Source organism: Carettochelys insculpta, chromosome 5, assembly GCF_033958435.1.
Source record: "Carettochelys insculpta isolate YL-2023 chromosome 5, ASM3395843v1, whole genome shotgun sequence".
Classification (NCBI taxonomy): domain Eukaryota; kingdom Metazoa; phylum Chordata; order Testudines; family Carettochelyidae; genus Carettochelys; species Carettochelys insculpta.
In genome coordinates, this window is record NC_134141.1 from 83,563,237 (window position 1) to 83,800,049 (window position 236,813).

The following is a 236,813-nucleotide window of genomic DNA, read 5'->3' on the forward strand; positions in this document are numbered from 1 at the left end:
CAAGACTGTGACTCCCATTTTCCCCTAACAGACTGGTATCTAAGTCAGTTTCTACAGAACATATAATTGAACCAATACCCCATAGCTGGGTCACAGTCCTCAGCATATGTTTATCTTTCCGATGAGCAAACAATGTACTGTCAATTTAAACTCTTTCTGCTTTTGATTAAGGAAAGCAAGACTATCACATGTCCTATGTCCAATCTATTAATTTATGGGCTTTTGCAATTGCTTTATAAAGTACTGCAGATCATCATCATGCATATGATGAAAAAAAAATTAAAGGATCATTTCCAAGCAGATGGAAAATGCTTCTAAGGCACACTAAGTGCTTAAACAACATGAAACACTGTTGTGAATTGTATTGTTATTGCCAAGTTTTTGGATGGTACTTACACTTTAAGACAATTACTTACAAAATCTAGAGATTTATGGAGAATTTAAAGACACTGTGGAAAACTTGGGCTTAATCCATTGTCATTCACTATGTAAAGGTCTTCAAGGTTCTCCTCTGAATCTTGGTATTTAAGCTTGAGCTAGTAAAGGGTCATAGCAGTGCTGAAGTCCTGCTTGCAGCTAATGCACCAAGCATGAACTTGTGTGAGCAATTTCCCATGAGATGCAGCATGGGTTGTCAAACAGACTGCTGAGAAGTATTTTGGACGTATCAGGCAGCTGAAATTCTCATGCCTGGCACACATGATGATATCAAGCATAAGCGGGTCTTTGTCCACAAAAGCTTATGCTCCAAAATATCTGTTAGTCTATAAGGTGCCACAGGACTTCTTGTTGTTCTCTATACATCTGCGTTTGTGCATATGAAGAGAAAGGGTTACCTATAGGGAAGATGAGGTGAAACACCATTAGTGGATTAGACAAGCAATTCCAAACAACTGCTATGGTTTATATTGTAACAAAGCTGTGAGGGGTCTTGGGAGAAGAGGTGCTTAGAAAAGGAAGGAAGTGCTCAGTGGCTGGGGCACTAACCTGGTTCTTAGGAAGTCCATATGTGATTCCCTGCTGTGCTTTCTATGTGATCTTGGACAGATCACTGAAGATCTGATTTTTAAAGGTATTTAAATAAAGAAAATCCTTTACACAGCACAGTCAGTCTATGGAACTCATTGCCAGGAGATGATGTGAAGGCCAAAAGTATAACTGTGTTAAAAAAAAGAATAAGTTCATGGAGGACAGGTCAATCAATCACTATTTGCAAAGATTGTCCAGGAATTCAATCTCATGCTCTGGGGACTGACAGAAGCTGGGACTGGATTGGGACCAGGGCAAGGAAAAGTGACCTTCTGCCAGGGCCCAGGTGAGAGAAAGAGCAAGTTCCTTCCACTGTTGGGGCAGGCATGACATGAGGGGGTGAAAATAAGCTTTTGTTTAGATGGAGGAAGAACAAGCTCCTCCTGGACTAGGGCAGTGGGGGAAGCAAGTTTCTCCTGGTGCCAGGTAGGGTGGGGAGCCAGGAAGTTCCATGGGGGAGTGGGGACAGCACACAATGTGCACCTCCAAAGGTGGTAAAATTTAAATTCCTGTGCATGCCCCTGATTTAAGAGAGGGGACTCTTATACCATGACTGTTTACTCTGCTTAAGAGCCAAAGTCTTTCTGAAAGTCCAAGTACATTGTATTGATTGGATCACTCTTGTCAATATATTTGACACCCTCAAAGAAGTCTATCAAACTGGTGAGACATGATTTCCCTTTACAGAAGTCATGGTGATGCTTCCCCTACAATTTGTGTTCACTTTGTGGCTGATAATTCTGTTCATTACTCTAGGTTCAATCAATTTCCTGGTATTGAAGTTCAGCTCATAATTTTGTAATTGCCAGGATTGCCTCTGGAGTCTCTTTTTAAAATGTGTGTTTTATTAGCTATCCTTTAGTCATCTGGTAGAGTGGTTGATGTAAGTGATAAGTTGCATACCATAGTTAATAGTTTCAACTTTGAGTTCCTTCACAACTACAGGGTAAATACCATCTGATCCTGGGGACTCCCCACTGTTGGTTTTTATGATTTTTTCCCAAAATTTCAATTGACATTGCAGCCTAGAGCAGTTCCCCAGATTTGTTATCTAAAAAGAATGGCTCGAGTGTGGGATTCTCTTATCCTCTGCAGTGAAAACCAATGCAAAAAAAATTCATTTAGCCTCTCCATATTGGCCTGCTCTTTCCTTAGTGTTCTTTTAGTACCATCGTCATTCAGTGATTTTACTTCATCATTCAGTGATTCCAGTGATTCCTCACTTCAAAGAAAGTAGTTTGATGTTAGTTTGTGTTTTTTGACATTACTCTTCAGATTTGTTTTTGGCCTTCTTAATTATACTTTTATACTTGACTTGTCGGATTCTATGCTTCTTTTATATTTTCCTCACTAGGATTTGACTTCCAAGGTTTAAAGGATGCTTTTTTGCCTCTTGTTGCATTTTTTTACTCTGTGTAGCCATGGTGGGATTTTTGGTGGTCATATTGTGGTTTTTGATTTGGAGCAGTGCTTTTTTTGTGCTGGTACTTGCCAGTACTGAGTGCTGGCACCTCGGCAGCCCCAGCTGAAGAATCACAAGAGGGAGGGAAGTACAAAATCCCCTTTTTGCAAAAACACTGATTTGGGGTATATATTTGAGCCTCTCTTAGGTTTTTAAAGGTTTCTGTGCAGCTTGTAGCCATTTCACTCTTGTGATTGTTGCTTTTAGTTTCTGATTATCTGGCTTCCTCATTTTTGTTATTCGCCTCTTTGAAGTTAAACACTGAGCTGGTGAGTTTCTGTGATATTTTCACCCCTACAAGGATGCTGAATTACATTATGATCACTATTATTGAGCTCTTCAGCTACGCTCACCTCTTGGACCAGATCCTATGCTCCACTTAAAACTGAATCAAAAACAGAATTTCCCCATGTGGTTTCCAGGACTAGCTGTTCCAAGAAGCAATCATTAATGCTGTCTATAAATTTAATTCCTGCATCCTGTCCTGAGATGATATGTACCCATCAATATAGGGAGAGTTGAAATCCCCCATTGTTATCAGGTTTTCTACTTTTGTAGCCTTTCTAATCTCCATGCCATTTCACAATCACCATTCTGGTCAGATGGTTGGTAGTATATTCCTTCTTATGTACTCTTATAGTACAAGTATGGAATTTCTATTCATAGAGATTCCATGCTAGCATTTGATTCATTTAAGATTGTTACTATATTTGAATCTGTGCTTTCTTTCACATATAGTACCACACTCACAGCAATCTACTCTTATTCCAGTATATTTTGTACCTGATTTTACTGTGTCCCATTGCTTATCATTGTTCCTCTAAGTTTCTGGAATGCCTAGAATATTAGTATCCTCATGAAATACTAGGCACTCAAGTTCACCCATGGATTTAATATTTAGTCATCTTGCATTTGTATACAAACACTCATAAAATTGGTCATATTTAGTTGTCTTCTCTCATATGATGTAATTGAATGGTACATTTTTGTTTGACTGTTTCCAGTTTCTGCTCATATTTTATCAACTTCTGTCCTTTAATAAATCTTCCCCGATGGATATCTCTGAACAGTGTGCTCCTGTTGGTTTTCTCTCAGCCTTTATTTTAAAAACTCCTACAACCTTTTTTAACTTTTCATGCCAGCAATCTGGTTCCACTTCAATTTAGGCAGAACCCAAGCTTCTTCGGTTGGCTTCTGTGTTCCCAAAAGGTTCCCTGGTTCCTCATACAGTAAAGCCCCAATTTAGTGGACCCCGATTCAGCAGACTTTGGGAATAATGGACATCCCCCAGCCTCATTGTTCCTGAAGTCCATTGAATCCACCAGCACCCCTCTTCCCCGCAAAGAAAATACATAAACGCTGGCAACTCACCACAGCTGCCGCTGGAGGGGCTGCCACTGCTGGAGCTGCCAGAGCTGCCGGAGCAGCTGCAGGACCCACACCATGGCTGGACTCCCCACAGCTGCAGGACCCGCACTGCGGCTGGACCTCCCCACAGCTGCGGGGCCCGCACCACAGCTGGACCCCCTGCAGCTGGAGGAGCTGCTGCATGCATATATGGCATATATGCAGGCAGAAAGGGTGGGGCATACATGCAGGCAGAAGGCACTCACATATACTCCCCACACCTGGTAGGAGGAGTGTGGGGCAGCTCTTGCGGCATCTCCAGCTGTGGTGGAGGCTCCAGCCACAGCAGCGGCTCCTGCAGCCAGGGTGGTGGCCCAGGACATGACGAGGTTCCAGCGGCAGCAGATTCGGCTTGGCAGCTTCAGCAGGTCTGGTGAGTTGCCCATTTTACAGTATGTGGAGGTGTGGGGGACCTGTGGAATCCTGGCTGGGGGAGTGGGACTATTGCAAAATACAAGTAAACCCTCGCATTTAACAGACTTTTGGCATTAATGGACACCCCTCCCCCCATTAGTATGTTAAATTGAGGGTTTACTGTAAACCCTCCTCTGAACACTGTGTTTCACCCATGCATTGAGAACCTGACATTTTCCTTATCTTTCTGGCCTACACATGGAACTGAAAGCATTTCAAAGAAAGTCACAGGCACCAGCTTACTCCAGGGCCCAACGGTGCTCAGATCCCTGCTGTTGCCCAGGCTCCACCCTGCCTGTTCCCTCCCAGTTCCTTGCCCTCTCCTAAGAGCAGCTCATCCCCATTACTCCCTAACACTCCTGCACACTATGGCTTGGTCTACACTGGACCTTACAGTCAACTGCAGATACGCAATTTTAGCTACAGCAATTATGTAGCTGGAATCAACATATTTGCAGTCAACTTAGGTCTGTCCTCACTGAGGGATGTTGATGGGACCATTTCTCCTCTCAACCTCCCTTACTCCTCACAAGACTGCTGACCCCAGAGATGTCAATTTTGTGCATCTTTACCAGACATACCCCTAGAAATGACAATTGTGGTTCTAATTGTGATGGGAGAGAGGCAGTGAGAGAGGGGGAGGAGATGAGCGGCAGTGGAAGGCACTGGGTGTGCAGAGGAGGCTGGCTGATGGCAGGTGTTAACACCCACTATTTTTTTCTGTGGGTGTGCCAGCCTCCAAAGCCTCATAACCTGTGATGTGCCAGCCAGCCCTGAGCTTCTGGCATTGCCATATGGCTGAAATTGGAACCAGAGCTGCAGGACTGAAACCCTGAGCCATGAGCCCTGGCACTTTCCAGAGGGCTAACGCCTCAAACCACAGCACCCCCCACATGTATAAAGCTGGGAGTCTGAAGCTGTGGTGGTCCTGCAGGGCTGGTGCCCCAAGCCCTGGTACCCTTATGGGTCTAAAACCCAAAGCCCCAAGCCCTGGTGCATCCATGGGGCTCCAGTCTAGAGCCCTAGTGCACCCACAGGGCTAAAGTCTGGTGCCACAGGACTGAAGCCCAGAGCTCCTAGCCTCCGACCCACGCTAGAGGGCTAAAACCCCAAGCCCTCCCTACCATCACCCCCCATTAGCCCTTGCAGTTTTTATAGTATGCTCAGAAAGAAGGTTGAGAATCCTAGGCTTACATAACTAACTGCAGGAGAGGACAAATGGCGGAAGATCCTGGTTGAAGGAAGGCACCTCTCTCTGCCTCATTGGCCAGATGGAACACTTCAAGCCACTCTTGCCAGCTCTTGCCTTGGCATTTCACTTTGGTCTAGCTTAGGTGGCTCCCTGCTTGGCTTTATGGTTCCTGGAAGTTCTCTAACTCTCCCTAGTCATTGAAGGTGGATAGCCTGGGCACCAAGCTGGAGGCTGGAAATTCCACTGGGCAGCAGACCACCTTCGGGGTAAGAGGTGCCACTCTGAGCATAAGTCTATTTGCAGATCTAGCCCTAAGTACCTTTATGGGTCTGAGCCTTAGGAATATAAAACGCACTGGCTTTCAAAGAGATTTAGGTTCCTAAGTCACCTTTGAAAACAGAACTTAGCCATCTAAACCACATAGGTATTGCAACATTGAATGGAGCAATGCCTAAAAAGACATTTAAAAATGTGGTTTCTGTGACTCAGTTTCCTGTATTCAAAAGGAGAATAAATAGTATTTCCACACCTCACAGGAGAAATGAAGTAGATGTACTAAAGATTGTGAGGTGCTTAGATATTACAGTGATTGGGACCATATATATGCTTTTCTGTCAAGATCAGTTATAAGGGTAAATGAAAAAGCTTGTATAAATAGCTATGAAAAATTGATTACAGATCAATAACAAAATACAGCTGTAGATTTAAAGGGCTGCATTTCTACAGGGTTGGTATCAGGGCCACCCTTAAGATTTTTGGTGCCCTATGCAGACCAAACATCTGTACTCTCCATCCCCTGCAGAGGGGTAGTGGGGATAGCTGGACACTGCCGGCTGGAGCTGCAAGCTGGGAGGTGGAGCAGGTGGAAGCGAAAGTGACACAGCTTGCTGCAGCGGTGAGCCAGAAAGTCATGGTGAAGGAGGGGGCAGAAGATTGGGGTGGAGATACCAGAGGCCTGGGGGATTTGGGCTTATGGGGCTAGAGGCAGAGTGGGAGGGCTGCAGGGCTGGGGCCCATGGGGTAACAAGGTGGAGCAACGGGTGAGGGGCTGGGGGACGGGGACCACTGAGGCAGGGAGGCAGAGTGGGAAGGAAGGCTGGAGGATGGGGGACAGGAGGCAGAGCAGGGGGTGGGGGACTCAGGGATTGGGGTGGCTGGAGCTGGTGAGTTATTTAATGCCAGGTAAGCATACCCTTGAATGTAAGGGCTATATTTTAAAGACATTTAGGTGCCAGAAGCTGCAGATAGGTAACAATCTGCAGACAGGCCTAAGTATTTTTGAAACTTGGACCCTAAATGAGCTAAACTGCATGTGCAAAATAATTTCAAGTGCTGTCGTATGAACCTGCAAATTGTTGTACAAAACTAGCCAACAATAGAAGACCCAGAAAGACCAAATTAAGAAAATGTATCCATGGGCTAGTTATGCCAGGGGAAAAAAAAAAGGCTGCTTCGTTTTCTTTGGCTGATTTTGAATTCATTTAGCTGTAATGCAAACCAGACTTGTCTTTCTGTGAATTATTTGGTTTCCAGTAGCTCACAACTAAAAGCCATGCCTTTCATAGTAAAGTAAAAGAGGGACACTAATGTAACCAGAAGCAAACAAGTACCTGGGGAAAAATAGTAAAAGGAAAAAAAAATGGAAGTCTACGATAGAGGAGCACTCTGTGTGTATTTCCACTTGATGCTACTATGGAGAAAGAAAATGAAAGACAACGTACATTGGCAAGTAATTTAATCCAGCTGAGAAAATTTTTAAATATGTATTTGTATGGATACAGTTTCACACAATAGTATGAATTAATCTGTTTTTATTGGCAAGAGATTGTGGGGGTGGGGAGACAGGCTACTAGACAAGGACTCAGGAGTCTTGTGTATTATTCCATGCCCTGCCATCAAATTCCTGTATGAACTTGGACAAGATCCTGTGCCAGTGTCCCCCCTTCCACTTTTTGTCTTGCATTTTGTCTTGTTTTTTATTTAGATTATAAGATCTTTGGAGCCAAGACTATCTCTCACAACCTATATGTACAACTTGTTGCACAGTAGGATTGGTTGGGACTTATAGGCACTTCTGTAATAGTAAATATAAAGATTATAATATTATTATAATCATGATTTTCGAAGTTTCCACTGTATGCTCAGCAGAGTGCACATAAAAGTCCAACTGTTTTTAAAGGATTAAATCTTATTTGTCTCTCTATGCTTTACTGACAAGCATTGTGGCAAGCCTCTGAATTTTACCTTCTCTTTGCCAAAATCTACTTTGTTGCACCCATCCAGCAATATGGGGCTGCAGAGAGGTACACAAATGGGATTTGCATGGGTGTAGATTAATGCAGAATTGAGCCAAATGACCAGACTCGTCCCCCATATAACTCCACTGATTTAATTGGAATTGCAGACAGAATTAACTTGATCAGTATCTTTTAGGGCCTCAATATAAGAACACTCTGCCTTGCTTTAAGTAGTACCTTACTCTGAGTAGCCCAACTATAATCCATGAAATTATTTATGAAGTAAGGTAATTCTGATCATGAAGAAGGGAAGCAGAACTGGGATCTTAATACTGTGTGAGGAGTAATTTACCTTTATTAAAAATACTACTAATAACCATACCAGGACACATTCTTTTTCAGGTTTCCTGGTATTCCTTCAGCTGAGGATAATGTAAACACTATATATGTATCCAAGGACAGTCTCTGGTTCAATTTTGTATTAAAATATTTATAACATGTTTTTTAACGAGCATGGCTTTTCTAAAAAGCTTTTTTGGCATCTTCTGCTGCATTTGGTGGTAATTATCAGGTCTGTTATCAAGCTGTTATCAAGGGCAAAAGGAATCAAGGTAGGCCTCGCAAGAGGTATAAAGACTGCGTGCAGGCCAACATTGCTCATGCTGGTTTAAAACCAAATTAGCTAGAGCAGCATGCAAAAGACCAAACAGGCTGGCGTGCTCTCGTACGACACACGTATGACAACTTTGAAGAGCAGCGACGCGTATGCGTTATTGATGCTCCTGAGAGGAAGAAAGCAACAGCAGCAGTTGCACCAACAGAGCCAGGACAGTTCCCTTGCCCCCACTGTGAATGCCCATGCTGTTCAAAGCTTGGACTCCTCAGCCACAGGTGAGTCCACAACCAATGAGCTTGTGCAAGCTCAAGACATCATCATTGGACACAACGGACTACCTATATATATCAAGGTCCAGAAGCTACACCTAAAGAAAGTGTAAAATATTTAACAAATACAGGAGCAAAGGAGTAACCACTGGGAGCTGGAAGAATTCACTTGACTCAGACTTTTCACTCTGGATTAATAATTAGCAATAATTGTATTATTTTAAAAAGCTCTGTGCCATTTAATAGGGTGCTCAGAGAACTAAAGAAGACAATAAAATTAAAATATGACCTCAATAAAAGTGAAACAAAACTGACTGACTGGAAAAAAAAAGAAAGTGGAAAAATTAATTCATGGAAAATTCTTGCATACTCTGTGCCAAGCAAAACCTAAACTCAGCAACAAAGTGCTTGGATCCTGGACTACTGTGGTGTGGCAGACTGGAAAGATTTATCTAAATTAGCAAACTGGGATTTTACTGAATTGAACATGTAATTGACTAAGAAGATCTGTACACTTGCCCACCTGTTATTCATGTTCATATTTCATTCAATTTGTTATATTATACATATTTTATTTTATAATAGGATAGCATGTGGGAAGGCAAATGAAGGATCAGGGCCCTTTTGTGCTGGGCATTGTATGTCTGCACTGCAATTAAGACCCAGGGCTGGCCTGTGTCAGCTGACTCAGGCTCAGGCTAAGGGGCTGTTTAATTGCTGTGTATATTTGGGCTCAGGCTGGAGCCTGAGCTCAGGTCACCTCAGAGGTGAAAGTAAGGCAGTGCACCACATTGTGTTGTTCCCACAAGAAGAAGCCTGCCTGCTGGGTCTCTTCACTGCAGGAGGAGACATAGCACACTCCCAGCCAGGCTCTCCTGAAGCCCACCACTTTAAGCAGCAAGCAGCCAGGCAGGTGAAAGGGGCTGGCTGGGAGATGAACCCCTCACCAGCCTGAGACTGTCCCAGCTCCAACGCCCTGATAGGGTACCTTTTAGGGAGGGCAGTGGGTTGAAGCTTCATGCCAGGACTCTGCTTGCTGTTCCCCTTCCCACCAGGGAGTAAGAGGAAAGCACATAGTGTGCCTGCATTCCTCTCACTCTTTGCTGGGGAAGAGAAGAAGCAGAGGAGCTGTGCGCCTTCCTCTCGCTCCCTGAGGGTGATAAAGAGGAACAGCAAGCAGTGTCCTGCTGCAAATCTCAAATCTCTGGGTGAGGGGGAAAGGAAGGCTTCCGTTCCCTTGTCCCCTCCCCGCGCTCCCCTCTGCACACATACACCCCAGCTCCCACCTGACCTCTTCCTTGCACCCCCACCCCTAACTCCTGCATCCCCCACAGCTCAGCCCCCTGCCCTTAGCCTCCCCCACACTGCAACCCTATGTCCTGAGTACCTCCACACACTCCTCAACCCTGACTCCTGCATACACCCAGCTCCCTGTACTAAGTCCCCACACCCAAGCCCCTTCCTTGATGCCTGTATCCCCATCATATCCTTACCCATTGCCCTGAGCTCCTTGCACTCTACTGTATGCTTAAATTTCTTACAGGTAATGGCCTATCACAAACACCCAACCACCCCGATGCCCTGTGCTGCCCCCGCTGACTGGGTTCAAAACAACAGTACGTATAAGAAATACAAGTTACTTTCCTCTCTGAGTTGGCAACACCACAATTAAACATCCACTTAGCCCAAATCAGTTGATGTGGGTCAGTTACAGGTGTTTAATTGCAGTGAAGACATACCCTGAATGGACACAGTGTAGAGTTCCCATGCCAGAGAGAGTGTACAGCGTCCCCACATTTGTTTCTGAAGTGGTGTAGATTTTTCTCTTGATGATGTGGTAGCCACACTGTAGAGATTGTCAGGGAGCAACCTGAAGATTTTTTAACTTGGGAAAGGTATGGTTGGGGCCTTGGGCATCTGGGCAGGCACACAAGGCAGTTTGGAACAGTGAGGCCTGGATGTTAGCTTGATGTTCATGCCAAACTGTTCTGTGGCGAAGTAGTTAACAATATAACAATTAAATTGTCATCGTAAAACCCCTGAGCTAATGGGCTAGTTCATATGTCTCAGAGATTTTGATTTAGGATGTTGGAAGAATTTTTTTTTTTGGAACCATAAAGAATAGAACCCATTTTTTAACAAATATAAGTTTCGATACAGGATCATGGAATATATGAGGAATGCAATGGTAATTCTTTGGCAACAAGAAGAGCCTTTGAAATTAAAATCTTTTGAGAGTATCATAAGTCATAATATGTAGAAGGAGATTTGGAGAGATGTCCTTTAAAAGCAGAAGTATGAACTAGTAAATCACACTGGACCTAAGCAGTTCACATTTACTATTTGTGTCTTTCCTTGTGAGAGAGGATACATCCTGTACTTCTCTGGGCAGTTGATAACATGCATCTGTGACTTTAAGAATCTCTCAATAATTCAAGTGAGTGCCTTGAAAGCTAAGAACCCTGTCAGGCTTGCTCAGAAGGGGAGGCATTCTTGCAGGATGATGTCAGTGACTATACACATTAGAGGGAGCCCATTCCTGGGTAGTGAGCGTGGGAGGGAGGAATGAAGGAATGCTAGGGAAGGTTGCTCCTCATGCAGTCTCCAAAGTGGGGCCCCCTTCATGTTAATAAAAAAGGAGGAAACTGGTCAGCTCTTTACCTCAGGACTTGGTGCACACTACATTTTTCATCTTCATAGTTATTATCCAACTGCTTTACAGACACTGCTCCTGAATGCAAAAGGTGTAAGAGAAAGATCTGCTCTGTTGTATGACCTGGTGCGATCTGTATGTGATGCAATGACTTGACAGGGTAAGTTCACTATGTCTACAATCTGATATACAGTTTCTATCAGCGAAATTTTTAGACCCACATAATCCTTTCTCCACAAAATTTGTAGCTGATACTTATCTTGCAGTAAGTACATTCTCTGACCCAGATTTACCACCGTAGGACTCAGGCTGTGGCTTCCAGTAAGAGAAAATCCGCCTGGAGGGGAGATGGACCAGTGTATAAGCTGCCTCTAAACCTTTCTGTACCAGAGAAGTGGGGCTGGAGCTGTCTGAGCAAGCCAGCATGGTGGGATTTTTACACAACTACCCGCTACTTGCAGCACCCCACAGGTATAGCAGTCACTGGTACTACAGCTTGTCATCCCACAGGATGAAGCTCTCCAGCAGTACAGTCACTCTGCCTTGCACCAAATGCCCAATATATAATCCTCTGCACTTGCTCTCGTGAATCTGGCTATTATCACAGAGCAATGATGGTATGAAACCAAGGCTACACTTTGAGCCAGAGATGTAATTACCTCTCAAGGAAACATACCTGGGCTAGCTCTGATCCAGCTAAAACTGAGGCATTAGGTACATGTTTGGGGTGGCTAGTCCTTCTTGTAGCTCATGCTGTCACATGTACAGTGTATTACCTCATACAGAGTTAGTGCAAATAGGTCTCCTTGAGCTGGAAACTTCACCCACAACTCAAAGCACAAATACCCCAAGATTCCATCCTTTATTTTACACAATTCGCTTCTAGTGGTATTAATATTAAGGCTACTTCCACTACTCTACCTGGTATTTCTTCATCCAATCATTAGAGCTGACAGCAAGCCAACTGCCTTTATGGGAGTGTTGTGGGCATTTGCAAGATATAGCATGCCAGTAGCTTCTTGGCCTTTTTACCATACTTTCCATAGTTTGCAATTTCTGTTTCTCTGATAGCCCTTGATATATCAGAATCAACTATTGAAGCAAGCTCTCTGGAAGCCATTTGTGGTACTTTATCATCTCCACTGATAATTATACTATATCAAATATCCATTATGTATCAAATATTGATTTCATGTGATTAATTTCAGTACCATATTTAGGCTAAAGTCTATCCTCACCACTAATTATTGTAATCAAATGACAACTATATAATTTCCTTTAAATTAGACAAGATTACACATTACTCTTGCACATCTGTCTTTACATGCAAAACTAAGGAAAGGTTGCACAATTGCTGCACCATTATTGGTGCAGGTCTTTCTGGACAAGTATGAGTTACCTAATGAGGCCAAGGGGACCAAGGAATGAGTTCAGCTGTACTTTTCACATCTGGCCTCACATGTAAGGGATCTGCCTCCTCCAGAGTATATGGCCTCAATATGTCCTTATGCTCCAGAATCTGGCGAAGTGCGTCTTTCCCATAAAATCTAATTACCTAATAAATAATATCGTTAGTCTTCAAGGTGCTACAGAACTGCTTTCTTCCTTTTGGTTTCTGAGTGCCAGAATGAGGTTAGTGCTGGCATTTGCAATGGAGCTGGGTACCATATATGCAAAACTTCAATCTGAGCTGATTTGGGAGGTACTGAGGCTAATAGTTTTTGGGTGAATTCAGTTTCCATACAGTATTCTTTTGAATTGGCTCATCCATGGAACTCATGCAAGTAGTTTTTGCTTCTGCTCTTTGTCCAGTGATTGGGTCAGGAGCACAGTTAAATGCATGTGATATACAGGAGCAGATGCATTTGATGCACTGATGTTGGTTTCAGAGTAAGGGAGAGCACGCTCTTGATTCTGGGCATTTCTTTGCTGTACTGGTCCCCCAAACAGTCTGATGACTGCTGTAAACTGCATCAGCTGGCAATAACTCCAACAGACTGTTACAATAGTTGGGGATTGCCAGGATACAGGGGAATCCCAGTCCTGTGTCTACACCAGCAGCTGGGATAGATTTGGGGAAGGAGCAGCTACAGTGCACAAGGCTGATATGAGAAGCCAGATCTCCCTGTTAGCAGCAAAGGCAGGTGAAGTGCGGACCAAGAGAGTGTCTTCCTTTGACCTCAGTGGTGTTACTCCTGCTTCACACTGGGGTGAGATCAGAATTAGACCCTTCATTTTTTGTTGTTGTATGTCACATATATAAAACAGTTTTTCTGCACAAATCCTGCCAAAATTATTGGAACCTACACTCTTCCTTCACATGCCTACTGGCAGGCAGGGAAATTGACTAGTGGAATTTAACCAGCAATAAATTTTGGGTCATATCACCTGTAGAATCACAGAACTGGAATGAACCTGAAGAGGTCATCAAGTTCAGTCCCTTTCATTCATGGTGGGACCACGCATTGTCTAGACCAGTGTTTCTTAAACTGTGTTCTGTGGAACACTGGTATTCCATAACCAACTCACATGATGATACCAGTGATGGACAATACAGAAACATAATTTTATTTCTACATCTTGCAAGAGCAGTAGTAGTCTGGTAACAGTGTAACCCTAGAGGCACTGAGCCTACTGACAAGGGAGAGCGAAGCCTCCTCTCTACAGCCTTAGCTGGCTTTTCACTCATGCGGTAGAGCCAGGGCTTCACCCTCTCTTGTCAGCGGTCTCAGTGCCTCTGAGGTTACAACACCAAGGTTGACTAACATTGTGCTAGCCTCCCTTCTACTCTAATATTCTTCTCCTATCTGTACAGTGGCCTAGCAGCTAGCAACAACATGCAGTGCATGTGCTGTGTCAGTGTGGCAGCTATGCTGTCAATCAGCTGCTTGAGGAAGGTCAACGCATGTGGGTAGCACATGATGATAATATTGAATTTATTATTTCCTCCAATGTGAGTAAACAGAGTGAGTTACATTTCTTTTTAAAAAGCCAGAAGTGAGTGAAAATACTACTGCTGCAGCCCCAGTACCATCAATGAGTGAAGTAAATTTTCATAGGAGTTCCTCATAAAAAATATTGTTTGGTGTTTCATGTTCTCAGAATTTAAGGAACACTGGTCTAGACCATCTCTAGGCTCACCACTGGGAGGGCAAAGGGGGCAACTGCTGCAGGGCCCAGTGATTCGCAAGAGCCCAGGGCTCCTATTGCTACTGTGGCAGCAGCAGCTGGCACCCCAACTCCTTTGAATTGCCACCAGAGCACCATGTGGCACACTCTGAACAGTTCTGAGGGCTGTCATGTGGGTGGCTGGCGTTGAACACTAGCTGTCCCACCCCCACTCCTTCTGGGATTGTGGGGTTACCCTCTCCCCACATTGTCCAGAGGCCTGACAATCCTGTCAGCACCCCACAACCATTGCTGGCAGGTGTTTATCTAACCAGCTCTTAAATCTCCAATGATGGAGATTCCATAACTTCCTTAGGCAATTTATTTCAGTGCCTAACCACTTTGTCAGTTAGGAAGTTTTTCCTAATAGCCAACTTAAACCTCCCTGACTGCAATTGAAGTTTCTTGCTTTTAGTCCTATCATCAAAGGTTTCAAAGGTTAAGGAAAATAATTTTTTCTCCCTCCGCCTTGTAAGCCTTTTTGGTACTTGAAAACTCTTGTTATATCTTCTCTCAGTCCTCTCTTCCCCAGACTAAACAAACCTAAATCGTTCAGTCTCCCCTCAGAAGTTTTCTAGGCCTTCAGTCATTTTTGTTGCATTTCTTTGCACTTTGTCCAGTTTGTCCACATCTCTCCAGAACTGGACACAGTACTCCAGCTGAGGCCAAATGAGCACAGAGAAGAAAGGAAGAATTACTTCCCATGTCTTGCTTACAGCACTCTGGCTAAAATATCCCAGAATGATGTTTACTTTTTTGCAACAGTGTCACAGTGTTGACTCATATTTAGTTTGTGGTCCCTTGTGACCTCTGTATCCCTTTCTGTAGTACTCTGTCTTAGGTTGTCAGTTCCCATTGTGTCTTCCTAAGTGAAGTACTTTGCATTTGTCCTCATTGAATTTCATCCTATTTACCTCAGATCATTTCTCCAGTTTGTCCAGATCATTTTGAATTATAATCCTGTCCTCCAAAGCACTTAAAACTAGCTTGGCACCATCTGTAAACTTTATATGCGTACGCTCTATGTACTTACCTAAATAATTAATGAAGATATTGAACAGAACCAGACCTGGAACAGATCACTGCAGAACTCCACTCATGCTTTTCCAGCATGACAGTGAGCCATTGATAAGTACTATAGGAACAGTTACCCAACCCATTATGCACCCACCTCACGGTATCTCCATCTAGGTAGTATTTTCCTTGTTTGTTAATGAAAATGTCATGCAAGACTGTATCAAAAGCCTTACTGAAGTCCAAATATACCACATCTGTCACTTCCATCCCATCCACCTTATTATCTTCTAGATATTTGCAAATGGATTCGTTAATTATTTGCTCCATTATCTTTCCTAGCACAGAAGTTAAACTGACTGTTCTGTAATTCCCTGAGTTGTTCTTATTTCCCTTTTTATAGATTGCCACTATATTTGCCCTTTTTCAATCTTCTGGAATCTTTCCAGGCTTCCATGATTTTTCAAAGATAATAGCTAATGGCTCAGATATCTCCCCAGTCAGCTCCTGGAGTATTCTTGGATGCATTTCATCAGGTGCTGGTGATTTGAAGATTTCTAACTTTTCTCTGTAATGTTTAAATTTTTCTTTTCCTATTTTACCTTCTGAACCTACCCCATTTTCACTGACGTTCACTATGTTTGGTGTCCGATCACCACCAATATTCTTGGTGAAAATTGAATCAAAGAAGTCATTAAGCACCTTTGAAATGTATGCATTTTCTGTTACTGTTTTGCCTCTTCATTGAATAATGGCCTTATCCTGTCCTGGGTCTTCCTCTTGCTTCTAATATATTGAAGAGTGTATTCTTGTTACCCTTTATGTCTCTAACCAGTTTGAACTTGTTTTGTGCCTTGGCCTTTCTAATTTTGTCCCTACATGCAAGTGTTATTTTTTTATATTCATCCTTTGTAATTTGACCTAGTCTCCAATTTTGTAGGACTCTCTTTAGATTTTTGTATCAATCAAGATATGCTGGTGAAGCCAGGGTGGTGTTTTGACGTGCTTCCTATCTTTCCTACTCAGTGGAATAGTTTGCTTTTGTGCCCTTAATAATGTCTCTTTGAAAAACTGCCGACTCTTCAATTGTTATTCCTCTTAAATTTGCTTCCTATGAGATCTTGCCTATCAACTGCCTTCTTGAAATCTGTTGTCTTTTCTGTACAATCTGATCTTCTATGATGGAAATGACTCTTCTGACCCTTGTGTGTGTTTGTGTATGTTTGCTATTGAACCATCCCACCATTCAAACAGGCTGGCTCTACACAGAGCTCTGCTCAGTGCCGCTGCCAGCAGAGCTATGCAAAGTGCCCTTCTCAGTATTGCAAATGGCTGCTTATTTGCATACTCCCAAAGCTTATTACCATAGCCATGCAAGAGTTTGGTGCCAGCAGAAGGGGGTGCCGGCACTGCAGAGTCCATGTGGACATACCTCTTCTGGCTAAACACCACTCTTTCACCAGTCCCTTATGCGGTAATGAGCTTTGGGAGTATGCAAATAAGCAGCCATTTGCAATCCCGAGAAGCTCACTTTGCATAGCTCTGCCGGCAGCGGTTCTGGGCAGAACGCCATGTAGGCACAGCCATAGAGACATGGTTTGAATTTTTCAGGTGTACTGAGATTTTTAACTTAATTCTAACTTTCTGTAAGGTTCTCTGCAGCTCTGCCTCAGATCTCGTTTTTGGTAACACTCTCCACATGCCCTTTACTCTGCCAAAGATTGCCACCCCCATTTATTTTCTTCTCCCATCCCTGTTTCTGTGTATCCTCCATGCTGTACATATGCCTGAACCACCCTTTTTATCTCTTGCCCTCTTCCCATTCAATGCCCTTCCAAAGATGTGCTTAATCTGTGAGGCTCACAGTGTTGTGTTACTAAAATTTATTCACTGAATATTTTAGGAGATGATGATGGGAAGAAATTTTAAAAAAAGAATATCATCATTTGGTAGCTTCGGGGTATCCTCTGTGTGTACCACAAAATGTGCTTTCAGTTCTTAGCAAATAATGTGTTGTTAGTACTTATGCGCTTTGGTAGGTCAAAAATGTGCCAGCTACTGTATACACATCTGTTCTATAGAAAAGCATCAGGAAAGAAACTTCTGCCCCAAGGAGCCTGCAGCCTGAAATTATGTTAAGGTTTTCTTTAAATTGGTATTTACATATATTTACAAATGTAACACTACCTTGACCAAGCCACGGTGTGGGGGAGGGAGTAATATGAATGAGCTGGCAAGACAGGTGGGAATTTCTCATCCAAGTCATCTGAGAGGTGAAGACCTCCTAACGTATGTCTGTAAAGCTACATATCACAGCAACTCTCCCTTCAGTGGAGTAGGGCATAATTTGACTCCCAACAGAGTTCATCACTTCCCATTCCTTGAGACCACCCAGAAATTACTACTAGAGAGTTACACAAGAGCTCGTACTGAATGCACATCTGTGTGATAGTCACTTCTCTTTATTATGAGCATCACTGTTGCCAGAGAGTGGCATGTTGCAGCTTCCAACCCCCTATTTACATCCCTCTCTCTCTGACACCACAAGGGGATTTCTGCTATAGAGGGGAGAACCAGGCCAAAGTAGGCTCTGTGTTTAACTCTCTAAAAACACAAACTTGAGAATATTGAAGCTTATTAAAAGGTGTTTTTAATTCTGAAAAAAAAAAGTTCTATTCCGGGAGACAGCTATTCCCACAAGTGTTCCTGTTTGTCTAATGTGCTTGCTGAAAGATGACGGGATATTATCTGCCTACACAGAAAATGCTTTAACAGTGTTGTTTCTCTAATTTGCATTATTCATCCAGCACAAGAAAGCTGTTGCTTGTCAAGAGGAAGCTCATTGGGCTGGCTTCCTCGGCCTGTTATTCATAAATAACACTTCAAACATCTAAGCATAGAACTTGGGGGGGGGTGATTATTTATACTTTGCTGATTGGCTGTTTGCTATAACCCTTTCCCCCTCAGTTTCATCTTCTATACTTCACTCCACGCTGCCTGTCTCACCCCCTTCTCCTCTGCCCTGTTCCGCACTCATTCCCCTTCCTTTAGCTTAAATCAAACACAAAAAATTAAACAAATATATAACATTTTGTGCCATTGCATTGTTCCTTGCTTGTGTTATACAAGCACTCTGTGTCTGTCTTGTCTGTTTCAATCAGGAGTCAACAATCTTTCCAAGGCAGAGTGCTAAAATTTGACCTTTTGACCTCTATGTACAGCCCCAGTGCTGGTGATCCTTTTTAAAATCACTAATAGTCCTTCTCATAACAGCTTCATTAATAAAGAAATTAAGATGCAGAGTTTTACTGTTTAGGTAGTGGTTGGTAGCATTAGCTGGTCTTTTTTTAATCACCAGGTAGCATGGCTTTGAGCAAGCTTCTAGCTGCATGGGGGAGCAGAAGCAGGGCATTCAAGGCTGGAGCTCAGCCCTGTTTCTCCTCCCCCATGCCAGCGTTACTAGGACTTGAGACAAGACAGGGAATGCGGAGTCAGATTTCACTACATAAATCATTGAAATAGCAGCAGCATGTTTTCCCCTATGTAAACTCTGATGGGAATACTAGTTTTAATTTACTGTACAAACCAGTTCATCTTATGCAGCCATGGACTCTGTTTTCTCCCACTACACAGATAAGACTTTAAGTTGCGAAGGATTGGTCTAGTGGTTAGAGCACAGGACTGGCAATATGGAGATCTTGGTTTTATTTAGGACCTGCCGCCAACTTGGTATTTGACTGCAGGTGGGTCATTTATTCTTTGAGTGCTCATTCTCCATTTGTAAAATGGCAGTAATAATAGCTAATCACCTTATGTAAAGTGTTTTGTTATTTATTGACAAAACATAAGTATACAAAAGCAAAGTATCATTTTTATTTGATGCTTAGACATTAAAGCTCAGGACAAATTGCTGGCCAAGAACCTTGCCCTTAGCATGTGTATTATGTATTTTCTACAATTTTATGCATATGTGATTATTCAGCTGTCATCATAATGATGTATTCTTATGACATAATGCCTGTTAACAAGTTTCTTTTGACACGCATGTCAAACAATGTTTAGTGCAGACAAGCAGCCTTCATAAGTCTGCATGTACCATCTTGCCTGTGGGAAGTCCCTTCTGTTAATGCCATTTTGTTCTACCATGCCTTCAGCTATGGCTATGAATAAGCATATGCCAATAGATATTTGTGCTATAGAAGTTATGAAGCTTATGGATTATCAGTAGCCAGGTTTCATTCAGCAAGTATCTGGAAAACCTATTAAGAAAATATAAAGTGGAAAAATATGCAATGTATTTACTCTGTACAGAGCTGAGATCAGTGGCTATAAAAACGTAAACACACCAGATATGCTCTCATCCAAGGACATAGTGAGAACTGAAAATAGTATCTGTCAAGACGTCATTTGACATTTTAATAAATGTTTACAGGAGGATAAAAATTAGATTTAAGTATGTTATTCCCACAGCAGATACTTTTTCTATGTCTTGTGAGAAAATGTATCTCCTTCAGTCTAGACTTAAGAAGACACTGAATCAAAGTATAGCATCAAAATATAATGCATGATGACCTAGAACATGATAGAAGCTGTTAACAGCACTGACAGTTCTGCCTTAGAGGCCCTGGGTCACTGCCTCATTCAGAAACAATTATGAAAATACATTTAAAATAAAATAGATGCAGAATGCATTTGACACATTTTCCTTTTTTACTCAGGGAACAAATTTATTTAAATATTCCTGGACAGGGTCTCTCTTTTATGCCCAGAATCCATGATAGTTATTTTATGGCAAAAGTGTAATGGATTATAGGAAACTGTGTGTGTGCTGAATAATATTTTTCCTTTTCCTTTCCCATCCACATCACAGTTCCTCTCTATGCTGCGTCTATCCTTTCCTATATACTGTCTCCCTTAACTAACTCTTCTGTCACGCTTGGCCAAGGCCCACTACCACATAAGCACAGAACAAAAACAATCTCATCCAACTTGTGTCTCTCTTTGCACGTTACTTTTTATTCTCCTGAGAAACAGAAATTGAGAGCCTAGAACTTTCAAGAAGCAAGAACTAGTAGTTAAAGCCTGTTAGATACAATTTGGTAATAAGGATGGGGGAAGAATCTCAAATTCAAAGTTTCCCGTTTTCCATTCATCCTGTGATGCAAGGTCTTTCTCTGAGTAGAAAGAACATTCACACTCTAGTACATGGATCTTATTTTTAAGATAAAAAAATATTTTTTTCTGACAGCTACAGAGGAAAAATTGCTTAGCCTTCATATGCTTGAGTGCCAGTGATGAAGTAGAAGCATTTTTATCTGTTATTCTGGTAATCATAAACGAGCTGATTTCGTTGTCAGTGATTTGCAGCCCAAAAGCACCTACACCCGGGCTTCTTCTTTTCTCCCAGCAGTTGGCTCCTCTGCAGATCTGTGGCATCCTTGCTGGAGTATATTGTGTTACCTTTGGAAAGGAAACTAAAGCCTTGAGAACCATTAAGGTAGGAAGTTGCTGAGCGTTTTTACCCACAACATGGTAACCCAGAGCACAATCCATGAAGGTTCCAAAGGCAGCTGAATATATGGGTACATGTGGCTGGGGTGGGGGACAAATGAGTTAAAGAGTGGTTTGCTAAAGAGGAAAAACTGCAGTAGTAAGGCAATTAGCTATATATTAGCCAATCTCTGATAGTTCTTTCTCTGGAAATGCTATAAGTTATATTATGGTCCATTAAACCTCTGTAATTATGCAACCTTACAACATTAAATTCTCTTATTCTATCTCATTTACTTCCAATCCTCCCTTTTCAGTGTGGCTTTCCAGAGATGAATGGCTTATACTTTCCAAATTTTAACTCAGTTTTCTGTGTCTTCTCTGATTTTCTTTTCTTGTTCATTGGCCTCATTCCATCTCCAGTGGTTCTAATCAAAGCTTTTTACATGTGAAATTAAAGCAGCAAATTAAAATAATTTGTTTAAAACAGCTCTTGCATGTTCCTGATCAAGAGTAACTTTCACAGATGATCCAAAGTCTTCCTTGTAACAAGTAGCTGATCTTTCCAGAAAATAAACTTGCTCTGGTTGCATCAGTCATACGAATGATGAGAACACTGTCATAAACTGGAAAAACTATGCTACCATCAGTTGCTAGAATTCTATTGCTAGAGTTGGGTGCCATGGAATTTACAGAATCTTGCCATTCTATTATTCATGACAGGGAAATATATTTCCAAACATAGCCAGAAATCTCAATCAAAAAGTGATAGTTATTTTTAATTGCAAAAAAGTTGCTGAAATTCCTATCCAAGAAACAAATTAAACCACAGCAAAAATCGGTAATATTAACTGGTCACACTATAGTTATGGAAGTTAATGGCAAAATTCAAACTACTAAAAACAATAATTTCCTGTATTTTTCTTACCTTTATTTTAAAAAGAAAAATAATTCATGTATTGAGACTAACAAAACCTGACTTTTGTCCTCATTTTAATGTGCTGTTCACTTTTGTATTTCTAAACACTTGTGTTTTAAACAATGAATCACTCTTATGTGTGCTATTATGTAACATTTTTAGAAGATGGCATATATCCAGGTAATTAGGCCATCTATGCTGCATGTGTCTGGTCTGAAAAGGGGGAAAAGGGACTAAATTTAAACAATGAGACACTTCTCCCAACTGGGCCAATTATTATTTTAATCCACCCTAAAATCTATATATCACCAACTAGAAAATATAAATTATAACATAACCTATGACTTTCCTCAGCCAATGAAATGTGGTAGAGGGCCTTTTGTTGGAAATGCAAAAATATTAGCATACTTCTAACTCTGTATTTGATTATTTACCTGATTAAATCAGTATAAACCTACTTCAACAACATAAGAAACATATGCTCCTGTCTTTATTCACTGCAGAGTTTGTTTTTCCAAGCACATCATTAAAAACAATTTCCTGAGCAGACAGAAGCACTGCGTGTAAGGCAGGGCAGTGTAGGTTAAGGGCCATCAACAGATCAGCTGTAGATTATCTGGATTATATGATTACTGCTGTGAAATGTAGGTGTGTTACAAGTTAAAAATTAATCAGACCTTACAAAATCTATTATTAAATCAAGATAACTGTTGTCCTACTTTTTTAAAGTTGGGAAGCATTTTAGTGATAATTCTATAGTTAATAATATGAAGCATGAAAAGACTAATAACACATGCTTGGGTTTCTTTAAAAAACTCTTGCACTGAGTGCACTAAATACTGTTTGAGAATCTTTGTTGTTGTTGCTCGATTCTTCTTCAAAAGAATTTCAAATATGTCTGTGACTACTTTCCCCTCTGACATTCTACCAGTTTTGATAAAGCTGACTGTATATAGATTCGACAAGTTAGTCTCACTATTCCATGGATACACTGCAAATATAGGTCCACATGCTGCCCTCCCATATGAAGTGGAGGATAGCCGGATGCAAAATGATAGATCAAAACCATAGCAGTGGGAGAATAGTGAGGCCACAGTTTTGTCATGAGATTGCGACTTTGCTGCTTTGAAGAGGGGAAGACAGTTCCACTTCATGTCCTGCTCCCTGTAGGTATTCAAGGTTAATTATTACTTAGCACCAGCAGCAATTTCCCTGGGTTGCTGTAAAATCCATCCTCTGGGAGAGGTGTGGAAGGGATGTACACAGCTGGTGAGGAGGACAAGTGAGGGCTGTGTCCTCTGGGACCCCAACTGCATGTGTAAACCACATACCTGTTGGGTATGGTTCACCGTCCCTTGTATTGGCACCCAGACCACTTATACAGAGAAATAATGACTATTCTCTGTAGCCTGAGTTGAGCGGGTGTCTGGCTTTTAGCTCAATCTGTTGCTGATGTTAGCTCATGTGCTAAGTTCTAGAGCTCCGTGGTTCAAGTCTGCCTGAGGGTGGTGGTTACAGGTGCTTTTTGCCTTCTGCAGGCATTTCAGTCTTTGGGATTAGGACACTGAATTATCTCCCGTTTCCATAAAGTGGCCATGTCTGTGTGGGGAGGGCCTCAGATTTGTGTGGAAGAGATTGTATGTGGATTTGGAAAAGAGAATTTGCAGTTTCAGGAGAAGGGAAGAAGTGGACTCCTTGGAATATTCAGTTAATTCATGATTCAGGAGAACTTTTGGATTTCCTATATATATTTAAAACTAATTCAAGCTCTGAACCATTTGAAGTTTGCCCACTGCTGATCTGAGGCAGATGCCTGTGGCGGTTCTCAACTCTGATATTTTGGTGCTCATCTCACTACAATGTATGGAACTTCCAGCCTGAAATCTGCATACCACTATTCCCAGTGCATACATCCTGCATGTATTACAGTATCACTGCTGGTATCATCATGTCCTGAAAAGAGATAGGAAATGTGCAGAAAAAATGCCTTGGGTGTGGAAGTGGTTGTGTTGATCTGTCCCTGTCATGGAGCCATTGTCCATTAATAATGACTGAGTACATATATTGGCTTAGAAATTATAAATGAAAAATCAAACCTTGCTCATGTAAACTCACATGAGACACAGTGAAGTTGAAGAAACCAATCAAAATAAAAAATAACAAAAGGAGAGTTTGGGTCCAAATAACATATTGTAAAGCATATTTGAAAATGAGGCCTTCAGTTTCTTAACTGTTAACTGCTTTTGAGTTAAAGGTTTTGTGTTTCTTCTGCTAGAGATAATGGTGTACAGCTACTTTTACACTACAAAGTAAAGGCAAATTTACTAAAGTTGACTTTTTAACACTGGATTTTATAAAGTCAAAGTTGTGTCTGCACTTACCCACAAAGCCGACTTAGTGTGTCCCCACTAAATTGCCAAAATTCTACCATTGGAGCAGTGCATTGTGTAAACCTGTCCCACAGTTCCTCAGCCCTGTGGCAATCTGTTTCTTTTGCTGGTACATTATGGGGAAAAACTGCCCTGCAAGTTGCTTTGGGTATGTGTTGTCATCTTCCCAGACTGTATTGCCTTCATTCCTCTTCCATTGAGAGAAATTGTTTGTCATTTACATTATGGACCTTGTTACCAAATGTGTTCTGAGAGCACCCAGCTGACTGAACCATTTCAACAGGCTGTTCAACTAGTTTTCTGCGCTTCACATTTGTAAGGGGCAGCCTCCCACCCCAAGCTGCCATGCAGCAGTTACATTTCTAAGCTATCAATGCTGGGACTATGCATCATTTCTTCCTCTTTTAAAGAACAGTGACTTTAAAAAATAACCCTACCAAATGTATCCTGAGAGCACCCTGCTGACTGTGCCATGTCAACAGGTTGCTCAACTTGTTTTCTCCTGCTGAAAAAACACCAAACAGGTGATACCCAAGTGGAACAAACTGGCACAGTGACTTTAAAATATAAACTTAACAAATGTGTTCTGGGAGCACCCAGCTGACTGAACCATATCAAGCAGCCAGCTGACTGTACCATGTCAACAGGTTGCTTAACGACTTTTCCCCTGGTGAAAAAACACCAAACAGGTGGGCTTCAGATGCTGAAACCATGATAACAAGTGGAATAATCTGGCTCCATTCAACTATGGAAAGACTTCATATTATTCTCAAGGAAAGGAGATACAAAGCAAAAGTTGTAGTGTATGGGTAGTGTAAATGGCTGAAGGAGCCAGGTTTGAAGTTGAGAGAGAGAGAGAGAAATCTGTGAGTCCTCACCCCATAGAAATGAAGAACGCTTCAGGGAGGCCATTGCACTGACTTCTCCAACATGAGGCGAGGGGACCATTAGAAGTATTTGCTCCAGACTTATTATGAATCTCCAAGACTAAACACAAGAGACAGAAAGAATCCCAGAGGATGTTGGTGTCTAGTGTCTGCTGGAAGGACCCATTACCCCATCAGAAGTAGTAGTGGCTCACAAAGGCTGTGTCTACACTACAAAATAACTTCAGAGTTGCTTACTTCGAAGTGCAACTTTGAAGTAGAGCATCTACACACTCTCCTTCAAAGTAGGGTACTGCTGCATTCCTGGGAATGGAATAAGCACTTCAAAGTTGGGCTCCACGCAACCCTCGCATACCTTGAATTTCATGTAAGTTGGGGAGGGCTTGGGGGATGGGTTGGGGCCCTGGGAGTGGGGCAGGGCGTGCCCACAGCTGCCGCTTCCCCAGGGCTCAGGTGGGGAGCACCCACTGCTGCCGTTTCCCCAGAGCTCTGGGCGGGAGGATGGAGGTTTTAGCCTGTCTGGTTGCCTACAGGAGCAGGCAGCTAGGGGAGCTAAAAGCCTTCCCAGAGCAGTGCCTAGCATGGGGAAAGGGCCCTTAGCCTGCCTGGCTGCCCACAGCTGTGGGAAGCTAGGCAGGCTGACAGCCCAGCAGCTTCACATTGTGCAAAACTCGTGCTAATGCGAGTTTCGCGTACAGTGAAGCTGTGTAAAGTGAGGATTTACTGTACTGCTGTGAGGACAGGGGACTGGACTCGATGACCTCTCAACACTAGTTCTAGTTCTAGTTCTAGTTCTAGTCCTAGTTCTAGTGTTCTATGATTCTATAATGTTGTGTTACTGACAGTGACAAAGATGATTCAAGCACCGACAATAATCTCTGCAAGTAGCAGTAGACATGGATGATGATGGCATTAGTGCAGATTATTCACTTTACCTTTCCAATCTGAGGAAAGAACCTTAATTTATTATCTCATATAAGAGCCTAATATTGCAAAGTGTTGACAATCCTCAACTCTAGTCAGCTCAATGCCTTGCAACATAGGCTGCAACTTTTCATTTATTAAGCATACAAAATGCCCACTGATTTAAATGGTCATTATTGAGACTATGCCTGCAACATGATGGCTTGTTTTGAGAGATACTAGGTACTTACCCTCAACTCCCATTTACTTCAGTAGTTACATTTACACTAGAGATTTTTGTCAACAAAACTCTGAGCGTCCACACTAAAAATGCATTCTGTCGACAGTAAATCGCCAGAACGTGGACCTTTTGTCGACAGACTTCTGCCTCTCCCCCACAAGGCAGAACGCCTTTTTTCAACAGAATCTTCGACAAAAAAGATATGTGAATACTTCAGGGGCCCTCTGTCAGCAGACAGGGTTTCCGGGTCACTAGGCAGCCCTGTCTGCTGTGCTTCTGGTTGGCTGTTCTGCCGAGAGAGCTCTCATGTCTGGCTGCAGTCTGTTGACAGAAGTTTTGTTGGCAGAAATCCAACAGTAACGTCTCTCAACAGATTGCTGTGCTGCAAACATAGTCAGTGAAAGTTGTGCGTTGGTGAAAGTCAGCACGTTGGTTTTCTCCCAGTATAAAATGAAACACACAATGACCAATAGGCTAATTCAAGACAAACACTGTAATCTTTATTACATGAAAGGTTCAGCCTCTTGCAATCATTCTTTTACCTACATTAAATACTAATTACTGGAAGTGAATGTCCAGGTTGTAGATTTAGAAGTGAATTTTACAGTTAGCTGACTTGTTTGCCACTTTGCTCAGTTTAAACTGAAACCAGAAAATATAACTGTAAACCTCACTGATTTCCGAAGTCATCCTTTAGTTGTAATTGTGTACAGCAGTACTGGTATGTCATGGCACCAGCATATATGTCACTAGGATTTATTATTAGGCTCATGTCTTCTCTTTTGTGGATTTCATCCAAGAGATGCTTCAACACAGAGCTCTTGGAATGTCTCCATGGTGGGAGTTCAGATGCAGTGAGCTGCATCAGCAAATAGCTCTGACACTCAGCAAAGCAGCAACTGTTACATTTCAGCATAGTTTGATTTAGTGCAGAATTTTATATGTGTATTCTGCAGTAACCCTTGTATTCGTATTGTACTACCTGATTCAAATCTAAAAATCAGTTCTGCAGAGGATTAGAGATTGCAGTAATCCCCTGGAATTTTATATTTCAAATATGACATATCTCACTGGGATATAATCCCTTTTGTATAGAGAATAACGATTAGGAGCTCCATTAAAAAGTTTACTGTTTTCCTGTAACGTTTTAAGCATGAAACATGAGTTTGATTTGATTTATAGAAAGGGCATCCTGTGGGTTTGTCCTCTCACATTTACCCATATAATTATCATAGTTATAGTGATAAAAACATGCAGATTGGTTACTTGTGCATTCAAATAGCTAGCTAGGCACCTAACCCTTTACTTCCACAAAGAAAAGTAATTGTGTGTGACAATGCAACTGTGCAACTGTGCAAAACATCATTAAATAAAAGTGTGGCCCAAAGCCCTTGTTTTTGACATATCGATAGAAATAGGTAAAAATCAGGTGTGGAGTTTGAGTATGAGTATGCTGTGAGTTCACTAATCAGATTTATACCTTTAACCAAACACAACTGCTGAATTTCATTAAAGGGGTCTTCATTTGGTGATGGGGTGGAAAAATGTATCAACTGCCTTAACAGGAGGACAAAGGTAGTACTGTATAGACATTACTGGTGTTAATACCTTCAGTGCTGAAAAGGAATAATTAATATACAGAAATTATTTCAAATGAAAAAAGAAATAATAGTTGTGGCCGGGTTTTCTTTCCACTCAACTGATTGACAATAGTGTTGAAGTGGAACAAGATAAACAAGCTAAGTACATTTGTTATATTTAAGAAGGATTCTGAATCTTGTGGTTAAGCACATGTGGGAGACAAAAGATGAGAGTGCTGTTCCTGGCTCAGTCGCTGAGTTCCTGTGTGACCTTAGACAACTTATTTAGGGTGGGCTCTCTAAGAGGACGTAAGTGCTCCAGTGTGCCTAACTTAGATGCCAAGAAAGTCACAGGAACAATGCTGTGAGCAACAAAGCTGAGTAAAGCGCCTAGGTTCCCTATACAATGTGTAGGGGGAGAGAGGAATTTGAGGTCATGTCTACACTTGTCAATAGATCAGCACTGCTGTTATTGATACAGTGAGTGTTGCAGGTCTGGTGATGACAATCTAAATCAATGGGAGAGCACTCTTTGCCTCCCTAAGAATGTAAGGGAAGTCAATGTCCAGGCCGAGCAGATAGTATGCTAAGCCCTCATTCACCCCTTTTAAATTGAACCACTGTGATTTTTATTAAATATTTTACCTCAGCATTGACTGATTGGGAAGTCCCAGTGGCAACAATAAGTATTCCATTCTTCAGATCTTTTGTGTAAAAGGGCTTTCCTGACAAACATATCTTGTTTTCCATTGGACTAGATGTGGGAAAGCAAATGCTTGGGATGAAATCTTCTCCCATATAAGTCAATGGGAGTTTTGTCATTGGCTTCAGGATTTCACCTTTAAAGTTTAGTAATAACTACATTATAATTTAATATTACATGAGATTAAATTTAGATTTAGTTGAGGTTGGTCCTTATGATTGATAAACTGCTGAGGTCTCTTCCATACCTAATATGCAATGATTCTGTGACTAACCGTATGTCTTCTATAGTGATGACTTTATATATTGTAAATTGTCATGATTTATTATAAATTATCATTGTATATTTTGTACCTTTTACTTTACACTTGTACAGAAAAATCTTTTATCTGTAACACTGATGTATTTTGTATTGCCGTTTTAATACTTTGCACAGTCTACTTTTCTTGTGCCGTTTTTTGGTTTGTAGTATTAAGAAATTATCAAATATGACTCCTTGAAAAACAAGGAATCAATTTATCTGCTTTTGTATGGCAATGACTACGCACTTTGGGACTTTGCCTTACTGAATCAGTAATCCTGTTTTTCCTCATATGCACAGTCTGAGCAGTCACACTCAAATCCAAGCCTGATCAAAAATTACAAATCAAACTGAGCTGATTATAAATTGAAAGAGGTTTGGGCTGAGGCAGGGATAACCCATTGGGGGTGGCAGGTACATGCAGGGTCATATGCATCCTCTCCCAGAATCTACTCCTTGACTTTCACTCACTCTCAGTGACACACCACTTCTGGTGAGTGCAGGGGCAGTCCTGTCATTCCCCTGGAGAAAGAGGTAGGTGGGGGAGGAGCAGGGACAGAACAAAGGTGAGGAGGAGCAGGGCATGGGGCTGATGTGCACGTGTCTGGTGCCCCCCTCACCAGTTGCCACTGTCCTGAGGTGAAGAATGTTTTATATGTATCTGACGTGAGAAATAAAATTGGGTGAATATGTAGGTGTAGTAGTTTTTTATTAGTGTAGCCCCTTCTTGGGGCACTCCTGATCATCAAGCATGTTGGAGGCCCTTACTCTTGCCTTTTCAAGGGCTTGGTGACCCTTATTAGGACAAATGGAGTTTGGGTTCTTTATGAGCAGTGCTTCCATTTACTGGCTGGGTACTTAAATTAATACACTTACAGCCTCTAGGACAGTGGTTTCTAACATGTGATCTGTGGACTGCTAGGAGTCTATAGTTTAAGATTTCAAAAGTGGTTCCAACCTCCATTCAGAAGGGATTCAGTGGTCCTGACCTCCATCCACTGTAGGAGCCCACAAATTAAAGAAAATTGAAAATCACAGCTCTAGCATGTTTTTCTTTATAGAGGGAATAAAGGGCGAAACACTATGGATAAACACTCCCTTTTCAGAAAGGATGGGGTAAATTAAAAAAAGGGTGGAAAATTGGCAAAGGAGTCAATTGAATCAAATAAAATGATGGAGTAACAAATCCCATTGCTATAAACATTAAAAACCCACAAATTAAATCAATATAATGGGAGAGTCCCAGAGCCCCACCTATGAAAGGCCTGTGTGTAGAGAGTTAAAGTTTGATGTAAAGGGCTGGTATGTCTTCCTGGGAAGATGACAGTTTGCTGGACTGAGTCCCAATGGGCCTGGCTCTTGGTGCAGCAGGGATGCCTAACCATAGTTTGGTGGTGTCACTGGCTAAAAAATCCCCAAAGTAATATCTAATCTGTGCCTGAGAGCAACTCGGGAATTGTCTCCTCTCCAGGGCTGATTTTAGAGGCTGGCAAGCAGAGCAGTTGCCCAAAACCAGCATCCAGTATGCATGGGAGCACTTAGTCATTGGTTTGGGTTTTTTTTTCTCTCTTGCAGCTGCTGGAGAGCAAAATGGCTATGGCTGCTCCTGATTAGTTTCAACTGCTCAGATAAATCCCACTTCTTTGAGCTAGCTCTCCCCCCTTATCCTTGACCCGCTTACACATTGGGGTAGTGCCAGTTGTGTGCAAGCTCTTTAAGGCCTGCAGTTAGTCATTTAAGCATGCCAGTCATGGGCTGATCCCTACTCTTCCTCTTCTCCAAAGTGCACCTCACATGTCTGGGTGAGCACTTAGCTATTTTGAAGTACAGTGTCTACACACACAGTGCCTATTTCCAAATAGAGCTATTGAATATTGTGAGCGGTTCCCACCAGTGACAGGGTAGCCTAGTGGCTAGGGTCCATTGCTGGGGCCTGGGTCTTCAGCCCCACCTGACAGTTTGTCAGATAAGTTTGGGGCATGGCCCCAAGAACATAGTTTCCCCTCTGGTGGGAAAGAGGCTCCCTGAGAAGGGCTCCCCCGCCCTTTGTGCCAGGGGGAGGGTTCTGAGGGTCTGCCAACCAGGTGGTAGTTCTGGCTGTGCTGCCTCTGAACCAGCTCCTGTCCCCTTGTCTAGTCAGCCTCCAGTTAGGCTGGGGTTCCCTCCCTTTATACCCCTCCAGGCCTGACACTGGCTGCAGGTGAACTCGGGTGGGGCTGATTGGGTCAACAGGCCCTGTTTAACCCCTGCCCTGCCTGGCCTTGCTCTCACCCTCTCAGGTATACTATGGCTTATTTCAAAATAGACTCTATTTCCTGTCTTAACAGCACCTATTTAGAAATAGCTGTTTGGAAATAGGTGTCATTCCTCATGCAATGAGGTTTACCAATTTTGAAACAAGGTTGCATTGTGTAGATGCTAGGATAGACATTTCAAGATAATGGCTGTTATTTTGAAAGAACTGTGCTGTGTAGACCTACCCTTACGCACATATGGAACATGTGGTTTTATTATATCATTGTTTAATCTCTGATTGGGATGTTTATTATGTAGTATAAAATATTAATAAACATTTTAAAACATGGAATCCTGCTGGAGGGATATTTTATGTGTTTTGGAGAGAGGAGGGTGTTAGTATAACTGTGTGAAACCATGTCTTAGAACTGAGCAATGCCTGAGAAAATATGGGGGGGCTGTGATGGGACTATTGAGTAGGGGGAGAATAGGGTTATATGTGCAGTGCACAGTGACTGTGTGTGGGGGACCTGCATGAATGGGTGAGAGTCTCTTTCTCAAGAAACAGAAGCTTGTGGGTGGAGTTGTTGAAGTATTGCGATCCACATATTCAAAAATAAACTGCCTTAAAATCACAGGATTTTTGTATGCATTTTTATTTACCATATGGGTTTTAAGCCTTTAAAGTTAACTTGGCTTATGTGTTACAGGTTTTGCTCTGTAACCATGAGGGACCGAGTTACATTTTTTCAAGGGTCAGACTCTTAATGCTCACATGAAGAGGGTGTTTGGTCTTGCCTAGAGGGCAGGAGGCTGGACTTGATGACCTCCAGAGGTCCCTTCTAGCTCTATGAGATGTGTATCTCCATATACAATGTGTTATAATTGGAGATATAAATCTCCTAGAGCTGGAAGGGACCTTAGAAAGTTCTGTAGTCCAGTCCCCTGCCCCCTTGGCAGGGCCAAGCACTATTCCTGAGATCTATTTGCTCCAATCCCTAAAAATGGCCTCCTTGAGGGTTGAACTGATAACCTTAGATTTAACAGGCTCATGCTCAAGCCACTGAGCTATCCCTTCCATCAGTAGGAAGTGCTCTACTTTCAATGCCTATGAGAACCACCTGAAATCAAAGAAACATCTAGAATTTGAAAAAAAAGCTGTCCAGGCTGTTAACAAGAAGGTGGCAACCTTAAATGAGAAGAATGTGGAAAAAGGACTGGGCCAGGAGAGACTAAACAAAGATGCAATGAATACAGCTATTCAGCAAGCCATCAGGTCCCAGCCATCCTTGTCTCCAAAGAAGATGCCATTGCGCCCAACAGATGCAAGCCGCTCTCCACCATCTGCTGGAGGTCATTTGTCACAGAGCAGAAAGCGACTGGAAAAACCTCCTAGGCTACAGTGGTTTGAAGATCAGGCAAAGAAGCTGGCAAAGCAGGATGCAGGAGATGAGGATACGGAAGAAGGCTGGGAAGATGTACATTCTGATGAAGTTGGAGCCTCCGAAGATGAGCAGATGGAAGATGCAGTGAAGATGATCAACAGAAAACTGCTGCTGACACAGTACCACCCACAGACTTCTTGTTTTGTCATAACCATTCAAGCTCCCACATGAAATACTTAAGAAGCAATCCAGTGATGTGTGATCCTCTTAGAATGGTGCCTGGAAGAAAAGGAAACTCTGTAGTGGAGATCTGTTTGCATGTGGGACTCAAGGGACCTGGGTGGACTTTGTCTGGGATGGAAGGGATTTTGTGTATCCAGAATCTCAGTGAGTGGGGGATACTTAGGTGGGAGTGGGTTGTTTGTGATTGCAGAGGGGGCTGGAGTGAGGGCTATGTGCTTGTGACTGTGCAGTGGCTGGGAGCCAAGGGCGTGGGCTGTGTGCATTTGTGATTGTCACGATCTGGGAGACGGGCGTGGGTTGTGTGTTTGTGATTGTCAGGACCTGGGAGGTAGCGCTTTGTGTGCTTGTGACTGTGTAGGACCTGGGGGCCAGGGGAGTGGGCTGTGTGTTTGGATCGGGGAATGGAGTTGGGGCGTGGCAGCCATTTATTTCACTTTCTCCTCCATCGCGCACCAGGCCACATGTCCCAACGAGAGCCGCAGTTGCCAGGGTTACAGGCCTGTGGAGCTCCGCTGGCCGGCCCCGCCCCTAGTTCCGCCCCCGACCAATGGTATGGGCGGTGGCGGCGAAGCTCGATTCCCTTTGTTCGGCCATTGCGGGGGCCGAGGCGTCGCGTTTTCTCGTCGGGCGCTGAGACGCAGCGGCAGAGGACGGGCCGCTCGCCTGCCGGCGGGCTCTGGGATGGTGTGGGTAGGTGTGCGAGCGCCGCGAGGGACGGGCGGGGCAGCGGCAGCGGCAGCGCAGACACGCCCGGGATGTTGCCGCCTCAGGGGTGAGCGACATTAGCGGCTGCGCCCCAAGAAGGGGGAGGGAGCCCGGCCTGTCTAGCCCCCGGCTCTGGGCTCAGGCACAGGCAGCGATGCGGGGGCATGTCTTTGCTCTAGGAAGCCGGGGCCCTTGTGAGGCTGGGCTGTGGTGTGGAGTGCCTGCCGGCGCGGTGTTGCAGCCCGGGTGAATGCAGTGTCCAGCCTGCGAGCGTAACCCGCACATCCAAGAAGAGAAAGCTGCCTCTGTAACGACAGCGTCGTCTTCCTTTTCTTATTTGCCTTGCTCCCTTCACGGGGCTTGCCTGGCTCTCCCGCTCTCTAGATTTGGTTCTGTGGGCTTGCCCCTCTAAAGAGAAGCTGAGAGGAGCACGAAAGTCCATCACTGGTTCGGTTTATGTATTCAGCAGCCTCGGCTGATGGGACTTGTAAATACTTTGCGCCAACGGGGCAGTGAAATACAGAGGGCCGGTAGGTTTTTAACTTTGGTACTAAGTGGCTCGCCCTGTTGGTGAACTCTAGAGGTTGATGCTCCGAAGCTACCTCTCTCACGCACATTTGCTACCTTCAACTTCAGGAGCAGGGTTGCGAATTTGTAAACAAAATGCTGTACATCCGTGTAGGCACATAGACTGTGTTATCCAACCTGCAGGTGGCAGTTTGAGGAATTTTTCTCTGTACTTTCTTCCCTGTAACTGTTTAATTTTTTTATCTAGTGCTTATCTCCATAACTTTTGAGCACTAAATATATAACTTTGCCCTGAAAGACAATTGCAGCCTGTGGGGGAATTAGAATTTAACCCAGAGCGCAGTCCGGTATTTTAACCACAGTTTTTAAAGACTGGTGATATGTGTTTTGTTCATGAAAATCCTTTTTGCATGCCATATTAGAAACTTTGACAATCAGCTATTTTTGAGTTTTGCCTGGGAGAATGGAGTGGGGTGGGGTGAGTCATGTATCTACAGTGGGAGCAAACTATGCTTTTGTAATTATTTTTGTTTATAAAGTGGCTGGATAGTTGGCCATCTTTTGCCCCAGAATTAATCATTATACAAAACTCAAAAATATTTAAACACAAAATATAATTATTGGGAAAATTATGAGAATGTGAAATGGGTTAGAAAGTAATGTTTTTCATGCTTAAGTGCAGAAGTTGTAACTCGCATTAATATCATAATTTAAGAACCAAGTTCTGCCATCACATATACACAGAGTTCCAGGGTGAATATAAATTGATTTTAAAAATTTCAAAGAAGATATTTGTATTTCAATCAATTTTTTTGTTTTACGTCATCAATAAAATGCTAAATTTTCTCATTTAAAAACAAGTTAAAATTAAACTTCATCACAAACGTGATATACAGTCTTATAGAAATGCATAAATGGCTCTATCAAAACAAAAAAGCAGTCATGTAGCACTTTGAAGACTGACAAAATAATAATCTGAAGAAGTGGGTCTGTCCCACAAAAGCTCATCACCTAATAAATTATTTTGTTAGTCTTTAAAGTGCTACATGACTGCTGTTTTGTTTTGATAGAATACAGACTACCACGGCTGTCTCTCTGTCGCTATTCATAAATGGCTCTAGTTCGTCCAGTCTACTTACTAGTTCTTGCTTCTTGAAAGTTCTGGGCTTTCAGTTTCTCCTTTGCAGCAGACTAAATAGTAACATGGGCTAAGAGAGACACAAGTTGGATGAGTAACAGCGAGGAAGGGTCCTGTGGCACCCTATAGACTAACAGAAAAGTTTTGAGCATGAGCTTTCGTGAGCACAGACTCACTTCATCAGATGCTGGTCATGGAAAGCTGCAGAGTTGTTTTTGTTCTGTGCTTATTTGATAGTGGATCTTGGCCAAGCACAGCAGAGGAGTTAGTTAAGAGAGACAGTGTATAGGAAAGGGCAGAAGCAACGTAGAAAGAAACAGTGGAGAGGGTGGTAAAGAAAAAGGGAAGATGTTATTTAGCACACACATAGCTTCCGCTATTCCCCTACACTTTTGCCAGAGAAAAATTGTCATTGCTTTTGGGAGTAAGAGAGAACCTATCTAGGAATATGTTAAAACATTTTCCTTTTTTATCCATGGAACAAATTTCTTCAAGTGTAAACAATGCAAGAATAAGATGCAAGGCCCAGTTGCAAGAATGAAACCTTAAGGAAAACTATTATAGGGAGAAAACAGTTGAATATGTGGGTATGGCTGAGTTGATCAATTTAACTAATTCACTTTGCAATGCATCTTTTTTTAAGACTCTCTCTCTTTGGGCTTGTCTATGCTTGCCCCCAACTTCGAAGGGGGCATGGTAATCAGGGCGACTGGAGATTACTAATAAAGTGCTACGGTGAATATGCAGCACTTCTTTAGGCTAATTCTCCTCTGCGGCAACTTCTAAGGGTCAAACTTCAAAGTGCTGGCATGTGTGTAGCCGTGGGCACTTCAAAGTGCAAGTGCTACTTCAAAGTCTCTTTGTGTAAAGGAGTAAAGGGACTTCGAAGTAGTGCAGGCACTTCGAAGTGCCCACGGCTACATGCATGCCAGCACTTCATTAGTAATCTCCTGTCGCCCTGATTACTATGCCTGCTTCAAAGTTGGGGGCAAGTGTAGACGAGCCATTTTAGTATAAGTGTGATCTGACAAGTAAATTTCCAAGCTGTTTGCTATGTTGGATGTTGCTAGGACAAAAAAAGTTTATCTTAGGTTATCCATATGGCTTGTTTAATTAGTTAATTAGGTTTAGAATCTATTACTCAAGTATACAATACAGAAAGCTTCAGTAAAAGAAATCCAGAGTTGCCAGTTGCCACTGTGTCATTTTCTTATTTTATATTACATAATACATGTAATATATGTATTTTGGAGCATCATGACCACAGACCATAGTGGTGATATCATAAATCTATTCCCTGTCTTATTTCAGCATAACTCGGTTTTTCCAGGGGAAACCCCATACTATTCTTCATTACTAAAATACAGAAGTGACGGTTTGTTCAATGGGGCTCACTCCAATTAAGTGTGCTGTAAGTACAGTAAGCCTGAGCTTTTTTGGTAACGTGATTTAAATCAGTGAGGCTTTTTTGGTGATACAAAGTGTGATTTAAATTGCCTTGATTTAAATCAGTCCAGCCTGTGGTGAGCTCTCACTGAGTTCCCATTCCAGTCCTGAATCTGGACTGCAGCTGGATTGTACTTGGCATAGCCTGAGGGGAAGTGACTTTATGGTATTTTGGTAACTTTCAGATTCAGGAGGAAGTCTTTGTTTACATAACCACCGCAAGTCAACCTAAGGTACACAACTTCAGCTGCATGAATAATGTAGCCAGAGTTGACATACCATATGCCAGGTTACTGGGCATCTGTACCACAGGAGGTTGATGGGAGAAACTCTCCCATCAGCCTAACTTACTTTTCGTGTCAAGGTTAGAGTACAGGGGTCAACTGCAGAGCCCTTTTGGTGAATTTGGCAGGTCTTCAATAGGCCTGATTAATCAACCACCAGTGGCTTGATCTCAGAGCATGGATCCCTGCTGTCATGTAGTTGTAGCCTAAATGAAGCAACCTAGGTGACAGTGCTAATTTGTAGTCAGTTACTGTGTTTCCCTTTGGAGCTGTTCAGCAGTCCCAAGTAGTTTAAGTACTGTGCAATTTGGCCATGCTTCTGCCTATCCCATATCTCCTTTTCCCCATCATGCCCCTGGCGCACCCTAATGCCAGGACTACAAGGGGAGTTGACATAAGCCCATTATACTCGTTCTATACCAATCCCTGAATTTTTGCAGGGCTAGTGTACAGGGGCTGCAGTGGAAGCCATAATCCAGTCCTCTCTATCTGTCTGCATTGAGATTTTACATTAAAATCCCCCATGGGTGGAACTGCAATAATATAGTCCAGGTGCTGAAGATCTAGATAACAGGATGGTAAAAATGTTAGTAGCCGATACACATTAGCGTTATCAGCAGTGGAGCTTTACCTCTGATAGTGCAACAGTAGGGCTACATCTACACTTAGAGAAGACTTCGAAATGGCCATGATAATGGCCATTTCGAAGAATACTAATGAGGTGCTGAAATGCATAATCAGTGGCTCATTAGCATGCTGCTGGCTGCAGCACTTTGAAATTGCCGCTTTTTGCTCCTGTGCAGCTCGTCCACATGGGGATGCTTTTCGAAAGGACCCCGCCAACTTCAAAATCCCCTTATTCCTATCTGCTGAAGGAATATGTGATGATAGGAATAAAGGGATTTTGAAGTTAGTGGGGTCTTTTCGAAAAGGACCCCCGTCTGGATGAGCTGCGCGGAAATGAAAAGCGGCAATTTCGAAGTGCCGCAGCAGGCGGCATGCTAATGAGGTGCTGAATATGCATTTCAGCGCCTCATTAGTATTCTTTGAAATGGCCATTAACATGGCTATTTCGAAGTTTTCTCTAAGTGTAGAGATGGCCTAGGAGATTGAGACTATACGTATTTAAAGCTTGATGTAGGCAAGGTCTGATAGCCTCAACCATACATCTGAAGATTGTAACTCTGTCTTGCCATTTTTATCCCCAGCGATGGTGATTATTTGTTAAATTATTCCACTCTTGCAAGTTGTCTGTGGGGGTTAAAATTAAAATGCATCTAAAAACAGTGTAATGCTTTACCCACTGATTACTCTTCCCACTGTCTTAGAGTTAGAGCCCTGCCAGATTCTCAGCTTTGCAAAATGCATCCTGGACTGTGAAATCAATCCTGTGAAATCTGGCCTTCTGTGTTTTACACTAGCCTATAGAGATTCCATGGGAGAGATCAGTGTTTCTTAAACTGGAGGCCCTGCCTAAAAGGAAATTTCAGGGGGGAGCTCAAGGTTATTTTAGAAGGGTCACAGTATTGTCACCATTACTTCTGCACTGCCTTCCAGGATGCACAGCTGGAGAGCAGGGGTTCTAATGTTGACCATGTGCCCATCTCCGAAGGCAGCACCTTCCAGCAGCAGTGCAGAAGTAAGGGTGGGAATACTGTACCTATGTTGCCTTCAGGTCTGTATTGCTGCTTTAAGAACTGGATGGCCAGAGGTGGCAACTGCTGGCTAAGGGGCTAGCTCAGCAGGCAGCAGTGCAGAAGTAAGGGAGGCAATACCATACCGTGCCATTCTTCCTTCTGCGCAACTGCTGGCTGTAGCTCTATCTTCAAAGCTGGATTCTTGGCCTTCAGTTGTGCAAAAGTAAGGGTAGCAATACCACAACACCCATACAATAACCATGCAATCCCTACACAGCTCCTTTTTGGATCAGGACCAACTGTGCAGTTGTGTAGCTGCTCAGGAGAGAGAGATTCATGTGCTGCCCAGCTGATCAGCAGAGTGCTCACAGCCAGTTTGTTTTTTTTCTGCTGGTGGGGTACATTTACATTTGTCTCCATGTATATAAATATTTATTCTTCACATGAATGGAAAAGATTAGAGCGAACATTGATCAGGACGCCTACAATTATAAGACCATGAAACTTCAGATTTAAATGTCTGAAATTTTAAAAAATGTACCATATTTAAAATCCAAGGATGGTGAAATGGACTAAAATGGACTGTGAATTTGGTAGGGCCCTACTTACGGTAGTGGTGTGGGAAATCTTGAGTATTGTGTATAAAATATATTTGACTTATCCTCACAAACAAGTATAAAATGGCATCTTTTAATGAGGCAGAGAAGTAAATTAGTACAGCATATTTCTAGCCGTCAAAACTATTTTTCCTAAACCAAACTCAGTGTCAGTGTTGCCAGTTGATGAGTTACTGAAATAGATTTATAGTCTAGTATATATTGGATGGTTCTGAAGCTGTGAGTCTGAGTCTAGATTTTGTACTTAAAATCTGACACATGGTATATAATTTAAAACCTTTATATAAGAGTACATTTTATTCGGGTAGAATGTGGAAGCTTTCTGTTTAACTATTTCCCTGTTACACAGTCTAATTTTGTATAGCATCTTTCATACAAGCAGTTCTAAAATAACTTATAAAGTTGAAAGGTGTATAGCACTCTATGGAAAGGAAGACAAAGTGCTTGCCCTGAACATCTTCCAAACTAAATAATTTAACAAAAGTTAAATACAAAACTAGAGAGGGAGAGACTAAATAGAGACTAAAACAAAAACAAAAAAAATTTGCTCAGATTAGAAAATAGCTGAGAGGTGATGAGGGAAAGAAATGCAGAAAGACTGTTTCAATATCAGGATCTATAAATAATTCTCATCAAAGATTGTTTAGAGACAGACTTGCAGTATTGCAACCAAAGTTAAGTTTTTTAAACCAAACCAATTAGAAAAGAGGAAATTCCTGTGTAGACCTACTGAGTCCATGTCTACAGTGGCATGGCTATGGTGCTGTAACTGTATTGGCATAAAACATGTTGCATAGATGCAGCCTGCAGCTATGAAAGGAGGCTTTCTTTCACTTTAAGATGACCATCTCATCTGGTGATGAAAGCTAAGTCAACAGAAATATTCTTCAGTCTATCTAGCTTCTACACCAGCAAGTTAGGTTGGATTTTTCCACATCTGAGCACTGAAGCTTTGTTGAGCAGGCCTTATTTAGGTGCAAGAGTGACTTATATCCATTTAGCTTAAGTAAAATCCTCACATAGGCTAAATGACTATGAACTCTAAAATTGAAATGACTGTCTGTGCAGATGTTTGCCTGCACTTTGGTTAAATTATTTTTAAACCAGCACAACTTTCTGGTGTAGACAAGCTGTAAGGTACATTAGAGGAAATCAGGAGTGAGTCCAGTGAACTCCACTAGGTTACAAAATGTGAGATCAGCATAAAGGTCTGAGTGGCTGAAGGATGTCCAAAATCAGTAGTTAACAAAAAAAGGAGGTTTGAACTGTGTTTCAAAATAAATGGAGACCCAAATAGTAACGTTAGCATGAAGGTGATGTTTGTTCGTCTTTTTGTGTGTGGGTAAACTAGTTATCCTCATTATTTTGAATATATAGGTTGAACGTCTCTAATCAGGAATTGTCTCATACAGCAGCATCTGTAACTGAGCTTGATTTTAGTTAGCTGGATGACAACTTTATTGTGGGTATAGCCAAGTTTCCTGCGTTCACATAAAGCTTGTTTCTAGCCACCAGTCCTAATTTTGTGTTATGTGGAGATATTTAGCTGTAATTTACCCCAAAGTGTCTTTTAAGAGCCCAGCAATCAGTGGAAGTGTTGGTAATGCTGCTAGACAATATTGTTCTCTTGTGGTCTAGCAAATTCTCTCATTTGGCACCGGTCAGATCCTGAGGGTACTGGATTAGACAGGTTCAACCTGTGCTGAAATCTGGAAAACTGTGACTTTAGGAGGCCACAGGGATAATAATCAAACACAGGAAAGAGTTATTTCAAATGTATTTGTGATCTGTTTACCAAATTGAAATAGTAAATATAAATTAGCTACCTGTGTAGTGCGTATGGCCATACTGCATCAAACCAATGGTCCAGCTAGCCAGTGTTCTATCAGATGCTTCACCGGGAATGAACAGAATAGGGCAGTTATTGAGTGATCCATCTTACGTTGTCCACTCCCAGCATCTGGCAGTTGGAGGCTTAAGTACACCAACAGCATGGTGTTTCATCCTTGACTGTCTGAGCAGGTAGCTGTTGGTAGATCTGTCCTCCATGAATTTACCTAATTCTCTTTTGAACGCAGTTATACTTTGGCCTTTACATCTCTGGCAATGAGTTCCACAGATTTCCAGTGTATTGTGTGAAGAATTTTCTTAGGTTTGTTTTAAACCTGTGGGATGATCCATGAGTCTTGTGTTATCTGAAGGGATAAATAACTTTTGCACATTGTTCATGATTATATAGACCTCTATCATAGCCCCCTTATCTCATCTGTTTTCTAAACTGAAAGTCTGGTTATTTAAATCTCTTCATCTATGGAATATTTGCCATAGCTGTGTTGCCCTTCTCTCTGCTATGTCTACTCTAGGACACAATGTCGAAGTAGCCTAATTTGAAGTAAGAACTTCGAAATAGGCTACTTCGACGATAATCGTCTGCATGTCCTCCAGGGGTGGCAACGTCAACGTTCAACATTGAAGTAGCCCCGGAGAACATCGAAAAGAGCTGCCCCGGAAGGAAACACAGAGCGTCCACACACACAAGCCCCCTCTTTCGAAATAAGGGGCCAGGAAAGCCCCCAGACCGGGTCACAGAGCACACTAGCCCTTCCGGGGCAGCTGGGAGCTGCTCCCTTAAAGGGCCCCTCCCAGACACACTCAGCTTGCAGTGCATGAGCAGCCCTGTGTTGGTGATGCAAGCCTCGCAGACCTCGAGCCCGCAGACATGGACGTCCAGCAGCAGCTGGAAGCCCTACAAGCCGCCTCCCGCGGAGCAGCCGCCCTTCTAGATGCTGCCCGAGCAGCTGCCCAGCAGCTTCTGGAATGGGAACCCTCCCCAGGAGCACCAGGAGATGCACCCGACCATCGGGCCCTCCTCAACCTCCACCGCCGGGTGCCCCGCTGACTCTGGAGCTACCCCTCCAGCACTGAGTGGTGGGAGCACCTGGTTATGGGGGAATGGAATGATGAACAGTGGCTGTGGAACTTCCGCATGAGCTGGCAGACCTTCATGGAGCTGTGCCAGTGGCTCACCCCTGCAGTCAGGCACCACGACACCTGGATGCGGCGCGACCTCCCCGTTGAGAAGAGGGTCGCAATAGCTGTCTGGGATCTGGCCACTCCAGACAGCTACCTCTCCGTGGGACAGCAGTTTGATGTGGGAAAGGCCACAGTCAGGGCTGTCCTTATGGAGGTAAGGAGCCCTGGGGCTGAACCCCCTGCTGGGGAAGGAGGGCCTGGGTGCGGGGGGGCCGAGGAGGGGGGCCTGGGTGAGGGGGTCACACTCTGCAAACCCTCACAGGCACCTATGTTCCCTCCCCATAGGTGGTGCGTGCACTCAATGCCCTGCTGCTGAAGAGGGTCGTCTGAGTTGGGGACCTGGACGCGGCCGTCGAGGGATTCTCTGCCATGGGATTCCCCAACTGCTTTGGAACCCTTGATGGGACCCCCCAGACCACAGTGGTGGCCGCTATGTCAACAGGAGGGGTTACCACTCTGTGGTCCTGCAGGCCATGGTCGACAGCTGTGGCCGCTTCCAGGATATCTACGTGGGCTGGCCCGGCTCTACGCACAACGCCTGCATTTTCCAGAATTTGGGACTGTGCTGCTGACTGCAGGTGGGGACCCATCCCCCAGAGGGATCTCCCTCTGGGGGATACCACCACCATACCCGTCTGCCTTGTGGGGGATGCGGCATACCCCCTCCAGCCCTGGCTTATGCGGCCCTATACGGGCTACCTCTCTGATAGCCAGGAGTGCTACAACGCCCAACTCAACCATGCCCAACAAGTGGTCGAGCGAGCCTTCAGGCGCCTAAAAGGCTGCTGGCGTTGCCTCCTGGCACGCCTAGACCTGGGCCTCCCAAACATCCCCCAGGTTGTGGGGGCTGCTGCACACTCCACAACCTGGTGGAAAGCAAGGGGGAGGCCTTCGTGCAGGGCTGGGCACAGGAGGCCACAACAGCCTACCTCGAGCCAGCAGGCCCACCAGGACAGGCTCTGGGTCCAGGAGGCCCTAAGGGAGTACTTTGACCAGGGGGCCCAGTGAGCGACCCCGCCCCAGCACCCACACCTCACCCTCACCAAAAGCACATGGGACAAAGGTTTTTGGAAAAATAAAACTATCATTATTTTTACAAGAACAAAAATGTCGCCTCTTTTCAGCATATAAATAATATTAGCAAAAATAAAACAGATTCAATGAAAATAGTAACTAATATACAGTTGGGGACATCTCTAAAAACTGTTACGGGGGGGGTCAACTATAAATAACTATATACAGGGGTGGGGACAGCTATGTACAGGGGGGGAGACGTGGGCACGTTACATCGGCCCATCATTCTGGGGCGGCGGTGGAAGGGCGTGAGCCCCACCGCGTTCGGCTGGCCGGTCCCCCTGTCAGCTGGGGTCCCCGGCGAGGCCGGCTGGGGGGCGGGAGCATGGGGAGGTATGGCCGAGGCGGGTCCTCGGCCCTGGGTGGCTCTTGCTCTGAGGAGCTGGTGGGTGGGGCAGCAGGCGGGACATCGGGCGGGACATCAGGCGGGACAGCAGCAGGCAGGGTGGCGGGGAGGGCAGCACAGAAGACATGGGGGGGAGGCAGGCGGTCCACCAGCTCCTCAAATGTATTGGCCACCCTGTTGAATGTGGCCATGAATTCCTGCCAGGCCTCCTGGTGCCAGGCGGCCTCCCGCTCCTCGAATTGGAGCCTCCGCTCCATGAGGTCTGCCTGGCGCCAGAGGGCCGCAGCCACCTCCGGGTCATAGGTGGTGGTGCAGGGGTGGGCCCGTACTGGGGCAGGTGGTAACCATGGGAGGTGGTGCTCCGGTGGTCTGGGAGGGCTGTCAGGGACACGGATGGTGCGGCTACAGAAATAGGGGGAAAGGAGGAAGGGAGGCCGTGAGTACCCAGCCTTGACCCGTGGCCCACCCCGCATCCCCCCAAGGGCCTGTGTCCCCCTGCATCCATCCCCCATTGGTGCATGCACTGAGCCTGTGGGTGGCCCTCTCCAGTGGTCCGCCCCTCTCCCCTCCCACCGGGGGTGGGGCACGGCACTGTCCACGGGTGGAGGTGCTGCTGGGCACTGGTGGCTGTTGCACCGTCCCTGTGCTGTGGATTGCCCGGGCCATGTCAGGCTGGGGTGTTGTGGGGATGTGTGGAGCCCCCAGTCAAGTGGTGCCCCCGCCCCATGCTCAGGGGGTCTGTGCCCTGTGGGGTACATACCTGACGGTGCGTTGCCAGGCTCCGGAGATGCCCATGCAGCGTACACTCGGCTGGAGCTGCGGGACAGGATGTCCAGCACGAGCTCCCCCTCCTCGTTGGACCACTCAGTGGCTGGGGTGGAGGGTCCCGGCTCTAGCCGTGGTGGGGGCAGGGCTGGCCTCTGGACCTGACCCTGTCTCCGTGGCAGGCTGGGGCTCCTCGGCTGTGGCATCAAGGGTGGCTGAGGGGAGGAGGTGCCCTGGGGGCCCAGGATAGCCCTGAGCTCCCGGTAATAGGGGCAAGTGGCGGGGGCAGCACCAGACCGGCTGGCCGAGTCCCGGGCCCGGGCGTAACCCTGCTGCAACTCCTAGACTTTACTCCTGATGTGGTCAGGAGTGCGGGCAGGGTGACCCTGGGCAGCCAGGCCCTCGGCCAGCTGGGCAAACGCCTCCACATTCCGCCGCTTGCTCCCCGTGATGTGCAGCACCTCCTCCTTCCCCCAGAGCCCCAGCAGGTCTCGGAGTTCAGGGTCAGTCCAGGAGGGGCCCCGCTTTCTACTCCGCTGGCTGGAGGCCTGGGATCCCTGGGATGGCCCAGAGGGGGAGCTCTGGGGGCGCTCTGGAGGCTGGCTGGCTGGCTGCCATGATGGTGTCCGTCTGGCTGTGCAGGGACACCTTGTGGCAGGGCTGCTGTGCGCAGGCTGCCAGCTTCCTGCTTCAGGGTTTCTGGGTCCCTGCGGCTTTAAGAGCTGCTGAGTGCAGAGATCATAGAGCCCTGCGGAGGCTGGACAGAGCATCTCAACCCCTCAGCTGATTGCTGCCATGGAGGACCCCGCTATTTCGAAGTAGCAGGGCGCGGATCGTCTACACACACCTACTTCGACGTTCAATGTTGAAGTAGGGCGCTATTCCCATCTTCTGATGGGAATAGCAATTTTGACGTCTCGCCGCTTAACTTCGATTTGAACGTCGAAATAGCACACGGCGCGTGTAGACGCGACGCGTGCTATTTCGACGTTGTGCCAGCTACTTCGAAGTAGCTGGCTAGTGGAGACGTAGCCTCTGTGTTTTCCAATTCTATTGTGTATTTTTTTTTGAGACATTCACCAGAACTACGCACAGTATTCAAGGTATGGGTGTATCATGCCTTTATACTGTTTGCATTTTGCTTTGAACTTAGCTTTCTAGACTATTTTTTTATCACATGCAAATTTTACCATCTGTTTACCCTTTTTTGAGATCATTTATGAATATGTTGAGCAGCACTGACCCCAGTACAGATCTCTGAGGGATCCTGCTATTTACTTCTCTCCACAGTGAAAACTTCCTCCCTTTGTGTCCTGCCTTTTAACCAGTTACTGATCTGTAAGAGTACCTTCCTTCTTATCACATGACCATATATGTTGTGTAAGAGCCTTTTAGTGTGGGACCTGTCAAAGACTTTCTGAAGGTCCAAGTACAACATATTCACTGGATCACCCTTCTCCACATATTTGCTGAAAGCTTCAGATAATGCTAATAGATTAGTAAGTTATGATTTCCATTTACAAAAGCCCTGTTGAGTTTTCCTTAACAAATCGCGTTCTTCTTTGTGCCAGAGAATTCTGTTCTTCACCACAGTTTCAACCAATTTGCCTGGTACTGAAGGTAGGTTTACCAGACTGTAATTGCCAGAGTTGTCTCTGGAGATTTTTTTAAAAAAATTGGCTATATGGTACCTCTCTTCCAGTCATCTGGTATGAAGGCTGATTCAAGTGATAGGTTATATACCACAGTTCATGGTTCTGCAACTTTATACACTCATCCCTCACTATATCAGCACAGCTGGTTCCCAAATTTCTGCTCGTAGGCGAAAACTCATAAGAGCGGCACTAAATACCCATTAAAATACATGTAAAAGTCTCCAGTTCATTCCAAGGACTTGTAACTTGGCATAAATCAGGTGAGTTTAGGTTTACTTTTCTGATGTATTTGAATAGTTTGGCACCAGAAATAGAATGTAGTGTATGTATGTAGAGCAGGGCTTTCCAGCCTATGGGTCGGGACCCAAACATGGGTCCCATTATATTTGTTAAAGGTTGCCAGCTGGGCAGTTTCCAGCTGCATGTGGCTGTTGAAGCCATTTGCAGTTTCTTAACACTGCTGCCTCAGGCAGATATCTATCAATAGCGATAACTGCTGGAGATGGCAGCTGTCTCTATCTCTAGGGACAGCAATTACGATATGCCTAGGTGCTGAAACTTTAACACTTGAGTTAATTGCTGGGAGCAGGTGGGCTGGGGGAGCCACCCAGCCTAGCAGCCCCGTTGAAGAGGCTGTGGGAGGAGGAGGAGGAGTGTCTAAGTCTGGGGCTGTTGAGGGATGCAGGCGGGTCTAAGACTGCAGAAAGTTTGGGGCTGCAGGGAGAGTCTAATGCTGGGGGTGGTTTGGGGCTGCTGGGGGGCTCTAAGGTGGGGGGTTTGTGGCTGCTGGGGAGGGGTCTAAAGCTGGAGGAAGTTTGGGGCTGCCGGGTGGGTTTAAGTCTGGAGGCAGTTTGGGACCATGGGGGGCAGTTAAAACCTGGAAGAGGGTGAAGTCTGTGGGGCAGGTGGGAGGTCTATTACAGTAAACCCTGGAGTTACCCAGGGGTTGTTCCTGCAACCCCTGCATAATTTGAATTTTCCTGCAAGGGGAGTGGAGCCAGGAACCACCAGGGCTGGTCAGTTTCCTGGCTCCCAGAGTGGCAGGAGCTGGGAACCAGGGGCAGGCTGGTTCCAGTCTCCCCATGGTTTGGGGGTGGGGAAACTGATCAGCTCATGGCTAGTCAGTTTCATGTTCTGGCCATTGCAGGGGAGGGAACCAGGCTAAGAGCCTTCTCCCTCTCTTACCCCAGCCAAAGGGCTGTCAGACAGCTGAATGTCTGAGGGAAGGGAGAGAGAAGGCTCCAGCTGCAGGTCTCCCCACCTGCAGCCAGGGACCCCACGCCTGGAGCTGAGACAGCCACAGGGCTGCAGTTCTCCCCGCCCCCTGGCCAGGGACCCTGCTCATATAAGCGGGGGAAGTTCACTCAGATAGTGAATAAAGGTGGGTGTATATTCCTTGTTTTAGCGAGTACTCATAAGTAAAGTACTCGTTAAACAAGGGATGGGTGTTTTTGAGTTCCTTCAAAACTCTTGAGTGAATATTATCTGATCCTAATGACTTATTACTGTTAAATTTATCATTTTCTTCCATACCCTCCAATATCATATATACTATTTTTTTGTTATGTCCGTCTGTGTGTCCAGGCAAGGTTCTACCATATTCCATTCCCACCCCTCCCCTGGCTGGTGTGGGGCCCAGCCCACCAGTGGACCACCCCCCCGCTAATGCCAGCCCCAGCCCCGCCTCCAGCCAGCACAGGGCCCGGCCTAGCCCCACAATGGATCTCCCTCTCCTTCATGCCAGCCCCTGCTCCAACCAGCTTGGGGCCCAGCCCATACATTTTGGATGTATTTTACAACAGGTTTCTGTCTAGAACTTTCTTCCAGCCCAACTTCCACTTGCAAGCAGAGCTGGATCAGGGTTTCTAATAACAAGTTATGATTGCAGTGAGGACAATATGCAGTGTCTGTAACATAAGATCCTTTAACCCAGGAGTCAGCAACTTCTCTGAGGTGGAGTGCTGAAATTTGACCTTTTGACCTCTATGTACAGTCCCAAGTGTTGGTGATACTTTTTTAAAGTCACTAATAGCACTACTTACAACAGCTTCATTAATAAATAAAGATGCAGAGCTTTACTGTTTAGGTGGTTGGTAGCATTAGCTGGTCTTTTGTTAATTCACAGGTGGCATGGCTCTGAGCCAGGTCCCAGCTGCCTGGGGGAGGAGGAGCAGGGATGAACTCCCACCTTGTGTGCCAATGAAAATTGGCTCACATGCCACTCTTGGCATCCATGTTGGGGGTTGCTGACCCATGCTTTAATCTCCCGTAGCTTAAAAAAAATAAAGCATAAGCTAATGTTTGCCCACATTAGCAAGCAGGCCCTGCCGACAGCTGCCTTCTGAAAATACTGTTCTTTTCTGTAGGAGAAGTGAGGGCCTTCAGGCTCCTTTTTACTAGAGACTGTCACTTCAGATAATGTACCTTGTTTTCAGGCAGTGTGTTTACCCCAGACAATATATTATTGCTACTTTCCTCATAGGTTATCAGCATATATAGCAAACCCTTCGTTTTTATGGACCGTGGTTCAGCAGACTTCAGGAACAATGGACATCTGCCAGGCCTCCCCTCACTTCCCCATTATGCCCAAAGTCTGCTGGGGTCTGTAAAATCCTAAATCCACCCCCGCCCCCAAAAGTCTGTAAGGTTACTTACCAGAGCTGCTGCTGGAGCCTCCATGTGCTCCTCCTTCCAGAGGTGGGGCTTGTATGTGGGCAGACGACACTTGTGTACGCACCACATCTCTGGTGGGAGGAGTACTCCAGCGGCAGTGGCAGCTCCTCCAGGCTGCTTTGGTGGGGTCTCCAGTTTCAGCAGTTCTGGTGAATCACTGGTATTTTTTGGGGTGGTGGTAGTGGGGTTGAGGGGAGCCTGGCAGGGTGGGCACTTGGGCAGGTACAGAGTAAACTCGGAGTCAGTGGACTTCTGGGTTTAATGGACACCCATCCCCACATTAGTCCAGTAAATTGAGGGTTGATTGTATGTTGTACATCATGACCATATGTTGGGAAATACATTTCACACCATTGTATAAACTTTTGTGCTGCAGTAGATTGATTATAGTGGTTCCTCAACATAGTAACTAAAACACCTATTGCCCTGATAGCTAAGAAATGAACAGTGTGACTTAATTGGCAATAATTTCACAAACTCCCTTATTTGGGATGTAGCTGTTTAGATATTTCATTTTGTGCTTGACTTCCTTCCTTTTTTTACTAATTTCTGCTTTCTCCCCTCTAATTGTTCATGTGGTAGGTTGGTTCTGGAAATGTGGCATTAGTAACAGAAGGCCTCATTAAAAAGGTGAATCTCACACTTAATCAAGATTGAGGTCAACCTACATATTTTCTGTGTTCTAGAGCTGCAGTCCAGTGTACTTGGAAGACAGGGAGAAAAAAAAAATCCCCAAACCCAAAACTATATGTGGAACTATAAAAAGTTTCCTTGTTTAGGGAAAAAATTAAAAGTAGAAACAAAAATAGAGCACCAAACTGAGATTTAGGAGACCTGGCATGAGATCTTTACCACAGCCCAGGTCTGTTAAAAGAAACAGAGCAGTGTTATAGGTCTGAAAAAGCCTAATTTCTGTTTGAGGGAGGATTCCCACAATCTTGGTGGAAGACAGCAATAAGGCTGCCTTCTGAGGAACCCCGTGAAGCCCTAATGTAGGGTGAGACAGGATAGTATTGGGGGTTGGAAGGGTATGCTGGCATTTGGGGCCATACATTCAGCCTTGTTAAGATTATAATTACTACTGCAACCCATAGGGCAAAACCAAGAGGATCATTGTAACTTAATAGGCCTCCAGGGGTGTTGTAAGTTAAGTTAGCAGCCTCCCAATTTCTTGGAGCAGCCCAAGATTGAGATGGTATAAAGTTGAAAAAGCTATGTTATCACCACCTCCTCTTGTCTCCAATGAGCTATTAGTTCTTTATTGCATGTTTGAGTTGCAGCATAGAGTCTCACCCCAATCTCTACCATATTCCACCTTGGGTACTGACAATTTGCATCTCATTACCTTTGTATTTTTATCTGCAAAATGGGTGCACTGAACTCATGCTCCCTTGGAAATTTTCTGGACATCTGTGGATTAAAAAGCAATCTATAAATGCTGATTTTATTACTATTCCTCTTGTGGCACTCTCTTCTAGAAGTGGTCACCACAGTTTTATAGCGCTTTGCAATATCTACTGCCACTGTACTCTTTCTACATGTGATATAGAACTGAAACTTGAGAAGATACTCTGAATTGCAGATTTTTAAGAAATACATTTTTTGAGCTAGTGGATTTATGCTATATTAATGATACTAAAATGTGATCTACAGAACACTGGTGCTTTGCAGAGCTGCTGCTGTTACAAATTATATACACAGGCAGATTAGATACTAATGTTAATTCCTTCTCCGTGCAATATGTAGATATTTACAAGTAGTTATGTAATACATATGGTTATCAAGTTAATTTGGATTGCTATATTGTTTATGTTTTATGCTTTTTTGGGGGTGAAACCACACACAAGAGTGCATACCAAGAAAAGTAGTGGAATTGAGAAGGTGGTGGGGGTGAAGAGGATCTCTCTTTTCAGATATAGTCCACTGTGTGAAAAAGCTTGGGAATCTGTATACTAGCCTACTTAAGACAGCTGGCAGATATAACTGGGAACATCTGTAGCATTGGCTTCATCTACACTAGCCCAGATCTTCAAAATGGCCGTTCAAATGGCCATTTCAAATATTACTAATGAGGCGCTGAAATGCATATTCAGCGCCTTGTTAGCATGCCACCGGCCACTGCTTTTCAAAATTGCTGCTTTTTGCTGTCGTGTGGCTCGTCTAGACAGGGGTTCTTTTTGAAAGGACCCTCATCTGGACAAGCTGTGCAGCAGCAAAATGTGGCAGTTTTGAAGAGCTGTGGCCGGCAACGTGCTAATGAGGCGCTGAATATGCATTTCAGCGCCTCATTAGTAATCTTAGAAATGGGTATTTGCATGGCCATTTTGAAGATTTGGGCTAGGGTAGACATGGGCATTGTATCTTATTAAGTTCTGAAATACCTCTTAAAAAGTTCTGTTCTGAGAAGCTATAAGAAATGTATTATGTACAGAGGAAATATAAATCAGTGGATATTGAAACTCAGTACAATACAATTAACTTTATTCGACTGTCTGGAATACAAGATTTAATTTTAAGATTATAAAATTCATATAACTTTTGGTTGTGAAGTTGTATACATCGATGAACTGCTGTCATTTGTCTTGAGTCTGCAACTATGCAAAATGGAATAAAGACACCTGAAGGCCATGTCTACACTTTGCCAAAATTTTGAAAGGGCTGGTAGGAATAAGGGCATTTTGATGTTTGCTGGGTCCTTTTGACAAGGGCCCCACATAGCTGAGTCACACACAATCGAAATGCCGCACTTTCCAAGTGCCGTGGCTGGCAGCGTGCTAATGAGGTGCTGAATATTCATTTCAGCACCTCATTCGTATTTTCCGATTTGGCCATTAGCATGGCCCTTTTGAAATTTTGGCCAAGTGTAGACATGGCCAAAGCATCCTTTTAGTGGAGCAAAAAAATTAGCTTTTACCTCCTGTGTGGCTTGTGATCTTTAGACACTGCTATATTGGAGAAATATGGTTATACTATAGTAATCCCTAATTTGATTAAGTGTAGCATGAATGCTGCATTCAGTCTTGAGCTTGCTAGTTTGAGAAAGTGATTAAGAACTCATTTAGCGCCTATCAATATGGCATGACCAAATCCTATTTTAACTTCATTGGTAGACTAATGTTGGAGCCAGGTCCCTGAACACAGTAGTTTAGGTGTATGTTGTCAAACATTCCAGCTGTGTCATTGAAACCTAGGGATGAAGATTTAAAAAAAAAAAATTCAGTGCATGAAAGCTATGAATAAGTGAAGGAACATTAGGGATTGTCTACACTTACCAGGAGATAGACCCTGAATGGGTCTGTCTTCTGTGGTTCAGTTTTGTGCATCTCATAAAGATGTGTGAAATCGATCTCCAGGATCAGCAGTTGAAACACCTTTCCCAGCCCCCGTACTCCTCCTATATCAAGGAATAAGGGAGGTCAATGGGAGAAATGCTCCCGTGGACCTCCCTCAGTGAAGATAGACTTTACAATTGTCTGCAGATGTACAATTGATGTATCTGCAGTGGACTATAAAGCCTAATGTAGAGCAAGCCTGAGTTAGGATCAGCAAGGGTCTATGGCTGACCAGAAAATGTATACCGTATGGCACAGGAACCTTACAAACTAACACTTCAGTGCTTCTTCTAGAAGGGGTGAGTTTACTGGAGAAAAGTCAGGACCTCTGTCTCAAACATAAGACTCACTACTTTGGAACAGAATCCCTTTCTATGGGTGCATCTACGCTAGCCGGCTACTTCGAAGTAGCTGGCACAACGTCGAAATAGTACACGTCCCATCTACACGTGCCATGAGCTATTGTGATGTTGAAATCGACGTTAGGCGGCGAGACGTCGAAATTGCTATTCCTATCTGAAGATGGGAATAGTGCCCTACTTTGATGTTCAACATTGAAGTAGGGTGTGTGTAGACAATCCGCGTCCCACTACGTCAAAACAGCGGGGTCCTCCATTGTGGTCATCAGCTGAGGGGTTGAGAGATGCTCTCTCCAGCCTCTGCGGGGCTCTGTTGTCACCGCGTGCAGCATCCCTTAGCCGAGGGCTTCTGGCTGTTGCTGCTGCTGCTGCTGCAGCAGCAGCTGGGGATCCATGCTGCGTGCACGGGGTCTGCAACCGGTTGTCGGCTCTGTGGATCTTGTGCTGTGCAGGGCAAGTGTGTCTGGGATGGGCCCTTTAAGGGAGTGGCTTGGGGCTTTGCTGGCCCCTTATTTCGATGGGGAGCGCTTGTGTGTGTGGATGCTCTGCATTTTCTTTCGATGTTCTCCGTCGCTACTTTGACATTGAACGTCGACGTCATCAGCCCTGGAGGACGTGTAGATGATACACGTCGAAGTAGCCTATTTCAATGTTCTTACTTTGAAATAGGCTACTTCAATGTAGTGTGCTAGTGTAGATGTAGCCTATGAGTTTCTTTTGCCAGTGTAGCCACAAACTACACCCTCTGACACAGAAAGATCTGAAACAGCCAGAAACACTGTGCTGTCTCTACACAGGCACAAATCTTCGAAATAGCCATATTTTGAAGATTACTAATGAGGTGCTGAACTGAATATTCAGCACCTCATTAGCATTAGGACGCTTTCGGCCATGGCGCTTCGAAAGAATAAGGGGATTTTGAAAGGTGCAGGTCCTTTCGAAAGGACCCCCGTGTAGCCGCGCTGAGCCACACGCTTTCGAAAGCGGAGCTTCCGAAGCGCCGCAGCTGGAAGCGTCCTAATGCTAATGAGCCACTGAATATGCAGTTCAGCGCCTCATTAGTAATCTTTGAAATACGGCTATTTCAAAGATTTGTGCCTGTGTAGACACACCCTATTTCACTGTAAGCTAAGTTACCCTTCATTCCAGATGCTGCATTTCAATGGCGAAAAGCTACATATCAAAGACTCAAAGTTATTTGGTGGCATGTTGTCCTCTTGCAGAATACTGAGTTGAAGACAGGAAGTGCATGGCTAAGGGTGCCTAGGTTTCTAACTCTTTCCTCTTTCAATAGTGGCCCAGTACACCCCATTAACACACAGACTTTTGTTCTACCAGTTCCGCAGTTGCTGAAATGTACAAGTTCTTTACAGCCCATTAACTCTCACCTACAGGGTTCTATCTAATATTATCTGTGTCAGGGTCTCCCTGGGTCTGTCCAGGGTCCCCCACATCTCCCTTCAGCTGGAGGGGTTAGGCTACACCCAGATCTGCCAATCTGGGCCAGCAAATCAGGCTGTCCCCCTTTTTACACAGCCAGTACTTCAGGTTTACTGAAGAAGGGAACCTAAGCACTCACCTCTGCCTCCGACTGCTTTTTAAACCCTTGCAGTATGCAGTGAGACCAGCTGGGCCTATTAATTAACTGCTGCCACTCAGTATTGTCTCCACCTGGGGGCTTAACTGGGTCTTCCTCTTCTTCCCTTAGCCCAGGCTGCATTCTGAGCTGCCTTTCATCTAGGGTCTGCTGGCCTGATCCTCTTACATATCACAATACAAAAAAGGTTGGGGAATGAAAACTGTTACCTACTTCAACTTCCTTCTGCCAGGAATGTCTGAATATGTACATAGCACATCTCGTATTGGCTCTAAGATTTGGGAGGCAACATACTCTGGAATGCATTGTCGTACTTGGCCAACTGCTCGGGAAAAAATGCCAACTGTAGAATTTAAAAACCATTTTACAGTCTTTTATAGCTCCCTTACCCTGAGACTATGTCTACATTTGAGTTGGGAGGTGTGATTCCCAGCTTCTGCAGATGGACCTGCTTTAGCCTCACTTGAACTAGCATGATAAAAACAGCAACACAGGGTAGCATGGGCAGCATCTCAGGCTAGCTAGCCAAGTATACATACAAAGGATTCAGGTAGGTTTGTACCACAGCTCATGCTATCCTGGCCATGTTGCTATTTTTAGCTTGTTACATGCACTAGCTCTGCTTTTTCTATATCTACATAAGCTGTGAATCACACCTCCCATCTCGAATGTAGATGTACCATAACTCACAGAAGACCATTGCAACCTATGATTTCACCTAAGTAAAGCATTAGAATCTTCTTATATTCCTCATGTTGACAGTATCCTGTGCAATAAAAGCATGCTCTAGTACAATGCACACCGTTTTTCATAGAAATGATGTATACTTCATTCTGAAGATATACCTGAGAGGGTGTGAAACGTAGCGCCTTATACCACAATCACAGCTTTAGCTCACAACTTAAAGTAATCCACAGATCTTGGAAACACATCTCTGCTGTGCAGAGCTAACTGCTGCCTCTACCTTTCAGTACAGCCATACCTGATGCTAACAATTATTCTACCTGGAGGTCATGAGACAAGAAATGTTTACATTGCTCCAACATTTGTAATTGCAAATGGGGAAACATCATTGAACAGGTATGTTTCTAATGGGGCCCTATGGAGATCAGTTCTTGGTCCTATGCTATTTACAATTTTTATTAATACAGGAAACTCTTACATATCTGGCAGCCCCAGGACCGGGAGGTTGCTGGATATTCAAATATTCTGGACAAAAGAGAGGTATACCTGCCAGTGTGTAACACTAAAGAAAAACAAGATTCCATATTAAGAAACAAACAAAAATGTATGAAGAGTACTTTATTTACCAACAACAGGAGTATTGTACACTGTAAACTTATACTGTATTTATTTGTGTTTACTTTCATTATACTGTACTTATGGAAAACATAACTAAAATTTACTTATGGTTAAAATAGCAGTTATTTAAAAGTTCTGGATGATAAAATGCCGGATATGAAAGAGTTTACTGTACCTGGAAGAAGAAATATTTCAGCCTGCTATTGACAATATTCTTCATAATAAAATCCATGTGTCCTGTTAATTTATGTAATGTACATGATTCTGCATTGAAATAATGCGTGCTGAAGCCTGAAGGTATGCATGCTGCTCTTCCTTTGTTCACACACATTGGTGGGTGCAAAAATGGATTTCCTCATGTAAAATCACAGTTCTGTTGCATACTTCAAAGCAGAGATGACATGTGGAGTGTGGCTCATGGAGTCATGTGTCCCCACCACCAGATTTCTGCCTTTTCTTTCCACTCATACATCCACAAGCACTGAGGGGGCAGGGGATTTCCAGGTGTAGCCAGCACAGTCCAGAGGTCTCAGTGGGAGGGGCTGAGTCCAGGGGCTCTCCGTGGAGGGACCATCCTGCTTAGTGGCACACAGATGCCAGTGGTAGCAGGCAGGACAGGGCTGTTCCTGATGTCCAGCAGCAGAGAGCTGGAGTGGGAGGGACCAGCAGATCCACACCCATCTTCCTGGCATCTATGGCTTGTTCAGGGAACTACAGAGGCTCCAGTGACCCCGGAGCATGGCTGGAGATAGCTCAGTAGAGGAGGGCACCTTCTGCAAGAGGAGTAGCGCCACATGTGGCTGCTTCCTCAGGAACAAAACCTAGTGTACAGAGCAACCCCATGCTCTCTGAAGCCAACACCTGGGCCAATTAGGTGATGGAGGGGAAAAGAGGTCACTAACTCCTGCCAGGGAATTTAGCTGGGAGTCTGCAAGATCAGTGCAGGAGCAATTCGGGAATTGCTTCTCTCTCAACTCCAGTGCTTTCCTGGGGGGTGGAGAGACTTCCCAATCTGGCACTGCATGGAGCTCCAAGCGGCTTTGGCCTGTGCTGAGCTTGGCTCCTCCTGGGTAGTGCCCATTGTGGAAGTGTTTTGAGCATTCCTGGGTTGCCAGCTCAGCCAAAGGCAGTAGGGAAGGAAGGCTGCAGATGCACTGAATCCTGCTTGGGGCTGGTTCTTCACACAGTTATCCAAGCACTACCCATAATACAAGAACATTAATAACAGTATAGATGCATTGGTATAAAAAGACTTAGACCATGGTAAATTGTAACACCGATGCACCACATTTTTAAGAAAAAGCAGTCAAGTAGCACTTTAAAGACTAGCAAAATGGTTTATTAGGTGAGCTTTCATGGGACAGACCCACTTCTGCAGACCGAAAGCTCACCTAATAAATCATTTTGCTAGTCTTTAAAGTGCTACTTGACTGCTTTTTGTTTTGATAGTGTATAGAGTAGCACGGCTTCCTCTCTGTTACTATTCACATCTTTAAGAGTTTTCACTGGTAAACTTACCATTGTTGTGGTTCTTCTGATGTAAAAATAACCCCAGCATAGACAATGCCTGAGTCTCTTCAAATCCTTTTTTTATTTTTTGGCAATGCAGATTTTAACATAACAGGTTAATTTGTTGGTATTTTTAAATTATTTCCCATACATGCTTGTCTCTTACTAAATACTATATGTAAATGTATTCCACTAGAATTATCCAATGGTCTCTCGAGACAGTGACTTTCATAGAAAATTGTAATGCAGTTCTATTAACATTGGACTTTATAGCTTTGTGAGTAAGTTTGTTCCTGGATTTTGCAGCTTCTGTTGGTTGCTTTTATTGTAACAACTTGAAGAAGTTACCTAATTGAAAGAGCTAGACTTCTATCTCTGATGTTCAGATGTCACTTCTGAGTAATGATAGTGAGAGAATATCATTAAATGGGAAAAAATGTGATGAAGAATTCTTGAAATGCTTTTGGTAGAAATATGCTTAAACTTTGTTCATTTTCTATTAGATATTCAGCATGCATCTGTTAATTGAAATAATCATTATCATTGAGGGTGCGTTGTTTCTTCATTAGTCAAATTAGGCACTCGGATTTTGTGGTTCCTTTCAGCAGAGAAACTGAAAACAGGAAAAATACTTCTGTTGAATATTTAATATGTTTTAATTTCTAATGAGAAAATATTTTATTTTACACTTGTATGTATTATTCATGCTGCACTCTGCTTGGATAGCACTGTTTAATTCTGTTTTCTAAATTAATTGTGTCACATCATGTTTTACTGTTATTCAGCATCTTAAATATTGGTACACAGTGGAAGGAAACATGTTTCTTCTTTGTGTGTCATTTTGAATCCTGTTTTAGGTGTGCATCTGTCTTGTGAACACGATTGGAATCCCTTGAATAACAGTGTCACTATACTAGTACATATCCTGTGCCCTTCCCTACCCTTAATGTCATAAAGGGCAAAGTGCTGCAACTCTGTCCCTCAATTCCTTGTTGTGGTCATGGCAGCAAGATGGAACTAGCAGTGTCCACTTGCTATTCCTTAGAATTTTTTCTCCTCTAATTTAGCTATGTGGAGCTAAACGCCACCTATTGTTATTCTTGGTTTCTTGTGTTTTCCAATAAAACATTTTTCTAAAATAAACAAAAAAGCCCCCCAACTTTACTTTTACTTCGGTACTCGGTGCCTTTTCTTGATTCAGACATTAAACCCTTCCCTTCCTGTTATGGTTTAATTTATCTGATCAACAGACACAGATGCTGTTTCTTCTGTCTCAATAAGAGCTAATCCCAGATTGGTGCTCAGCATGTAGATCTTTCTCTGTCAGGACACACAGATCCAGGAACAGAAGTTCATGGAACACCTCTCTGAACCATTATCTTCTTAAACAGTCCATGTGGATGACTTCAGACACTAGAGAGGACTGTCTTCTACAGTGAATTCAATGCTAAGTTCTTTTGTGTGGGCATCTCTGCCAGCTAGTATTCAGTCTCCAAGATTGGTATTGACAAAAGATCATTAGCATCAGACAGGAATCTATCAGCAGAGTCCACCCTACCACCAGCTGCCTCAGCACAGCAGACTAATACCCCTGCATCCTCTTTTCCAAGTCAAGAGAGGCCCGCTCATAGAAACAGACATGGCTCCTTATCTGTTCTTGAGTCCCAAAAGAAAATGCTGGGACTCTCTTCTGGTACTGTAGGTTTTAGTACTATACTTTGGATACTGTCACTTATAACTGATAGGAATGCAAACTAGGGTAGCTTCTCCTGGGTGTGGGGAGCCCCACATGCCCCATCACAGCAGGTCTTTGCTCTGTCTCCCCCACCACCTCTGCTTACTGTGTACATCTTGCTACCACATGCCACGGGTTACATCATGCTCAAAGAAATCTGCAGGTTTCCTGCTGGTGTTGGCTGATCAGAAATCTTTGGCTGAGTCCCTGACACCTCTCAGTAGTAAGGAGAACACACTTCCCCTTGCGCAGGATGGTGAAAGCTATGGACGCCTCCTGACATGCTATGAAACTCAGCTCTGCTCAGTGCTTATGTGGGAAACTCTGGGTTGGGGTAGGGGAACTGGATTTGGGAGCTTTTGGGGGTGCAGTGTATCCCATAAGCCTGTGAATCCTCCTCTCATCCTGTCTCCTGGCCTTCTTGTCTTAAGTGACAGTATTGGAATAGTGTTCCAACTCCCTGAAAAAATCCCAGAGCAACATTCAAGAGCAATGTGGTACAACTCAAGCCCTGCTCCTTTCACCAGGAGGAGTCCAAACAGCCCTTCAGAAAACAAACCATTAAGCCTCCTTCTATTATGTAAGCAACTGACGTTAGCTCAATCTCCAGCTTGGCACTGAAGACAGATAACACTCATGTAATACCTGTGTCTGTAAATAACACAGCTGATTCTTTACTGCAGGAATCTCTCTCACCACTGATGGTGTTCTTTTTGTTGTGGCATTCGCAGTCGGCACTGGTGCATGCTTCTGAAATTTTGTGAACCATCTCTTGATGATGTCTACTCTTTATCACCATCGCTGGGGACACTTATTTTTCTCAGCATGAAACCATCTTCCCTCAGGTAAGGGGAGGACTAGAGGCACTTTCTTTCTCGCTCCCTTACAAAAATGTCTTTTTTTAATATACTAACTTCCACAAGATGCCATAAAAAAGCTGTAATAAAGCATTAAAGGTCAGCTATTAGCCAGAATGTTATTTATGCTCCTTTTGTGGAACCCAATCAGATATTTGTATTTAAAAAAAACACAATAAAATACTAACTTTTTAGAATTTAAGAATAAGTTTCAATTAAATTTAATCAAAACAATTCTAAACCTATACCCAGAGTCTCAAAAATGAATTAATGCCTCTCGTCTGCCCAGCTTAACTACCAGCTCTGCTTCTTGAAAGTTCTGGGCTTTCAATTTCTGTTTCTCAGGAGATTAAAATCACCTGCAAACAAAGAAACAGGGGCTATGGTTTCGAAAGAGCCCGGGCTGTGTGGACACTTTCTGTCAAAAGAGCAGATCATTCTTTCAGTCTGCTTTTTTGTGTGTGGACGTGCTCTTTCGAAAGAAGATCTTCCAAGACTAACACGGTTACCCCTCCGATACTTGACTTCCATAAGATTATCTTTCAAAAGTTTGCTGTAGTGTAGATGCAGCCACACAGTTTAAATCAGTGAGTTTTCTTGGTGATTTAAATCAATCCACTCTCAATTTAGTTGTTTATACGAACTTCACCAGCTTCAGTAGGAGAGACTGAGAAACACCCAGCCAAAAATAGTAAAGTGGTGAGGCCCCTTGCCTGAACTGGGGAAGATTTGGGTTCATGGCTGCTTCAGGGAGGAGTTTCAAATTTGATTCCAAACCTTCTGAGATAAGTGCCTGAACCTCTGGCCTGAGGGATCTAAGGTACTCTCTTCCTTCATTTTGTGAACCTAGCACTCCATTTTTTTGCTTATATTAAAATATACCTGGAATGACTTTTTGTGATTTGCAAAAAGTTCTAGTTTTGGTTTGAGCTGATGTTTTCCCTTTTATTTAGAATTGTGAGGTAAGTGAAAAAAACAAACAAAAAAAGAAAAAACAGTAATCTGTAGAGCTCTACTGGTTGCCCTTCTGAAAACCAGCACTCTCTGTTCTAGCAGAATGTTCCTGGACCAGAGAGTTGGACAGGAGGACAAGCTGCAGTTGACATCCTCCAGCACTGCCCAGCAGCCCTGTGGGGGCAGGGATGGGCATACAGAGTCTGGGCTGGTGTTCCCCGGTAGCCCTGTAGGGCCAGTGGCAGCTGCTCAGTGCTGTAACTAGCTTCTTTCAGCAGCTCCAGCATCCCTAGTAGCTGTGTGGGGTTGGGGGAGCCCTGGTGGGTCTGGGGTAGCCACACAGAGCTAGAGCCACCTCTCTGATAGCCCCGTTGGGTTGGGTCTGTGTCCCAGTCAGCCCACTGGAGCCTGAGCCTGCTTCCCTCAGCTCCCTGGCTGAGGCTTGTGCTGGCCTTGGAGGAGCCATTGGCTAGGGTTGTGGCCCTGCAGGTTGGGGACCTGTAGCATCAGCCCAGCAGGGGCTGCAGATAGGGTGGCCACTGGGGCTGGAGGTTGGGGGGCCAAGGTAGGGAACCTCCCTTTGTCCAGCAAATTCCCTCTTTTGGGATGGATTGGGTCCCAAGGGTGCTGGACAAGAGAGGTGCAACCTGTACTAAAAACAGGACTTATTGTAGGAAACAATCTCTTCTACCAAGAAGAAATCTCTCAATGAGGAGGACTTACTCCTCTAAGTTTAAGTCTATACTGTATTTTTTTTGTTGGTCAGGCATGTGAAAAATATGTGCTTGACCACCAAAAGTTTTATTGACAAAAAGTGTTAGTGTAGACCAGTGTTCTCTGTATGCTTAGCCCTTGGGTGGCCACCCAGGAGAGATTCAGGTGCTGATTAGCAGAGCGCTCAAGGGGGGCAGCATGTGTTTATACTGATGGTGTACATCCAAATATACCTTGTTGCACTTAACAAAATTTATTATGCTCTTGGGTGGAAAAAAGAGAGGGAATACTGGTCTAGACAGCACTTTGTTAGCAGGAGATGCTGTGCCCGCCAACAAAGCTACCACCACTGCTCACTGGGGAGGTGGCTTTATTTTGCTAACAGGAGAGCTGTCCCTTACTAGGAAGGAGCAGGTACGCAGGAGACATTCCAGGGGTACAGCTGTAGTGGCACAGCTGTGCTTCTGTAAGATTTGCAGTGTAGACATAGTCTGAATGGAAAGGCTTGTCAGTTTGGGTAATTCAAGACAACCTTGATCCAGTAAAAACTCCTTCATCACTGACAAGTATCAGAGGGGTAATCATATTAGTCTTTATCCACAATAACAGTCAGAAGTCCTGTGACACCTTTGTAGACTAACAGATTTACTGGAGCATAAGCATTCGTGGGCAAGGAAAGTGGGTCTTTCCCCATGAAAGCTTATGCTCCAATAAGTCTGTTAATGCTTTTCCTTCATCAATGATACCCAAATATAACCTGCACTTGAAACCTCTAGACTTTCATTCAATTCCATCAAATTCTGCCTTGCAACAATTTCTGCATGTTCAGTCATGTTCAGTTTTCTCTTGTCCCAATTTCTAAAAGGGTTAAATACATGGTTACCCACCAATCTGAGAACCCTCTCCTGCATGGGAATTTAATATTGTCCCTGCATGCCTCACAGAGCCCCACTTTTGGGCCCATTTGAATATTTTTTAAATATAAAGACTTACATTTTAGTCATCATCACATAGGCCAGGAAAATCAGCAAACTCCAGGCTCTCATGGCTGATGCTCCTTTAACAACTTATTGCAAGTGGTGTTGATACTTCAACCAAAATTTATTCCAAAGCTGGTGAATTGGTTTAAAATCTGACACAGTTTGCCTGTTTTCTTTTTAAAATTGCATTCTGCTTGGGGACAGAAGGCACTCCACATCTTGGATATTTCAAAGGCCTTATTATATTTCCTTGCCATAACAAAGCCTTTCAGCTTATTTCCTATCTGTTTGGTAGCATCTGTAGTGCTGCAAAGGCCTGAACCATTTCTTACCATATAAAAATGGATTACACCGTGCACAGACACCCATATCCAGGGAATGGGGCACAAGGGCATATGGGATGGGATGCAGGCATGGCCTCAGTAGATGCTGCTGTTCAAAATATTCTGCTCTAGTGCACAGGAGATGCATGCATGCCTGGAGCAGCATACATTCTGATATGTCAAAAAAACACAGTGACTATAAAACAAGTAAATGTTCTTACTGTTTTCATACTGAGAACAGTTCACTTAAATTAAGAAAATTATCTCAAGAGCAGAGCTTCAGCAATGTTATTCAGTGTATTTTACTAGAAAAATCTATTTTGTTACCATTTCAGATTAAATTTCAAATGATTATTTTGGTGCTTTAGAAGGTATGATTCTGAAGGATTTCAGATTGGTATATAGTCTGTTGAGGACATTTTTTCCCTTACAACTCTTCTACCATCCTACTAATGTACCGCCGTAGCATCCTTTGGGGTAATCGAAGTATGTGTCCCTATCCTAAGGGAAAACTTCTCAATTCCTTCAGTCTGTAGAGTGATTTTTTAAGTGGGTTTCTGAAAACCAGTTTCCTACATCTTATGCATTCTTTAATTTGTCCATTTGGGTGGAAAATTCAAAATGGAGAAATATTTTTCATGGGTTAAATCTGGAATTGTTTTTCAGAATTGTTTCTGCTGTTCACAACATGTAACTGCAAAAAAGCAGAGACCACAAAAGACCTGTAACTATCTCTGAAAAACTTCACTTTCAGTGACAAGTAGAAAGCTCCCTTTTCTTTTTATGCAGGATGGTCTAAGATTAAAATTTAAGAACAAAATTAAATTTATAACCTTATGATTCCCAAGATAAGTTTACAAATATGAATTGATGTAGTGTTTGTATGCTCCAGTGTCCACCTATTTTGTTGCTCATAGTTTTTCCTAGAAGAATGAAATAAACAAGGAACTGATCAGTTTCATGAGTTATTCAGAAAGCTGAAGGCAGTACTGAAACTGACAATTGTGTCTATTCTTTCATACTACTTGTGAAGGTTCTGAAGAGTTTAAAAACTAATACTCTAATCTGTGGCTAATTAGGAGCATAGTCTCTCTTCCAATACAGCACTCCAAACCAAAGTAGATAGGAATAAATCAGGGGTCGGCAACCAAAATAGCGAGAAGGGCCATTTTTTCTAATCTGGTAAAAAAACTCAGTAATTCAAGAACCGCAGTGCATGTGAGTATGAGACAGTTCTTAATAAATAATGTCAAACCGTACTTTTTGTAACTCCTATTTTAAGAACCATGAACACACAATGATTTGTAATGCAATACATGTTTACTGCAGGCTGTTCACAAACTTTTTACATATTCTATTTCCTCACATTTACATGTGTGTTTCTACCACTGTCTTCCCGACTTTCACTCCAGTACCTTCTCTATCTTCTGGAAGACACTAGGGGGAGTTATCCAACATTTCAAGATCACCTATTGTTTGCTATTTAGATATGAGTTATTCATTTTGGGGCTGTTAGACACACACTGTTTATCGAAAATAATCAGTAGGTTTTTTTTGGTTTTGTTTTAACTTTGCAGTTATAGCATCAGGAGCCACAAAGAAGTACTTAAAGAGCTGGATGCTGGTCTGGAACTGCAGGTTGCACACCCCTGGGGTAGATGATCTACCCACTTGTTAATTTTCAGCAATGTAGGTATCCACGGAGATGCCACGATTAAGCACGCAACAGCAAATAAGTGAGGTTCCTCCCATTGGCTGGAGTTGTAAAGGAATCTGAACATTTATCAAAATCCCACTGTCTTGAAGCTTATATTTTCAAGGGAATCCTAAAGCAAAGTGTAGGTATAGCATGCTGGCAGAAATCCAACCCTTATCTCTTTCCTAGCATTTACATTTCTATAGTCTGGTATCTTAAAAGGCCATTGCCCTCGATCTCATAATTTGGCAAAATGCTGTGACTTTCATATCCGTCTCTAGACAGCAGGTCGCCAGTTAATCTCTTGAGCCCTGGAGACTTTTGGAACCTGAAAGTGGCATCCTTTCACAAAATGATGAATATAAGGGTGTGGTACTATGTACACTGGTTGTAAGAACTCCAAACATGACCATTTGATTACATTCAAAACAATAATGAATTTTAATTTAAATGTAATTTTTTTCTTGCTATTACTGACATTAGCACTCTCAGATCACATGAAAAATCTCCTTTAAAAGGGGTTACAGTAAATGTTTGTTGAGCAGTATTGGAACTGGGATGTTAAACTTACTTTTCCAAAGGCTGATTTCCATTTTAATCATGGTCAGTGGTGTAAATTTAGGACCCTTGATCCTCAGCAGAACCCCCACTGATGTAACGGGGAGGTCTGCACCAAAATCAAAGGTGGGAGATTGTCTGTAAGTAACAACTAAACTTTTAGTTGCCATCAATGTTACTACTATTTAAGTCCTGTTCTGTATCACTCAATGGGAAAACAGTGTCACCTCAACAACTACTGCTATTTCCGTTCTTTGTTTCTCTTCTTCTCTTCTCTCTTCATCTGCATTTCCTCCCTTGCACCATATCCAAGTTCACATCCCCCCGTGGGTTTCAGTCTCACTACATCATGTTATACAATGATCAGCTGTGTAACAGTTAATGATAATAGGTAAAATCTCATAGTAAAGATTTAAAATTAACACTTCAGTGATGTTAAAAGAGGTTGGGTGTCATTCACATCCATTCCTTGTTTTTGAGTTAGGCTACCCATTGTCTCAAAAAGATGTCTTTGAATAAATTATATTTCTTCCTCGAGTGTCCCCGTGGGTGCTCCACAATAGGTGTCGGGCTCGCCCCGGCGCCGCAGGTCGGATCTTTTCAGCAGTTTCTGCCAGACCGCGCATGCGCCGGCGCGCGCCGCTCCCTTGCACGCTCCCGGTCGCGTGCGCGATCCAGTCCCCGCCAGTTCCTCTTTAACTGCCATCGGCTGCAGACGGAATCTGCTCAGGCTACGGCCAGAGTTAGCGTATTTAATGTTTTTAATGTAGCTAGAGCTTCTTTTTCAGTCTTTAGCTTAACTTAGCTTGTTATTGTTTTCAAAACAAAAAAAAAAAAGAAAAGAGAGTAAAAAGTAAAGTTTTACAGCCTTAGTAGCGAGCGGAGCAGCGGAGGCCCGGGGACGTAAGGCCATTAGGCCTCCTGCCGCGGCAGGCTGAGTCCGAGAGGGGAACAGGCACAGAGAAGGTGCTAAGTACCCTATTAACAACTCAAAGACTCACCACAATGTCCTCTTCAGGATTCAAAGTGTGAGTCATGCCGCAAAGCGATGCCGGCCTCCGATGGGCACAGAAATGCTCCTTCTGCACAAAGCTCACAGCCAGAGCAAGGAAGGACAGAGAGATGCGGCTGAAAATGCTGCTCTTTGACAAGGCCCTCCAGCCAGACATGCCGGAGCGGCCTCAGCAGGAGGGACCCGCAGGGGCCCATAAAAGGAGAGCTGCTTTCCTAACCCCATCAGCGCAAAAACGGAGGAAGCTTTCACCAACCCGATCCCTGCCGGCAGCCACAGCGAGCGGGACAGGTGGAGCGTATAGCTCCCAGCTGCAGTCACAGCAGAGCGGCAGCGGTGCGGAGACGCACGTGGCAGAGGCTGAGCCTCCGATAATCAAACAGCCGCCCTGCACCGGATCCAGCGGCACCGCAGCTAGCGGCACCAACCGCCGGGGAACCGGCGGTGCAGAGCTCACAGGCACGCGGCCTGCAGGCACCAGGGGAGACCACCTGCGCGGCACCGCAGCGGAGCATGCCAAGTGCGGCGCAGACAGCGGGGCCGAGATCCCCGACGTGGAAAGGGGCGGAGCCAGCCCCACAGGGGAGGGGAAAGGCAGCACAGAAAACCCGGCACCACAGCCCTTCTCCAGACAGGACTGCAGGGCTACTCGCTCTAAGCCCTCCACTTATGCTGCAGACTCCAACGAGGCGGCAAGGGTCACCTCCAGTATACCCTGAGCCCCCATCCCCGTTCCTACAGCCAGCATCACCATGGCTCGGACCACCATCGCCCTTCCTGGGCTTTGAACCCCTGGAGTACTGCCACAAATCAGTCTCTTGATTATCTCAATCACCCAGACGATCTCGCTCCCCCAGACGCAGGGGGTATGCGCCTCCAGAGTGGTCCAGGTCTCCATCTCCGGAACAGTGCCCGTGTTGCCATGGTCGCCCCTATCATGCGGGGCATAGACACCATAGGCATACTCCCAGGGACAGATGCCCCCAGATGGTTCAATATCCCCGAGGGCAATCGCGGACGGGGACAGAAACGCAGATATCACAGGGGGAGTTGATTCTGGAACCCCGAGATTTTCCCTTGCAGGTATCTAGCGAGAGGATGTATCACCATCAACAGGACCCAGAGGGTTCCAGAGAGGCTTACCCTAGCGGTTCCTCGCTATCTTCCCCTGACGAGGCCACGGCCCCAGGGGACATCCATCCTCCGGACGATGTCAAACAGTTCCAAGAGCTGTTTAAAAGGGTGGCCTTCACGCAAGGCATCCAAACAGCAGAGGTGCAGGAGAAACACCATAAGCTCCTTAAAAACCTGAGCCCTCCGGCCTCTTCCAAAATAGCTGTTCCGCTGATGAAGCAATCATGGAGTCCGCCACCACAATATGGCAGACCCCTGCGTCCACTGCGCCTATAAACAAGAGAGCGGATAAGAAGTACTTTGTCCCGACGAAGGGCGTGGAGTTCCTGTTCAGCCACCTGCAACCAAATTCTCTGGTGCTGGAGTCGTCTCAACAGAGGTCGAAAACTTCTCAGTACAAGACAGGGGGAACGGACAAGATGCCAAGAAACTAGAGTTGTTCGGCAGAAAGGTCTACTCCTGCTCTATCCTACTGTTGAGAATGGCGAATTCCGCAGCGCATCTAGCGAACCATAATTTCGACAACTCCTCCAGGCTGACTTCCCTCATGGACTTGCTTCCAGAGGACACGAAGCCGTTGCTCAAGGCCATCGTGCAGGAAGGCTACGCAGCCTCGAGGACAGGAGTTCAGATCACCCTCGTTGTAGCGGATACAGCAGCACGCTCAACAGCTACAGCAGTGGTCATGTGCAGGGAGTCCTGGCTCCAGACATCGGGTATCCCGAGGGATCTGCAGGCGAAGATCGTTGATCTCCCCTTTGACACGCAGAAGCTGTTTGCAGTATCAACCCCAGCGTCCCCAGTACCACAGGGGCTACAAGCAAGGGCGACATCAACAGCACCAACAGTACAGAACTCCCAGGTGACGTTCTCAACAGAGCCGTGCGTCCTTGGGGCAGGGCCAAAGGCCACAAGTTTGACACACAGATCGAGGGCTGCACTATCGCTACCATCGCGCAATGTCATCCGAAGCTACTGTTCCACCATCGCCTCCGACCATTCTACGACCAGTGGCAAAAGATCACCACAGACAAATGGGTACTGGAGATCATAGCCACGGGTTACGCGATTCCCTTCCAGTCGCTCCCACCGCCACAACCTCCACCCAGACCCCATCTAAAGGACACCTCCCACAAAGCGAGACTCAAGCAGGAGGTAGGCCATCTTATGCTTATAGGGGCAGTGGAAAGAGTGCCGGAGCAACTCCGCGGGAAAGGGTTCTATTCCAGATACTTCCTCACAGAGAAAAAGACAGGAGGCTGGAGGCCCAGCCTAGATCTTCGAGGCCTCAACCGGTACTTGTGCAAGCAGTGCTTTCGGATGATCACAGTCACCTCTATACTTACGGCACTGGACGATGGAGATTGGTTCGCAGCCCTCGACTTACAAGATGCGTATTCCCACATAACTATTCACCCAGCTCACAGGCGTTTTCTCCGGGTTATGGTAGGCAAAGAACATTTTCAGTACAAGGTTCTGCTGTTCGGCCTCTCCTCGGCCCCCAGAGTCTTCACCAAGACTTTGGCAGTGGTGTCAGCCTACCTGCACAGACGGGGGGTGTTTATATTCCCATATCTGGGGGAAAAAAAAAAAAAGACTGCCTACTGAAAGGGGCTTCGAAGGAGGAGGTACTTCGCAAGATACGCGTCACAGCAGACATGTTCTCTTCGCTGGGCCTCGTCATCAATTTGGCAAAATCAAAGATAGACCCCGCACAGCACATAGAGTTCATAGGGGCACGTATAAATTCCATCACAGCAAGGGTTTATCTATCAGATGCTCGCTTTCGCGCCATTGGTTCCCTCGTGCAAGTCATCACCTTCAGCCCTATGGTGCTGGTTCTGACGTGCTTACAGATGCTGGGCCACATGGCAGCAGCAACGTTTGTGGTACAGAATGCCCGATTTGCATAGGCGCAGCATGCAGCACTGGCTGGCGAGCATCTACAAACCGGCAGCACACACTGTCCACAGGGTGGTGTCGCCCATGACAAAGGTGCACAGATCCCTGCAATGGTGGGTGAACCCCAAGAACATGCTAACAGGGGTGCCCTTTCACCAACCACAAATATCTGTTTTTCTCACTACTGACACCTCCCACATAGGGTGGGGAGCACACATGGGCGAAAAGGTGACGCAAAGACTGTGGTCCTCCACGGAACAGTCACTGCACATAAATATACTGGAGCTCAGAGCAGTGTTCAACGCCTGCAAACACTTTCGAGACCATATACAAGGCAAGTAGTCGGGATCAGAACAGACAATACCTCCACCATGTTTTATATAAATCGGCAAGGAGGAGCTTGGTTCCGTGCCTTATGTGCGGAAACAGTCCGATTCTGGAACTGGTGCATCGCCAACAATATAACCTTGAAAGCCTCGTATTTACCAGGCGCTCACTATGCGAAGGCAGACCAGCTGAGCAGGCGCTTCGCACTCACACACGAGTGGCAGATCTGTTCCGATCTGCTACGACCGATTTTTCACGCATGGGGATTTCCCCAGGTAGACCTGTTTGCCACTCAACGGAACAAGAAGTGCCCACAATACTGCTCCAGGGCAGGACTGGGACGGGGGTCCCTGGGGGACGCATTCGCGATCTCGTGGAGGGGCCCCCTGCTCTACACCTTTACTCCCACAGTGCTTATCCACAAAGTCTTGCAGAAAGCCAGGAGAGAGAGAGCTCGAATGATCCTAGGAGTCCCAACGTGGGATCGACAGCAATGGTTCCCCTTACTCCTGCGCATGTCGGACCGTCCACGGATGCCCCTCCCGGTGGCGCCGGATCTGCTTACGCAAGCCCAGGGGTCCATAGTGCATCCACACCCCCGAGGCCTGCGACTGCAAGCATGGTTAATCCATGGCTCAGCTCCCTAGAGAGCACGTGTACGGAGGGAGTGCAACAAGTCCTAGAAAGTAGCAGGAGGACTTCCACCAGGAAGCCCTACAAGCAAAAATGGACTCGATTCACTGCATTGTGTTCTACCAAGCAATTAGCCCCCCTTGCTGCGCATCTGCCTGTAATACTAGAGTATTTACTGGACCTCAAGAGAGGCGGACTCTCCCTATCCTCGTTGAAGGTCCACCTTGCCGCTATATCGGCTTTCAGACATGAAGAGGAAGGGCACACGGTGTTTGCCCATCCCACGGTTACCAGGTTCCTCAAAGCGCTGGTAAACCTATACCCCCCTCGGAAACCGCTTCCACCTTCGTGGAGCTTGGACCTGCTGCTTAATGCGCTAACGGGACCACCGTTTGAACCCTTAGCCATGGTTTCCCTCCATCTCCTTACAATAAAGACAACCTTCCTTCTTGCAATCACGTCAGCTCGCAGGGTGAGCGAGCTTGGGGCAGTTATGGCAACGCCACCCTGCACAGTATTTTCCAAGGACGCGGTAACCTTACGGCTGCATCCAGCCTTTGTTCCCAAAGTTTCTTCAGAGTTTCATATTAACGAACCTATAGTTTTACCCTCGTTTTATCCAAAGCCTCATAACTCCAACAAAGAGGTGCGCCTACACCTCCTGGATGTGAGGAGGACGCTGGCTTTCTATATAGACAGGACTAAGTCCTTCTGGAAAACGGATAGACTCCTAGTCTCTCTTGCTCCCAAGTCAAAAGGAGAAGGTCTCTCTTCGCAGAGAATCTCGAAGCACATCGTATCCTGCATAAAAATGTGCTACGAACTTAGAAAGACTCCTTTACTGGCCCCGCCTAGGGCTCACTCCACTAGGGCGGTGGAGGCATCAACAGCCTTTTTCAAGGGCATTGCGCTAAAAGACATTTGCAGAGCGGCGACCTGGTCATCCTATGACACCTTCGCCAAGCATTATGCCCTTCACAGGGTATTCCAAGAGGATACCCGTCTCTTGACAGCGGTCCTCTCGGGGACAAGGTGCACATAAACCGATTACCCACCTCCTATCTTGGGTTACTGCTGGGTAGTCACCTATCATGGAGCACCGATGGGGACACTCGAGGAAGAAAGAGAAGTTACTCACCATAGTAACGATGGTTCTTTGAGATGTGTCCCCGTGGTTGCTCCACCACCCGCCCATCCTTCCTGCTTCGGATCTCTGTTTAGTATTTTTCAGGAGCATCCGAGGCGGTTGGTCAAGGAACTGGCAGGGACCGGATCGCGCACGCGGCCGGGAGCGTGCAAGGGAGCGGCCCGCGCCGGCGCATGTGCGGTCCGGCAAAAACTGCTGAAAAGATCCGACCTGCGGCACCGGGGCGAGCCCGACACCTATCGTGGAGCACCCACGGGGACACATCTCGAAGAACCATCATTACTACGGTGAGTAACTTCTCTTTAGTTGTTCTTTGGATTGCTGATATTAGTACTCCTGAGAAAATTTTGAGACACTGCTCCCCTGCAAAGTATTCTGAACACAGCATGTTAAAATTAGAGCTGTCAGTTAATTGCAATAAAGTCATGTGATTAACTAAAAAAAATTCAATAATTAATGAACATTTTAATTACACTGTTAAATAGTCGTATATCCATTGAAATTTTTAAAAAATTTTGAAGGCTTTTCTACATTCTTCCATATTGATATCAATTACAACATGGATTACAAAGTGTACATTGCTCGCTTTATATTATTTTTGATTACAAATATTTACGCTATAAAACAATAAACAAACAAACAAACAGTATTTTTCAATTTATTCCATACAGATATTGTAGGGAAAATGTGAAAGTGCAACTTACCAATGTAGATTTGTTAGGATAACTGAACTGAAAAACAAAACAATTTAAAATTTTAGAGTTTAAGGGTGCATCCACACTAGAGCATTTTGTCGACAAAACTGGAGTTTTGTAGACAAAACTCATGGAGCATCTATACACAAAATGTGTTTTGTCATCAAAAACCATTGATAATAAAACTGTACAGATGCTGTGGGAGGCCCTTTATGTGTAAGCAGGATCTGTTGGTAGTTTCGTCGGAACATCTCTTCTGACAGTAACTTCTTCTGTAGACAGATGCTTCCAGTGTAGATGTAGCCTGAAAGTCCATTCAGTCCTATTTCTTGTTCAGCTAACTGCTAAGACAAACAAGTCAGTTCAGACTTATGGAAAGTAATGCTGCCTATTTCTTATTTACAGTCTCTCCGAAAAGCGAGAACAGGCATTTGTGAAGTACTTTTGTAGCTGGTACTGCCATTTACGTGTCAGACTTACTAAACATTTGTATGCCCCTTCATACTTCAGCTACCATTCCAGAGGACATGCATCCATGCTGATAATGCTTGTTAAAAATAATCTGTTAATTAAATATGTGACAGAACTCTTTGGTGGAGAATTATACGTCTCCTGCTCCGTTTTAGTAGTTTTGAATGATGACCCAGTACATGGTGTTCATTTTAAGAACCCTTTTAACTGTATATTTGACAAAACTTGAAGATATCAATGTAAGATTTCTAAAGCTAGCTGCAGCACTCAACCCAAGATTTAAGAATCTGAAGTGCATTCCAAAGACTGAGAGGGATGAAGTATGAAGCATGTTTCCAGAAATCTTAAGAGAGCAACATTTCGATGCAGAAACAACAGAAGCTGAACCACCAAAAAAGAAAACCAACATTTTGCTGGTTGGTGTCTGACTCAGATGGTGAAAATGAACATGTTTGTCTGCACTGCTTTTGGTCCTTGTCTAGCCGAACCTGTCATCAGCATGAACATATGCCCTCTGGCATGGTGGCTGAAGCATGAAAGGACATAGGAATATTCAGTGCATCTGGCAGGTAAATATCTTGCAACTCTGACTATAACAATGCCACGGTAATGCCTGTTTTCACTTTCAGGGGACATTGTAAACAAGGAGCAGGCAGCATCATCTCCTGCAAATGTAAACAAACTAGTTTGTCTGCTGGCCGAGAAATAAAACTGAGTGGAGTTTTAGGCTCTAAAGTCTTACACTAATTTATTTTTGAGTGCAGTCATTTCTGGTACATAATTCTACACTTTTATGTTCAAGTTTATCAATTGAAAAATACTTTTATTTTTACAGTGGAAGTATTTGCAATAAAATAAAGTGAATACTGTACACATTATATTCTGTGTAACTGAAATAAATATATTTAAAATATAAAATATCAAAATCTAAATAAATGACATTCTATTATTAACATTGTGCTTAATTACCTGATTAATTACAGTTCATTTTTAATTACGTGATAACCCTAGTTAAAATTCTGCAAATCAGCAAGCAATGGCAGCATGTCTCCCACCAACACAGTGTTGTGTTTCCATTAGTGTAATGTATGTCACTCAGTAGCTGTGTCTATGCTACAAAGTTTTGTAAACTAGGGAGCATCCACTCTACAGATGCATTTTGTCTAGAATCTGTAGTCAGATCGCAGCCTTTTTCTCTGCAGTTATGTCTTCAAAGTTTGAGACATAGCGCCTCTGTAGACAGATTCTGTTTACAGAAAAATAGTGCAGATGCTCTAAGGGGCCTGCTGTCGACAGAGAGGGCTTCTGGTTCACCATGCAGCGCTGTTTGCAGAGCTCATAATTGATTGTTCTGTCGACAGAGGGCTGGGCAGTCTGGACGCTCTTTGAACAACAAAATGAACAACTCATATCTAGTAACAGAGGGGTAACTGTGTTACTCTGTACTCCAACAAAACAAAACAGCAGAAATATAGCACTTTAAACACTAACAAAATGATCTATGCAGTGCTGAGATTTTGTGGGACAGACTCACTTCATCAGATCCTGATGGAACGGATCTGTCCAACTCATATCTGAATAGCAAATGATACGTGATCTCGAAGGCTGGGTCTGCACTACAGAGTTTTGTCAACAGAACAAAAGTTTTGTCGACGTAACTCAGGGAACATCCACACACTTAAGGCATTCTCTCGACAGAACTCTGCTTTTTACTCAACAGTATTATCCCTCAAAAATTTGAGGCATAACAATCTCTGGATAGAGTACGGTCGACAAAAGTGCAGTGTAGACGCTTCTGTCGACACGGGGGTCTTCCGCTTGCCGGGCAGCACTCTTTTCAGAGCTGCCATTTTGCTTTCTGTCATCAGAAGGCAGTGCAGTCTGGCAGCTCTCTGTTGACAGATGAAGTTGTGTGTAGATGCAATCTGTTGACAGAGGTTCTGTCAAGATTTTCCTGTTGACAGTAGCTTCTGTTGACTGATGCTTCCAGTGCAGACATAGCCAGCAGGTGTGTTTTCGTATCGCTGTATGACATTATACCCAGAGTCAGCAACCAAAATAGCAAGGAGAGCAATTTTTTCCAATTTGATGGTAAATATATTTATTTAAGAACTGCACTGTGTAGCTATGTCTACCCGAGAAGCATCTGTTGTCAGAAGTTACTGTTGAAAGGGAAATCTCAACAGTATTCTGTCGATGGATTGCATCTACACGCAACTTGCTCTGTTGACAGTGAACTGCCAGGCTGCACTGCCCTCTGGCACCAGAAAACAGAATGGAAGCTCTGCAAAGAGGGCTGCCCGGCAACCGGAAGCCCTCTCTGTTGACAGAAGTGTCTACACTGCACTTTTGTCTACAGTATTCTGTCCAGAGAGGGTGCATCTACACTACAGCTCTGTTTCGAAAGAACGTCTTTTGAAAGAGAACATTGAAAGATGCTCTTTCAAAACAGAGCGTCCACACGCAGCAGCAGGGACCGAAGGTTCGATCTGTTATTTCAAAAGGGACCCCCCACCCCCATGCAATTTGGAAAGAGAGCGTCCACACACACCAGGGCCCTCTTTCGAAAGAGCAGGGGCAGAAAGCGCCATGGGCAGAGTTGCAAGGTGGACAAGCCCTTCTGGGGTTGCCGCCTGCCTCCCACCATCCCCTTAAAGGGCCCCCCCACAGGCCTGTCCCCAGGCTGAGAAGAGAGAGAGCGTGTGTGCGAGTGTGGAGCAGGCATCCCGGGCCCTCATGGACCCCAAGCAGCAGCACCCCAGCATAGAGGCCGTGGCCAGTGCAGTGGCCATGGTCCTGGCCGCTGTACTCTAGTGGCAGTGGGTGGCCACTCTGCTAGCTGCCCTCCCGGAGGCCATCCTCAAGGCGTGATGTCCCCAGGGTCACCCGCCGCCTGGAGCTTCCTCACAAGCAGCGACTGGTGGGACCGGCTGGTGCTGGGGGACTGGGGCGACAACCAGTGGCTACAGAACTTCAGGATGACCAAGGGGACATTCCTGGAGCTGTGCCACTGGCTCACCCCAGTCCTCCAGCACCGGGACACCTGCATGAGGCCAGCATTCTCCCTACAGAAAAGGATGGTCATTGCCCTATGGAAGCTATGGACAGTTACCGATCTGTCGGCCACCATTTCAGGGTGGGCAAAGCCACCATCGGTGCCATCCTCTTCAAGGTAAGGTATGGCTGGGTCACACCCACTCTGCATGTGGGGAGCAGGGGGTGGAGACACCCTAGCAAGGGGCCCTGTTGGGGAGTGGTGGGGCATCCCCCGCTGGGGACGGGTGGGTGTGCAGGATGCAGACCAGGCCACACTCATGAGCATGCCCCTTCAACACCCCGCAGGTCATCTGTGCCATCAACAAGGTACTACTGTGGCAGTTGATCTGTGTGGGGGACCTGGACAACGCCATGCAGGGCTTCCAGGAGCTGGGCTTCGCCAACTGCTTCGGGGCCCTGAATGGCACCCACATCGCCATCAGGGCCCCGGAGCACAGTCATGGGGCCTGTGTAAATTGGAAGGGCTTCCGCTCTGTGGTCCTGCAGGCGCTCATTGATGCCAACATCTGGTTCCAGGACATCTGCATGGTCTGGTGTGGCTGCATCCATGATGCCAGGGTTTTCAGGAGCTCAGGACTGGGACAAAGCTTGGCCGAGGGGACCTTCCTCCCCAGCGGGAGCTGCCTGTCGGGGACATGACAATGCTGCCATGTATTGTGGTGGATATGGCCTACCCCCTGCAGGCCTGGCTCATGAGGTCATGCACAGGGCGCATCCAGCTGAGCTAGGACCATTTTAACGAGCGGCTGAACCGGGCCTGCACTACTGTAGAGTGGGCGTTTGGACGCCTCAAGGGGCGCTTCAGGTGCCTCCACACGAGGCTGGAGGTGGGCCTGGCTAATATCCCAGTAGTGGTCGGGGCCTGCTGCACCCTGCATAACCTCGTGGAGGCCAGGAACGAGTCTCTCATGCAGGGGTGGGCTGCCCAGCTGGGGCACGGGTATGAGCAGCCCCCTGCTGCCCTGTGCTGCCCGGCCCAGCAGGGTGGGTTATGGATCCAGGAGGACCTGTGCCAGGCCTTTGAGCAGTGCGCAGCCCCCCCACCCTGTGCACACACTCATGCACACACACCACTGCACTGCACACTCCCCCCCCACATATGCACAGAGTATGGTGTAGAACACAAAAATAAACATTTTACATAAATAACAAAGCTAAGTCTTCTTACAACTATTTATGGCAGGGCGGACTGGGTGATGGGAGCAGGGAGTAACTATTTACAGGGGTGGAGAGGCCCTGGGCAGGCTTCCAGGAGGGGGGCAGCTTAGCGCTCCTGGGGCTTTGGTGGGTGTGATCCCCGTCGTCCACGTCCTGCCCGTCTCCCCCCACCCCATGTCCAGGAGCCCCGGGGGCCAGGTTGGGGCTGGTGCCACAGGCAGATAGGGGTGCACCTGGGGCGAGGCCTCTGTGTGCTGTGGGGGGTCAGCGTGGGGGGTGGGAGCCGCGGCCTCCACCGGCTGGCCCTCGCAGGTGGGTCAGGATCAGGGCAGCAAGGTCGGGCATTTGGGGAGGGTTCACTGCGGGTGGTGGGGTCAGAGGGCGGACCAGGGAGTGGAGGGAGGTTGGAAGGGGGGAGGTAGGAAGGGTGAGGTCGGGGCGGGTGGGGGTGGGCAGGGTGGCTGCAGGAGTGGGTGGAGATGGGGTGGCGGTCTGGGCTGGGTGGCCGGCCACGGCCTGGGTCAGGGTGTCGAGGTTGGCTGCCACCTGGTCCCAGGCCCGGTGCTCCATCTCCAGCCACTCCCGCAGCATGCTGGAAAGGTCCCACAGTGCTGCAATGTGGGAAGCCTCCCTTATGTCTTTCTCCCCACCCAGGGGGTGCTGGCGGATGGCCCGGCATGCGGGACCTTTCCAGGTGCTGCGGGAGTGGCTGGAGATGGAGCAGCGGGCCTGGGACCGGGTGGTGGTCAACCTTGACACCCTGACCCAAGCCATGACAGCTGGCCCCAACCACTGCCCCATTGCCACCCCCTCCCGCAGCTACCCCTCTCGCCTCTACCCCACCATCCCCTGCCCGTCCCCCACCTCCCCCCTTCCTACCTCCCCTGTCCCCCGCTCGGCCTCCCCCATCTGGGGCAGGATGTCTTTGTCTGCCCAGAGGGCAAGGAGGTCCCGCACCTTGGCATCGGTCCAGAAGGGGGCCCGGTGCTTGGGGGGCTGGCTCTCCTCCTGGGAGGGGTCCCCGGTTTCTTTGGGGGGCCCCTGGGGTGGGTGGGAGTCGGGGCGCTGGCCATGGTGCTGAGGAGGACTCAGGGCTCACTGGGGCGTTGTGCCAGGGAGCAGGCTGTGCAGCAGCATGGGCTCCCTGCTGCCTGCATGCTCTCAGCTTCCTGCCTGAGGACTTCTGGGAGCTTGTGTGCTGAAACGTGGACGGACGCTGGAGCCATAGAGCTTGCTTGTGCTGGGAGTGGTGCTGCTGCCTGCCAGTTGATCACAGCCATGGAGGACCCGCACTTTTGAAAGAGTGGGCTGTGGAGCGTCTACACGTGCTCTTTTGCAATAATCTTTCGAAGGAGGGTGCTCTTCCCATCCCAGGATGGGAGGACCGACTTTGAAAGAATGGGGGAGTTCTTTCAAAGTTAATTTCGAAAGAGTGCCGTGTGTGTAGCCGCTCTGTGGATTCTTTCAAAAGAATTCGCTCTTTCGATCTGGATTTCGAATGTGCTTGCTAATGTAGACGCACCCAGATTGTTATGCCTCAGATTTTTGAGGGATAATACTGTCAAGGAAAATGCAGAGTTCTGTCGAGAGAATGCCTTAAGTGTGTGAATGTTCCCCAAGTTACGTCGACAGAACTCTGTCATGTAGACCCAGCCTTCGAGATCACATATCATTTGCTATTTATATATGAGTTGGACAGACCCATTCCATCAGGATCTGATGAAGTGAGTCTGTCCCACAAAATCTTACCACTGAATAAATCATTTTGTTAGTCTTTAAAGTGCTATATTTCTGCTGTTTTGTTTTGTTGGAGTACAGAGTAACACAGTTACCTCTCTGTTACTAGATATGAGTTGTTCATTTTGGGGCTTTTAGACTTTCACTGTTTATCAAAAATAATCAGTAGGGTTTATTGTGTTTTTTTTTTTAACTTTGCAATTGTAGCATTGGCTGCCACAGAATGTCCATAATGAGCTATATGTGGCTCGGGAGGTGCAGGTTGCAGACCCATGTGTTATACTGATAAAAGTACTAGTGTAAGTATAGCCTGTTTTCAGAATTTGAATGGGCTACATAAATACATTAGGTGGACCAGATCTTGCCTGTGCACTAAGTGTTCGATACCTCACTACTAAAGTACATGTCCCTGTGTTCTGGGAGAACATGTTTAGATGACTAAATTAGGATTCCCGCTTTAGTGATGTAATAAAGTAAAATGTCTTCTTATGGCTGTGTTTTACAGAAATAAAAATAGAAGAGGAGTTTCTGGGGGTAGGAAGGGGAGGAAAAATTTGTGAAAGAGCTGCTAAAATTGAAAAAAGCATCAATGGTGGAAACCGTTAGGCTTGACAGCAAGAATAGTTCTACAGTGCAGTGGTTAAAGAATCTGGTTTGGAGGAGGAAATCTAAGATCCTATTCCTCTACTCCAGTGCCTCTTCTATTATGTAAAATGAGTAGAACTTCGGTAGGAAAGATGCAGGCACCATCGTCCCCCATAACAGTATCCTGTAGCTCAGCAGTTGGAGCTACACCTTTCCTTATTCAAATCCTCTCCCCACTTGCCTGAAGGAGGACTGGAACGTGCGTTGCCCCCCTTCTAGATGAAGGCTGTAATCACTGGATTAGGGCAGGCTTATACTACACCTGAAAGTCAATTTCTGATACGCAATTCTAGCTACAGCAATTGCGTATCTAGAATTGCCATTTTGGAAATCAACTTACATGACTGTCTTCACTAAGGAAGTTTGATGGGAGCTTTTCTCCCATCAACTTCCCTTATTCATTGCAACAGAGAGGAGTACAGGTGTCAGCTGCCGACTCCAGACTGATTGCTTTCATGCATCTGTACCAGACACGCAAAATTGAATTCTTGAAGCTTGATCCTCGCCGAGTCGATCGTTGCAGAAGTGTTGACAACCCCTTAGAGCAGCAGTTCCCTACCTTTGAGACAGTGACCCATTTTGACAATGCATTAAGACTTTGTGACCCAAGGCAATTCAAAACTGGGGGTGGGGAGAGTAGGTTCTCCCCAGGCAATCAGGTTGGTCAGGCATGACTTGCCCTTGGTGAATCCATGTTGACTATTCCTGGTCACTTTCCCGTCTTCCACGTGCTTCAAAATGGATTCTTTGTGGATTCCCTCCATGATTCTTCCAGGGAGTGAGGCGAGGCTGACCAATCTGTAATTCCCCAGACTCTCCTTATTTCTTTTTTCAGAAGTTAGGTACTGTATTTGCCTTTTGCTAATTGCTCAGTACCTCCCAGATCACAAGTTTACAAAGATAACGATCAATGGCTCTGCAATCGTATCAGCCAACACCCTCACCACCCTTGGATGCATTTGATCCAGCCCCATGCCTTCATGCAGGTTATAATTTTCCTATGCCTTGCTTGAGTGATCCACCTCACGATCACACCCCTTATTTGGACAAGGCCCGAGTTCCTGCTACCTCTGTTCAGAATCTACACCCCTCTATAAATGCAGTGTATTTAGTGGGTGGAGCAACTGCTACTGTTATTGCTGTCTAGGTTTTTTTTTGGGGGGGGGAAGGCGGGGGGGCAGGTGTTACTGTCACCCTTCTGGTTGAGAAGGGGGTGCTGGTGAAGCAGCTAGGGAAACAACAAGAAGTCCTGTAGCACCTCATAGAATAACAGATATTTTGGAGCATAAGCTTGTGTGGGCAGACCAGCTTTGTCAGATGAAGCAGGTCTTTGCCCATGACAGCTTATGCTCCAAAATATCTGTTAATCTATAAGGTACCACAGGACTTCTTGTTTTTGAAGATACAGACTAACCCGGCTACCTCTCTGATACTTGTCAGCTAGGGAAAGTGCTCTCACAGGGCGCTGAGAGTAGGGCCTGAGGGGATCTCCTCTGCAGGACCCTTGCCGGTGGTTCCATTAACAATGCCTGATAGATCCACAGGGTTACAGCCATTGTTTTATTGATCCCCTCATACGCAGTGTGGCTGACGCACCTGGAGCCTTGCGGGGGAGGCCAGCGGCTGCAGTGGTTACTGCCGCAGGCGGGGGCAGGCGGACTGAGACGGCCAGGTGGGCGGTGGCGAGACGGGCGCTGAGGCCATGGGGCACGTGTTGCTGGTAGGGCCAGCCTGGAAATTCGTCAGTGAGTTCTACTCGGCGCACAGCGGCCGGGGCTAACTGCAGTTCTGCCGGGGGAGTACGGCGCCGCTCTGCGGTACGCCCTGACGTCTGTACGTACGTAGGTACGCACGCATGTGCGTGCTGGGTGAGAGCGGGCCGCGCTCCGGGTGCAGCCTCCCCTGCGCTCAGGCCTGCAGCACTAGTAATCGCGGCCGCCTGTTTGGTGTTTTGCAGCGACCCAAGATGGAGTATGAGTGGAAACCCGACGAGCAGGGACTCCAGCAGATCCTGCAGCTGCTCAAGGAGTCGCAGTCTCCGGACACTACGACGCAGAGAGCCGTGCAACAAGTATCCTTGGCCCGGTCCGGGTCGCCGGGGCCTACCGCGGGGCTGGGGTCGCTGTCCGCCGTGCGCGGCCTGAGCCTCTGGGGCACAGTTCAACACTGTCGTTTCCAGGGTTCCCGTTGCGCTCCGGCCTCGGTGCGGGGGAGGAGTGGGGGCTGCTAGGGTTTGGGGAGCTGGGGCGTGAGCGGGCAGGGAAGTCTCGGGGAAGGGGAACGGGAGAGGCGGTGTCTCCGGGTATTAGATCGCGCTCAGTGGGGAGGGGGCTGTGGCTGGACTGTGCCAGAGGCTGACGCCGTAGCTCTGCGAACGGCTTGGGGAGGCTAGGGAGCCGGGTCGCTTTTGGCTTAGTTCCCGCCCAGGCACTGTGCTGCGTGGCTGTGGCGCGGGGTTTGAACCGCCAAGGGAAGCCGTGGGCGGTAATGTTACCCGCCTCTCCCGTCTGGCCCCTGGCCCGAGCACCTGTTGTAGGCTGGGAGCTAAGTGGAGCAGCTTTTCTTTTTAAAGCCTTGGCCGGGCGACGCCGCTCTGGTGTTTGCCACTTTCCCTGGTTACCCACGCTGGGTCTCTGCCAGCGCTCAGCTGCAACAGCGCAGCCCCGGGAGAAGTGGTTCGCCTTCAAGGAGTTCCCCGCACACAGGTCTCTTTCAGACAGGGCTGGGGCAGGCCGGAAACAGGGTTCCTAATCGAGAAGTGCTGCTCCTCCTTCAGCCCTGGTTGGCGAGGCTAAGCCTCATGATGTCCCTTTTCTCGAGAGTCAGTTGTGGGAGGAGGGAGAGGCTCAGGACATGCTGTACCAGGAGAGTGTGTCTGTATTCTGTGAATGCATGGTGAATCTGGTGGGAGAAGAGTCCTGTTACATGATCGAGTGCTTTCATAGAGAATGAAGCAAGGATAATGTGGTGCTTGTGGTAACTTCAAATGCAAATCCATTGGGTTTGTCACTCGCTAGGTGAAAGTTGGGTAATTGACTGTAAGGAGGGCTTTCAAATGAGGTGTGTATATATAGAGAGAGATACAAATGCTGAGACATGGTGGAGGCCCTTCAGAAGGAAAAAAGAAAGGTATATTAGGAGTGGAAAAACTTCTTGGACCAAAGGAGACATCAGGTTATGGACATTGTATGGAGAGCCATGAATGCTCATGAAATTAGAGGGCTGGAGTGCAGGGAGTGGATGAGGGGTCTGTTTGGATATGCATATTCTAGGTTGGTCCAGGGATGAGGGGTTTGGGGTAGAGGAAGAGGCTCTGGGATGGTATTGAGAAGTTTGAGGATGGGAGAAGGCTCCCAGGATTTGTGTTGTGTGGGTGGTAGTGAGAGCGCTGGCTGGACCTGAGGAGTTGGGAGGGGGATCTGGGCTGGAACAGGGAGCTGGTGTGGCTCAAGGCTGTGTAACACAGGGCTGCGCTTATATGTCAAGTAGCTCCCAGAAGCAACAGCCTGTTCCCCTTTTGGCCAGCACCTAAGCTAGAACATTGTGTTTCTTGTTGGAGCTATAAGGAGCAAGGCAAGCCCCGGTCCCTGAGGGATGGATTAAAATGGCTGGCAGGCTGATGCAGCATAGTTTGCCTCCCTCTGAGCTAGAGAAATGTGACGGTCTTGATGCTTTGAGGTTGTTGGATTTAGCTCCTATTTTTTGCAGTCCTCACCCTTCCAAAAACTGATTAAGACTTTTTGGTCAAATTAAGAGTACTTCTACTTTTATTTATAAATTAAATAAATTAAATAAAATGTAGTTTATTTCAGGCATTGAGTCCCTTTGTAAACTTTTTTGCTTTTAGAATTAAGGCTAAGACTTTTATCGTAGATATTTTTAGTAAATCCTGAGTAGGTCATGGGTAATAAAGAAAAATTCAAGCAGCCAGTGACCTGCCTGTGACTTTTACTTAAAAATATCCACAACAAAATGGGGAGCTTGGCTGCATGGTCCCCACATCTCCCACCGTTGCTGGGCAGCTATGGAGGCCTACTCAGCTTAAGAGTGTCCTTGCCACCAGTGGGTCTTAGAGGGAACCCAGAGCCCTATCAGCTGTTCCCTGCAGCTCCATGCCTCCAGGGATGAAGTCACAGAGATTGGTGGAAGTCAGATCTTGTTTTCTATGAAAGTCATTGTAGCTTTATTTATAACTGCATTTTCCATCTTAAGGGCTGTGCCTACACTTGCATTCCTCTCTCAAAAGAGGTATGCAAATGAGGTACAAAATGTGCATACATGGTACCTCATTTGCATATGCTTATTTCAGAATTGCTTCTCTCGAAAGAAGAAAACCAGTGTAGACGCTGCTCTTTTGAAAGTAAACCCAATCTTTGAAAGAATCCTTCTTCACTTCTTTTATAGGAAGGATTCTTTTGAATATGAGGTTTACTTTCAAAAGAGCAGCGTCTACACTGGTTTTTTCCTTTCGAAAGAAGTGATTTTGAAATAAGAATAAGCAAATGAGGTGACAGATATTCAAATTTGTACCTCATTTGCATTTTTGATTTACCTCATTTGCATATCTCTTTCAAAAAAGGAATGCAAGTATAGATGCAGCCAAGATGTTTCATTTCTTCCATTTTTCTGTGTGAAAGACCTATACACAAATGGGACATTGACATTTGACAGCACTCAGTGTGAAATAAACTCCAAATTTAAAATAGAGAATCTTTAATTTGTCAGTTACAGTAATTCTTAATTGTAAGAATATATTTAAATTGTGGATTTTTAGTCCTTGTTTAGATTGAATTAAGGTATTTTTAGATTATTAAAGGGATATTGTCTTGTTCACTTGGCTCAATTTCTATTATTTTAAAAAAAGCCTTGTTTACTAGAAATCCTCTTCCCAAATAATTCTTACAGCATATTCTATAAATGTAAAATTTCTTGTGTAATGTTCGTACACAGCCGTGAGTGTCATTTTGAAAAATGAAATTAGAAACTAACTATACAAAAGTGGAACTGTTTTGTGTACAATAAACCCTTAATGCATGATTTCAAGTCGTGCTTAACTCCGTTAATGCGGGTTAAGCACGACTCAGAGTCCTGCTCCCCACGTGGCCCCGGTTCAACTCCCCGCTGTGCAGCTCTGGTCCCAGTTCAAATGCCCTGTAGCCTGGCTCCAGTTCACTCCCTGCCCCCCCATGCCCCCATTTCAAACCTTCAGCAGCCCAACTCACCACTGAGCATGACTGTGCTCACCACCCCTGCATGTGGCTCGCTCAACAGGTCCCACGTGGCTGCCGCTCACCCCCTCTGCCCCTCCCCACCGCAGCTCTAATCCACCCTAGGCCCCTGCTCCCCTCCCATGGCCCCAGCCCACCATCGGGCTTAACCGTCCCCAACTGCCTCCCCCCCCGACCCCCTGGACTCACTTTTCAAAAGCAGCTCTGGGTGCTCCTGTTGCTTCTCTGGCTGCAGAATGTGCTTTCCGCAGGGGGAAATAAGCTGCCCCTGACTTATGTGAAATTGCAGGTATGCGTGGTTGTGTGGGAACACAACCCTCGCATAACTCGAGGGATATTGGATGAAGGATGTCTAATTAAAGGGAAGCATCATATGCTGAATGCTCCAAATATGAATGGAAAGGAAAGCTATCTACTGTGTACACATCTCAGAACTGGAAGGGACCTTGGGAGGTCATCGAGTCCAGCCTCCTGCCCTCTTGGCAGGACCAAGCAACCAAGCATCATTTTTTTTTTCTTTAAATCTATTTGCCCCAGATCCCTAAATGGCCTCTTCAAGGATTGAACTTTTTTTTTTCTATTTAGGTTTCAGTTTTTTTACGTAGGTTGCTTAAAATGGCAGTAGTAATTGTCTTCTTTGCTGTGACACTCCAGCCTTTGCTGTACCTTAGAAGTGTACTCTGCTGGTGTTGGCTTCAGTAAGCAGTGGGTTTTACTGTTATGTGAGGTGGGTTTGGAAAAATCTTTTAATACAACTTTCAGACAAGTGCTATATAATAAAAATGTCACTTGATACATTTATCAGTGGGCTTCAGCAGGTTGCTGTGATTGCTATGTTGTTACAGAATGGTGCATAGTAAGGTGTCCCAGTGGGGCTTGAGCCGGCTGCTACAAATTTAAGGCGCTTTGAATTGATTTGTTTTCTTATTAATGTGGGCTGATTGCCCTTGTTTCTCCTGTATTGGTCATTCAAAAATAGACAACGCAAATTAAGAAAACAGAAGTCACATTAAATGTTAGAATGTCTTTCTAAAATATGAAGGTAGTAGAGTTGAAATGTTTCATCAAGTAAGCCTATTGTATATCACTGGATGTACAGAGGCTTGGTGCAGAGGGGATGAGGCTGCAGTGAAGTCTAGGGGAGGGTGCTTAGGGTTCAGTGGAAGGGGGCTTGGGGCTTGGTGGGGTGCGTGGCTGGGATGCATCTGGTTGGGACTTGATGGTTTTGGGGACTGGTTGTGGGAGCTCCTGATGATGGGTGGTAATCGTGGAGATTCTGCAAGGAGGAGGGCTCCTGATGCACAAGGGGGTTTCAGATGCATGGGTGGGTGGTGTCATTGTTTGGGGAGCTGCTTCTCCTGCCTGCACAAGCTGGACTCCCCTGCACTCAACTCCCCCTGCCCCCTCCCCACTGAGCTCTTTCATGCACCGCTAAACTGACCACACCCTAATCCTCTCCTGCCATGTTCTCCTCCTCTTTGTATGCAGAGTTTCCAGCAGCCAGGGAAGTTTCTGTGGGGCATTGATCTGACCCAGCTCTCGGCTGCTCTTTGCAGGGGCTAAGGAGGGGGGCTGCTCTTCTGTCCTGCTGCCACCTTGTTCCCAAACTGGGACTAACGTTCCTGGATATCCCAGGGCATTCCCCAAAGCCCCCCTCCCCTGAGTGGTTTACCTCTCCCCTACCTGTGTTGTCAGGAAGGGTGAGTGAGCACTGGTGCGGCTTCTCTTTGTTTCTCCACAGAAACCATTTCCTTCAAGGAAATGAGGGGAATCAGGATGGTGGGGATGCATTTTTCTGCTTCTTTGCGGTGGTGCAGATTTTCCCCAGGAGTAATACCTGATGGTAATACCATGTAAGATTGTAATTACAGTAGAGTCTCAAGATTCACTAACTTAATGTTCGTGAATTCAATTATTTGCAAGTGGCTGAGCCACTACTTCCCCTGGGGGCCTGGGGCAGGCTGCCGTATTTGCAAAATTCAACATTCGTGAGGGTTCTCAACACAGAACCCTTGTGACTGTTATGACCCTACTGCATATAGAACAAGATAATCCTTAAATACTAACTATCTTAACATCCTTCTTCCAACGTTATGCTACAATGTTTCCACTCATGCTTAAAACAAATCTCAATTTTTAGTGCTCAGTTATGTTGCAGTTTGGCAGGCTGTTTATGCATGTGCATGTTATTAAGCAAAAAAGTGCTGTAGTCTTGTTGAAGTTTTACAGAAGTGCAATCTTTGTTTCAGAGACTATACTAAAGTCAATTTCAGTATTTTCAATAGTGAGAGATAATATTGTTTTTCAGTACAAATGAGAAGTGCTAGGCATACTTGAGAGTTTTGCTGAATTCATTGGCTTGCTTAAAGATGGTGGTGTCCATACGTCAAGTACTGAACCACAGATAGTAGTACAGTGATTTCTACATAGATGCTTAGAAGTTAAGATTTGCATTTTCATGCTTCCACACTTTTTTTGCTCTCAGTTCCATTCTGGCTGCATGGAAATGTTGTTGTGCTTCTGTATTAAAACTGCTGGAAACTCATTTCAAGTTTTTTTATACTCTGCATTATAAGATGTACTGGTTGGTTCATGGATTTCAAGGCCAAAAGGAATTATGATAATGATTTATAACCTCCTGTGTAGTACTTCCCAAAAAGAATTCCTAAACCATATGTGATAGAAAAAGTTAATCTTGATGTAGAAGTTGTCATTGATAGTCTGTCACAGCTTGTGGTAAGTTGCTCCAATGGTTACTTACTATTTTTAAAAGTTATGCTGCTTTGTCTAATTTCAGTTTCCAGCTATTGGATCATGTTTACCCCTTTTTCTGTTAGACTGAAGACCTCATTGTTAAATATTTGTTTTCTGTATATGTGCTTATAAGACTCCGATCAAGTCACCCTGTAACCTTAACTTCCATAAACTAAATAGATTGAGCTCTTTGAGTCTTTTATTATAAGGTGTATTTTCTAATCTTTTAATTACCCTAGTGTCTCCTCTCTGAACCCTCTGCAGTTTATCAACATCTTTCTTACATTGTAGACAGCTGAATTTGGACATAATATTCTAGTAGTGGTTGCACCAGTGTCAAATAGGTAAAATAACTTCTCTGTTCCTACTTGAAATTCTCTTGTTTATGCATTAGAGGATTTTATTAGCCCATTGACCACAGAATCACATTGGGACTCATTTTTAGCTGATTAGCCATCACGTCCCCCAAATCCTTTTCAATGTCCCAGTTTTCCCAGGTGGTCCTCCATTCTGTAAGTATGGTCCCCATTCTTTGTTCCTAGAGGTATAATTTATATTTAGACATACTAAAACATACTATTTTGTTGAGCCCTGCTTACCAAGAGATCTAGATTACGCTGAATCAGTGAACTGTTTGCTTCATCGTTTACTTCTCCCCCCAAGTTTTGAGTTTTTATTTTCTTCCTGGTAACTTAATAAAAATCTTAAATTACATAAGAGCAAGAACAAATTCCTGTGGAACCCCACTAGAAACACACCTGCTTCATGATTTCGTGTTTACAGGTACATTTTGAGGCCTTCTCATTAGCCAGTTTTTAATCAGTTTGAAATGTACTATATTAATTTTATTAGATTTTTATTCAAGATGTTAGGCATGACAAAGTCAGGAGCCTTATAAAGTCTTACATCAATACTAATTTCTTTATCAAGCACATTTTTAATCATATTAAAAAAAGGCTAGGTAGCGTGATAGCATTTGTCTTCCATAAATTGTTGGTTGCCATATATTATATTATTGTCCTTTAATTCTTTATTAGTAAAGTCTCAGATCCTTCATTTATCAGACTGACAGGTATATCATTCTCATCATCCTGTTTCTTTTTAAAATAGTGGAACAACATTAGCCCATTCTTTGGCATCAACATTAAGTTTATCCCCTCAGCCAGCGCCTGTAAAACTGTTGGATTCAAGATTTGTGGACTTATTGACTTAGTTTAGCTTTAATAGTTGTTTAACATCCCTCTGAGATGTTGGTGGAATGAAAATAGCCTGATGTATAACAGCATCATTTGAGTTTTAAAACATTTGTCTCTGTGGAAATACAATAGTCCCTTGAATATGTGAGGGTTGCGTTCCCGTGCACGTTTGCTTAACTTGAAATTCGCATAGGTTGTGGGGAGGGGGCGTGACTTTTTCCCCCAGCAGAATGCATATTCTGCAGCCAGGGAAGAAGCAGAAGCGCCTGGAGCTCCTTTGGAAAGGTAAATTCTGGGGTTGTGGAGGGTTAAGCCTAGTGGTGGGTTAGGGCTGTGGGAGAGAGGCAGGGAGGTTAAGTCTTGGGTGGATTAGAGCTGTGGCGGGGGGTTGGAGTTGAGCCTGGGCTGCGCATGGGGGGCAGAGGGTTGTGAGGCAAGTCAGAGAAGTGTGAGCTGGGGCCAGAGGGAGCGGAATTTTAAATGGTGCTTAACTCGCATTTATGCAAGTTAAGCGCAACTCGAAATTGCACATTTCGAGGGATTACTGTAGAGTGCTGTTCTGAATTAACATGTCTAAGTAATCATTATCAACTTTAGAGTAATCTTTGAAACATACACAGACTTTCCTTGACAGCCTTGTAAGAAATTGGAACAACTCAATCAGTATCCAGATTTTAACAACTACCTGATATTTGTTCTTACAAAATTGAAGTCTGAAGGTAAGCTGCTGTTTTTTTACCCTTTTTATTCTAGGCATCGTCTAATGACGGTACATTTTTAGGAGTGGAGGATACGTTTAGGTGCTGAACCTGCCATCAGTTCCACATGCTGACATGTACATTTGTGTGGTGCTTGACTGACTCTTAGGGATCTTGGCTGGCTGAGGGTGTGTGGGGGAGGGATCTGTCTGCTCGTACGATCAAGACTTTAGACTGGACTGTGTCCTGACATTCTTCTTTCTTTTTCTTTTTTTTTCCTCTCCTGGATGTCGCCATCTGTGCTTTATCAGAATAAAACTAGATTGTATCGTAACTTTTTTTTTTTTTTGAAACTGGAAGTCAGAAATTTATCTGATTTGTAACCCCTGAACAGTGAACGGGATTAGACCAAGTAGTTTGTGCATGTCATTCAAACACTTACACAATTTGTAATGTTTAGCAGTTTCTGATGGAGCGCAAGTTTTCAGTGTTTGGGAAGTGTTAAAGGTTTCTCTGAAGACACAATGTATCTGAATGCTTGCTCTTGGCTCCTTAGTGAAGGACTATTGCAACTCCATCATTTATTAAAGGTTTACTCTTGTTGTGGACAAAAGAGTGAACAGATCATCAAATGGGTATAAATACTGATTTCCGAGTTTACCACTCAATTCTTCATTTGTAAGGGGAGTGGTGAAGAAGTTGCTAATGAACTTGTCATTTTTTGCTCATACTATCTCAGAGCTGTTTGTGGGGGCTGAGTTATGTTTACATCACAGAGGCCCCAAGGCTGCCCAAAAGCCAACAGTATTTTAAAAAAAAAAAAAAAAAAAAAAAAATTCTTCTTGATCTGCATTAGCAGAAGTAGAATCTCTCCAAAAAAAAAAAGTCAGTGCACTTTGTATGTTGAGGCTGAAGCTTATGCTCTAGTAGTTGGCACTCCTGGTCAAAGAAGCTTTGGCCTCAATATTGGCATCCACAGTGCATCCAGTGTTTGTGATTCCTAGAGCACTTAATATATTCTAAGTAATGTTCTTGGGATAATTCTGATACTCGCATGTTATTCAAGATTGAGGATTGGGCTGAGATGAGTTGCAATATTTTTCAGCATAGAAGTACAGTTGAAACCCAGTTACCAGCTGAGCTGGCTGCTTGTGGGGCTGGCTGGGGGAAGGGGCAGAGCGGGTCTGGCTCCTGGCCCCAGCTCTGCTAACTGGCATATTTAGTTAACTGGTGGGACAGTTCAGGAATGTGGGTAGAGCGGGGCTGGCTATTAGCTCCAGTCTCTCTCTCGCCGAGTTCTCAGAAGCCCTTGGTCTCATGCCCAACAAGTCCAGCTCTAGTAACTGGCATGTTTAGTTAACAGGCATGCGAGCTGGGGCCATATGCTGCTGGCCCTGTTTCCCAGCCAAGGGGTTGGGGGCTAGAGCGGGGCCAACTGCTGGCCCCAGCTCTAGTAGCCAGTGCATTTTATTATCTGGAGTCCCTGCTTCCCCAGGGATGCTGGATAATAAAGCTTATGTTGTACCAAGTCATTGCAGAGGAACATTGGCTCCCCTACATTCAATAGTTATTGTGCCCTTGCATCCTATTTTTGGAGCAGCTGGTGAAAATGAGGCAGGTGCATCAACTGCTGCATATACTAAAGACTTCGTTAGCATGCTGGCAGCAGTCTCTTAAGAGTATGCTTAGAGGAAGCAGTGGCCACCTTCTTTGCCTTGGAATCCTGACTTGTAGCACCGAGACTTAATTTAATGCATTATTTACCATTCCATGTTGCAGCACTTTTCAGCAAGGGTGGCTGTGCCCTCGTAACCAAAGGGTGGTCCACCTTGATGAGTCTGTTGTCTTACCAGTATTCATACTATGCTTATGACACTGAAGTCTCTCTCTGTATGCATAATGTGAAAAGGTTAATGGACTTCTGTTTGGAGCCACATGGGAGCCAAAAACTAATTAGAGGGATCTGGTTAGTCTTCTAGGTTAATCCTCAAAGGTTCTGGACACTCAAATACTTGTAACTCTGTACCTTTATATGTTTTAATTAAATAATCAGGACGGCAAAGCTGCTATGAAGTGGAACCAACAGCAAACCCCCAAAATGCACAACTTTGAGTTGTGCTTAACTTGCATTAATGAGAGTTGAGCGCAACTTGAAGCTGCTCTGCAGCTGTCTGTCCCCCGGCCTCCCCCAGAGTGGCAGAGAGCCAGGAAACTGACCAGCAGCGTGCCAGCAGCTCACATCACATTGTGTGTGAAATGTGACTTATGCAAGGGTTGTGAGGACGCAACCCCACATAAGCTGAGGGTCTATTGTATCTTGTAAAGTTTAGGTCAACAAATTAGTCTTTGTGTTTGAAGTAGATCATCAAATTCGCTTGATTATCGTTATAAAATCTGAGAGTTTTAGATTGTGGATATGTTTGGTTATAAATCTCAGCTATAGAATTTAATATCATTTGCTTAATTATCGTTATGACTGAAACTCAAACTTGGAGCCAATTACAAAGTCTTTCTGAGATTGTTACTGGTGATTAATATCTTACTTCCCCTCATGTTAACAGACATATTACAATACAGATTTTTAACAACACTTGAGAAGCAGAAGTTAACTTAAGCCAAAAATTCCAGGGGATAATTTCTAGTCTCGGAGGTCTTTCTAACATCAAATAGTAACTTTGAGAGGACTTTTAGGGCAGTTTATTCTGGGAACTTTCACATGATTTCCTCTTTTGGGCTTCATTGGTGCTGACATACACACAACCATACTTCAGCTACAGCACCCTAAAATTAAAAGTCTGAATAGCCTGGAGACAGCTGAGCCTTGTAAAAAAAAAAAAAAAAATGAAAATAGAAAAGAAAAATGAAGGTAATAGAATTTCTCAAACTCTTTAGGTCTTCAGTCTTCTTGACTTGCATAGTGTAAGAGCTGAAATTGCAGTTCAGGAGCCCCATGATGATGATCTGACAACAAAGCATTTCTCCTTAAACTCTCTTCCTGTGTGTCCACAGCAGGACACAGATTCTTCTTCGAGTGTCCCCGTGGGTGCTCCACAATAGGTGTCGGGCTTGCCTGGCGCCGCAGATCGGATCTTCCAAGCAGTTTCTGCCGGACCGCGCATGCGCCGGCGCGCGCCGCTCCCTTGCACACTCCTGGCCATGTGCGCAATCCGGTCCCCACCAGTTCCTCTTAACCGCCGTCGGCTGCAGATGGAATCCGAACTAGGCTAAGGCCAAGTAGCATATTCAATGACTTTAACTGTTTTTCTTTAAAGTTTTTCAAGTACTTAGGCTACTGCAAGTTAGCCGGTTGTTGTTTTTGCAAAAAAAAAAAAAAAAAGCAACAAACAAACTACAAGCGGGACAGCTTCAATCCAGTCCCAGTAACAAGCGCCGGAGGCCAGGAGCATAGGGCCATCAGCCCTCCTGCTGCGGCAGGCCATCGGAAGGGGAAAACAGCACAGAGAAGGTGCTAAGTACCCGTTTAACAACTGAAAGACTCACCAACAATGTCCTCTTCAGGATTTAAAAAATGTGAGTCCTGCCAAAAGGCGATGCCAGCGTCCGATGGGCACAGTCTATGCATAAGGTGCCTTGGGGAGTCCCATGTTGCACAGAAATGCTCCTTCTGTGCTAAATTAACAGCCAGAGCAAGGAGAGACAGGGAGATGCGGCTTAAAATGCTGCTTTTTGATAAGGCCTCCAGCCAGAAGTGCCGGAGCGGCCGCAGCAGGAGGGACCCTCCGGGGCCCATAAAAGGAAAGCCGCCTCCCTCACCCCATCAGCGCAAAAACGGAGGAAAGCCTCCCCAGCCCGATCCCTGCCGGCAGCAACAGCGAGCGGTACGGGAGGAGCGAGCAGCCCCCAGCCGCAGCAACAGCTGATCGGCGGTGGCACGGAGAGCCACGTGGAAGCGGCTCAGCCTCCGATAATCAGCCAGCCGCCCCGCACCGCAGGCAGGGCGGCGGCTAAACAAGCGCCGGTACCGGCGGCACCGCAGGCAGTGGCACCGACCCCCGGGGAACCAGCGGTGCAGAGCGCGCAGGCACGCAGCCTGCAGGCACCGAAGGACACCGCACGTGCGGCACCGCCTTCGAGCGTGCCTAGCACGGTGCGGACGGGGCCGGGATCCCCTGTGCGTCAGGGGGCGGAGTTACCTCCTCCAGGGAGGGGGAAGGCTGCACACAAGAGGAGGCATTGCAGCCCCTCTCCGGACAGGGCTGTGGAGTTGCTTTCTCACAGCCCTCCGCTTATGTTGCAGACTCCAACCAGAAGGCAGGGGTCCCCCCTAGCCTACCCGGAGCCCCCTTCTCCATTTTTGCAACCAGCCTCACCCTGGCAGGGACCACCTTCACCCTTCCTGGGGTTTGAACCGCTGGACAATTATGCAAAATCGCTCTCTCCAGTGTCTCGACGATCTCCCTCCCCCAGACGCAGAGGGTATGCACCAAGGGAGTGGTCTAGGTCACCTTCCCAAGAACAGTGCCTATACTGCCATGGTCGCCCCTACCACGCGGGGCATAGACACCATCGGCAATCTACTAGGGAAAGATCCCCACAGACGATCTCGTACCCCCGAGGGCAATTGCGACCGGGGACAGAGACTCAAGCATCTCAGGGGGGACTGGTTATGGAACCCCGAGACTTTCCCTCGCAAACCTCTAGCGAGAGGGTGTACCATCACCAGCAGGAACCGGAAGGGTCCAGAGAGACGTACTCCAGCGGTTCCTCGCTCTCCTCCCCGGACGAGGCTATGGCCCCGGGGGACGTCCATCCTCCGGACGATCTCAAACAGTTTCAAGAGCTGTTTAAGAGGGTGGCCTTCACGCAAGGCATCGAGACAGCAGAGGTGCAAGAGAAACACCATAAGCTCCTCAAAAATTTGAGACCTCCGGCCTCCTCCAGAGTAGCAATACCGCTTGATGAAGCGATCTTAGAGTCTGCCACTATGATATGGCAGACCCCTGCAACTATTCCGCCTGTCCAAAAGAGAGCGGATAAGAAATACTTCGTGCCGGCGAAGGGCATGGAGTTCCTGTTCAGCCACCCACAGCCAAATTCCTTGGTGGTGGAGTTGTCGCAACAAAGATCAAAGACACCTCAATTCAGGACAGGGGGAACAGACAAAGATGCCAAGAAGCTAGAGCTGTTCGGCAGAAAGGTCTACTCCTCCTCCACTTTAACGTTGCGAATGGCAAATTACGCAGTGCACTTAGCGAACCATAATTTCGACAACTATTCCAGGTTAACCTCCCTCATGGACTCGCTTCCAGAGGACAAAAAGCCGGTGCTCAAGGCCATAGTGCAAGAAGGCTGCGCGGCCTCGAGGACGGGAGTTCAGATCGCCCTGGACGTTGCGGACACAGCAGCACGTTCCACAGCAACGGCAGTGGTGATGCGAAGGGAGTCCTGGCTCCAGACTTCGGGTATACCGAGGGATCTGCAGGCGAAGATAGTTGACCTTCCCTTCGACTCGCAGAAGCTGTTTGCTGAATCAACTGACTCGGTCCTTCATTCCAGTAAAGATTCAAGAGCCACACTCAGGACCCTGGGGATTTACACCCCTCCATACACAAAGAAAAGGTACTACCCTCAACAAAGACGGTACCAGTACCAGCAACAGCGCCCCCAGTACCACAGGGGTTACGAGCTAGGGCGACATCAACAGCACCAGCAGTTGATCTGGCAAAATCAAAAATAGAAAAAAAAAAAAAAAAATCCCTTCAGTTGCCCCAGGCAGGCACCCACCTCTGCCTCGGCCCATGTGGGTTTCACTGTCCCTCTCCTTAAAGTGGTCACACACACTTCTCTAACGTGCACGAGTGGCAGAGGGCAGGACAAACACCAATCCCAGCTCCTTGGGATGTCTCTATCCGGCACTTATGTATTAAAACTCCCTTGGATCTGTGGAGTTCTACACAGTGTTTCTGTTGAAAATCTCCTCCAGAGGTGTTGCTGCAAATGGTCTCATGCTCTAGATTGAAGAGGCTGGCATTCTTATTCAGGTGAAATGGTTTGTAGATAACATTGTCCACTGTGTACAGAAAGTTAAGTATAAAAATCCTATTAAACATAATGGCTAGAGTTTTCAACAACCTGTCACTCAATATTCATCCACCCAGAAAAACTAAGTTCAGGCCTGTGATCTTTCATCACTTCAATTTATGTTTTAGACATTCCAGTGCCTTCCTATTTTGAAACTGGGTTATAAATCTCACAGCTTATTTTCAGCTTTCGTCTTGACAGAGGAAATTATATTTCTTAAAATAGTTTTAAAACCAAAATAAGGAGTGTCTTCCCATACAATTTCTTTTGCAGCATATTATAGACCATATCTTTCTAAACTTTCTTTTGGTCAAAATTTAAATCAGCAGGTAAAAGCTACCACTTAAATCAATTTTAATCAACTTATGTATTTGTACTTTATTTTCTATAGAAGGGCCTTCTCACTGATTGATAAAAGCATTAAAACACATCGATTTACAACTAAATATAGTAACTCCTCTCCGAAAGTCACTCTGGTTAACATGATTTCATTATTAGTTTGCTGATCTATTAGAGAACATGCTTGCTTAAAGTTGTGCATTGTTTCATTATAAGGTAGTTTGGCTTGCCGTGCCCCACTTTTCTGCCCAGCATTCCAGTCAGGGAGCCACGCAAGCCCCCAACCTTGCTCCCAGACAAGTGGAGCGGGACAAACCGCTAACTCCATTAGGCCCCTGCCTCAACCAAGCGTCACAACCACTAGTGGCAAGTGCAGTAAATAAAATGATTTAATATTTACACAATATATGTGTATAACATCTCTTTGTCTGGCAAAAAAAAAAAAAAATCCCTGCAACCTAAGCCCTTGGCATTTTACAATTAAGTGAAACTGCATTAAGTGAATTCAGTATGGAACTAGCATTTTTCAGGAACATCTTGTTAAGTGAGGAATTACTGTAGAGCCTTTAAATTTGATTTGGTATGTCTTCCTGCTGTTTAGGAGGCTACACTATATACGCTGATTCAAGAAATTTTATAGCTTAATATTGTTGGGGTCTTAATTATATACTTTTTGTATGTTAGAAAATGGGGAATTATACTTATTTAATTAACATTTTGTTCATTGATAACTGGAATTTAAATACCACAGTATGTGCATTTTATTTTATGTAACAAAACTAGCTCTTAATGCAGTACATCTCCTGTTCTGCAGTATTTATAAGGTTAGATTTCAAAAGTTGATCACCCCGACACTCTTCTTTCCTTAAATATAAACCAGAGATTAATGCAAGGTGTGGTGGAGTCTCCTGCCCCACCTTACTCCCCAGTGTATGTGCGTTACCCTCAGGCCTCCATGGTCTAGTCCCAGTCCACAGGCCTCAGTGGCCTAGTTGGGCCTCAGTGGTCTAGTTCCTCTGCCTCAGGCTCACAGGCGGGTGGGGGTAGGGGAGCTTGGGCCCTCCCGCTCCACCAAGCTCCAACCCAGGGCCCTGTTTGGTGGTGGGTGTGTGGCCCCAGATACTAGCTCAGCAGGGATCCTCACCGCAACGCACTGAGTTCCCGGGTTACCTTCTCAGTTCCCCCGCCCTGGGCTACTTCCTACCCCTTTCCTGGTGTATTCTGTGACCTCCGCTTGGGTCTCACCCCTTCCAGCCGCTCTTGCCGTGGACTGCCACTCCGGTGGGGGCTGCCACCACTGTCCCTGCTGCACCTTGGGCAGCTGTGGTGGCTGTTACGGTTGCTCCTGCTGACACCGCCACCTGTGAGTTGCTGTGGCTCCCCCTTGGATGGCCATGGCTCCTGGGCTTCCACAGGAGCTGTTTTTCCCCCATGCTGGTCAGTCTCAACTGCCAGGCTTCTCCAGCCTTTATACCTGGCATACAGTTGAAGCGTGCCCAGCAGGGTGTTGGGAGTGAGGCCTTTTCCATCCAATAGGTCTGGCTCTCAGCCCCCTGCTCAGTGCGGGGTTGGTACACCCCGTCACACAAGGGTTTTGATTAAAAACTCATGAACTCAGTGTATTTATTTTAATTTAAATGGTTTAAGAGGTAAGAAATTTAGGCTTTAAAATTATTTTTAAAAATAGAGCTTTTGGTGTTTGAATTTACTATAAAATAAATGACATGACTTTAAAAAAAATCTTATTTTAATTGATTTTCCACCATCTGTTTTTGATTCCTGTTTGTTTGGCAGTGCTGTTACCAAGAGGACTGTCTAAATGGATGTTCAGCTACATTTCATACTGCTGTGTCTTCCGTCATAAAAAGGAGACGGAGGCTAGGCTACCACACTGTCTTGGGAACGTTTCTCAGATACCTGTCAATCAGCTATATACTTGCTTCTTGGATTATGTCTATTAAAAGTGTCACTGCTCATACTGTCAGTGGTATAGAAATGTTTTCTAAGTAGGGGAGGCAGGACTCTCCCATACTTACATGAAGTTCTGTTTTATGTCGAGATGTCCCTGTTTTGGCCAACTTTTTGTATGAAGACTTTTTTCACTAGCCTATTTTGCACATCTGCACCCCTCCGAATAATTCAGTGCACATTTTCCCCCACCCTGAACCTCTTGGGGTTGCAAGTTTATCTTCTTAAGGCACCTTAATACTTTATTTCTTTGGTATGTTTTTTCATTTGATCATCATCATTTGATTAATTTTTCCTATATCCTGAGATTCTTGTTTCCTGGGCAATTGTAGGAATGGATTGCTCTGGAGAGCAGTGTTCTCACCCTGGCAGACACAAGGTGTGTAGGCCAATAGTCATCTGACTCAGGCATCTATGTTAATGCTGCAGTATTGGTGACTCTATTCAGAAGACAGGATTTTAGCTTAAAATCATGATAGTTTACCACAATGTTAAGTGTTTGGCTATTTTTGTGTCGTTTGGTTTTAGAACTATGTAACTATTTAGGATTTTCTCTACTCCCATGAAGCTAGAAACTTACTCTTTTTGAAGATTTAGATTCTAGTGTATTTTAAATTGGGAGGTGGAAATTTAATAAAAACAGGTAACATCAGTGCTTGCTTTTTCTAGGAAAAAAGGTGCTGGATCTTTGTCCCACGGCCCCAGCCCGCTGCAGCCTTAACTGCAGCCCTGCGGACCCAACCCAACACAGCCTTAACTGGCCTCCCATGGACCCAACCCTCTGCAGCCTTAACTGCCCTCCCCTGCCCGTGGCCACAGCCTTAACTGCCAGCCCTCCCCCCCGCACGTGTCCACAGCCTGCCACCAGACTTAATCCCCCTGCTCCTCCTGAGGTCCTAACCCCTCGCAGCCTTAACTGCCCTCCCTGCCCCATGGCCCCAACTTGGGGCAGCCTTAACTGTCCCTCCATCTTCCCCCCCACCACCACAGCCCCAACCTGCTGCCAGGCTTAATCACCCCATGGCCCCAATCTGCTGCCAGGCTTAATTGCTCATCCTCCTGCAGCCTCAGCCCGCTGCCAGCCTTTACCCCCTGAGCACCCAACCCACCACAGCCTTACACCCCTGCCTTCCCACAGTCCCAACACATGGCCAGGCTTTAACCCTCCACTCCCCTCGTGGCCATGCTTTAACACCCTGCCCTCCCACAACACCAACTTGCTGCCAGCCTTTAACTTCCCTCCCCCAGCCTAAACCGTTCTCAGTCTTTAACCCTGTCAGCCGCCACTCCCCAACTCAGGATTCACTTACGTTTCAAAAGCAGTGCTACATGCTCCTGCTCCTTCACCAGCTACCATGTTCCCCTCCGTGCAGTCCTCTGGCTCTCCATAAAGTTCGGTAGGGGCAGCTCTCTGATGTGTGCACTGAAAGAGTAGGGCCCAATTTACTTGGTTTAATGCCTGACACCAGCTGCTAAGCTAATTAAATTTAGTCCAGCTCTTTCATTGGCAGGCAGGGAGTTGGACACGTAGCCGTGGGAGTGGCAGGTGGCTGCTTAGAGCCACATGTGGCTCAGAGCTGCCCAGGTGTCTTTTAAAAATGTCAGCCCCATAAAAAAGGCTGCCGAACTCAGTTCCACTGCATTCCTCCAGGAAAAAAAAAGACCTGGATAAAACAGCGAGCTAGCAAAACTGCTGCTGTTCTGAATGGTGAAAATGGAGGGAACTGAAGAGTACCACTAGGTGTGCACTAAAGAGGTAAAATGGAGGGAAAAATATCTTGTTGGACTAATAGCTTGTTGTAACAAGCTATTACTTGACATTTCTCTGTGGGATGCTGATAATCTAGTGTCTGCTTATGCATTGCTAGCACAATTACAAGACTGTATTTTAAAAAAAAAAAAAAGAAAGAAAAAACCCAAACCAAACCGCCCTCTCCCCTCTTTGTTAATGCTCTCAAGTGGCTTCAGAAAGACCACTGGTGTAAAGTGCTGGGAGCTGTCTGAATGGAAAATGTTTCCAAATATTTCAGTGTACATAAGCTAACATGGAAGGCCATGGTCAATCTGAAATTACCCCACTCAACACTAGATTCATACAAGGGGGAAAACAGATTTGTCCCAACTGCCTAAATATAGGAATATAACTTCAGAAAGTGTGTAAAACAGCTGGTAGGGTTCCCTTGATGCTGGTATATTGCAACAATTAGTTTCAAAAATTCAACAGAATTCTTAACTATGCAGCAGATGTGTGGCTGTACAGTTTCTGATGTAACTATGTGTTTATTGCTCAATTATGCAAATCTCCATGCTCTTCCTAATGGCCTTTGGCCAATCAGAATGTTGAGATTTGCATGTCTATACAATCTGGTTTTTAGATATGCTGTTCTTATTTAGATCCCTATAGCTTGGCTGCTTCCCATTTTCCATTCTGTTATGCATCTATAAACATATTCAACTTTTGACTCTCTTCCCGTCTAATTCTAGATACAAAATGTTTTTGCATGAACCTACAGTTGGATCTGTGCTGGAGTGCAAGAGTTTGCAGTAGAAAATTCAGTACTGTATAACTTTTGATACTGCTTGTTTTACAATATTCCTGACTAATATACTTTCTGGCCTTTTACTATCTGTTTATCCCAAGATATTGTGATTGATTAGGGCTGTCAGGCAGTTAAAAATCGTGTTTAATCATGCTGTTAAGCAATAGTAGAATGCCATTTATGTAACTATTCTTGGATGTTTTCTACATTTCAGTTACAACACAGAATGCAAAGTGATCAGTGCTTACTTTTATATTTGGTTGCAAACTTTTGCACTGTAAAAAAGCCTTGCAATTTGCTTCATACCAGTACTGCAGTGCAATATCTTTATCGTGAAAGTGGGATTTACAAATGTAGAATTGTGTGGAAAAAACCCTGAACTCAAAAATAAAAGTGTAAAACTTCAGAGTCTATAATTCCATTCAGTCCTACTTCTTGTTCAGCCAATGAGTGAGAAAAATAAGTTTGGTAAAAATTTTCAGTAAATAGTGCTGCCTGCTTCTTGTTTACAATGTCACTTGAAAGTGGGAGTCAGGTGTGTGCGTGGCGCTATTGTAATTGGTGTAACAAGGTATTTACATACCAGATGCGCTGAAGAGTCATGCATCCCTTCATGTTTCTGATGCCATTCCAGAGAACATATGCCCATACTAATGACCGGTTCTGCTCACTAATGACCCAAAGCAGAGCAAACAAATACCTGTTAGTTTTCAGTATCTGAGCCAGATGTCACCAGCAGAAAGTTAACTTTCTTTTTGATGGTTCAGTTTCTGTAGTTTCCATTTCGGAGTGTTCTTTTAAGACCTCTGAAAGCATGACCCACACCTCATCCATTGCAGATTTTGAATGACACTGCAGATTCTTAAACCTTGGGTTGAGTGCTATAGCTAGCTTTAGAAATCTCACATTATAGTACCACCTTTCTGGCTTTTTTTTTTTTTTTTTTTTTTTTTTAAATCTGCTGTGAAAACGCTCTTAAAATGAGCGGGTGCTTATTGATCATCCGAGACAGCTATCGCATGAAATATAAGCCTCAATGTGAGTAAAACGGAATAGAAGACATGCAGTTCTCTCCCAGGAAATTCAGTCATGCATGTAATAGTGCATTAATTTTTTTAATGCATATGGAAGCATCTCCTCAGGAATGGTGGCCAAAGCATGAAGGGGTGTATGAATGTTCCGCACATCTGGCATGAAAATACCTTACAAGGCCCACTACAGAAGTGCCCTGCAAATGTCTGTTCTCACTTTTAGGTGACATTTTTAAATAAGAAGCAGGCAGCATTATCTCCCATAAATGCAAATAGATGAATTTGTCCTAGCAGTTGGCTGAACAAGAAGTAGGGCTGAGTGGACTTTGCTTATGAGTGCAGTTTTATATTTAAAAAAAAAAAATCTACATTTGTAAGTTACAGTTTAACAGTAAAGATTGCACTAAGGTACTTCTATGAAGTGAATTGAAAAATGCTTTTTTAATATACAGTGCAAACATTAGTAATTTAAAGCGAGCACTTTATATTTGATAATCTGTGTAACTGAAAACCAATATATTTGAAAATGTAGAAGAAACATCCAAAATATTTAATGACGTTCAATTGGTTTTGAACAGTGTGATTAATCACTATTTTCCTTAATTTTGTGAGTTAACTGTGGTTAACCCTATTATTAAGGAGTTAACTGGAATCATCCAAAAGTTTATTTTAAAAAATGATTTTTTTAAAAAAGGAAAGTGTATTGGAGCGAGGAATAACAGGGCCTTCAATGAGAGCTGCTTAGATAATCTTTGGAAAGTGTTGCTTTGTTCAGATCCGTGCAGTTATAAAACCAGAATTAGGGTTTTATGATTGAATTTATATGAGTTAGTGATTTAATAATTGACTCTCTACTTCAGCTGTTTTCTGTAAATCCTTTGTAATCAGCCTCTTGTATGTATACCATATGTACTTAGGGTTTTGAAAAAGGAAATTTACTGTCAGACAAGACAGTTATTGCAATGCAAATACACTAATGTGTTCCTTGAGAGGGCAAAAGCAGGGATCTGCACTCAAGGAAGTTGCCTGTTTGCCATGCTATAACTTTTCAAAAGAGTATCTGGTCAATTCCAGGGAATAATCCTGGTATTGGTGAGAAGAAGCCTATTGATTTTGTTGAAAATAAATCTAAGCCCTAGAAAATCTGATTGTCTCAAAACCTGCGGCTCCTTCAGGAAGTTCTTTGGTGCCCCCTGCTGCTACCTGTGCATTACAACTAGGAGTTTACATATTTGTATGGTGAGTTATTTATCTAGGTTGAGCTATACGCCCATGCGGACTCTTGGGTGGGAGGCAAGATGGGCCTACATTTGCACATAAATAGTTGTGGAACACAGAGCTTGACTTACATTAGCACCGATGTGCACAATCCTAATTAGATTTGTATCTTTTTATTCCATGGTAGATGCTAGGTGTTGAATGCGCTTTTGACTTTTCTAAATTTATACTCTGTGTGTTTTTCATTCTTGTATCTGGGTTCACCTTGTTCATACCAAGTTTTTAGTTTGTGTTAGTTTCTGGGTGCATAGAATTAGTGTCTCCCCGCCCCCCCCGGCAGTTTGTCCGGGGAGCTTATTTGGTTTGTTTGGGCATGCCTGGTTTCCAGGTTTTATACACTGCCTCTTGTCAAGAAGCTTTCTAAGTAGCTACATCCACTCTGTAATTGTTTTTGGGAGATACAGGACTCTCCCAAGTAACTTTTTCCTAGCGCTGAAATCTGGCGTTTGTATGGATTTGCGTCTGAGTTGGGTTAGGAGACACTTCCTGTACATTTCATCTCTGGACAGATTCATGGCCCCTTCAACTTTGGGTAGTATCTGGCATAAGATGATGATTTTGGGTGTCTCAAGGAATGCTATGAAGAGGAGGTGCTTGGTCTCCCAACAGGAGCCAGCTCCTAAGGAGTCCCAGTCTCCTGTTAAGTATATGGTATTGAGGTCTAGACCTCTTGATTAGATACTATGGAGGCCAAAGACTCTTCCTGCAGTACCGGCAGAGTAGGGAGATCTCATGCCACTTTGGAGAAACATGCTACCAGCAGGGCCCCAGTACAATCTGTTTCAGACTTACCAACAATGTGTTCATGCTAGACTGCTGGTACCAACATAATTGAAGTGTACGTCTGACTTTGGAGCCAACACACTCCAAGCCAACAGTATTGTTCGAATCAACTGCTGCATCAGTACCGATCCACTCAGTATAGCAGGAATTTCACCACTCCAGGAAGTTGTCTGTGTTACACAAGCCATAGTCATTGTGTGTCGTTCCCCCTCCTCCGTAACCCCTGCCCCGCTTGAGGGGATACTGATTGACGCCAGACTTCAAATTACTGTTGTTTCCTGACATTACAGGATTTTTCACCTTGGTCTGCTGCAGACTCACCACTCCCCTCCTCCCACCGAAGGCAGATGGAGACTCATCGACTCTCCTAATCAATGTGGGTTTCTCCTCTACTTGGTTACAGGAATATGTATGTTGTTATGGGCTCTTGTCTACATTGGGGATGATGGGATCACCCTTGGCTATATACTCTTCCATATGGACGTCTCCTGTGGCCATACTGGGATCCTTGGGTGATACATTGGCAGCTTTTTGACAGCCTTATGACTTTCATTACAGCATGAGACCATGGTCAAAATCTCCTCTACCAAATCCCTCACAGGGAGAGATCTTTGAAGGTGAACAAAGAGGGCTATCCCTTGGGTATTTTGTCTTAGTCTCCAGACAAGGCAGTCTTGCTTCCACTAGGGATGTAAAATCCTGTTTAACAAATTTAACAGTAGGTTTAACTGGTTAACCAGTTAAACAGATTGGGAGAGACTGGGGCTGCTGCAGATGGAAGCTACTCTTATCTGGCTGGCATGCTTTTAAATTGACTTATCTGTGAACTGCTTAAACTGTCCCTAGCTTCCGCCACTATCGGTGATTTTTTTCCCCCACCCTTGATTCTAGAGCCTTGTGAATCAGATGGCTGATTCTATCTGCATATTCCATATGCTTCTTGAGGAGGATAGATGCTTTGCAGTTGGTGACAGCCACCTGGGTTGTAGTATCCATTAATGAAGTGCTCCTGGGTCCAGTGAAGACTGTGGCAAACTCCTGCCATCATCCTTCCAACTCTGTAAATAGGGAGACAAAAAAAGTGTCCCATTCCAGAATTCAGAATTGGTTTCCCTCCTCCCCAACCTAATTCCCTGCTGGCGGATGTCATAAATAAGTGGGGAAGCAGTATTACGCCTCTTCTCTAGCCTTTTTTAGGAAACCCTCCATGAAACTGTTTTGAGCCAAGAAGTACCCTCCTTCCTTTATTTAGGTTCAGTAAAACTGGTCCCTTCCCCTCACAGGGGGAAAGGGCTTTACTCAAGGTATTTTCTTCTGCTGAAGAAGAGATTAGAGACTGAACTTAGTAATCAAATAGCCAAAGGGATGTGTGAAATTTCAAAATAGTGACGGTGGCTCTGGCAGGTGTAATTTTTCAGCTCTTTACCTACAAGATGTGTATTTTTGGATATCAGTGCCCTTGTTTCACCATGGGGAAGGGGTAACTGCCAATACCAAGTGCTTTCTTCCTGCCTCAAGGGTGTCCTTAAAATGATAGTGGGCCAGTGAGATGTGATTCTGGTTTTACCGTATATTAATGATTGGGTACTCCAAATGCCAGTCGTATAAAACGTTACTAACTTCCACCTAGACAGTTCTCCTTTTCTCTTCCAGGAGTTGGATCTCCAGTTCAAGAAATAAGTTAGCTCCTGTATACAGAATACATTTCATAGAGGTGTATTTGGATTCATTGCCACCCAGGGCATGCCTTCTTTACAGTAAGATGCATAACTTAGAATCTGGTTGGAACAATTCAAGGAAGCCCTTCTACTACAGAAAGGAATGTTTTGCAGTTCCTGGTTCATGTGGCTACTTGCACTTTGAACATGCAAGTTTATATCTGCTGCTTTCAAGGCTGCTGTTTCTCAACCATAGACAGCTCAAACAAGACAGCTCAAACAAAGCAAGTTCTTCTTTGAGTGATTGCTCATGTGCACTCCAAGTTGGGCAGCGCATGCCCATTTGCTGGAAGCTTTTTGCCCCTACCAGTAGCCATATGGTCAGTGCAGCGGTCCATATATGCACCATCCGCCCTGTCCCGGGCTCAGTTCTTTCTTGCCACGCTGTTGGTTGCTAAGTATCAGAGGGGTAGCCGTGTTAGTCTGGATCTGTAGCAGCAACGAAGGGTCCTGTGGCACCTTATAGACTAACAGAAAAGTTTAGAGCATGAGCTTTCGTGAGTTAACTCTGAAAGAAACATCTGAAGAAGTGAGTTAACTCACGAAAGCTCATGCTCTAAACTTTTCTGTTAGTCTATAAGGTGCCACAGGACCCTTCGTTGCTGTTGGTTGCTGGTGCTTTCATCAGGGACCCCTCCCACAAGATGCTGCTGAGGCAGGAGGTACAGTCCTTCCTGCAATGGCAGGCCTATAGAAGAGGTTCCCCAACAATTTCAGGGGCAGGGCTTTTATTCCTGTTATTTCCTAATCCCAAAAGCAAAAGAGGGGGGCTAAGGCCCGTTTTGGACCTGTGAAACCTAAACGAATTTGTGAAAAAGATAAGGTTTCATATGATATCCCTGGGCCTAATTATCCCGATGCTGGAATGAGGGTACTGGTTTGCTGCTCTCGACTTACAGGATGTGTATTTCCACATAGCAATTTATCCACCCCACAGGAGGTTCCTCCGGTTTGTGGTAGGGAAGTACGTTTATCAGTTCACAGCCCTTCCGTTCGGTCTCTCCTCGGCCCTGAGGGTCTTCACCAAATGCATGGCAGTGGTGGCAGCCTTCCTGCACAGACAAGGGGTGCACCTCTTTCCCTGCCTGGATGACTGGCTAAACAGGGGTGGCTCGCAGCACCAGGTGCCACAACACGTGCTGCTGATATGACAGACATTTGACACTCTCGGCCTCTTAGTAAATGAGGCAAAGTCAGTGCTGACCCCTACTCAAGTCACGGAATTTGCTGGCACCCTACTGAATGCAGGGCAAGCCAGGGCCTTCCTACCTCAGAGCAGGTTTCAAGCTGTGGCATCTTGCATCCGCGGGCTGATCAAATTCCCCATCACAATGGCCAGAGGCTGCCTCAGGTTGTTGGGCCACATGGCGGCATGCACATTCGTAGTCCAGCATGCTAGGTTACGAATGCGTCCCTTCCAGTTGTGGCTCACCTCAGTGTACTGGCCTGTCAGGGACAACATAGACACATTAATGATTAGTCTCTCCACATGTGCTATTGACGCTACACTGGTAGCTGGACGCTCGGTCAGTCTGATGGTAGACCCGCTGTATACGGTGTTCCATGAGGATAAGGTCAGGTTGACCCCCCCCGCATACGGTGTTCCTTCCGAAGGTGGTCTCCCCTTTTCATGTCAGCTAGGACATTGCGCTTTCTGTGTTTTCTCCAAAACCACGTGCCTCCCCTGGGGAGCAGAGTTTACATACTTCAGATGTTTGGAGGGTGCTGGGCTTCTATATGGACAGGACCAGACCCTTCAGAAAGTCTCAACAGCTGTTTGTTTCGTTGGCAGACAGGATGAAGGGGCTCCCAGTCTCCTCCCAGCGGGTCTCCTCCTGGATCGCGGCCTGTATCAGAGTGTGTTACAAACTGACGGGGTATCACCTCCCCGGATCAGAGCTCACTCTTCCAGGGTGCAGTCAGCCACTGCGATGTACTTGGCCAGAGTCCCTGTCCAGGACATCTGCAGGGTGGCCACTTGGTCCTCAGTTCACACGTTTTCAGCGCATTATGTTTTGACACAGCACGCGTAGGAAGACACTCTGGTGGGCAGGGCTGTCTACATTCCTTTCAGGGCTTCAACCCTACCTCCTAGGCATTGGCTTATATTCACCCAGCTTGGACTAAACATGAGCAATCACTCGAAGAAAAGATGGTTACCTGTTCTGTACCTGGTGTTCTTCGAGATTTCAATTATCCCCGTATTGACTGGGTACATGTCACCTCAGGAAGCGATTCAGAGAGAAAATGTTTTGATGCCTTAAATGACTGCTTCTTGGAGCAGCTGGTACAGGAACCCAGAAGGGGAGAGGCAATTCTTGATTTAGTACTGAGTGGAACACAGGATCTGGTCCAAGAGGTAACTGTTACAGGACCTCTTGGAAATAGTGACCATAACAAAATAACATTTAATATTCCTGTGTTGGGAAGAACAGCGCAACAGTCCAACACTCTGGTATTTAATTTCAGAAAGGGGAATTACACAAAAATAGGAGGCTAGTTAAACAGAAATTAAAAGGTAGAGTAACTAGAGTAAAATCCCTGCAAGCTGCATGGAAACTTTTCAAAGACACCATATTAGAGGCCCAACTTAAATGTATACCCCAAATTTTTTAAAAAACACAGTAAGAGACCTAAAAAAGAGTCACCATGGCTTAACAACCGTGTAAAAGAGGCAGTGAGAGATAAAAAGGCATCTTTTAAAAAGTGGAAGTCATATCCTAGTGATCAAAATAGAAAGGAACATAAACACTGCCAAATTAAATGTAAAAATGTAATAAGAAAAGCCAAAAAAGATTTTGAGGAACAGTTAGCCATAAATTCAAAAAACAATAGTAAAATGTTTAAGTACATTAGAGGTGGGAAGCCTTCTAAAAAAGCAGTGGGGCCCCTGGACGAGAGAGACATAAAAGGAACAATCAAGGAAAATAATGCCATTGTGGAAAAACTAAATGATTTCTTTGCTTCAGTCTTCACGGCTGAGGATGTTAGAGAGATTCCCAAATCTGAGCCGTCCTTTATAGGTGAGAAATCTGAGGAAATGTCCCAGATTGAAGTGTCATTAGAGTAGGTTTTGGAACTAATTGATAAGCTAAACAGTCACAAGTCTCCGGGACCAGATGGTATTCACCCAAGGGTTCTGAAAGAATTCAAATGTGAAATTGCGGAACGATTAACAGTGGTTTGTAAGCTATCCTTTAAATCAGCTTCGGTACCCAATGTTTGGAAGACAGCTAATACAACATCAATATTTAAACAGGGCTTTAAAGGAGACCCTAGCAATTACAGACCGGTAAGTCTAATGTCAGTACCGGGCAGATTAGTAGAAACAATAGTAAAGAATAAAATTGTCAGACATGTAGAAGAACATGAATTGTTGAGCAAAAGTCAACATGGTTTCTGTAAAGGGAAGTAATGTCTTACTAATCTGTTAGAGTTCTTTGAAGGGGTTAACAAGCATGTGGACAGGGGAGATCCAGTAGACATAGTATATTTAAATTTCCAGAAAGCCTTTGATACAGTTCCTCACCGAAGGCTCTTACGTAAATTAGGTGGTCATGGGATAGGAGGAAACATCCTTTCGTGGATTGGGAACTGGTTAAAAGACAGGAAACAAAGGGTAAGAATAAGTGGTAAATTTTCACAATGGAAGGGGATAATTAGTGGCATTCCCCAAGGGTCAGTCCTGGGACCAATCTAGTTCAACTTATTCGTCAATGATCTAGAGAAAGGGGTAAGCAGTGAGATGGCAAAGTTTGCAGATGACACCAAACTGTTCAGGATAGTCAAAACCAAAGCAGACTGTGGAAAAACTTCAAAAAGATCTCAGCAAACTGAGTGATTGGGCAGCAAAATGGCGAATGAAGTTTAATGTGGAGAAGTGTAAGGTAATGCACATTGGGAAAAATAACCCCAATTATACATACAATATGATGGAGGCAGATTTAGCTGCAACAAATCAGGAAAGGGATCTTGGAATTATAGTGGATAGTTCTCTGAAAACATCCACGCAGTGTTCAGTGGCAGTCAGTAAAGCAAATAGGATGTTAGGAATAATTAAAAAAGGGATAGAAAAATAAGACAAAGAATATCTTACTTCCCCTTTATAAAACTATGGTACACCCACATCTTGAGTACTGCGTGCAGATGTGCTCTCCTCACCTCAAAAAAGATGTATTGGCATTAGAAAAGGTTCAGAAAAGAGCAGCTAGAATGATTGTGTTTGGAACGGGTCCCATATGAGGAGAGGCTAGAGAGACTGGGACTTTTCAGTCTAGAAAAGAGGAGACTGAGGGGCGATATGATAGAGGTATATGAAATCATGAATGGTGTGGAGAAAGTGAATACAGAAAAGTTATTTACTTGTTCCCATAATATAAGAACTAGAGGACACCAAATGAAATTAATGGGTAGCAGGTTCAAAACTAATAAAAGTTTTTCATCACACAGTGCACTGTGGAACTCCTTACCCGAGTACGCTGTGAAGGCCAGGACTCTAACAGAGTTTAAAAAGAGCTCGATAAATGCTTGAAGGCTAGATCCGTAGATGGCTATTAGCAAGGGGTAAGGTCTGGTGACTAGCCTTTTGTCGAAGGCAGGAGATGGATGGCAGGAGACAAGTCACTTGATCATTGTCTTTGGTTCACCTCCTCTGGGGCACCTGGCATTGCCTACTGTTGGCAGACAGGATACTGGGCTAGATGGACCTTTGGTCTGACCCAGTACAGCCGTTCTTATGAAATGTGTTGCTCGCATCCATTCCAAAACCCTCCTGCCTTCCCCACTGTTGGAGTAGCTGGCAAAAAGGAACTGAGTGAGGGGGCTGGGCGGGCGGCCCATATATGGGCCACCATACAGGCGCCACTTGAAGGGGTGCCTCACTGACCCTGTGGCTACTGGCCATAGGCTACTGGCTAGGGCAAAAAGGGCTAACGTAGTTACTGGCTAGGGCAAAAAGCTTCTGGCAGCTGGGCACGTACCAGCATACACCCAACTTGGAATGGACATGAGCAGCACATCTCGAACACCAGTTACAAAACAGGTAACTGTCTTTTTCTATAACTGAATTGCTTTTTTTTTTTTAAACTGTAGCTGTAACTGAATTATCAAAGATGTTATGAAAAGCAGCAGGTGTCTTCTCAACTGTCACTTCACCCGCTGTCCCTCCTCCCTTGATTTCATCTGATCCCTGAAAATAATACAGGGACAATGACGAGCTTGAAGAAGGAGTTGATAGTAAAGGTTTTGAGGAAAAAAAAAGATTTGGTGAGGGAGGGTTGTTGGCTTCCCGGTTTTTTCTGGGATCTCCCAACTGTCTGTCTTCTCAACTGGCCCTCCCCCCACTCTTCCGTGCATGAAGGGGTCCAAAGTTAGAAGACAGACAGTAGAAGAGGCTAGGAAAAAAAGATTTTTGGCTTCCTTCTTCACTACACAGACATTGCAAACACGGGATGGTGTTTGCCAGATTTCATTGTCATTGTGGAGAAGGTTTGGTATGAGCTTGAATGGCCAGTTGACATGGTCCCTGAAAATCTTTTTGGGTGGTGGGTCTGTGGTTTGAGGGCCACTTGAACTGTTCCTCCTGGGCCGTAGCCAGGCCTCGCAATTTGTAGCCGTCGGGGGAGACAACTAGAATGGCTGGCTATTGGAAATTGCTATAGAAATCAGTGTGTGTGATCACTTTTTGTATTGCTCTGTCTGGTTAATCCAAATATGATGAAAAGTATCTTACCATGTGCCACCCTTGAAACATTGTCTGTCTATCTTTTGTGGATCCTAGTTTAGCAAGTGACGATAAACTTCAGCTTCTGGTTTTTCAAGTTTTAAGCAGTCTGGAAATGGTGTGAACAGCTGTTCTGCTTTAGTAAATGGTTTAATTGTGCTTTGTACTTTAGCCATTCTCTCATGCACATTCTAAGTTGGGTGAGCAAAGTGGGTGGGGCCCCTTGGGGGTGTGTGTGAAATTTCAAAAGGGTGTTACAGCATGATTGGTTGCGATGTGTCCAGTTCATCCATTTCATTAAAATGTTGAAATATGGTACTGTTTTTATATATGTGTGTACCAGTTAATGACATTTTTACATGTTACATATTTATTTTCTTGCACGTGCCAAAAGGAGGTTTTTTTCATATGAACATTACCAAACTTTCTGTCTATTTGGATTACATTAGACAGGTGAGGGTGGGGGTGGGGTCTGCTGCTAATTGCAGGGATGAAAAGTGGGGCCTGACATAAAAACATTGCTCACCCCTCTTCCAAGTGCTGAAATAGTATTGTTGAGTGTTCCCATTTAAAATTGTATTGATGGGCTTTCTTAACTCTTGGTGGGGGGATTTTTCTTTTGGGTCAGGTTTTGCATGCTAATTTTATTAGGGATGTAAAATTCCATTTAGTTAATCACTTAAACATTAGGTTTAACTGGATAACCAACTGAGAGGGAAGAGGGCATGGAGAGTCCCTCCTCCCATGCACCAGGCTGCTCCAGGCCACAGAGCTTCTCCAGCACAGCTGGAGTGTCCCCATGCAATGCGAAGCAGTGCTGCTCCTCTAAGTCTCATCAATTTAGGATGAGGCTTACTGGTTAAACAGAAACATCCCTAATTTTCACTGAAGTTATTAAAATATTGTTTTGACAGCTTCATGTGTTAATTGCCCTTTTTGTTGGTATGGCTGTTTGCTTTAACTTGTGAAGTTAAAAATGTATTGCTTAATGTAATCCAATTGCTATCATGTATATTGAGTGGTTGGTTAGATGGTTCTGTAGAAACTTGGAGACAGGACTTAAGTAGACAGGTTCTTGCCCACAATGCATTTGCTATCTAAGCTATCTTTAATAATTTATGGGGAAACTAAGTCTAAAGATAGATGAACCCAGAAAATCTGAAACTGATACAAGCTAGGGTTAGTCTAGTGGTTCTCAACCTCTTACTGCAGCCCGCACCCCTTTGGTTCTCAAATATGTTCTTGCACCCCTTATCAAAAATGGAGATGGGGCTATACACTTTTAAATGCATATTAAATATATGTAAAATAGTTTTGTTATTACTCACTGCAAATAATAGTACAGTAGGCATACAAAAATATGTAAGTACTACTCAGAGATGTTGCAGAGTTTTTCTGTGGAAGTAAACTGTAACTAATGTGCTGACAGTTAGCTGCTAATTGAATTCAAACAAAGCCACTGCATGGCCACATCATCTGCACCTGCGTCAAGAAATACCCTGCAATGTGGCAGTACACTGTATTTTGTAGTGAGATAATTTCACTACAGTTAGCTTAAGAACTGGAAAATTTTTTTGTATATTACTGTAATTGTTAGAAAATGCATAACGTCAATAAATACGTAGGTTTGATAAAACAAAGTAGTTGTACTTACCTGTCTGTGCTTAATTTATGTTTTATGCTTTCTGTGATTTTGCTTCTAAAAAAAACCTGGCATGTCTCTCACCTGCAGCAAGGGCAACACAAACCCCCACAGGTTGCGTGCACCCCAGATTAAGAAACTTGATTAGTCTATATGTATCCAGGTGGATTCTTGTGGAAACAGACACCACTTCATAACTTCCCTTCTGTCAAAAACTTCAGTTAAAATGTTACGTAATACAATTCTTTGTGCCCCATTAAATACTGGGGCACACTGGGTGGTTTGAAGAGTCTTGTATAATACTACTTTGTTCAATAATATGACATGTATGACTTTGCTGTAGTGCCTTATTGCTCTTGTCCCTACGTCACTTATAGTCTCATTTGGCTTCAAAGACGTTGCAGCATTCACAACCACCAAAAGGCTGGTTAATTTAGTAGATTTCAGTAGACACAGGTCTAATTCTGTAATCATGCATGTTTGTTACCCTGTGTAGCCCCAATTCTCTTTAAAAGACAGACTGGACAGACTGATATTTTAGTGGTACAAAACATTTTGTGTCTGAATCTTTCCTGTGAAAGAGTAAGTTATTCTATAAATGTGCTGGTGTCCCAGTGGAAATCTGAGTGTTGTTTTATTTATTGGTGCAGATGAACCCACACGGTCCCTGAGTGGTCTCATCTTGAAGAATAATGTGAAAGCGCATTTTCACAACTTTCCAAATGGAGTAACTGACTTCATCAAGAGTGAATGTCTAAACAACATTGGTGATTCCTCCCCATTAATTAGAGCGACTGTAGGTGAGTTTCCAGATACAAGTTTTGTTATTGGTAGTTCTTCCAGCTTGCTTGTTGCATTTCTTTCCTCCCCTGTATAAATAGGGGGAATGAGTTATTTCTACGTCTGTAACTTACTAACGTTAGCTGCATGATCACTTAGAGCTAAATTAAAGTGGTATAGGAATTATGATGCTGTCAAAATTAGTGTGTTTATAACACAAACATATAGATAAAACTGAAATGCAGCTTAATATTGTATCACTATGTAAAGTTTTCTTTATCAGACTCATGACACATATGCTTGTGACTTGGTCCTATATTTAAAGTTGAATTGAGATTCAGGCTTATATCATTTGACAGAAGTTTCTTAGTTCAAGGCCAGAAGGGACCAGTAGGTATGTCCGCTAGCGTGAGTCTGCATGTCAGTCTCATTAAATTTTCATACAACTACCTTGTATTAAGCCCAAAAGCTTCAGTTAGCTTAAAGCATTTTAGTTCTTTAAAAGACTGTATACAATGTGCCACATGCGTAAAAGTGGAGTGAGCAGTGTGCCACTGATGCTCCTGTCCCTTGCTGTGGGTTTGGTTTGGTTTTGATAGGGTGAAAGATGCCCCGATTCCAGGAGGTGCATCACGCCCCATGCTGCAGAGAAAGATGAAGAATATCACTTTAGAATACATGTAACCAGCTCCACATGGGGGTGGGCCAAGTGGGAATTACTTTCTGCTTATCTGCTATGATTTAAAAGAGCCCTGAAACATGAAGTTGTAGGTTGTATTGGTTGCGAATTTCATAACTCTCTACCTAATCTTTGCATCTCAGATTGGAATGGGGTAGATGACAGTTTCAGAACTATAGCTAACTTTTTCTCATTTGTAGCAGTAAAATAACTTCTCACATTAGTTGACATTTTGTGGCAGTACCTGTACACATTTTTATGATTATAGTAAATTGTATTGTTGAAACAATAGGGAAAATCAAGAGTACAGCAAGTTGTACAAACTCACAGTAAGTGACTGTTTCTGTTCTTAAGTGTTTAAAATGAAAAATGAAAACTACAGCAAATAAAGGAAGTTTTTTTTTAGTCTAGCCTTTTTTTTTGAATGCCTGCCTGATATATTGACGTTTTAAATACTGCTGTTTCTGTTATACTCTGAACAGTAGAAAAGTTACTGGTTTTGATCAAATTTAGTCAGAATCTCATATCAGAGAGAGTTTCTGAAAATGGAAAACCACTATTTCTGTCCTAGCTAGTGGGTTTTATTTGCAGGACCAGCAGGGAGTTAGTATCGGTAAACAATTGACAAATTATTAACTGATGAAGTAGGTTTATTACAAGCACAAGCTGTGGCCACACTTGGCCAAAATTTCAAAATGGGCATGCTAGTGGCCAAATCGAAGAATACTAATGAGGTGTTGAAATGAATATTCAGTGCACCATTAGCATGCTGCTGGCCAGTGCACCTTGAAAGTGCGCAGCTCAGCTACCTGGGGGTCCAATTCAAAAGGATCCTGCACATTTCGAAATCCCCTAATTCCTATCAGCTGATAGGAATAAGGGGATTTTGAAGTCTGCGGGGTCCTTTCGAAAAGGCCCTGTGTAGCCGAGCCCCACACGAGTGAAAAGTGGCACTTTTCGAGTGTCGTGGCCGGCAGCATGCTAATGGAGTGCTGAATATTCATTTCAGTGCCTCATTAGTATTCTTCGATTTGGCCATTTTGAAATTTTGACCAAGCATGGCCACAGCAAATTTATATCTATCTCAAGTCCATCTCATTATCAAACCCATTTGGCTTTTTGGGAGGTGTGGGGGCTGGGAATGCCTGTCTGTTAACTCATCTTTCTTTTACGCTTCTCTGTTTTATTTAGAATTGCTTTGATTTCTACTTCCCCACCCCATTTCTGTTCTGCTAAGTGTTCCCTCTAATTTCTTTCTTTCATGGGTGGAGTTAATTTTGTTATGTGCATGAGCGCCTGTGCAGATGTTCACCACAAATAGAAACACATGGTTCCCATTCTGGGTACTCTACTAATCAGCTGGGCATCATATGAATCTCTCCTGGGCAGCTGCCCAAAAGTTCATCTTAGAGGGAATGCCGCTAACAAGGTAAAACGCAAGTTTCTGCAGTTCTTCTGCTTTTAGGCCGTAGAAATGCCTATTAGCCTCTCTGCTGGGTCTCGTGTACCTTGAAGGAGCAATCAGTGGAGCTGATTTAAAGCATTGCAGGTCTTGCACATCCTACAGTTTGTAACTCTCACTAAAAAAGAAAATCCAGTTGCTTCTTTGAAGTGGATTTGCTTCTCTTCCAATAGAACAGTAATAAGAGAAGGAACAGTTTGTAGCATCCTGTCACTGACGATGCTGCAGCATTAAACATTTTGTCTTGGGGGACTATGAACACCTGGTTGATCACTAGATTAAAATATAATTGAGAGGATAGAAATGAAAGGAGTAGGAAGCAAGGAGAAGCTTAGAAGGAAAGATTAGCTCAGAGATTCCCAATTTATGGGTTGTGACCCAAAGATGGGTCATGATTAGATTGGCTAAGGGTCTCTGGGTGGGTGGCCCTGAGCTGCATGTGGCTCTTAATGGAGCCATTTGTAGCTCCCACAGCTGCCTCCTCCAGCACCCAGTTCCTGCCCTGTCATGTTTAAATGGTACTCTACTCAATTGGTTTAACAGCTGCCAGGAGGGATCCAGCAGTTGAACTAATTAAATTGAGTCCCATTTCAGGGCAACAGGACAGGCAACTGCCTGCACTGCACGTGGGGGAAGGGCCTAAGAGGGCTGCAGGGAGCCATGCTGGAGAAGGAGCACTGTGCAGCTTGTGTGAGGTAGGTGGTGGGGGAGAGCTGAGGAAGGTTTAAGCTTGGAATGGGGGCAGCTGAGAGCTGGTCAGGGCTCTGTGCCCAGCCAGATTCAAGCCGCATGGTTCATCCATCCAGGGTTCCCGCAGCTGGCGCTGCCAGCCAGGAATCCATTCCCCAGCCAGTTTACAGCCGCAGGGCTTGCAGGGTCCCTCTGTCCAGGGTTTCCGTGGCTGGTGTTGCTGGCCAGGGCTCCATGATCCAGCCAGCTTCCACCTGCAGGGCTGTGAGGTTTCCTTTGTTCCCTGGCCAGGGTTCTCACAGCTGGCATTGCTGGTGGGCCTGGTGCCACAGCTGAGTCCCAGTCACAGGGATACCAGCGTCCTTGCCCTGGTTTTTGGAAATCGTATGTGGGACAAGCAGCCCTGGCTGGGGATCACCTGGGTGGGGCTGCTTCTGCATAATTTTTCCAAAAATCTGACAGCCCTAGCCGAGCAGGATTTAAGCCTGGGGACCAGGAGGTGGGCCTGAGCGGAATTTAAGCTGGGGACGGGGCGATTTGGGGCTGAGAGGAGTTTAAGCAGGGTATGGGTGGTAGTGCATTTTTCCTAGGGGAGAAAACCACCTCCCCTGTTCTGAATTGCCTTGGTTTGCAAAGTCTTCCCAGATTGTCTGAATGGGTCATTGCTTCAAGAAGGTTGGAAACTGCTGGATTGGAGGGTGAGCCTGGGAAGCTGCATCACACTGCAGTAACTGTAAATATTCACTATGGTGAAAGGGTAATAACATTGGGTGCATGTGGCCATGAGCTCTCCTAGCAGTGAAGTACAATGCACCAAACACCAGATCTGCCCCTTAATTACATCTTGTAGAAGCCATTCCAATTTCTTCATCAGGAGAAGTCAGAATCCCCATGAATGCAGGCTTCAGGGGACAAGAAATATGAAAGTGGATCTCTTTCTTTCCAGAGGAAACGGAAGTACCTTCTATGCTTCAGGAGAACAGGCAGGAACAAGATTGCCAGATTTTTTTCTGGATTGGAGCAAGATCATCTTAGTTACCCTTTCCCAATCCTACTTATTACCAGGGTGTCTGGTCCCATAGCTGGTATACTGAGCTCTTGCTGCTCTCCCAACTATCTTTCTTATTTCCACAGTCTGTAGACTTTTTGTTTCTGTGGAATAACAGGACCCTTCACTCCTATTAGGAGAAACTCCCACTTGTCCTGGATATTCCTGAGAGAATGCAGGAAATCTTCCAGTTTGGAAAGTTATCTCCAAAAATGGAAGAGATCCTCCATGTAGTTCAGCAACAAAATGTTTTTTTCCTGTCATAAGGGTAAGTGCCTGCTACATTGGACAATTTGTGACTGGTCCTTGCAGTATAATTAGTATCTGTAAAAGTAAACCGTGACTATCTTCGCTGAGTGTGTGTAGTGCAAAACAGATTCTTTTTTCACCCTACAGTAGTCAGGTTCTTAAAAAGACTCAGGAAATGCTTTTCATCAGAAGAGAACCATTTCCCTTCTGGGATTTATATTTGGAGCTTGCTAAGCTAACAGCGCTTCCCTTTGAACCTTTTAAGGATGCCTCCCTGATCCATCAGCAAGAAGTGTTTTCAGTTTAAAGGAATAATTGATGCTCCTCCCTATTCTCTAGTGTAAATAGACAAATTGATGCCTAGACCTCATCTTATGGCTTGTTTACACTGACAAGTTACTGCACTATAACTTTATCATTCAGGGGGTTTGAAAATGCACACCCCCTTCACCCAGCCTAGCAAGTTAAGGTGCCGGACACCACCATTCTGGCTAGTGCTACAGCACAGATAGCCTTGCTGCCAGTCCTGTCGGCTGTTTCCTCCATGGAGGTGGTATACCTAGAGCACTGGGAAAGCTCTCTCTCCAGCACTCTTGTTGTGACCACACTGCTGTGGCAGCACTTTCAACTTTAGTGTGTCAGCAGATCCTTAAAATCTTGCCCGAAGTGGTAGAAGACCTTCACTCTGGCCTGTATATTCAACCCTATTTAACAATAGGAAGTAATCTTCACAGTGTGGATCAGTGTTTCTCTGGTTTACCACTTTGGACAGCATAGCAGCTCTGTTACGTGGCCCACATATGTATGCTCTTTGTACAACTACCTGAACAGCCCTGAGGATGTTAACTGCAACTGCATCCAGATAGGGCTGCAGCAGTCTGCATTGGAGAACCAGAGTTAGTGTTTAAAAGAAACCTGATGTCCTTACCTACAGAAAAACACATCTCTTTCTACCTAGGTTATCACTCTTCTGTGCTAAACATACCCTGTGCACAGCAGGAGAGGCTATGGAAATATAACAATGTTTTTTCCTCGAGTGTCCCCGTGGGTGCTCCACGATAGGTGTCGGGCTCGCCCTGGCGCCGCAGGTCGGATCTTTTCAGCAGTTTCTGCCGGACCACGCATGTGCCGGCGCGCACTGCTCCCTTGCGCGCTCCCGGCCACATGCGCGATCCGGTCCCTGCCAGTTCCTCTTTAACCGCCATCGGCTGCAGACGGAATCCGCTCAGGCTACAGCCAGAGTTAGCGTATTTAATGTTTTTAAAGTGTTTAGAGTTTCTTTTTCAGTCTTTTAGCTTAAGTTAGCTTGTTTTTTTTCAAAAAAAAAAAAGAAAAGAGTAAAAAGTAAAGTTTTACAGCCTTAGTAGCAAGCGGAGCAGCGGAAGCCCGGGGACGTAAGGCCATTAGGCCTCCTGCCACGGCAGGCTGAGTCCGAGAGGGGAACAGGCACAGAGAAGGTGCTAAGTACCCTATTAACAACTCAAAGACTCACCACAATGTCCTCTTCAGGATTCAAAAAGTGTGAGTCATGCCGTGAAGCGATGCCGGCCTCCGATGGGCACAGTCAGTGCATTAGGTGCCTCGGGGAATCTCATGTCACCCAGAATGCTCCTTCTGCTCAAAGCTCACAGCCAGAGCAAGGAAGGACAGAGAGATGCAGCTGAAAATGCTGCTCTTTGACAAGGCCCTCCAGCCAGACGTGCCGGAGCGGCCTCAGCAGGAGGGACCCGCAGGGGCCTATAAAAGGAAAGCTGCTTCCCTAACCCCATCAGCGCAAAAACGGAGGAAGCTTTCACCAACCCGATCCCTGTCGGCAGCCACAGCAAGCGGGATGGGTGGATCGCATAGCCCCCAGCTGCAGTCACAGCTGCGCGGCGGCGGCGCGGAGACACACGTGGCAGAGGCTGAGCGTCCGATAATCAAACAGCTGCCCCGCACCGCGGGCAGGGCGGCGGCCAGGCAGGCGCCGGAACCGGCGACACCGCAGCTAGCGGCACCGACCCCCGGGGAACCGGCGGTGCAGAGCTTGCAGGCACGCGGCCTGCAGGCACCGGGGGAGACCACCCGCGCGGCACCGCAGCGCCGAGATCCTGGACACAGAAAGGGGCGGAGCCAGCCCCACAGGGGAGGGGAAAGGCAGCACAGAAAACCCAGCTCCGCAGCCCTTCTCCAGACAGGGCTGCAGGGCTACTCGCTCTAAGCCCTCCACTTATGCTGCAGACTCCAACGAGGCGGCAGGGGTCACCTCCAGTATACCCTGAGCCCCCATCCCCGTTCCTACAGCCAGCATCACCATGGCTCGGACCACCATCGCCCTTCCTGGGCTTTGAACCCCTGGAGTACTGCCACAAATCAGTCTCTCCATTACCTCAATCACCCAGACGATCTCGCTCCCCCAGACGCAGGGAGTATGCGCCTCCAGAGTGGTCCAGGTCTCCATCTCTGGAACAGTGCCCGTGTTGCCATGGTCGCCCCTATCACGCGGGGCATAGACACCATAGGCATACTCCAAGGGACAGATCCTCCTAGACGGTTCAGTGTCCCCGAGGGCAATCGCGGACGGGGACAGAAACGCAGATATCTCAGGGGGAGTTGATTCTGGAACCCCTAGATTTTCCCTCACAAGTATCTAGCGAGAGGATGTATCACCGTCAACAGGACCCAGAGGGGTCCAGAGAGGCTTACCCTAGCGGTTCCTCGCTATCTTCCCCTGACGAGGCCATGGCCCCAGGGGACGTCCATCCTCCGGACGATGTCAAACAGTTCCAAGAGCTGTTTAAAAGGGTGGCCTTCACGCAAGGCATCCAAACAGCAGAGGTGCAGGAGAAACACCATAAGCTCTTTAAAAACCTGAGCCCTCCGGCCTCTTCCAAAATAGCTATTCCGCTGATGAAGCAATCATGGAGTCCGCCACCACAATATGGCAGATCCCTGCGTCCACTCCGCCTATAAACAAGAGAGCGGATAAGAAGTACTTTGTCCCGATGAAGGGCGTGGAGTTCCTGTTCAGCCACCTGCAACCAAATTCTCTGGTGGTGGAGTCGTCTCAACAGAGGTCAAAAACTTCTCAGTACAAGACAGGGGGAATGGACAAGATGCCAAGAAACTAGAGTTGTTCGGCAGAAAGGTCTACTCCTGCTCTACCCTACTGTTGAGAATGGCGAATTCCTCAGCGCATCTAGCGAACCATAATTTCGACAACTCCTCCAGGCTGACTTCCCTCATGGACTTGCTTCCAGAGGACACGAAGCCTGTGCTCAAGGCCATCGTGCAAGAAGGCTACGCAGCCTCGAGGACAGGAGTTCAGATCGCCCTAGTCATAGCGGATACGGCAGCACGCTCAACAGCTACGGCAGTGGTCATGCGCAGTGAGTCCTGGCTCCAGACATCGGGTATCCCGAGGGATCTGCAGGCGAAGATCGTTGATCTCCGCTTTGACACGCAGAAGCTGTTTGCAGTATCAACCCCAGCGTCCCCAGTACCACAGGGGCAAGGGCGACATCAACAGCACCAACAGTACAGAACTCCCAGGCGACGTTCTCAACAGAGCCGTGCGTCCTCGGGGCAGGGCCAAAGGCCACAAGTTTGACAGACAGATCCAGGGCTGCACTATCACTACCATCGCACAATGTCATCCGAAGCTACTATTCCACCATCGCCTCCGACCATTCTACGACCAGTGGCAAAAGATCACCACAGACAAATGGGTACTGAAGATCAAAGCCACGGGTTACGTGATTCCCTTCCACTCGCTCCCACCGACACGATCTCCACCCAGACCCCACCTAAAGGACGCCTCCCACGAAGCGAGACTCAAGCAGGAGGTAGGCCATCTTATGCTTATAGGGGCAGTGGAAAGAGTGCCGGAGCAACTCCGAGGGAAAGGGTTCTACTCAAGATACTTCCTCACAGAGAAAAAGACAGGAGGCTGGAGGCCTATCCTAGATCTTCGAGGCCTCAACCGGTACTTGCACAAGCAACACTTTCGGGTGATCACAGTCGCCTCTATACTTATGGCACTGGACGATGGAGATTGGTTCGCAGCCCTCGACTTAACAAGACGTGTATTTCCACATAAGTATTCACCCGGCTCACAGGCGTTTTCTCCGGGTTATGGTAGGCAAAGAATATTTTCAGTACAAGGTTCTTCCGTTCGGCCTCTCCTCGGCCCCCAGAGTCTTCACCAAGACCTTGGCAGTGGTGTCAGCCTATCTGCACAGACGTAGGGTGTTTATATTCACATATCTGGATGACTGCCTACTGAAAGGGGCCTCGAAGGAGGAGGTACTTCGCATGATACGCGTCACAGCAGACACGTTCTCTTCGCTGGGCCTGGTCATCAATCTGACAAAATCAAAGATAGACCTGGCACAGGACATAGAGTTCATAGGGGCACGTATAAATTCCGTCACAGCAAGGGTTTATCTACCAGATGCCCGCTTTCGCGCCGTTGGTTCCCTTGTGCAAGTCATGGCCTTCAGCCCTACGGTGCCGGTTCTGACATGCTTACAGATGCTGGGCCACATGGCAGCAGCAACGTTTGTGGTACAGAACGCCAGATTGCATATGCGCAGCATGCAGCCCTGGCTGGCGAGCATCTACAAACTGGCAGCACACACTGTCCACAGGGTGGTGTTGCCCACGACAGAGGTGCGCAGATCCCTGCAATGGTGGGTGAATCCCAAGAACATGCTAACAGGGGTGCCCTTTCACCAACCACAAATATCTGTTTTTCTCACTACCGACGCCTTCCAGATAGGGTGGGGAGCACACATGAGCGAAAAGGTGACGCAAGGACTGTGGTCCTCCACGGAACAGTCACTGCACATAAATATACTGGAGCTCAGAGCAGTGTTCAATGCCTGCAAACACTTTCGAGACCATATACAAAGCACAGTAGTTGGGATCAGTACAGACAATACCTCCACCATGTTTTATATAAATCGTCAAGGAGGAGCTCGGTCCCGTGCCTTATCTGCGGAAGCAGTCCTATGGTGGAACTGGTGCATCGCCAACAATATAACCTTGAAAGCCTCGTATTTACCGGGCGCTCACAATGTGAAGGCAGACCAGCTGAGCAGTCGCTTCGCACTCACACACAATAGGCAGATCCGTTCCGATCTGCTACGACCGATTTTTCACACATGGGCATTTCCCCAGGTAGACCTGTTTGCCACTCAACACAACAAGAAGTGCCCACAATACTGCTCCAGGGCAGGAATGGGACGAAGGTCCCTGGGGGACGCATTCGCGATCTCGTGGAGGGGCCCCCTGTTCTACGCATTTCCTCCCACAGTGCTTATCCACAAAGTCTTGTAGAAAGCCAGGAGAGAGAGAGAGCCCGAATGATCCTAGTAGTCCCAACGTGGGATCGACAGCAATGGTTCCCCTTACTCCTGCATATGTCGGACCGTCCACCGATGCCCCTCCCAGTGGTGCCGGATCTGCTCACGCAAGCCCAGGGGTCCATAGTGCATCCACACCCCCGAGGCCTGCGACTGCAAGCATGGTTAATCCATGGCTCAGCTCCCTAGAGAGCAGGTGTATGGAGGGAGTGGAACAAGTCCTAGAAAGTAGCAGGAGGACTTCCACGAGGAAGCCCTATAAGCAAAAATGGACTCAATTCACTGCATGGTGTTCTACCAAGCAATTAGCCCCCCTTGCTGCACATCTGCCTGTAATACTAGAGTATTTACTGGACCTCAAGAGAGGCGGACTCTCCCTATCCTCGTTGAAGGTCCACCTTGCCGCTATATCGGCTTTCAGACATGAAGAGGAAGGGCACACGGTGTTTGCCCATCCCACGGTTACCAGGTTCCTCAAAGCGCTGGTAAACCTATACCCCCCTCGGAAACCGCTTCCACCTTCGTGGAGCTTGGACCTGGTGCTTAATGCGCTAATGGGACCACCGTTTGAACCCTTAGCCACGGTTTCCCTCCGTCTCCTTACGATAAAGACGACCTTCCTTCTTGCAATCACGTCAGCTCGCAGGGTGAGCGAGCTTGCGGCAGTTATGGCAACGCCACCCTGCACGGTATTTTCCAAGGACGCGGTAACCTTGAGGCTGCATCCAGCCTTTGTTTCCAAAGTTTCTTCAGAGTTTCATATTAACGAACCTATAGTTTTACCCTCGTTTTATCCAAAGCCTCATAACTCCAACTAAGAGGCGCGCCTACACCTCCTGGGCGTGAGGAGGGCTCCGGCTTTTTATATAGACAGGACTAAGTCCTTCTGGAAAACGGATAGACTCCTAGTCTCTCTCACTCCCAAATCAAATGGAGAAGGTCTCTCTTAGCAGAGAATCTCGAAGCACATCGTATCCTGCATGAAAATGTGCTACGAACTTAGACTCCTTTACTGGCCCCACCTAGGGCTCACTCCACTAGGGCGGTGGCGGCATCAACAGCCTTTTTCAAGGGCATTGTGCTAAAAGACATTTGCAGAGCGGTGACCTGGTCATCCTATGCCACCTTCGCCAAGCATTATGCCCTTCACAGGGTATTCCAAGAGGATACCCGTCTCTCGACAGCAGTCCTCTCGGGGACAAGCTGCGAATAAACCAATTACCCACCTTCTATCTTGGGTTACTGCTGGGTAGTCACCTATCGTGGAGCACCCATGGGGACACTCGAGGAAGAAAGAGAAGTTACTCACCATAGTAACGATGGTTCTTCGAGATGTGTCCCCGTGGGTGCTCCATCACCCGCCCATTCTCCCCGCTTCGGATCTCTGTTTAGTATTTTTCAGGAGCATCCGAGGCGGTTGGTCAAGGAACTGGCGGGGACCGGATCGCGCATGCGGCCGGAAGTGCGCAAGGGAGCAGCGCGCGCCGGCACATGCGCGGTCCAGCAGAAACTGCTGAAAAGATCCGACCTGCGGTGCCAGGGCGAGCCCGACACCTATCGTGGAGCACCCACGGGGACACATCTCGAAGAACCATTGTTACTACGGTGAGTAACTTCTCTTTACACTTGCCCAAGCAGCTGGCTACCCTGAACTACTTACATTTCTTCTTAGTTGTAATATAAATACACGCTTTTTGGGGAATTGGAGTAGAATTAGCCTACAGGCATTTGTATAATACTGCAAAGGCTGTTTTTATAACTTGGGTTTACTAGACTACTTGCTGTCTACCAGTTTTGCTTTGTGCTGGGTTGTCATGTTAAATTGTGTTGCTTATGTTTTGTAATTTTTTATATGTGAGCGTTGTTTAATTGTATTCTTTAATTAATATTATATATATTAGAATTTCTGCCTACAGCAGTAATGTAAAGCATTCTCAAGATATTCACTTTTTTAAGTCTTCAGCATAATCCAATTTACAATCTTAACAATGAGGAAAAAGTAAGTGAAGTCTTCTAAACAACCAAAGGAACAAACATAGTATACAAAGTTCCCACAAACTGATTTGTTGTAGAATATACCTGTTTAGAGAGAGAGAGAGAGAGTGTGTGTGTGTATATATATATGCATGCTTTGTGCTCCGTTGTCATGTTAAATTGTATTGCTTATGTTTTGTAACTTTTTTATATGTGAGCGTTATATATATATATAAAAATTATATATGCCATAATATAATATTATATTATGGCATAATTTGTTTAGGGCTGCTTTTTATATATAATATAAAGCAGCCCTAAACAAATAATGTCATAATATAATATGTATATGAACAATGCTCACATATAAAAAAATTAGAAAACATAAGCAATACAATAATGGGTATATTCCACACCAAATCAGTTTGTGGGAAACTTTGTATACTGTGTTTGTTCCTTTGGGTGTTTAGAAGCATTTGCTTACTTTCTCCTCATTGTCAAGATAGTAAATTGGATTATGCTGAAGACTTAAATTGAATATCTTGAGAATGCTTTATATTACTGCTGTAGGCAGAAATTCTTTAATTGTAAGAGCATCTATAATATGTTTGTCTTTGCAGAGGAAAGGGAGACAGGATGCTTCCTGTTTAAATGTGGCTTGAAACTCTTCTAATATTTAAAATGCATTTACATGCTAAATCTGTTCCCCATGCCCCGCTGACGCTTCCATCTCTATCACTTCTGAGGTTTTTTTTTTTTTTAAAAAGTAGGATTTTCCAAAAGTAGTTCCTCATGCCCCAATGCTTCTTTTACGTCACCTGCAAAGTCTAACCAAAATATTTGGAGGATGCCATTGTTTTAACAGTTTACTCATCTACCTCTTTCTTCCAAAATGGAGCGTGGCTTTATTTCTTTAGGGCTGCTTTAGTTTTCAAATAAACTGACCAAATCAACATACTACCCTGGATCTTTTAAATAATTCCTTTCTAGAACTTTCAGCAACAAAGCTGGCGTATGGGGACGTGCAAGCTCTTTTTGAAGAGGGGGAGTGACCTAGCCTTTTTGTTGTTGACGGGTTTGAGCTACCTCCCTGGTAACAAGCAAGAACAATCAGTTGTATTCTCGGGCACTTTATTAATAGGAAAGAGATTTGGTAACTTTCTTTGTAATAGTTTCCTTCCTCTACATTTTTTGTTTTTTAAGGAAAAACAAGCTACTAAACAGAGTATTCTTTACCCAGTTGTATTGTGGAGGTGAGGATGTTCATAAAAACTGTATCCTGCTAAACCTGTGTTTCTTCAGAGAATCTCACTTTTTTCGTTCCTTTTCTTTAATACATCCAAGGCATTCTGATTACAACCATTGCCTCTAAGGGAGAATTGCAGAATTGGCCTGAACTCTTACCAAAACTTTGCAGCCTCTTGGATTCTGAAGATTACAACACCTGCGAGGTGAGAGTTTTGTTTGAAATACAAAGTTAGAGAATGTCATTTCATATAATTGTGGTCTTTTTTTGAGCAATGTTTTCCAAATCAGGAGTTAGTAGTTTTCAGCAAGGGTGTAGGTGGTTTGCATGTGTGCTAGAAGTACCACCTTTGAGGAGCAGGATCCAGACAGTTATAACACTGACGAAGCAGTTGGGCCAGTGGTCAGTCATCCGTCTCTCCCTTGTATTCTTACTTCCCGTGGGCAGCAGGCAGCTGGGTGGTGGCAGTAGTTGCAGCCTGGAGGAAGCTGTCAGAGCCAGTGATGGAACATTCAGCAGCCTGGTGACTATCCTGGCTGGGCTGCAGGAGGAGACAGGCCTTCTGAGAACAAGAGTGAAGGGTCTGGGCTGGAAGGGACGATGGAGAAGGGAATAGGCTGAGTAAGAAGAGACAGATGTGAGCGGGGAAGCTGGAAGCTAGGAGGGCTGAAAAAGGGAAGATGTTTGGGAAATGGGGATAGTGGTTGATTCCTAAAAAAGAATGTACAGTTAGTGAGCCAATTTAGGGTAAGTCTACACTAGACCTGAAGGTTGGTACTAGGTACTCAGTTCCAGCTAGGACAACTGTATAGCTGAATCGATGTATCTAAGATCGACTTATCAGGCTGTCTTCACAGAGGGAGGTCAGTGGGAGAAACTCTCCCATTGACCTCCCTTACTCCTTGCAAGAATGAGGAACACCAGGGTTGACTGTTGAGCCCTAATGGTTCAATTTAGTGCGCCCCCCACTAGGCACACTAAATCAAAGCCTGGAAGATCAACCCTGACTGGGTTGACATCTGGGAAAGTATAGACGTACCCCGAGTGAAGAGTTTGGGAACCGCTGCTCTAGTGCTCAGTAGTTACAACTAATTATTCATTCTAACTTCTTATGGCCAAATACTTATTCTGTAACTGAACAGTGGCTTACTCTTTTATCTGACTTAAGTCATATGGCTTTTGTTTCTTCTGAAACTTATCCTAAAATTTCTTCTATCGTAGATATTACATTGGACTGATATGAGAGTGATTACTTTAGCGACCTAAGGTGATCAAAAATGAGTACAGAAGAAGGCAGATGTTAATCTTGCTATATGAGAAATGTTAAATTATCAAAACAGTTGTTACCTTTGTTATCAAAATATATCCAACTACCGAAGTCCCTTTGCTACATGATTTTGGTTATTTTATATAGGATCCTCAAAAGCTGTTTGAGGTGTTATGTGCAAAAAGCCTCTAGCAATTTGAGAGCAATAAATGGTACCCAGAACAAATCTGACAGAGATGGTCTAAATCGGTTCTCATGGACAAACTATTTTTCTTAATATTTTGTTTTGGATGGAGTGAAGAAATCACTTTTCCAATGTTCAGATGATCGTTTTACGACTGGAATGCTAGGGTTTGTCATTCACGCTTAAAATCAAGTGCGTATAGTTTAGGAAAATTGTCGTACTAGATTTAAAACTGTTTTAATATAGGGGGAAATGCTTTGCCTTGGTATAAATGGAAGACATTTTTTTTGTTCCCAATTGAAGACCAGCTTTGTAATCTATAAAATATACCTGCTAACTACCTCAGGGAAAACATGCAGTCTGAATAGAGTAGCATTGAAAAAACAAAATAAAATCTTGCCTATCATTTATAGCTATCTTGGAGAGACCTGGTTAAAATTTCTATTTTCATTATGGAATGGAGTCGCAGTTTAGTAATGTCTGAGATTATAACTGCATCTCTTTGCTAACTGGTAAACTAGCTAGCCATGTTGAGTATTTAAATCGATTGAACTCCTCATTGACTTTCTTGGGGACTAGAGAGCGTTAACTTACATTTTTCTGGAGAAAGTAAACATACGTATTTTACAGGGAGCATTTGGAGCTCTTCAGAAGATATGTGAAGATTCTGCTGAAATCTTAGATAGTGATGTATTAGACCGACCCCTCAACATCATGATCCCTAAGTTTTTACAGTTCTTCAAACACAGCAGTCCAAAAATAAGGTAGGTATAGATGCAACACTACAGTCTCAGATGAAAATTGATTTAGGTAATCAATAAAATATCTTGTGGTATTGTTTAAAATGTCTGGAGAAGTGATCCTACATGTGTGGGTGCAGGGAAGAAAGCAGCTTTGGGATTCTATGTTAGTGCCAAAGACTTGTATTATCACTCTTTGCTCAGTTACGAACAAAAAGGTGGTGTTTTCAACCTTACTAGCAACCAAGGGCCTTGAAAGTCAGTGGGGTTCTAGCTTTACCAACAACAAGATTTAGTAGCTGAAACGTAATAAATCTCTTGCTGCTGAAAGCATGCACCAGAAAAGTAGACTCCCGATCAGGGTGTCTCAGCTGCATTGTCTGCAGTGTGATCATGAATAAAGAACTAACATACGTTTATTCAGTAAAGCAAGTGTATAACACATTCCTTCTCAAATTGCTTTTCTGACTACCAGTATTTGAAAGTGTTTCAGATCTTTCAGGAGGGCACATTAAAAACATATTCACTTCTTAGGTGAGGTGATTTACAATACTAATAAAATCAAAATATCCGGTGTTCTGGGGGGAAAAAAAAAACTATGAAGTGGATAACAAGAAAAAGATAGCTATGGGGTGGTAATCAGTACGAAATTGAACATACGCCAGTGTAAAACACCAAAAAGCAGTTTTGAATTACTTGTACAGAGTTGTAATAGTGTGTGATGAGACCTAACTGTTAGTGTGATTTCTGGACATCATGCACGTTAGAAGTTACCGTTCACATGGAATATCAGGTTGCTGAGGTTATATGATTTCAAAGCGTGGGGTGAGGTTGAAGAGACTGAAAGAAGTATCACAGTAGATATTAAGATGGAAAAATTCAGGAATGAATTTGATAGTGAAATCTTAAGCTGTGGAATAGTCTCTCAAGGAAAAGTGACATAGTATTTTATCAGTGAGACTTCTGAAGCTAGACTAGACACAGCATTAGAAAAAATCTAATTTAAGGAACAATCCTGAGCTTGATCTAATCTCATATTATGCATTTGGGGAAAATATTTTCCTCTGAATAAAATGAAATCTCTTTACCAATTCAGAATGCTTTTTCTCCTCTTCTTCTGTCTTTTACCTTTTATTTAAAAAAAGGGGGAAAGAAAAAAAAACACACGAATTCTCTCCATTGAAGGAACCTACTGAACAACTGCAGTAATACCTGGTAATTCCTGTTCAGTAATGTCAGCAATTATTCTAAACTCTTGAAGGAAATATGTTTTTCTTAAAAGGGAGCTGTAAAGTTGAATGTTTTTCCACCAATATGAGAGTTCAGTTGGTTCCGCCCCCTTTAAAATTAAGACAGTACTTGAAAACAGCTTCAGAGTGAGGTTCTGGGCAAATGTGGGATCTGGTTGTATTTACAAGAAATGCTTGAGGTTTTTTGATGCAAATGGAGTCAGCAGATATGTGGTGGGAAAAAAAAAATTTCCTAGTTCTATAGAAAATTTTAGAAGCCAGGGATGGAAAAGATGTGTTTAAATACATTCTTCTACTGCTAATGTAGGATTGTGTTCTACAAAAAGTATTTTATTAGTGCTTTAGTGTTCAGTGTATTTCTATTGATTTTTTTTCTTTTGTTTCCTTGCCTATGATTTAAATCTGTCTAGATTCATTGGCATAATTTTAGGATCTATTTAATTTTTTAAAAAAACAAGCCATCTTGTTAATATCTTAGTGTGAGCGTTTCACACCTGATCCCAGGTGGCCTAGTGGCTAGGCCCCCTGGCCAGAACCTGTTGGGTGGGTCCGCAGCCCCCACCCAAACATCTATGGGTTGAGTTTGGGGCGAGGCCCTGAGAATCTAGTTCCCCCTTTTGGTGGGGGAGGAGTTCCCTGGGGAGGGGCTCCCCAATCCCCTCAGTGCCTGGGGGAGGGTCCTGAGCTGCGCCCTCCAGTGGGTAACCAGGTGGCAGCTCTGGCCTGGGGCCTTCTGCCTCAGAGCCAGCTCCTGCCTCTTCACTGGTCAGCCTCCAACTGAGCTGGCTTCCATCCCTTTATACCCCTCCAGACCTGACACTGGCTGCAGGTGAACCAGGGTGGGGCCGATTAGGCTAACAGGCCTTTTTTAACCCCTGCCTTGCCTGGCCTCCCTCTCACCCTCCTACGCTTAGTTCTAAAATTTTAATTTCAGTTCTAATTTACAGGTTTTTGAGTAAGATTTGAAGATGTTGGGCCTGTCATCCCTACAGACTATATCCACTGAAAATAAACAATATTGGAAAAATAATAATCTGTTTGAAAAAGAGTAGATGGATACATTATAAACATCAGTACATAGATTGCATGGGCATATAGTTTCACATGAGTGACAGCATCATAAGAAAAAGCTCCTTTGAGTGTTCATGTGTATTCCAAGTAGGTGCCTGTGTGCATGTGCATGTTAGCAGAAAGACTTTTTTTCTGCAGCAGCTAGTCGGAGGGTTGGCTTTGGTATCCCATGTGGCACTTGATATAGAGCCCCTCCCCGACTTCAGGTCCTACTTTCTGCCAGTGACAGTAAGCTGGAACTAGCCATTTTTGTATGCAAGCATGGCGACTTATTCTCCTTATATTTCTTAGTTATTGTTTTAGTTAGCAGGAAAAAAAATTGTTTATAATAGTTCTGTTATGGAAGGGCGTAAACTGTTCAAGAAAGACAAACAGGTGTAAAGGTGGGGGAATTGCACCATATATAAGAAAGCAGCATGGTTGCTCAGAGCTCCAGTATGAAAGGGACAAGTATCAGGGAGGTAGCTATGTTAGCCTGTATCTTCGAGAGCAAGGAGTTCTTTTGCACTTTATAGATTAACAGATACTTTGGAGTGTAAGACCCGCTTTGTCCAATGCATGACTGATGAGTCAGTCATGCATCTAAGTGGGTCTTTGCCCACGAAAGCTTATGTTCCAAAATATCTTTTAGTCTATAAGGTGCCACAGGACTTCTTGTTGTTCTTTAGTATAAAAGGGAGAAAATCATGTTAAAAGTCTCTCTGGGTTTAAGTTTAGAAGCGAGCGCAACAAGGATGATGATTTGGTGGGGTCTGCTATAGACCACCAAATCATGTGGATGAGCCTTTCTTCAAACACCTTTTAGAAGCTTGCAGATCACAGGTTCTGATTTTCATAAGGAGCTTCATCAGCCTGATATGTGCGTGGAGGCCAATACAGTAGTACGCAGACAATCCAGGAAGTTTTGAAGAATGTTGGGGACAAGTTCCTGGTGCAAGTGCTGAAGGTACCAACAAGTGGTCATGCTCAGCTCAACCTGCTATTCACAGACAGAGAGGTAGGGCAAGTAGATGGGGTTGATAACCTGGGCAACTGGGATCCTAATATGGTTGAGTTCAGGATCCTGTCCAAAGGAAGAAAGGGGAGCAGCAAAATACAGACCCTGGACTTCGGAAAAGCAGACTTTGACTCCTTGAGGGAACTGAAGACCAGGGTCCCCTGGAATGCTAACATGAGGAGGAAAGGAGACCAGGGGAATTGACTGTATTGTGAAGAAACTTAAAAGGCACAGGACCGCATCATCCTGATGTTCAGTTTTTTTTTAAAAAAAAAAAAAAAGGCAAATATTGTAGGGTAGTGTCCTGGCTTTACAGACGTCTTTGAGCTTAAATGCAAAAAGGAAGCTTACAAGAAGTGGAAACTTGAACAGATGGCTAGAGAAGAGTATAAGTATGTTGCTTGCAAGAGATGTGGAAGGGAGCAAGAAAGGTTTCTACAGGCATGTTAACAATGAAAGGCTGATCAGGGAAGGAGCAGGACCTTTACTGAATGAGGGAGGTAACTTAGTGATAGATGATGTGGAAAAAGCTGAAGTACTCACTGCTTTTTTTTTTTTTTTTTTTGTATCCTGGAATAGGCACTACAGAATGGAAAGGAGGTGGGAGCCCTCAGTGGAGAAAGAACAGATTAAGAACCTTTTAGGAAAGTTGGACATATAAAGATCCATGGGGCCGGATCAAATGCAGCCGAGGCTGCTGAGAGAATTGGCTGACATGATTGCAGAAGCATTGGCTTTGAAACTCAGGGAGATCAGGGGAAGTGCAAAGGTAGTGCCCATCTTTTTAAAAAAGGGAAGAAGGAGAATCTGGAGAACTACAGACCTGTTAGCCTCACCTCAGTCCCTGAAAAAATCATGGAGGGGATCCCCGAGGAATCCATTTTGAAGTACTTGGAGGAGAAAAGTGCTCAGGAATAGTCAACATGGATTCACCAAGGGCAAATCGTGCCTGACCAACCTGGTTGCCTTTGATGATGAAGTAACTAGCTTTGTGGATATGGGGAAGCTGGTGAACAAAATATACTCTGACTTTAGCAAAGCTTTTGATAGTCTCCTACAGTGCCCTTGTCAGCAAGTTAAAGTAATATGGCTTGGATAAAAGGCCTGTAAGGGGCATAGAAGGCTGGCAAGATCGATAGGCTCAATGAGTAGGATCAGTGGTTCTGTCTGATTAGTGGTCAGTAGCAAGTGGAATACCCTGGTTTTGGTCAACGTTTTTATTAATGACCTGGATGAGGAGATGGATTGCTGGTGTGAGACTGGGCGGAGAGTGTGATACACTGGAGGTGAAGGATAGGGTCCAGAAATACCTAGACAAATTGGATGATTGGGCCAAAAGAAATCTGATGAGGTTCCACAAGGACAAGTGCTGACACAGGTGCACTTAAGACAGAGGAATACCAGGCATTTCTACAGTCTGGGAACTGATTAACTAAGCAGCAGTTCTGCAGAAAAGGACCTGGGGATTCCAGTGGATGAGAAGCTGAATGAGTCAGTAGTGTGCCCTTGTAGCCAGGAATCCTAACTGCATGCTGTGGGTTTGTGTATATCCAGCTTTTCTAAATAACTCTTAACCTGTTTTCCTCCCTGAGGGCTGCCCATCTCTTTCTATTCCAGCACTACTTGGCGTGATTTAGTTGGGGTTCGTCCTGCTTTCAGTAAGAGATTGCACATGATGACCTCCTGAAATCTTTTCCAAATCTAGTCTTCTATGATTCTGTTTTAAAGTTAGCCAGCATAGGTTTCTTCCTTCTGTGTGCTTTGGCACCAGGGCATGCCTGGATCTCCCGGCTTTAAAACCTGTGGCTTTGAAGCAAGTGTATCCCCAAAAGCAATCCTGGCACTTCATACTTAGTGTTTTGAGATAAGAGGCACCAAAAAGATTGTTGTCCCATCTGTGAGATGGTCAGACCATTCATGTTAAAAGACAGGAAGCAGCATTTGAAGGTCCCGTTAATGGAGGCAGCTCTCAGACCTCAGCCAGACCATGTACCTACTGACTAGGCATCGAGTGCTGCCTCTTCCATCTGAAGCACACTGGCGACATCATCATGCTCCAGTTAAGCGCTCTTGGCACCTTACAGGTGCTTCCAGAGGCTTTCATCGCCAGCAGCAATCCAAGTTGCTGACAGTGCAACCTGAGAAGGTGAGGTCTCTGAGTGGGAGATCCCTGCCAGGGATAGGCAGAAGGTGTGACCCAAATTGAGCCACCAACCTTCTACTCTGCCTCCCAGTTCTAGTGAGAAGCTCTAGACACCTCCACCAGCTCGTTCCCCAGAGGCGGCTAGAAGCATCCTTATGCTTTCTATTCCCAAAGCCTTTTGGGTTGCTCAAGAACTATTCTACTGTTTGGCACCATTCTTATCACTGGCACTGGTGTATTAGAGGGTACCATATAGGGGAAAGGTGGCTATGATGTCTTGGTGCTCTCCTTCCCTGGCACCATGTTCCCTGATACATCAGGCTGACCAGACCAATGTTACCTCCCACCTTGAGTTGTTGCTGAGAAGTTCTACTTCGCTGTGGTTCTCATGTATGGACACCTTGGAGTCTGAATCAGGGAGATGGAGGTGAAACAGGAGTTGTGTGTTGACCTCCAATAGGGAGCGGCACAATCAGACAGCTCTGTGGCCTCAGTGGCAGGCATTGCCTTCGTGGCCCTTTTGGACCCCTTGGGCCTTTCATCAGAGGGAGGACAGAAGTTAAGGCCAGCATTTTTAAGATATCCTTGGTCATGTCAGCTAGATTTATGTTGGTGTTGGCACTGTTGGCCATGACACTGGCACTCTGGGCTCACATGCCAACTTGAGCATTGGCATCACCATTGGCATTGACTGCAGCACCTCTGGGAGTAGCACAAGTACCAGCACCGTCAACAGTGCAGGCTCCAACTCCAGTGTCCACTCTGGCACTGACGTGGAGAAATGATGCTGGCAGCATTACTGGCACCTTCGATGCGCTCAGCACCAGTGCAGGCACCAGGCTTGCTGGCACCAACTATTTCAGTGCCATTGGCCACAGTGGTAGCCATGGAATTGAGGGTGAATGCCATTGTCCTGATGGTCTTCTCTTCTTCGTCCTCCCCTGAGGAGGTGCTGGTTGACTCTGGAGTCTGAGTGGTTTTGGAGGACAGTAAGGCACTTCAGCAGCTCCTGAGAAGAATGGCACAGGGCCTCAGTGTACAAGCAGAAGAGATTGCAAAGGTTATAGATCTGGTGGTAGACATTTTAGCCTCTGCAGCCAGACACACAGTGATCAGATCAATCATGGACACTGCTAAGGCCTTGTGGTAAATGCCAGCCTCTATGCCATCAATGGCAAAAAGAAACAAAAGGTAGTACTTTGTGCTCTCTGCCAGTGGTTTGAGCACTTATACCCTCCTGCCTCCCAAATCCTTGATAGTTGATGCAGCAAATCACTGAAAGACTCAAGGGTTTCAAGGTCCCTTGCCTAATAATGGGGATACCAAAAGGGTGGATTTATACAGATGCAGGGTCTACTCCACTAGAGGCTTATAGCTTCATATTGCTAATCAGCAGGGGCTGATTAGCAGATGTGGGTTTTAATACTTGCAGGTCCTTATTAAAATTTATGGAGATGCTCCCTCAAGACTCCAGAGTGGAGTTCTCTGCCCTGGTGCAAGAGGGGTGTGCTGGTGTCCAGGGCTTCCCTGTGAGCAGCCTTGGATGCCGCAGGTGCCTTTACTGGGGTCCTGGTCACAGGCCCAGCCATGCGTAAGGGGGCTTCGCTACAAATATCTGGTCTCTCCTTTTGAAGTGCAGCAGACTATGCAGGACCTCCCATTCAAAGGCACGTTCCTTTCCACCCCCAAAAGACACAGATAAGAGGCTCCATAGCCTAAGAGATTCCTGCACACCCCACCCCGAGATCTTAAGGCTTACACACATACTTCACACCTCGTCCTCAGTACAGAGCCTATCCTTACCAAATAAGCAGGATGGATCCAGAAAGAAATAGAAGTGGTCGTCAGAGTCACCCTCAGCAGCAGGGCTGGAACTCTATAAACTATTGAAGTCTTCCGTCAGCTACAAACAGCAGTTTTAAAGGTGCGGTCAGGGGCACTATACTAGTCATTTTGGTGGATACCACTCCATTTTGTTTTTTTCTTTCCACTTACCTGTTTTTCTATGTGTGGGCCTGCATCGCGACAGATTGCTGGCTGGTGCTTGCAATTAGGATGAGGTATCACATCCAGTTTTCTTCCCTTTCTCTTTCCCAACCATCTTCCTCATCCCTTTCCTGGGCCCCTTCTCATGACCAGCATTTGCATCAGGAGATGCACATGCTCATGTCTTTAGAAGCGGTGGAGGAGGTCCCTCTGGAAATGCAGGGATAGGGGTTTTACTCCCACTATTCCTGTATTTTGAAAGCCAGAGGTTGGCTTCAGTCCATACTGTACCTGTGCAAGCTCAATATGTTCATAAAGAAGTGTAAGTTATAGATGGTCTCCCTGGCACCTGTTATACCCTCTCTGGATACAAATGACCAATATGTTGCTGTCACCTTGAGGGATGTATACTTCCTGTGAGCTTGGGAAATTGAAGTGTGGAAGTACCTAAGATTCCTGATAGGCAGTGATCACTACCAGTTCACTGTTTTCTCCTTTGGCCTGTCCTCAGCTGCCCGAGTCTTCACATGGCAGTGGTAGCTATTTTCTTACACAGACATCAAGTTCAAGTGTTTCCCTATATGAATGGTTTGGCTCCTGCTCGATCAATCCAGACGAACTCACACCAGTTCAGAGAATAGAGTTTACAGGAGCATTTCTAGATTCCACACGGGTGCGGCCATATCTCCCACCAGATGGTTTCCAGACCGTGTCAGAGATGATATGTGGCCTTGGACAATTTCCCATGACCCTGGGAAGGAATTGCCTCGAGCTTCTTGGCTATGTGGCCTCATGCACTTACATAGTACAGTTGGCATGACTCTGGCTCAGGCCTCTACAGGTCTGGTTAGCATCCACTTACTGACCATCCAGGGACAGACTGCACAGGCTAGTAATCCTACAGCAGATGGTATTGGACTTCTCTTTCAGTGGCTTGACTGCAAGCAATTATGTTCATGGGTGCCGTTCACAGCTCCCTGCCCCTCACTTGCTCTGGGGTGCCTTGGGAGTGGGTTGGGTAGCTCTCATGGGGTTCCTGAGAACTCAGGGTCTATGGATCCTGAAGGACTGTGCTATACATATAAATATCAAGGAACTCAGAGTGCTCTGCTTGGCATGCCAGTTGTTCTGGTCCTATCTGTTGGGCCACTGTGCTGTGGTTTTAAGAGACAATAGAACAACAGTGTACAATATAAACAAAGAGGGGGTGCATGTTCCTCTCCAGTTTTGCCTCAGGTTATGGAATTTCTCTGTAAACCAATTAATACACATTACGGCAGAGTATCTCCTAGGCATATAGAACAAGTTAACAGACACACACAGCAGATACTTTCTTGTCTCACAAGTGGTCCCTCCATCCAGGGATGACCCAGTCTCTCCCCAGATAGACCTCTTTGTGATTCAGCAAAATCAGAAGTGCCCTCTCTTCTGTTTTCTCCATAACCTGAGCCTGGGATCTTGCAGGGCTGCCTTCTTTGACTGAAGGAGTCATCTGTTTACATTCCTCTGATTCACAGGGTACTATTGAAAATCAAACAAGACAGAGCCCAAGTCATACTTATAACCCTGGGTTGGGCACGGTAACATTGTTTCATGTCCCTGCTACCCCTCCCCTTCTCCCTGACCTGCTTTCACAAGACCACAGCCGTCTCCTGCACCCTAGCTTCAATTCTCTCCACCTCCTAGTGTGGAAATGCCGTGGTTAAAACTCATGGATCTCTTGTTCAGCACAGGTGAGGCAGGTTCTTCTAGAAAGCAAGAAGCCCTCTAAATGGGATGTGTGGTGAAATGGAAGAAATTCTCCATGTAGTCCGCTCAGCATGGCTCATCCTCCCTGTCCACCCTGCAGACACCCATTTCTGTGATCCTCAGTTGTCTCCTGCATTTTAAGTAACAAGGCCTCTCAAACTTCTCAGAGTACTTAGCTGCCAATTCTGCTTTTCACCTTGGCATTTAGGGTTCCTCTGTGTTTACTGACCCAAAGGTCACACTTTTTTTTTAAAGGGCCTAGATAGACTGTACCCACATGTCAAGGTTCTCTTCCATCTTCGGGACCTGAATTTAGTCCTTGCCTGCCTTATGGGTCACCCATTCAAGCGATTTGCCATACCCTCCTTTCTCCAGCTTTCCTTCAAGGTGGTGCTTTTAGTGGCAGTAACCTCCATTAGAGGAGATTCTGAGCTTTAGGCCCTGTCCTCAGAGCTGCCTGAGACAGTGGAGCTCCAAGCCCCCACCACTTTACTACCAGTGGTGGTTTCCACCTTCTATGTGAATCAAGACATTTTTCTTCTTTTTTTTTTAATCCCAAACTGCATGCCAGTTTATGTGAGAAGAGTCTTCATTCTCTGGATGTAAGAAGGTCTCTGACCTTTTATGTTGAAAGAACTAAACAGTTCAAGAAATTGATTCAGTTGTAGCAATATCACCCAGAATGAAGGGTCAACCTATTTTGGCCCAACATTGATAGTCTCTTATCAGGGAAAGCTATACCTTGATGGGGATGCTCCCTCTGCTGCTTTCAGTGCTCCTGACCAGAGTACAGTCTTCCTCAGAAGCCTTCCTGGCCCAGATCCATTTCCAATAAAAGGGAGGGATAGCTCAGTTGGGGCAGAGAGAGCTCAAGATTGTGAGTTCAGTCCTTGAGGGGGCCGTTTAGGGATCTGGGGTAAATGTATTTTAAAAAAAAAAAAAAAGTCTGTCAGGGATGGTGCTTTGAGTTCAGGGGACTGGACTCCATGACCTCTCAAGGTCCCCTCCACTTCTGTGAGACAAGTATATCTCCAGATATATACGGCAACTTGGTCATTACTTCACACATTTATGATCCATTATGTGATCACCCATCAGTCTACAGATAATGTAGCATTTGGCAGAGCGGTACTCCAGTCAGTACAGGGGTCTAAGCCTGCTTCGTAAGTCAGGTTTGGGACTCACCTACTTTAGGGTGACCATCTGTCCTGCATTTGGGGTGCCAAAAGGGCGTCCCAGCTTATTTTTTAAAAGGGACTAATTGTCCCATATTTGGGCTCTCTGTCAGTGACCTTTTCTGCCAGCAGCTGCCACTTCCCCGAACCTTCTTCCTGGCTCCGTGAGGCTTGGTGGAGCCAGGAGGAGCCGCCCCTCCCCCTATATCCCCCTGTCTTATATTTGGGACAGGGAGATATGGTCGCCCTACTACTTGGAAAGCACGTAAACACTCAATTAAAAATAGTTACATACTTTCTTATAACTGTTTTTGAAATATAGTGTTCATGTCCATTCTAAAACCCACCCTCCTTCCTTACTGTTGGAGTAGCTGGCAAGAAGGAGCTGAAGTTGGGAGGTTGTCAGGGCTTTGTACCTGATGCCATATGGGCGCCACTCCAAGGTGTGCCCAGGCCAACCCGACAGCTAGCTGCTAGGGGAAGAGTCTTCTGGCAAATGTGCATGTATGCAGACACCTATTTGGAATGGACATGAACAACACACATCTCAAACGGTTAGGCGAAAGTATATAATCATTTGTTGTCAGAAATTGCACAGTAGTGTTTCCAGAGCTGCCATATTCCATAACCTTAGACAATTTTATTCTTACCTTCTTTCGTGTCTTTAATCATGCATTTTCTTAGTCTTGATATAGTGTAAGGACTCTACAAAATCTCTAGTGATAGGAGATAGGTGAGTGATTCTGTGCCTCCTTTAGAGCACAGGAGCCAAGTTCCAAAGTGGCTTTCACTCTCAATTACAGTGCATAAAGTTAGCAGTCTGGAATGGTGGGCATTGAATTGGCTTTGTGCCTTTGTGGTAGCCCCAAACCTTGTGCTGGTGAGTAGTGTGTCATATCTGTTTTGCCTCATTTGCCAGCCCCTGTATGTTCTAATCGTGCCTGTTTAATTTAGAATCTATTAATTTTTTTAAAACAACACTCCATCTTGTTAGTGCTTCAGTTTTAAAATTTTAAATTCATTTAATTGAGGATTTGGAGAAGAAGAACGTAGATTTAATTGTGCTTTTTGCCTGAGTAATTTAAAAAAAAAAAAAAAAAAAAAAAAAAAAACCAAACAAAAAAACCAGGGTTTAGTCCATAATTATCGCGTTAGATTTTGTATTTCTGAGATTTTTCCTTTTTAAAAGAGAGAAATTAGTATTCCAAACTACATGGACTTATTTGTAAGTACTTTTTTTTTGAGTTTGTATATTTGGATTGCTGCTCTTTGATTCTGATAAATGCTTTTAGACGTTGTTGTATCTTCAGTTTGCTTTCCATTCCCCAACTTTTGATGATTGTATACAGTATAGCTAAAATACCTAATCATGCATTTTTTCCAACTATTTTAAATACGTGCTTTTCCTGCTTCTAGGTCCCATGCTGTTGCATGTGTCAATCAATTTATCATCAGTAGGACCCAAGCGCTCATGTTACACATTGATTCTTTTATTGAGGTAGGTGAGTTTTTCTAAATTTTTCTAAACTTTGTAATTTTAGGATTAGCAAGAGCTTACAATGCTGTCAAAAAAAATCTGCTTTTTCTGTAAAAGTAGTTGCGTGCAGTAATGCTACAGAACGTTGCTACGGGTTGTACTGCTAAAAGCTGGGATTCTCTGGAATGGCAGCATCTGCGGTCTGGCATGGCCACAGATGTTGTTTTACCAGAGTGCCCTATGCTGAGGACAGCGATAACGGCTGGCATCAGGCAGCCTGACCAGGAACAGCATCCAGGTGCATGGCTGGAGCTCGTGGAAGGAGGACTGTGGCCAGAGCCCGCAGCAGCAGGGTTGGAGCACACAGCATGGTTGACTGCAGCTGGAACCCATAGCAGTGGATCTGTGGCCAGAGCACATGGCTGTGGAGCTAGAGCTAGCAGCAGGAGGTTGCAGCCCACAGCAGTCAGGTGGGGGCTGGCACTGGAGGAGTCAGCTTGGGCTGGAATTGAGGCAGTGGTAGGCTGGGAGGAGATAGCAGCAGGGAATTTCCCTTAGTCTGGCAAATCCCCGCCATGTGGGACTGGTTAGGTCCTGAGGGTGCTGGACCAGGGAGGTCCCACCTGTAGTTTGTATATCCAGGATTTGATCCTAGACTTAATTATATTTGTTCTAAATTTGTATTTTTCTTTGGTTGAAGCATGGTTAGAATAAGAGCTCTTAACACATTGTATATGTTTGCTTTGCTAAATACTTAAAACCTTGAACACCATACTAGAAAAGCAGCAGTGCATGAGGGAGGTGCCTGTTGACTTGTACTGATGTCTCAGAGCTGACAGTTGCCTAGAACCTTGCAGAGACTGGTAAAGAGCAGACTATTCCTTCCCTCTTCATCCTTTGTCCATGCAGTACCCAAATCTATAGTGGGGAAGGTGGGTTGGAGTGGCTGTAGAACCAGCCTTGCAGCCCTCAGCAGTGCTCCTCAGTGTGTGATGTGTAGATGGATATATGATGTTAGTTGAGGAAAAGGAGAATGCACTAATAATTCTGTAATTAGCGTGGTTAGATCCAGTGATGGTATTTTTGTGGTATAATAATACCGATCCTGCAGCTGTTCCTTGCCATAAGCCCTGTTGCCAACTTTGTCCATGTATCTATTCTGGAGATACCATCACTGGACCTAACCACATTAGTTACAGTGTCCACATGCTTTGTATATAGAACAGACTGCACACACTCTTCACCAAAGCATGAATGGGTATAGAGCAGGGTTCAAAGTCTCCAAATACACAAACCTGTCAGCCAGCACTTTAATGAAGTGGGCCATTCTTTTAAAGACCTGAGAGTTTGTGTTCTGCAGAAAAGAGACTTTAACAACTGTCTACAGAAAGAGAATGTTCGGAACCCACATTCATATTCAAATTCGACACTAACTCGTGGTTTGAACAGGGACTGCAGTTACCTGATCCATTACCAGGCCTCTTTTATATACTTTGATGTTTGATCTAACACTTACTTTCCCACCCCTCACCCCCCTCTATTGCTCTTCTATCTGATTTGCCAACTATGATAACAATTTTTGGACCTCTGTGCTTTATATATTGAGTCTGTTCTGGTAGGGCTGTAGATCTGAAGAAGTGGGTCTGTCCCATGAAAGCTCATCACCTCAAATTATTTTGTTGGTCCTTAAATTACTCCATGCCAGCTTTTTTGTTTTGACTCGTTTCATTTGTGCAGCTCAGGATGCCAGGGTTCCCTTTGTGCTCCTGCCCTGTGAGGAGATAGGGAGTTGAGGTTCAGGCCTTCCACCCAGGGTTGGATTATCTCTCTGGGGGGCGGGGGGGCGGTGGTTGGACTAGTAGATTTTGTTGGGCCCCTAGGCTCTGGGGTGGGCCAAAATGAGGGGTTCCGTGTGCAGGAAGAGGCTGCTGGGAGTGCATTGGAGGTGAAGGTGTAGGTCCTGGGTGGGAGGGATGGTGTAGAAGCAGGTGGGAGTGGGGGATCTGGCAGGAGACTAGGACGAGTGTGTGACACCGGCCATTTCATTCCACTCTGTGCTTGCTGGCACAGGCCCCTGCCACTCCTATTGACACAATTCCCGGCCCATGGAAGCGTAGGGTTTGAAGCCTGTAGGTGAGCACTTCCCTGGGTTGCTGTTTGCCCACCCAAGCGGGAGAGGGGAACAGCAGTGCACAGGGCCATTTCTTCCCCCAGCCAGGCAGAGCTGTCCTTGTAGGGGGTTTTAGTGCTGGCTTCCCACTGAAGCTAGTGGTCTGAATTAAGGGAAGCCGGGGCCAGATGTCGTCCATAGGTTCTCCTTCCCTGTTTCAGATTTTTTTTTTTTAGTTATGCACCATTGTGCCGGGGAATGACCACCTTAATCTGCATTTGAGCTTCTGGGGTCTACCTCGAGGCAGGATATACTGAGTTACCACAGCCTGTAAGTGGCCTGGCCATGTCTCCAGAGGGTCAGCACTAACTCTTTCTGGGTTATATTGGCCAATTCGTAGTACTTTTTTATTCTAACTTCCCATTCAAGTGGCTGTGTCCTTGGAGGTTCTTTTGGCTTGACTTACAGTGGCAGGAGTGGAAGTAAATATGAGATGAGCAAAGTTCTAAATGTGAATAACTGGAATTTTGAAATACATGCTGTAGCATCACTTAAACAAGAATAATATTTATCCTTTGTGAACCACTGGATTGTTCTCTCAGAAAATGTGAGTATGTGATGGTAATGGAAGAGGCCTCTGCCAGTACTAAACTAGTCTCTTCTGTTTTGTGTGCTATGGTGGTCCTTGCTTAGGAGTGAGTTTATATAACTTTAATTTATGTTGTGTTTGATATAGAACAGTGTTACTCAAGCTTTTTTTAAATAAAGTACCCCTTTTTCAAGAAAAAAAGTAAGTACCCCCAGACTTCTCTTGCATACCCCTCAGCATAAATCACCAGTTGAGAAGCATGATCCTAAGGTAATCTGAGAGCTTGAATCAGGTGCCATTCAACCGTTCCAGCTTACCGTACCCTTTTCAGGAGTCAGATTTGTTTGGCATACCAAGTTACACCTTACTCAAAAACTACTTACTTAAAAAAACATGCAAAAATATCATTGACGACTACCACTGAAAACTTGCTGACTTTCTACCCTCTTATCAAATAAATGAATTGAAATACAAATGTACTTATATTTCTGCGTATCACATATGATGCAGTAGGACAAGTCATTGTCTGAATTAACTTTTCAGTAGTACTGACTATACTAGTCTAGGCAAATATCTAGATGAGTGGATGTGCCCCCTGGAAGATCTTGGTGTACCCCCAGGGGTCCAAGTGCGCCTGGCTGAGAAACACTGGTATATAAGACTTTGGGGCAATATCAACATCAAGGCAGTCTAGTACTGTAGGCACACCATGATTTTGAGGGCCCACTGGAACTGTCTCCCTCAAACTGCTTTTTGGTGTGGCCCATCCGTCTGGTATGCACCCTCTCCTCCACTAGGATTATGAAGGTGGGGGTTCTTGTCCCTGTCCAGAAATCCAGGGATGGGTGAGTCTCCTCATTCACTGGAGAGTCAAGGTTGGCAACAGCAGCATGGTCCCCCATCATGTGTTCATTACTGTTACTGCTGAGGCATTTTTTTGGGTGAAGTCTTTTTGCTCTATTTTGCTACATAATCCTTTGCTGGGGTTATGTCCTCAGTGCCTTCTAGGGAAGGTGGTGTTGATGGGTAACACTGTGTCAATGTCCCTGAATTAAATCACACACTTTGGTGCTTTTGTTTGCTTGGGGGCTAGGAGAAACAACACATCCATTATATTTGGGTTGTGGTTTCAAGCCTGTCTTTTTAGCTGTTAAATTGAAGACAAACTGCTGGCTCTAAATTTTCATTCAGAGAAAAGATATATAACTCCGAAATAGCCAGAGCCCTGTGCTGTTACAAAATTTGTATCTGCATCTGTCTGTATCTGCAAAAATGAGATACAGATACCCACAAATCTGCAAACTTCTAGATACAAAATTTGTATCTAGAAGTTTGCAGATTTGGCAGAAGTGAGCCATGGTTGTCTATATTGACATCCATGGATACAGATATCCCTGGATATAAAGTGGATATCTGTGAATGTGCAGGGTTCTGGAAGTAACATGCTTTAACCCAGCCCTGGTGAGATCCATACAAAGTCTTGCAGAGAATCTGTACAGTATTGTATTCCTCTGAAATATATATAAAAGATATAAATTCCATTCATTAATGGTATTGTCAAACACACAAGTGTGCATTTGCATGATTCTTGCTTCATTGTCAGTACTGTTGTGTCTAAAAATATTTAGAAGAATTTTAATTCCTCCCCCCCCTCCAGAATCTCTTTGCATTGGCTGGAGATGAGGAGCCTGAAGTACGCAAAAATGTGTGTCGGGCTTTGGTGATGCTGCTGGAAGTTCGAATGGATCGTCTGCTTCCTCATATGATTAGTATAGTTGAGGTAAACTTTCTTTCCTCAATTGCATGCAAAAAAGATACTTTAAAGTAATATTTATAACAAACCAGTGTTTTGTCAGATATGTGTAATGCAACTTTTGCATTTATATCTCTTTCTTCAAAGACCATTTCAGTTGCTAAATAACATTCTTCTCTTTGACTAGATGATTTGCATATGTGACATTTGGTCTATGTGATATGCTTTACGACCTTAACTTAATTGAAGGAAAAATCCATTCCAGATTAAGTAAACCAAGCATGTTGTGTGAGGGCGGAGGGTTGGACAAAGTGGGGCATCTAAATGAATGGATTGTTGCTGGAATATTTCACATAGACAACTGGAAAGTAATTTCTTCCGTAGGCTAACAATATCTGAATATTTTGAAAAAAGTCTCTGGCGATGAGACTCTGGTAGAGCTAGAGAGAGAGTGATTTACAGCCACCAGTAGAGTATTGGGTACAGTAGATAATTGTTTGAGGTCAGGTGCCACATGTGAGTCATGCACAGGGAGTCACATTCCCTGCCTCGCTAGCATTCCATGTTCTATACTCTCAGTGCTGCACCACTCCTAGTATGTGTGGGGGCAGTCCCACCTCTTCCTCAGAGTGGTGGGGCCTGAGAGCAACATGAGTTCCTAGCTCATATTGCTCTTGGGTCGTGACACTCGGGCGGGGAGAGGGACTGCCCCTGCACACACTGGAAGGCTGGTAGATGTTAGAGCTTATAGGAGCTTTGATTCCAGATAGACAAGATCCTGCCTCCTGGAGGACCAGTTCTGATCTCTTCAGTTATCTGTAAATTACCCATAGATGGCACATATTTGGAACTCCTAGGCTATATATTGGTGAGCCAAGTATAAGATGCAGCTTGCCACATTTCAGTATTGGACCTTACAGCTGTGGCTGAGGTCCATATGGTTCTCATCCAGACACAGGAATAAGTCAATCACAATGCCACTTCAGCTTTTACAGTAGCTTGCTTGTTGGCTAGACCTAGTAACTTTGAGAAGGATTGGTGTTCTCAGTGCCTTTCCTGGGGATGACACTGGTTATAGGTACAAGTAGGATCTGACTCTGTCACCCTCGAGATGCAAGGCAGTTGGTCTTGGGATGACTTGAATACCCCAGAATTGAGAGCCATCAATTCTAGTCTTCATAGCTTTCCTGTCTGTTCTTCAGAATTCTGCAGGGCAGACCTGATGGAGATTGTGTTAGCAAAATGCTTGATTGTCCTCTCTCTACCAGAAAGACTTCAAGTTCTGGGAATGGTGTCATCAACATGGGATGATTGTATTGGTGCTCCCTACTGCCCAGGAATCAGCTATAACCGATCAGGTTTCCTGAACAGAAATGTGGTAACCACCACCAAGTGCTCATGGAAGTGAAACTCTTAACATGGACTGTTAGTATAGAAGACAACACTAAGTGTAGATCTCTACCAGACACCTTCCTCCTTTAGTGGTTTTGGTGACTTCGATATACTCTCCCTCCAGTTTCCTTTTGATCCCTAGAATTTTTTCCAAGATCAGAGGGAAAAGAATTTGATGATGCTGATAATTTCATGCTGCTTGAGACAATTTTGGTTCTTGTGCCTGTTACAAGTGTCCAAGAGGCCTTTCATTTATCTTTTGGTCATCACAGAGGTAAAATATCAAACCTCTGTCAGATACTGCACCAGAAGCCACGCTTGCTGCATTTGACTGGTTGGATGTTTGCTGACTGAGCAACACTGATGTAATCAGCGGCCTTCAAGTTCAAGAACCTTTTATACAAAGCAGGCTCCACCAGAGAGATGTACAGTACACCTGAGAATGGAAAAACTTATTCATGTGATTAACTGAGAATAATGCTGACCAAATAGATGTTCTGATCCTGAAGGTCTTGGACTGTCATGCTCATGAATCATCTGTCATATTAGCATTTAATATGCCATAAGATTCATCGTGGTGCAGTATCTGTGTCAAATTCCAAGACAATTGTACCCTGGTCGTCTTACACCCTGTGACATAAAAATTCCTCCAAGGGTCCTTTCATTCAGCCTTCAGTCCAGGATCCATCTTCCACATGGGGCTTCAATGTCATCCTTATAGAGCTTCCCCTTAGATAGCTGTTGCGATGCACAGTCCACCATCTTACTTTTTCTTTTGGCCATTACTTCAGATAGTTGGTGAATGCCTAACTCCTCTGATCCGTATGCTTTCATGTTGTCCCTGTGGAAGAATGTGAGGAAATCACTCCCCATCTTAGGAGGGATTCTGAAACCACCTCAGCGCAGTCCATCACTGTACAAGTCTTCTCTCCTGTCATGAAGTGCAGCTGTGTGAAGAAGCTGACTTTTTCAGATGTTTTCAAGATCATGCCCTACACCTCAGTGGGGCCATGTCTTTCAGGCGCTCTCCTCTCTGTTACCTTATCTGCTGTAACAAAAGGTCGTATTATTTAATTAAAGGTAATTTCAAAGTGAACCACTTTCAGACTGTCTCCACAGACTAATTAGTAATAGAAACCCATTTTGTGCATGTAGAGAACACTTTTATCCAGATGTACAAATCCGCATGGGCAATGCTCAAAGAAGAAAAGGTTGCTTTGCAGAATTATGAACCCTGGGATGATTTTACATAGGGCGGTTTTTGATGATAGAAGGCTGCAGCATGAAAATCAAACTTGGATTTGCATTTGAAAGCTGTAAAATAAGTGAACGTCCTGATCACTTCAGGTAGAAGATTGTGGTCTGGCTGCCAAGGGAATCTTTACATGACTTCTAAATCTTGTTCTGAATACACTATTACTCCTGTGAAACAATTTTGGGGGTCTTGGTTTCAAGTAGTGGTATGTAATACCTTTTGTATACAACATAGCACAGTGGGGCCAATACCACTGCTGCATCATCAATTTATTGCTATGAAAGTCTTGGTTCCTCTTCCTCTGCAGTGCACAAACCATGCAAACTGTGGTTTGTATTTGAAAATATTCATGAGGATGGGCTTTTGTTATGCTCACCAGGCAGTAGACTTCACTTTCACCCCTTAGTTCCTGAGTTGTTCTTTTAGGCTGTTTAACTGGCCAGTGTAACCCTGACCCTCTTCTCATTTTCCTGGCTACAAATTGCACTCAGACTCTGGCTCCCTAATCTATTGCTGTCTAGTTCAGTGTAGTCTCAGAGGGGTTAGCTGTTGGTCTGTAGCTTCATAAATAAGGTGCTACTGGACTGCTTGTTTGTGAAGCTATAGAATAACAATTACCTCGATAGGACTGTTTACCATGCAAGTCACTGCATTTAGCTGTTTGGAGTGGAAACCCATTGGACCAACTGTGAAAAATCTATTATAATCAACATACTATACTAATTACGGTGAGATTGTGCTACCAGTTTCAAGGAAACTGAGAACCTACCTAATCAGCATCATATACAACAAACAGGAGAAAATCAAGATGTGTTAGTCTTTAATGTGCTACAGGATCATTGTTAGTTCAGTGTAGTAGAGTAAGAAGAACATACTGTAATCCAAGTAACTTCCATGAAAACTAGAGAGTGAGTCACTGGCAGGGAGAAGGAAAAGAAAATGTCCAGTTTATGGCTATGGCAAGTTGGCAATTGCCATTTTCTTTTGGGAAAAAATCCAAATTACATAACTGCAATTATGTTCAGATCTTTGATAGTTCAGATCTTTTGAGAGCTGTAGTTTCACGTTGTGGATCAGTGCAGATAATATAGCATTGGCTTACTTAGCAATCACATTTTGAAGGTTATAATTGTAGGCAAAAGGCTAGAAACAGATTTGTTTGAATGAAAGCTCTGACTCTGGAGCACACTTCTGTGGCAGTGGCATAAAATCCATGGCAAATTCTGTAGATGTGGAATGCACAAAATTCTGGTGACACATTCTCTTCTGCTAATGATTTGGAGGTGGTTTGTGGCTTATCAAAGCAATTGGAGGAACACTTTTTTTTTTTTAAATCTTATTTATTCCAGCTGTGTGGTATGGTAAACAAGTGGTTTTTTTTTTTTGTTTGAGTTTTCTAAATTGGATTAAGGCTTTAGCTATAAGGATCAGCGTGAAAGCATGTAAAGATTGTAGAAGTTGAAGGAGACTTGAGGAAGAGAATTGAATGAATATTATACTTCTACTTTACAAGTGGCTTAACAATGTTATGAACAGTATTCAAGAAGAATCTGTCTGTTTTGACTTTTTAATAAAGATTATGGAAAGTAGGATTGTTAAAGTATTAAAAATAATGTGAAAGCACCTGTCTGTATTTGAAAAGTGACGTGGAGCTGCACCTTTAGGTTAGAGGAGAAGAGACTTCAATTGTTTCCTCTCACCCACCCACACAGAAAAGGAGCTGTGGGGAGGATGCTTGGCTTTAGCTGCAGATTTAGAGAGCGTTGGAAGATGACTGAAAAGCGAAGAACTTTAAATTCTTAAGCCATGTACAAAGTTAAGTAGAAAGAAGTTATTTTCGCCTTAGGACTGCAATCAGTGGCAGGCTGTTGTGGCTGTGTATACTATCCAAAAAAGCACTTTTCAAAAAGTGATAGTTTATAATGGCAGACTGTAATTGTGAACTACTAATTATTTCTCTTTATATTGTGTAGTACATGCTTCAGAGGACCCAGGACCAAGATGAAAATGTGGCTTTGGAGGCATGCGAGTTTTGGCTGACTTTGGCTGAGCAGCCAATTTGTAAAGATGTGCTATGTCGGCATCTTACTAAGTAAGTTAACTTTCAAGCAAGCAGTATGAAACATATTCTATTGAGAGACTATGGATGGTAAATTAGACTTCGTGTTCTTGTTTTCCCCTTTAAATCTGTCCTGTGTTTACAGAGTACTTAAGAGAAATTCCAAATCATGTCTGGTGGTTCTAGATGCTTGCGATTTTTTTTTTTTGGTAGTTTACAAATGGTGAAGTCAAGTTTTTGTGTACGTGGGGATGGAAGTGGTTGACCTAATAAGTGTCACATGATTAGACTGACCTTTCTGTATAACAAATAGGGTAGGGTGATTTTTAAATCACTTGTGTCTGGGGAGAATTTAAATCAGATTGAGGTTCTGTAAAAACTGCTTATAATTTGATTTCAACTTTACTCTTTTTTGACAAAACATTTATCAGTTTGTTTATAAATTTTAAAATGCCATAGTTGGTACGGTATTTTATTAGCTTCATAAAACAGAGGCAAAAACCAAAATACTGAAATGTAGGGTTCTGATCTGGCAAATCCTACTGATTTCTTTGGGTCTGCTTGTTCTTAGAGTTAAGCATATGCACAAATGGTGCATGATTGGAGCTAACAAGTTTACTGCACTTTTTTCGTAGTGGAATGAAATTGTTCACTTCAAAATAAAATTTCTCCAGTATGAATATTGAAATATTTACACATCCAATACACTGATAAAGTAGCGGTGAACTTTTTATACACTGGTTAACCTTCTAAACCCATATTTTGGATCACCCAGGGTAGGCATTTCAAGAATGCTTAAATGACTTCAGAACACAAAACCTAATGGAGTATTTATTTTAATTTTGAAAGTGCCATATAAGGAGGTTTGTCTAGCTGCAAATATTGCATCAGCTGTCTTCCCGTTGGTTTTTTTAGTTGGTGTTGGGGGGAGGAGAAGAGTGTGATTGTGCTTTTGAGTTTTGTTCTTACGGTAAGCATTAGTGAGGTTCTTTTTTCATTTTAGATGAGCACTTTGAGAATTGTTAGTAAAAAGAACTTTTATGTAAAAGAAGACAGTTTTCTAAGTATCAGGAAACTAATAAAACAACCAGTCCAAAGCATCTGCTTTACTTTCTTCTCACTCTCTCTTTCTAAATTACTACAATATGTAAGTAAATTGACTTTTGTTTGGAAAAAAAGGTTGATTTAAAATTCTTGAGTTAAACAGAGCTGTTTTTTGGTGAATTTTTTTGGTAAATGTAATCCACTCTGCTAAAGAACCTGGGTTTAACCCCTGTTGCATTTTCAAGTATTTTTGGTTTTTTTTGTCTTGACATCACTTCCGTGTTTGAGTGTACCTTAAAGTGTTGATGGTTAATGCTGACTTAAATGTTGCAGTGCAAATGTAGACGTGATTCAGATAATTAAATTCACTAGCTGTAAAAGGTAAATACAAAAAAAAATGAAAAAAACACATTTTAACATTGTGGCTTTTGTTGCAATATTTTGCACTTCAGCATTTGTTCAGCCCTTAGTCTCTTTAAAGGGGGAACTTTTGAGAACGTAATTCTGTCTGTGCTTGAAAATCGTAGAGCTGTAATAAAAATGTAAACAGAGGACAGTGTTTGTGTACTAGTCCATTAGACAAACCTTGAAAACTCCCCTAATTCCGTGTACGTGTAATTAACCAGTTGTTATAGTGTCTAACACTTCACTGCTTTTGGTCCTCAAAGCTTTTTATTTTTTTATCAAAACAAAAAAGCAGTCAAGTAGCACTTTAAAGAGTAACAAAATAATTTATTAGGTGAGCTTTCGTGGGACAGACCCACTTATTCAGACCATAGTCATACCAGAACAAACTCAATATTGAAGGCATAGAGAACCAAAAACAGTAATCAAAGTTGACAAATCAGAAGAAAAATGATCAAGGTGAGCAAATCAGAGAGCAGATACTTGTATGCGTGCTTAGCTTAATCTAATTCTTGACTCCCCCTGGCCCTGGCCCCTCTGCGCTCTGATTTGCTCACCTTGATAATTTTTTTCTGATTTGTCAACTTTGATTACTGTTTATGGTTCTCTGTGCCTTAAATATTGAGTCTGTTCTGGTATGGCTGTGGTCTGAAGAAGTGGGTCTGTCCCATGAAAGCTCACCTAATAAATTTTGTTAGTCTCTAAAGTGCTACTTGACTCCTTGTTTGTTTTGATAGCTTATAGACTAGCACAGCTCCCTCTCGGTTTATTTTTTCTGGTAGATTAGTCACTGTAGAGTTTCAGGCGCTCATCTCTCTTACACCATGGTAATGAATCTTAACTAGTGCTTTTTTTTTTTTTTTTGTGGAGGTACTTGCTAGATAGGTTGCAGGTGCTGAGTACTGGCACCTTGGCAGCCTCAGTCATGGCATTGGCTGGGGGCGGGGGGTGGAGGGCAGGGAGCCCATTAAATACTGGCTCCTCTTTTTTTTTTTTAAAACAAAAAAGGCACCTTAAGATTGGGCTTAGAGTGCACTTAATTTTGGAGTATATCCCATTAAATTCCCTGACACTTCTGTTTTTTGAGGCAAGTATAATGGTATTCCCTAGGAAAAGCTGAGTTATGCTGAAGTAAAATAGGAGATAGACTTATGGCATTACCGTTCTGGTCTGGTAAATTGATATTCCAAAATAAGGTGCATGTATTCTGTAATTTAAATTTAAACGGACACTCAGTGGCAACAGGCAACTTCAGATTTCCCGCACTGCAGCTTTCTGTATTGTGTACTTGAGTGATTCTAAACCTAGTTAACTAAATGAGCCATAAGCTTTAGTGAAGATAAACTTATTTTTCTAGCAACGTCCAGCATAGGAAACAGCTTGGGAATGTACTTGTCAAATCACACTTACACTAAAAGGTGTAGAAAGGGTCTTGAAGAATAATGCAGACCTGTGGACAGTGCTGATGAAAATGTCAGATCAAGAATGTATGGGGGTGCCAAAAACCTACAGTGGAGAACTTAGGGATCCACTTTTCCAGTAAAGTAACCTTTCCATTCATTGTGACACTAGTCCTGAAACAGTTTGGCACTTGACTGGGATTGCAGTACAGCTGTACTAAGGAAAGAAGAGGGGAAGGAACCAAAATAGATATGTGGTTTTACAGTGAATGCTGGGCAGGGAGAATGCAGGTGACATTATGCATGCCCCAAGCCAATTAGGGATCACTGGGGCATATTCTTCACTGGAGTACAAATCTTAAGAGAAGATCACTAAGACTGTATTCCTCTCTGTAGACTCATGTTCTCATTGTGAAGGTCATTCTGTGGGTTGGATTGGTGAGGTCTTGGTTTTGTTTCTGAAAGATATCGGGAGTCCTTGACTAAGGAGGAGTGGAGTGAGTAGCATATTCGTGGTAGCTATTGAGTGGTTTATGTGAATAGGGAAAGCAAAATGGCTGGGACAAGTGGATGGGTACCAATTTAATAGTTTTCCATGTGTACTAAGGGTTAGGTGAAACAATGTGTGCATCACGTGATAGGAGCTTGAGTCCCCATTCCAAAGATTTGGAATGTACCGGGAAGCACTTGAGCATTAATTTTTATAATGTTGAATATACTCAACTTACAGTTGAGAGATGGTTTTGGTGACCATGTAGCATGATTAAAAGTAAATTGTTAGTTTTTTCTCATTCACCCAATACATTAACTTCTCTTACATGAAAACTGTAACATGGTCAAAATTTTATAAGTCAAGCTTTCAAAGCCAGGTATCTATACTTCAGAAGATAAGACTGCTGGTTTTTTTACACGCTTAAATTTAGACATAGGCTTCAAATGTTTTGTCATCTTGTTGTCTTGCCGCTCATCTGAATTGTGTGTTTAACATGTACATATTGAAATCTTTCTTTGTAGGCTCATACCTGTGTTGGTAAACGGTATGAAGTACTCAGAAATAGATATTATTCTGCTGAAGGTAAGCAATGGTGTCGCTGCTTCTGAAGGAATGTGTTCATTTGATTATACACTTCTAAATTACTGTGCTGGGTCAGATTCTACCTATCAGAAATGACTTGTACAATATGAAATATAGTTTAGAAGTGGTGATCATTAATCCATTCCGCACAAAATTAAAATTATTGTACAATAAAAAGGATTTCTCTACCTTTTTTTTTTTTTTTTTTGCCTTCCGTCTTCTTGACGTTTCTAGAAGAATGCTAGACAAGAATGCAGGAATAATTGGCTAGTCCTAAGGTGGCTATGAATCTGAAGTTATCTTAGTTTTCTCAAACACATTATATTTGTTGCCTTTAAAATATGTTGGGCAGGATGGCAATACTTTGTCATCATCTGATGGCGTAACTTGGGAGCATTCTTTGTTTCATTTTTAACAGGGGGATGTTGAAGAAGATGAAGCTATTCCAGATAGTGAACAGGACATAAGGCCTCGTTTTCATCGTTCGCGGACAGTGGCTCAGCAGCATGAAGAAGATGGTATAGAGGAGGATGATGATGACGACGATGAGCTTGATGATGATGATACTATTTCTGACTGGAATTTGAGTAAGTAAAACTACAGTGGTAGGCAGTGTAAAATATACAGCTTATGTAATTCAGAACCCTCCCTTCTGACTTTGTGTGTTTCAGGGAATTGAATAATATGTTTAATTTTGAGATAGCTTTGTTCGCACTTTTGTTCGGCACTCTTTTTGTTGCTTAAAAATAGTATACTCTATAGGTAAACTTGCATGGTGTTCACTTCATTTGTTCAGTATGACAATGCTGGCTGGTCAGGTTAATGAAGACGTCCAGGTTTACCCTTGTCCTCGCTTAGTGTAAAAGAAGTGAATTTAAGTTCCAGGAAGCCTTAGACTACCACTAACCATGGCTGATCTACCTAACATGACTGGGAATTAGGTAGCTTTTTGAGTTCTTTTAATCTTTTAAGTTTAAGACCCTGAGAAAAGAACAGACTTTTTTTAAATTCTCCTGCAGTGTCATGGGTAAATATGTTCAGGGGTATGCATGTGGTTGACTTTGCTTCCCTTCTAAATGCTAGCGGATCATAGGTGGTTGGGCTGATCTCATCCTTGAGGAGGGTTTTATCACATGGGTTTGGGGTGGGCTGTTTCTGTTGCCTCCTTCTGGCAGGCAGGAACATAAAGGGGCAGAGTGGAAATGACAGATGAGTTCCAGCCTATCTCACAGCAGCTGTGTAAGGATGGAGGAGATGTTTCAGCTCCTCACCAGCTGATCCTGCACCTGAGATCCATCCTGATCCCCTGCTAGGGCTGGGCTTGGTCCCACTCTTGCTCATGTTCCAAGCAGGAGCTGTGCTGTCCCCAGTAAGTGGATGGATCTTGGTCTTCGCTCCTTGCAGGGTGGTGTGCCAGTGCCTTCCCTAAGTCTTTGTGGATGAGTCTGAGACTCATAATCATCATGCTGTCAGTGCTACCCTTTTCTTCCTGCCAGCTGAACAGAAAACAGCATTAGCGGTCTGTGCTAAGGGTTCACAAATTTTTTTTTATCCAAAGCTCACATATGTGCAGCTCCACTAGGCATCAGGGCCCACTATTAACACTTACTGAGGAAAATAATTACATAAGTATAAACTAGAACTAACAGCATATGTTTCCTTTTCGTTTTAATGCAAACAAGTGCCGAAAAAATCTCTAGGCATATGCACACAAATGCATCAAGACTTTTGAAACCCAACAGTTTTAGTAAAACTACACCTTTTAAAAAAAAAAAAAAACGTTGAGAGCAAAATGTTGTGATTAAATAGGGAAGACATGGTTTTGTACAAAATTGAATATTAACACAACAGTGGAAACAAAATTGAGAAAACCACTGTGCTATTTGATTTTTGCAATAAAATATTGTCCAGTTTTGAACTCTATATTTTGTGTTTTCAGTTTCTGTAGTATCAAGCCTAAACTTCTGTGCTATGTAAATAGACACAACCCTATTCTGTACTAATTGGTCTAACTTCCTGATTCCAGAGCAGTCTGTGAAACCAGTTTTCACAGGACCTTATTTTTGTTGCACCTGCATGTCCTTTTTACACCTGTTGTTGCTTTCTGTCCAGTCATGCTTTTACAGTTTTTATGTTACTCGTTTGAAATAATCCCTATATTTTTGTATAAGATACAGTAGAAATAATTCCCAGGTAAAACTTAATTATAAAACAATCAAGTATTAATTTTTTCTTATTTTTAAGACTGAAGTGTCATTGTTTCTAGAATGTGCATAGTTTTTTGTGATGTTCTGTGAACTGTCCTATTTGTTAAGAAATAGCCATTCAAATGATGCTGTGGCAGGGTTGTGTCCTGATGTATTGGTATGCTCTTAAGAGATGTGAGAGATGGAGAAAATGGAAATATATTTTGGGTCTACAATTATTTGTTTATCTCAAACTATTTCTCTTCTAAATGTTGTTTCAATTGAATCTTTGTAACTTAGGGTGTAAGCAAGGGTTAGTAGAAACCAAGCGAAAGCAGTTGAAATACTTAACTGGGCATTCTTTACATAACAAAGGCCTACTGTTTGGTCTTCAAACATTATGGCATCACAGTAGACGAAAGCCTACAGTGCAAATTTCCTTAATATATGTTCAGATCAATTACTGAATCTCTTCCAAATTTGTGTATGCTGGAAAGTTGGCGCATTGAAAAATATTTTTGGGGGTGGATAACTTCTCTATATCTTAGTTTTCCTGAGGATAAGGAGTAGAATAATACTTGCCTAAAATGTCTAAGATCAGGTGTTAATTTTTCTTATCCTGAAGCAAGGGTTTTTCTTCAGCTTTAGCATAGAATTCTAGGGCTGGAGGTCATCTAGTCCAGCCCCCTGCCTAAAGCTGGATCATCCCCATGTAAATCATCCCTGCCATGACTATGTCAAGCTGGGACTTAAAAACCTTAAACCTGAAAATCTGAAAAAACTTAACCTGAAAAATGCTGAAAGCTTCCTGATAGAATGAACATCTTAAGTTGCTTTTGTTTCAGTTGTTGTACACTATTAATTGGCTCTGCTGATATTTTCACTCATGTAGGAGGCTGAATGTATTATGAATAGAGCTATTCTGATCCCCTTTTGCTAGGTGTGCAGGAGAGCATTTAAAATGTAGATATACAAAATATTTGTATTTGCTCTAATTGGCTAGTCAGTTTTAAAATCTATTTGGATTTGGCCAAATAGTTTCATTCAGATTCAAGTACTTTAAAAGGAGCACATCTTTTATTTAACTAGACCACTAGCAGATTACTAGAAATAAGATATTTGAGTGTGTTTTATTGGTGTTCCAAGCTGAAGTATGAGTTTTTATTCTTACAAAAAAGAAAAGGTTTATTTATACCAGATCACATGCTATTGGTGTATCATAATGAATAATCCCTCAGTCAACCTGTAGAGGTTCAAAGACCAGTGGGGGAAAAAATGAATAAAGGTGTGGAGAGACTTCCATGTTAAGAGAGATTGGGAGTAAATTGGGAGACCTTGTTTATCTTTCTAGTTTAGGATTAATGGGACTGTCAGTGGAAGGCACTACATTTAAAAACAATGTAAACAAAGGTTTCTGTGTTGTGCTGTTCTTTTTTTGGGGCGGGGGGGGGCTTTCAATGCAATGTATAATCAGTGGGAATTGTTTCTGGATTTCTCTGAGTTCAGGAGCTTAGTAGATATTTTTAAAAAGGCCAAAACTTTATAGGAATGAAAATACCTATTTTTAAATAGGTAGGATAAGCTTTCAAGAAGGAATGTAAACATCCATGTTTGAAGGTATAATTTAACAACTGGCTGGGTAAGAAAAAAACTTTGTGGTGGGCCAATTATCATCACTGGAGTTACTCTCACCTTCCATTTATAAAAGAAAGGGAATAGTTAGGAGCCTTTCTCCAAAGTAGGGACTGGCAACCTGCACCTAGCTGTTCCAGGAATCATTTGCGGCTCTGGATCCTGCCATCGCTGACTCCTTTGCGGCTCCCTGCCCAGCCGCTGCTGAAATAACAGAACTAAATTTCGTTGATTTAATAGCCAACAGGGCAGCAGGAGAGATCTGGTTGTTAAACCAATTGAATTTAGTTCTGTTATTTCAGCAGCAGCAGGGCTGGGAGCTGCAGAGAACCCATCACTCTTCCTGCTACCTGAGTGGCAACACTCCTCTGGTGGGCATGGCCGTGCCAGCCTTCCTTCCTCTGGGTACACGTAGCTGCGTGGCATATGGTCCCAAGCCAGCACCATGGAGGGGTTAATCCCAGGGGCAGGTTTGAGGCTGAGGTGGCTTAATGCTGGGGATGAGGGGGTAGGTTTGAGTCTGAGAGGGGTTAAGCCTGGGGCTGGGGGGTGTGGGTTTGCAGGATTGGGGGGCAAAGTTTGGGATGGTGGGCAGATATGGGGGCTGAGGCAGGTGATGCCTGGAGATGGGGGAGGTGGCTTTGGGGTAGGGGGGGCAGAGCCTGGGAATCTGGGGGCTGGGGGCCATGGAGGGTTGATGCGAGTATTGCTCCTTCCTGCTTAAGAGCCTGTCCCCAGCTGCAGCATTTTTCTTATCCTCATTTGCTCTCCATTGCAGGGGTAAAAGTAACTTAACCTTTTAACTGGTACAGTAGCATTGTGTGTGCGCTGTTCTTAAAATAGGGGTTAGAAAAAGTACAGTTTGCCATTATTTATTAAGGACTGTCTCATATTCACATATGTTGTGGTTCTTGAAGTATTAATTTTTTAACAGAATTTGGAAAAAAAATGGCTCTTCTTGCTATTTTGATTGCAGCTCCCTGCTCTAAAGAAACCCGTATGCTGGTCCAGGATGTTTTTCCATTCTCCTGATAACTAGCTAGCCTTAGGTTTCCCTACACTAGTATTAGCCTAGGGAATGTCCACTGAGTTTCTGAAGTTTCAGGTATAACTAGTGTCATAATTTTCATAAGTTTATTCTAGTAGTGGTTTTAAAATGGAAAGTTGCCTGCCTTGTACTCTATCTAGGTTGCCAACCCCAAGCATTCAGAACTCACAAAGCAGGCTCCAGAAAATAAGATTTTAAAAGATAATCCTTTTAGTTTATTTTCAGTCTCATATTGGAATTTTAAGATTCATGTTTAAAGGTTTTTATGCCTTTTTTGCAGGGGAGGGGTTGGTTCCTCCCCCTTCACCATACTTGAGAGCTAGAAGTTTTTAAATTTAAACTGAGATTAAACTGGGGCTGTAAGAAAAGTTTAAAAATAATCCATATTGAAATAGAATATTGTCAAATATATCACAAAATAGTGTGCAACATCCATGTGCCAGGAATTCCTTCCACTTTTTAGACTCTGGAAGTAGATTCCTACTCATCATTGATCTTTTCCTGGGGACAGTCCAGATATCATCTTGTCCGTTGCTCTAAAACACTGTTTAATCTGGATTTTTCCTTTTTTTATTTTAATGCTTTTTTTACTGTAAGCAGAATAGTTATCTTTATATGATTTTTCAGTTAGCTAAATGTGTAATTAATTCCTAAACTGGAAATAAGATGCTACTAATGTGAGAATTCCTCTAATTATTAATGGTATGATCTCAGAATTGCTGGTACAATGTGTAGCAGATTGGAAAAGGTTGGCTAGCAACTTGTTTCCTTAATATCTGAGGAGATTCAATGTATGTACTATGGCAGCATTTCTTAACTGGAGTTCTGCAAAACCTTGGGGGTCCCTGATCAGCTCCTCTCTCCCTCATCCTCTTCCCCTGCATCATAGCACCCTCCTGTATGCTCAAAGTCTGGTTGTGTAGCAAGGCTACAGTAGGCTTCCTATGTTCTCTGCTCTGAGCCACTCCTGAAAGCAAGTGGATGTCCATGTGAGCTCAGGGAGAGAATGGGGAGTCTCTGTGCACAGCCTCCTTCACTAATCAGACTCTACAGTTCCTATTTGGCCAAGAACTTAGACCACTGGGAGCTGCAGGAGCTGCATTTGGAAACACCCTGCTGTTCTTAAGGCTTGCTGCTAAAGGATGTGCAGGTTGCTTTTGGGAGCTGCCTGAGGTAAGTGCTGGAGCTTACATCCCAAATCCAAACTCCCTCCCAGAGTCCGCATACTCTTCTATGTTCAAATTCAAGCTCCCTCTTAGAGTCCATGCTTCCACGTGCACCCGAACTTCCTACCAGAGCCTGCATCACCTCTTGGACCCCTATCCCAGACTTGTGACAGTGAGTGAGGGTGAAGGGGAGGGAGAAAGAATGGGGTGAGTTTTGGGGAGTTTTGGAGAGGGAAGGGGTTTGGTAAGAGCTGGGCAGCAGGGCCTTGGAGGTCCCTGAAAAAAATTTAAACCAAAATGAAAGTCCTTGAGTTGATAGTTTTTGAGAACAGCTGTGCTGTAGTTTTTTAGCTCTAAGTGTTTGTCATACTCCAAATGAAAAATTATGAGGGAAAACTTTCTACTTGGTAGGAGCATAAAACAATTTCTTGAAGATTGAAGTGTCGTGTTTCATTCTTCCCACCAACATCTGAGTCTTTCCCACTTCAGTGTTGCTCCATCTTGGGATTGCCTAATGATAGCCATTTTGTGAAATGATATGATTTCTCCCTGCAGCTAATCCACAAGTGTTTGATCTTTCTTCTGTGGTTATTTTATTTGGTCTTGAGTAAACAGAGCTGCCCATCTGTGGTTACATAGCCCATAAATGCAGTGTAACTGTACTTCTGTATATTGTTTGTGGTTCCAGAATACAGTGGGCCATTTGTGCACTACAGTGTAACAGAAGTATTTCTTCACTGCTCCCACTCTCCCTCACATTGCCTGAACATATTAATATGAGGCTAAGGTAGTTTGCAATAAATAGACACAGTGTACTAACTGGTATTGTAATAAATTCAGATTTGCAATATTTTAATTTTCAGGAAAATGTTCTGCTGCTGCATTAGATGTCCTTGCCAATGTATTTCGTGATGAACTTCTGCCACATATTTTACCCCTGTTGAAAGAACTGCTTTTTCATCCAGAATGGGTGGTCAAGGAATCTGGTATCCTGGTTCTAGGAGCAATTGCTGAAGGTAAGACAAATTTGTCCTCGTGCTATAGCAAAATTCTAACATAATTAACCTAAACTCAATACTTCTCCATTAACTCTCTTCAAATATATGGTGTATCACCCTCATATGGCCATACATTAAGAGGCAGGGTAGACTAAATTGATAATTTTAAAGAAAGTAAAAACCGCCCCGGGTAATTTTTTGTTTAGAGACATATTTTAAAATAAACTTTTGTTAGGTTGCTATAATTCAGTTTAACACCTAAAGGTATCATCTATTAAACACACTTAAATTAATTTTAAAAAATATGAAGTATTTGTTTGCTGTCAAGTTTTAATGAAAGTCAAGCCACTTGAAAACCAGAGCTTATTGGAATGCTAAACCAGCAATAGGTGGCAATAGCCTTTTCTGCACAGGCACAGAAAATATTGTCATTGCTTCATTTTCTCAATTCAGTGTAAGTTAAGTGTTTTTTGTTTGGTTTTTTGCAATCTCGGACTACAATTTAAGTTTGAGGGTAATATATGCTAGTTATACAATCTCAAAGTTCTGACTTACTTCCTTTGTTTAAACAGGTGATACAAAATATGTAAAATATCCTTTGATAAACTTCTAAGATTTAATTACTAGTTTATTTAATTTGAAAGTTTTGTTTTTTGCGTTTTTACTGAATTTGATTTTTCCATCCAAATAAAGCTTGACACAAATCACAGGTGATAAATGTAATGTAATGTGATGTAATAAATAAATGCATCATTAATTTTCTAACAAAAATATTCATAAGGAAGCGTTATTTACTTGTTCACATAATAAAAAAATTAGGGATCAGACAACGAAGTTCATAAACAGGTTGTGAAAACAAAAGGAAGTCCTTCACACAACACAGTCAACCCGTAGAACTCATTGCCAGTAGTTGTGAAGGCCAAAAGTATGACAGATTGCAGAAAAGATAAGTTCATTGGTGATAATTCCATTTTAACAATAAGCTAGGATGGTTCAAGGGTTCAGTTCCGTACTCTGGGTTCCCCTAACCTCTGACTGGCAAAAGCTGGAACAGGATGTGATGCATCACTTGATTTTTTAATATTTATTTATTTATTTGCCTGTTAATTCATTCTGATGCACCTAACATTGATAACTGTTGGAAAACAGGGTACTGGGTTAGGTAGACCATTGATCTGACCCCACTATAGTCATTTTTGTTCTTCATTTTGGTTTTGGTAAAAGGTTTTACTTTTTAAATCTTTCTATTTTGAATACTGTGATTCAAATGAACACTGGTATTTTAGTAGTTAATACAAAGTCTTCTAAAAATTCTTAAATTTTTAGGGCACTCTGTAGGACAATCAGAAAAGCGTGTGTTTTGTCCTAAACATAAGAGGGTGAAAAAAATTGAACAAAGTAAAATCTAAATTGTTAAACAGAATAAGCTACTATGAGACTTAGCTTTGGTTGTCCAAGAAGCTTTGGGTTGGTTATGCCTTTGGGTGTGCTTGGTATATTTTAGTTGACATTTCTCTTTGGCTGGGTGTTTTCAAAGAATGGAATATTTCCCCTCTGTGATTTTGATTACTGGTTTAGGGTTAGCTCTTAGGAAATCTTGTGAGTGTGGCCATGTGTTTCTAGTCCAAAGTCACTAGAAGTCCAGTATATTTGTGTTAAAATTTTAATTTGTAGCTTTAACTCCAGTCTTCTCTCAATTGTGTTTACTTCCTTCCACATTGCTGGTTATGCTTATTGTGCTCTTCTAAAGGCTGCTTGCCATCTGCATCTTATTCAGATTCTACTAAAAATTTCTGCCTACCTATTAAGGTAACTCCTTTTGGGTTTAAAAAAAATGGTGGGGGAGAGAAAGGAAACACTATCAAGATGCCTAAGAATTACTACCAATTATTGCACCTTGCCTGCTCCCCACCGATCATTGTCATCGCTGAAACTTCTACTGTAATCAATAAGGTTAAGATTTTGTAAAGGTTATTTTTAGTAAAAGTCAGGGACAGGGTTGTGGCTAATAAATTAATGTAAGACTGACTAGACTGAATTTCACTAAACGTAATGGGGGAGGTGACTAACTGTTGGATGCCGTTTCAGAACGGGGTCTAGCACTTGCATCTTGGTGGCTAGGCCTTCCAGGTGTGCTGCCCCCTGGGCAGCTGGGCACCGAAGCATAAAATGTCTTAGAGGTCTCTTATGGTCACAGAATTTGTGACCTCCATGACATAAACTTGGCCTTAGTAATCCAATTTATATTTTGTGTATACTCAGAACAGGGGTGGGGAAATGGGTAGGAGGCCACTGACTCCATGACAGATCAGTCAGGGGGCTACACAAGTGAGAAGTGTTGGGGGGAGCCCTCACTAATGTGGTCGCTAAGTATAGGGGGGCCAGGACTATGGGGTACAGGAAAGGGTTGGAGGGGGCACAGGAGCCAGTCAAGGGGTGCAGAGGTCTGGGTGATGGCCGCACCTTATGTGCTCATTCCCAGGAACACATGGCTCTGCAGTTGCTCCCAAACACCAGGGGGCCACTGCTGCTCCCACTTCACTGCTCCTTCCCCCAGCGCAGGTAACAGTGTCACCATTACATGTCTCCTGGCAGAGTCTGTGGTCTGGATCCAGCCCTAGCTTGCTTGATCTGGCCTGTGAGGCTTGGGGCTCCAAACCCTCCACCCCGCAACAGGCTGGATGCCATGGTGTACATCCCGGAACCTCAGTGTCTGGGTGTGGACCATGTGCCAGTGGTTCCCCACTCCTGCCTTAGAACACAGGCTGTTTTCTTTCATGTTTGAGGCACTGAGAACACTTATGAGTCACTGAAAAATACTGATAAAGTAACTGATTTTAGATTGACTTTTCTATGTACAGCAATCCCTCCCCAACCGCGAGTTTCTCAAATGCAAGATACAAGTACATGAGTTTTCTTCTGTATGCCTGTTCCACAAATGTGAGGCAACTGCCTTGAGTATAGGAGTTACCACAAGCTATCACAATCCAAACATTCAGACTTTGTGTGTATGCATGGTTAGCTACCTCCATCATGTCTCGCAGATTCTTGTGAGAATGGTTGATGTGCCTGGAGGTGAGAAGTTGCTTCTCTCTCCTTCCTTTGCTTGGCTGCTGTGGCATTCAGTCATAGAAACTCGTACTTTGTCTTGCGTAAAGTAATGTGTGTCTTTGCACTTTGCACGATACAGTATTTGTGTATATTTTGTTTCATTTTGTGTGCAAATTGGTGATAATGAATTGAATACAGTAATACATTGAATAAATAATTTTAAAATGCCCCCAAAGTGTGTGAGCAAGCGTCTGAGCAGTGAAAATGCTTCCAATATCGCCAAGAGGGCAAGGAATATGATGTCTTGAGAAGATTAAATTACAAGTTCTTGAAAAGCTTGCCCAGTGTATCATTGGTCTTAATGAAACTAAAGCTGACACAATAAAGAAGAATGATATTAGGGGCAGTGTTGTGAGTGGCACTCAACATCTTTAAAAGGGTTGTACATTCCGTGTGATCCACTCATGGAAAATAATAGAAGAGCCATTGAACATTTGGATGGAGGCCCAGGCCCAGGGAAGAAAAGTCATTCGTAATAAAGCCAAAGGAATTTACAATCGTCTTGCTGAAAGTGTGCAGGAGGGATATCTGGAAGAGTTTCAAGCCAGCAAGGGCTGGTTTGATCAGCTTAAAAAGTGCTATAACTTGCATAATGTGAAGATGTTGGAGGTGGCATCAGCCAATCAGAAAGCAGCAGTTCAGTTTCCCAAATACATGAAGAAACTGATAAGAAGGCCTATTTGCCAGGACAAGTTTTCAACGTAGAAGAGACTGGTTTGTTTTGGAAGTGTGTATGTGAATGCACCTGTCTTTCAATGGAAGAGAACTTGGATGCAGGGTTTATGGCAGCAAAGGGCTCTATTTTGTGCAAATGCTTTGCGTGACTGATAAAACCCATGCTGCTTTACTGAGCTCTTAACCGATGTGGTCTTAAGGGCAAAAATAAAAATCATCTTGTTTCCTGGCAAGCTAGTGGAAAAGCACAGGCAACTGCTGCATTTTTTTTTCATTTTCGTTTGTTTTTTTGGATTGGTTTCACAATTGCTAATTACCTAATCAGAAAAAAAAAATCTTACATTTTAAGTGGTGTTGATTCTGGACAATGCATCAGATCACCTGGACTCTTTACTGTTCACTCACCCTAATATTGAGGCTCCTTCCTCACCCCAGTACCACCTTGTTCCTTCAACCCATGGATCAGGGTGTAAGAAAAACATGCATGAGTTACTATACCAGACATGTGTTTGACCACATCAGAGATAATTGAAAATAATCCACATTTTAGGGTGAAACATGCATGGAAGAAGTACGCCATCACAGCTGCAATAACCATAATAAAAGTGCCTGAATAACATAAAACAATGTACCTTTAGTGCTGTGTTGCGGAAACCTTGGAAGGAGGCAGTGAATGATTTCAGGGGTGTTCCTGCAGTTGAGGATGAAATTTTAAAAAAAAAAAAATTTTTTTTTTTGAGTTGTGAAGGCTTTGATGACATGGAGTCTCATGAAGTCTCCAACCTGCTTGTCTCTCACTTTCCGGAGTTAACAGAGAAAGACCTGCAAGAACTCATAGTGACATCTAGTGATGACGAAAGTGAAGAGGAGGAGGTTTTGAGACCAAAGACGCAGCTGACTCTAGCTAATCTTAATGATTATTTATTTCAAGCTTTAAACCTGAGTGATTGCATGTTGGAAATCGATCCCTTCACGGAATGAAGCTTGACCTTCAGATGAGGCTTGAATGAATTACTACAAACATATCGAGAGCTACAAAAAGTCCTTCCCAAGAAGTCAGCCGACGCTTCATGCTGTCTTCAAAAAGATAAAGGTGCTCCACAAGAGATGTCCCTTCAACCATATCATGCAGTGGCCTTCAAAAAAGCATCTCAGTTCATCTTAAGCCTTGCCTAACAAATGCACACATTTATGAAGGACATCGTCTCAGGATCAAAGGTATATAAAAATTTGATTATTAGTATTTAAGAGGTATGAAATGTCATTTGCAATCACTATTTTTCATGTGCTGTCTTTTAATTTAGTGGATGTAAAATATTTATAAGGGCTTTCGTAGGTTCACTCCCAACTCTGGCTCCTCCTAACCCTATTTTTCCCATGAGATCTTAAGTTCCTCTACGGCAGATTCCCTTGCCGCAGGGATTTCCCGGAATGTAACCCTTGTAGGTGGTAACTTCCTTGGATCAGTCACTCCTCTCATGAATATGAAAACAAGTGATTATCTTTCAGACTCCATTGTGAGGGTATATCACTGTGGAGGTGTGAACATTTAATGCAAATGACTTGCTTGCAACTATGCAATAAAAGCAATGCCTGCTTCTTGAGGACATGATACATGAAACTAGTGAAGTTTTGTAATTACTCAATTCCTACAAAGCTTGAGGAAATATTTAAAGTCATCTATACTTTAAAAGCTAGTCATTCTTGTTACCTAATTACTCCCTCACTTTGTTCAGTTACACTATATTTAATAGAGTACTTCTAACAGCTGTGATGATTAGCAAGTTAATGTCATTTCAAAGCTGGTTTTCTCAGTTTTTGAAAGTATATACTCCCTATTTCTAGCCCAGAGCCTTTCATAAAATGGTGAGGTTCAGCCTGACTCATGACCTCTTACCTCGTCCACTTTAGAATGGTTGGGGTTTTTTGGCATTGATTTAGGGCTTAATGTAGTTGTAGGCTGTCCCAACCTTGGAACAATGTATTTTTGAGTCCTTTATATATCTGAGATTGCGTTCAAGTGTAGAACTTACAAACGTACCACGTTCTTTGTCCTAATAATTTACTGTGAAGGTATTAAAAGTTAAGGATATGTCAGTACAAAAAAGAAAGGAAGATCAAAACTTAATTTGCTTTCAGTATACAGGCATAATAGTGTTGAAATCTCTTCATCTTACTGTGGGTGTTGAAATATGAATATATATTTTTATACTCTACAACAGGCTTGCAGAAACTTGCAGTTAAAACTGCATAAAAATTCTTAATTTTCATTTTGGATAGACCATAATTTTGTTTCATGAGCAAAATAGCCCCCCCTCCATCCCCCAAAAACTTTGTTTTTCAAGTTCTTGCTGATATCCATTCCATTCTCATGTGCATGCGCCTGCGTGCACAGCCGTCAGATTTTTTTTGTGTGGCTGCTCATGTACGTTCTATCATGTGCGTGTGTGTGTGCTGCATGCACGGTTGCTGGATGGCTTTCCCTTGCAGTAGCCACTGGGTTGCCTGCAGTGTCCCCTACACACACCTCCTGATGCCATCTTTCTATATTCCTACTGACTTGGCGGGCACTCAGTTCCTTCTTTCCACAGTGGTGGTCATTGGAGCTTCTACCTGTTGTTCACAAGTGGTTCTGCCCTAGCACTGCGTAGAGTTCTTTGCAGTGTCGATGATCATTAGTACATCATTAGGTAGTGAGTTAAAGTTTCATATGGGATGGGTGGGTTCCCTGCCCTGTGTTTGAGATGGTTGGGCATGCAGGTTCCCAAAGCTTCAAACAAAGTGTTAAAGCATATGCCCAGAGGTGATCCCCATGCTGCCTGTTTGCTGTGTCTTTCTGAGGGTCATCAGCAAGACAAGTGAAGCATTTGTCAAGGTTTTGAGCATTACATACTAAGAAGGAGAGGGATAAGAAGCTCAAATTGATCCCAATGGAGAAGGCACTTACATCTAATTTGAGTGATTCACCATTTACTCCTTCAGTGTGTAGTGTGTTGGCCTTGCAAAGAGCACTGGGACTTTTGGCACCAGTCTCCTCATGCCACTAGATCTTAGTCCATACACTGTTTGCATTGTCCATGCCCAAGACAGTGATAGTGGAGAGGGGATGCTCCCCAGTGAAAAGGTTTTGCAAAGCTGTTGAACAGTCCCAAGTGGGGCATCTAGGTCCAGACGCTGACGACTCTGTCACTGGATATGCTGGAGTTTGTAACAGTCCATGAGGGCTTGGATTCACTTTTCACCCTGGATGCTTTTGAGGCAGCCAGAGAGCACATCGAGTTCATGGTGCCATATGAGCAACAGTGTCCAGGAGCATCAGTGGAATCGGTGCCTGTGACTTCGGCACTGTTGGTAGCTCCAGTGGGGACTTGGACAGTCACTTCTTCCTCAGTGCTGTATCCTATGCTGGTTCCATTCACTCCATTGGCTGCTCTTGTGGCACCGGTGCTAGCACCACTGTTGGGTCTGGAGGCAACCCATGCCCCTTCCCCTGTTCTTGTGTCAGTGCCTTCAGGACCATGTCTCCTCCCAGCACTGAGGCCTAGGGACAAGCTGGCATTGATAAGCCACCACAGCTCAGCCCTGCACTGTTTGTCTGCACCATTGGGTTTGGTGCCGCTGTGGCCAAATAGGGAGTGCTATGAGCCATATGGTCTGACTACAGGTCTCAGATCTGCCGACGTACGTGCAGTGCACGTTACAAGACCTCCTGTTTAATGGATCAGGCTTATCTGCAGAAAACGCCTGTTTCCACTTTCATAGACTCAGGCATTCCAGCGTTACCCTGAAGTCCTTGGGAGTTTATACTCTGGCTCCACAGAGGCATCATTTTTCAGCCACAGAAGCCTCCCTGCTTCTTCTCTGGCCCACCTAGGCAAAATCAGGGATATCACAATGGTTGGTGTAACAAATTGCAGTGACCAGCCCTGTTCTCCACCGCCCCCGCCCCGCCCCCCCAGCCCAACCCTCCCCCCACCACCCGCAGGGCCTAAAGGCCACTTTTGAGGATACATCCGAAAGGCAGAGCACTGGACACTATCCCAGATCCTTTCCCTGCTCTCTCAGCCTATGCCCTTTGCTGAGAAGTGCTTGTATGTGCAGCCTGCCATCCATGTGGTAGCAGCACATGTGCTCAGGACCAGGAATGTGTTAGATGACCTCAGCAGGACTGTCTCATCTTGCCATGAGTGCTTGCTCCATTGGGTGACAGTCATGGTGATCTACTGGATGTGAGAGACTCCCCCACATGAACCTGTTCACTTTCTGTCAGAAGTGAAAATGCCAAAGGTTCTGCTGCCCATTCTGGGGACTGGATAGGGCCTCCCTTTCAGATGCCTTTCTGTTCCTGTGGTTGGGGGCTTTGAGGTGTACCCTCTTGTCAGTGCTGCTAGTCTCTAATATCCTGAAGGTCAGATGAGACACAGGTTATCTGGGTTACCTTTGTGCTTCATGGACTCAGCAGCACTGATTTGGCATGCTGATGGACTTCTCAGTAGCTGCTCTGGTGCAATTTCCTTTTTGGTCAGACGTTGTCTCAGAATCATGGCAGTCTTCTTTTGTATCTGAACTGAGAGGCACTCTGCTTAACAACACGGCTTCAGCATGGCTAGATGTGGGGAAAATGAGTGTGTATGGCCTTTTGTCCAGCAAGTCTTGAGTGGCAGAAAGCCCACTATCAGAGGCATCTACCTGGGTGTGTGAAAGAGGTTCACATGCTGAACCTTGGACCAAGATGCACAGGCTTGAGCAGGCTTTGCTGTTGGCAATCCTGGACTGTCTTCTGAACCTCAGGCTTAAAGGATTGTCCTTGTCAAAGTCCACTTGGCTACTGTGTTAGCTTTCCATCCTCTGTTCCCGGAGAGGTCAATTGTCACTCTTGACATTGTAGTCTGGTGTTTGAAAGGTCGGAAGCATCCTATTTGAACATCAAGGATCCTGTCCCTCCCTTGGACCTAGACCTCATGCTGTTGCACATGAATCCTCCCTTCTAGCTTCCTGCTCTCATATGTTCCTGTCCTGGAAGGTTTCTTTCCTGGTTGCAGTAATGTCTGCCCATAGGATAGCTGAAATCAGGGTATTTACTTCAGAGCAGCCCTAAGCGATTTTCTACAAGGGCAAAGACCATCTTTGGCTGCACACAGCATTCCTGTGTAAGACAGTTTCATACCAGCCAAGACATGTTTACCAGTCTTCTTTCCAAAGCCTCATATATCAGAAGAGGGTAAATCGCATTCTGCGTAGTGGGCATTCTCCAGGTTTAAACACATTTGTGATAGATGTATTGACAATATTTCTAATGTCAGATACCAAATGATATGTGCATACAAATAGGATAATCATCAATAAATCATAAAATTTTTGATATCATACATGATCTGTCTCGCATAAAATACATCAGTTATGTCATAATTATATTTCGCTTTATGAAGAATTTGGGATGTAATACCATAGGAGAGACTGGTGCTTTTATACCCTGTAGTGCTGTGGTTAGAATATTTGCCTGTGATCTAAGAAATCCAGATTCAAGTCCCAGTTTTGCTTGGTAAGTTGGAGGAATTTGAACTTTGTAGGTGAGTGGGCCTAAATACTGTGATATTTTGAAGTGGGTTGGTCTCCTATTGAAGCTGTTCTCTATTTTGACTGTTAATTGGTTCAGAGGCAAAGAGTGTGACTCTGTCATCTGGTGGTTCAAAGGACTTCCTTTATGCCATCTGTTTATTTTAGATTAAACTATTTGAGGCATTTTTGTCACATTCTAACAAAACTTGGTGAACTCTGCTTGCAGGTTTGGTAAATACATTGTTTGTCCAAAAATTTTCATCCAACTCTACTGAATTGTATTGTTTAACAGTAACATTCTTTAATGAAAGTGTTGTTCTGTCAAGAGGCTCTTGCATAAATGCCTACTCCTGCTCATTCATCATCGTTCCTCTCTTCTCCAATATGTTGTGGCACTGATCTTGCCTCTGTTCATGCATTCCCTCTTCCCATTTTTACCCACAATTCCCAAGAGAAGAAAAGCAGGTCCTAATTTTGAAGTGCACCTGTGGACTAAGAAACATAGTGTACATGGCTTGGACTTAAAGCAGTTAGGTAGCTCAGCTCTCTGCTGTTCCTCCTTGAAAGATGAAAAGGTAGGACACTGCGAGGAGTGGTCTTTATCTCTATTCTAGAATTCCAATGAGGACTAGTGAGGAAGTAGTAGAGGTTAATTCCCTTTGACGCAGGAAATTAGCAGTATCAATGATAAGAACAAGAGCTTTAGGCTTAGGGAACCACAGCCAATGTACTTAGAACCAGGACGCTACCCTTTGGCATCTTATCAAATGGAAGTGAGTTAACACAAGACTTAAACTAATTTTATGAAGCATATATACTTGTTAAACTACTTAGAACCCCAAGGCTTTTGAATTTCCTGGTTGCGGTGGAAGATATTGATGACTATGGATAAAATGGATTGATCAGTTGCAAAAAATTGTGGCACAGATAGCAAGACATTCCAGGTGGCAAAATGAAGTAGATACACTTATTTTGCCTGATAAGCTTCACTGCATATTGGTAAAACGTAAGTCTCTTTTTGGCAAATTTCAGAATACCTCAGTAAAGAGGTAAATAATAAGCTAGTGTTATTTTAAACCTTTCTAACAGTAGTATTTTACATTTCATGTTTTTGAATTGTAGGTTGTATGCAGGGTATGATTCCATACCTACCTGAACTAATCCCTCATCTTATTCAGTGCCTCTCTGATAAAAAGGCCCTTGTGCGCTCCATTACATGCTGGACTCTTAGTCGCTATGCACATTGGGTAGTTAGTCAACCTCCAGACACATACTTGAAGCCATTAATGACAGAGTTGCTAAAACGTATCCTTGATAGCAACAAGAGAGTACAAGAAGCTGCCTGCAGGTAAGTCAAAGCCAAAACAAAGTTATTGTCTATTGTGCTTGTCTATATTTATATAGAATAAATATAATAACTCTTTTAATCAAATAAAAAGGCCTGCATTCTTAAAGCTTTTTCTGTATTGTCAACTTTACCCCAAAATATGGTAGAGTTCAAAAGTCTCTCGGTGATTATTTCCTTATGTGATGTCCAGTTTGATTTCTAAATGCATTGATTACTGCACTAAAGAATTGTGTTATAGTAAGAGAAATTGTCTGTATGCAGTACCTGACTGTCAGTGTTAAATAGTAATTGATGTTGCCTTAAACGGGAAAGTTAACTTTGTTGTTGCTTTGCATTCTTGTATGTACAAAATTAGTGACAGTCAAAATAAAAGACAAATAATGCTGTAACAGAATTATGTAAATAGATTAGGTCTAGCTCAGGAAACTGTAGGTCACGACTCTTGCAGGGGCCATGATGGGAAGTTTTGAGAGGTTTATTTTTAAAAAAATCAAACTTAAAATTGCGCCTTAAAATGCGCGACCTTGTGTAAGTTTTTGTACTCAAGCACCCAGCTATAACTGTTCACTGTAGGCCCTAGTCAGGATCCAGAGCTCCACTGAGCTAGACTCTATTCTTGCATAGAAGAGCTTACTACTACAGCATGGATGAGGGTTAACAGATATACAACACAGAAATATTTTCCAATTATAAGTACAAAACTTGTTAAATATTTTTCCTTTGAGTTTATCTCATGAAACCTACCCACCTATCTAGCCAATCTGATCACTTAAATACTTTCTCATTACCTTCCTTCAGGAATAGCTTTCCATTTTTTTATAGAAAGAGTAGGAACCTGCTGATATCAGAATGTCCACTTGCCAAGGGCCTAATACATAAACACACCATACAGTACAAGCAACCCAGACTGGCAATGACAAAATATACAGTTAGAGCTCTGGTGGCTGTGGTTTGAAAACTTGGATTATTTTGTGGAATGGGACAGTGGCAAACTGTCCTACTGATGGCTTGCAAGAAAAATATACAACAGCATGGTTTTACATAGATTGAGCCAACAATACTGGGAAGAAAATAATCTGTTCTTCCTACTAGATCTCTTGGTTCACCATTTCTGCTCTCTACGTCCATGTTTTTGTAATCATTTTGTCTTCAGTAATGAGCTCTTGGGGGCAGGGGACTGCCTCTCCATTAGGTTTGGACATTGATGGGCACAACGGGCTTTTGCACATCTAGGCATTGGTGTCATACAGATAAATATTCTATTATATATCTGAACTGATTAACAACTTTTTTCCACAGTTTCTGCTTCTTTAGTTATCCCATTGTAGCTAAATTTATAATAGTACTTCTCCTTTTCCACATGTGCATGGTAGACTTATAGAGAATGTGTCTGATTTTTATGTTCACAAGAAGTGTTTAGATTTGGGTCCCCTTAAACTTGTAGCTGAAAGATTTGTATGTCTTTATCAGTTCTTTTTTAGAAGCATATTGCGGGTAAACTTGAAATGGGCAAACTGTTTAATGATATATACTTTGAGTTGGGTTGTGATTCCCAGCTCAAGGAGACATACATTAGCTATCATTGAGCTAATATGATAAAAATACAGTGTAGTTGGGGCAATGGGAGGAGTTAGCTGCCCTGAGCATGTACCCGTCACAGACACTAAGTATGGAGGTGTGCGGGGGGGCTGTTGGTTGGCCCCTCCTGATGGTTTCCCTATTGTGGTTTTATGTACATACTTAACTCTCACAAACTAGTTTATTTACCTAGTGGGACTATGTCATCTTGCGGTGGAAATCACATCCGCGCCCTAAATGGAAATGTTACCTTGTTAATTATATTGACTTAATTATCTGACTTGTTTTGTTTCTCAGTGCCTTTGCTACTCTAGAAGAGGAGGCTTGCACAGAGCTCGTTCCTTACCTTGCATATATACTTGACACTCTGGTCTTTGCATTTAGTAAATACCAGCATAAGAATCTTCTCATCCTTTATGATGCCATAGGCACTTTAGCAGATTCTGTAGGACATCATTTAAACAAACCAGTAAGTATAATTTATATTATGTATAAACTGTCCTAATGAAACCATAGTATCATGAGAAGCCTGTTGCAGTATAGTGTACAAGGTTTCAGATTAACTTCTCATTGGAACCTGCAAAATAAAAGGAAAAAAGCCACTGATATTTCTTTTAATTTGCCTTAAGGATGCACTTTAATTACTGTGTATATTTAAAATTTCCTGTTTTAAATATAGGAATTAATATCTATCAGATTTTTCAGAAGAGAACATGTTTAAGTGCAGGTCTATATCTAGGGTTAGTGAAATGTTTGCTATGTTAATTTTTTTTAACCTTGTAACAAGACTTTCATTTTTTTCTGCTCTCCTCTTCAATTTGAATTCTTTGTTTCTGTTTAAAAAAATAAGACCTGATTCCTATGTGACTGCAATACTTGTTGTAAGTCTGTTGTGTAGGTGGGGACCCTAATGAGACTCTTGAAATAAACCATACTCTGCATTGTGCTTAACCTGTGTTTAAGTCACTCAGTATACACCAAAACCTGAGGCAGTTTTGACCTACAGCCCCTCATGCACTAGAATCCCTGCTTAGCAAGTTCTGCTGCAGAATATTTTTGTAAGCTAAAATTTTCTTAATGAGCACTTAAGTCTTACTCTCAACTCCTTTCAGAAACCATCAGTTACATACAGGTTGTGAATGTACAGAAGGCAGTAGATTCTTAAGCTTTCCACCACCATCCAGTTATCTCTTTCAGCCTACTTTTGTTGTGGGGAAGAATTTGATTACTGGACATGGGTGTTCCTCTTTGTATTCCTCTCTTCCCCGCCCCACCTTCAAGGTTTGTAGTGTTTTTTAAAGCTGGCTTCAGTGTCAAGGGGTACAGACTCTTGTCCTCCAGTGCACAAGAGTTCATGAAATAGTGTTGAGCTAATCACATGCTCCTTTTGGAGGGCATTCGCTGCAGAATTATGCAGCAAGTATTGATGACATTTACACTATGCCCTGGGGCACCTTACTTGTATACCCAATTACAATAATTTAATGCCTTTGACAGATGTTGGGTAATTGAGAGAGTAGTATTTTGTGAGTCTGGATGAAGTGCTTTAAGAATTTGTAGAAATGCCTTTAGTACTCTTTTTCTGAATTCTGCCATGATTCGTTGTGCAGTCTCTCTCTTCTCCGGATAGTCACCTTGTTGTGGTGAGTGGGCTTGTGTGTTCCAGTGAACCCGAGAGCGATGCCATAGGGAGTCCTCCTACTCCCAGCAGGGTCACCCATGGCAGCAAGATCGAAGGGGGAGGATGCAGAAGAAGAATGATCCTAAAAGTCCTCAACAGCAGAACAGGTGGTAAAATTATTGTAATTGAGTATCCAAGTGAGGTCCCCCAGGGCATAGTGTAAATGTCATTGATACTTGCTGCAGAATTCTGCTGCGAGTGCCTTCCAAAAGGAACGCGAGATTAGCTCAACACTATTCCATGAACTCTTGTGCATTGGAGGACAAGTGCCTTTGCTGAAACATATGAGAATCTCAGCCTTGCACTGAACGTCAAAAAGACCAAGGTGTGCCACCAACCTTTACTGGTGGGACAATCCCATGGACCTTCTATTGAATTCAATGGAGAACTGCTGGAAAATGTGGAGCACTTCCCATGCTTTGGAAGTCAGCTTTCCGCTAAAGTCAGCATTGATGCAGAAATCCAGCACTGTCTGATACATGCAGGCTCTGCTTTTGCTTGCCTGAGACAAAGGGTCTTTGAGAACAGGGACATCTATCCCAAGACAAAGCTCCTTGTGTACCGTGCAGTGGTTGTTACAGTGCTTCTTCTTCGAGTGTCCCCGTGGGTGCTCCACCATAGGTGACGGCTTGGCCGGCGCCGCAGATCGGATCTTCCAAGCAGTCTCTGCCGGACCGCGCATGCGCCGGCACGCGCCGCTCCCTGGCGCGCTCCTGGCCATGTGCGCGATCCGGTCCCCGCCAGTTCCTCTCAACCGCCGTCGGCTGCAGACGGAATCCGACTAGGCTAAAGCCACATAGCGTATTCAACGACTTTATTTGTTTTTCTCTTTAAAGTTTTTCAGTTCTTAGGATACCATAAGTAACCGGTTGTTATTTTGCAAAAAAAAAAAAAAAAAAAAAAAAAAACAAACAACAAACAAGCTACGGAGGGACAGCTCAAGCCAGTCCCAGTAACCAGCGCCGGAGGCCGGGAGCTAGGGCCATCAACCCTCCTGCGGAGGCAGGCCATCGGACGGGGAAACAGCACAAAGAAGTGCTAAGTACCCACAAGCAAACTCAAAGACTCACCAACAATGTCCTCCTCAGGCTTTAAAAAATGTGAGTCCTGCCGAGAGGCGATGCCAGTGTCCGATGGGCACAGTCTATGCATAAGGTGCCTGGGGGAGTCCCATGTGGCACAAAAATGCGCCTTCTGTGCAAAGTTAACGACCAGAGCATGGAGAGACAGGGAGATGAGAATTAAACTGCTGCTTCTTGACAAGGCCCTCCAGCCAGACGTGCCGGAGCGGCCGCAGCAGGAGGGACCCTCCGGGGCCCTTAGAAGGAAAGCTGCCTCCCTCACTCCATCAGCGCAAAAACGGAGGAAAGTTTCTCCAACCCGATCCCTGCCGGCAGCAACAGTGAGCGGGACGGGAGGAGCGAGCAGCCCCCAGCCGCAGCAACAGCTGATCGGCGGCGGCACGGAGAGCCACGTGGAAGCGGCTCAGCCTCCGATGATCAGCCAGCCGCCCCGCACCGCAGGCAGGGCGGCGGCTAAGCAAGCGCCGGTACCAGCGGCACCGCAGGCAGCGGCACCGATCTCCGGGGAACCGGCGGTGCAGGGCGCGCAGGCACGTAGCCTGCAGGCGCACAAGGACTCCGCACGTGTGGCACCGCCCTCGAGCGTGCCTAGCACGGTGCCGACGGGGCCGGGATCCCCCGCCCATCAGGGGGCGGAGTTACCTCCTCAAGGGAGGGGGAAGGCTGCACACAAGAGGAGGCATTGCAGCCCCTCTCCAGACAGGGCTGTGGAGCTCTTCTCTCACAGCCCTCCGCTCATGTTGCAGACTCCAACCAGAAGGCAGGGGCCCCCCCTAGCCTACCCGGAGCCCCCTTCTCCTTTCCTGCAATCAGCCTCCCCATGGCTGGCACCACCCTCGCCCTTCCTGGGATTTGAATCGCTGGACTATTATGCAAAATCGCTCTCTCCAGTGTCTCGACAATCCCCCTCTCCCAGACACACAGGGTACGTGCAAAGGGAATGGTCAAGGTCACCTTCCCAGGAACAGTGCCTATACTACCATGGTCGTCCCTACCACGCGGGGCATGGACACCATCGGCAATCTACCAGGGAGAGATCCCCACATATTACCTCGTACCCCCGAGGGCAATCGCGATCGGGGACGGAGACTCAAGCATCCCAGGGGGGGCTGGCCGTGGACCCACGAGATTTTCCCTCGCAAACCTCCAGCGAGAGGGCGCACCATCACCATCAAGAACCGGAAGGGTCCAAAGAGATGTACCCCAGCGGTTCCTCGTTTTCCTCCCCGGATGAGGCCACGGCCTTAGGGGACGTCCATCCCAAGGACGATCTCAAACAGTTTCAGGAGCTGTTTAAGAGGGTAGCTTTCACGCAAGGCATCCAGACAGCACAAGTGCAAGAGAAACATCATAAGCTCCTTAAAAATTTGAGCTCCCCGGCCTCCTCCAGAGTAGCAATCCCGCTTGATGAAGCGATCTTGGAGTCCGCCACTACCATATGGCAGACCCCGGCAACTATTCCGCCTGTCCAAAAGAGAGCGGATAAGAAATACTTCGTGCCGGCGAAGGGCATGGAGTTCTTGTTTAGCCACCCCCAGCCAAACTCCTTGGTGGTGGAGTCCTCGCAGCAAAGATTAAAAACATCTCAATTTAAAACAGGGGGAATGGACAAAGATGCCAAGAAGCTAGAGCTGTTCGGCAGAAAGGTCTACTCCTCCTCCACTTTAACCTTGCGAATGGCAAATTATGCAGCGCACTTGGCGAACCATAATTTCGACAACTATGCCAGATTAACTTCCCTCATGGACTCGCTTCCAGAGGACAAAAAGCCGGTCCTCAAGGCCATAGTGCAAGAGGGCTACGCGGCTGCGAGGATGGAAGTTCAGATTGCTTTGGACGTTGCGGACACGGCAGCACGTTCCACAGCAACTGCAGTGGTGATGCGACGGGAGTCCTGGCTCCAGACCTCGGGCATACCGAGAGATCTGCAGGCGAAGATAATCGACCTTCCCTTCGACTTGCAGAAGCTGTTTGCTGAATCAACTGACTCGGTCCTTCATTCCAGTAAAGACTCAAGAGCCACACTCAGGACCCTGGGGATTTACACCCCTCCATACTCAAAGAAAAGGTACTACCCACAGCAAAGGCGGTACCAATACCAGCAACAGCGCCCCCAGTATCACAGGGGTTACGAGCAAGGGCGGCATCAGCAGCACCAGCAGTACAGAACCCCCAGGCGACGCTCACAACAGGGCCGTACGTCCTCGGGGCGGGGCCAAAGGCCACAAGTTTGACATACAAATCCAGGGCTGCGCCATCACCACCATTGCACAAGATCATCCGAAACGACTTTTTCACCATCGCCTCCGACCATTCTACGACCAGTGGCAAAGGATCACCACAGACAAATGGGTGCTGGAGATCATAGCCACGGGGTACGCCATCCCCTTCCAGTCGCTCCCGCCGCCGCGACCCCCGCCCAAGCCCCACCCCCAGGAGGCCTCCCATGTAGCCAGGCTCAGGCAGGAGGTGGCCCACCTAGAGTTCATAGGGGCGGTGGAAAAGGTGCCGGAGCAACTGCAAGGGAAAGGGTTCTACTTTCGGTATTTCCTGACGGAGAAAAAGACAGGAGGCTGGAGGCCCATCTTAGACCTTCGTGGCCTCAACAGGTATCTGCGCAAGCAACGTTTTCGGATGATCACTATTGCCTCCATCCTTACAGCACTGGACGATGGAGACTGGTTCGCAGCCCTCGATCTACAAGACGCGTACTTCCACATAACCATTCATCCGGCTCACCGACGTTTTCTCCGGTTCATGGTGGGCAACGAACACTTCCAATACAAGGTCCTACCGTTTGGCCTTTCCTCGGCCCCCAGAGTCTTCACCAAGACCTTGGCAGTGGTGTCAGCCTACCTGCACAGACAGGGGGTGTTTATTTTCCCGTATCTGGACGACTGCCTGCTCAAAGGGACCTCGAAAAGGGAGGTTCTCCGCATGATACGCGTCACAGCAAACACGTTCTCCGCACTTGGCCTGGTTATCAATATGGCAAAATCAAAGATAGACCCCTCACAGGACATAGAGTTCATAGGGGCTCGCATAAACTCAGTCTCGGCGAGAGTATACCTTCCAGAGGCTCGCTTTCGAGCCATCGGTTCCCTCGTGCAGGTCATCACCTTCAGCCCTACGGTGCCGGTCTTGACGTGCTTGCAGCTGCTGGGCCACATGGCAGCGGCTACGTTTGTGGTACAGAACGCCAGGTTGCACATGCGCGGCATGCAACATTGGCTGGCAAGTGTATACAAGCCGGCAGTACACACCGTTCACAGGGTGGTGTCGCCCCCACCTGGGGTGCGCGAATCCCTGCAATGGTGGGTAAACCCCGGGAACTTGCTAACAGGGGTACCCTTCCATCAGCCGCAAATATCGGTTTTCCTCACTACGGATGCCTCCCTCATAGGGTGGGGAGCGCACATGGGCGAAGAGGTGGCTCAAGGACTGTGGTCACCCACGGAACAGTCTCTGCATATCAATGTTTTAGAGCTCAGAGCAGTGTTCAACGCCTGCAAACACTTTCGAGACCGTATACAAGGCAAAGTCGTCGGGATCAGTACAGACAATACCTCCACCATGTTTTACATAAACAGGCAAGGAGGAGCTCGATCCCGTACCTTATGCGCGGAAGCAATCCGCCTATGGAACTGGTGCATCGCCCACGATATAATCCTGAGAGCCTCCTACTTGCCGGGCACGCACAACGTGAAGGCAGACCAGTTGAGCAGACGTTTTGTGCTCACCCACGAGTGGCAGATCCGTCCCGATCTACTACGGCCTATTTTCCACGCATGGGGGTTTCCCCAAATAGATCTGTTTGCCACTCAGCACAACAAACAGTGCCCACGATTCTCCTCCAGAGCAGGGCTGGGCCGGGGGTCCCTGGGGGACGCGTTCGCGATCCCGTGGGGAGGCCCCCTGCTTTACGCGTTTCCCCCCGCAGTGCTGATCCACAAGGTTCTGCAAAAAGCCAGGAGAGACAAGGCTCGGATGATCCTGATAGTCCCAACATGGGATCGCCAACCATGGTTCCCCCTACTCCTGCGCCTGTCGGACCGCCCACCGATGCCTCTTCCGGTGGCGCCGGACCTGCTCACGCAAGCCCAGGGGTCCATAGTGCATCCGCACCCCCAAAGCCTGCGACTGCAAGCGTGGCTAATCCATGGCTCAGCTCCCTAGAGAGCACATGCACAGTGGAAGTACAGCAAGTCCTAGAAAGTAGCAGGAGGACTTCCACTAGGAAAACCTACAAACAAAAATGGACTCGCTTCATGGCTTGGTGTTCTACCAAGCAGCTGGCCCCCCTTTCGGTGCCTATACCTACAATTCTAGAGTATTTACTGGACCTCAAGAGAGCAGGACTCTCGCTATCCTCGTTAAAGGTCCACCTGGCCGCCATCTCGGCGTTCAGACATGAGGAGGGAGGGCACACGGTGTTCGCCCACCCTATGGTTACCAGGTTCCTCAAAGGGTTGGTAAACCTATACCCCCCTCGGAAACCGATTCCACCTTCGTGGAGCTTGGACCTGGTGCTTACCACACTCATGGGACCACCGTTCGAGCCCTTGGCCACGGTTCCCCTTCGCCTCCTTACAGTAAAGACGACCTTTCTTCTTGCAATTACGTCAGCCCGTCGGGTGAGCGAGCTTGCGGCAGTCATGGCAACGCCACCCTGCACTGTCTTTTCCAAGGAGGCGGTAACCATACGGCTGCATCCAGCCTTTGTTCCCAAAGTTTCTTCCGAGTTTCACATCAATGAACCTATTGTTCTACCCTCGTTCTATCCAAAGCCTCATAACTCCAGCGAAGAGGCGCGCCTACACCTCCTGGATGTGAGGAGGGCGCTAGCCTTCTACGTAGACAGGACCAAGTCCTTCCGAAAAACGGATAGACTCCTGGTCTCCCTCGCTCCCAAATCTAAAGGAGAAGGTCTCTCATCGCAGAGAATCTCAAAGCACATTGTATCCTGCATAAAAATGTGCTACGAGCTCAGAAAGACTCCTTTGTCGGCCACTCCCAGGGCTCATTCCACCAGGGCGGTGGCAGCATCAACAGCCTTTTTCAAGGGCGTTGCATTGAAAGACATTTGCAGAGCGGCGACCTGGTCATCCTACGACACCTTCGCCAAACATTACGCCCTTCACAGGGTATTCCAAGAGGATACCCGTCTCTCTGCAGCGGTCCTCTCGGGGACCAGCTGCACATAATCCGATTACCCACCACCTATCTGGGTTACTGCTGGGTAGTCACCTATGGTGGAGCACCCACGGGGACACTCGAAGAAGAAAGAGAAGTTACTCACCGTAGTAACGGTGGTTCTTCGAGATGTGTCCCCGTGGGTGCTCCATTTCCCGCCCATCCTCCCCGCTTCGGATCTCTGTTAGTGTTTTGCAGGGGCAACCGAGGCGGTTGGTCGAGGAACTGGCGGGGACCGGATCGCGCACATGGCCAGGAGCGCGCCAGGGAGCGGCGCGTGCCGGCGCATGCGCGGTCCGGCAGAGACTGCTTGGAAGATCCGATCTGCGGCGCCGGCCAAGCCGTCACCTATGGTGGAGCACCCACGGGGACACATCTCGAAGAACCACCGTTACTACGGTGAGTAACTTCTCTTTCTATATGCATGTGAAACCCAAACAACATACAAGCGTCATTTAGAGGCATTTGAGCAATATCATCAATGCTGCCTCAGGAGGCTCCTAAATATCTCTTGGGAGGATAGGCGCATGAATACTAGCGTCTTGGAAGAGTCAAACATGACCTGCATCAAAGCCATTATCATTCATCAACAACTTTGTTGGACTGGTCACGTGGTTTGGGTGTATGATCAGTGCCTCCGAAAACAGATTCCCTTTTAAGAATTGGGGGAACAACAGAGGAGCGTGGGGGGCCCAGCAGAAGCAATGTAAGGGCATGCTGAAGGCACACATGGAAAAGTGCAGCATCAGCATCTACACTTGGGGGAACCTTGCCTGAGAACGGCAATCTGTGAGGGGTTGATGCAGTTTGAGAAGTCCCACTGCAGTGCAGACAAGGGCAGGCAGAGAAGAAGAAAAGAGCATAAAAACTTCCCCACCCCCTTCAAAACTACCAACACCTGTCCCTTGTGTGATAAGACCTGTGGTTCTGTAATTGGGCTGATCAGCGATCAACAGACTCACGAATAGGAGGGTGACATGAAGAGATCCTACCCGTTATCAAGTGACTGCCAAGAAGAGGTTGTGTGTGTGTCTGTGTCTGTGAGAGAGAGTGTAACGGTAAAAAATATGTTTATAGTTCTAAATGTGTTGCCATTTGTTTTTCCTTGCCATTGTGGGGATCTCCACCAACTTTCGAATCATTTGTCATCTGACTACTGTTAATGACAAGACATTAGAGTAGATGGATCCATTAGAGCTTTCAGCTCGTAACGAACACCCTTGCTGTTTTCTTTTGCTGTGTTACAGACCACACCTAATTCTTCCATTTGATTCCTTCACTTGTCTTCCAGTTTTGTAGGACAAAACTGTTTACAGTCCCCATATAGTCTGGATATCTGTACAGCTAGTCTTGAAGTTGCTAGTTCTTGCAGCATCTGAAAATAGAAAAATAGAGTGCCATTACCTAGTCTTTTCATTCCCCTTCTCCGCCTTCCAGACCTATTATCTTTGGTGGAAGTAGTCATACTGTTTCAGAGGCTGTATTTTTTTTTTAATCCTAGTTTGTGAGAAGTGACTCTTGAAACAACTTGGCTGACTTTCAAAGTGATGGATGCTGCTGAGGTCAAGAGACTTGTTGGCCAGTTGGTTCACTTCACCTTTTATCACTCTTTGGGATGATGGTTGACAAATGTGTCCTCCTCTTGGGTCTTTGAGTTTTCTAGTTTCAGATAAGGGTGTGTCAACCAACTGAGAATGTAACATTTCGTAGTAGGAGCTCTTTGGACAGGGTAGTCAGTAAGTGGACTGTCACCAAATTCAGACTGTCAGATGATTTTGAGTAGACCCTGAGATCTTCTTATTATAGTTTATTTTCTCTGGGGTTTATACCTTGGCTATACCTTGACTAAGAAATTTGGATTACCTCTTGCTTTTTTAGCATCCAGATTTTCAGGGCAGTAGAACAGAATTCAATTAAAGTTAAAAATGCCATGCTTGGAAACTAAACAAAGCTTAATAGGCTGGCTGCTTCATCCTTCAGGCCACTAGTATGTGCATCCATATGGCTGACAATAAAATTGTCCTTTCTTGGTGGTCACTGTCTCCCCACTGAGAACGAGTGAGCCAATAGCCCTCACTTGTTGCTTCCTCTTCTTGTTTTGTCTCTCCCAATGTCATTTTCTGGTTCCCAGCATCATCCCCAAGATTAGTCTGATTGCCTATAAATTTAAGGTGGGAGTGGGGAGCCTTTTCTGGGTCACGGGCCACTGACCCACATAAAAATTGGTTGAACGCTACATGCAGATGTGGAGCAAAAACAACCCATGGCAAAAAACAAACCCCTCAGTGATACGGAGTGATGAGGCAGGGGAACACTCAGATGTGGCCCCCGACTGAGAAGCAGAAAAGGCATTTTCCTCTCTAACATCAAACTTCTTCACCCCAGGACTAGTATATTTTGTGGAGCCTCCCAGGCTCTGCGGTGGGGCCAAAAATGAAGGGTACGGTGCACTAGAGGATGCTGCCTGGAATCAGGCTGGGGTAAAAATGTGGGGTCTGGGCAGGAGGTGTAGAGTGCAGGAGTGGGCTCAGAGTGCAGGGTCTGGGCAGGATGCAAGAGTGGGCTCGGAGAGTGGGTTCTGGGTGGGAGGTAAGGTGAAGGTGCAGGGTGGGGTGCAGGGTCTGGAAGGTAGAGAGGGGTTGCAGGAGCAGCATGACTGTACAATGTCTGGGAGGGAGGGGTGGAATGCAGGAGTGGGGGGGAGGGTCTGGAAGTGAGTGCAGCAGAAGGGGGGGGTGAGTGGGCTGGGTGTAAGGTGGTGCAAGAGAGGGGTTGATGTGGGATCTAGGGGGGCAGGCATCTAACTGATGCAGCTGGGCGGAGGGGGTGATGGTCATGTGGCTCTGCATGCTTCAGGGAACCACCCCCAGCGACCACCACTTCCCTCCTCTCCCATTCGTTGTGATTTGGCCCTTCAGAGTGATGGGGATGTATGGGTGTGCAATTCCCTGAAGTGCACAGGAGTCACTTCCCTCCCCCTTGCAAGGCAGAACCTGTGGTCTGGATCGGACCTGGGCTTGCTTGGATAGTCCTGTGAGGTTTGGGCTTCTTTCCCCCCTCCCCATCAAGGAGCTGGCCTGGGCTGCCTCAGAGGAGAGTCCTTGGGCCTTGTGGGCCAGATCATAGTAAGCCCTGATCTGAAGAATAATTTTCTTTACTGTTGTCTTTGTCAGTCTTATTTTAAAAGTAAGGTTTGTCATTCCTTAGGTGGAAAGCTGAACTTCTACTCAGGTAGGATCTGACAACTGCTTGTCCTGTAATATAGCTTACAAGAAAGTGGAAAATAGCTGCATCATTAATGGCGGGATACAGGGAGTGTGCCTCAGGGTTTGTCTATTTACCAGAGCAGTTGCAAGGAGTAAGAGAGGTTGACAGAGTTTTTCCCCACTGTGGTTATGGTGCTGCAAATCAGTGTAAAGCAAGGGAGAGGAACCTTTATTGGACTGGAGGCCATTGACCTGTAGACACATCACTAGTGGGACATACAAGTGAGAAGTACCAAAAAAAAAAAGCTGACACTGGATGGGTGGGTGGGTGCAGGAGCAGTCTGGGAGTATGGGTCTAGGTTGGAGGAAGGGTGCAGGAGGGCTTACAGTCTGTAAGTGAGAGTGAGAGGTCAGGTTGGGGAGTCTGGGCAGCAGAGGTGACGGAGCATGGTGTTGGGGTCTGGATGGGAAGGTCAGGAGGATTTGGTGTGTGGGGTCTGGGAAGCAGCATGGTGCGGGCAGGGAGTCACAGTAGGAGCAGGGGTCTTGATGGTGAGGCGCAGGAGCAGTCAAGAGTCATGGGGTCTGGGTGATGGAGATACAGCTTACTTGCTCAGTCCTGGACACACATGGCTCTGTGCTTGCTCCCAAGCACTGCCCTTTGCCAATCAGAGTGGTGGCATAAAGCCTCCATGCCATGCTGTAGAGGCCACTGCTGCTTCTCCTCCCCTTCCCTCAGCTGGCAGAACAGCAGGGAGTGGCAGCAGAGCCCAAAGTCTGGATCTGGCCCTGGCTTGTCTGATTGGCCTGTGAGGATCAAGGCTCCAAACCCCACTATGGACTGGGTTCTGGCCTCTGGATCTGTTCTCCAACCCTGATGTAAGGTATGTTGACTCCAGCTAAGCAATTCACATAACTGGAGTTGCATATCTTACATAGTTTTTTTTTCCTCCCTTAGTGTAGACCCCATGGTTCATTCCTTGTCGTGGTGAGGTGGCTTTTATGTCTCAGTGACCTGGAGATCTACCGAAAGTGGACAGGTCAAAGGATAGGGACAAGACAAATTTGGATCACCTCTCCCTGAGATAAAAGAAGTTGGCTTAGGGTTAACAACCCTTTCTGTTTAAAAATAAACACACACACACACACACAGAGAGAGAGAGAGAGAGAGAGAGAGAGAGAGAGAGAGAGAGAGAGAGAACCATGTAGAAAGAAACCAGCAACTACACAAGTCTTGGGAAGAGTTGGTAATCTGCACGGATTGAATATGAAGCATGGTAGGGAAAGCCGAGAGGAAGCTGCACTGCAGAAGACCCTTCCCTCATCCAGGACAAGCACCCAGTTTTGTATGTGTATTCAGTTGCCTTTTAAATTGGGAGATTTCAACTTCCTTAAAGTAAGAAACTTGAACACTGGGGTACGTAGCATAGATGCTGTGAGGGGATAGAAGAGGAGCCCTGCAAGTGCCTCCAAGACTGTTTTCAAACTCAGAGTTTTCATCTGACCTACTGTATGAAATGATTCGATTAGCACTGACGTAAGAGTGGCTATCTGCTGAGAGAGAAAAAAAGTACAAGAATCGTGGGAAAGAATTTGTCTACACTTGACTGACTGACTTAACTTAAACCCTTGTACTCCAACTGGAGCACAGATGACCTACATGTCTACTACACTTCACTTCTCAAGACAAAACTTCTAGCTGACTCCAGGCGTACCCCAGTTGTTGTTCTTCACTCTCAGAAGATCTCCACATTGTCTGAGGTCGTCTTCTTTTGCATTATCCTTGTGGGTTCCTTGTGAGAGCTGTTCTGGATGATGGTTTTCTGAGTGTGGCCTCGCCATCCCCACTTTCTTCTCTTGATTTGAATATTGAATTTTTGTCCTGCTCTGTTCCAAAGCTCCTTATTTGTGACAGTCTTGCCATTTGATGTATATTGTTTTTTATTTTTGTGTGCTGTTATTTTTCTTGCCTCTAACTCCATTAGTCATTTTGGGATACAGGTTTGTCTGAAACACATGAAAGTAAATGAAACTGTCTTGTGTTGGACAGGAGGAAATAAGTGTAGGTCTTCAACATAGGTCGAGAGTGAGCCAGAGTTAAATTTGGTGTTGGAAACCTGCAAGACATACAAGAAATTATTCTTAATTGTAATGCTGTGGCTTTGCGTTTTTATAGTTGGAAAAATTCTTTGCAAATCCATATATGAAAGGGAAATACTTTAGTTACTGCTAATTCAATTAATAAAAATAAATTAAACTTAATTTGCCATCAAGGAGAGCATTTACTAGCTTTCCATAGTAGTGCTGGCTGCAGTATGATCGTAGTAAAGGACATGTGCATTTAGTGGTTCTACCTCAAAAAATGTGCTAAGTAGTATGTTGAATCTAAAGAGTAACACCACAGATCTTGTAGGTATTCTGAGGAGACTGAGATGTAAAGTGCTATTGTGCATCCATTATTGTGGTCCCTAGATGAGGTGAATATTTACATATACCGTCTCAATATGCTTCCTCAAGATGCTGGGATTACTAGAGTGCCTTGCTTCATACGCAAGTTCCAAATGTGTAGAGAAATAAACATTATCTTTTAAATGTTTTCCTCTATCCTGCTCCAAGATGTATTCTGCAGTATAAACCTAATCCTAATTGACCCATTGTTTTGATAAAACTGTTTCATTGTATCAGATTATCACAACTTCACTTATACAGCAACTATTTTCAAATGTTAAATTTACTTCTTGTCCCAGCCTATGGGAAATTTTAAATATTACCCTTTAAGGGAGGATGAAGTTCAGCATTTTACCCTATTTTTCATAGTCAAGTGTAAAAGTGGTACGACCAGTTTTCTTGGAGAATTTCCCAAATTCATCCTTAAAACTGAAAATTTCCTGTAACTGGTCTTAATCCTAGGGCTTTAGTTGCAAAAAGGAGGTTAAATAGGAGCTAAAATAGAATGGATCCTGCAGTCTTGACCACAAAAAGACTTTATAATGCATAAACATATAGCTCTCTAAGGAAGTATAGATTAGTTTTAGCCGGTAGGAAACTGAAGTAGTGGATATAACTACTACCTGAAAGGCATTGACACTGTTATTGCTAGACAGTGCATTTTTTAAAATGTAATTGAAATCCTGGTTCCACTGAAGTCTGCGGTTGCCCACTCACAGATCTGACAAAGCGTGTCTTTGCCCATGAAAGCTTATACGCCAAAATATCTGTTAGTCTGTAAGGTGCCACAAGACTTCTTGTTGTTGTGGTAGTATTCTGATTTCATATGATCTGGATTTCACCCTGTATTTTTAAAGTATAGAAAGGGAGATTAAGTAAAACTATGTCTAGTGGGTTCATTGTAACTTCACAATATAAAAGTATGTCCTGTGTATAAACACTACACGTTTTTAAATATGATCACTTAGTTGGTTTTAGTCACACACATGAGGTATGTATGTGATGTGAAAATAACCCTTGTTAAACCCTCTAGGGATTAAATTATAACATGGAGAACTGAATCTCACAGAATAAGTGGATTTTGCTGAAAGGGCCTGAAGTGAGCAAAGCTGTCAGCCGTGGTTTCTTTGGCACCTAAGATATAATGGTTTAAAAAAAAATCTTTAATGCATTGATGTTTCCTTTAAAAAAAAAAAAAGACCTAGAAATATCAAACTGTGAACTCCTTATGAAGTTTTATTAATAGTAGTGCAGGAGAGACAGTTGTTTATAGCTGCTATGTGATGTTACTGTAACAGTTTCCCCACTCATGTCATAAGGACCTTTTATTTTTGTAAAAGAGAAAATGTGGAAGTGATCTTGTCTTCCAGACTTCTGAGGTAGAAAACTTGATTGTATTGGAATTCAGTATGTTAAACTATTTTTCCTCACTATAAATAGGAATATATTCAAATGCTAATGCCTCCACTAATCCAGAAATGGAACATGTTGAAGGATGAGGATAAAGATCTCTTCCCTTTGTTAGAGGTAAATGTTGCACAGTATTTTGGGATGATGTTGCATAAGCTATACAGTCTCTCTCTTTAATAACTTGATTTTGTCTTTTAATATAAAAGGAGTCTTGATTTTATTGTGGGAATCCTTTTAAGGAGCTGAATTACTATTGCACATAAATTAATAAAGCTTACAAAGAATGATCCTTTTACTGACAAGACTTCAGATTAGGAGTGTGAGGTTAGAGAGATTAGGCATAGTATAAAAATATGAATTACTGAAAAGGTCATTGCAGCATAATTCTTTTATTATAGCTGGAAAGAGATAATCTTCGCCCTTCTTGTGACTAAAGATATAACCATTTGAGAATATCTCTTCACAGAGACAAAATTTTAAGATAGTTTAGCTGGGGTTCTTATGTGCAATCACTTAAGGATTTTTTTTACTGCCCACCTTTTATTCCCATAGTGTAGCTCCCAGGGTGTGTCTGCCTCTTTCGAAATGAGGTAAATAAAAAATGCAAATGAGGTATAAATTCGTGTATTTGGAGCCTCATTTGCATATTCTTATTTTGAAAGAGCTTCTTTCAAAAGAAGAAAGTCAGTGTAGACGCTGCTCTTTCAAAAGTAAACCCCATCTTCAAAAGAATTCTTCTTCCCACTAAATAAAGGGAAGAAAGATTCTTTCAAAGATGGGTTTACTTTCAAAAGAGCAGTGTCTACACTGGCTTTTTTCTTTCGAAAGATGCTCTTTTGAAATAATATGCAAATGATGTGCCAGATATGTAAATTTATACCTAATTTGCATTTTCAGTTTACCTCATTTGTCTTTTGAAAGGAATGTGAGTGTAGACGCACCCCCATAGAACAACCTTGCAGGTGCTCCCAGTGGGACACTGTCAGCCATCTCCTGTGAAATGAATATTCCTCTTCAAATCTGTGGCAAGAAAATTATTAGCTCACTCCTAACTGAGGTTTTTCATAGTAATAGCATGTTACAATATTGTCTGAAATAGCGTCTACCAAAAATGGTTAAGTTTTTTCCTCTTCTCTATGTTTAAGTAGGTCCTTGTGAAAGAAGGTGCACATTTTAAGTATCGTGTACATTTGCTTTTTTTTTTTTTTTCATTCAAGTGCCTGTCTTCGGTTGCCACTGCCTTGCAGTCTGGCTTCCTTCCATACTGTGAACCTGTGTATCAGCGTTGTGTAAACCTGGTACAGAAGACTCTTGCACAAGCCATGGTATGTTTGTTACTCCTGGGATTTGTAGATGTAATGAGTATGCAACTGCTTGTGTAATACACTGGGATTCACAGCATATCCATCAAACATTATTTGACTGAAGTTTCAAAACGTAAACCAATTCTTGATTTGCATACATAGCATAGAGTGTATTCAGTGTTTTATATTGGAGATGGGTGTTTTATTTCAGCTGCACAATGCTCAGCCAGATCAATATGAGGCACCAGATAAAGACTTCATGATTGTGGCTCTTGACTTGCTCAGTGGCTTAGCTGAAGGACTTGGAGGCAACATTGAACAGCTAGTGGCTCGCAGTAATATCTTGACACTAATGTACCAGTGTATGCAGGTGAGAAGGTTTTTTTTTTTTTTTAAAAAAATCCTGGGGTTTTGTTTTTAAAATAAGACTAGTGCCAACTGACTTGTACCTTTTTGTGGCTTTTTTTCCCCCTGGTTTGTAGGATAAAATGCCTGAGGTACGACAGAGCTCTTTTGCCTTGTTAGGGGACCTGACAAAGGCATGTTTTCAGCATGTTAAGCCTTGCATAGGTATGTTTCTTTATTATATATATGAAATGTCATTAGTTTATTTCACATGTTGATTAGCTGAAATAAAATGGGGAGTATCAGTTACCAGGCAGCTACTCCCCTTAGTCAGTGCCTCTCACTAGGGAGTGAGTGCTGTTTCTAGCATTTCATAGAGAGCAGTTGCTTCCAAGGCATCCTGTGGAATCCTGGTAGCAGACTTTAAAGCTGCCATGCTATGGTGTCAGTATAAGCCATCATCTGAGTGGATTAAGCTCACTGTCAGGCTAGTGCAAAGTTGTTTTCTCCACCTTCTACCAGGAACAACATAGGGTTGTATCTGTTCAGATTGCACTTTATAAAGACACTTTTTGCTTTTTGTTAAATTTGAACTCTGCAAAAGTAAGTTTCTCCACACAGATTTTATACCATATTCAGACACTTTTGTAGCTTTGAGCTGTCATAGTCAGATTGTTTTATAACTTTGTAGCTGTTTTCTGTTGCAGATGAGAAGTTGGATAAAATTGTATGCCTGGTTTACCACCTATATGGCTTGTTTTAGGAGTATATTGTTTGCATTGCAAAGATCTGCACATAACAGTTGAAAATGTGAAAAACTTAGCCAAGAGCTGCTTTTATTTTTATTTTATTTTATTTTATTTTATTTCTGCAGAAGGGCTATAGCATTCATTTTAGGTTTTTATGCACTTGCTGATCCCTGTGCCAGTCATGTGTCGGAGAGGGCTGTATCTTTCCTCCAATTACTGGACTGACTTGGGGATTCCAGAATTTGCATTCATTCTTGACAGATGTTTTGTTATCTCGGTGACATGAAGTATGCCTTCATGAGCCATTGATTTAAGGAATTAGTTGGTGAATTATTGCTTCTAACTCTCACGTTCTACATGATGCATGCCATTCATTTGTATATTTTTAGTTTATAGGAACTTGCTTACTGGGAACTTCTAGTAAAGGGGGAAAAGAAATTACTGCACACTGTCAGTTTATAAATGTTGTTCTTTCTAGCTGATTTCATGCCAATTTTGGGAACCAACCTAAACCCTGAGTTCATTTCTGTGTGCAACAATGCTACATGGGCAATTGGAGAAATCTCCATTCAAATGGGTAAGAACAGATTTTTTTTTTTAAGAATGCATGATTATAATACACAGTGCTTAAAGATGTAGGTCTTTGTGTTTACTTAAATAATGGCAAGTTTTGATTCTGAATTAGTCTAAACTACTGTATACAAAAGGATCTATTTAGAGTATTTTAAGTCATTTTCTTCTGAATTTTTGTTTTTTGGCTATTTTAGGTATAGAGATGCAGCCTTATATTCCTATGGTATTGCACCAGCTTGTAGAAATCATTAACAGACCCAACACACCAAAGACGTTGTTAGAGAACACAGGTACCCATAACTGAAATGTTTGTGGTGAAGGGAATTATGCAGTTGTCTCGGAGGACAAAAACCTATTGCCTTTAAAAATGCTCAGGGGTGTGAAACCAGAACTGATACATTTACAGTGTGTATAAGTGAAAACATCTCTGTTCTGCAGAAGTTTTTACAAGTCTCAGTACTGCAGTGGAACATCTGTCATTATTTTTAGGTTCTTAAGGCTATTGCATTTTAAATCCATTTTATAATACTAATAGCTTTGTTACACCTGAAAAAATTGGAGACTTTCTTTTATGCTCGTTTAGATACATATTAAATGTAGATTCATGCATATATATGTCTAACTTTCAAAAGTTTGAAAACATAATAGGGATATGTGAAAACATCAGAGGAAAATGAAGATTTGTAATAAGAAAAACAAAAAGCAGCTATGGATGCACCAAATATTGGAAATCAGTTTTGGTGTAGTAATTGCTCTAAAAAGTCTTGACCTGTAGTGGTAACATTCCTACAATCAAATTGAAGTGTCAAAAAGCATATAATATAATTCGTAGTGCCTAACTTTGTATTACAAATAATGAAAACTGCTCCAATAACAATGTGCACATTTTATATTCTGCCCAATGATAGTGGTCTTCATATTGGGAACTGCTAGCAGGTGTCTTACTAAACATGCACTTCTGAGGCTTGTTTCTTTTGCATTTTTAGAGAGCATGCTCTGGTATAAAGGGCACCTTCCATACTCCAGAAAAGCTGAATTATGATTTAGTAAGATTCGTTTTACTATGTCAACTTTTTCTTGGCATTTTCTTAGAGGTTGAATGTTGTCTTCAAATTTTTGGTGTTCATTTTCCTTTTGGTGAGGGAAACCAAACTTCAAGAAGTGTCCCTGTATGTGCTCCACTTCTGGTGTACATGTGTGTCCGCCGCCCCACCTTCATATCTTTGATCTGAAATTTGAACGAACAGTGTCTGTTTCGGCTGCACATATCCTGCTGATGTCATCATACCCAGCACTTAAGCTACATTAGGTTGTTCCAGAGAACGGCCCTTAGTTTCTTTCCAACCACTTCAATTTGAGATGGAGTTTGTTTGTATTTTATGTTCCTCGTTTGATTGCTGTTTGTTGTATTCAGTTTTAGCTAAGCGCGTTAGTAGCAATAATAGTTAATTAATTGTTATTGATAGATTCTTTTATTACCTTTGGGGAAATCCTCTCTGGGAAGGCTGTGCCAGTTCAGAGGTATTTTATAATTACCTCATGTAGCGAGTCTATCCCAGTTTCTGATGGACAGTTTAAGTGCATTCACTTGTTGTGAAGGAGTTGCATGCCACAGAAATGTAATTTCTTTTTAGCCATAGGACATGGGAGAACTAAACCAAGATGAGTCTGACGATGGAATTCTCCCTTCTCCTGGCTTTGGAACCAGGTCAGAAGAACACCTTTTCACGTCAGCCACTGGAATCTCTCTTACACAGGGCAAGCCCTGGAGACATGCTCTGAAGATCATAATTCCACTCTTAAGGTATCCACTTCAGAAAGAACTCTTTCTGACCAGGTCTGCAGCCTTGCTTGGTTCTGTAGTGGGTAAAGGCTGCTCCTGCAGGAGCAAGGTGTGAAAATCCTTCAGCTCTAAGTATAAACAAAATTTTGTGACGGTGCTAATACTGTCTAATGAAGATAGAGCAAACACAGATCAGTAATATTGAGTTTAACCTCTTTCCTTGTATGTTTTTCAAGCTCCTTGCTACAGTTTTAGGCTAAACCTATATATACCTCAGTGCTGCCTGTGAAGCACTCAAAACCCTATTGGTACTTTTCTCCTGGGACACGTATTCTGGTCTGATATCAGTTTTATTTAGCAGGTCTCCCATGTCCTTTGGCTAAACAGGTGTTATACTTCTGTGGGATGCGAATGACGCATAGGCAGTGAATGCATTTAGACTGTCCATTGCTGACTGGGATAGCCTCTCTGAGGCAATGCTGAAATACTTCAAATTGGCACACTTTCCAGAGACAGATCTGGTCTCCTGTTAAAGGAAGAAGAGGATGATGATGGAGGTCTTCTTTCAGTATCAGTCTCTGTTTGGCATTCTCCTATGTAGCCATATGCAAATCCCCTTTCTCAGAGAGTCAGAAAAGATGTCCAGGAACCTCATCATGCTTGGTGGGAGCAACTCTGGATGGAATTCCAACCCCTTTATGGTCCTCAAGGGCCATATTGGAGTTCCTGGGCATTTTACTGCTGGTAAGTCTTCAGAGCACCACTTAGCTTTGTCTCTGCCAGGAGCTTCAGGGACAAGTCACCACTTGCAGGGAGCCACGAAAGGTGACTGACCCCTGAATCTAACACTCCAAGCCCCACTGCACCCTAATGGCCTCTGAGCCCTCACCTCACATCCCCACCTGCACCTTAATGCCTAGCCCTTCATTCCATCCCACGCTCTGAACCCCTTCTGCTATAGTTCCACCAAGGAGCAGCAGGAACATGTTGCTGCTTCTGTGGAGACAGTAAACCAGACTTCCTGTGAAGATTAGAAATGCTGATTTATAAAGCTTTCTGGTTGGTAGAGGGTTGGATAAGACAGCCTTTACTGTATTATGTTTCTCACCAAGGACTCTTGAATGCCTTCTTTCTCACATTCCAACCTGTTCCTGAATGGTTGAAATGGAGACCGTATGGAGCAAAGAACACCAGTACAAGTCCACCCCATGTGGCAGACTGGAAGGACCTAGATTTTTATGGAGAGAGAAATCTTATCCATTGGCAGTCCTACAGTTCTGCACTGCAAAATGTCAGGCACTGATCGCCAAGTGCAACTTACCAGATTATCCAAAAGTTAGCTAATTTATTCCATAGCTTTTTTCAGACTTAAGAGAATAACAACATCCTACCATTACTGAAGAATAATTATTGGCCGTGATATCTCTTGAGGTGGTTCTTGTAGTAGTAGTAGTAGTAGTAGTAGGCATCCTTCAATCTGCAGAGACTATGGATCGCGCCCTTTATAGTTTCAATTGAGGACTTCATTTACAGCATCTACTGTGACTATGAAGATGCTGCAGATATCACAGCCCATTCTGTCTCCACTGAAGTGGTATGTTCAAGGCATACAGGCTGCAGTGCTCTGGTTTTCCCCAGAGAAGTCGACAATATGGCAGTGGATCTTGTGTTTGGTGCAAAGTTGTTCACAGAGAATATGGATAATTCATTGCATAAAGATTATAGGCTCACGTTACAGCTGTTTTGGCAGCTGCACTCCTGTGAACAACAGGTAAATCAGTAGATGTCAAATTTTTCAAACATCCCGCCTGATCCATATCTCTGGTTTTCAGAGACTGATGGAACCACCTAGAGACTTGTAGATTCCAGAGTTAAAAATCATCTAACCCATCAACACAGTTTCACCATCGACTCCATCATTAAAATGTTAGTTTTGAAAAGATAGCTGAGAGTTTGGACCCTCCCTTTTCTTTAACTGTTGAGGTGCAATGATTTGTCCATCTCCCTTCATGTGGAGACTACTCCCTGTTTCTGGCAAACAGGAGAGCATAGCACCTTGGGCAAATTGATGCTGAAGGTAATATTGGGCAGCACCATCCATTTTACCCCCTCTTTTCCCTCCCCCCACCCCTTCTCTTCAGGGACCCTTCTCACCTATTCCTACTAAGACAGGAGATTAAACTCTCTTCTTTGTTTGCACAAGAGAGGTGCATGTTTCCATGTAGCCTTACACTTATTTAACAGAAATTTTCTGCATTTGGTTCTAAGCTGTCGTCATTTCAAGTACAGGTACCTCTGTTTGGTCTCTTCGTGGCTAAAAAAACATTTTCAAAAATTCTCTGACTGCATCCTTGCACCATGAAGTAGTCATAGTATTTCTGTACCTCATTGATGGTACAGTCAGCAAGTGGTAAGATCCCCTTTCATCTGTGCTGAAGCACTATGGTTACTGATTAACTGCCCTGTGTGGGCAGGTAGCGTGTGTGTATAGCGCATGAAGCTCCTGATCTTCAGAGAGCATATACGCTTTGGAGTTGAGTGGCTGAACTGAAGCATTTAAGGGAGACAAGACATACATGAGCCTTTCTGAGGTGCAGTAGAATGGTCGCACTGCTGGTCTGACAGCCTCTGTTCCGTTGAGCAGAATGAGGCTCTTAGGGATAAAGAATCTCCAACTGGAGCAGAGGGAAGAGATCCCATAGTTGGAACCCTCTTTGCAGATGAGGAAGTGGTATCCTCTCAAATCGAAGATACCTGTCTGCTTGGAGGGAACCACCAGGGAAAACCACCAGGGAAAAATTTTAAAGGCTAGGGAGAAAAGAAAATGGACAAGTAATAGTTATGGTGGATGTGATCATTAGAAACATAGATCGGTTTGCAATGAGCAGGAGAACAGCATGGTGACTTGCCTGACTGGGAACATTGTGGATTTCTCAAGACATCTAGTAGGCTTATGTGTAGGGCGGGATAGGAATTGGTAATTGTGGTACATGTAGGTGCCAGTGACATAGGGAATTCTGGACAGGAGAGAGGCCCTGGAGGTCAAATTTAGGCTGTTAGGTGAGAGATTGAAGTCCAAGGCCTCCATGGTACCATTCTTTGAAATGTTTCTGGTTCCATGCACAGGGCCAGTTAGACAGGCAGAAATGCAGGGTCTAAATGCATGGATAAGACAATGTATGGAGGAGGGATTTTGGGAAAGGGGCGCCTATACACAATGGATGGACTCCACCTGAACGAAAACTGAACCAGATTGGTGTGACTTAAAAGTAAAAAGGTGGTAGAGCAGTTTTTAAACTAAAAGCTGGGGGAATGCCGACATGTATGGAGGAGGATGTGATTCAGACAGACATCCTTTACAGGAGGATCTACTAATAGAGATTCTCTGCCTTAGTAAGGAGGAGAAGATGGAAGATGATAAAATACAGGTAGGATCTAATGAGAAACAGTCAAGTAAAAGTCCCATTCAGTCACATGTAATGGCAGACAGGTAAAAAAAATGACAATTTTTTTTTTAAAGTTTTATATACAGTTGCTTGAAGTCTAAACAATAGGATGGATGAATCAGTGCCTCATATTAAATGAGGATGTTGGTATAATAAGCATCACAGGCGCTTGGTGAAATGAGGGTAATCAGTGGGCCACAGTAGTACCAGTGTACAAAATATATCAGAAGGACAAAATAGGTTGTGCTGGCACTGTAGGTGAAAGAAAGTGTAGAATCAAATGAAGTAAAAATCTTAAATGAAACAAGCTGTATCATAGAGCTTCTATAGGTTTGTAATTCCATGCTTTACCAATAAGAGTGGAAGGATATGTGACCAGCCAGCTGACCAGGATGTTTATAGTGACTGTGAAATGCTAGGGAGATTAGAGAAGGTATACAAATAAACTCAGTAATGGGGATTTCATTTATCCCCATTTTCAACTGGGTGCATGTTGTCTCAGGAGGGGATGCAGAGAGTTTCTTGACACCTTAAATGACTGTCTTGGAGCAACTTGTGCAAGAACTCACAAGGGGGAGGCAATTCTAGAATTAGTTTGAAGTGGTGCACAGGATCTGTTACAAAAGGTAAATATAATTGGATCAATTTGTAATAGTGGCCAAATTATACTTAACATCTGTGAGACATGGAAAACATCACAGCAGCCTAATACTGTAACTTTTTAAGTTCAGAAAGGGGGAAATACACAAAAATGAAAGTGTTAGTTTAAAAGGAATTAAAAGAAAGTATTGAAAGTGAAATCCATGAAAACAGTTTGGAAGCTTTTGAAAGATACTGTGATAGGTGTTCAACTTAAATGTGTCACCAAATTTTAAAGGCTAGAGGGAGAAAAAAAAAAGTAATACCACCACAATAGTTAAACAGCAAAGCAAAAGAAGCAGTGAGAGATGTGTACTTTAAAAAACAGGAAGTTAAGTATTGGTGAGGAAAATAGCATAAATTCTGGCAAAAGAAATATAAAAATAAAATTAGGAAGGTCAAAAAATTTGAAGAACAAGTAGGCAAAAATATATTTTGCTATTGCTTTTTAAAACAGTGTACAGCAGGAAGCCTACTAAACTGGTGGCCGCTGGATAATCGAGATGCTAAAGGAACACTCAAAGATAAGGCCATTGTGCAGAAATGAAGTTATTTGCATTAATTTGCATTTCTCTTCACAGCTGAGGACATGAGAGAAACTTCCAAACCTGAGCCAGTATTTAGGTGACACGTATGAGGGACTGTCCCAGATTGAGGTGTCAGAAGAAGATTTGAAACAAATACAGTAATAAGACACAAGGACTACGTAGTGTTCACCCAAGAGTTCTGTTGGAAGTCGCATGTGAAATTTCAGAGCCAAGCGTAGTTTGTAAACTGTCATTTAACTTGTTTACCAAATAACTGGAGTACAGCTAATGTGATGCCAATTTTTAAAAAGGGCTCCAAAGACCTCCCTGGGAGTTACAGGCCAGTCAGCCTGACTTCTTCAGTACTGGACAAACTAGAACAAAATTGTCAGACACAGAGATGAACATTTTTCTTTCTTTTTTTTTTTTTTATTGGGCGGGGGGTTCCCAATACAGTTTTTGTGAAGGGAAACAATGCCTTACCTAATCTGCTAGAATTCTTTGAGGGGGTCAGCAAGCATGTGGGGGATCCAGTGGATATAGTGTACTTAGATTTTCAGAAAGCTTTTGACAAGGTCCCTCACCAGAGGCTCTTAGGCAGAGTAAACTGCCATGGGATAAGAGGGAAAGTAGTCTTATGGATTGATAACTGGTTGAAAGGTAGAAAACAAAGGGATGTTGATATAAATCGTAAGTTTTCAGAAGGGAAAGAGCAAATAGTGGTGTCCCCAGGAATCTCTTTGGGGAGAGGGACAGTCCTGTTTGACATACTCATAACTGGTTGGGTAAAGAGGGTAAACAGTGAGATGTCAGAATTTGAACATGATAAATAACTACTTAAGATAGGTGAGAAGTCCCAAGCAGACTGCAAAGAGCTAGAAAAGATTCTCACAAAGCTGGGTAAGTGGGCAACAAAATGGCAGATGAGATTTAATGTTGATAAATGCAAAGTAATGAGCATTGGAAAGTATAAACACACATGCAAAATAATTGGTTCTGAATTAACTGTGACAACTAAAGAAAAAGATCTGATAGTCATTGTGGATAGCTTTCTGAAAACATCCACTCAGTTTACAGCAGCAGTAATAAAATCTAGGTGTATTGCGAATCATTAAGGAAGAGATGAGAGAGACAGTATCATATTGCCTTTGAACAAACCCATGGTAAGCCTGCATATTGAAGACTGCTTGTGGATGTGGTCACCCCATCTCTAAAAAGAGATATTGGAAAAGACTCAGACAAGGGAAACAAAAATTATTTGGGATGTGGAATGGTATCCATATGAGGAGCGATTAATAAGACTGGGACTTTTCTGCTTGGAAAAGAGATGACTAAGAGGGGGATATGATAGAGATCTTTAAACTATGACTTACGTGAAGAAAGTAAATAGGGAAAGATAATTACTCCTTCCCATAACACACGAAGTAGGGGTCACCAAATGAAATCAATAGGTTTAAAACAAACAAAAGGAAGCATTTTTCACACAACACAGTCACTCTGTGGAATTCCTTGCTGGAGGATGTTATGAAGGCCAAGACTATAGCAGGATTCAAAAAGGAACCTGATAAGTTCATGGAGTATGTATGCATCATTGGCTGTCTGCTTTGTCAGAAGTTATGAACGAACAACAGAGTGATCACTTGATGATTACCTGTTCAGTTCGTTCCCTGTGGGACACCTTGCATTGGCCACAGTCAGAGAAGACAAAGTGTTGGGCTAGATGGACCTTTGGTCTGACCCATTATGGCTGTTCTTATGTTTATGAAAATAAAGTACAAAACACTGCATACAAATTTTAGCAATGTAATTTCAAGGCAGGAAAAGATTTTGAGAAAATGCTCTGAGCAGGTGTTTTTCCCAGGGATATGAATATAATCTGGATTCTTGCTACTTTTCATCATATTTCAAACTTGGGGATTCCGTAAGTGGACCTTATTGCCATAGCTACAGACAATAATGTCATCTATTCTGTTCAAAGAGTGTGGAGGAAGGGAAAGATTAGGTCACTGTTTCTTGGAGAGACCCTTCCTTTTTTCTTTGATGAAGAAGCTTTTTTTCCCTCCCCCACCACCTCTGAAAGTGGTGAAGAAAATCAGACAAAACAATAGCAGAATCCTGCTGATAACTCTGTGGTTGATACAGACATGATTTCCTTACCTGTTTTGCGTAACTCTTCAGGGATAAATCTTCCAATCTCTCCTTAGTTTCTCTCCCAGGGTTCCATTTGACTGCTGTACCTCCAGCTGAATATTTTCTGGCTCAAAGGCATGGCTTCTCAATATTTTCAAATGTAGGTATGGTGAGCAGAGATGTAACAGATATTATTAAATATCAGGAAAGGTTCTACTAGACATATTTATCTTCAGAAGTGGAGAAGATTTAGTCACTTGTGTGAATTCCAGAATGTGGTCTCTGCCTTGCCTCGCTTCTGCTTGTTGTGTAAGATGTGCTGCAACTAAAGGAGACAGGACCATCACTTAGTTCTGTGTGTTCTTTGTGCTGCCTTCTCATACTGTTGTTCAGAGGTTCTTGCTGTTTTTTCATCTTCCAGTCATTAGGCTCGTGAGAGATCTGGGCACGCTCTTCCAAAAGGCCCCCACCTTGGGACGTTTAATTTGGTTTTTAAGGCTCATGAAATCATCTTTTGAACTGATGCTGACCTCCATGAAAACAGTCATCTTAGGGGCCGTTGGATCAGTTTGCAGAGTTGTAGAGATTGAGGCCTTAATGTCAGACCCTTTGTTCACGGTATCCTGTAAGTTTCCTGAGGTCTACACTCTTACGCTTTTTCCTAAAGCTTCATCTGAATTATATCATTTATCTACTTGTTTTTCCAAAACCCCATCATTCCACCCTGGAGGCTACCATCCATAATGTAGATGCAAGGATGGCATTAGCCTTCTGTCTCAGTAGGACTAAATAATAATCTCCTAGGCTGTTTCTTTTTGTTTATAGACTGATCCAAAGCTTCTGCTTTTTCTACCCATAGACTATAAAAGTGGACTTTGGGATATATTATATCTTGTTATACAGTGCTGCCAACATGGTACCACCTCTTGGTGTTTCTGATCACTTGACAATGTCACAATCAGCATCTATTGTGGCTCTACTTAATGTTCTAGTATCTGAGAGCTGTACTGTTGCTACTTGTCTTCAGTATATACATTCTCCAGGCACTATGCCTTAATCCAGGGATGTGCAAAATATGATTCGCAGGCCATCTGTCATTTCTGCCTATCCCACAATGACTCTATGTGAACTGAAGAAACTATTCCAGTTTTGCTACTGTGGCAGCAGCTGGAGGCCCGGGTCCTTTAAATTGCTGCTGAAGCTACAGGCAGGACAGCCCAGAAAGCTCTGAAGGGCTGGCTGTGGGAGGCTAGCACCTGGTCCCTTCCAGGATCCTGGACCAGGGCCCTCCAACCTTACCCAGGAAGGTACCTTACTTGCCCTCCCCTGTTAATGCCCATCAGAGACTTTCTTTTTTGCATTGTTTTATTTACTTTACCCGTAAATTTTAAAAATAAATGTTATAAGTAAAATCTAATATTAGTGTTACAGATTTTGCATGTGTTCACAAAACTGTTTGCATTATAAATCACCTCTTCAGATAAACTTTGTATAATCATATACCCAGTTAATTAACTGTAATTGCATTGCTGTGTAAAGAACATAATGGGGTCGTCTTACAACAGATGATGAGATAGTTTCATTAATATTGTAGAAATATTTGTCCAGTGATGACTTACCAAAATTTTGGAAATGGCCCCTGTGTGAACATTGTTACCTTAGTCAACATCTTTAGATCTAATGTAGTAGTTTGCAGTGGTGTTCCTTTGTGCTGGACTCTATTCCAGTACTCACTGCTCCTTATAGGTGTATTCAGGAATTTCCCAAAGTGGGACAGCCATAGGGACATTATTCAAGGAGAGAACTACTATTTGTTCTGTGTGGTAATTGTAGTTCTCTGAGGTTTGTCACCCTGTGGGTGCTCTGTTTACCCACCCTCTTTTTCCCATTTGCTTCACAGTTTCCTTCTGAGACTCAGTGGTGGTGAAGTTGGTGATTGTTGCCTGCTGGGCTTGATGTAGCATTGGTGCAGGGCATGTTGATGTCAGCAGCACATGTGCAGGCACAATGGACATGGCTAATAAAAAAAAAAAAAAATCTATCAAAAGCACACAAGGTGCATGTGCACCTGAAATCAAGTACCCACAGAGACATGTACCTTGACCTAATTTGTGCACAGTGGGAGAGTAACTTGTTTCAGACAGTAATGAGAAGCTGATGATATTGTACTGTACAATGAGAGGTTAAAAAGGAGAGATGGAAAATGTTTGTATATGTCATCTCCAGCACTTCATGAAGCTAGATGTTAAAACTGTAGTGTTTGCAAAATAAGTGTGGAAGGTGAACTTTAAGGGTCGGTTTGGCTTTTATTGATACTGCTAGTTACTGCTTTTATTTAAGGCAACATTGAGCACCTACATAAAGTAGACTGCCAAATAGTAATATCAACAAATGAATCTGTTTTTCTTCTCATTAATTGGTGTATTGACATGTGTCCAGTGCTCAAATGCTTGCTTCTGTTACTGTTGCAGATATTTTTAGAAGCACCCAAGCACTTAATTTTGTTTACTCTTGAATGGTTAATTTAAATGTAGATACATAACTGCAAGTGAATGTTGAATGTGGTGTCCTTTCAAGAAGCTTGTTGTAGGATATAACCCTACATACCATGTGCTCTAGATTTTTTTTTCTAGTTAGCCTAATATTAAGCTAAGATGCTACCAAAATATTTATATTTCACTGGTGCATATTGTATTTCTGTTGTTTTGTTTAACTTTGCTTCTTCTGGAAATATATAACTAAAACACATTCAGTTAAAAAAAATCCATTGCATAGAACATCGATAAGTGGTACAGTCTTCAGCCTCCATAAAAATACTTCTCCTTGCATACGCTTCTACAGTGGAAAATGAGTGGACTTTTGTCACATATGGCTTTAAATCTTATGAGCATTTAACTGCCTGTCTTCCTGATATAAAAAATTTTGCTAATGTTGTGTAGCGCATGAAAATTGGCACTGCTGCGAGGCTGCACTTAAAATTAATTCAACTGAAAATTTGTTCATGCTGTGTATATTGCAGTTATATAAAAAAGGCATTATGTGACCAATATGCGTTAATATAATTGGTCATATAACCAAAGTGAATTTCGAAAAGCTAGTATATCCTACACCAAACTTGGCTGGAGAGAGCATCATCTGCTTTATTGCATGTTTCATGGGAGTGCTCACAAATGCCTGTTTTAATTAGAGTGTTGCATAGTATGTCTCTTGAACATAGATTTCCTTTCTCTGCTTCATATAAATCTGCTGGATTTTAGTAGTATTCATGTAGTTTGCTTCAAATAATCTTTAAACATTATTCCCCACCCTCTCCTCTTTCTGAAAGATTAATCTTCTGTGAGTTGAGTGAACACCAATAAAACATTCTTGTGTGATGATTCCCTTTCATTCGGCCATTTACAGTAAAGGCTGTAAATTATGCAAATAGAATAAACACCTTTTGTGCTAAAATTTTTGTGCCTGAAGTCAGATTCTCCCAGGAGAAAATGCCTTTGAATTTAGTAGGTATGATTTAAGGAGCCTATTTCAGTGTGATAAACTCTGTAGATATTAAGGAGCTATTCATCTGCTGTGAGCTACTTTAGAAGAAAATGCTGCTAAAAATCATGAAGAAATGGATATATGAAATCTTTAGCAAGCAAAGGGCTCATATATTAGTACTTTGGTTATAGAGCTAAGATCATATTCCATATAACCACGTTCTCTGGGTTTAATTTCAATGCAAACTTTAATTTTGAAACTCAAATAGCGTAAGCTTAAAACAAAGTAACTCAAATTACTTATAGTATGTTCAGCTGATATTATAAATCAACAATGTTTAGTGCCTTTTTATCAAGAGCATTAGAAAGAATACATGTGAGTAGCTAGTTTATCCCTGACTTCTAAAGTAATAAGATTGCAGAGCTAGATATGACAAGGGCTAAGTGAGTATCTCTGTTCAAATAAACCTTTGAATTTTACATTGTGTTTTTGGTGTTCTCTCATTTACTTATTTAATTCTTTTTTTATCCCCAAGAATATGCCATATATGTTGCTGCCCCTTATTTTTGGGGGTGGTAATAAACAGCACTGGTGAATTCTTATGTTTATTATCATACACAGATTCTGTTGGTTTCTGTTTCTGAGTTATTTGTTGTTTTTCTTTATTTTTTCTCCTTCCCCCTCATTTGCTCATGTCTTGGTTGGCGTTTGGTGGTGTATAACCGTGATTGCGTTACCTTAGCAATAACAATTGGTCGTCTTGGTTACGTTTGTCCTCAAGAGGTGGCCCCCATGCTACAGCAGTTTATAAGACCCTGGTGTGTATTATTCAATCTTTTTTTTTTAATTCATTTTTCTTCACTTTCTTTCTTTCTTCTCTCTATCTCACTTTTAGATATATTTTCAGTTGGTTACAAAATCACAATCCTTAATCATTGCCAACCATGTGACTAATCTTGTCCTATCAGGTTTGTGAGTTTTTTAGTAGCACCGTCATGTACATTTTATGTTGTGGCTAACGACTAATTGATGCATGGGATAAGATTGTCACATGCTTGCTGTGTTAATAAGCTTGATTATGAAAGAGCATTTTAAAATCCATCAGAATGATAATATGATGCATGCAAGTACTGTAAAAGTTAAATTGTGCATTATGCTACTTTAAAAAATCAGACTTGAATTGCTGTAAGGAATACATGTTTATAGATTTGTTACGTATGAAATAGTTTGCTTGCTTCTGTAAAAGTTAAATAACTGTTCTGTAAGTGGTATCTGATTATATTTCAAACTGTGGCAGTATAGTCTATGTTCTGCTTTTAATAATGATAGCTCTTATCAGTACTGTGGATAAATATTTTAATGGTATTTAATGGAATACAGATCACACTTTTAGTAATTGTACATGATACAACATTGGGTATAGCAGTGTTTTTAAATTTCAGAATTCTACAAAATATGTTAGATCAGATTTAACCTCTGAAATTAAACACAAATTAAGCTAAACATGAAAAGAATCTGAAATCTTTATTTGAAGTGTTTTGAAAACTGCTCCAGGAAGATTTCCTTAGTGTGACTCTTACTCCATCAAATACTGTCAACTGGTTATTAAATTAAGTAAAAACTGCTTCTGTTGCCTAACAGCCTGTTTCTCCAATTTATTAGGTGTACATCTCTGCGTAACATAAGGGACAATGAGGAGAAAGATTCAGCTTTCCGTGGAATTTGTACCATGATCACAGTCAACCCTAGTGGAGTAGTCCAAGTAAGATATTTGCATAGGCATTTGATTTTTGTTATGACAGACTCATCCTAAAAATAAATCGGAATAATAGTACCAAAAAAAGCTTCATTTGACTGCTGTAAAGGGTTGAACATATGTTGGTTTCTTTCTGCAATTGTTAATAATTTTCAAAGAACTATTATTATTTTAAAGTAATGAATTATGCATGGGATCTTTTTTAAGGGGATAAGGCAAAATGTCATTAATTGGTAATACGTATATCAATCAGCACTGTGTCATATGCATATGATACATTACACTCATGAGCATGTGTGCACACTCACCGTCTTATTACAAACTAGTCGTTCCCCTTAACTTCACTCATCAGGTGAGGTAGATCAAATTCTACTAAATGGTTCCCTTAAGACAGGGAAAAGTGGGTGGAGGGCCAGTTGAGAAGACAGACACCTGCCGGTTTCTGTAAAATCTTTAATAATCCCATGCCTGGAATGCTAGTTGGTTTGTCAGGCAGAAGCCATACCATTCTACCAAGCTTGTTGAGGTGGCACAGTCGCTTGTGTGATCCAAGAGCAGTATGACAGTCACCTGCCTGCTGCCCTATACCTTCTGAAGTCAGCCTTTTTGGATTTCCTGGGATTTTCTAATTTTCCTTGTGTCATTCAGAAAAAATGGCCATTTACTTTACATGGGAGGGGAATGAGGGCAATGCAAAGTGGGAAGATGACATTAAATAGCCACAATCACTTGTGGGGCATTTTTTCCCCCTACTGCACCAGTGAAAAAACCCAGAATGCTATGGAGCCAAGGGAACTGTGGGATAGGTTCCCACAAGGCACTGCTGCAACAGTGGATGATTGACAGTTAAGTGTGGCATCAATAAGTCAACTTTGTGGGTAGGTGAAGATAGTCAAATTCAAATTTGTAAAACCCAGCGTTATAAAATTGATTTTAATACATTCAGATTTATCTCATAGTGCAGACATAGCCTTAGTTTTCTTGGATATGGCTGCTATTGCTCTTCCAACTGTAACTGTTTAGAGGTGCTTCCATTCCTCACCTAATTCATTCACACCTGATTCATTCAACAGGGCAATCAGGTCAAAGGAGAAAGATCTGTTTTGCGTCTCGTACAAAGATATTTTCTTCACCTTAATTATTCCTAAGGCCTGTAACATTATAAATACCAAGTTTCTAAATAATGAAAAAAGACTTAATACAAAATTATGAATAGTTTTAATACAGGGATTTATCTACACCCCCAGCATGCTTCTGCAGCCTCCCTCCCAGACTCTGTATGAATTGCTGTTTGTTATGTGTGGAATAAAAAAAAATCCAGTACTTTTCAAAATGTTGTTTTTACCTTCAAATCAAAAAAGTGTACATGAACACCCATGGTCTGGAAAAATCTCTAATCTGGCATAACCTATTTCCCAAGGTTCCTGGATTGCAGAGTTTCAAGTGTAGTAGTCTTCCTTTCCTCCTGAAATGTCATATTTAACTTAATGTGAAAGGGAGTATTGTGTAATGGCTGAGCAGAAGAATAAGCTACTAGAACCCACCTGAACCCTGGATGCAGGATTTTTGTGGAGTAGGTTGGATTATGACACCAATGGATTAGAAAAACTTCGTATGAGCTGTATTAACTTTACTCCTCAGGGAAGTATAGGTTGAACCTCTCTAGTTCAGCACCCTGGGGACCTGATGCACCAAATGAAGAAGTCGGTATTGTCTGGCAGCATTACCAGCACTTCCATTGCTTACTGGACTCTTAGGAGACATTTAGGGGTAATGTAGAACTAAATAACAGCACAAAATGCTGAGAGGCAGGACTGGTGGCTGTAAACAAACTTTTTGGGACCATAGGAAACTTGGCCATCCCCATGATAAGAGGACATCCTGCTAACTAAAATCATGCTGGATTTTGCCTGATGAGAGTGCACCAGGTGCGATAGGGTCAAACTGTATTGTAGCCTTTGCTTCTTTTAATGGAGGCATTTAACCGTAAGCAGTTTCGCATGGCACTTATACAAAAGCTAAACTCATTTGAAAGTAAATCTGGAATGAAATAGAAAAATGTGTGGAGTGAAGTTCAGGTTCCTGTAACAATTAGCTGTGTGTCACTTTGATTGCCTGAACTCATGATAATGCAAATATGGCGTTCTTAACACTATGTAATGTTTAATCTTATAGGACTTTATATTTTTTTGTGATGCTGTTGCATCGTGGATTAGCCCAAAAGATGATCTCAGAGACATGTTCTGTAAGGTAATGTTTCTTATTTAATAGAAAATATTAAACTTACCTTGACTGCTCCTTCACTGCTACTTTTCTGACTCTCTCTCTGCTACTTTCCCTGTAACCCATAACCTTTTTACTTTAGCTTATTGTGTTTATGAGAAAAAAGAAAACTCGTGTCCAGATCTGCGTTTGGATTTTAGATAAAATCTCTCCAAAGCAAACATTTATAAACAGAGTTTTTAAAAAAATAGCATATGTTTGAAAATATCCTAAATTTGTAATTTTAGCAGTGTTGAAAGTTTCTGTTTACTGAGAGAGGCAGAGCAAACTTTAAAAATGGTAATTTAAGGTCATGTCCAGTAGAAATTGGCAATGTATGGCAGAACCAGTATTTATACAATAAACTTTTAAACATCAATTAAAATAATTACAGAAAATGAAGTATAATTTTGCTTGAAAATGTACAACTACCTTTTTTTTATTTTGTATGGTTAGAGGGAGTGAATTAAGGTTTCCAGTTTAACTCTACTTAACCTGACTTCAGATCATCTTTTATATACAAGATGATTTTGTCTTTGGTACTGTTGAAAATCCTTACAAGCTTTTGTTTAACTATATTTTAGTCCACTTGAAAAGAGCTTGTCAGCTGTAGTTAAATTAAGACACACCAAAGTTGAAAGAATTATTTACAGTGATGCCATGCAGAAATAAATGGTCACATGAGAAGGCGGTCTCTACAGAATTGTTTACCTATATTTTGTCTGGTAAACTGGGCTTTAGAGATTAAAAAATTGTTTACAATTAATTTTTCAGTATTAAACAGTTTAACTTCATGATGCAGTCTAACATGACTTCTTAGTGTTGAGAAGAAAAACCTATTGCATTGTGCTTTTTGTTACTCGGACTTCTCTAAGAGACATGAAAATCAAATATTTTTGTAGAGTGAATCACAAAAGCAGGCCTCTGTTTCTTTGAGGCTATGTCCACGCTAGACATAGCAGTTGACAGCTGATATGCAATTTGAGCTATGCCAGTTGCATAGCTAAAAGAGACTTATTAGCAGTTGACTGCTGTGGCTGTCCACATGGAAGAAGGTCGATGGGAGCATTTCTCCCAGCAGCCTTCCTTAATCCTCACCACTGCAAGGAGTTTTGGGGTCAGCTTTGATCCCAGAAAGCTCCATTATGCACATGCATGAAATGAAACCCTGAAGACTGACCTGCTCAGGGTCCATCTTTCTTCAGCAGTATAGACGTAAGCCATGCCTCCAAAAAACAAAGGAAAAGAAAAAAGAATAAGAAAACCAATTCATACTACTGTTTGTGGATCCAGTCAGTGCCCTGTGATTCTGGGCTATCAAGCAGGGCTGTGCCAAATACTTCGTTCAACCCTCAGCCTCCAATAGATTTGATTAAAATCTGTCAGATACCTATGAAACCATGGTTTGTTTGTTTTTAAGATAGACCTAATTCTTTTCATTCAGCTCCTTTCCAGTGTTATGCCCTCCTGGCTTGTTTTAGAATAAGCTCCCTGTTTCTCCACAAAAGTGGGTGCCAGTTCCTTCTTACCACTAATGGCAGTTATTGGAATGTTCTCTTTGTTTTTGAACAATCCCTGTGTATTTACTTCTAGCTCCTACCTGTAAAAAGTTTAGTCAGTTTTTAGTGCGGTGTTTGAACACCTTCTACTTATTAGCTGGGGTTCACTTTCTCTAGGGTCAGGGCATGCCTTGGTCCTAGGGATTAAAGTTGACAGCAATACACACAATAAGAAGGAAAGGGACCACAGGCTAAACTGTTGCTGATGGAGGCAGTCCTGTGGCTGCAATCGGAGTTGTCTGAGGGACCCAGCACTGGATGCTTTGGCTTCAGTCAGGGAGGTGGTGACACCGAGGAACGAGTTTGTCAGAGACCCTCAGCTCTGTTATTTCCCAGCACTGATGACTTTCTTGTGTGGAAATCTGGCATCACTTGTTGCCAGTCTCTCACAAAAAGAAACAAACACAGAGGGTGCGTGCCTGCTTGAATAACTGAGTGCTAGGCTGCTAGAAGTGCATGTCCCACTCTGAGGCATGCTTATCTCATCCATGCTGGAGGTGATACCATTGAATTTGGGCCTGGATGCAGTGCCAATGCAAAAGGTCTAAGTGGGTTACTTAGATCTCGCTCCACACTGGAGACCTTTGAAGCAGCCAGGGCTTTCATAGCCCTAACAGACCTGCACTCTCCTGACCAACATGAGATCATTAGTTCCAAAGCCTCGAGCACCACAGAGCTCTCCAGTATTGTCCAGGGGCAAGCCAGTGATGACATGGTACTGCTTACCTGATTCCCTGGCTCATACTAACATGGTCTCCACACTTTGACTGCTCAGCATCTGTCTTGGAGGTGTAGTCCTATTTATATAGACGGGGCTGGTGCCGAGTGGAGTCGTATCCGCAGTGGTTGGAAATGGGACATTCCTCCTCTCCTCTCCCGACCCCCATGCTGTGGTGGCTGCAGTGGTAGATGCTAGTGCAGTGGCCCTTATGGATCCATGGGTCTTTTTCACAGTGATCTCTCTGTCACCTCAGATGTGTGAGCCCCAGCCAGGGCCAGAGAGCTCTCTTTCAGTGCTTACATCAGCATTGAGACTAGTGCAGATACTGATGACCAGGTACACATTGAATCTGGAGAGCCAGACTGACAAGGAAGGTCACTTACCAGCCTGAGCCGCCTCCTCATTGTCATCAGATGAGGTGGTAGAAGGAACATCTTCAGTACCTGCCCCAGCTGATGGTACAGCCCATCAGAAGCTTCTCAGAAGGGGGACTGTGAATCTTGGGCTCCAGACAGAGGTCACTGAGTTTTCAGTCCCTATGATGGGGGTCTTATCCCCCACCAGGCTAGTGCTCCCTGTTAATAAAATGATACAAGAGACTCTACAGCAAAAGTACTTGAAAAAATATTTCATCATCCAAAGGCATGATGAAGGCCAGATGTAGTGGTAACAGGTGTCTTTGAGTAGGAGAGGCAAGGACAGCATCCCAGCAAAAGGATTCAGAGAAGCTGGATCTCTTGCATAGCCAACCAGTAATCAATTCTCAATCATTATATCTTGAACTCCTGGGGCACAATGTCAAAATTCAAGGAGTTTGTGCTATCAGATTCCCAAGACAAAAATGTGGCCTTGGTAGATGAGGGCCTCACTGCAGATCTCACAGGACTTAGCAGCCTAAACAGCCTGCACCATGTCTTCAGTGATTGCTATAAAACATTGCTCCTTGCTTCAGGTCAGTGCTCTTGACTTCCCGGGGGCAATTCAGCAGACAGTTAGCTCCCATTCGAGGACTCCACTTTATTTTTGGAGAAAATAGACTCAACATTGCATAGTTTAAAATACTCTTGAGACACTTCAAAATGTTTGGGGCTGCAGCCGCTTGACACCAGAATAAGCACTTCAAGCCCCAGCTTATTCCACATGCTTATCAATGGCCTTCTAGATAGGACTTCATTAGAAGAAGGGGCATAAATCATTGCTGTCACCAGTCTCCACCCCTTGCTAACCACCAGTCAGGGTCATTGAGACACCCCCACATCCCTGAAGCAGGCCTTTTGAAGGTATGTCAAGGGGCAATGCACCAGCTCAAATCCTTGATTTATTACTGCCCTTCTCAGCCAGTTTATCATATTTCTACTCTGTGCGGTCAGAATTAACTGTTGGATGCTATGTATTTTAGAACTGGAATAGTCTCTCCAGTACTGTTCAGCCTCTGTCCCCAACCTGGCTTCTCTGTCCCTCTTCACGGATCCTCTCACAAGTAACTTCTAATCCAGGAGATGCAAACCCTCCTATTAGCAGGAGAAGTAGAGGAGGTTCCACAGGCACTAAGGAGCATGGGCTTTTACTCCTGGTAATTCCTCCTGCAAAAAGCTAAAGTGGGGTCTCAGACCCATCCTAGATGTGAGCTGGTTCATGAAGAAACTAAAGTTTCCTGTGGTCTCTTTGGCCACCATCCTTCTGTCCCTGGATCCAGGGGATTGTTATTCCATCTTTGACTTGAAGGATGCATATGTCCATATTTCCATAGTTCCATCCCACAGGAGCTTTTTTAGTATTCATAGTGGTCTGCACTCACTACCAATTTAGTCCTCCCTTTTGACCTGGTCATCAGCCCATCCAGTGTTCACCAAACACATGACCGGTTGTAGTCACCTTCCTGAGAAAGACAGGCACGGGTATTGCCATATCTCAATGACTAGTCAAGAGCCTTTCCAAGGCAAAGTGGAGCATGTCTTGAGGTTCACATTCGATGGGCTGGGTCTCCAGTTGAACATGCAAAAATCATTTCTATCCCATCCTCAGTGAATAGAGTTCTTAGGGGTAAGGTTAAATTCAGGACAAGCCAGAGCTGTCCCACCACTTTCTTGTATGACATTATACCAGGCTATAGGCAATACTCCATCACTACTCTGAGGAATTTCTTGAAGCTTCTCAGACACATTGCAATACATACATATTAAATATGCAGCACATGAGGCTGAGATCTGTACATCTCCAGGCCTGGCATCAGTGTATGTTGACCAGACAGAGACTAGCTGAACAAAGAGATCACATTCTCACCGCAGATACTCAAGTCTCTCTTCAGTGGAGGCTTGATCGAGTGACGTACTCAGGGATCCTCTTCTGCAAACCACATATCTTACTGTCTGGCCACCCATATGCACATGACGGGGTAGAGTGAGCCCCTCGGAGAGCGCAGAACTCAGGGCCTCAAGGCCCAAGTGGAGCTGTTACTTCACATCAGTGTCTCAGAGCTGAGAGCAGTTCATCTGGTGTTCCAGACCTTCCAAGCTCATCTGGAACGGAGATTCAAATCAGACCAGACAATACAACGGTGGTGTTTTATATAAACAAGGTGGAGCACGTTCCTCTACTGCTTCAAGAAGCTATCAAGTTCTGGGACTTTTGCATAGCCCGCTCAGTACTCCTGGAAGATTCCTACCCGCATGGCTCTCAAAACAAGCTGGCAGACCACCCTTAGCAGATCCTTCCACAATCACAAGTGGTCTATTTGTATGGTGAACAACCCTTTCCAACCATGGGGAGTTCCCCAGATTGACTCGTTCACCACAAAGAGCAGCAGCAGGTGCCTGCAGTTCTGTTCCTTCCTGAGTCACAGTGCAAGCTCACTTGCAGACACACTCCTTCCCTGAAAGGACCACCTATTCTTCATATTCACATCTATCCCACTCATCCACAAGGTGGTTGCTCTTCATATCTAGAGGAAAGGAGCTTCAGTCATACTGGTAGTGCCAGCCTGGCCCCATCAGCACTGTTACACCACACTTCTGGAGCTGTCAGTGGATCCCCTCCAGTCACCCTACTTTTAGTTCCAGATCTGATCACTGAGCACGACAGCCAGCTCCAGCATCCCAATCTTGAATCTCTCCACTTCGAGGCTTGGAAGCTATGTGGATAAACTTGATGTAGCTTGCATGTACAGATGTTGTTAGGGAGGTGGTTCTTGACGGTAAGAAACCATCCACCAGGGAGACTTACATGGCCAGATGGAAGAGATTCTCAGTATGGGTTTTGTTGTGCTGTACCTCTCCAGTACACTCAATAATACAATTTATCGTAGACTGTTTGCTACATTTAAAGCAGAAAGCTTGTCAGCCTAAATGATAAAGGTTCATCTGTCTGCCATTTCAGCATTTCATCCAGGAGTGGCAGGTTGCTCAGTCTTCGCTAACCTGGGAGTGCGTTGTTTTCTTAGAGGACTGGACAGGTTATACCCACAAGTTCGGTAGCCAACCTTAATTTGGTACTTTTGAAGCTGATGGGGTCTCCATTCAATCCCTTAGTGACATGCTCATTGCTCTGTCTTTTGAAGGTGGAGTTCCTTGTCGCAATAACTTCAGTTGGAAGTTGTCTGAGCTCAGGACCCTCACTTTTGACTCTCCTTATACCATGTTTTACAGATCCAAAGTGCCTTTCTGCCTAAAGTCATGTCTCAATTTCATAGCAGTTAAGACATTTTTCTTCCAGTCTTTTTCCCCAAGCCTCATGCCAGAAGTTGGGATCAGAGGCTCCACTCCCTGGATATTTGGCATGTGTTGGCCTTTTATATCATACAAAGCTGTTTCATAAATTGAATTAACTGTCTTGATAATGGACATCATGGGTCAAGGGTAACATCATGGACCACACCCTGTATGCAAGCATGTATCCCTGTGCTGATGGTACATTCTACGAGAGCACAGGACTCCTTGGCAACATTGCTGGCTCTGGTCCCAATCTAGGAAATCTGTAAAGCAATAACATGGTCTTTGGTCCATACTAAACTTGTCATTATGCCTTTATCCAGCATGCCAGGGTAAGGGTCCGGAGTCACTTGTAATAAACAGGCATAGATGCTCAAAGATAAAACTGTTTTACATCTTGTAGCAGTTGTCCTTCAGGATGTGCTGCTCATGTCCATTCCAAGATCCACCCAACCTTCCCCTGTTGGAGTAATCCAGCAAGAAGCAACTGGAGAGGCGGCAAGTCATCAGGGACCTGTATGTGGTGCTGTGAAGATACGATTCCAGGGGGCGGCTGAGTTGACCAAATGGGTACCTTCCAATGACTGTACACATAGCGTTAGCATGTTGACTTGGAATGGACATGAGCAATACATCCCAAAGAACAAGAGTTACAAAAGGTGAATAACCATTTTTTTTCCCCTCCACTAAGATGATAGTGGTGTAGCTGTCATACTTTACTTGGATGATAAGAATAATCTTTGAGTTTTCTCCTCAGACTGTGTGAAACAGAATCTGACATTTTAGCCTGATGAGCAAGGAAAAGATTCTCTTACTCAGGACCTGATTTTTTTTTTTTTCCCCTGAGCCCTGTTACGGAGCCCAAAGCTCCAGATACACACCGTCATCTTCTGTTGCCACTTGAACACTGACAAGAGAATTCTTACCACCATAAGGAAAACTGAGTCGCTGCGTGAGTTAGTTGCACAGGACAGTTTAAGGATTTTCTGCCTGGAACAGCTTCGTCTCAGTATGAGAGAATAGCTTCCTCCTCCAGTTCAGCGGGAACTCATAACAGTAGCGGGATATGTTCTCCCTCTCCCCCATGTGCACTCTTGGTAGACCTGATAAACTCAAGCCAGACACAATGTTGGCTGGCCCCCATCACAAGAGCATTACTATCTTCCCACACATCCAGGAATTCCTCCTGATGCTTGTTCTAGTCTGTCTATTGCTACCACTCCAGAAAGTGGGCAATAGTTTTCTTTAAGTTGGCAGGCCTTCTTGTTAGGTTCCTCATTCCAGTAGAATAAGTCTTGGTACCATATGAAGACACAACTATTTCCACGTGACGTCAGAGTTCTCCTTGCCCAGTCACATTGAGCTGTTGGTGGGAAAGATAAAGAATAAGATTTCTCAAGATTCCAATGTCTGATTTTTTTCCCCCCCACCTCCCATTGTTCCTTTGAACCATGCTCTTTGATAAGGTGACCCAAGTTCTTTTTATAGAAGATGGCTAGGAGTTTTAGAACTCTTCTGAGAGAGAGTCTTTCTTTTCAGGAATGGGAAAGGAGAGATTTTCCCTGTGTAGAGATCTCAGCTATGTAAGGCTTGCCATGAGCATATTAATCCTGCCTAATGCTATTAATAGACTTTGTGTTCCCTGAAGAATACTGTATATTAGGGGCCTCAGCTGAAGTCTTGAAGTGTTCTGTTTGTTCCATTGTTAATAAGAGAAGAAAGTAATTTCCACCAAAGAAGAATAATCCTGAGAAGTTGGAATCTCTTTAAGATACGCTTGATCACCAGCATCACCCATTGTATCTGTGGACCTGCTACCCTAATATTTTAAGTTCTTGGGTGGCTTATCTGGGAAAATGGATCCAGGGTTCCATGAGAGAGAGTCCAGAATTAATTAAATTTCCTGTACACTTCAGTTATTATGTCTTTTTTGCTTTCTGTATCAAAAATATAGTAGCATCACAGTTTCTTACTTAAAGGCCAAACGAGGGGAAGGGGGAGGACAGAAGAGAGAGGTATTATACCTACTTCTCACCACCCTCAAGCCCTGGACACTTAGATTTGTCTGGGGTCTCCTAAGACAATCTGAGGTATCCCTTCCAGAAAGTAGCATAGCTAGAAGATACTTTTCAGAATGTACCGCTTTTTTTTATTTTTCCAAACTGTTTTTAAATCAGCCTCTAAAGGTGGGTAAACCCCTAAACCCTCAGAAGGGCAGAGGGAAATCTCACACCAGAAAAGCATCATGGGGAGTAGAATGTCATTTTTTGTTTTGATTTAAATTGATTGGAAATAACCAATGGATATTTCCAGTGGTGTCCATAGAGTACCACTGTGAGTTTGCAGATGTGTGTCTTGGCACGTCAGAGTCAAATAGGCGAGAGGCTATGTTTGTAGCAGCATAGTATCTGGAAAATATGTATGCCACAAAAAACTGTGCCAAGAAAAGAAAATTGAAAGTGTGTACTTTTCTCTGCATTACCCAAATACATTTGGAGCATTTTACTGGTTCTTTCAAGTGCCTGAATATTCTAGACAGCTGTTCTTCCTGAGGAAGAGTTTCCAAGCTAGGCTTCCATTATGTCCTCTGGTTTAGTGTCCCTGGGGGCTCATCTACATGGAAGGTAGTGTTGCTTAGTGAAGATGCTGCCGATTATAGGAGAAACTCCCATTGATGCAGCACTGTCTATTCCAATTATTAGTTCAGTATGACCACATCACTTAAGTGGTTATACCAACATTGTTGTTGCAGATGAAGCCTGAGTTTTCTGAATCTTTTAAAGCCTTTTATTTTAATTTCTGCAAGGAGGATGCAATGAGTCTGTGTGCCTGGTCTTCTGACTCTCTCCATCTACGAAATTTTTCACGATGATTGGAAGAGTGTCCTTAATTTCTTTTGTATTTTCCAATAGCTGAATATATCTGGAATTCTCTGCGCCATGAGTGGGGAACCAGTTTTTTTCTATCATGAGCAATTGACCCATGGGGGGGTGGGGGGAGGCGGGATCATGGGCCACAAACAAGTAAAAAGCAAGTTAGGGAGTTTTTTTGGGGATGGGAGGTGGTGATGTTGAGAGAGAGCTATAAACATTCAGCTCACCCTGCCCAGTGGGTGTGGAGACTTGGGGCTTTCCCCTGCAGTGGGGAGAGCCAGCATTCACAGCTCCAGCCCTGTGGGAAGAGGGCGCTGAGGTCTGTAATTTTCCATCTGTGCTGAGATGAGCCAGTGTTCATGGCTACAGCCTTGCAGGGGGGGTGTGAAGACTGTCCAAAAGCTGTAGATTCCCCACAAAATTTGACTTATTGAAAGAACTTAAATATGTATGTTAGAGGAGTACCAGCAGGGGGTATTTAAAAGCTTAATCCTTTTATAATAAAGCCTCTATTCAGATGTCCTCTGACTGTTAGAGACCATTCTGTTCAGAAACAAGAAGTGTCAGAGATGCAAATCTCCCATCTGGGTCTGTTTTTGTTCTTACTCCAGGAATCCCTTTTCCTGGGACCCCACTCTTTAAATACCCCTCTGAAACCACCCCCCAACTCATGCATCTGATGAAGCGGTTCATTGCCCACAAAAGCTTATGCTCCAAAATATCTGTTAGTCTATAAGGTGCCACAGGACTTCTCGTTGTTCTTGAAGATACAGACTAACACGGATACCTCTCTGATAGATAGGAATCGAAACCATGTAGAACACTAGTTGTAGTTCTAGTCTGCTTCCTTAACCGATTTTTTTAAAGGAAATGCAAGTATAGTTATATGAAGTATAGTATTTGGAAGAATTTAAAATTTATATTTGTACATCACTCGTCTACAGTGACCCTAACTAAATATGTTTTAGATTAAACCTTTTTTAGATGTAGTAAATGTTTCACTAATACACTTCATAAGTGTTCACAATTTATTTTTCATTTAGAAGTAAGCAGTGTCTTTTTTTATTTAAAAAAAAAAATGCTGGTACTCAACCAGCCCACTGCCATCAGCCAATCCCATTGCTGGGGTTGCTCAGGTACCAGAGTGCAGTACTGGCAAGTACCAGCACAAAAACAGCTTTGGGAGTGAGCATGATCACTAAAATTCCTTTATTGCTAATTGCTATGGAAATTTCATCTGGAGAATTTGAGTGAGACAGGCCGAGGCCAACACTTTCTGGCACAAAACGCTTAGCAAAATTTGGTGCTGTTTTCTGCATGATATGTAGTTGATGACCAACTGACTGCAAGTGATCAGCTTTTATATTGAAGATTTAGAATAATCAAAGGTAAAATTATTTCTGTCTATCCACAGATCCTTCATGGATTTAAAAATCAAGTTGGGGATGAAAATTGGAGGCGTTTCTCTGACCAGTTTCCTCTTCCCTTAAAAGAGCGCCTTGCAGCTTACTATGGAGTTTAATCTCATGCATTTGAGCTGCAGTCCCATAATTAAGGGTAAGTACAAAATATATTGAAGTTTTATAAACTCAATTTGTAAAACAAGTGTTCTCCAAGTCCATTTTTCATTTATAATTAAGAAGTGGTTTTCACTGTTATAGGTTAGGGCTGGGCAACACTTTTTGATGGGCCACTCCAAGAATTTGCTAAGTGGTAAAGAGCCATACTTTTCCGTGGTATTCATAGAGGAGGTGAGGGCTGTAGGATGGAAATTGGGTGCAAAAGGGAGTTTGGGGTAGAGGATTGGGGTTCAGGAGGGGATGTGGGGTCTGGGAGGGAATATGCATGAAGGAGGGGATTGTGACCATGTGCAAAAGGGAGTGCATGGTCTTAGAATGGGTATGGGCGCACCAGAGATTGTGACCTGAAGGTGTGTAGGAAGGGGGTGCGGGATCTGGGTGTGTGTGATGGTTGGCAGGGGTGCAGGGGTTCAGGTTGTGAGCTGGGGCAGAGGATTAGGAGACGGGTCTTGGAGGGATGCAGGAGGGAGTGCAGGGTCTGTAAGGGAGTTGTGATTTAGGGCAAGATTGTGCTGGAGGTAGGGGCAGTATGTTAAGCCACGCCTTTGCCCCTCCCCATCCCCCCTCCCTCCTGGCTTACAGCAATTCTCAGAGAAGCATATGGCTCCTATAGCCATCCCCTTTGGTGTTCAGGGCTGCACAGGCAGTGGAGCCTGTCTGAGACTACTGCTGGACTACAGGCCAGATCCATCCCACAGGCTGAATTTTGCCCATCCCAGTGTAACCTGTATTTGTTTCCATTTGTCTGGTTCTTACATCATTAATTTTAATGCTTTTTGTAATATTCAACCTCAGTATTATACGTGGCACCTGTAGAAATAACTGCTGCTTGACTACTATGTAGTAAAAAGTTTTCAACCATTCCTGTATATATCTATGGCCCAATGGTACCTGAGCTGCTACAAGACCTTATTTGTGCCTATATCTGTTCTGGTCACTATAAAATCACATTTGTAGTCAAAACAAGTTTCCTTGAACAGAAATGTGTATGTGCCAAAGGAATGAAGTCTCTGATAACCCATGTGCACTTGACAGAAATCATTATGAACAAGATCATGATGTTGACCGGAAATGTCACCAGTACTACTACACTTCCATGATACCCATACAAACTTATTATCATTTTGTTTTACCATTTAGATTGCTGTGATGCTTTTATGTTTTACAAATATAATCCAGCTTCTTCTTGAAATCATACATAGTGATTAGGCTAACAGAAACAAATGTATATATTTCAAAAAGGTAATTTTAATGTGTTGGTGGTGTTGCTATGGTAATAACACCCCTGAATAGTTCCACATTGTTCCTCATCTTAAAATATACATAATAAGCTTTCATGTGGTGTGTGTAGAGAGGATGCATGAGAGAGGGGATGATAAAATATATGATGGGGCAAAAGTATGGCTATATAGTCAATCTTAAGATTTCATGACAAAATGATGAACTCAGAATACTTTCAATGTGACTAACTTTTGTATGGATTGAAAGTAGAAATAAATTTTTCTAACAGAGGTGTTTAAATGATCCTGCAAATTTTGGTCCTCCAGCCTAGGAGTTAAAAGTGAATGTGGAGGTACTATAAGGAATCTTTACTTGTGAATCAAACCAGTCAGAATGTTCCTGAACAGCCAGAAGCAAATATATTTTCAGGCTGTTAAAATTTGAAAATTGATTTAAAAATATAAAGTTCAGTCTTTCTCACCTAAATAACTCTCTGAAAATCTGATAAATTTACAAGTGAATATAAGGTTTTTTCAATTTATCAGCCTTACTGCACTCCAAGAAGCAGTGTGAGAAATAGTTGATTCCCAATTCCAGTTGAGTGGAAAGTATCAAAATATATTAAATACAATTAGGTAGTTGGTTGAATTTTGTTTGAATATCTAAATCTCAGTAATAATGGATCTGTATTTTCCTGTGGGGAAAACTACATGTTGTAGAATTTGTTGTTCCTGCATAGTGATTTTGAAAAATTATTTCATAAATACTATTTAATCCATTTTAAATGTGACATGGGTTCTATATTGATGTAAATGTAATGGGTCTGTCAAGTATAAGAAGGATTAGTTATATGCTTGATAAGTTTTTAGTTTTTATTCTGAAAATAGCAGTGTGGTGAAAATTATTCAAAATTAAGCTTACAATATAGAATGAATTTATTAGTATACTTTTTTTAAAGCGGCAGATTTATTGTTTCCCTGACTTAGATCAAAAGGTATAAAGATGACAATATTGGGGGTTATTAAGCTTGATGAAATCTGAATGCTGTCTATTATTTTAAAAAGTTGTTCACCATAAAAAGTTCTTTATTTTTGACCTTGCATAGTTTAGTCATTTTAATCTTGTTTCTAGACACTTAATTGTGCTTTTTTTTCCCCCTTTTTTAAACAGGTCCTTCAGTCTAGGAGACTGCGAGGGAGCCTCTGCATCCAGGGAAAATGTTACCCTTTACTGGGGGGAAGGGTAAACCAGTAGGGAATACAGTACAATCCCAAGCCTACTGGGAGGGGCGGGAGGGAGGTGTTGCCGTCACTGTATTAAGTCGATGTTGGGAAATGTTTTAACATCTGGAGCCTTTGTGGGTGGAAATCTGTCTCCTATTACAACTCTGCACTGGATGTGAAGAAGAAAAAAAGAGAATCTATTCACAAAAGAGCACATTCTGGAATATTATGGGGAATTGTACTAAAACAAGAACCATATAATTGAACAATAGGGATACATAAAGAGGAAAACTATTTTGCGCACAATAAAGGAAACCTAAGAGTGGGGGTGGGGGTTTATAAACAGTCAAAGGCTTTTTGTTAAGTAAGGGTTTTCTCATTATTTCATCCTGCTTGATGGGATTCCTAGGTATTTGCATGTTAATGAAGAACTACACAAATGAAGTTAGTACAGTTAAAATGCAACTTGCTGCCTGTATTAGGAAATGGCACCTGCAGTGTACAATATAGAAACCCCATAATAAAGTAATAAAGGTTAACTTCAACAAAATGAAGCAACTTGCAAGATGCCAAATGAGTCACTCCTTTCATTTTTTGGGGGGGAGGGGCATTTCAAAGGAAAGATCGATAACTTAATTTTTACATCAAAAACTTTAAAGTAGTGGATATGATTTGATGATTGTACTTCATTAGATTTAATTTCTAGAGTAAGGCATTATTAACATGCAGTTTAAGGTTCAGGCATGCATTCTGGCTCATAGTGATCAGAAGTAATTTAAATTAGTGGGAAAGTAGCATGCTTGCATCAATCACCTAGAATGAGATTGGTATACTTTTACTTATGTTGCGCCAGTTTTGTGTTGCAGTTTACCGGTTTAATATAGCCCTGCATTTAAAATTCCTTTTTTAAGACTCTGTGGATTTTATTTTTATTAAGAATATAGATATAAAGTACTGTAGTTGACAATTAGGCCTTGAAATATCTTTTTAGAATCTGTTAAGAATAAGATTGATATTGTACTGTGTGTAACCAGCACAACGTGGAAAGCTGATATAGCTGTGCAAAATATTTGCCTCTGTGCTGTCAGTGTGATGTGCTTTCTGCATGGTTATATACTACTAGTGATTTTCTCAGAACTTCTAAAAATGAGTTACATGGTAAGACCTGTTAAAAGGCTGCATAAATGTTAGTTGGCACGTAAAGGCAATTGTAGAAGCTGATGAAATGATTGCTATATTTCATTGTATGTTCCCACTCAACATATTACCTTCTGTGCTCTCTTTTTTGTTCAAAGCATGATCTTTTAAGAGATGTTTAAGTTAATGGATGTAATGCAGGGTATCTACACTGTATCGGCGCATGCTGGTGGCCCTTTGTGTCGTAGTTAAGTGCACAAGGGTGCAAGTTAAAAGCTACAGAGTGAAAGTTTGTTTGGATCCTCTTCATTTCATTTGTTTGGCTTTTCTGTTGTTTTTCTCTACTTACGTGTATCCTGTGAATAAATCCTTGTTAAGTTAACCCTTTACTTTTCCTTCCATGTGTATTTTCTTATGTACTGTGAATGTGAAAACCTAACTGGTACACTTGATCTTGTGTCCATCTGGAAGTGCGAGTCTTTATTAATTTAGATTGCCTAAAGAGTATCCCATGATGATAAAGGAAAATGGAGAGATTTTAACTCTGCTGGTCAGAGGTGAAGCCACACCTTTCCATTTTTCAAGTGCTGCATAATTAATCTATAAAACAAAATTAAGCCATAACAGCCTTTTTATAGTTTTAGTTTCTTACTGTTGCATTGCAGAATGAATACTGGATAAAAGTTTTTGTAAGAACTTAATCTTCTTTGCATGGTTCTGTTCTTTAAGAATGTTTGAATAATTTAGCCATTGCACTGAAGTTTGAGCCGTGTAAGATGTGTGATAAATGCTGTTGAAAAAGGTTTTTTTAATGCATGGTAGCATGCACAAATTTTACACATTCCTTTTTCTTAATTTTTTTTAATTTTTTGGCTTTTCAAATTCTAGTAGATTATAGTTGCTTGATGACGGTTCTGACACGTACTGACTAAAGTCAGTAATGCTAGTACATGATACTTATTCATTTTGTTTAATCAGAAATGCATGTGATACTTTGCTTTCGAATTCAATTGCTTTGTTAGAAACTATACCTCTTCCTCCTTAGTTAATAATTCTAAAGTCAGTGGGTAATAGGTTTCTTTGACTACAAATACGTCTGATATGCTACTATTAAAATGTAATGAGGTAGGATCTTGTTTAGACCTAAGTTTGATTTAATTTCCTGTGTAAGTTAAACATTCTCAACAGTTTCAGGAAAAAAGTACAGCTTTTCCAGATGAAAATTTTGTATATAATATAAATCCTACTTATAGACTTTATTTAAATTCAGCTGTAACAACTGCAGCAGCTCCACTAACTGGAGATAAAAATCAGTCAGATTAGCCTGTAATATCTACTTTCAAGTGTATATTTTAAAACGGTATCTGTAAAGTGTGACTGTTTACAGATGTGAACTGATCTGGTATAGCAGTAAGGAATATAGTCAAAACCAATGCAAAATTAGAGTACTGCCATAACCATATTACTTTATAGGCCCTCTGGTATATTTTAAGGCAAAACTATTCCTAATGGATAATAATACAGGGAACTGCAGACATTTGGGTTGTATCTTGAGGTCAGGAAAGTTCTGATTCAGCATTAACCATTGAAATTCAAATTGTTGCATCATGGGATATATATATATATATATAAAGCATCTTAATTCTTGTCATGTTGTTTTGAGAGTTTTTGAATGTTGACTGAATGTTTATACCAGTAGAATTGTGTGTTTGTCTTTGTTACATTCCAGTGTTTCTGCCTCTTGGCATGCTAAAAGCACGGCTTACTTCATCTGCTCCTTACACACTGAGTGCTGTTAGTGTGCTAAACTACAGAAATAGCCGCTGCTAAGTGATTATGTAGATTTTCTACTTGAATATTTTTGTTGTAGAAACCTCAGGAGGGTCAGTGTTTACTGTTTTTATATGCCTTGTTTTTCCTGTTTGAGTTTCCCTTTGTGAAGGATTCTAACTATGAACAAAAGCTGCTGATCAACCTAAGTTGGTAACAGAAAGTGTATTTAAAATTTTAAATGCATCTTCTTAGCGGTTCTAAATTGCAGTTAATTTAAAGTTCAGTACCACAGTTCTTCATTTATGCATTCAGAAAACAAGCGGTCTTTTCATTAAAAAAAAAAAAGTAGACTATTTCATGACTTTAGGCAATGTAAGTAAAAATGATCAATTTTGTAATTTTTGCAGCTTAATTATTTTCTACATCAGTGTAGATAATTAAAATGGTAAAGCTAATTCTTATGTTTTGAGTTTATTGCTACTTAATAGAAGTTGTACCCAACAGATCACTTTTAAAAGAATGGGTTTAAAATTTATAGCCATTATGATTTTTAAAAGTAGCAAATTTTGTACTAAACAACCTTGACACGCACTGTGATTTTTTGTTGACTTTCTTTAGCATTGTTCTAATTATGTAAACTGCATATATGTATAATATAATCAAATGTATATTTTAAACTTTTAAATGGCTTTCAACTGAAACACATTGCTACTCAGACATGAAATATTCATATACTAGTTTTATCTCAGGTGAATGCTCTTGTACCCTTTTCTGTTCACAACATATGTGTAAAACATGTCTTAATGATACCAGTTCATATATTTCATATATGTATTTTCATATATGTCTAAACTCTTACAATCTAAATTAACCTACTATAGAAGCAACAATGATTTTGTTTTACATACATCACCTATTTTATTCATATTGAATGTATTAACAGGTAAAGGTGCAAAACAGTCTTCCTTGAAGACTGCATCCATGCATAACAGCAACTAAAACACTTCATAAACAGTGTTTTAAATACTGCATTGCATAGGAAGTTTTTTCAAATATTAAAAAATTATAACTTGGCATTAACAGCTTCTCAATATTCTTTTCATGTAAGGTAATGGACCTTTAAAATATTATATAGTCCACAGACTAACTTTTTTTTTTACTGTAATCTTAGTTAAAGATTCAGCTCTATAATGAAACTGCTGCTGTAAACTACTTAACATGCAGTAACATTTAGTTAGATACTGATATAGTTTGCGTACAGCAGTTTGCTTAAATATTATTGGCAATACCTAATCGGGTGCACATTTTGATACACTGTTAGGTTTCATATGTATATTCTCCAACATGACTTATCTGTCAAGTTACTAGACATCCTCCTCCAGTACAAAAAAATTGTAAATGGTTCTTTTTGCGCTTAATAGCTGAAGCTAAATCAATTTTAGGTTATTCTAAATGAAAACTATATAATAAGCTTGCCTTTTCAATAAGTGTTGTGCTAAACTAATAAGATACAATCTGAATGTATTCATGTGGGGGAAGTTCAAATGGATGTATTACAAGGTTAATTCCCATGCTGCTTTGGACAGTATACTTTTGAACAAATCGGCTTTTGAGACAATTTCAAGGCTTACAGTGTAGTTTCCCTTTTCTGTAAGCTCATACTATTGAGCAGCTTTATCATTTAATATCTTTCTATGTGTGAGCAACAAAACTGGGAAACCATGGGTGAATTTTGTGGTGGCAATGATTGGATAACACTGTAATCAGGTCTATTTAGTTATAGAAATTTCCTGTGTGGTTAATAGTACCTTATCACACAAGGAAAAAGAGGTGGATACGTTGTAACTGGCCTAACTTAATATTTAAGCAGTTCTTAAACTGTTAAAGTTGGGTACAGTAAATAAAAGATTAGAATTAACAAAATTACTGGATCTTTCTGCTGACAACTTAGGTTGTTTGAGTTTTGCTTGAAAGCTTTAAATCTGATGTTTTGTGTGTCTGCCACGTTAGTGTTTCCTTCAAATATATCCTCCTGCAACCTCTCAAGCTGTACTAAATTGAGTGATTATTTCTTGAGTCTGCCTCTGTGCTAACAAATTCATTTTAAATAGAATATGGTTTTAATTTTTGATAAGCTGCTGAATTTTAAAGAGTTTTTTGGGGCCACCAAATATTTTGGATCATGCAGAGAATATATATTGTACTGTAGTAATTTTGTATTTACATTTGTATGATGTGACATAATAGATGTGAATGTTAATCACTGCTTGACTATGTTAATAAAGTTGTTTAAATATAGATTTTGCACTCTGATTTTTAATGGAAGATACTTTAATATCCAGATATATATTTTGTACTTAGTGCACTTTGGTGGTTCAGCTGTGTTCTGTAGGCTGTAATTCTTACTCGTTGAAAGAACAAGAATTTCTTTTTCACTGAAATCCTAGATGTCTCACATCCTATTTTGCGATGCAGCTAACTTCTGCTACATGGGAATGAGATTAAAAACAGATACTGAATGCAGTCAAATGCCATGACTTCAAAACATTTAAAATGCCAAAATTGTTTTTAATACATAACACTGATAAATCAGAAAAGAAATAAGGTTATTAAAACCTGTTTTAATAAAGTATTATTGCCATATTCTAACAATTAAAGCTCAGATCTTCAAGTAGTTTAAATCTCCTTAGCTTCACTGACTTTGGTAGAGTTAGGCCAATTTATACCAGCTGAGGTTCTTTGTTTGTTAGTTTTCTACACAGCCTGCTGCTGCAAAATCCTATGAAGTGAAAGTGTAAACAAAATCCATGTACAATACTGTTAATTGGGTTATCTAGTATTCAAAATTGACCAGAATTGGTCAAAAGTTAATATACTCAGTACATAGTTTCCCACTACAGTTAAGTCAGACTTTTGCTGAAACAGTTTTCAGTATATTTTGCTGAATAGGAAGTTTCTTGCACAGAACTATAATTTTGTTTTGTATACACCATTTATACTTTGGAATGTTAATGCGTCCAATCGATTTACTCAGTTTTCATTTAATATTGCAGAAGAATCCTATTAGATGAGTCTAACTTGTTTCAAAGGTAAAAATGTGAAAACCATTTTTACTGGCATCAATACTGAAGACCTTCATTTCCATGTTACCCTACTTTAGTACTGCTGGACAGATGTCAACCAGCGTTTAGGATTCTATATAAGTTGATGGATTTACATTCTGTTTCTGTTCCTTCACTATTATTCAGTTGTAATTTAGTATTAAAAAAGTTATGAGACTTAATCATTTATCTATAGCACACTAGGTCAGTTCATTTATTTTTAAATTAATGTGTCTGCAGTTGTTTATTTCTGAGGTGAGATTCTCAGAACTGGTAGCATTTTCACAAAATAGTTGGGTTTTTTGAATATTTTCAGAGCCAGCTGACAGAGAATACTTGGCTAATCACTGTACAAAGCATAGCTGATTCCCTTCATGTCAGCCCTCTGTCTTTTAGTTGAAAGACCCAGTATAAAATGAATGAATTCAAAGGTTCCATATACTTCACTTGAAATATTAATAGACACTCTAATTCTAGGTTTTCTCTTTGTGTGCATGTATAAGACACCCATCACTTTGGTTTGTAGGTGCTAGCTATTTCTTATCTGCCACCCCTTAAGAAAAATCTGTAAGAACCCATACATTATCTTCCACGTTAGTCTTTCATCTCTTTGCATCTTAATGAATATTGTTTTATAAATTTTGTTCCCTAATCCAAGATTTCCTCATGCTAGAAAAATCTGATACTTAAGCACTTTCTCAGGAAAAACTGGAGCTGGAGGGATGATACCTAGAGAGGGGAGGAGGAAGACCCCAATCCTCATAGTAAGGAGACTTCGAAGATGCCCTGGCACTTCAAAGTACCAGTGGGTGAGCTGCGGCTAAACACGCGCCAGTACTTTGAAGTTTAAAACTTTGAAGTTGTCGGGGGAGGGGGAATTGCTTAATGAAGTGCCACCTGTGCACAGCATCACTTCATTAGTAAACTCCGAACAGCCTCATTACCATCCTTCCTTTGAAGGAAGGTGGTAATGTAGACACAGCCAGGGTGTTGTGGGGATCAACACATTAAAGATTGTGAAGTGCTTTGAGAGTTAAGTGTTACATAAGAGTTAAGTATTTTTAGGTATTAATTTTAATATCTCTATTTTCAGTCCTTGCCTATAAATACAATATGTAGGTTTGTGGCAGTCAGCTGTTTATGCTAAACAGAATGAAGTAACTGTAGTTTACACTTCTCTGAATTACCAACAGTACTAATCTCTCCTTTTATTCACTGTTCAGTGTCTAGCCTTGTCGAAGGTTTTTATGAGGTGACAAGAGCTTTGCAAAATTCTTTACCTCAGCTGTAGTTGGGGGCTGAGGAGCGTGTTTCGTGGCAGGCCAGACTGTAGAGCTTGAATGTAGTGGAGATAAAGGTCAGAGTTTATAATATATCATGTTATTGTCTGTGAAAACCCAGTGCATTACCTCATCAGTTATTTTCTTGTCGTGTAAGCCTTTTAACTTGGATGGACACGTACTTTTCCTAATGCCCTGCACATCCATGCTGCATCCAACATCTATCTTCCCACATCTATCTTTAAGCCAGTTGCTTTCAACATCCTTCTTGATTGCTCTAACTTCATGCAGCACACTGTTCTACTTTGCTAGGCTTTCTTCTGATCGTCTACCACAATAAAATATTTCTAAACCATGTGTTTTTAAAAAGTATTGCTTGTCTGTTCTGTTATGGTTTGAGGACTCTTTGGCTGAATAACCATGTAATCTTGGGTTGATGGTTTTACCCCATCCTTTCTCCCTAACCCTTCTTCTCTACTATGTTACCTTCTCGTTGCATCATCAAAATCAGCTTGTAAAGTCTTTGGGGGCAGGGAGCATGTCGTCTTTATACTATTAAGTGCCTATGGCACTATAAAGGCATTGTGCTATAAACAAGAATACATACATTTGCAGAACTGAGGGAACAATAGTATAGATGTGTGTTGGTAACTAAGAGGAATGGTTACAATTACAATTCAGTGCAACTATCTAACTGAATTAGCCCCATCATTCTGATTTTACAACAGGCTTCTGAGCAACTTACTCATTAGGTCCTTCCTTCCTTAGACTTTATATCTTGCAAACATTTTGTTCGCTAAAATTTAATTTGGGATATTTTTGATACTTGAATCTAATTACAGTAGAATTTTCATTTAATTCCATACTTTAGCCCTCCACCTGAAAAATACTCAATATACATCTCTATTATACCTATTATAAAACAAAAAAATGCAGTTTTGTAGCATTTTAAAGGACTAAAAAATGTTTTATTAGGTCATGAGCTTTTGTGGGACAGACCCACTTTCTGAAGAAGTGGGTCTGTCCCACAAAAGCTCATCACTTAAATAATTTTGTTAGTCTTTAAAGTGCTGTAAGACTGCTTTTTTGTTTTGTGAATATAACATGGCTACCTCTCTGTGACTGCCTGTTACATATAGCTTTTTGTTTAGTTCAGTGCATACTTTCTGCACTGACATATACCAATTTACCACAATCTTGCTCCACCTTATGTACCATAAAGGTGATACAGACTTTTCAAATTATCAGCTTTAACTCTGTATTTGCATTTATAAGAAATTGTCCAGCTGTTTTTCATGAGTGAGTAAAAATGTTCAAAGAATTTTTTGGAAATTATCAGACTTGTACCCAATATACAGCAGCAGTTCATAATTTACTAAATGTTAACCTCTAATACTACTTGTATATGATTTTGGTTTAAAAGTTGTACGGTGAGACATGATTATGGCAACAGTGCATGTGCAGAAAAGGAATACAAGTGGAATATCAGTGAATTGACTCACTCCTAAACAATATATTGGGATCGTAATTTCTTCATGAACATATAGCATCTTGCTCAAGTTTGGTGGCTAGCTCAACAGAAATTTCTATGAAGTCCAAAATCAATTAATTTGTTGTATAGCATTATGTTGTATTAACTCCCAAATCAATCTAAAGTTGTTGAATGCAGTAAAATTTTAAAAATTCTTGTACTGCGATAGCTGCTTCCAGGAAATATTTGTAGACTTGTAAACATTTAGAGCTGAAATATGCATTACATAAAACACAAGATATTTTATGTTTTTAATTGGCTATATTACTGTATTAAATAAGGCTATATAACACTTTTGTGTAGTTATGCCAAAATCTTTGGGATTTAACAAAATTGCCATTAGTTCCTAGATTCTAATAATCAGAAGGGATAGTTACATTCCATTTTTACCATCTGCCTAATAGACCAGAAAAACTCATCCAGTGATGTCTGCTTGGCTCCAGACTTCCAAATAAAGGCTTCATTTATTTATTTATTTATGTTTGCTGTGTTGCACCATAGTCTGAATTTGTTTAGCTTCTAATACTTGACTCTCATGATTCATGTCAATACCTACTGTCAGACATCTTCCCCCTGTTGGTTCTTGTAGACTATAGTCAAGTCACCTCTTGGAAGAAAAGGAAAATTGACAGAAATGAATATAAATTAGATGCTAGAAATTGTATAAAATTGAAAAGGGAAGAAAGGATGCAAGGAGAAATCTATGGCTGGAAGTGTTGGACAGTGAGGAGTTTTTAAAATATATTGGGAACAAAAATAATCTTAACAATTGTCTTTGCCCATTATTAGGTGGAAATAGAATTGTCAACAATAATGCAGAAAACAGAAGTATTCAGTAAGGCTACGTCTACACTATATTCCCCTTTTGGAAGAGGAATGCAAATGCAGCTGATCAGAAATGCAAATGAGGCACTGATTTACTTATTGCATACCTGATTTGCATGATGATGGCCACTTGCTGTTCTGGAAGTGCTGTTTTCGGAAAATAAAACCCAAGCAGTGTAGAAGGGGTTCATTCAAAAAGAAACCCCGCTTTTGAAAATGCCCTTCCTCCTCCATCTTCCTTTTTTTGAAAAAGATGGTCACTGTATTTGCCTTTTCCCATTTGCTTGGCAAGCAGTCTGGGAGTTTACAAAAAAAAAAAAAGGGTGGGGGGAAGGGGGCAACCATTCAGCTTTTTCCACTTCTGTCACTAGGCTACCTTCTCCACTCAGTAAGGCTTCCACACTTTTCCTGACCATCTTGTTGCTAACATACCTATAGAAACCTTTCTTGTTATCCTTCACCTCCCCTGGTAGCTGCAACTCCAATTGTGCTTTGGACTTCTTAATTACATGCTTGGATACATGAACAATGTATTTATACTTGGTAGCTATCTGTCCAAGTTTCTGCTTTTTGAAAACACCCCATGTGCTTACAGTCACCAAATAATTCTCTAAGTGAGGCAGGTTCCTGCTGTATTTGCTGTTCTTTCTGTGCGTTTTCTTCCTGTGGCCTCAATAAAGCTTTAAAAACAGCCAGCTCTCCTGGACTCTCTTCATTTTTGTATTAGCCACACATAAGTTCCCTGAGGGAATCAGTCTGCTTTTCTAAAGTACAAGGTCTATATTCTGTTGCTGTCCTTTGTTTTGTAAGGATCCTGAACTTGACCATATGATCACGGCTGCCCAGGTTGCCACCTACCACCAATTCTTCCCTTTTGTGGGCAGCAGATCAAGAGAAGCATAATGCTTACTTGGTTTCTCTAGGACATGCATCAGGAAATTGTCCCCAGCACTCCACAAAAATTGCAGGGTCATCCTATTTATCCTTTTAAAATGTTGGTACATTAATTCTTTACTAATTCTCTGGAACTTTCTCAATGGTCGAAAACTTTCAAAATCAACATTAATGGTTCAGAGAGCTGCTTGATCAATTATTTTAAAAACTACAGATAACGTTACTTGGTCCTGCTGATTTATGAAATGTTTAATATTAACAGTTGCAGTTTCAACATCCTCCCTAATTACTGATGGAACAGAAAATACTTTATAAAGCTATACGAATAAATAATCCTATTTCTTTGCAAACATAATATATTGCTCCAAGGCCTGATTCACTCAGTTTGCCCAGACTCAGAATTCTTGTAAGCAGAGTCTGCCTTGGTATTTTGGTTGGCCTGTGCATGTGCCCTTACCTACCTCATGCTTTCAACCAAAGGCAAAAACTGCAGAACAGATTAGATAGCTTTCCTTTAATTACTTTAATCTCTAACTATGGAGGAGGAGCTTCCTCCTTAATCCTACACTGAAAATTAGAAAACCCAGGAAGTCTATTCTTTACCCAATCATGGCCCTTAAAGCTAACCTGTCCATGATACAGATTTTTGACATCTAAATTTTAAGGCAATGTCTATTTTACGACAGTTCAATTGACCTTTTCTGCTTCAGCAGAAACAGTGGATGTATGTTGTATACCAGTTGCTTTCTCTTGCCTTTTCTTTAGACTCATTTTCTAAAATGATTATTTCTATAGTGATAAATTTCAATTTTCACTTAACTAATTTAGACATCTCATATTCTTCTTAAGGTAGCTTAGTGCTTGTGTAAAGCTCTGAACTGATGTCGGGGAAACTGAAGTGGGCTACATCCTTGTTCTGGCCTGCCTTTCCCTCTTCTCTTCCCACCATCCCATAGTGGATACAGTAGCAGGGCAGGGGGCACTGTACTTCATTTTGAAAAATGAGATGTTTCTCAAATGTTAAAGTGAGGCTATGACTCTTTTCCCAGATCCTCCTTCCAGCACAGGCACCATCACTGAGGCTCCCAACTGACAGACGGTCATGCTTATGGGAAGCAGCCCTGAACCTCAGGTCTGCTTCTCCAGCCTTTGCTGACATCTTCTGGCCAGAAAGACAATTACAGCTGTAACTCTGTTCCTTTCACCCCCTCAAAGCCTGTACAGACAAGTGTTCTGCCAACACATGAACTTATTCTAAAGAAATGAAAGTCTGATTTTGATTCCCTCTCCGCGTCCCTTCCTTGGACTTGATTCTACAAGAGTGGTGCTGGTGGTGTTCCACCGTGCTTCCACAAATCTAGGAAGAGATTTCTCTAGCTCTGTACAGGCTTGAGACTCTCAAATAGTAATGGCAAAGGGGATCCAAAAGACCTGTCTTGCTCTGAGATTTTGTGAACCCGCCCACCTTTCCTCCAGTCGGAGCATGCTATGACACAATGCACTATCTTACTTTTTGTAAACCAAACTGGGAGAAGCTGTCTAAGGAAACAACAGAAGACAGAAACCTACTATTGATCCATTGCACAGACCCCCAAAACTCACAGAAAGCTACCTGAATTAAAATTCATAGTGATCAATGCAAGATGTATTGCCAACAATGTCTGATCTCTTCAATGATGAAGAGCATACAATATAGCATACAAACAGGCCTGGCCTGATGACACTACAAGCTCTGCTAGTCTCCCTTCTCTTTCTCTCCCTCCACCATTGAGCTTCTTGGCCTATCAGAGAGGACAAGAAGATTGGTGGCACTTCATTCACTTTTTCAAACATCAAATCCAGGAGAATGCATGAGTAAAACTATTTCCATTTTATTTTTCTAAAAATAGAAACCAGAGCCAACACTAATATACACTCTAGAGCCTTCCAAAAACTAATGTGCTCATGAAAGAGCCCCTGATACATTGATGATAGTGGTAAAATATCCCAGGCAACTTTTCTTGGAGATTTCAACATCTTCTGTCTCTCTAGAACTTTCACAGACACAACCCAAACAGCTGGCCACATTTTCAATCTGGTCTTGAAATTGGATGTCAATATTGGGGACATCACAACCTGTTCATTGTATTTGAAGAGACCAGGACCTTATTAAATCAGTGGTCAGAGACCCGTGATGCTGTGTAATGTGATGACAAATAGACACCAATAAATTTTCAAGCACACTGAAGTTACAACAGCAGCCCTTCACCCACAGGACAAAGAGTAAATGATCTCCTGAGTCACTGTAAGTTAGTATTGATAATCAGCCCACTGGCCACCTTACTATGCAGATTTCCTTGGGTTTATGACACACTGCCTCGGATGGAGGGCACCCTGAGAACTCCAATGACAGAAAATTAAAGCTGGAACAAAGAATTTTTTTCAAGCCTACAATGAAGCTATGTAATAGACTAAGTAAACCTTGCTACTGGCTTCCATTGAAACTACCAAATCCTGCGCTAATGATTTAGCCAGGGTGATAAACAGTGTCATCAAGCCTAAATGCCTGTGTACAACAAAACCCAAATACCGTGAAAGAACTATCACCCTGCATAGCCAGAAAGACCATAAACGATATTGAAGGTTTTTCAAACTTCATGGATCCCCACTGTGCCTTCTAACATGTATTCCAGAGTTCAATATATTCGCTCTTCTAGAGCTGCTGGGACACACTAAAAGATTTCAACCCAAGTCTTGTAACTGGGAGGCTGACCCATGCCGTCTCCGGCTCATGATAGTAAAACAATTTCGGAGTGAAACAAACACTACATTTAGGGAATTATTCTTGCCTTCTTCATTTAGACTACACTGAAGAAATCCACCTGGGGTGTAGCTGATGTATCAATGGTTAACTACAATTCATCTGATTTGAAACTAAAATTCCAGAACTCAATACAATCTGGATTTAGGGTGGGGTAGTGGGATGGAATCCATTAGATGATATCCTGCTGTCAATGGACATCTGGCCACAATCCATTTTCATCCTGGATTGCTCTGTGGTAAGACACTTATCTCAAGATGTTTGTTCCATTTTAGAGAGGTTGTAGAGGTAACTTTTGTTACATTAACCTCTAACAATATATTGTAAACGTACAGAAACAAAAATGTTAAGCGTATGTCCTCAGAGGTTGAATTTAGGTCATTATCCTGCAGCCTGCTTAACCTTTTCTGACCATGTGTCACTGAACACATAGTAGGTATTCACAGGTCAATAATAAGAGTGAGGTGATTGATGCACTCACCTGCAAGCCCTGCCGCTCAGGGGGTGTGGTTAGCTGGCTTGGTGGCTGCAAGTGCGCAGTTTGCAGCTCATTGAGCTCCCTGTTGACTCCTTCACTCCCTCCCTTCCTTGCTCCACTAGCTCATGGAACTCAATACATTGGCCAGCCTTTAAACCAATTTAATTGAGTTCAATTAGCAGCAAGGAAAGGTAGGGGCTGTTTGTGTTGCAGGTGGGGGAAGCCATGTGGAGGAAGCAGCAAAGGCAGCCTGGCAATTCAAGGAGCAGCAGCACTGGAGCTGTGCTGTGATGTCGGATGGGCCAGGGAGGTGGGGCGCAGGGGTTTGGCTGGGGCTGTGTGTGGGGTTTGGCTGGAGGGGTGAGGGTTTGGCTGGGGCAGAGTGGGGGGTTTCGCTTGGGCTGTGTGTGGGATTCAAGCTGGGCAGGGGGAGAAAGTGGGGTTTAAGCCCCACTAGCACCCCCCACTCCCTCCCTCCTTCCCAAGGCCCTTTTAAATCTCTTGGGGTTGGCAAGTGGGGCCAAAACACTTACTGGAGCAAGTATATGGGGCTTGCAGGGAGCGCTAGTGGAAAGACTTGACCCCAAATTTTTCTGGAGCTGGACCCAGACCCAGACCCCTGGGCCAAGAATATTCCTGGAGCCCATGGACCCACATAACTTACCACCTCTATGTTTGGGAAGCTGGGCAGTGAATCAGTCTAGTATGTGATAATACTGTTGATCAGAGCATTGTATTGTAGTTAGCAGTACTGGCTCACTTCTTTCAGGCTTAAGCATAGCATGGAGGAGAACAAGGCAAATGAACGGTAGCCTGTATGAACTCAGGTTGTAAGGAAGGGAGATGAGTGGCTTTGCAAGGGTGCACGGGGGGGATCATAGTGTACACAATAACAAATGCACTAGTGACAGTATAGTGGGAGTGCCTTAATTCAAGTACAAGGGGACTCTGGGCCAATTTGAAAAGTGTAAAGCTTGCAACTAATATTTGTGACTTGTAATGTGACTGGAACTTGCTGCCACAGGAAGTCATTGAGGCCAATAACTTAGATAAATGTCCAATCTCATTTTGAATATTTTTAACACCTGGAAATCAGTACTTGTCATAATTTGTCACATTTTGGAAGAGATATTAATCCTTATCTTTTATGTATGAACCAACTTCTAACTAGTAGAGACTAGGATGAAACCTAATGTGGGGGGTAAATTGCTTCCCCTGTGCTTATTGTGAGATTCCTTCACCTTTCTCTGAACCATCTGGTACAACTGCTGTCAGAGGGAGGATGCTGGACTTGATGGACTTTACATCTGCCAGAATAACCGTTGCTATACTATGTTGACATAAACTGTGCATGTTTATTGTCACCTTAGACTAACAGATTTATTTGGGCGTATGCTTTCATGGGTAAAAAACACTGTCAGATGCATCTCTGGTGGGGCTTCATATTCCCCTTGAGAATTTGACTTTTGCTGGTCAGCATTATTGGTCACTTGATACTTGTAGGCAGTCTGTTCTATATTATCTTTCTGCTGTTAAGCACTAAGCTATATTTTGTATGCGCTGTTCTCTCTTTTTTTGGTGGTGAAATCTACCATGATAAGAAAGTTAAGAAGGCAAGACAAAAGATTTCAATTTGCATGTTGGAACTACTATTGAAAGACACTTATTAATTCAAATGCTTAAAAAGGACTCATTGTCCATTTATGCTAATGGGGAAATGGTTAATTATTTTCCAGAGTGTTAAAAACAGGCATTTCTATATTAGGGAAACAAATGAGTACATGGTTGCCACTATATAGGTAAAAGTGTTGCTCTAATCTCTTCCATCCTGCACAGAAGGTGGTGGCTACTTGCATGTAATGGAATCTTCTTTGAGTTACTTATTAGACCAGGCAATGAAAAGTATTGCTTACAGAAGAAGCAGCAGATCAGGTATTAATGGCATTTTAGTTGGTCTCTCCCCCACTGCCAGTTGCTCCTGCAGCTGTATCATTTAACGTGATTCGTAATGGCCAGTACATTACAAATGGAAAGATTCATTGCTAGTGATGTACGCTGTATAACACATTTCATTTGTAAGAGGTTGCTTGTTCTTAAGACTTCAGAACCTCCCTCCAGCACCATCTGTGAAGGAAAAAGTTTAGATAAGTCTAAAGGTAACATCATAAGGAGACCTTGATATTTAGAATTTGCAGAAGGTGGTGGCAAAAACTGTTTAAATATATATGCATACTATATATTGGGGAGGGGAAAGATGGAGCGTGTGTTAAAATTGAAGTTTGCTTCAGCCCCCCCTTCTAAATTCAATACAAACTTGCAGTTTTCTTGAATGTGGTTCTTTTAGTCGACACTGATGGCAAATGAGCCAAAGTAATTTAGATAAGTGAGTTCAAGTAGTACAACCTACCCCTTGGCTAGTGACTTTTGGGTTTCACTTCATCACTTTCAGAGTCAACTGCTATTAGGAGGTTGCATAGTGGAACACAGGAGTAGCTTCAGAAAGCTTTTCTACCCAGTTTCCCATTTATGAAGACTCACTCTAGCTTCCAGCTGTTTTGTGGATGAGCCACACATACACAGACCCAGCCAGCACAGTAATTTGGTTACATTAAGATAGCACTGCAACCCAGAAAGTAGGGTTAATAGTGTGGTGTAAATGATCACACATTTAAAGTTTAAAAACCTCAATATGCCTGCATGTTCTTCATCTAGTTCAATGATCAAGATTATATTTACCATACAAACAGACATAACTCATAAGGCACAGGACTGTGATGTAGAGTGAGTCTTCATACATGGGGAACTGGGTAGAAAAGCATCTAATGTTGAAATGAGCTATGTGATGTCACTGGTTCCTCACCTCTGGTGACTATAGTGGAACAAGGGTTTGGTTGCCACTGGACTGATTTATTGTTTTAAAGTAGAATTTGCTCTAATCAGAATTGTACACTAGTTACTAAATGCTGATGACTCTGGATGGCTGTCTGCTTTAGCACTTCTACTATTACTAGAGCACTACCAAATTCATGGTTCATTTTAATCAATTTCGTGGTCATAGGATTTAAAAAATTATAAATTCCATGATTTCAGCTGTCTTAAATCTCAAATTTCACAGTGTGGAAATTGCAGTGGTTGCAACCAAAAAGGAGTTTGAGAGAGAGGTGTCACATGGTTATTGTAGGGTATGGTTGCTCTCGCTGTTCCCTCCCCTGCAACATCTCCCACCCCAAGCAGAATGAATTCTCGTTATGTGCACCACCATTGTGGGACTGATGGGTGACACATCACCTTCATATTGGTGCGCACAAAATTAATATGGTGAGAGTGAGATCAAGGGGTTCTGAGGGTGGTAGGTAGGTCAGGGTTGTGGCAGAGTGTTAGGGTGCAAAGGCTTGGAGAGTGCAGGCTCTGGGATGGGTCTGAGGATGAGGAGTTTGGGATACAAAGAGGGATTTTGGGCTTGGGGAGGAGCTCTGGGCTAGGGATATGGGCTGAGGTAGGGTAGGGCTGAGGATCAGGGCTTTGGGGTACAAGAAGGTGCTCAGGACTAGCTGGTGGAAGGGTTGTAGATTAGGTTTACTTGGAAGTTTTCTGTGGCCAGTAGGAAAGGGTGCCCTCCTTCACCAGCCTTAGCAGCTTCAGGGCTTAGGCAGAGAGATCTCTCCTACAGTAGCCCTAAATCCAAGAGGTTAATGGGAAGCTGCACAGTTTACAGGAAACTTAGATTGTAGTATAGCGACCATTGCCACCAGCAGCAATGTTCCCTTCAGAGTTGAGCAGCTGGTACTGGCAGGTACTGGGCTGGAGTCTAGCTCTCAAAGCAGAACCAATGCTAGCAGCAATACAGTCTAACAGAGGGCCTGATATGATATTGTATTCTCACTCTTACTTTTGCACTGCTGTTGAAAGGGTGCCATCTTCAGAGCTGGGTCCCCAGCTAACAGCCACCACTGCCTGGAAGCCCAGCTCTGCAATAAGGGCGGAGGTAAAGGTAGCAATAATGTGAGAGAGAGACCCTGCAACATGAGGGGGTGCAATGTTATATTCTTGCCTCAGGTGCAAAATTAGCTCGGGTGCACGGGGTATTCAGGTACAATAGTGATGAGGGTGGTATAAGAACTAAAACAGTCATCTATTTGTACATAGAAAAAGTACAGCAAAGCCCTGGCAGTAGAAACTTCCCTAGTAAGTGTGCTATAGTTCAATTGTTCTATAGCTCCCTCTTGGGTTGTCCTATGGTACCATAAAGCAGAGATGGATTACCACTTTCAGTGGGGCCTGACTGGATTCCATCCTTGGAATATTTACATAGGTTGACCTATTAGAAAACTCCCAGGCCCACTCCCTGTTATCTTAGCTGCTGCTTTTCCACCTTTTGGCACAATACTTTAATCCATGTAATTTGGGAAGATGTCCACCTGTTCTTCACATCTGGCTTTGACTAACAGATTTTATGTTTTGGAGAAGGGAGGTGGGGGACAGAATTTTTTTTGTAGTGGAACTACTGTTGTTCTCACCCATTTCTGAGGATTTTCATAATTTCTAGAAATCTACCAGCATCAAACTTTTGATGCACAGTTTGCGTGACTGTGGTAAGTCTCTTTCACGTTTTGGAACTTCACCGTAGGCACAATGGAGTTTGTCCCTGTACTGATGGCCTTCTGGAGCTACCCTGGCAGCTTGTTTACTCTTGTATTCACTTTATGTGCTTCTATGATGTTTGATAAGAGGGGATGCTCCCAGAATGGGCCTAAAAATTTAAACGAATACAAACTGGTTTTCTGAAAGGT

The 236,813-nt window shown here is 43.4% G+C and overlaps 1 protein-coding gene across 2 annotated transcripts; it reads left to right on the forward strand.

Annotated features, from left to right (window-relative positions):
- The first annotated feature begins 33,349 nt into the window (after positions 1-33,349).
- Positions 33,350-223,412, forward strand: TNPO1 (transportin 1). Of its 2 annotated transcripts, none has more exons than XM_074995420.1 (25): positions 33,350-33,427; positions 80,430-80,543; positions 88,294-88,369; positions 112,062-112,211; positions 124,983-125,089; positions 126,966-127,099; positions 138,863-138,944; positions 143,280-143,402; positions 147,996-148,114; positions 151,945-152,005; positions 152,424-152,592; positions 158,901-159,053; positions 169,503-169,728; positions 171,604-171,775; positions 186,357-186,443; positions 187,544-187,651; positions 187,842-188,000; positions 188,113-188,200; positions 189,203-189,301; positions 189,492-189,587; positions 202,045-202,120; positions 202,965-203,064; positions 205,234-205,308; positions 215,595-215,737; positions 218,152-223,412. In XM_074995420.1, exons 1-24 carry the CDS (start codon positions 33,419-33,421, stop codon positions 215,700-215,702), a joined length of 2,691 nt encoding a protein of 896 aa, XP_074851521.1. In that variant the 5' UTR covers positions 33,350-33,418; the 3' UTR covers positions 215,703-215,737; positions 218,152-223,412. The 2 variants fall into 2 exon arrangements, with proteins under 2 accessions (XP_074851521.1, XP_074851522.1); XM_074995421.1 differs by lacking the exon at positions 33,350-33,427 and adding an exon at positions 33,486-33,509.
- The last annotated feature ends 13,401 nt before the right edge of the window (positions 223,413-236,813 follow it).

What these genes read in the sequence shown, in the direction of transcription:
- TNPO1 (XM_074995420.1), top strand. An exon ending in GACATCATTTAAACAAACCA is followed by an intron (nt 171,776 to 186,356) that starts GTAAGTATAATT and finishes CACTATAAATAG; the next exon opens with GAATATATTCAAATGCTAAT. An exon ending in GACGTTGTTAGAGAACACAG is followed by an intron (nt 189,588 to 202,044) that starts GTACCCATAACT and finishes GCGTTACCTTAG; the next exon opens with CAATAACAATTGGTCGTCTT.